The sequence below is a fragment of the Tachyglossus aculeatus genome, chromosome 23, assembly GCF_015852505.1.
Source record: "Tachyglossus aculeatus isolate mTacAcu1 chromosome 23, mTacAcu1.pri, whole genome shotgun sequence".
Classification (NCBI taxonomy): Eukaryota; Metazoa; Chordata; class Mammalia; order Monotremata; family Tachyglossidae; genus Tachyglossus; species Tachyglossus aculeatus.
The window spans coordinates 9,910,038-10,187,175 of record NC_052088.1 but is presented as its reverse complement, the minus strand read 5'-3'; the positions used below and the strand labels follow the sequence as shown (position 1 = coordinate 10,187,175).

General features: G+C 46.6%; 2 protein-coding genes, 1 long non-coding RNA gene and 1 other non-coding gene across 4 annotated transcripts; 3 read left to right on the top strand and 1 right to left on the bottom strand.

Annotated features, from left to right (window-relative positions):
* Window positions 1-51,064: 51,064 nt before the first annotated feature.
* Window positions 51,065-118,174, top strand: TENT2 (terminal nucleotidyltransferase 2). Its single transcript, XM_038765778.1, has 15 exons — window positions 51,065-51,143; window positions 58,298-58,499; window positions 60,093-60,218; window positions 66,125-66,377; window positions 78,837-78,951; window positions 79,059-79,150; window positions 84,550-84,616; window positions 86,349-86,418; window positions 91,702-91,778; window positions 92,145-92,273; window positions 95,116-95,159; window positions 101,950-102,086; window positions 109,848-109,939; window positions 113,276-113,355; window positions 116,780-118,174. The coding sequence occupies exons 2-15, from the start codon at window positions 58,345-58,347 to the stop codon at window positions 116,852-116,854; spliced, it is 1,512 nt and encodes a 503-aa protein (XP_038621706.1). The 5' UTR covers window positions 51,065-51,143; window positions 58,298-58,344; the 3' UTR covers window positions 116,855-118,174.
* A 4,666-nt stretch (window positions 118,175-122,840) lies between these two features.
* On the top strand, window positions 122,841-201,946 carry CMYA5 (cardiomyopathy associated 5). The gene is made up of 14 exons (XM_038765555.1): window positions 122,841-122,945; window positions 123,292-123,524; window positions 155,707-166,609; window positions 169,588-169,683; window positions 170,129-170,362; window positions 174,576-174,598; window positions 177,202-177,320; window positions 185,740-185,889; window positions 187,768-187,914; window positions 189,575-189,722; window positions 194,636-194,769; window positions 195,479-195,578; window positions 199,001-199,177; window positions 201,099-201,946. The coding sequence occupies exons 1-14, from the start codon at window positions 122,841-122,843 to the stop codon at window positions 201,343-201,345; spliced, it is 12,816 nt and encodes a 4,271-aa protein (XP_038621483.1). The 3' UTR covers window positions 201,346-201,946.
* Window positions 201,947-203,548: 1,602 nt separating this feature from the next.
* On the top strand, window positions 203,549-266,539 carry LOC119944807. Its single transcript, XR_005455960.1, has 3 exons — window positions 203,549-203,755; window positions 218,549-218,611; window positions 266,439-266,539. It is a non-coding gene; the product is annotated as an uncharacterized LOC119944807 (long non-coding RNA).
* LOC119944839 lies at window positions 235,178-235,283 on the bottom strand. The gene has a single exon (XR_005455987.1). It is a non-coding gene; the product is annotated as a U6 spliceosomal RNA (small nuclear RNA).
* Window positions 266,540-277,138: the final 10,599 nt, after the last annotated feature.

Below are 277,138 nucleotides of genomic sequence, written 5' to 3'. Positions count from 1 at the left end.
GCTGGGGAGGATACTAGGTGATCAGGTTGTCCCCCGTGGGGCTCACAGTCTTCATCCCCATTTGACAGATGAGGTGACTGAGGCCCAGAGAATAATAATGATGGCACTTGTAAAGCACCTATTATGTGCCAAGCACTGTTCTCAGCGCTGGGGAGGATACTAGGTCAGCAGGTTGTCCCCCGTGGGGCTCATAGTCTTCATCCCCATTTGACAGATGAGGTGACTGAGGCCCAGAGAATAATAATGATGGCACTTGTAAAGCGCCTATTATGTGCCAAGCACTGTTCTCAGCGCTGGGGAGTATACTAGGTCAGCAGGTTGTCCCACGTGGGGCTCATAGTCTTCATCCCCATTTGACAGATGAGGTGACTGAGGCCCAGAGAATAATAATGATGGCACTTGTTAAGCTCTTATTATGTGCAAAGCACTGTTCTAAGCGCTGGGGAGGATGCAAGGTGATCAGGTTGTCCCCCATGGGGATCACAGTCTTCATCCCCATTTGACAGATGAGGTGACTGAGGCCCAGAGAACAATAATGATGGCACTTGTTAAGCGCTGGGGAGGATACTAGGTGATCAGGTTGTCCCACGTGGAGCTCACAGTCTTCATTCCCCTTTGACAGATGAGGTGACTGAGGCCCAGAGAACAATAATGATGGCACTTGTTAAGCGCTTATTATGTGCAAAGCACTGTTCTAAGCACTGGGGAGGATACAATGTGATCAGATTGTCCCACGGGGGGGGCTCCCAGTCTTAATCCCCATTTGACAGATGAGGAAACTGAGGCCCAGAGAAGTGAAGTGACTTGCCCAAAGTCACACAGCTGACAAGCGGCGGAGCCAGGAATTGAACCCATGACCTCCGACTCCCAAGCCCAGGCTCTTTCCACTGAGCATGTGCCAAGCCCTGTTCTAAACGCTGGGGAGGGGGGGTGCAAGGTTATCAGGTGGTCCCACCTGAGGCTCACAGTCTCCATCCCCATTTTAATCGTAACAATAATGATGATATTTCTTAAACGCTTACAACGTGCCAAACATTGTTCTAAGCGCTGGGGAGGTTACAAAGTGATCAGGTTGTCCCACGGGAGGCTCACAGTCTCCATCCCCATTTTACAGATGAGGGAACTGAGGCACAGAGAAGTCAAACGACTTTCCCAAAGTCGCACAGCTGACAATTGGCCGAGCTGGGATTTGAACCCATGACCTCTGACTCCAAAGCCCGGGCTCTTTCCCGTGAGCCGCACTGCTTAATAGTGATGGTGTCTGTTAAGCACTTACTATGTACCAAGCACTGTTCTAAGCGCTGGGGCGGGGTGGGGGGGGGGGGAATGCAAGGTGATCCCTACCCAACAGCGGGCTCACAGTCTAGAAGGGGGAGACAGACAACAAAACAAAACATATTAACAAAATAAAAGAAATAGAATGAATGTGTACAATAGAGTAATAAATATGTACAAACATATATACATATACATGTATCCCCCCCCCCCACGCCCAGCGCTGAGAACAGTACTTGGCACATAGTGCTTAACAAATACCATAATTATTATTATTATTATTACAAATTGGCAACATATAGAGACGGTCCCTACCTGACAGCGGCTCACGGTCTAGAAGGGGGAGACAGAAAACAAAACAAAACATATTAACAAAATAAAAGAAATAGAATGAATATGTACAAGTAAAATAAATATATAGAGTAATAAATATGTACAAACATATATACATATACATGTATCCCCCCCCCCCCAGCGCTGAGAACAGTTCTTGACACATAGTAAGCTCTTAACAAATACCATAATAATAATTATTATTATTACAAATTGGCAACATATAGAGATGGTCCCTACCCAACAACGGGCTCACAGTCTAGAAGGAGGAGACAGACAACAAAACAAAACATATTAACAAAATAAAAGAAATAGAATGAATATGTACAAGTAAAATAGAGTAATAAATATGTACAAATATATATACATATACATGTATTCCCCCCGCCCCCCCCCGCAGCGCTGAGAACAGTTCTTGGCACATTGTAAGCACTTAACAAATACCATAATAATAATTATTATTATTACAAATTGGCAACATATAGAGATGGTCCCTACCCAACAACGGGCTCACAGTCTAGGAAGGGGAGACAGACAAAAAAAACAAAACATATAAACCAAATAAAAGAAATAGAATGAATATGTACAAGTAAAATAAATAAATAGAGTAATAAATATGTACAAACATATATACATGTACATATGTACATGTATTCCCGCCCCCCCCCCCCCCCAAAGCTGAGAACAGTACTTGGCACATAGTAAGCGCTTAACAAATGCCATAATTATTATTATTATTATTATTACAAATTGGCAACATATAGAGATGGTCCCTACCCAACAACGGGCTCACAGTCTAGAAGGTGGAGACGGACAACAAGACAAAACATATAAACCAAATAAAAGAAATAGAATGAATATGTACAAGTAAAATAAATAAATAGAGTAATAAATATGTACAAACATATATGCATATACATGTATTTCCCCCCACCAGTGCTGAGAACAGTTCTTGGCACATAGTAAGTGCTTAACAAATACCATAATTATTATTATTATTATTCTTACAAATTGGCAACATATAGAGATGGTCCCTACCCAACAACGGGCTCACAGTCTAGAAGGGGGAGACAGACAACAAAACAAAACATATTAACAAAATAAAAGAAATAGAATGAAAAGTAAAGTAAAATACAAGTAAAATAAATAGAGTAATAAATATGTACAAACATATATACATATACATGTATTCCCCCCCCCCCCGCCCACAAAGCTGAGAACAGTACTTGGTGCATAGTAAGCGCTTAACAAATACCATAATAATTATTATTATTATTACAAATTGGCAACATATAGAGATGGTCCCTACCCAAGAACGGGCTCATTCATTCATTCATTCATTCAATCGTATTTATTGAGCGCTTACTGTGTGCAGAGCACTGTACTAAGCGTTTGGGAAGTACAAGTTGGCAACATATCGAGACGGTCCCTACCCAACAGTGGGCTCACAGTCTAGAAGGGGGAGACAGAAAACAAACAAAACATATTAACAAAATAAAATGAATGGAATGAGTATGTACAAGTAAAATGAATGGAGTAATAAATATGTACAAACATTACAAACATATATACATGTATCCCCCCCCCCCCCACGCCCCAGTGCTGAGAACAGTTCTTGGCACATAGTAAGTGCTTAACAAATACCATAATAATAATTATTATTATTACAAATTGGTAACATATAGAGACAGTCCCTACCCAACAATGGGCTCACAGTCTAGAAGGGGGAGACAGCCAACAGAACAAAACATATTAACAAAATAAAAGAAATAGAATGAATATGTACAAGTAAAATAAATAAATAGAGTAATAAATATGTACAAACATATATACATATACATGTATCCCCCCCACAAAGCTGAGAACAGTACTTGGCACATAGTAAGCGCTTAACAAATACCATAATAATAATTATTATTATTACAAATTGGCAACATATAGAGATGGTCCAGCGTGGCTCAGTGGAGAAGAGCACAGGCTTTGGAGTCAGAGGTCATTGGCTCCACCAATTGTCAGCTGTGTGACTTTGGGCAAGTCACTTCACTTCTCTGTGCCTCATTTACCTCATCTGTAAAATGGGGATTGAGACTGTGAGCCCCCCGTGGGACAACCTGATCACCTTGTAAACTCCCCAGCGCTTAGAACAGTGCTTTGCACATAGTAAGCGCTTAATAAATGTCATTATTATTATTATTATTATTACCCAACAACGGGCTCACAGTCTAGAAGGGGGAGACAGACAACAAAACAAAACAAGTCAACAGGTGTCAATGCCATCAGAATAGATAAATAGAATTATAGCTATATACACATCATTAATAAAACAGAGTGATACAGATGAGGTAACAGAGCACAGAGAAGGGGGGAGAAGGGGGAGGAGGAGGGGGAGGAGGAGGAGGAGGGGGAGGAGGAGGAGGAGGAGGAGGAGGAGGAGGAGGAGGAGGAGGAGGATGAGGAGGAGGAGAAGGAGGAGGAGGAGGAGGAGGAGGAGGAGGATTTCCTTGCAGAGGAAAGAAGGAGCCAAATATTAAGTGAATCATTCCTAGCAACAGCGTTCAAGTGGCAAGCAGGTGATTTCCTCTGTCCCCCTCCCACTGCTGCTGGGGCACATCCTTAGGCCTCTGCGCCCCTGCAGCAGTTTGCGGGAGGGATGGAGGAAGGGAGGGCCAGGACTCATTCATTAATTCATTCAATCATTCATTCAGTCGTATTTATTGAACGCTTACTGTGTGCAGAGCACTGGACTAAGCGCTTGGGAAGTACACGTTGGCAACATATAGAGACGGTCCCTACCCAACAGCGGGCTCACAGTCTAGAAGGGGGAGACAGACAACAAAACCAAACATATTAACAAAATAAAATAAATAGAATAGATATGTACAAATAAAATAAATAAATAGAGTAATAAATCCGTACAAACATATATATATATCTATACAGGTGCTGTGGGGAGGGGAAGGAGGTAAGGAGGGGGGGATGGGGAGGAGGAGGAGGAGAGGGACTCAGGTGTCTCAGTACCGTCTCGCTCTCCAGGAGCCCTTGCCACTCTACTTTGCAGTTACTCCGTCAAGCGCTTAGTCCAGTGCTCTGCACACAGTAAGCGCTCAATAAATACGATTGAATGAATGAATGAATCAATGGTATTCAGTCAATCCATTCAAGCGTATTTATTGAGCACTTACTGTGGGCACTGTACTAAGCACAATTCAGCAACAAATGGAGACGCTCCCTGCCCACAACAGGCTCACAGTCTAGTATCCGTTGATGATGATGATGGCATTTACTAAGCACTTACTATGTGCAAAGCACTGTTCTAAGCGCTGGGGAGGTTCCAAGGTGATCAGGCTGTCCCACGGGGGGCTCACAGTCTTCATCCCCATTTTCCAGATGAGGTAACTGAGGCCCAGAGAAGTGAAGTGACTTGCCCGAAGTCACCCAGCTGACAAGTGGCGGAGCTGGGATTTGAACCCATGACCTCTGACTCCAAAGCCCGGGCTCTTTCCACTGAGCCACGCTGTTTCTCCATTGAGCACTTACTGTGGGCAGAACACTTCATTCAGTAGCATTTAGTGAGCGCCCACTGGGTGCAAAGCTCTGTTCTAAGCACTTGGAGGGTATAATGTAACAATAAACAGACACATTCCCTTCCCACAGTGAGCTTGCAGTCTAGCGGGGGAGGCCAGCATTACTGTACTAAGCAAGTGCGGTACAAGTGCTCGGCTTAGTACCCACTTAGTGCCCACTTACAAGTGGGCAAGTGCTTAGTACAGTGCTCTGCCCACAGTAAACGCTCAATAATAATAATAATAATGGCATCTGTTAAGCACTTACTATGTGCCAAGCACTGTTCTAAGTGCTGGGGGAATACAAGGTAATCAGGTTGTCCCACGTGGTGCTCACAGTCTTAAACCCCATTTTACAGATGAGGTAACTGAGGCCCAGGGAAGTGAAGCGACTTGCCCAAAGTCACACAGCCGACAAGTGGCGGAGCGGGGATTAGAACCCACGCCCAGGCTCTTTCCACTGAGCCATGCTGCTTCTCAATAAATACGATTGAATGATTAGTATGAATAAATTTGGGTTATGCACAAGTGCTCTATGTAGACTTGTGCTTCCCAAGCACTTAGTACAGTGCTCTGCACACAGTAAGCGCTCAATAAATGCGATTGAATGAATGAACAAGTGATTTGAGGCCAAGGGATGGGTGAGTAAAGGATGCAAATCCTAGTGCCACGGAGAGGCAGAAGGGAGTGGGAGAAGAGGGAAAATAAGAGCTTAGTTGGGGAGGGCATCTTGGAGGAGATGTGATTTTCAAAAGGTATTTGAAGGTTAATAATGATAATAATTATGGTATTCGTTAAGCTCTTACTATGTGGCAGGTGCTGTACTAAGCGCCGGGGTGGATACAAGAGGCTTGCGGCTTCTCCGTTCTCTCCTCGAGCCTTCCTCCAAGCCAGTGGAGTTCCAGTGTCTTAGGGAGATCCAAATTCTCATTACAAAGGAGTCACTCGGGACCTCCAGGGGCAGAGAACTCAAAGGGTTAGCATTCCCAAGCGCTTAGTACAGTGCTCTGCACACAGTAAGTGCTCAATAAATACGATCGATTGATTTTTGCGAAACTTGGTGTTTGCAATGGCCAAGTTGGGTGGGAGAAAAGCTATTCATTCAGTCGTATTTATTGAGCGCTTACTGTGTGCAGAGCACTGTACTGAGCGCTGGGGAAGTACAAGTTGGCAACATATACTAGATGTTATGACACAGATCGTAAGTTTTACCAATCATCTTGGTATATCTGGTACCATGATAATCGGGTTTGGGAGATATATTGAATGTCACCCACAGGTGGCTTTTTTATTCTTTCTTTGTAGACTGTTAGGAGTCAAATCTCACATCCTTTCATTATTCTCACAATACTTTTTGTTAAAGGAGGTTGTTAAAGGAACTGACTGTAGATTGGTTGTTCTTTCGCTAAAGAGAAAAGTTGCCCTGGATTCAAGGGGTTAGATTCTCCATATGAACTGTGAGTCTGTTTCTTGACTGTGAGCCCGTAATTGGGTAGGGACCGTCTCTATATGTTGCCGACTTGTACTTTTCAAGCGCTTAGTACAGTGCTCTGCACACAGTAAGCGCTCAATAAAATTTCTAGACTGCGAGCCCGCTGTTGGGTAGGGGCCGTCTCTATATGTTGCCGACTTGTACTTCCCAAGCGCTTAGTACAGTGCTCTGCACACAGTAAGCGCTCAATAAAATTTCTAGACTGTGAGCCCGCCGTTGGGTAAGGACCGTCTCTATATGCTGCCGACTTGTACTTCCCAAGAGCTTAGTACAGTGCTCTGCACACAGTAAGCACTCAATAAATATGACTGACTGAATGAATGAATAAATATGATTGAATAAATAATCAAGCAGAGCTGATATTGTTCAGGTCAGTCCAACTTATTTTACCAAAAACACCTAGAAAGAGCAATCAATCAATAGTATTTACTGAGTGCTTTCTGTGTGCAGGGCACTGTACTAAGAGTTTGGGAGAGTACAGCTTAACAATATAGCAGACGCATTCCCTGAATCAATCAATCAATCAATCGTATTTATTGAGCGCTTACCATGTGCAGAACACTGTACTAAGCGCTTGGGAAGTACAAGTTGGCAACATATAGAGACAGTCCCTACCCAACAGTGGGCTCACAGTCTAGAAGGGGGAGACAGACAACAAAACCAAACATATTAACAAACTAAAAGATCATTAGCAAATAATGATTGCCAGGATATGCATCAATCAATCAATCAATCAATCAATCGTATTTATTGAGCGCTTACTGTGTGCAGAGCACTGTACTAAGCGCTTGGGAAGTACAAGTTGGCAACATATAGAGACAGTCCCTACCCAACAGTGGGCAGGCACTAATTCAATCTGTATAACCCAATCAATTTGTAGAATTTTTATTCTGAGAATACCAACGAGGTTTTCAAATTACTTAAGTCGCAAGGGTTGACTGAAATCACCAAATCTTCTTATTTTAGGGACCTGAATAGATCAATACATTCCCATTCCTAGCGACCTCACCGGAACCTAGTGAAGAATGTATCTTATGGAAGCACTCTCTCTCAAAGAGCCGATCAATCCGATCAATTGTTTCTACGAACGTCCTATACTTTGTAGTTTGGAGTCTGCCAGTGAAGTGCATAATTGTGTCCGTTATAACGTTGTGTTGTACTCTCCCAAGCGCTTAGTACAGTCTCTGTATACAGTAACCGGTCAATAAATACAATGATTGATTGATGTTACAGACTCAGGAAGAGATGGATGACTCCATAATCATTTGGGTCCATGGAAATAGAGCAAATATAATAAAACCACAGAGACGATCAAGTCTCTGCGGAGAATCAATCGTGTTTGCAGAGTGCTCTATTAAGTCCTTCGGGGAGTACATTAGAGCTAGATGTAATCTCTGCCTTCTTAAAGGTTGCAATCTAGAGGGGAAGATGATGTACCCAAAATAAATTAACGAGAGGAGGAAGAAGAGGATACGTGCAGTTCTCTAGCTGTGACTTCTGTTGCCCCGGCCAGGTTTCTGGGTTAGATGGGCTGTTAAAAAGCTTGAAACTTGGAGTTTCAATACTCAATTCTATAGTGTCACATATAGCCCTACACCTCTCTAACGTTCAGGACATTAAACTAAACGGAAGTGAACAAACAACCACAACTTAACCAAAAACCTCATCAAGCTGCGCTTTTCCAGCTATCTGGGGTTTTATTGTGAAATATAAATAGGAAGCCAAATTGGTTTTGGTTGTAGTTTCCTGCTTGCACTTGGGTTATTACAGCAATACTCTAGGACTGATAATCCTGTAAAAATCTTCAGTTTCCTCTCTACAGCTCTCTAAATCACCGTTTATTTATAAACTACCCTATTCTTCTGAAATTAATTTCTCAGCAAACTATCTTCAATTTAAAAGCACTTTTCTTTTTGATGTTAATTTTCCATTTTATCTAAAGCTCTCACTTTCTTTTCTCTTTCTTCTATTTCAGTTTGACAGCTTGTTTCCTCTATCTCCACCCCTATGTTGCTAAAATGACACAAAAGTCCCCGAATGTCCACTTAGTAAAACAATGACCCTAAATAGGAGTTCCCCTTCTCCTTAGTTTCTGAATTCCCTAAATTTATTTTTGATTCACTTGAGGACTCCTGTTTTTTTTTTCCTAGATAAAGCTAAACTCTAGTCATAATTACCCAAGCTCATCTAATTACATCACTACAACCTTTCTTCCTAGTGCTGAAAATTCCTCCCATAAAGAGTCTTTTTTTTTTCTTCTAGTTTATGGTTGGGCTGGACTATTTCTAGGAGCCCATATGACTTTTCACAGAAGGAAGAAAAAAAAAACTGTATCCCATTATGTAATGCAGAATAAATGCTCTTTGAAAAAAATTTAAATAATGGGATGCTCTGCTTCTGAAAGAGTTCCAGTTGAATTTGCCAGAGAACCAACATGTACTGCGCACCTTTCCGCTTAAAAAGGTAGGTCGTTTTTTCCCCCTAACCAAGGTTGTGTAACTCGAACCCCAACAATCAATCAGTCAAGTGCATAGGCGACTCTGCACACAGTGAAAGCTCAATTAATGTCACTCAGAGTACATATTTACTATTTTATTTATTTTGTTAATGATGTGCATTTAGCTTTAATTCTATTTGTTCTGACGACTTGACACGTGTCCACGTGTTTTGTTTTGTCCTCTGTCTCCCCCTTCTAGACTGTGAGCCCGTTGTTGGGTAGGGATCGTCTCTAGATGTTGCCAACTTGGACTTCCCAAGCGCTTAGCACAGTGCTCTGCACACAGTAAGCGCTCAATAAGTACGATTGAATGAATGGAATGCAGTTAGGAGCGTAAGACAGCGGCAAAACGGGGGCACTTTGGAGGTTGTCGAGGAGGGGCGTGATGGATTCCAAACGGAGGCTCAATATCGGGACCACTCTGGGTAGTATTGTCTACATGAGGGGTAGGCGAGAAGACTCTGCACACAGTAAGTGCTCAATAAATACGGTTGATTGATCGATCGATTGAAGCAACGTTTCTGAGATGACAGACTTCCTAGAAAGTCACGCCTCTTCCTTAACCAACACCGGCAAAACTGAGTTAGAACAGAGTTCCTGATCTCCACTTCCACTTTGAAAGTGTGTTTGGAAGGAGGTTCGTGGAGCCCCTCTGATTTTAGAATCTGTGGGCGGAAGCATCTGTTTTTGTTTCAGAGTTTACTTCCATGCCCTTAAAAGGAAGCCAGTCTTCAATGGGATTTTTATGGGTCGTTCATGAGTTACGCCTGCGCTTATGAAACAGATGTTGACTTTCCAAGCGCTTAGAACAGTGCTCTGCACACTGTAAGTGCTCAATAAATAATAATGATGACATTTATAATAATAATAATGGCATTTATTAAGCGCTTGCTATGTGCAAAGCACTGTTCTAAGCGCCGGGGAGGTTACGGGGTGATCAGGCTGTCCCCCCGGGGGGGCTCACAGCCTTAATCCCCGTTTTACAGATGAGGGAACTAAGGCACAGAGAAGTTAAGTGACTCGCCCAAAGTCACACAGCTGACATTTGGAGGAGCAGGGGTTTGAACCCATGACCTCTTTCCACTGAGCCACGCTGCTTCTCAGCTTCTTGGAGAAAATGATGGAATGACTGGGTTGAGGTGATGTTGTAAGGCAACCTGCCACCGTGTCGTCCTTTTTGATGTTTGCTGAAAGCGACAAAGAGTAATTTTGGTATTTATTATGCCCTTTCTCTGGGCCAAGCACTATCCTAAACACCGAGGTAGATACAAGATCATCAGGTCCCACGTGGTGCTTACTCTCAAAGTAAGAAGGAGAACAGGTAGTGAATCCCCATTTTGCGGATGAGGGAACTGAGGCACGGGGAAGTGAAGTGACTTGCTCAAGGTCACAAAGCAGGAGAGTGGGTGGCAGAGGTGGGATTAGAACCCAGGTCTTCTGACACTCAGGCCCAGGCTCCTTCCACTAGGCCATGCTACTTCGTGGGACTGGGAGGGGGGAATAATAGTAATAATAATGATGATGTTGATGACATTTATTAAGCACTTACTATGTGCAAAGCACTGTTCTAAGCACTGGGGAGGTTACAAGGTGATCAGGTTGCCCCACCAGGGGCTCACAGTCTTAATCTCCATTTTACAGATGAGGTAATTGAGGCCCAGAGAAGTGAAGTGACTCGCCCAAAGTCACACAGCTGACAATTGGCAGAGATGGGATTTGAACCCATGACCTCTGACTCCAAAGCCTGGGCTCTTTCCACTGAGCCACGCTGCTTCTCGCGACTAAATGACTAAAGGGAGCAAGTCGAAGCGACGCAGAAGGGAGTTGAAGAAAAGGAAAAAAGGGCTTAGTCAGGGAAGGCTTCTTGGGGGAGATGGGCCTTCAGTAAGGCTTTGGAGCGGGGGGAGAGTCATTGCCTGTTGGAAATAAGGAGGGAGGACCTTCCAGGCCAGAGGCAGGATGTGGGCAAGGGATCAGAAGTGAGATAGATGAGAGCAGGAGCGCAGATAGAGCACCCCTGGAAGCCAGTCCCTCCCTCCCTCCCTCCCTCTCTCTTCCTTCCTCCCTCTGTGCCAAAACAATAACCTGCCTCCTTGTTGACCTCCCTCCCTCCTGTCTCTCCCCACTCCAGTCTATACTTCACTCTGCTGCCGAGCTTGTTTTGCTACAAAAACATTCAAGCCACTCCTCAAGAACCTCCAGGGGTTGCCCATCCATCTCTGCGTTCATTCATTCAATCGTATTTATTGAGCGCTTACTGTGTGCAGAGCACTGGACTAAGCGCTTGGGAAGTACAAGTTGGCAACGCATAGTGCTTGGCACATAGTAAGCGATTAATAAATGCCATTATTATTATTATTATATGGAGCTCACACTCTTCATTCCCATTTTGCAGATGAGGTAACTGAGGTCCAGAGAAGTTAAGTGACTTACCCAAGATTCATTCATTCATTCATTCATTCAATCATATTTATTGAGCGCTATATATGTTTGTATGTATTTATTACTCTGTTTATTTTACTTGTACATATCTATTCTATTTATTTTATTTTGTTAATACGTTTGGTTTTGTTCTCTGTCTCCCCCATCTAGACTGTGAGCCCACTGTAGGATAGGGATCGTCTCTATATGTTGTCAACTTGTACTTCCCAAGCGCTTAGTCCAGTGCTCTGCACACAGTAAGTGCTCAATAAATACGATTGACTGATTGATTGTGTGCAGAGCACTGTGCTAAGCGCTTGGGAAGTACAAGTTGGAAACATATAGAGACGGTCCCTACCCAACAGTGGGCTCACACTCTGGAAGATCCAAGATCCCACTGCAGACGAGTGGCAGAGCCGGAATTAGAACTCAGGTCCTCTAACACCCAGGCCCGGGCTCTTTCCACTAGACCACGCGGCTTTCCAATGGGGAGGATTTCTCAGCAGGCCCTGATCAAAAGGGACAAGGGTTAGGGGTGGCAATTTCTCAGGAAAAAATCACTTTAACTTTTAAATTAATACTACAAGGTGCCTATAGAGATTTTTTTTTTCAGTTGCCATTTGCAGCCTAAAAACTATGTGAGCACACGCAACAAAGTAACAAATGCGGCAGGATTTCCAACGATGCCGAAAGCCCGGAAGTGAACTCATCCTAGGGGTGTCTTGGTTGAGGATAAGACGGGTGGGATAGAGGCAGAGGTGGATGTGGAGCTCAGTATAAAACCCAAGATAAAGTCGAAAGCTATCAAACGTGTCATCGCAGAATTACTCTACTCAATGCCTGACATCAGTTTCTTTGCTGAAAGGAAGGCAAGGCACCGTGACTGTAAATGTTCAACTTTGTCATGTGACTGTTTTATAATGTTTAAGTTCTATTTTTATAACTGCTTAATAATGATGATGTAGTTATAATGATATATATTTTAAGAATGGAAAAGCTAAGGAGCACAAAATCCTGTGGGCATTGCTGTGTCCTTAGGAGCCCTAATCAGTCAATCAATCGTATTTATTGAGCTCTTACTGTGTGCAGAGCACTGTACTACGCGCTTGGGAAGTACAAGTTGGCAACACATAAAAACAGTCCCTACCCAACAGTGGGCTCACAGTCTAGAAGGGGGAGACAGAGAACAAAACCAAACATACTAACAAAATAAAATAAATAGAATAGATACGTACAAGTAAGATAAATAAATAAATCGGGTTTAAAGTTAATTAATCGATGGTATTTTTGAGTGCTTACTGGGTACAGAGCACTGTACTAAGCGCTTGGAAGAGTCCCATATAATAGCTTTGGGAGATATGATGATGATGGCATTTGTTAAGTGCTTACTATGTGCCAAGCACTGTTCTAAGCACTGGGGGGATGCAAGGTCATCAGGTTGTTCCACAGGGGGCTCACAGTCTTAATCCCCATTTTCCAGATGAGGGAACTGAGGCACAGAGAAGTGAAGTGACTTGCCCAAAGTCACACAGCTGACAAGCGGCGGAGCCGGGATCAGAACCCATGACCTCCGACTCCCAAGCCCGGGCTCTTTCCTCTGAGCCACGCTGAGATATGTTCCCTGCACACAGGGAGCTTACAGTCTAGAGGGAGGAGCTTTTAGCTTACTTTACTCAAGGCCCTGGATGAATAATTATAGCATTTGTTAAGCGTTTTCTATGTGCCAAGCACTGTACTAAGCTCTTGGGTAGATACAAGATAATCAAATCCCATATAGGATGCAGTCTAAGTTGAAGGGAGAACAGGTATTGAATCCCCACTTCTAGACTGTGAGCCCATCATAGGGTAGGGATTGTCTCTATCTGTTGCCGAATTGTACTTTCCAACCGCTTAGTACAGTGCTCTGCACATAGTAAGTGCTCAATAAATACAATTGATGATGCAGATCAGGGAACTGAGACATGGAGAATTGAAGTGACTTGTCTAAGGTCGCACAGTAGACAAGTGTGACCGAGAAGCAGCGTGGCTCAGTGGAAAGAGCCCGGGCTTCGGAGTCATTCATTCATTCAATCAATCAATCAATCAATCAATCGTGTTTATTGAGTGCTTACTGTGTGCAGAGCACTGTACTAAGCGCTTGGGAAGTACAAGTTGGCAACATATAGAGACATTCAATTGTATTTGTTGAACACTTACTGTGTGCAGAGCACTGTACTAAGCGCTTGGGAAGTACAAGTCAGCAACATATGGAGACGGTTCCTACCCAACAACAGGCTCACAGTCTAGAAGGGGGAAGACAGAGGTCATGGGTTCAAACCCCGGCTATTCCAATTGCCAGCTTTGTGACATCGGGCAAGTCACTTCACTTCTCTGGGCCTCAGTTCCCTCATCTGTGAAATGGGGATTAAGACTGTGAGCCCCCCGAGGGACAACCTGATCACCTTGTAACCTCTCCAGCTCTTAGAACAGTGCCTTGCACATAGTAAGTGCTTAATAAATGCCATCATTACTATTAAAGTGGCAGAGCCGGCATTAGAGCCCGACTCCTCTGACCCGCCCCCGCCCCCAGGTCCGTGCTCTTTCAATCAATCAATCAATCAATCGTATTTATTAAGCACTTACCGTGTGCAGAGCACTGTACTAAGCCCTTGGGAAGTACAAGTTGGCAACATATAGAGACAGTCCCTACCCAACAGTGGGTTCACAGGCCAAGCTGCTTCTTGGTTTGATTGAGATTATTCTCAGCAAGTCTGCAGATGACACTAAATTGGAGAAGTGGCTAACCCTTCAGGCAACAGGAATGAAATTCAAAATGACTTTGATCAACTAGGAAAACAGGTTGGAATACACCAAGGGCCAGGAAGAAATTGAGATAAAGGTGAAAACTATACAATACGCATACTGGATGGAACAAGATAAACCAAGCAGAAGTTCTGGAAAGGAAAGATCTGGGGAAACCAAGTAGACCACCACCTATATAGGAGCAAAGTGGGTGATGTTTTTCAAAAGAAATCGTGGCTCTGAGCTGTATTATCATGAGTCTCCTGGGCAAGATCCAAAGTTTGAGATGTAGAGTGACAGGAGAGCATTTAGCAGAGAGGGATACACATGTTTTAAAAATCTGAAAATAGATAATGTGAGGGAGAGTTTAAAGGCATTGGAGTGGAGGGATCGTGTCTGGGGATGTTACCGCACCCTTCCACATGATTCGATCAGTGCTGTGCTTTGCTAGGCACTCAGTAAATGTCACCAATTGAGTGTTCCGCCTGGAGAAGAGAAGGGAATGCATAAATCAATCAATCAATCAATCAATTGTATTTATTGAGTGCTTACTGTGTGCAAAGCACTGTACTAAGCTCTTGGGAAGTACAAGTTGGCAACACATAGAGACAGTCCCTACCCAACAGTGGGCTCACAGTCTAAAAGCTAAATACCTTCGAGAGTCCAAAAGGGTTTTGTGAAGAGGGGGCTGACCAACTGTTGGCTATAATAATAATGGCATTTATTAAGCGCTTACTATGTGCAAAGCACTGTTCAGGTTACAAGGTGATCAGGTTGTCCCACGGGGGGCTCACAGTCTTCATCCCTATTTTACAGATGAGGGAACTGCGGCCCAGAGAAGTGAAGTGACTTGCCCAAAGTCACACAGCTGACAAATGGCAGAGCCGGGATTTGAACCCATGACCTCTGACTCCAAAGCCCTGGCTCGTTCCATTGAGCCATGCTGCTTCTCCATAGTCAGGGAGCTAAATGAAAGGAAATGAGGTAGCAAAAATAGTATTTACTGAAAGAGCACCTGGGTTCAGTGCCCTGAGCAGAGCGCTTGGGAAAGTGCAAGTGTCACATTTCCTGCCCAGAAGGAGTTTATGCTTTGATTGGGAAGAAATAATAATGATAATAATAATAACAACAACAATAATAATAATAATAATAATAATAATGGCATTTGTTAAGCACTTACTATGTGCAAAGCACTGTTCTAAGCACCGGGGGGGGGGGGGGGGGGGGGGGGGGGAACAAGTTGGAATCCAGCAAAAGCCAGTAAGAAATTGAGATAAAGGTGAGAACTATACAATATGCATTCTGGATGGAACTAGACAAACCAAGAAGAAGTTCTGGAAAGAAAAGATCTGGGGAAACCAAGTAGACCCAGCTATATAGGAACAAGGTCGGGGGATACAAGGTGATCAGATTTTCCCACGTGGGGCTGACAGTCTTCATCCCCATTTGACAGATGAGGTAACTGAGGCTCAGAGAAGTGAAGTGACTTGCCCAAGGTCACACAGCAGACATGTGGTGGAGTCGGAATTTGAACCCATGACCTCTGATTCCAAAGCCCGGGCTCTTTCCCCTGAGCCACGCACACCTAGGAGTCAGAGGACCTGGGTTCTAATCCCAGATCATCCCCCCCATCCCAGCCCCACAGCACTTATGTACATATCTGTAATTTGATTTATTTATTCATTCATTCTTTCAATCATATTTATTTATATTAATGTCTGTCTCCCCCTCTAGACTGTAAGCTCATTGTAGGCAGGGAATGTATCCTTACTCTGCCACTTGTCAGCTGTGTGACTTTGGGTAAGTCACTTCACTTCTCTGTGCCTCAGTTACCTGAGAGAAGCAGCATGGCTCAGGGGAAAGAGCCCGGGCTTTGGAGTCAGAGGTCATGGGTTCAAATCCCGACTCCACCACATGTCTGCTGTGTGACCTTGGGCAAATCACTTCACTTCTCTGAGCCTCAGTTACCTCATCTGTCAAATGGGGATGAAGACTGTGAGCCCCACATGGGACAACTTGATCACCTTGTATCCCCTCCAGCGCTTAGAACAGTGCTCTGCACATAGTAAGCACTTAACAAATGCCATCATCATTATTATTATTATTATTACCTCATCTGTAAAATGGGGATTAAGACAGTGAGCCCCACATGGAACAGGGACTGTGTCCAACCCAATTTGCTTATATTGACCCCAGTGCTTAGTATAGTACCTGGCACGTAGTAAGTGCTTAACAAATACTATAAAAATTATTATTATTTTTTTTCTTGACTCTCCTTGCCCTTGTTTCCCATAAGAGAAGCAGCATGGTTTAGTGGAAAGAGCCCGGGCTTGGGAGTCAGAGGTTGTGGGTTCTAATCCTGCTCTGCCATTTATCAGCTGTGTGACTTTGGGCAAATCACTTCACTTCTCTGTGCCTCAGTTACCTCATGTATAAACTGGGGATTAAGACTGTGAGCCCCACGACGGACAACCTGATTACCTTGTATCTACCCCAGTGCTTGGCACATAGTAAGCGCTTAAAAAAATAGTATTTATTTGTTATTTCCCCCCTTCTAGACCGTGAGCTCATTTTTGGGTAGAGATTGTCTCTATTTGTTGCTGAATTGTACGTTCCAAGCGCTTAGTACAGTGCTCTGCACACAGTAAGTGTTCAGTAAACGTGATTGAATGAATGAATGAATGTATTCCCCGGACTCCTGAAGCTCACCCACATAAGTGAGAGCTTTCCTGAAAGCATTTCCCTTTCCCATTCCAGCTCTTGAAGGATGTTCATCGGGAGGCAGTAAAAGAGATTTGAAGAATTACCTTTCCTCTATTTTGAATGGTTTTCATTCAATCGTATTTACTGAGCACTTACTGTGTGCAGAGCACTGGACTAAGCGCTTGGGAAGTACAAGTTGGCAACATATAGAGACGGTCCCTACCCAACAGCGGGCTCATAGTCTAGAAGTGCTTACTATGTGCCAGTCACTGTACTGAGTGCTGGGGCAGATACAAGCCAACCAGGCTGAACTCAGTCCCTGTGCTCCGTGAGGCTCTCAGTCTTAATCCTCATTTTACAGGTGTGATAATCGGGGCTCAGAGAATCAATCAATCAATCAATCAATCATATTTATTGAGTGCTTACTGTGTGCAGAGCACTGTACTAAGCGCTTGGGAAGTACAAGTTGGCAACATATAGAGACAGTCCCTACCCAACAGTGGGCTCACAGTCTAAAAGGGGGAGACAGAGAACAAAACCAAACATACTAACAAAATAAAATAAATAGAATAGATATGTACAAGTAAAATAAATAAGAGAAGTGGCTTGCCCAAGGTCACACAGCAGACCAGTGGCAGAGGCAGGATTAGAACCCAGGTCCTTTTAACTCCCAGGCCCAGACTCCAGCCACTAGGCCATGCTGCTTCTCAAGGGACTGTTAAGGGAATGTCATCCCCCCCATCTTACCTCCTTCCCTTCCCCACAGCACCTGTATATATGTATATATGTTTGTACATATTTTTTACTCTATTTATTTATTTATTTATTTATTTTATTTGTACATATCTATTCTATTTATTTTATTTTGTTAGTATGTTTGGTTTTGTTCTCTGTCTCCCCCTTTTAGACTGTGAGCCCACTGTTGGGTAGGGACTGTCTCTATGTGTTGCCAATTTGTACTTCCCAAGCGCTTAGTACAGTGCTCTGCACATAGTAAGCGCTCAATAAATACGATTGATTGATTGATTGATTGATTGATTGACTACTGCACCAGCCTTCTCGCTGATCTCCCGTCCTCGTGTCTCTCTCCACTTCAATCCATTCTTCATGCTGCTGCCCGGATTGTCTTTGTCCAGAAACGCTCTGGGCATGTTACTCCCCTCCTCAAAAATCTCCAGTGGCTACCAATCAATCTGCGCATCAGGCAGACACTCCTCACCCTGGGCTTCCAGGCTGTCCATCCCCTCGCCCCCTCCTACCTCACCTCCCTTCTCTCCTTCTCCAGCCCAGCCCGCACCCTCCGCTCTTCTGCCGCTAATCTCCTCACCGTACCTCGTTCTCACCTGTCCCGCCATCGACCCCCGGCCCACGTCCTCCCCCGGGCCTGGAATGCCCTCCCTCTGCCCACCCGCCAAGCTAGCTCTCTTCCTCCCTTCAAGGCCCTACTGAGAGCTCACCTTCTCCAGGAGGCCTTTCCAGACTGAGCCCCTTCCTTCCTCTCCCCCTCGTCCCCCTCTCCATCCCCCCAATCTTACCTCCTTCCCTTCCCCACAGCACCTGTATATATGTATATGTGTTTGTACATATTTATTACTCTATTTATTTATTTATTTATTTTACTTGTACATATCTATTCTATTTATTTTATTTTGTTAGTATGTTTGGTTTTGTTCTCTGTCTCCCCCTTTTAGACTGTGAGCCCCCTGTTGGGTAGGGACTGTCTCTATGTGTTGCCATTTTGTACTTCCCAAGCGCTTAGTACATTGCTCTGCACACAGTAAGCACTCAATAAATACGATTGATGATGATGAAGTGACTTGCCCAAAGTCACACAGCTGACAATTGGCGGAGCCTGGATTAGAACCCATGACCTCTGACTCCAGAGCCCAGGCTCTTTCCACTGAGCCACGCTGCTTCCCAATAATAATAATAATAATAATTATGGTATTTGTTAAGCACTTACTACGTGACAGGCACTATATTAAGCGCTGGGGTGGATACAAGCAAATCGGGCCGGACACAGTCCCTGTCCCAACTGGGGCTCAAAGTCTCAATCTCCATTTTACAGATGAGGTGACTGAGGCCCAGAGAAGTGAAGTGACAAGGTCACACAGCAGACAAGGGGCGGAGCCGAGATTAGAACCCATGACCTTCTGACTCCCAAGCTCCTGTTCTACCCATTACGCCATGCTGCTTCTCTGTTATTCATCCCCCCTCCAAGCCCCATAACACTTATGTACATCTGGATGTCCGCCCGCCACCTAAAGCTCAACATGTCGAAGACTGAGCTCCTTGTCTTCCCTCCCAAACCTTGTCCTCTCCCTGACTTTCCCATCTCTGTTGACGGCACTTACCATCCTTCCCGTCTCACAAGCCCGCAACCTTGGTGTCATCCTCGACTCTGCTCTCTCATTCACCCCTCACATCCAAGCCGTCACCAAAACCTGCCGGTCTCAGCTCCGCAACATTGCCAAGATCCGCCCTTTCCTCTCCATCCCAACCGCTACCCTGCTCATTCAAGCTCTCATCCTATCCCGTCTGGACTACTGCACTAGCCTTCTCTCTGATCTCCCATCCTCGTGTCTCTCTCCACTTCAATCCATACTTCATGCTGCTGCCCGGATTATCTTTGTCCAGAAACGCTCTGGACATATTACTCCCCTCCTCAAAAACCTCCAATGGCTACCAATCAATCTGCGCATCAGGCAGAAACTCCTCACCCTGGGCTACAAGGCTGTCCATGCCCTCGCCCCCTCCTACCTCACCTCCTTTCTCTCCTTCTCCAGCCCAGCCCGCAACCTCCGCTCCTCCACCACTAATCTCCTCACTGTACCTCGTTCTCGCCTGTCCCGCCATCGACCCCCGGCCCACGTCCTCCCCCGGGCCTGGAATGGCCTCCCTCTGCCCATCCGCCAAGCTAGCTCTCTTCCTCCCTTCAAGGCCCTACTGAGAGCTCACCTCCCCCAGGAGGCCTTCCCAGACTGAGCCCCTTCTTTCCTCTCCCCCTCGTCCCCTTCTCCATCCCCCCGTCTTACCTCCTTCCCTTCCCCACAGCACCTGTATATATGTATATATGGTTGTACATATTTATTACTCTATTTATTTATTTATTTATTTATTTTACTTGTACATTTCTATCCTACTTATTTTATTTTGTTAGTATGTTTGGTTCTGTTCTCTGTCTCCCCCTTTTAGACTGTGAGCCCACTGTTGGGTAGGGACTGTCTCTATGTGATGCCAATTTGTACTTCCCAAGCGCTTAGTACAGTGCTCTGCACATAGTAAGCGCTCAATAAATACGATTGATTGATTGATTGATATCTGTAATTTATTTATATTAATGTCTGTCCCCCGCTCTAGATTGTAAGCTTGTTGTGGGTAGGGGATGTGTCTGCTTATTGTGATACTGCTGTCTCCCAAGAGCTTAGTACAGTGCTCTGCACACAGTAAGTGCTCAATAAATACGATTCATTGATTGATTGATAAATACAACTGAAGTTCTCGCAGAACTGAGTGGCCATTGCCTTTCTCATCTGCCTTCACCTGGACAGCCCCTCATGGGAATTCCAGGAGTGTTGCAAACAGTGATTCATTCATTCATTCATTCAATCATATTTATTGAGGGCTTACTGTGTGCAGAGCACTGGACTAAGCGCTTGGAAAATCCACGTTGGCAACATATAGAGACGGTCCCTACCCAACAGCGGGCTCACAGTCTAGAAGGGGGAGACAGACAACAAAACAGAACATATTAACAAAATAAAATAAATAGAATAAATATGTACGAGTAAAATAAATGAATAAATAGAGCAATAAATACTTACAAACATATGTGTATATATATATATATATATACATATATATATATATATATATATATATGTGCTGTGGGGAGGGGGAAGGAGGTAAGGCGGGGGGATGGAGAGGGAGAGGAAGGAGGGTGCTCAGTCTGGGATGATGTCCCAGTGATGTCCTAAGGTTCAAGCATAAGTTCATTAATTCATTCAATCGTATTTATTGAGCACCTACTGTGTGCAGAACACTGTACTAAGCGCTTGGGAAGTACAAGTTGGCAACATCTAGAGACGGTCCCTACCCAACAGCGGGCTCACAGTCTAGAAGGGGGAGACAGACAACACAACAGAACATATTAACAAAATAAAATAAATAGAATAAATATGTACAAGCAAACTAAATGAATAAATAGAGTAATAAATACATACAAACATATGTACATATATACAGGTGCTGTGGGGAGGGGAAGGAGGTAAGGCTGCGGGGGGATGGGGAGGGAGAGGAAGGAGGGGGCTCAGTCTGGGCAGTGATGTCCTAAGATTCAAGCATAAAGGAATTATTGTTCATTCATTCATAAAATCGTATTTATTGAGCACCTGCTGTGTGCATAGCACTGTACTAAGCGCTTGGGAAGTACAAGTTGGCAACATATAGAGACGGTCCCTACCCAACAGTGGGCTCACAGTCTAGAAGGGGGAGACAGACAACAAAACAGAACATATTAACAAAATAAAATGAATAGAATAAATATGTACAAGCAAACTAAATGAATAAATAGAGTAATAAATACGTACAAACATATGTACATATATACAGGTGCTGTGGGGAGGGGAAGGAGGTAAGGCAGGGGGGATGGGGAGGGAGAGGAAGGAGGGGGCTCAGTCTGGGATGATGTCCCAGTGAAGTCCTAAGATTCAAGCATAAAGGAATTATAGTTCATTCATTCATTCAATAGTATTTATTGAGCACCCACTGTGTGCAGAGCACTGTACTAAGCGCTTGGAAAGTACAGTTCGGCAACAGCGACAATCCCTACCCGACAATGGGCTCACAGTCTAGAAGGGGGGAGACAGACAGCAAACCAAGTAGAGGCATCAATACCATCAAAATAATTAGAACTGTAGATAGGCACACATTCTTTCATTCATTGAATCGTATTTATTGAGCGCTTACTGTGTGCAGAGCACTGTACTAAGCGCTTGGGAAGTACAAGTCGGCAACGTATAGGGACAGTCCCTACCCAATGACGGGCTCACAGTCTAGAAGGGGGAGACAGACAGCAAAACAAAACGTGGAGACAGGTGTCAAAATTCATTCAGTCATTCATTCAATCGTATTTATTGAGCGCTTACTGTGTGCAGAGCACTGTACTAAGCGCTTGGGAAGTACACTTGTCAGCTGTGTGACTTTGGGCAAGTCACTTAACTTCTCTGTGCCCCAGTTCCCTCATCTGGAAAATGGGGAGTAAGACTGTGAGCCCCCCATGGGACAACCTGATCACCTTGTAACTTCCCCAGCGCTTAGAACAGTGCTTTGCACATAGTAAGCACTTAATAAATGCCATCATTATTATTATTATTACAAGCTGGCAACAGCTAAAATCATCAGAACAAATAGAATTAAAGCTATAATTATAATACAATTGCCAGTTATAGCTTTATAGCTACAGAGCTGTATTCTCTCTCCTCCTCCATCTGTTTGTAAATCATCTGAGTCTGCTTTGCCTGTTTGTGCACATCATTAATGAAATAAATAAGTAGAATAATGAATGTATGCATATATACACAAGGAGAGGAAAAAGGGGGCTCAGTCTGGGAAGGCCTCCTGGAGGAGGTGAGCTTTCAGTAGGGCTTTGAAGGGGGGAAGGGAGCGAGTTTGGAGGAGAATAATGATAATAATGATGGTATTTGTTAAGCGCTTACTATGTGCCAAGCACTGTTCTAAGCGCTGGAGGATGTGAGGAGGGAGGGGATTCCGGGCCAGAGGTGGGCCGGGGGTCGATGGCGGGACAGGCGAGAACGAGGTACGGTGAGGAGAGTAGCGGCAGAGGAGCAGAGGGTGCAGGCTGGGCTGGAGAAGGAGAGAAGGGAGGTGAGGTAGGAGGGGGTGAGGGGATGGACAGCCTTGAAGCCAGTAGTGAGGAGTTCATCCATCACCCAGTACATAGTGGTATAAATAAATATATTCCTTTAATCAATCAATCAATCAATCAATCAATCGTATTTATTGAGCGCTTACTGTGTGCAGAGCACTGTACTAAGCGCTTGGGAAGTACAAGCTGGCAACATATAGAGACGGTCCCTACCCAACAGTGGGCTCAGAGTCTAGAAGGGGGAGACAGAGAACAAGAGCAAACATACCAACAAAATAAATAGAATAGATAGGTACAAGTAAAATAAATAAATAAATAAATAGAGTAATAAATATGTACAAACATATATACATATATACAGGTGCTGTGGGGGAGGAAAGGAGGTAAGATGCGGGGGGATGGAGAGGGGGACGAGGGGGAGAGGAAGGAAGGGGCTCAGTCTGGGAAGGCCTCCTGGAGGAGGTGAGCTCTCAGTAGGGCCTTGAATCATTTCAAACGCATTTTAACGCACTCTTCATACACTCCAGAAACCTACTAAGGGTTAGCACGAAATTAGCCGGAACATGTGGTTCGCTTGGATTCTGGATGAATGCGTAATTCATTTTTATATGAGGAGTGCTATCGTTTGCGTAGCTTCTCCCCCCCTCACTGGAATTCACTGCTAGCGCTGTAATCCTTACGTTCATTCAGTCAGTCTATTTATTTTATTTTGTTAGTATGTTTGGTTTTGTTCTCTGTCTCCCCCTTTTAGACTGTGAGCCCACTGTTGGGTAGGGACTGCCTCTATATGTTGCCAACTTGTACTTCCCAAGCGCGTAGTACAGTGCTCTGCACACAGTAAGCGCTCAATAAATACAATTGATTGATTGATTGATTGTTTGATTCAGTCGTATTTATTGAGTGATTACTGTGTGAAGTGCACTGGACTAAGCGCTTGGTAAGTACAATCAATCAATCAATCATATTTATTGAGCACTTACTGTGTGCAGTGCACTGGACTAAGCGCTTGGAAAGTACAATCAATCAATCAATCAATCAATCGTATTTATTGAGCACTTACTGTGTGTAGTGCACTGGACTAAGCGCTTGGAAAGTACAAGTTGGCAACGTATAGAGACGGTCCCTGCCCAACAGCAGGCTCATTCACTGCTAGCACTGTAATCCTTAATCTGTTTCGTACATTCATTCATTCAGTCGTATTTATTGAACACTTACTGTGTGCAGAGCACTGGACTAAACGCTTGGGAAGTACAAGTTGGCAACGTATAGAGACAGTCCCTACCCAACAGTGGGCTTACAGTCTAGAAGGGGGAGACAGAGAACAAAACAAAACGCATTAACAAAATAAAATAAATAGAATAAATATGTACATGTATATATGTTTGTACGTATTTATTACTCTATTAATTTATTTTACTTGTACATATCTATTCTATCAATAGAATAAATACGTACATGTAGATATGTATATATGTACGTATTACTCCATTTATTTTACTTGTACATATCTATTCTATCAATAGAATAAATGTGTACATGTGTATATGTATATATGTTTGTACGTATTTATTACTCTATTTATTTTACTTGTACATATCTGTTCTATTTATTTTATTTTGTTAATATGTTTTGTTTTGTTCTCTGTCTCCCCCTTCTAGACTGTGAGCCCACTGTTGGGTAGGGACCGTCTCTATATGTTGCCAACTTGTACTTCCCAAGCGCCTAGTACAGTGCTCTGCACCCAGTAAGCGCTCAATAAATACGATTGATTGATTGGTTGATTGATTATGTTCCCACTATGGACTGTTAGGGCATTCACTGCAGGGAAATTTAAAGCTTTAAATAGCTCTCAATTTTCATAAGACTTGATGCACATAATTATTCTCCTGTACATACGCTTCTCATAAAATATATTTTCAAGTGGGAGGGGAAGAGTGACGTTGCGTGTTTGCTTCTGATTTCCGAATATCCGAGGCGCGACGAGCGGAGTATCTTTCCCCGTGAACTGCGGCTGCTGAAATGAGACCTATTTTGCCCATTGCTCGTTTTTCTAATGAGATGAATGTATGATGACAAATTCAATCACTGTAGCTGTGGCAAAAATCAAACTGGGAACACACGTTATTATAATCGCATCTAATTTAAAGCAAGTAGCAATGCACACATAAGCCAAGCTACCCTCATATCTTATAGCACATCTAACTTGGGTCATAAAGCCAAGCGCTTGTACTTCCCAAGCGCTTAGTACAGTGCTCTGCACATAGTAAGCGTTCAATAAATACGATTGATGATGATGATAAAGCCTGCTGAGCAACGCTGACCAGCTGTGGGGAGTGGCATCAATAGCATCAATATAAATGCATAGAATTATAGATATATATGTCAAAATAAGTAAACAGGCATTAAATAAATAGAATTATAGATAGGTACACAAGTGCTTTGGGGCGGGGAGACGAGGTAGAGCAAAGAAAGTGAGTCGGGGCGACGGGGGCAGGGAGCTGAGGAAAAGGGGGGCTTAGTCTGGGAAGGCCTCCTGGAGGAGGTGAGCCTTCAGTAGGGCTCTGAAGGGGGAAATATGATTGTTTGGGGTTTGGCTCTGCTCTTCCTGCTTCTGCTCCAACCAGATCTCTAGTTCCTCCTCCAGGGCTCAGGCTGTGGCTCTGGGAACCAATTAGAGAAGAATAATAATAATGATGATGGCATTTATTAAGCGCTTACTATGTGCAAAGCACTGTTCTAAGCGCTGGAGAGGTTTACAAGGCGATCAGGTTGTCCCACGGGGGGCTCACAGTCAATCCCCATTTTACAGATGAGGTAACTGAGGCCCAGAGAAGTGAAGTGATTTGCCCAAAGTCACACAGCTGACCAGTGGCGGAGCCGGGATTTGAACCCATGACCTCTGACTCCGAAGCCCGGGCTCTTTTCGTTGAGCCACGCTGCTTCTCACGCGGCAGACAAGTGGCTGAGGCAAGATTAGAACCCAGGGCCTTCTGACTCCCGAGCCCGGGCTCTAGCCATTAGGCAAGACTGCTTCTCATTTCATTTCTTCCCTAATTGATGAGCGCAGTGAAGACGTCTCAAGTAATTTTTTCTGATAATCGCCTCAGCAAAAGTATCGTCAGCAGCCCCATGTTGTTGCTTCTCTGACAGGACAAGGGAGAGTAGAGTACCTGCCCCTTCCCACCTGTCAAGATTCATTCTGGACACGGAGAAGCAGCGTGGCTCAGTGGAAAGAGCCCAGGCATTGGAGTCAAAGGTCATGGGTTCAAATCCCGGCTCCGCCGCTTGTCAGCTGTGTGACTTTGGGCAAGTCCCTTCTAGACTGTGAGCCCGTTGTTGGGTAGGGACCATCTCTATATGTTGCCAACTTGGACTTCCCAAGCGCTCAGTACAGTGCTCTGCCCAAAGTAAGCGCTCAGTAAATACAATTGAATGAATGAATGAAAGTCACTTAACTTCCCTGGACCTCAGTGACCTCATCTGTAAAACGGGGATGAAGACTGTGGGCCCCATGTGGGACAGGGACTGTGTCCAACCTGACTAGCTTGTATGCGCTTAAAAATACCTGCATTAATGTTGTGTTATACACAATCAATCAGTCGTATTTATGGAAGACTTATTGTGTGCAGAGCACTGTACTAAGTGTTTGGGAGAGTACAACATGACAGAGTTGGTACACACATTCCCTGCCCATAACAAACTTACAGTTTAGAGGGGGAGACAGACACAATCAATCAGTCGTATTTATGGAACACTTATTGTGTGCAGAGCACTGTACTAAGTGTTTGGGAGAGTATAACATAACAGAGTTGGTACACACATTCCCTGCCCATAACAAACTTACAGTTTAGAGGGGGAGACAGACACAATCAATCAGTTGTATTTATGGAACATTTATTGTGTGCAGAGCACTGTACTAAGTGTTTGGGAGAGTACAACATAACAGAGTTGGTACACACGTTCCCTGCCCATAACAAACTTACAGTTTAGAGGGGGAGACAGACGTTAATATAAATGAACAAATTACAGCTATTCATTCAATCGTATTTATTGAGCGCTTACTGTGTGCAGAGCACAGATACGTACTTAAGTGCCATGGGGCTTCAGGAGGGGTGCGCTTAGAACAGTGCCCAGCGCTTAGAACAGTGCTTTGCAATCAATCAATCAATCAATCATATTTATTGAGCGCTTACTGTGTGCAGAGCACTGTACTAAGCACTTGGGAAGTACAAGTTGGCACATAGTAAACGCTTAATAAATGCCATTATTATTATATCTATTCTATTTTATTTTGTTAGTATCTTTGGTTTTGTTCTCTGTCTCCTCCTTTTAGACTGTGAGCCCACTGTTGGGTAGGGACTGTCTCTACATGTTGCCAACTTGTACTTCCCAAGCGCTTAGTCCAGTGCTCTGCACACAGTAAGCGCTCAATAAATACAATTGATTGATTGATTGATTGATATTATTAAAGGGAGCAAATCCAAGTGTCAGGGGGATACAGAAGGGAGTAGGAGAAGGGGAAATGAGGTCTTAGTTGGGGAAGGCCTCTTGAGGAGAGGTGATTTTAACAGGGTTTTGAAGGTGGGGAGACGGATTATCTGTCAGACAGGGAAAGTATCTGTTACATTGCTCTCTCCCAAAAGCTTAGTACTGTACTCTGCACTCAATAAATACGACTGATGGATTGATGGATTGATTAATGAAGAAGGAGGGCATTCCATGGAACGTGGGCGAGGGTTTGCCAGTGAAATAGACGAGATGGTGGTACAGCGAGTAGGTTGGCATTAAGGAGCAAAGTGAGAGGGCTGGGTTGCAGTAGAAAATTAAGGAGGTAAGGTGTGGGGAGCAATGTGATTGAAGGCTTTAAAGCCCATGATAAGGAGTCTCTGTTTGATACAGAGGTGGTTAGGCAACCCCTGGAGGTCCTTGAGGAGTGGGGAAAGATGGACTGAACGTCTTTTAGAAAAATGATCTGGGCAGCAGAGTGAAGTATTGACCGGAGTGAGGAGAGAGACAATTGGCAAGGAACTCAGTAAGGTGGCTGATAAGGTAATAAGATAGAGAAGCAGCGTGGCTCAGTGGAAAGAGCCCGGGCTTGGGAGTCAGTGGTCATGGGTTTGAATCCCAGCTCCGCCACTTGTCTGCTGTGTGACTTTGAGCAAGTCACTTCACTTCTGTGGGCCTCAGTTCCCTCATCTGGAAAATGGGGGTGAAGACCGTGAGCCCCCCCGTGGGACAACCTGATCACCTTGTACCCTCCCCAGCACTTAGAACAGTGCTTTGCACATAGTAAGTGCTTAATAAATATTATTATTATTATTAATCAAGGCAGGATAAGATAAGGTGATCAATAGAGCAGTAGTTTGGATGGCAAGGAAAGGGTGGATTTTAGCAATACTGTGAAGATTGAACAGACAGGATTTGGTGACAGATTGAATATGTGGGTTGAACGAGGGAGATGAATTGACGATAATGCCAAGGTTAGGGACTTGTGAGACAGAGAGGATGAGGGGGTGTCTACCGTGATGGGAAAGTCATGGGAAGGGCAAGGTTTGGGTGGGAATATGAGGAGTTCTGCTTTGTACATGTTTAGTTTGAGGTGTCAGAGAGACATCCAAGAACAGACGTCCTGAAGGTAGGAGGAAAAATGTATATTTCCAAGCACTCTGTACAGTACTTTGCCAACAGTGAGGGCACGGTAAATACCCCTGAATGGTGGAATCCCATTGGGACAGAGGAGGGCAGGAGTTCTCAGAATTAAGGGATTAAAACACAGAGTGAAAAATATGTGGATCAGTGTAGGAAAGAAGAGTGGAGAGAATGAAAAGCAGGAAAGAGATAAAGAGGAAAATAAAGTTAAAAATAAAAATCAGTCAATCATTCATTCATTTATTAATTCAACCGTGTTTATTGAGCGCTTACTGTGTGCAGAGCACTGTACTAAGCGCTTGGAAAGTACAATTCGGCAACAGAGACAATCCTTACCTAACAACGGGCTCACAGTCTAGAAGGGGGGAGAGGACAACAAAACAAAACGAGTAGACGGGCATCAATAGCATCAAAATAGATAAATAGAATTATAGATCTATGCATCATTAATAAAATAAATAGAATAATATATATGTACAAATATACACAAGTGCTGTGGGACAGGGAAGGGGGTAGAGCAGAGGGAGGGATTTGGGGCGATGGGGAGGGGAGGAGGAGCAGAGGAAAAGGGGGGCTCAGTCTGGGAAGACCTCCTGGAGGAGGTGAGCTCTCAGTAGGGCTTTGAAGGGGGGAAGTGTACTAGTTTGGAAGATGTGAGGAGGGAGGGCAGAGCTTACTATGTACAGAGCGCTGTACTAAGCGCTTGGAAGAGTACAATATAACAGAATTATTCGTTCATTCATTCAATCGTATTTATTGAGCGCTTACAGTGTGCAGACATTATCAGACATGTCCCCTGACTATAAATTGACAAGAGGTCAGGGGGGAAACAGAATTGAAAGGGATGGTGAGCCAGTGAAAACGGGCACAGAGAGAGGGGAAAGGACAGAGTAAAAGTGAGAAGACAAGAGTAAAGAAGCAGCGAGGAAAAGAGGGGAGCAAGGAGAGCATGCTTGGAACAGGGCTTGGGAGGGCAAGAAAACCGGACACGAGTAAAGCTGAAGGGGAAGAAAGGAGGAAACAAGAATAGAGGAAGTGGTGAGGTGGGATCATTCATTCATTCAATTGTATTTATTAAGCACTTACTGTGTGCAGATCACTGTACTAAACGCTTGGGAAGTCCAAGTCGGCAACATCTAGAGACGGTCCCTACCCAACAGTGGGCTCACAGTCTAGAAGGGGGAGACAGACAACAAAACAAAACATGTGGACAGGTGGTGATTAAATAAATGAGGGCCCTTCTGAGTGGAAAATGAATGAGGAGAGGGGACGTGATTGAAGCTTTCTAAGTCATAAAGACTGTCGAGAGGGAGGCCCAGAATTCTCCAGCAAATCCCACGGTGTCAGGATCGGGGGCTTGTGGTAGGGGGTCACTGAAGCGTATGGAATTCATTCCTCTTCCATTTTGTACCAGACAAAACATGTGAGTTTGATGGGGAGGTGGTTTTCTCGGGGTGCCCTAGGGCAAAAAAGGAATTAATATCATCCTTCTCTTCAAAGCATTCATCAATCAAGTATAGATCCCTTGTAACGTAGGTAGCTAATGGCATTTGGATGATACTGTGATACCATAGCTTGGGTTTGAATTTAAGGGTTTGCCTGAAACTTTCTGAACCATTGGAAATCCCATTTTAGAGATACAAGGAAAACTGTTATTCGTCCAGCTGAAGGGGAAGAAAGGAAGAAAGGAAGAAAGGAAGGGGAATAAAAAATTTATTCGGAATTAAGGCTTATTTACGAACATCTATACAAATTTCAAAGAACAGAATATAGGTATCCTGTTTAATAATAAATAAATAAACAATAATGGCATTTATTAAGTGCTTACTAAGCACTGTTCTAAGTGCTGGGGAGGTTACAAGGTGATCAGATTGTCCCATGGGGGGCTCACAGTCTCAATCCCCGTTTTCCAGATGAGGTAACTGAGGCCCAGAGGAGTGAAGTGACTTGCCCAAAGTCACACAGCTGACAACTGGAGGAGCCGGGGTTTGAACCCATGACCTCTGGCTCCAAAGCCCGGGCTCTTTCCACTGAGGCACGCTACTTCTCTAGCCCATTCTGTGGCTAGGTAGCCTAAATACGTCCAAGTCTAAAATGCGGACTGTGAATGTAACTATGAATGTAGAGCAAGGTGACTGAGCGCTTTAAAGCCAGTGGTATGTATTTCCTAAAGACCTCAACAGCCTACGAAATGGCCTAATTTCTCTGGGGTAAAGCCCCAAGTTTGTTTTTCACTCATTCACTGGTAATAATAATAATGATGGTATTTCTTCTAGACTGTGAGCCCACTGTTGGGTGGGGACTGTCTCTATATGTTGCCAGCTTGTACTTCCCAAGCGCTTAGTACAGGGCTCTGCACACAGTAAGTGTTCAATAAATACGATTGATTGATTTCTTAAGCACTTACTATATGCAAAGCACGGTTTTAAGCGCTGGAAAGGTTGCAAGGTGATCAGGTTGTCCCACGGGGGGCTCACAGTTTTTAATCCCCATTTTACAGATGAGGGAACTGGGGCCCAGAGAAGTTAAGTGACTTGCCCAAAGTCACCCAGCTGACAATTGGAGGAGTCGGGGTTTGAACCCGTGACCTCTGACTCCGAAGCCCGGGCTCTCTCCACTGAGCCACGCTGCTTCTCTATTTACTGAGCATCTACTGAGCGACAGACCCCATTCTAAGTACTTGGGGCAAAGCAGCAGGAGCGAGATATACGTTCCTGTTGGCTTCGCGAACAATTTGCCGTGAACCACACATTCGCCCTCAGTGAAGACAAGAGATTTCGCCCTCAGAGCAGGCCAGACTCCTGCCGACCTCGCTCTTCATTTATGGTTCCTGGGAATCAGGCCATACCCACCTACCACTCTTTCTGTTCTCTGGTCCTCAGCACCCAAATTTTTAATGGCTGGAGGAACAGAAGAGGCACTTTTGATTATTTGTAGCTTCTGGAGTAGGCTCCAATACTGGCTTTAACGTTGAGATTCGAATTCATAAAGCTCTTAATGTACATATCCATAAACCCCATATTTCAAGTTATTTATTTGTAGTAATGTTTGCCTCCCCCTATAGACTGTAAGCTCCCAGTGGGCAGGAAATGTGCCAACTCTTTGACATTGTAATAATAATAATGATGGCATTTATTAAGCGCTTACTATGTGCAAAGCACTGTTCTAAGCGCTGGGGAGGTTACAAGGTGATCAGGTTATCCCACGGGGGGCTCACAGTCTTAATCCCCATTTTACAGATGAGGGAACTGAGGCACAGAGAAGTTAAGTGACTTGCCCAAAGTCACACAGCTGACAAGTGGCAGAGCCAGAATTTGAACCCATGACCTCTGACTCCAAAGCCCGGGCTCTTTCCACTGAGCCACGCTGGTTCTCTACCAAGTGCTTAGTAGAATGGCTCTGCATACAGTAAGCACTCAATAAATACCACCGATTCATTGATTGGTTGATTGGTAAAGGATTTGAGAAGTTTCTCAAAATAAAAACATTTTTTTGAGGCGAATCAAACCAATAATTCCCTCACCTCTGCTCTCCCTGCAACACATACACACACCCCACCCCACACCACACCACACCACACCACCGCCCCCCAATCACAAGTCCCCATCCATGCCTTCTCTTTATTTAGAAAATGCAGGAATTCAGGAACCACAAAGTGGTGATTCTGCTGTTTCAGCTGTGATTTTGCAATCAAGCAGGGGCCATTTTTTGAACCTTCCTTAATCAGAAGATGATGAAAAAAACGTTCAAAAGGTCACTGGCTTAACATCCTCAAGATGTAAATTCCCATGCTAAGTACAATACGGAGCCTAATGTAAGTGCAGGTTTCTACCTCCCCCGATGCATTACATTTCTTTCTTTACTTACCGGATGGATCGAATCTTCAAATTTTAGCTCCCTGAGCATCTACATTCCCACGAAAAGATTTGTACTTCACTTTAAGTGAACCAAGTAGTCCCATTTCAAACCACCAGAAAACGTTTTTCTTCAGCTTCTCACCTTCATGATGGGTCTTTCATGGATTTATTCGTTATTACCATCAGCGTGGCTCAGTGGGATGAGCCCGGGCTTGGGAGTCAGAGGTCGTGAGTTCAAATCCCAGCTCCTCCACTTGTGGGCAAGTCACTTAACTTCTCTGGGCCTCAGTTCCCTCATCTATCAAATGGGGATGAAGACTGGGAGCCCCACCTGGGACAACCTGATTACCTTGTATCTATCCCAGCGCTGAGAACAGTGCTTGGAACATAGTGAGCACTTACCAAATACCAAAATTATTATTATTATTATTATTATAATTACTCCCTGGGTACCTATTAGCGCTTACTAGGTTCAAATGTCATGATGATGATGGCATTTATTAAGCGCTTACTATGTGCCAAGCACTGTTGTAAGCACTGGGGTAGATACAAGGTGATCAGGTTGTCCCATGGGGGGCTCACAGTCTTCACCCCCATTTTACAGATGAGGACAAGGGACAGTGTCTAAGTTGATTATTTCTTATCTATCCCAGCGCTTCACCTAGGGATTAGCACTGAGTAAATTCTTGATAAATACCAATTCTCCTGCTACAACCCAACCTACACACTTCACTCGTCTACTGCTAACCTTCTCAGTATTCCTCCGTCGGGTCTATCTCACTGCCAACCGCTCGTCCACGTCCGGCCTCTGGCCTGGAACGCCCTCCCTCCTCAAATCTGACAGACAATTACTCTCCTCACCTTCAAAGCCTTATTGAAGGCACATTTCCTCCACGAGGCCTTCCCTGATTAACCTCTCTTTCCTCTTCTCCCACTCCCTTCTGCGACGCCCCGACTTGCTCCCTTTATTCATCCCCCGCTTCCAGCCCCACAACACTTAGGTACAAATCCGTAATTTACGTATTTATATTAATGTCTGTCTCCCCCTCTAGACTATAAGGTCCTTGTGGGCAGGGAATGTGTCTGTTTATTGCCATATTGTACTCTCCCAAGCAATAGTACAGTGCATTGCCAACAAATACAATTGGATTAATGAATGAATGAATAATAATAATAGTGATGGCATTTGTTAAGCGCTTACTATGTGCAGGGCACTGTTCTAAGCGCTGGGGAGGATACAAGGTGATCAGGTTGTCCCACGTGGGGCTCATAGTCTTAATCCCCATTTTATTCATTCATTCATTCAATCATATTTATTGAGCGCTTACTGTGTGCAGAGCACTGTACTAAGCGCTTGGGAAGTACAAGTTGGCAACATTTAGAGACTGCCCCTACCCAACAGCAGGCAATGCTCCAGTGATCAGTAAATGCTTAACAAATACCACTGATGGATTCCTTTGTCCTTAGAACATTACAATGCACCTTGTAGGGGCTCAATAAATACCAATACTACAAATACTATTGCTACTACTAGACTGTAAACTCCCCAAGAGCAGAGATTATGTCTACTTGATTGAATTCTCCCAACTGCTACGTACAGTGCCCTGCACGCAGTAAAGTGTGGCTTAGTGGAAAGAGCCTTAGTTAGTGGAAACCCAGAAGGATCAGGGTTTTAATCCCGGCTCTTCTACTTGTCTGCTGTGTGACCCTGGGCAAGTCACTTAACTTCTCTGTGCCTCAGTTACCCCATCTGTAAAATAGGGATTCAGACTGTGAGCCCCACGTGGGACAACCTGATAACCTTGTATCTAAGCCAGCGCTTAGAACAGTGCTTGGCGTATAGTAAGTGCTTAACAAGTACCGTCATTATTATTAAATTTTACAGATGAGGGAGCTGAGGCCCAGAGAAGGTAAGTGACTTGCCCAGCGTCACACAGCTGACAAGTGGCGGAGCCGGGATTCGAACCCATGACCTCTGATCCAAAGCCACTGAGCCACGCTGCTTCTGTTGAATCTAGAGAGAGGCCTCCTTAGGGTAATGTTGGAGTTTCCATTTGGGAACATCAGATGAGCTTCGTTTCTAAGACTCCAGAGGAATCGATAGTGGCGAGAGGGTCATTCACCCTCTCTCATCCCTGTCAATCACATCCCTGCCGGGGCCCGACAGAAGGTAGATCAATCGATCAATCCGTCAATCAATCATATTTATTGAGCGCTTATTGTGTGCAGAGCACATTACAGATGGGAAGGAGGGTGGCCCGTCGCTCAGTCCACCCAAAAGGCATTCACACGTGGGATCCATCTGTGGCTGAAAATGACTTTATCTGCAGTTGCCTTAGTAGCCGCAGCGTGGCTCAGTGGAAAGAGCCCGGGCTTTGGAGTCAGAGGTCATGGGTTCAAATCCCGGCTCTGCCAATTGTCAGCTGTGTGACTTTGATCATCATCAATTGTATTTATTGAGCGCTTACTGTGTGCAGAGCACTGTACTAAGATCAAGTCACTTAACTTCTCTGGGCCTCAGTTACCTCATCTGTAAAATGGGGATTAAGACTGTGAGCCCCCCATGGGACAACCTGATCATCTTGTAACCTCCCCAGAGCTTAGAACAGTGCTTTGCACATAGTAAGCGCTTAATAAATGCCATCATTATTATTATTATTAGTCGCTGAGGGCTTGAGCCCACTGTTGGGTAGGGACTGTCTCTATATGCTGCAAACTTGTACTTCCCAAGCGCTTAGTACAGTGCTCTGCACACGGTAAGCGCTCAGTAAATACGATTGATGATTGATGATGATGTTTCAGGATCCCTCCTGGACCTGTCACAGAATGACCGAGGTTTATCTTCGGTCGGATGCCTTCAGCGCTGATGTCGTCACCATTACGGAGAGAAATAGAACTGGAATCATCCAGGTCTCTTTCCACTGAGAGACGTCCTCTAATAAACCAGGGTCAGATGTTCTAGAACGTTTTGAATACTTTGTGATTCCTGACATTTCTTCTGAAACAGATTTTTCCAATTATTTTTTGCAAATTAAAAGCCTTACCCTAATGCCTGAGTCGAAGAGAGATTGCTGGCAGCTTGGACAATCTGCAGACATGATTGGTATTTCAGTATTTTTTTTTTCTTCCTCACAATCTTACTTGTGGGTGTTTCTGCCTGTTTCGGGATCTACTTTGCATTTTGTTAGGGAAGATTAGGACTTGCCATCTGGTTACCATCACCCTGATAAATTCTCATCTTGTCGGAAATTTCTTACAGTAAAAATCTCACAGGAAAGCCTGCGTTAGAAAGCTAAAAATGGGGGATCGATAAATCGAGCGCTGGTTTTTACCGAGAACCCGCTGATTGCAGAGCACTGAACTAAGCATTTGGAAGACAGAACAGTAGTAAGACATGTATCCTCTGCCATGGAGGAGGTTACTATTTAATAAGGGAGACATCACCATGGCCTAGTGGAAAGAGAGAAGGCCTGGGAATCGGAGGACCTGGATTCTAATCCCAGTTCTGCCACTTGTCTGCTGTGTGGCTTTGGGCAAATCACTTCACTTCTTTGGGCCTCAGTTTCCTCATCTGTGAAATAGGGACTGAATCCTACTCCTTCCTACTAAGACTGAGAACCCCCATATGGGCGAAGGGACTGTTTCTAACCTCATTACCTTGTACGTACCCCTGTGCTTAGAACAGTGCTTGGCATAGTAAACGCTTAACAAGTACAATCATTATTATTATTATTGCTATTTACAGCTAGCGAAAGCCAGAGGGGAAACAAATAATAGAGTAGAAAGCAGTACGGTCACATAGGGGAAAAATAGCTAGATAAAAAACTGAATGTGTAGCTCACCTCCTCCAGGAGGCCTTCCCAGACTGAGCCCCTTCCTTCCTCTCCCCCTCGTCCCCCTCTCCTTCCCCCCATCTTACCTCCTTCCCTTCCCCACAGCACCTGTATATATGTATATATGTTTGTACGTATTTATTACTCTATTTATTTATTTATTTTACTTGTACATATCTATTCTATTTATTTTATATTGTTAGTATGTTTGGTTTTGTTCTTTCTCCCCCTTTTAGGCAGTGAGCCCACTGTTGGGTAGGGACTGTCTCTATATGTTGCCAACTTGTACTTCCCAAGAGCTTAGTACAGTGCTCTGCACACAGTAAGCGCTCAATAAATACGATTGATTGATTGATTGATTGATAAGTACCCCCTCTCAGGGTGGCACCTGGAGAGTTTCCAGTCCTCTACCAATCTCGGCTATGGCTACGGGGGGAAGAGTCAAGCAGAGGCCTACCCATTCCCTCCCCAGCTTGGGCAGTGGCTAGCGAGTGGAAGGCAATCTACTACAAATCAAAACCCAGCCATGCTGGGAAGCAGCAACACGGGAGAGAGTCGAGGGTGGAGACTCGAGTTTACTGCACAGTGGTAAACCACTTCCAGATTTTTACCGAGAAAACTCTCTGGATGCGCCACCGGAACGATTGCAGATGGAGAGATGTGTTCACGGTGTCGCTATGGATCGGAAATGACTCGATGGCTTAAGACAAGACAGCTAAGTACATAAATTCATTCATTCACTCAATCATATTTATATGGGCAACTCCTGGAGGTTTTAAGGAGTGGGGCGATGCGAACTGGACCCCTCTTTTTTTTTCTTAGAAAAACGATCCAGGCAGCAGAGCGAAATATGGACCGGAGAGGGGAGGATGGGAAGATGCAGGCAGCCCGGGGCGGGGGTCAGAGAAGGGGCTGACACAACAAGCGCTTAGTACAGTGCTCTGCACACAGTAAGTGCTCAATAAATACGATTGATTGATTGATAGTCAAGGCGGGACAGGATAAGTGCTTGGCTCAGTGTGGTAACAGTTTGGATGGAGAGGAATGGACGGGGTTCTGGAGCCGTGTCAACAGGGATGGAACCGAAGGAACCGCTGACAGATTGAATATGTGGGTTGAATGAAAGGGATTGTGGCTCAGTGGAAAGAGCCCGGGCTTAGGAGTTGTTGTATTGTACTCTCCCAAGTGCTTAGTACAGTGCTCTGCACACAATAAGCACTCAATAAATATGACTGAGTGATTGATTGCTTGATTGATTCTAGGGAGATCCCACCTCATAGTTCCCTACCTTATCGCTCTGATTTACTGATACAATTATCCTTCCCACCTTGCTTCCTCAATTCCCTTCTAGACTGTGAGCCCACTGTTGGGTGGGGACTGTCTCTATGTGTTGCCAACTTGGACTTCCCAAGCGCTTAGTACAGTGCTCTGCACACAGTAAGTGCTCAATAAATACGATTGAATGAATGAATGAGTGCTTACTGCATGCACAGCTCTGTACTAAATGGTTGGAAAAGTGCAATGAACAGATACGTTCCCTGCCCACAGGGCGCTTACAGTCTAGAGGGAACTTGGGAAGCACGTGAGAGTGGGAATCCAGGCTTCTCTACTGCTCTGTAGCCTGAAGGAGTTATAGGGAGTTTCCCAACAATCCCTCCTCTCCATCCCCTGATCCTTCTTTGTTTCCCCTTCTGATCAAATTGTGTGCCAATGAATTCAATGCTCCCCACTGATTCATTCATTCAATCGTATTTATTGAGCACTTACTGTGTGCAGAGCACTGTACTAAGCGCTTGGGAAGTACAAGTTGGTAACATATAGAGACGGTCCCTACCCAACAGCGGGTTCACAGGCTAGAAGGGGAAGACAGACAACAAAACAAATTAACAACACTGATCTGAGCGAGGTAAAGGCAGTGCACTCAGATCAGACACGGTCCCTTTCCCACCAGGGGCCCACTGTCCGTGGGGGAGGGAGTAGAGGATTTGAATCCCCATTTTACAGATGAGGAAACCGAGGCACGGCAAGGTTAAGTGGCCTGCCCAATGAAACATGTGAGTAAATAAAAGTGTTCACGTGTACATGACCATTAAGGATCGAAATAAAATCCAAAAATCCCCGGGGTAAGTACTGGGATGACTCAACTGGGGCACTGTGGATTAATTGGGGAAGGCTTCCTGGAAGAGGTGAGAGCTTTAGGAAGGCTTTGAAGCTCATATACTATATAAGGCAAGTTTTCCTCAACATGGGATTTGTAAGGCACAGAGCTCCCAATTTCTAGGTGAACTGTATGTGTTTTTACAGGTGAGGGAACTGAGGCCCAGAGAAGTGAAGCGACTTGCCCAGAGTCACACAGTGGGCAAATGGTGGAGCCAGGATTAGAACCCTGTAAATCCCCATCTGTAAAATGGGGATTAAGATTGTGAGCCCCTTCGTGGGACAACCTGATTACCTTGTATGTACCCCATATGTTGCCAACTTGTACTTTCCAAGCGCTTAGTACAGTGCTCTGCACACAGTAAGCGCTCAATAAATACGATTGAATGAATGAATGTGTATGTGTTCACATGTGTAGAAAACCAATATGAAAAATGTGTACTCCTGTTTACTGGAATAATTCTGGCTTGAATATTAAATTACTAGTAACAGTATCATGGAATATTAATAATAATAATAATAATAATAATGACATTTGTTAAGCACTTACTATGTGCCAAGCACTGTTCTAAGCACTGGGGTAGATACAAGGTAATCAGGTTGTCCCCGTGGGGTTCACAGTCTTAATCCCCATTTTACAGATGAGGGAACTGAGGCCCAGAGAAGTTCAAATCCCGGCTCTGCCAGTAGCCAGCTGTGTGACTTTGGGCAAGTCACTTCACTTCTCTGGGCCTCATTTACCTCATCTGTAAAATGGGGATGAAGACTGTGAGCCCCCCGTGGGACAACCTGATCACCTTGTAACCTCCCCAGCGCTTAGAACAGTGCTTTGCACATAGTAAGTGCTTAATAAATGCTATTAAAAAAAAAAAATTAAGTGACTTGCCCAGAGTCACACAGCTGACAAGTGGCTGAGCCAGGATTAGAACCCATGACCTCTGACTCCCAAGCCCGTGCTCTTTCCGCTGAGCCACGTTGCTTCTCATATTATCGGCAATAATACTGGAGAGCCTTGATTTATTCAATTTGGCCCTGTCCCGCCCTAGATAAAGCTTGTATACAAAACTATAGTTTGGAATTCTTCGGCACAACCGCCCCGAAGCCCGTGAAGTCTTCATTTTCATTTAAATCCCTTTTTCTTTCTGAAAATTCTTAGGTTTCACGGAAAGTTTCATTTTTCTTTTCCAATTGGCATCTTATCAAAAGGCTGAAATAGTCCCCCTGACCTCTCGGCCTGCAGATACTCACTCTCCCTTCATTATCAGCAGATCTGGACTTGGACAAAGTAAGTGATGAGTGGGTAAAGTGGCAGGAAGAGAAATATGCATTTTTCTATTTACCCATCAATCAGTCATTTTTTTCTTGAGCGCAAACAGGGTGAAGATTACCGCACTAAGCACTTAGGAAAGTGCACCAAAAGCCAAAGACACAGTTCATTCGTTCAATCGTATTTATTGAGCGCTTACTGTGTGCAGAGCACTGTACTAAGCGCTTAGGAAGTACAAGTTGGCAACATATAGAGATGGTCCCTTCCCAACAGCGGGCTCACAGTCTAGAAGGGGGAGACAGACAACAAAACAAAACATATAAACCAAATAAAATAAATAGAATAGACATGTACAAATAAAATAAATAGAGTAATAAATCCGTACAAACATATGTACATATATACAGGTGGTGTGGGGAGGGGAAGGAGGTAAGGCGAGGGGGAGAGGAAGGAGGGGGCTCAGTCTGGGAAGGCCTCCTGGAGGAGTTTCTACCCTCAGGTGGTTTATAATCTAATGGAAGAGACAGGCAGGTATAATAATAATAATGATGATGATATCTGTTAAGCACTTACTATGTGCCAAGCACTGTTCTAAGCACTGGGGGAGATACAAGGTGATCAGGTTGTCCCCCGTGGGGCTCACAGTCTTCATCCCCATTCTACAGATGAGGGAACTGAGGCCCAGAGAAGTGAAGTGATTTACCCAAGGTCACACAGCTGACAAGCGGTGAATCCGGGATTAGAACCCATGACCTTTGACTCCCAAGCCCGGGCTCTTTCCACTGAGCCACGCTGCTTCCAGGTATAGATTCTCGACATACAGTGGGAGCAGAAGGAAGATCAAGGATACAGCGTGGCTCAGTGGAAAGAGCCCGGGCTTTGGAGTCAGAGGTCATGGATTTGAATCCCAGCTCTGCCAATTGTCAGATGTGTGACTTTGGGCAAGTCACTTCACTTCTCTGGTCCTCAGTTCCCTCATCTGGAAAATGGGGATGAAGACTGTGAGTCCCCAGTGGGACAACTTGATCACCTTGTAACCTCCCCGGTGCTTAGAACAGTGCTTTGCACGTAGTAAGTGCTTACTAAATGCCATTAAAAAAACAACAACTAAGTGATGTGTGAGCTGTTAGCAGCGTGGCTCAGCGGAAAGAGCCTGGGCTTTGGAGGCAGAGGTCATGAGTTCAAATCCCAGCTCCGCCAATTGTCAGCTGTGTGACTTCGGGCAAGTCACTTCACTTCTCTGGGCCCCAGTTACCTCATCTGTAAAATGGGGATGAAGACTGTGAGCCCCACGTGGGACAAACTGATCACCTTGTAACCTCCCCAGCGCTTAGAATAGTGCTTTGCACATAGTAAGCGCTTAACAAATACCATCATTATTATTATTATTATTATTATGAAACAGCTGAATGGGTAATGTACAGTTGAAGCAGCATAGCCTAGTGGAAAGAGCACGGGCCTGGGAGCCAGAGGCCCTGAGTTCTAATCCTGGCACCACCCCTTGTCTGCTGTGTGACCTTGGGCAAGTCACTTCACTTCTCTGGGTCCCAGTTCCCTCATCTGGAAAATGGGGATGGAGACGGTGAGCCCCACGTGGGACGTGAGCTGTGTCCAACCTGATTAGCTTCTATCTACCCCAGTGCTTAGTACAGTGCCTGGTACATAGTAAGTGCTTTAAAATACCATTTAAAAAAATCTTGGCTGTACATAAATGCACAGCTTTGAAGATGGGAAGGGCACCCTCCGCTCTTCTGCTGCCGCTAACCTCCTCACTGGGCCTCGTTCTCGCCTGTCCCACCGTCGACCCCCGGCCCACGTCCTCCCCCTGGCCTGGACTGTCCTCCCTCCCCACATCTTCATCCCCACATCTTCCTCCCTTCAAAGCCCTACTGAGAGCTCACCTCCTCCAGGAGGCCTTCCCACACTGAGCCCCCTTTTTCCTCTCCCCCTCCCCATCCCCCGGGCCCTACCTCCTTCCCCTCCCCACAGCACCTGTATATATGTTTGTACAGATTTATTACTCTATTTATTTTACTTGTACATATTTACTATTCTCTTTATTTTGTTAATGATCATCATCATCATCAATCGTATTTATTGAGCCCTTACTGTGTGCGGAGCACTGTACTAAGCGCTTGGGAAGTACAAGTTGGCAACATATAGAGACGGTCCCTACCCAACAGTGGGCTCACAGTCTAAAAGGGGGAGACAGAGAACAAAACCAAACATACTAACAAAATAAAATAAATAGAATAGATATGTACAAGTAAAATAAAATAAATAAATAGAGTAATAAATATGTACAAGCATATATACATATATACAGGTGCTGTGGGGAAGGGAAGGAGGCAAGGGGTGCATTTAGCTTTAATTCTATTTATTCTGACGACTTGACACCTGTCCACATGTTTTTTTTTGTTGTCTTTCTCCCCCTTCTAGACCGTGAGGCCGTTGTTGGGTAGGGACCGTCTCTAGATGTTGCCAACTTGTTCTTCCCAAGCGCTTAATACAGTGCTCTGCACACAGTAAGCGCTCAATAAATACGATTGAATGAATGCATGAATGAGGAGGAGGGAGCTCCAGGCGGGGAGAATGGTATCATCGAGGGGTCAGAGTTGGTGTGAAAAGACTATGGACCTGGAACTCAGGAGACCTGGGTTCTAATCCTGTATCCTCCACTTGCCAAATGCGTGACCTTGGGCCAGTCACTTCACTTCTCTGTGCCTCAGTTTCCTTAATTGCCAAAGTGGAGATTAAATAACTGTTCTCCCTCCCCCTTAGACTGGGAGCCCAATATTTGACAGGAACTGTGCCTGACCTGGTCAGCTTGTCATCCCCCGTGTTTAGGACAATGTTTAGCACATAGTAAGTTCTTAAGGACGATTATTATCATTATTATGGAAAGCCATCTGGAAACATTACTCTTTCCCCACAATTTCTACTGTTGCAAAAAGCTCTATTAAATCTCCAGGAAAGAGTAATAAGACCAAAACCGAAACCTAAACCGAAAAGAGCCCTAAATATAGCTTATGCTGATATCTTTTACAGCTAAGCTTGTGAGTGCAACAGGGGACACAGATGCTAATTCTCAGATGTTTCCAATTCCTGGGCAAACTTTTCCAACTCATTTGGCAGGAAGCTGCTCTTGAAATGAAATATACCGATGCCTGCGCTGTGCAGCTGTATATGGTGAGGAATTCATTCAGCGCTTAGAACAGTGCTTTGCACATAGTAAGCATTTAATAAATGCCATTATTATTATTATTATTCATTCATTCAATTGTATTTATTGAGAGCCGTGTGCCAAACACTGTACTAGGCGATTGGAAAGTACAATACAGCCACCAAGAGAAACAATCCCTGCCCACAACGGGTTTACAGCCTAGAGGCAGGGGAATGGAGACTGATTAAGACCACAACTTGTGGTCAGGGATCGCATCTACCAGCTCTGTTAATTAATAATGGCATTTGTTAAGCACTTACTATGTGCAAAGCACTGTTCTAAGCGCTGGAGGGGATACAAGGTGATCAGGTTGTCCCACGGGGGGCTCACAGTCAATCCCCATTTTACAGATGAGGTAACTGAGGCCCAGAGAACTGAAGTGACTTGCCCAAAGTCACACAGCTGGAAATTGGCAGAGCTGGGATTTGAGCCCATGACCTCTGACTCCAAAGCCCGGGCTCTTTCCACCGAGCCACGCTGCTTCTCTGTTGCGTTGTACTCTCTCGAGTGCTTAGTACAGTGCTCTGCACACAGTAAGCGCTTAATAAATACGACTGATTGATTGAGTGCTTAGTAAACACTCAATAAATATGATTGATCGATTGACAATTACTCTCCCCCACCTTCAAAGCCTTTTCGAAGGCCCATCTCCTCCAAGATGCCTTCCCTGACTAAGCCCCCCTTTCATCATCATCATCATCAATCGTATTTATTGAGCACTTACTGTGTGCAGAGCACTGTACTAAGCACTTGGGAAGTACAAGTTGGCAACATATAGAGACAGTCCCTACCCAACAGTGGGCTCACAGTCTAAAAGGGGGAGACAGAGAACAAAACCAAACATACTAACAAAATAAAATAGAATAGATATGTACAAGTAAAATAAATAAATAAATAAATAGAGTAATAAATATGTACAGACATATATACATGTATACAGGTGCTGTGGGGAAGGGAAGGAGGTAAGATTGGGGGGATGGAGAGGGGGACGAGGGGGAGAGGAAGGAAGGGGCTCAGTCTGGGAAGGCCTCCTGGAGGAGGTGAGCTCTCAGTAGGGCCTTGAAGGGAGGAAGAGAGTGCTCTCTCGAGTAAGTACTCTCTCGAGTGCTTAGTACAGTGCTCAATAAATACGATTGATTGATTGAGTGCTTAGTAAACACTCAATAAATATGACTGATCGATTGACAATTACTCTCCCCCACCTTCAAAGCCTTTTCGAAGGCCCGTCTCCTCCAAGAGGCCTTCCCTGACTAAGCCCCCCTTTCCTCTTTCCCCACTCCCTTCTGCGCCACCCTGACTTGCTCCCTTTATTCATCACCCTCCCACCCCCTCAGCACTTATGTCCATGTCTGTCATTGATTTATTTCTGTTCGTGTCTGTCCCCCCTCTAGACTTTAAGCTCACTGTGGGCAAGGAATGTGTCTGTTATGTTGTTATATTGCCCCCCCCAGCCAAGTGCTTAGTACAGTGCTCTGCACATGAGAAGCATTCAATAAATAATAATAATAATAATAATGATGGCATTTATAAAGCGCTTACTATGTGCAAAGCACTGTTCTAAGCGCTGGGGAGGTTACAAGGTGATCAGGTTGTCCCACAGGGGGCTCACAGTCTTAATCCCCATTTTGCAGATGAGATAACTGAGGCCCAGAGAAGTGAAGTGACTTGCCCAAAGTCACACAGCTGAAAATTGGCGGAGCCGGGATTTGAACCTCTGACCTCTGACTCCAAAGCCCGGGCTCTTTCCACTGAGCCACGCTGCTACCACTGCCTGGCTGAATGGATGAGCCTATAGGCAATGGGGTGCTTAGTACAGTGCTCTGCACACAGTAAGCGCTCAATAAATATTATTGAATGAATGAATGAATGGGGCATCTGAAGTGGATGATCAGCTTTTGATAATAATAATGATGGCGTTTATTAAGCACTTACTATGTGCAAAGCACTGTTCTAAGCGCTGGGGAGATTACAGAGTGATGAGGTTGTCCCAAGGGGGGCTCACAGTCTTAATCCCCATTTTCCAGATGAGGTAACTGAGGCCCAGAGAAGTGAAGTGACTTGCCCGAAGTCACACAGCTGACAATTGGCGGAGTCGGGATTCGAACCTTGAGTGTGAGTGTGTGTAATTATTATTATTATTATTAATAATAATAATGACATTTATTAAGCACTTACTATGTGCAAAGCACTGTTCTAAGCACTGGGGAGGTTACAAGGTGATCAGGTTGTCCCACACGGGGCTCACAGTCTTAATCCCCATTTTCCAGATGAGGTAACTGAGGCCCAGAGAAGTGAAGTGACTTGCCCAAAGTCACACAGCTGACAATTGGCGGAGTTGGGAGTTGAACCTTGAGTGTGAGTGTGTAATTATAATAATGATGATTATTATATTATATCGTATATTAATATATTATCATTAATAATAATATATAATAATAATAATGACATTCATTAAGCACCTACTATGTGCAAAGCACTGCTCTAAGCTCTGGGGAGGTTATAAGGTGATCAGGTTGTCCCACGGAGGGCTCACAGTCTTAATCCCCATTTTCCAGATGAGGGAACTGAGGCCCAGAGAAGTGAAGTGACTTGCCCAAAGTCACACCGCTGACCACTTTCTAGACTGTGAGCCCGCTGTTGGGTAGGGACCGTCTCTATATTAGAGAAGCAGCGTGGCTCAGTGGAAAGAGCCCGGGCTTTGGAGTCGGAGGTCACGGGTTCAAATCCCGGCTTCGCCCGTTGTCACTGTGATGCAGTCAATGAAGAATTCTGCTGATGATCAATAGAAAAGAATGTCAAGCTCCCCCTCAACTCCCCAACCTTCAGATGCTGGGATTGTATCTCCAGGATCTGCCGGACACCTGACAATTTCCTCTCCCTCCTGACCATTCCAATTCCGCTCATCTCCCCGGTGACTATCATTCCCAATTCTCTCCTGACCATGCCAATTCCGCTCATCTCCCCGGTGACTATCATTCCCAATTCTCTCATTCCCGCCCTGGAAATAGGTGGCTTATGACTTCTCTTTTAATTTCCGGCGACTGGGGCTCTTTGGGGATCAGATTTTTCTTTTTCTGCCTGCCCCAAACCATTCTTGTTCTGGCCCCAGGATCGTCACAAGAGGTGGGAAACTGACATATCTTTTTTTAAACGGATTTGTTAGGCATAGTATAGTTCAAAGTTTAATTTTCAGCTATATAATAATAATAATGGCATTTATTAAGCGCTTACTACGTGCAGAGCACTGTTCTAAGCGCTGGGGAGGTTACAAGGTGATCAGGTTGACCCGCAGGAGGCTCACAGTCTTCATCCCCATTTTACAGATGAGGGAACTGCCAGTATGGATAAGGACTTTATGTCTGATATTTTAATTTATTTTCAGTGCCCAGTCTCCCCGCCTCTTTGAGGCCTGTCTCAGAGACCAGAGGGCCAGAAGTGGGCACTTGTATTCCCAGGTAATAATAATTATGATATTTGTTAAGCGCTTACTATGTGCCAAGCACTTTTCTAAGTGCTGGGGTAGATACAGGGTAATCAGGCTGTCCCACATGGGGCTGACAGTGCTTTGCACATAGTAAGCGCTTAACAAATGCCATTATTATTATTATTATTATTATTATTATTATTATTATTATTATTCCCAAGTTTTTGGTTCCGTGGCTTGCTGTGGGCAGAGACCGTCACCGCTTATGGTTGTAGTGGGAAGGAATGAATGAATGCGTGGCTCAGTGGAAAGAGCCCGGGTTTGGGAGTCAGAGGTCATGGGTTCTAATCCCAGCTCCGCCGCCTGCCAGCTGTGTGACTTTGGGCAAGTCACTTCACTCCTCTGGGCCTCAGTTCCCACATCTGTAAAATGGGGATTATGTCTGTGAGCCCCACGTGGGACAACCTGATCACCTTGTTTCCCCCACAGCGCTTAGAACAGAAGTACACAGTAAGCCCTTAACAAATGCCATCATTATTATGAATGAATGAATGAATGAATGAAGCGTGATTTAGCGGAAAGAGCCTGAGCTTGGGAGTCAGAGGTCGTGGGTTCTAATCCCAGCTCTACCTCTTGTCCGCTGTGTGACTTTGGGCAAGTCGCTTAACTTCTCTGTGCCTCAGTTACCTCATTTGTAAAATGGGGGGTTAAGACTGTGAGCCCCACGTGGGACAACCTGATTACCTTGTATACCCCCCAGTGCTTAGTACAATGCTTGGCACATTATAAGCGCTTAACAAATACCATCATTATTAGAACAGTGCTTGGCACATAATAAGCGCTTAACAAATACCATCATTATTAGAACAGTGCTTGGCACATAGTAAGCGCTTACACAAATATCATCATTATTAGAACAGTGCTTGGCACATAGTAAGCGCTTAACAAATACCATCATTATTAGAATAGTGCTTGGCACATAGTAAGAGCTTAACAAATGCCATCATTATTAGAACAGTGCTTGGCACATAGTAAGCACTTAACAAATACCATCATTATTAGAACAGTGCTTGGCACATAGTAAGAGCTTAACAAATACCATCGTTATTAGAACAGTGCTTGGCACATAGTAAGTGCTTAACAAATACCATCGTTATTAGAACAGTGCTTGGCACATAGTAAGTGCTTAATAAATATCATCATTATTAGAACAGTGCTTGGCACATAGTAAGCGCTTAACAAATACCATCATTATTAGAATAGTGCTTAGCACATAGTAAGAGCTTAACAAATGCCATCATTATTAGAACAGTGTTGGACACATAGTAAGTGCTTAACAAATACCATCATTATTAGAACAGTGCTTGGCACATAGTAAGAGCTTAACAAATGCCATCATTATTACAACAGTGCTTGGCACATAGTAAGTGCTTAACAAATACCATCGTTATTAGAACAGTGCTTGGCACATAGTAAGTGCTTAATAAATATCATCATTATTAGAACAGTGCTTGGCACATAGTAAGCGCTTAACAAATACCATCATTATTAGAATAGTGCTTAGCACATAGTAAGAGCTTAACAAATGCCATCATTATTAGAACTGTGTTTGACACATAGTAAGTGCTTAACAAATACCATCATTATTAGAACAGTGCTTGGCACATAGTAAGAGCTTAACAAATGCCATCGTTATTAGAACAGTGCTTGGCACATAATAAGTGTTTAACAAATACCATCGTTATTAGAACAGTGCTTGGAACATACAAGTGCTTAAATACCATAATAATAATAATGATGGCATTTGTTAAGTACTTACTATGTGCAAGGCACTGTTCTAAGCGCTGGGGAGGTTACATGGTGATCAGGTTGTCCCTCGTTGGGCTCACAGTCTTAATCCCCATTTTACTGATGAGATAACTGAGGCTCAAAGAAGTGAAGTGACTTGCCCAAAGTCACCCAGCTGACAGCGGGGCCGGGATTTGAACTCATAGCCTCTGACTCCCATTCTTTCCATTGAGCCACGCTGCTTCTCCATGGTCATTATTAGAACAGTGCTAGGCGCATGGGAGGGAGGGAGGGAATGAGGGAATGAATGAGGGGATGAATGAATAATAATAATAATTAATAATAATAATAATAATGGCATTTTTTAAGTGCTTACTGTGTGCAAAGCACTATTCTAAGTGCTGGATGAATGAATGAATGAGGGAATGAATGAGGGAATTAATGAATAATAATAATAATGGCATATATTAAGCGCTTCCTATGTGCAAAGCACTGTTTTAAGCACTGGCTGAATGAATGAGGGAATGAATGAATAATAATAATAATGGAGTTTATTAAGAGCTTACTTTGTGCAAAGCACTGTTCTAAGTGCTGGGTGAATGAATGAATGAGGGAATTCATTCATTCATTCATCCAATCATATTTATTGAGCGCTTACTGTGTGAAGAGCACTGTATTAAGCCCACATAGTAAACAGTGGGCTCACAGTCTAGAATGAATGAATGAATGAGAGAATGAATGAATGAGAGAGTGAATGAATGAATGAGGGAATGAATGGATGGATGGATTGATGAATGAATGAATGAATTCAATCGTATTTATTGAGTGCTTACTGTGTGCAGAGCACTGTACTAAGCCCACATAGTAAACAGTGGGCTCACAGTCTAGAATGAATGAGGGAATGAATGAATGAGGGAATGAATGAATGAATGAATGAATGAGAGATGAATGAATGAATGAGAGATGAATGAATGGGGTGAATGAATGAATGAGGGAATGGATGGATGAATGAATGAGGGAATGAATGAATGAATGAATTCAATTGTATTTATTGAGCGCTTACTGTGTGCAGAGCACTGTACTAAGCCCACACAGTAAACAGTGGGCTCACAGTCTAGAATGAATGAGGGAATGAATGAATGATAGCTGAATGAATGAGGGAGTGAATGAATGAATGAGGGGATGGATGGATGAATGAATGAATGAGAGAATGAATGAATGAGGGAGTCAATGAGGGAATGAATGAATGAGTGAATGAATGGATGAGTGAATGAGTGAATGAATGGATGGATGAATGAATGAGTGAATGGATGGATGGATGGATGAAAGAATGAGAAAATGAATGAGTGAATGAGGGAGTGAGTGAATGAATGAATGAATGAATGAATGAATGGATGGATGAATGGATGGGTGAATCCTTCCCTTCCCCACAGCATCTGTATATATGTATATATGGTTGTACATATTTATTACTCTATTTATTTATTTATTTATTTATCTTACTTGTACATTTCTATTCCATTTATTTTATTTTGTTGGTATGTTTGGTTCTGCTCTCTGTCTCCCCCTTTTAGACTGTGAGCCCACTGTTGGGTAGGGACTGTCTCTATGTGTTGCCAATTTGTACTTCCCAAGGGCTTAGTACAGTGCTCTGCACATAGTAAGCGCTCGATAAATACGCTCGATTGATTGATTGATCGATTGAGGGAATGGATGGATGAATGAATGAGGGAATGAATGAATGAATGAATTCAACTGTATTTATTGAGCGCTTACTGTGTGCAGAGCACTGTCCTAAGCCCACATAGTAAACAGTGGGCTCACAGTCTAGAATGAATGAGGGAATGAATGAATGATGAATGAATGAACGAATGAATTCAATTGTATTTATTGAGCGCTTACTGTGTGCAGAGCACTGTCCTAAGCCCACATAGTAAACAGTGGGCTCACAGTCTAGAATGAATGAGGGAATGAATGAATGATAGCTGAATGAATGAGGGAGTGAATGAATGAATGAGGGGATGGATGGATGAATGAATGAATGAGGGAGTCAATGAGGGAAGGAATGAATGAGTGAATGAATGGATGGATGGATGAATGAATGAGTGAATGGATGGATGAATGAATGAGTGAATGGATGGATGGATGGATGAAAGAATGAGAAAATGAATGAGTGAATGAGGGAGTGAATGAATGAATGAATGAATGAATGAATGAATGGATGGATGGATGAATGAATGAGAGAATGAATGAATGAGGGAGTCAATGAGGGAATGAATGAATGAGTGAATGAATGGATGAGTGAATGAGTGAATGAATGGATGGATGGATGAATGAATGAGTGAATGGATGGATGGATGGATGGATGAAAGAATGAGAAAATGAATGAGTGAATGAGGGAGTGAGTGAATGAATGAATGAATGGATGGATGAATGAATGAGAGAATGAATGAATGAGGGAGTCAATGAGGGAATGAATGAATGAGTGAATGAATGGATGAGTGAATGAGTGAATGAATGGATGGATGGATGAATGAATGAGTGAATGGATGGATGGATGAAAGAATGAGAAAATGAATGAGTGAATGAGGGAGTGAGTGAATGAATGAATGAATGAATGAATGAATGAATGAATGAATGGATGGATGGATGGATGGATGGATGGATGAATGAATGAGGCAAGCGGTCGGCAGCGGCGGCTCCGGCCCGGCTGGGCGCAGGCGCAGAACCCGTTCGGAGTTCCGGCTGTGCGTTTCGTTTTGTCCCGACCCTCGCTCCGTCGGTCGGTCCCGAGCCGTGCGGGGGGGGGGAGGGGGCGGAGGCAGCGGGTTTGACCTGGGCCGGGTTTTCCCTTCCGGGTCAGGGGGCGCTTCCGGGGCCGACGCCTCACCCGGCCCGACCCGTCCGACGGGCTGACGGACGGACAGGCTGACTGACAGGGCCTCGGCCTCCTCCTCCCCCCCCCTCCCGCCCGGCGGCTCTGCAGGACGGCGGTGAGCGATGGCTTCTCTTTCTCTTCTTCTTCTTCTTCTTCTGCCCCTTCTAAAAAAAAAGAAAAAAAAATGGCATTTATTAAGCGCTTAACTAGGTGCAAAGCGCTGTTCTGAGCGCTGTAGGCCGGGAGCCCGTTGGGGGGGCGGGGCCGGCCCCCTCCGCTGCCCATTTGGACTTCCCAACCGCTCAGCGCAGTCTTCTAGGCTGTGAGCTGCCCACGGTTGGGCGGGGACCAGTCTCTATGTGTTGCCAACTTGGACTTCCCAAGCGCTTAGCACAGTGCTCTGCACACAGTAAGCGCTCAATAAATACGATTGATTGATTGGCTCACTGCTCTGCACTTCTAGACTGTGAGCCCGCTGTTGGGTGGGGACCGTCTCTACATGTTGCCAACTTGTCCTCTCCCAAGCGCCTAGTACAGTGCTCTGCACACAGTAAGCGCTCAATAAATACGATTGATTGATTGATTGGCACACTGCTCTGCACTTCTAGACTGTGAGCCCGCTGTTGGGTGGGGACCGTCTCTACATGTTGCCAACTTGTCCTCTCCCAAGCGCCTAGTACAGTGCTCTGCACACAGTAAGCGCTCAATAAATACGATTGATTGATTGATTGGCACACTGCTCTGCGCTTCTAGACTGTGAGCCCGCTGTTGGGTGGGGACCGTCTCTAGATGTTGCCAACTCGTCCTCTCCCAAGCGCTTAGTACAGTGCTCTGCACGCAGTAAGCGCTCAATAAATACGACTGATTGATTGGCACACTGCTCTGCACTTCTAGACTGTGAGCCCGCTGTTGGGTGGGGACCGTCTCTAGATGTTGCCAACTTGGACTTCCCAAGCGCTTAATACAGTGCTCTGCAGGCAGTAAGCGCTCAATAAATACGATTGGTTGATTGGCACACTGCTCTGCACTTCTAGACTGTGAGCTCGCTGTTGGGTAGGGACCGGCTCTACATGTTGCCAACTTGTCCTTCCCAAGCGCTTAGTCCAGTGCTCTGCACCCAGTAAGCTCTCAATAAATACGATCGATTGAATGACCTCATTACTCTATTTTACTTGTATATGTTTATTCTATTTTTTTTTATTTTGGTAGTATGTTTTCTTTTGTTCTCTGTCTCCCCCTTCTAGACTGTGAGCCCACTGTTGGGTAGGGACCGTCTCTACATGTTGCCGACTTGTCCTTCCCAAGCGCTTAGTCCAGTGCTCTGCACCCAGTAAGCGCTCAATAAATGCGATTGAATGAATGAATAGGTTACCAACCTGCACTTCCCAAGCGCTTAGTCCAGTGCTCTGCACACAGTAAGCGCTCAATAAATACGATCGATTGAATGACCTCATTACTCTATTTTACTTGTATATGTTTATTCTATTTTTTTTTATTTTGGTAGTATGTTTGGTTTTGTTCTCTGTCTCCCCCTTCTAGACTGTGAGCCCACTGTTGGGTAGGGACCATCTCTACATGTTGCCAACTTGTCCTTCCCAAGCGCTTAGCACAGTGCTCTGCACACAGTAAGCGCTCAATAAATACGATTGAACGAATGAATCGATGAATGTGTTACTAACTTGTCCTTCCCAAGCGCTTAGTCCAGTGCCCTGCACACAGTAAGCGCTCAATAAATGCGATCGATTGAATGAACTTATCACTCTATTTTACTTGTATATGTTTATTCTATTTGCTTTATTTTGTTAGTATGTTTGGTTTTGTTGTCTGTCTCCCCCTTCTAGACTGTGAGCCCGCTGTTGGGGAGGGACCGCCTCTATATGTTGCCAACTTGTCCTTCCCAAGCGCTTAGTGCAGTGCTCTGCACACAGTAAGCGCTCAATAAATACGATTGAATTTATTGTTTTCATTACTCTATTTTACTTGTACATATTTATTCTATTCATTTTATTTTGTTAATATGTTTTGTTTTGTTGTCTGTCTCCCCCTTCTAGATTGTGAGCCCGCTGTTGGGTAGGGACCAGCTCTAGATGTTGCCAACTTGTACCTTTCAAGCGCTTAGTACAGTGCTCTGCACACAATAAGCGCTCAATAAATACGATTGAATGAATGAGTCGATGAATATGTTGCCAACCTGTACTTCCCAAACGTTTAGTCCAGTGCTCTGCACACAGTAAGTGCTCAATAAATACAATTGATTGAATGAATGAACTTATTACTCTATTTTACTTGTATATGTTTATTCCATTTGTTTTATTTTGTTAATATGGTTTTTTTTGTTCTCTGTCTCCCCCTTCTAGACTGTGAGCCCACTGTTGGGTAGGGACTGTCTCTAGATGTCGCCAACTTGTACTTCCCAAGCGCTTAGTACAGTGCTCTGCACACATTAAGCACTCAATAAATATGATGGAATGAATGAATTTATTACTCTATTTATTTTACTTGTATATATTTATTCTATTCATTTTATTTTGTTAATATGTTTTGTTTTGTTGTCCGTCTCCCCCTTCTAGACTGTGAGCCCGCTGTTGGGTAGGGACTGGCTCTAGCACTTAGTACAGTGCTCTGCACACAGTAGGCGCTCAGTAAATACAATTGAATTTATTGTATTTATTATTCTATATTTTTACTTGTACATATTCTAGTCATTTTATTTTGTTAATATGTTTGGTTTTGTTCTCTGTCTCCCCCTTCTAGACTGTGAGCCCACTGTTGGGTAGGGACTGTCTCTATGTGTTGCCAATTTGTACTTCCCAGGAGCTTAGAACAGTGCTCTGCACACAGTAAGCACTCAATAAATACGATTGAATTTATTGTATTTATTACTCTATTTTACTTGTGCATATTTATTCTATTCATTTTATTTTGTTAATATGTTTTGTTTTGTCGTCTGTCTCCCCCTTCTAGCCTGTGAGCCCGCTGTTGGGTAGGGACCGTCTCTATATGTTGTCAACTTCTACTTCCCAAGCATGTAGAACAGTGCTGTGCACACAGTAAGTGCTCAATAAATACGATGGAATGAAAGAATACTGTGTGCTGAGCACTGTTCTAAGCGCTGGGGGAGATCCAAGGTAATCGCTTGTAAGGCAAGTGCTAAGTACAGTGCTCTGCGCACAGTAAGCGCTCAGTAAATATGATTGAGTAAATGAAGGTAATTGGGTTGTCCCATGTGGGGCTCACAGTCTTGATCCCCATGTCACAGAGTCATTCATTCAATCGTATTTATTGAGCACTTACTATGTGCAGAACACTGTACTAAGCGCTTGGGAAGTAAAAGTTGGCAACATATAGAGTTGGTCCCTACCCAACAGCTCACAGTCTAGAAGGGGGAGACAAACAACAAAACATATTAACAAAATAAAATATATAGAATAAATATGTACAAGTAAAATAAATAGAGCAATAAATACGTACAAACATATATACATCTATACAGGTGCTGTGGGGAGGGGAAGGAGGTAAGGTGGGGGGGATGGGGAGAGGGAGGAGGGAGATTAACTGAGGCACAGGGAAATAAAAATAATAATGGCATTTATTAAGCGCTTACTATGTGCAAAGCACTGTTCTAAGCGCTGGGGAGGTTACAAGGTGATCATCATCATCATCATCATCAATCGTATTTATTGAGCGCTTACTATGTGCAGAGCACTGTACTAAGCGCTTGGGAAGTACAAATTGGCAACATATAGAGGCAGTCCCTACCCAACAGTGGGCTCACAGTCTAAAAGGGGGAGACAGAGAACAAAACCAAACATACTAACAAAATAAAATAAATAGAATAGATATGTACAAGTAAAATAAATAAATAAATAAATAGAGTAATAAATATGTACAAACATATATACAGGTGCTGTGGGGAAGGGAAGGAGGTAAGATGGGGGGGGATGGAGAGGGGGACTTGTCCCATGTGGGGCTCACAGTCTTAATGCCCATTTTCCAGATGAGGGAACTGAGGCCCAGAGAAGTGAAGTGACTCGCCCAAAGTCACCCAGCTGACAGTTGGCGGAGCCGGGATTCGAACCCACGACCCCTGACTCCAAAGCCCGGGCTCTTTCCATTGAGCCACGACTTGCCCAAAGTCACACAGCTGACAAGTGACAGAGTCAGAACTTCTGACTCTTAAACTCAGGCTCTTTCCACTGAGCCACGCCACTTCGCTGGGTTCTCCTTTACCCAATCAATCAATCAATCAAATTTAATGGGCGCTTCCTGCCTGCAGAGCACTGGACTATTACTACTGATAATAATTGTGGTCATCGTTAAGCGCGTACTATGTGCCGGGCAGTGTGCTGAGCGCAGGGGTGGATGCAAGTAAACTGGGTTGGACCCAGCCCCTGTCCCCCGAGGGGCTCCCAGTCTCAATCTCCATTTTACACAGGAGAGAACTGAGGCCCAGAGAAGTGAAGTGACTTGTCCAAGGTCACACAGCAGACAAGTGGCGGAGCTGGGATTAGAACCCATGACCTTCTGACTGCCAGCATGCTGCTTGGGAGAGTACAGTACAACAGAGGTGGTAGATAGGTTCCCTGCCCACAGCCAGTTTACAGTCTAAAGGGGGGAGCAGAGGACTTTCCCCTCACCTTTCCTTCAAGTCATTCAATCGTATTTATTGAGCACTTACTGTGTGCAGAGCACTGTACTGAGCGCCTGGAAAGTACAGTTCGGCAACAGACAGTCCCTACCCAACTACGGGCTCACAGTTAATGCTAATAGTTAAACGTCGTGGGCAGGAGCGTATCTTCTAACTCTGTTTTATTGGGATAATAATTCTGGTATTTGTTAAGCTCTTACTGTGTGCTATCAATCAATCAGTCGTATTTATTGAGCGCTTACTGGGCATCGTACTAAGCACTGGGGTGGATACGATTGAATCAATACAAGCAATTGTACTTCCCAAGTGCTTAGTACAGCGCTCTGCACACAGTAAGCGCTCAATAAATACGATTGAATGAATTGGACAGAGTTTACAGTCCAAACTGTACACCTGTATATATGTATATATGTTTGTACATATTTATTACTCTATTTATTTATTTATTTTACTTGTACATATCTATTCTGTTTATTTTATTTTGTTAGTATGTTTTGTTTTGTTGTCTGTCTCCCCCTTTTAGACTGTGAGCCCACTGTTGGGTAGGGACTGTCTCTATATGTTGCCAATTTGTACTTCCCAAGCGCTTAGTACAGATATGTACAAGTAAAATAAATAGAGTAATAAATATGTACAAACATATATACAGGTGAAGCAACTAGGGGGGTCTTGTGTTCTTTTTTGGGGTGGGCTTGCGTTGGTCCCAAGAATCCTAGGCTTTGTCCTCCCTGATTCAGGCCCAAAGTCCAGTCAGTGGGGAGAAAAGGGTTGAGACGAAATCACATTGGGCCTTGTGAACTCGTTGTGGGCAGGGAATTTGTCTGTCGTCTGTCCCAAGCGCTTTGTACAGTGCTTTGCACACCGTGAATGCTCCGTAAATACGATTGATTGACAATCCTCCCTTCGACAGGGTTGTCCAACAGCAAGAAGAAAGCCTGGGGCTTGGAGTGGCTTTCGTTCACTAATGTGAATCTAGAAGAAAGAATCAGTCCGTGGAATTTTTTGATTACCTTGTGCAGAGCACTGTACTGCGTTTGGGAGAATACCTTCCAGTAGAGTTGGTAGAAATGCTCCCTACCCACAAGGAGCGTACAGTCTGCAGGAGCCCGTTGTTGGGTAGGGATCGTCTCTAGATGTTGCCGACTTGGACTTCCCAAGCGCTTAGTACAGTGCTCTGCACATAGTAAGCGCTCAATAAATACGATTGATTGATTGATTGAAGTGTATCGTGGTGGGAAACCTTGGTGATTGGACCTAAATTGTGTCACTGAACTAAATTTCAGAAAAAAGGTGAACTGCTTCACTCCTTAAGATTTTTCTTGTGAGTAATTTACTTCTCCGATTTTAGCGTTTATGAATTGATGACTGGTTTTCTCAAGGGGCTGGTTAGCATTTCTACTTCATTAGGTAACTAAGCTTGCAGGCAGCACCTTCTGCAATCCGGGAAATGTTGGAAATTTCTACACCAGAAAGCTGTTTTCAGAACCCATGGTACATCTGGATCACGTGGGAAGTTTTGGGGTGACTTTTTAGACTTTCTCGTTTTCCAGTAACCAACGTAGTAGACCATTGGTCGACTAATATAACGGTATAGACGGTAGTAGACCGTTGGTCTACTGATATAAAGTGATCCTTTGGTTTGCCCGTAGACGGCGAGGCCGCATCGAGTCAAAAGCGCTTAGCCCAGTGCTCTGCCTGTAGTAAGCGCTCGATAAATACCGTGGATTGATCTGGTGATGTCGCATAGAGAATCTCACGGACAGGGACCCGGGCAAAATTCAGTCGTGTTCTTTTCTGGCCCTTCACGATTTGGGGTGAGCGGTGTTCAGACGCCAGTGTGGAAAGGGGAAAAATGTCCCATCCCCAAGCGGTGCACCTGCTGGAATTGTTTCTGCAGCATTGGGGATGGTTTTTTTTTAAATAATGGCATTTGTTAAGCGCTTACTATGTGCAAAACACTGTTCTAAACCCATCTAGCACAGCCTATGCTGTCTCCCAGGGCCCTGAGACACATCTGGTAGGGAGAGTGAGCGCAGTCTAGGCTCGCAGAACAGAATCTAGTAAATAAATAATCATGGTACTTGTTAAGCTCTTACTCTATGCCACGCACTGTTCTGAGCACTGGGGTAGATACAAGTTTTGGACATTCTCTGGAGACCTCCGTGGCGGCAAATACCTTATGCCCTCAAAGTATCATCTTTAAATAGGATACTCGGAACGGTTTGGTAGGGAGACTCTATTGCACTTGTTTGCGAAAAGATTTTGCTTTCCTCCAACTTAGTAACTAATATATAAAGTGACCCGCCAATGTATAGTAGACGCTTTTTGCGTCAAATAGCAACTTCATCTTCCAGTTTAAACTTTGGGTCTCAAGTCCCAGGGACAGTCATCCTTGTTTTAAATCTTTTTGAGGGTTAACCAGTGAAAACTAGTCCTCTAGACTGTGAGCTGGTTGTGGACAGGGATTGGCACTGTTTATTGTTGTATTGTTCTTTCCCAAGCGCTTAGGAGAGTGCTCTGCACACAGTAAGCGCTCGATAAATGCGATTGAATGAATGAATGAATGAATAAAAAGCGGATGAATCTCCTCTGAGTAGTTTAATGGTGGTTCTCTTTTTCAGGTCGCTGTAGGTGAAAGGCTACATGTTCACTTTTAGTGAAACGGAGCATGTTCCCAAACTCCTCCAACTTGGGTCGTCCACCCTTCCCTTTGAAGAACCAGCAGCACGATAACTTCTTCAGCAAGCTTCCTTTGCACCTGTCCCCAACTCTTCCCTCTCACCAGCAGATTCTGGGGGCTCAGTCCAATTTTCAGAATGCCGAGTAAGTGGAGCGGAATTTCAGAATCAACTCCTAAAGTCTGGGTTCTGTTGGATTCTGACACCCTTCTCTTTTTGGCATATGGGCTAGATAAAGGAGAGGAAAATGATTTTTCTCTCTTCCTTTCTCCTCGTCAAAACGAAGCAGGCTCCTCTCTGTTGTTTTCATTGGGTTCTCCCAGATCTGGAAGGAATTGATTAGGCAAAGCTGTACCTCGCCGTATTTCTGGTTTGCCTGCTTTGATCCAGCCCCTTTCAAACCTCTGAAAACATGAAGAACCGAGCTTGGTTTAAAAAAGGGAATGACAACAATGTAATATAACAGTAGTATCATCCTTGTGCTTCTCGCTTCTCCAAACAGTTCCTTCCCTCTCAACTCTCCCACTTCCAGGACTGCAGGGCTCAGGCTCTTCCCCATATTTGGAGTTCTCCACTTCACCAAACCACTTCTCTCCTTTCCTCTAAAATCCTACTGAGAGTCTGCCGCTATCATTCCGGTCCCGCCATTTGGTTAACCCCCTCAGCAACGTGATAACCTCATCTCTACCCCAGCGCTTACAACAGTGCTCGGCACATAGTAAGCGCTTAACAAATACCATCATCCTCACCACTAACTTATTTATCAGCGTATTCACTTGTTCCTCTGAATTTTAGCATTTTCCTCACTCTTTACTAGGATTTCTTAAACACCGTCTGCATTCTCCCTCCTTATATTGTAAGCTCTCTGATGGCAGGGTCACATCTTTTACCGCTCCTTTTTTGTTCCCCTAGTGATCAGTTCATCAGTGGTAGGTATTGAGCGCTTACAGTGTGCAGAGCACTGTGTCAGGCACTTGAGAAAGGGCAGTACGCTAGAGTCGGTAGAGACGACGCTTGCCCACCGGGAGTTTACAGTCAAGTTGGGGAGGCAGACATTAAATTACAGAAAGGGGAAACGGCAGATGTAACGATATGTACTTTAAGTGCTATGGAACTGAAGGTGGGATGAGTGTCAAGAGTTTAAGGGGTAGAGGTCACAGTGCGTAAGCGATGCAGAAGGAAGGGTGGGGAGAGCGCGTGGGGGTTTAGTCGGGGAGGGTCTTGTGGAAGAGATGTGGTTTTTGGAGGGCTTTGAAGGTGGGGGGAGCCGGGGACTGTCGGGTGGGAAGCAGGAGGGAGGTAGGTGGTGGGCAAGGGGTCGGCGGCGAAATAGACGAGATCACGGTACGGAGAGTCGGTTGGCATTGGAGGAGCCACGTGTACAGTTGGGTCGCGGCAGAAGATCCGTGACGTGAGGTTGGAAGGAGAGAGCTGCCCTTATTATACTCGTCCTCAGCACGTAGTCGTGGCACACTTACATTCCGTCATTGATATTTGCCCTACTACCTATTTTATCCTTGTTCTTCCTCCTACCCCCACTATTTGTAAAAAATGTTTTAGTTGCCTGGCTCCCCCTGCTAGACCGTAAGCGTCTCGAGGGCAGGGAACCCGTGTTTTGCTTCCGTGGCGTTTTCCCAAGCCAATGCCAACGACTAATGGACTGTACAGAGCTCTGCACGGCGAAGGTGCTCGGTCGATTCCGTGGAGACCGATACTGATCGCTTCTCTTTTCTTCTAGCCTGTCCAGAGCTCCCTTGAGTGGGAACCTCTCACCAGTCCCGCCTGGGCCATCCCAGCCTCTGTTAGCCTTTGGAAATGGCAGTCCAATACGTTCATCAGTTTCACCAACATTCCGCGGAAGGAAGTAAGTACAGGCTGCCCATCTCTCCGGGAGAGAACCGGGATCGCGTAGAATTTGGCTCCGGATTCGGGGGCTAGCGGTTGGCCCCTGGGATGTGGCAAAGTTGCCACATCTGTAAGGCTTTGAGCCCCACGTGGGGCATGGACTGTTTCATTGTATTTACTCCAGTGCTTAGTACGGTGCCTGGCACATAGCATTTAACAAATACCACTATATATATATGTGTTGCTGTGTGTTTATATGTATACACGCTACATATATATATATATTTGTATGTGTGTGTATATGTGTAAGTACAAATATAGGCTCAGTGTCGTCCTTAGCAACTGTGTGCTTCTGTCAAAACTTTGCCTCCTGGCATGCTTGGGAAATAGGAGGTCTTGGTTAATCCAAACTGCTGATCAGCTAAAAATCAGACCTGCTCAGTAGGGGGTCTGGGCGGAGGCAATCTCTACTGGAAGGGGAAGCTCCTGGAACGCCTGCCAGGAAAGGGAACCGCTCTAACAGAACAGCTAACGTTTCAAATTTCTGAAAACTCGAAGATAAAAAAAAAAACAAACAACTTCCCCTTTCCATGCTTCTGAGTATTCAGCATTACGCAAAAGTAATTTTGATTCCCCCGTGCTCTTTCTCTGTTACTAAATTTAATAAAGGCCGAAATGGTTCACGATGGGAACTTTGTCAGGGACCACAGCTCTAGAGCAACATTTATGGACACTTCAATCAGTCGTATTTATTGAGCGCTTACTGTGTGCAGAGCACTGTACTAAGCGCTTGGGAAGTCCAAGTTGGCAACATATAGAGACGGTCCCTACCCAACAGTGGGCTCACAGTCTAGAAGGGGGAGACAGAGAACAAAGCGAAACATATTAACAAAATAAAATAAATAGAATAGATATGTACAAGTAAAATAAATAAATAGAATAATAAATACGTACAAACATATATACATATATATACAGGTGCTGTGGGGAAGGGAAGGAGGTAAGGTTGGGGGTATGGAGAGGAAGGAGGAGGCTCAGTCTAAGTCTGGACTTCACAAAAAGTCCAAGGTCTGCAGACTAGGCCAAGAGTGTTTTTGAGGTCTAAGTGCCACAGTGGGAAGGTTTCAGAAGAGACGATCTTCTACCAAGCTCCTGGCTGACTCCGAAGGAAGTCCCGATGAGAGTTCCCAGCTTTGCAAGAATTTGTTACTGAGAATGAGGTTCACTCACGTGACTTTTTATCCAAAAAATATTCATGAAAATGAAGCTTTCTCGGTTATGCAATTGAAGCTCATAGGTCTCTTGAGAGCAGAGGTGTGTTTAAAGCAGCACATGGATCGTTTCATTTTTGTTGTTTTTAAAAAAGAAATGCTCGCAGAACTTGAAACTTGTTTGAGCCTTTGGCTGCTTTATAGCAGAAAGCTTTATGCTTGTGATTTTCACGGGGACCTTGGATAAAGGGATTCCCTGGGAACCTCTGTCAGTTTGAGCAGTTCCGCGAGAATTGCAGCTCTTTCGGTCTTCCAGTTACAGCATTTATTTATGGCAGCAGGCCAGCAGTGTGACCTTGGGCAAGTCACTTAGCCGCTCTTACCCCAGCTTAATTTAACCCAGCTTGGCAGAAACCCAGGTCTCCTGATTTGCGGACCCGGGCTGCTCCCTCTAGGCTATGCTGCCTCTGTCTCCGGGGAGAATTTCTGAAGGAGATACTTGGAAAAAAAAGTCCATGTGCCCCTCTGAAGAGTGAGCGTTGGTGAGGAGGATGGAGAGAGTGTGGAGCTGGGGGAAGACCTGGGAAAGACAAGGAGGTGATCTCTGGTGGTTTTACTTGAGCTTTTCCATTTCAGTAGGAAATCGTTCCATGCCAACTGCATGGACTCGAGAAGGGTTTAGTTGGGTTCACGAATGACCATCCCTGATGGAAAAAATTAGGGCTGTTCGAGTGTCCATCCCTAGCCTTGAGAAGGAATATCAAGAGGACCACCAATAATCCCACTGTAATTAAGCATCCTTAGGCAGCTGGGCTAGGTGAACCATTGCCCTTTCCCAGTGTGGCACAGGGATTTAATGACCAGTAATGATTGTGGTGTTCATTAAGCGTCTATGTGTCAGGCACTGTACTAAGCACTAGGGTGTACAAGCAAATCGGACCAGGAAGTGGAGAGGTGGGAGAGAGGTTGTCTCTTCCTCCTGCAGTCTGGCCCGGAATTACTCCATAGTCGTTTGGTGCCGGGAGACCCATCGAGAAGGGGCCAGTGACCGTGGTCTTCTCAGAGTCACCGGTGGGGATGGAGGGCCAAAGGTCATCTTCCAAGGCCAAATTAAGGGGGAATGTGTTCTCCGCCATGGACCCCTGTGAGATCCTAGGCTGAGCTCACGGATCTTGAGGGTTTGGGGGTGGGATTTGGTAGTGAGAAACCAAATCCGACCGACCTGGGCCAGTTCGTTTGACCCCGGTCTTGTCCTGGGGAGAGGGTCACAGCGTACGCCACGTGGCTAGTGAGTCCAGTGAGATTGGCCTCACATCTGTGATCAGGCTACGGAGAGGAACAGGGCTCTCTCATGTAGGTAAGTTTTCTGTTTGCACAGTCCTGGGGACAGTCAGTACTAGATGACCAATAATTCCCCCTGTATACTCTTCCGTAGGGCTTAGTGCAGCGCTCTGCACACAATATGCACTTACGACCACTGTTACTACTGTGGCGATGCTTCTTCGCCCCCTACCAGAGTCCCTCCCCCAAAGTTAGTTTCAGGCGATTTCAGGTTCAGCCTGAAATTCATTAACGGCTCCAGACCAACCTTGAATTTTTTGGCATTGAACAAAAGTAGTCGCCACTTCCCCTCTTCCATTTTCCTCACTTGCTAGTCCTCCGGTTAACGTACATTATTTCCCCTTTTGCGAGGGTGGCGGAGAAATCCCAGCTCCGCCAATTGTCAGCTGTGTGACTTTGGGCAAGTCACTTAACTACTCTGGGCCTCAGGTTACCTCGTCTGTAAAATGGGGATTAAGACTGTGAGCCCCCCGTGGGATAACCTGATCACCTTGTAACCTCCCCAGCGCTTAACAGTGCTTTGCACATAGCGCTTAATAAATGCCATCAAAAAAAAATGAGGTCTTGCAAAGGGTGTATCTTTTAATTCATTCAATCATATTTATTGAGCGCTTACTGTGTGCAGAGCACTGTATTAAGCGCTTCCTCCTATCCTGGTCTCGGGGGTTCACTGGAATGTTTCTTTGTGTTTTCAGCTCTATGACAGAGCCCTGCTGAAGTGGATCCCGAAATAACTTTATCCCAGAAATCCCAATTTGAACTCAAGCCTTCCCTTTGTCTCCCTCACTGGATGCCTCAGCCACTTAGAGCGCATCTTCCCAGAGCCTTGTTCATTTAGCAGTGCTACGGCCGTGGGATTTTTAGTTTTCCAGTGAGCCGGCGGGCAAGGTAGCAACTGTCAGGATGGAAATGAACGATTGTAGCCGATGTTGAGAGAGACCCTGACGAACCGGAGTTGATAGCGTTCTTCCAGGTCTGCAATTCCCATTTCCCGGTTTCTCAGCGTGCCGCTCGGAAACCAGTTGAACATAGTCGTGTTTCAAGTTTATGTGCCTCGTTCTAGATTCTCCCACCTCCAGCCCTTTGCTCATATTCTTCCTCCTGCCTGGAACTGATGTCCTCTTAAAGGCTTGACCACAGCTGTCCTTACGCATAAAACCCTCCTCCAGAAGACCGTCCCCGATTAAAGTCCGATTTCCCCGGTCAACCGCATTCATAGCACTTCTCCCTTCACCCACCCTTTGTCCTTGTGCATAGTTTTGATTTACATTGTTTCACTCAGCTATTTATCCGCGTATCCTTCCATACTTCTGTTATCAACAGCCGTTACATTATTTCTCTGTCCTCTGCCTTCTATTTGTGAATAGCTTATGTCTACCCGTAACCATCGTGGGGGCCGGGACCGTGCCTCTTAAGCAAGCACTTAGTTACAGTCCTCGACGCACAGTAGATTCTGAATAAAATAGTATTGATTGATGAGATAATTATGTCTTTTTGAAAGAAAGATGGTATTCATTTTGTTCTTAAAGTCAAAATACTTTTCCAGATGATAAGAGTAAATTATAAAGGAATTGGCTCGCTTAAAAAGAAACCAGCTTCTGGTGTAAGATTTCCAAGCTTTTTTCCTTAATAAAAATCCACGATGACCCCGTAGCTGGGGAAAGTTTGCATTCTGTATTGAGAGTTAATTTTAATTTTAATAATTTGTAGTTATTTAGATTACCGTGAGAACTTAATCCCCGGTTAGTCGGTCTGTCGTATTTCTCAGTCAGTCGTATTTATTGAGCGCTTACTGTGTGCAGAACATTGTACTAAGCGCTTGGGAGAATACCTAGTTTACCCAGTGTTTTTGAGAATTCAAAAACAGAGAGTCCCGGGAGTTACTGGGGAAGTGAATATATAAAAGACACATTCCCTGCCCGCAATGAGCTTACAGCATAGAAGGGTTGTATTCTAAATGGAAAAAAGGTATCAGCCCGGGTTTCTAGTTTGGAAACAGTTTTGCCCAAGGACTACACTGTTTTAGTTGCCTTATAGTTTATCGCAAATTGATTCCTCAACTAATTCACGCACACGAGGCTGCTCGGTAATAAAGAAAGTTGGCTCAGGGATCTCCGTCGTGTTATAAATACGACCGCTTTTGGTAGGCTAGGCCAGTTTGGATTCACTGAGTCTTCGGGATGACCAAGTCTTTTCCCGTCTTCATCCTATTTACCGTCTTCTGGGCCTAGACCACTGCTGCTTCTGAAGCTCTAGATAACTTGGGGGTCACCCACAGTCAGCACCCCAACGCCAAGGTAGCCAGAGGTTGTGTAGCCTTGTCCCCGAGACCCCCCACCTCCTGATGATGCACAGGAAACCGAAACGGTGCATCTCTCAACCGAGCTTCCACTTTGTGCGGGTCAACCAGCGCATAGGGAAAGCCTTTTAAGAAGATGCCACACTCCAGATCTAGTCCTACATTTCCATGGGCCTCGTCAGTGGCAACAGGCATTTCTCGAACGGTGGAATTTTTGAAAGGGTCGGGATTAGTAAAGCCGGCTGCCTTGTGCAAAAAGACGGAAGGGGTAAAAAGATTCGGATCTACGAAAATCCTTTTTTTCCCCCACGGTAAGAGCAACAGATTGTGCTAGCGAAGACGAAAGTACGAATAAACGTGTTCACGTTCCAAAGCCGCCCCGCTACGTGAACGTTAGTATTTCTAAAAGAGGCTTTGGGGATGAGTCTTAAATTCGCCAAGTACGTTACGGTTCCTCGTTAAAACTGAGACGTTAAGTTTGTACGTCGAATTGCTGTTGACTGAATGAACGGTGAACCGAGGTTCTCTTCTGCCCAGATTACACTTTTTACTGTGTGTACAATGTAACCTCCCCAGGCATTCTACACTTTGAATGGCTTGTGAGGTAAGTCTTTTCTCTCCAAGCCCCTCAGTTTCTCACGGGGGGTACGTGCACCCGTTCTAAATTTGCCTCCGAAAGTCCGCTCCGGTTAGGCCCGCCTCTGGAACCGGGGGCGGGGAAAAAGGGCAGTCACTGCCACTTTTCTGGAAAGAGACCCCCCTAAGCACCCGGTTAGATTTCAGTTAGAAGATGACCCGTAGCCGCCACCTCCCCCCGCCCCCGTTTTCCCGACTTCTCCTTCGCTTGCCATGGTACTGCATGCTTGCTCCGAGCCGTCGGGTCACGCAACCGTGGCCCCGAATCCAAACGCCAGCCCGTAAAACCGCCCACGGGCTCCCTGTCAGGTTCCCCCCCCCCCGCCCCCTTCGTGGGCCCGCTGAAGGAGTCACCCGCCGATCACCGCGGCTGGAATTCCCGATCGGGTGCCAGCCTCTCGTTCCTCTCTAATCGGGAGTTTTTCTGTCCGTTCGCAGGCGACTGAGCAGCGAACAAAACGTCCCGTACGGCGTGAAGCGGCAGCGGTTCCATTCCCCTCACCTTGAGTCAACCGTAGTTCACCCGACAGTGCCTTTAAGAGACGAACGCAGATATTCCGTCCCGGGAGCCATCACGCCCTCGTTGTTTCCTACACACTATATACCAGATTTAGTCAGATGTGTTCCGCCCTTGCAGGAGACTTCATTTTTAGAACCGAGAGAAATCACACTTCCTGTGGCCAAAGATAAGGTAAATGAATGAAAATTTCTGCTTTCCCCTCGGGCAGTCAGATAAAACACAAATGGGCAGGAACTTGGGGAGGTCAGAAACGCCGCGTATTGTGCCGAGACAGATGATGCAGTGTGTGCTTTGTGTGTGTGTGTGGTTATTTTTGTTTTGTTTGCAATTTTTTTAAAAAAAATGGATCAAGTTATCTAGCCAGCTAGATGATTTGGGCTAGCTGTTCCTCTCTGAAGTCTGTTCTAGCTTCCTAGGGTTAGTTAGGGAGGTTAAGTAATTCAGGAGGCCTTCCCAGACTGAGCCCCCTTTTTCCTCTCCTCCTCCCCACCTCTGCCCTACCTCCTTCCCCTCCCCACAGCACCTGTATATATTTCTACAGATTTATTACTCTATTTTACTTGTACATATTTACTATTCTATTTATTGTGTTAATGATGTGCATATAGCTATAATTCTATTCATTCTGACGATTTTGACACCTGTCTTCATGTTTTGTTGTCTGTCTCCCCCTTCCAGACTGTGAGCCCGTTGTTGGGTAGGGACCGTCTCCATATGTTGCCAACTTGTACTTCCCAAGCACTTAATCCAGTGCTCCGCACGCAGTAAGCGCTCAGTAAATACGACTGAATGGCTTTGGGTCAGAGAGAACTCTCTGAGCTAATTGGCTGCTCACCCTTGTTCCCCAAATGGAAGTTTTAAAATAATTGCCACATTGCCAGTGATGTAATTTGCTTTGGTGCAGTCTTGTTTACCCAGTGTTTTTGAGAATTCAAAAATAGAGAGTCCCGGGAGTTACTGGGGAAGTGATTCATACAGAGTGATGTTACTAGAATGTGGATAGGCGCGAGGTTTTGTCAAGTAGGAATTCTAGATAAGTGAAATTCAGCTATTTAAATCGGTCGGCTTGGGAAACAACTCTGGATCCTGTGGGAATGGTACGGTGTTGTTTCTCGAGGGCACAGATTTAGAAATTGGGTACCTTCTCTTCCCTGTGTGAAACCAGAGGCACTCAGGGAAAGAACAGTGTTGCACATTTCTTCTTCTTTTTCTCTGCTGCTCTGGATTTACCAAGGGTTTTTTGTTTTGTTTTCTAAATGGTACCTTTTAGGCCCTTACTGTGTGTCAAGCATGGTTTTGAGCTCGGGGGTAGATACGTGTGTCAGGTTGGACCCTGCCCCTGTCCCACAAGGTGCCCACAATCTGCATTGGAGGGGGGAAGTTTAAATCCCCATTTTACAGGTGAGGAAACTGAGGCAGAGAAGTGAAGTGACTTGCCCAAGGGCACTCAGTCAGCAATTGAGAGAACCGGGGTTCCCAGAAGTGAACTCTACCCATTAGGCTGCGCTGCTTAAGCCCTGAAACTCCGTCACCTCTTGAGACTCTGTCTCTTTTCTCCCCTATTAATAATAATAGTGGTAATTTTTAGATGCTCACCATGTGCTAAGCACTGTACTAAGCATTGGGATAAGATATAATCAAGTTGGACAGAGTCCCCATCCCAAATGGGGTTCCCAGTTTAAGCAAGCGGGAAAACAGGTATTCCCGTCTCCTGCCTGGGTCCACTAGCAGTTGAGAAGAAAAAGATGGCATCAGCCGTGAAAAATAAGTAGGCTACAGTCAGGAAAGATAAATTTGGCATTTTCCAAAGGACCAGATTCCTTCCCATCTGCTCCCTTTCGGATCAGAAAAAGAGAAAGGTCAGGGCACACACAGTTGGGGTGATTTTAGGAATAACTGGTTTGGGGGAGTCCAGAAATGTCAAAGGCTGAGGGAGGGGGGATTATGCGACCAGTGAATGCTTTCTAGAACGCAGCTGATTAATGATAGCAGTTCACTGTGTTAATGGAACTGGCCGCGTATGGCTTCTTTAAACACCGGCCGCTTTGAAAAAAAAATATTTCTTTTCGAGGGGCCTTAACGTGCTGTGGCTCAGTTGTCTATCTGGAGGTTGGGAGAGCGGGAAAATTTGGTGGGGTGAGGGCAGGTTAAGTATCCAATGTTCCTTGTTATCCTACGGAGTCGTCTCTCCCTTCAGCTAGGTCTGGGTACCTTTGAGAAGCAGCGGGGCCTAGTGGAAAGAGCACGGGCCTGAGAATCAGAGGTCGTGGGTTCTAATCCCGGCTCTGCCACGTGTTTGCTGGGTGACCTTGGGCAAGTCTCTTCACTTCTCCGCGCCTCAGTTCCCTCATCTGTATAACGGGGATTAAGACTGGGAAGCCCCATGTGGGACGGGGATTGTGGCCAACCTGATTACCTTGTATCTACCCCAGTGCTTAGAGTGCATCGCACGTAATAGGTGCCTAACAAATACACTTATTATCATTACTATTATTATTATTTAAAACTCGATCGTGTGGGGAATGTAATCTCCCATCAATCTCCCACTGCAACCCAAGCTACACCTTTTTCTTCTCCAGTGCTAACCTGCTCACCGTACCTGGATCTCAACTACAGACCCCCACTCTCCCCATTGTCAAAGATTTATTCAAATCACACCCATCCTAGAGGCCTTCTGTGACTAAACCCACATTTCCCCAACTGTTCACCGACCCTCTTGCGTCGCCTATGCCCGTGGGATCTGTACCCCTTAGGTACTTTAATTCTCTCTCCACCTACTTTAATTCTCTCTCCACCCCCAGCCCCACGGCACTTAGGTGTATAGCTTTTATTTCTTTACACTTCTCCCTCCTCCCCTGTTGATTGTAAGCTCCTCGAGGGATCCTTGAGGAGAAGCAGCGTGGCCTATCGAGCACGGGACTGAGAGCCAGAGGGATCTGGGTTCTAATCCTGTCTCCACCACTTGTCCGCTGGGTGATTTTGGGCAAGTTATTTCACTTCTCTGGGCCTCAGTTACCTCATCTGTTTAATGGAGATTAAGATTGTGAGCCCGACTTCCACCCGGGCAGAAGAGCTTGTCTTCCACTGCCCTGGTGCTAGCGGCCCCCCAACCTCCTCAATCCCTCTTCTGGTCCCCCCATCCCTCCATCCCCCCCCTTTTCCTCCATCCCTTCATCCCTCCATCCCTCTAATTTTCCTCCCCTTCATCTTTCCATTCCCTCTGTCCCTCTGCCCCCCACCTCCTGATCCTTCCACCCATTTATTTATTTTGATGCCATTGATGCTTGTCTACTTATTTTGTTGTCCATCTCCCCCCTTCTAGACTGTGAGCCCCTTTTTGGGTAGGAATTGTCTCTATCTGTTGCTGAATTGTACTTTCCAAGCTCTCAGTTCAGTGCCCTGCACACAATAAGCGCTCAATAAATACGATTGGTTGAATGAATGAATGACGGGGACTGTGTCCAACCCAATTTGCTTGTATCCACCCCAGCGCTTAGTACAGAAGTTAAGTGGGAGCCAGAAGGTCAGGGGTTCTAATCTCAGCTTTGCCACGTGTCTCCCTTGTGACCCTGGGCGAGTCACTTCTCTTCTCTGTGCCTCAGTTCCCTGATCTGTAAAATGGGGATTGAGACTGTGAGCCCCACGAGGGACAGGGTCTGTGTCCAACCTGATTTGCTTGTATCCACCCCAGCGCTTAGTACAGTGCCTCGACACAGTAAGCACTTAACAAATACCACAGTTATTGTTATTTTCCTGGCTATTAACTCTTTTGCATTCTCCCAAGTCCTTAGTTCAGTGCTCTGCACAGAGGAATTGCTTAGTAAATACTATTCATTGAGTGAGATAATAATAATAATAATGATGGTATTTGTTAAGCACTTACTATGTGCAAAGCACTATTCTAAGCTCTGGGGGAGATACAAGGTGATCAGGTTGTCCCACGTGGGGCTCACAGTCTTAATCACCATTTTCCAGAGGAGGGAACTGAGGCCCAGAGAAGTGAAGTGACTTACCCATAGTCACACAGCTGACAATTGGCCGAGCCGGGACTTGAACCCCTGACCTCTGACTCCAAAGCCCAGGCTCTTTCCACTGAGCCACGCTGCTCCTGTAAAGATGATTATACCTGGAGAAATCTTGTATTGTGTGGCGGTGAATCCGTGTCAAATATAAACCAAACCACTTTGGCATTTGGGAGTTCAATCAATCAATCAATTGTATTTATTGAGCGCTTACTGTGTGCAGAGCAGTGTACGAAGCGCTTGGGAAGTACAAGTTGGCAACGTATAGAGACGGTCCCTACCCAACAGTGGGCTCACAGTCTAGAAGAGGGAGACAGAGAACAAAACAAAACATCTTAGCAAAATAAAATAAATAGAATAGATATGTACAAGTAAAATAAATAAATAGAGTAATAAATACGTACAAACATATATACAGTTCATCACACGGTCAGTGTTCTTCGGGCACCTGTTTTCACTGTGCATTTTGGAGCCCACTGTTGGGTAGGGACTGTCTCTATATGTTGCCAACTTGTACTTCCCAAGCACTTAGTACAGTGCTCTGCACACAGTAAGCACTCAATAAATACGATTGATGATGATGACAGTATGCTATGGGGGAATTAGGGAAACCTCTTCCCTTTAAGTGCTTGTGGATAGCAGGGGTTCATCCGTGAGAAGCAGCATGTTGTATTGGATAGAGCACGACCCTGGGAGCCAGAAGGTCAGGGGTTCTAATCCCAGCTTCGCCAGTTGTCTCCCGTGTGACCTTGGGCAAGTCACTTTTCTTCTCTGTGCCTCAGTTCCCTGATAATAATAATAATAATGGTATTTGTTAAGCGCTTATTATGAGCAAAACACTGTTCTAAGCGCTGTGAAGGTTGCAAGGTGATCAGGTTGTCCCCCGGGGGGCTCACAGTTTTAAGCCCCATTTTCCAGATGAGGGAACTGAGGCACAGAGAAGTTGTTGACTTGCCCCAAGTCACACAGCTGACAGTTGGCGGAGCTGGGATTTGAACCCATGACCCCTGACTCCAAAGCCCGGGCTCTTTCCACGGAGCCACGCGGCTTCTCCTGATCTGTAAAATGGGGATTGAGACTGTGAGCCCCATGAGGGACAGGGTCTGTGTCCAACCTGATTTGCTCGTATCCACCCCAGCGCTTAATATAGTGCCTGGCATATAGTAAGCATTTAACCAATGTCATCATTATTATTATTATTATTATCCTCCTTCTCCCCAGCCTCACCCTGTGTTGTAAGAGAACTGATTGTAGTCTCACAGAGAGTGAGGCTGGGGAGAAGGAGGATAATAATAATAATAATAATAGGCCACCACAAAAGCTGGCTAGGGAGGACTTTCACTCGATGTGGGCTTTAGCTGTTTATGAATAATCAGCAAAGGTGTTTTAATCTCATATCTATCTAAAGCCTCTTCTCCTTCAGTCAGTGGTATTTACAGAGCACTCTCTGCGCAGTACGACAGGATTAGCAGACCCGTTCCCTGCCCACAATGAGCTTACATCATCATCAATCGTATTTATTGAGCGCTTACTGTGTGCAGAGCACTGTACTAAGCGCTTACACTTCACAGTCCTTTGAGATGACTTTTATTTTAACCCCGATTACTTTCATTCACCAAAAAGTCAGTATTTGTGTATACTCTGGTGTAAAGTTCACCACCAAAGCGCTAGTACTCTAGAAACCTCGCCGTTACCCTGATTTAATACTAATAATTGTGGTATTTGTTAAGCGCTGCCTGTCCTAAGCACTGGCGTGGATACAAGCAAATCAGGGGGGACACAGTCCCTGTCCCACATGGGGCTCACAGTCTTAATCCCCATTTGACAGATGAGGTAACTGAGGGCCAGAGAAGTGAAATGACTTGCCCAGGGTCACCCAGCAGCTACGTGGCAGAGCCAGGATTAGAACCCCGGTCCTCCTGATTCCCAGGGCCGTGCTGTAGCCACTGGGCCAGACATTTGGGCTCCGGGCATATCCCAGGGGAAGGAACAGTAGGTAGCCTTGTAGCACCCAACTTGTCGTCTCTCACGGGGATCCGCCTGGCAGGAGGCGAATTAAGCCGGGCAACCGGGCCCGACTTTCTTCCAACTCCCTCCGTTTTTTGGGCAGGTTTGAGAATTGGGCACCTCCAGAGAAGCAGCGTGGCTCAGTGGAAAGAGCCCGGGCTTTGGAGTCAGAGGTCATGGGTTCCAATCCCGGCCCCGCCACTTGTCAGCTGGGTGACTTCGGGCAAGTCACTTTGCTTCTCTGGGCCTCAGTTCCCTCATCTGTAAAATGGGGATCAATCAATCAATCAATCAGTCATATTTATTGAGCGCTTACTGTGTGCAGAGCACTGGACTAAGCGCTTGGGAAGTACAAGTTGGCAACATATAGAGACAGTCCCTACCCAACAGTGGGCTCACAGTCTAAAAGGGGGAGACAGAGAACAAAACCAAACATACTAACAAAATAAAATAAATAGAATAGATATGTACAGGCAAAATAAATAAATAAATAGAGTAATAAATATGTACAAACATATATCCATATATACAGGTGCTGTGGGGAAGGGAAGGAGGTAAGATGGGGGGATGGAGAGGGGGATGAGGGGGAGAGGAAGGAAGGGGCTCAGTCTGGGAAGGGATGAAGACTGAGCCCCCAGTGGGACAACTTGATCAGCTCGTATCCCCCAGCGCTTAGAACAGTGCTTTGCACATAGTAAGCGCTTAACAAATACTATTATTATTATTATTATTATTATTATTATTATTATTATTATTAAGCAGCGTGTATAGAGCCCAGGCCTAGGAGTTAGAAAGACCTGGGTTTAATCCCAGCTCCGCCACGTATCTTCTGTGTCAAGCTCGGGCAAATCACCTGACTTCTCTGGGCCTCAGTGACCTCATCTGTCAAATGGGGATTAAGAGTGTGAGCCCCATGTGGGACAGGGGCGGTGTCCAACCTGATTAACTTGTATCTTTCCCAGTGCTTAGAACGGTGCTTGGCACGTAGTAAGCGCTTAACAAGTACCATTAGTAGCATTCAGTCAAAAAGAAAAATCAGTTTTGTAGACCTCTGCTGAAGTCAGAGGGACCAGCAGAAGCTGACGACATTGTGAGCGTAGTGCAAGGATTGTAGGGGGATGTGGACTAGAAGGAGTGGAGCGTCCAAAAGCTAGCAAGTCACTGTGTGGGGTCCTTTCAGCCCTGGTTGGAAATGCTCACGTCTCATCAGAAGCAGCGTGGCTCAGTGGAAAGAGCCCGGGCTTTGGAGTCAGAGGCCCTGGGTTCAAATTCCAGTTCCACCAGTTGTCAGCTGTGTGACTTTGGGCAAGTCACTTTACTTCTCTGGGCCTCAGTTGCCTCATCTGTAAAATGAGGGTGAAGACTGTGAGCCCCCTGTGGGACAACCTGATCACCTTGTAACCTCCCCAGCGCTTGGAACAGTGCTTTGCACATAGTAAGCGCTTAATAAATGCCGTTATTATTATTACTACGTCTGCTCTGTGACCTTAGGCAATTCATTTCACTTCTCTGTGCCTCAGTTACGTCATCGGGAAAATGGGAATTAAGACTGTGAGCCCCATGTAGGCCAGGGACTGTATCCAACCTGATGAGCCTGTTTCTACCTCAGCGCTTAGAACAGTGCTTGACACATAGTAAGCGCTTAACGAATACTATGTGAGCCCACTGTTGGGTAGGGACTGTCTCTATATGTTGTCAACTTGTACTTCCCAAGTGCTTAGTACAGTGCTCTGCACACAGTAAGCGCTCAATAAATACGATTGATTGATTGAATACCATCACAATCATCATTATTATCAGGAGGCCTGGGGTAAGCGAGTTAGCCCCAGCTCAAACAGCAATGGGGCTGTTTACCCACACCCGGGGAGTGGGCAATAATAATAATAATAATAACGGTGATATTTGTTAAGCGCTTACTATGTGCCAAGCGCTGGCACTGTTCTAAGTGCTTGTTGAGGTCATGTTCAGAGTACCGTGTGTAGCTGTTATATCCTTGAAGGATTTTTCTCCTGCCCGGATGGCAAAACATGCTGTCTCTCTCCCTCTGGTCGTCATTACAGTAACACGTGGAAAACCAGAATTAAACGTATGTTCTCCAACCAGGTATCAAAAAGGTTATATCCCGTTAAAGATGTCCTAGTCAATTTTCCACACGGAGTATTGCATGTGTGGATTTTTCTTTTGGATTAGAAGTCAATCTCTGCTCTTCTGGGTGCAAAAATGAGCCTTGGGGCTCCCGAGGTCATGTTGAGAAGAGATAGTCTGTCCCATCTATGACATATCCATTCTGAAAATTGGCTTACCATCTAATTCAACCTTACTGGGCATGTGGTGAATCGCGTAGGGAGCAATTGAAGGTAAGGGCCTGTAGTGTATTTTATTTTGTTTTGTTGTAAGTGCTGTTTATGCTTCTAGTATTTTGAGAAGCAAAGGATAGAACCGTATCCTATGGCAAGGAATGAAATTTTTTCGATCTCTTCTTGCTTGGTAGCCTGGCACATCTGGAATAAACCAAAAATGAATTCAGTTTTGCGCATTACGAGCTCCAAAATTGCCACTCTGGAAAATTTTCACCAGATGCTCCCCACACTTTCCAGTGTAACAGTGATGAAGTATCTTAGTTCAGTAAGCTAGCTGGAAAATGTGTCCATTTTATTCAAATTCCTCCTGGCTTCAGGCCTCTTATTTGAAGACCAGTTTGGCCTTGCTGGGTAGGGAATTACCAATTAAACTTGCATTCAGAAGGCAACGTACAGGAAAGGTAAGCTTGTACATAAAACTGACACCATTTTTCATACTGCTTCTGGTGTTGGCATCCCCATTTCAGAGATCCTTTGCTTTTTCCCCTCTCTCCGGAACCAGCTTCGCGATTGACAGATGGGAAATGCAAACTGGTTACAGCGTGCAGACGTTGGACATTTCAGCCTTGCATTTGTCAAGATATTCCCCAGTTTCCCAAAAGAACGGGGAAGAGTAGAAACCAGGAATCATATACTGACTTTTCTTAGGGTTATTCTACATGATGGCTTTAGGGGGTCAATTTAAGGTTGGGTACATTTGGACAAAAGATGATCAGTTTTTTATCTTGCAGATTTAGAGGGGTATCTTTAACTGTAGTTTATATTATTTTTGCATTTCACTGTCTTTAACTGCAAGTAAAATCAGCATGATCCGTTAGCTTATTTTAAAATGGACAATGTACATTTCACTCCATCTCCCCCCCTTCCCCCTCCTCATCCCCCCCGCCTTACCTCCTTCCCCTCCCCACAGCACCTGTATATATGTTTGTATGTATTTATTACTCTATTTATTTTATTTGTAAATATTCTATTTATTTTCTTTTGTTATTATGTTTTGTTTTGTGGTCTGTCTCCCCCTTCTAAACTGTGAGCCCGCTGTTGGGTAGGGCCCGTCTCTATAAGTTGTCAACTTGTACTTCCCAAGCACTTAGTCCAGTGCTCTGCACACAGTAAGTGCTCAATAAATATGATTGAATGAATAATGCTCAGCTAAAAGAAATATAACAAAAATGTCTTTAAGAGCAGTGCTGTTAGCGATAAAAATTGTATTTTAGCAGTCTCTTTTGGAATAGACAGTAGCACTGATACTGCTGTGAGTTGCTGCTATTTCTGATACTGAGTTGGTAAAATCTAAAAGACCTACACATTTTTTTACATTAGTTATCTCTGAATAATTTTTTTCCGCTATTAATGTAATTAGAAAGAAAATCAACTGTTTCTGAGACATCCCCGGGAATATTTTGGTATATTAGAGTATTGATACTTTTTTTATGGTATTTGTTAAGCACCTACCGTTTGCCAGGCGTGTTCTAGGTGCTGGGGTCGATACAAGCTAATGAGGTTGGCCACAGTTCGTGTCTCATGTGAGGCCCACGGTCTTAATTCCCATTTTACAGATGAGGGAGCTGGTACAGAGAAGTGAAGTGACTTGACCAAGGTCACGCAGCAGATAATTGGGCACATTCTCCCGATAAATCCGTGGCCGGGTCTCCGAATGAAAAGCTGAAGGGATCATTGCACTACCATGAGCTGTGATTTGTGGTGAACAGGGCCCAACAAGCACAACTTTGATTCTTTGTGGTCATGAGACTAATTAGGGCCCACACCCAAGTGAGAGGAAAGCCACAAATTATGGTCCGGAGGGGTCCACAATAATAATAATGACGATGATAAGAATACCGGTGGTATTTGTTAAGCACTTACTATGCGCCAAGCACCGGGATCGGTGCAGATAAATCGGATTGGGCGTGGGGCTCACAGTGTCAATCCCCGTTTTACAGAGGAGGTAACTGAGGCCCAGAGAAGTGAAGTGACTTGACCAAGGTCACGCAGCAGATAATTGGGCACATTCTCCCAATAAATCCGTGGCCGGGTCTCCGAATGAACAGCTAAAGGGATCATTGCACTACCATGAACTGTGATTTGTGGTGAACAGGGCCCAACAAGCACAACTTTGATTCTTTGTGGTCATGAGACTAATTAGGGCCCACACCCAAGTGAGAGGAAAGCCACAAATTATGGTCCGGAGGGGTCCACAGTAATAATAATGACGATGATAAGAATACCAGTGGTATTTGTTAAGCACTTACTATGCGCCAAGCACCGGGATCGGTGCAGATAAATTGAATTGGGCGTGGGACTCACAGGGTCAATCCCCGTTTTACAGAGGAGGTAACTGAGGCCCAGAGAAGTGAAGTGACTTGACCAAGGTCACACAGCAGACGTGAGGGAGCCGGGATTAGAACCCAGGTCCTTCTGACACAGAGGTCGGTGCTCTATCCATCTCTGCAGTCTGTTCAGTCTTGCCAGTGGTGATGGAACTTCACTTGCTTACTACTCCTTGGCCATTCCCAGAAATCGTCCCTAGTTTCCTGGCCAAAGCAGTGAGGCCTACTGAGCAAAGATGTGAGAAAGGATCGACTCGGGCCTGGAATGCCCCCAGTCCCTCTGCCCATCCGCCAAGCTAGCTCTCTTCCACCCTTCAAGGCCCTGCTGAGAGCTCACCTCCTCCAGGAGGCCTTCCCAGACTGAGCCCCTTCCTTCCTCTCCCCCTCATCCCCCTCTCCATCCCCCCATCTTACCTCCTTCCCTTCCCCACAGCACCTGTATATATGTATATATGGTTGTACATATTTATTACTCTATTTATTTTACTTGTACATATCTATCCTATTTATTTTATTTTGTTAGTATGTTTGGTTTTGTTCTCTGTCTCCCCCTTTTAGACTGTGAGCCCACCGTTGGGTAGGGACTGTCTCTATATGTTGCCAATCTGTACTTCCCAAGCGCTTAGTACAGTGCCTGCACATAGTAAGCGCTCAATAAATACGATTGATGATGATGATGACTCAGCTCAGCATATGCCGGTGCACTTCACCCACCTCAAAAATGACCACTCTCCAAATGCTTTCTGCCCGTCTTTGGGTTTAGCTCTGTCTTACCGTACTTACTTTTATGTCCGCCCCACTTCTTTGTATCATTTTTGCCACTCAAAAACCGCGGAGGGGTTATTTCGTGGAAAACAAAGTCCAGCCCATAAGGGAGCGGAAGAGAAAAGAGGAGAGGGATGGTGACAAAGGAAAAATTGGAGTTCTCGAGACCAGTCAGTCAATCACTGGGACTTACTTTATCTCAACAACTGTGCTTCGGGCATGGGAGAGTCTAATAGATTTAGTGCCTCAGTCACCTCATCTGTAAAATGGGGATTAAGACTGTGAGCCCCCGTGGGACAACCTGATCACCTTGTAACCTCCCCAGTGCTTAGAACATCATCATCAATCGTATTTATTGAGCGCTTACTGTGTGCAGAGCACTGTACTAAGCGCTTGGGAAGTACAAGTTGGCAACATGTAGAGACGGTCCCTACCCAACAGTGGGCTCACAGTCTAAAAGAGGGAGACAGAGAACAAAACCAAACATACTAACAAAATGAAATAAATAGAATAGATATGTACAAGTAAAATAAATAGAGTAATAAATATGTACAAACATATATACAGGTGCTGTGGGGAAGGGAAGGAGGTAAGATGGGGGGGATGGAGAGGGGGACGAGGGGGAGAGGAAGGAAGGGGCTCAGTCTGGGAAGGCCTCCTGGAGGAGGTGAGCTCTCAGTAGGGCCTTGAAGGGAGGAAGAACAGTGCTTTGCACATAGTAAGCGCTTAATAAATGCCATCATCATCATCATCATTATTATTATTACGGTGCCTGACACATAGTAAGTGCTTAACAAATACCGTAACTGTTATTATTTGGAATTTATCACCCATCTGATTAGTTGATTTGTGCAGACGTGGAGGAGCTGAAGTGGCCAGCTCTCCTGGGGTCGGATCGTAGAGAGTGAATGAGACAGCAGCCTGAGAGAGACTGCTGAGTGGATGCGGCCCTGCACAACAAAAATGATGAGATCATAAGTGAGGCATCTCCATTTGAAAACATGCGAATTGCTTTTAATTTAAAAAAATTTGAAATTTAAAAAATTTTAAAAATATATATATTTTTTTAATTCTAAAAAATTTGTAAAATTTTTTTTAAAAAAAATTCTGAAAATCCAAAATGTATTTTTTGTGTTGGGGGGGATTAAGTTGAGTCAGCAGGTATTGGATTTATTCCAAGAATGTCAGCAGCAAACGTGCGACCTGAAGAAGAAAGAACTCTGCCGAACAGAACTACAGCGAGAAATTCAGCGAATTTATCCACGTATGTTTTCTCTCTTTTGCGAGTTCAGAAACATTTGACGAAGCGTTTCCGTTTTCGACACCCCAGTGGTAAATCGGCGTCTTTTTTGCCCTGTCTTCTGTCTTTAGAGAGCAGACTCTTTTTGGTCGGCTCCTCGCTAAACGGATTTGGTACCCGCAGCAGTGATGGCGACCTGTGCCTCGTTGTTACCGAGGAACCAGTAAGTTGCTAATCAACCGTTGACTCACCCCCTGCCCAGTCGAGTGAATCAGAAATTGCCTAAATAGAGAATGTGCCTCGGTCGCCAAGATGGGATGCTTGCGCTGCATTGTCATGTGGGGGTATGATGGGGGTGTTTGAAACAGTGACAAGAAGGGAAAGTCCTGACTGTTTCGCTTTCTGGTGAACTATATTGCTTTGCCCTAATTAGCCCTTGTTTTTCCTTAACGTTCTCAACAGAAGAGGGGCTATTACGTGGGGAAATAAGTGGAGGAAAGGAGGGAAGAAGCAACTCCGACTGCACTCTCCCAAGTGCTGCGTGCAATTGGCACTCAGTGAATTGGGAAGAATTATGACGTTCGGAGAAGCAGCGGGGCTCAGTGGAGGGCTTTGGAGTCAGAGGTCATGGGTTCCAGTCCCGGCTCCGCCAACTGTCAGCTGTGTGGCTCTGGGCAAGGCGCTTAACTTCTCTGGGCCTCAGTTCCCTCATCTGTAAAATGAGGACTAAGACTGTGAGCCCCCCCCCCCCATGGGACAATCCGATCAGCTTGTAACCTCCCCAGCGCTTAGAACAGTGCTTTGCACATAGTAAGCGCTTAACAAATACCGTCATTATTATTATTATTATATCCTTATCTCCTCCCATTCCAGTGGCGTGGCTCAGTGGAAAGAGCCCGGGCTTTGGAGTCAGAGGTCACGGGTTCAAATCCCGGCTCCGCCACTTGTCAGCTGTGTGACTTTGGGCAAGTCACTTCACATCCCTATTCCGTGTCGTGGCTCAGTGGAAAGAGCCCGGGCTTTGGAGTCAGAGGTCATGGATTCAACTCCCGGCTCCGCCAACTGACAGCTGTGTGACTTTGGGCAAGTCACTTCACTTCTCTGGGCCTCAGTTCCCTCATCTGTAAAATGGGGACTAAGACTGTGAGCCCCCCATGGGACAACCCGATCACCTTGTAACCTCCCCAGCGCTTAGAACAGTGCTTTGCACAAAGTAAGCGCTTAACAAATACCATTATTATTATTATTATTATTATTATATTCCCTATCTCCTCCTATCCCAGTGGCATGGCTCAGGGGAAAGAGCCCGGGCTTCGGAGTCAGAGCTCATGGGTTCGAATCCCAGCTCCGCCACATGTCTGCTCTGTGACCTTGGGCAACTCACTTAACTTCTCTGAGCCTCAGTTACCTCATCTGTAAAATGGGGATTGACTGTGAGCCCCACGTGGGACAACCTGATCACGTTATATCCCCCCAGCGCTTAGAACAGTGCTCTGCACATAGTAAGCGCTTAACAAATGTCATCATTATTATTCTCTGGGCCTCAGTTCCCTCATCTGGAAAATGGGGGTGAAGACTGTGAGCCCCCCGTGGGACGACCTGATCACCTTGTAACCTCCCAAGTGCTTAGAACAGTGCTTTGCACATAGTAAGCGCTTAATAAATGCCATTATTATTATTATTATTACCCCTTTTTTAAAAAAAGAAAATTTCAAGGTATTGAAATTTCTGTCCGTAGCACTCTGACCCTATTTCTCTTTTTACCTTGTCATGTGGGTGAACATTTCGAAAGAGATACCTCATTCATTCATTCAGTCAATCGTATTTATTGAGCGCTTACTGTGTGCAGAGCACCGTACTAAGCGCTTGGGAAGTCCAAGTCGGCAACACATAGAGACGGTCCCTACCCAGCAGCGGGCTCACCGTCTAGAAGGGGAAGACAGACAACACAACAAAACATGTAGACAGGTGTCAAAATCGTCAGAACAAATCGAATTAAAGCTTGTCAGGGCAAGCCTGCTTCCTGGGCATTCCAACCCTACTCCTCTTCTTACCCTGGCATACGCCGCTGTCACTGCCTACAGAAATCATCTTTTATTCCCCTCTATCAATCAATCAATCAATCGTATTTATTGAGCGCTTACTGTGTGCAGAGCACCGTACTAAGCGCTTGGGAAGTCCAAGTTGGCAACATCTAGAGACAGTCCCTACCCAACAGTGGGCTCACAGTCTAAAAGGGGGAGACAGAGAACTAAACCAAACATACTAACAAAATCAAATAAATAGAATAGATATGTACAAGTAAAATAAATAAATAGAGTAATAAATATGTACAAACATATATACAGGTGCTCTGGGGAAGGGAAGGAGGTAAGATGGGGGGATGGAGAGGGGGACGAGGGGGAGAGGAAGGAACTCTTATCAAGTTGTGGGCAGGGGAGGGGAAGGCGTGATGCGAGTCAGTGTGGTTGTACACTTTCAGAGTTGGGATATTAATAATCCCGTCGCTCCTTTTGAGCTTGGTTCCTGAAACAACCGCCAACAACTCCAGCCCTTCCCTGGTTGTAAGAGAAAGAAGGGCCGGGGAGACGAGAAGCAGTCTATCCGGGACAGTCGGAGCCGATTCCTCCCCTGTACTGCCCTGAGCCTTCCCTCCAGTATGGAGGTTGGAGATACTCTATTTATTTATTTATTTTATTTGTACATATTTATTTTATTTTGTTGATATGTTTTGTTGTCTGTCGCCCCCTTCTAGACTGTGAGCCCGCTGTTGGGTAGGCACTGTCTCTTTATGTTGCCAACTTGTACTTCCCAAGCACTTAGTACAGTGCTCTGACCACAGTAAGTGCTCAATAAATACGATTGAATAATAATAATAATGATGGTGGTATTTAAGCGCTTACTATGTGCAAAGCACTGTTCTAAGCGCTGGGGGGATGCAAGGTGATCAGGTTGTCCCGCGTGGGGCTCACAGTCATCATCCCCATTTTACAGATGAGGGAACTGAGGCTCCGAGAAGCGAAGTGACTTGCCCAAGGTCACACAGCAGACGTGTGGCGGAGCCGGGATTCGAACCCACGACCTCTGACTCCAAAGCCCGGGCTCTTTCCACTGAGCCACGCTGCTTCCCTAGAAGTCCTAGAGTGTGTTTTTGTTTCTGTGCCCATTCACTTTGGATTTTCTGGACTAGCGTGTCGATTTTCATTTCCTTCCTTTGAAAATTTGTGTGTTCATCAGTAGACTGTGAGCCCACTGTTGGGTAGGGACCGTCTCTATATGTTTCCAACTTGTACTTCCCAAGCGCTTAGTACAGTGCTCTGCACACAGTAAGCGCTCAATAAATACGATTGATTGATTGATTGGTATGATTTGAGCGCATACTTTGTGCAGGGTACTATACTAAGCGCTTTTGAGAGTACAAAACGCTCAGCGCTTAGAACAAGTGCTTTGTACATAGTAAGCGCTTAATAAATGCCATTATTATTATTATTATTACAATATAAATAATACATGTGTTATAGAATGGCGATGCCAATCTGCTTTTTGCTAAAAGGGCACAAATTAATTTGAGAGGTAATGCATGTTTTCACTGACTGTTTCCAGTATTCCACCGACAACGTCTCCCAGGTATTCCAAATGGAAAAGCCATCCGCTCCGATAGATATATTAAGTAATCCTTCTGCGGTCTTCAGAAGAGCATAGAAAACTAATAGAATCCTTGTGAAATTTTAATCCAGTGGAAATTCCAGAACGGGGAATTAGGACATGTCATTTCACTTGGGCATACTCTAGAGTAGCAGTAGAGTACTTTAAAGTAGGAGTAGAATTAAATGTTTACTGTGTGCAGAGCACTGGGAAAAAATGCATAGGTGAAAATTAAGCACATTCCCCGGCCTTCCAGCGATTAGTACAGTGCTTTGCACACAGTAAGCGCTCAGTAAATATGATTGATTGATTGATTGATTCCAGGGGCTCACATTCTCAAAATAAGTTGGGGAATGGTTCGGTGACAAACATAGTAGTGACAGTGCGATAACAGAAATACAAAACAACATAAAAGTCCAGAATACAAGAAGTCCGGTGGTGATGGGGATAGTGGAGGCTTCTGCGACGTCAGGAGTCCGGTAACTTCCAAAGTTTCCCGTCATTCTAAAATTGGCAGAAACTGTGCCTGGCTGATTATTAAATCTCCACACCCTGGGAGCCCGGAGCAAATCGAGCTGGGGCTCTGGGAATAGCGATGGGAAGATGCCATTGGTCTCTTTTCCAGTCTGGTGGGAGGAGGGGTGCAATGTAGCCATTTAATAATATAATAATAATAATGATGATATAACAATTGTGGTATTTGTTAAGTGCTTACTGCGTGCCAGGCACTGTACTAAGCGCTGGGGTGGGTACAAGCAAATCAGGTGGGACCTGTCCCTCGTGGGGCTCGCAGTCTCAATCCCCATTTTACAAATGAGGCCCAGTGAAGTGAGGTAGAAGCAGCGTGGCTCAGTGGAAAGAGCCCGGGCTTTGAAGTCCGAGGTCGTGGGTTCGAATCCCGGCCCCGCCACATGTCTGCTGTGTGACCTTGGGCAAGTCACTTAACTTCTCTGGGCCTCAGTTTCCTCATCTGTAAAATGGGGATTCAGACTGTGAGCCCCCCCCCCCCCCAAGGGGCAACCTGATCACCTTGTAACCTTCCCATCATCATCATCATCATCAGTCGTATTTATTGAGCGCTTACTATGTGCAGAGCACTGTACTAAGCGCTTGGGAAGGACAAATTGGCAACATATAGAGGCAGTCCCTACCCAACAGTGGGCTCACAGTCTAAAAGACTTCCCAGCACTTAGAACAGTGCTTTGCACATAGTAAGTGCTTATTAAATGCCATTAAAAAAAAAATGAGGTAACTGAGGCCCAGAGGAGTGACTCGCCCAAGGTCACGCAGCAGACAGGCGGGATTAGAACCCAGGTCCTTCTATCTTCCAGGCCCGGGTTCTAGCCATTACACAAACCCCCCCACCTACTGACATGGAAAAGGCTTGTCGGAGGTAAGGGTCCCGTGCAGGGGTTTCTTCTCTCTGAAATTTGGTTTTTTCCTTGTGGCACTATGTTCATCCTCTCTGGTATCCAGTATAATGTGACATCAAATTTTAATCAGGCTGATTTTTTTTAAAGGCAGTTGTGATAGAGGGACATCTCTGCACACAGTAAGCGCCCAATAAATACGACTGACTGAATGAATCCTCGTAGTCCCAAGTATGGTACAGAATTATACAGCGCTTAGAACAGTGCTTTGCACATAGTAAGCGCTTAATAAATGCCGTTATAGAATGCACAAACCCATTTGAGGAAATGATGCCGACCACCTCTCGATTTGTTTTCACTGTTTTCATAATCTTATTCTGAAGAGAAAGGGACCGCAGGGGTATTTCTCTTTAGAATGAGCTTTCAGAAAGGAGATTGGGGAATTTTAGGATTTCATTATGTAAATCTCATGGGTTGTAAATGTATGTACATTTTTCATCGTTTAAAAAGTGCACTGTTCTTGAAGGAAGCTTTCAAAGTTAATATTACTCTGAGCATGGAATTGAGGGGAGGAAGCCTAAAGTTGTTTTTTTCATGCTTATTTCAGGTAAATCAGAAGACAGAAGCAAGATATATTCTCAGCTTAGTCCAAAACCACTTCTCTACTAGACTTTGTAAGTCTCAGCCTTCTTTACTTTACCTATCCAATTTTAGTTTACAAATCAATCAGTCGTATTTATTGAGCGCTTACTGTGTGCAGAGCACTGTACTAAGCGCTTGGGAAGTCCAAGTTGGCAACATATAGAGACAGTCCCTACCCAACAGTGGGCTCACAGTCTAAGAGATTGAGTCAATTTGATTATCAGAGCGACAATATGTAGTAGTTGGCTGTTCAGTTATTTGGAAATCCCGCAAGCTTTTGCCTTCTACTGAAATTAGGAAGGTAATTAATTAAATGAATACTACAAAGGCGTGTAAGGTGTCTGCTGCTATCGTGGAATCTTGCCAAACACTACTGTAATTCACCAAGACATTTCCGTTCAGGGGCAGCATGGGAGAACGAGGAAGACATAGGCGTCGGGCAGATGAGCTCTTTGTTTTATTTTCTGGATTTTGACCAGATACCCCCGGATTCATTGACTGCATTAGTTTTATCAGTGCGGCAAGATGCCCTTCGTGGCATTCGGTCTTGCTCACTGGACCACACGGGATCCTGATAAGCTGGAAGCCCCCCAGCCACAGGGCAACACTGCAAAGGGGAAGACCCCCACAGACTTGCTGGTGACTGGGGGAATCGTCCAAGACAGCTAAAGGGGCTACTCTAGGTCACGGAGATCATGCTGCCAACTTGTACTTCCCAAGCGCTTAGTACAGTGCTCTGCACACAGCAAGCGCTCAACGAATACGATTGAATGAAATGCAGTGGAGTCTGGGCTTCGGGTCCGGGGATGTAATAATAACAGTACTTGTTAAGCGTTTATTATGTGTCGAACATTGTTTTAGGCACTGGGGTAATGAGGTTGTCCCGCGTGGGGCTCACAGTCGTAATCCCCGTTTTACAGGTGAGGGAACTGAGGCCCAGAGAAGTTGTGACTTGCCCTAGATCACACAGCAGACATGTGGTGGAGCTGGGATTCAAATTCAGGTCCTTCTGACTCCCAAGCCTGTGCTCTGTCACTGCTTCTCTTTAATCAGGACTGTTTCTGGGGCCACCGGGCAGGTCTAAAGGGCCCAAGCTTCAGAAACCCGGCCCGGGAGGCATCGGTACCCTGAGCTGAGTGTCCCCAAACCGCCCCAGCTCCGGGGCGACTACAAACCAAGATCCGTGTCCGGCTGGGCATCACCCCCGAGGCTGCCCTGAATCCCTGGTCGCGCAAAAATACCCCCGAAGCCCCAGAACTCGGGTTCACCCTAATGTCGGCTAGCACGTTGCAGGCATTTTTGGCCACAGCATTTTCGGTTTGCTAGGACTGGAGAGTTGTAGCCTTGTCCCTTCCGTATTTTAAATAAAGAATTGTTTTTGGACACCGTATGTGATTCCACAGTTAACTTTGCTGGGGAGGGGGCGAGGACCACAGGGCATCACGGGATCATCCATTTTGGACTCGGCCCTTCTTGGTTTGAGGGGTTTTCCAGATTGCCTGCAGCAGCCCCGATGTTACTAATATAAATAATAATAATTGTGGTATTTGTTAAGCGCTTACTACGGGCCAGGCATTGCACTAATTGCCGGGGTGAATACAAGCAAAAAGATCAAAAAGAGTTAATGTGGAAAAATGATAATAATAATAATAATGGCATTTATTAAGCGCTTACTATGTGCAAAGCACTGTTCTGAGCGCTGAAATGGGCTGAAATGGAAATGGGCTCATTGTGTATTTCATAGTATTCCTTTTACTTTTTCAGCAAGCTACATTGAGAGACCTCAGCTAATTCGAGCAAAAGTGCCAATAGTGAAGTTCAGGGATAAAGTCAGGCAAGTAATCAGTGAAACTCCTCCTGTCATTTGAAGTTTCTGGATCACTTGGAGAATTGTATCTTGTACACACAGTTGCCCTGGTAATCCCTTTTTTGCCTCAACATCCTGGAGAACACCTCCTTCTATTCTGGACTTTAGAACTCACTTGTCCTTCGTCACCCTTCAGGTTTGAGAAGCACCGGAGCAGTAGTTGTGCGGGCCTCCTGAATTTCATCCATTCCCTGTTGGGCTTCACAGACGAAGCCTTAATTCACTTGATTTTCCATTTGTGGTAGAGGAGGTGATTTTTCCAAGAAGTTGAAAACACTTAATCACCTCGCCCCCTGCTATCTCACCTCCCTAATTTCTTACTACCACCCAGCCCAATCGCTTTGCTCTTTTAATGCTAACCTGCCCTCTGTACCTCGATCTCATCTGTCTGCCCTCCATCCTCTGGCCCTTGTCCTGCCTCTGGCCTGGAGTATCCTCCCTCTTCATATCTGACAGACAATCACTGTCCCCATCTTCAAAGCCTTATTAAAAGCATATCTCTTCCAAGAGGCCTTCCCCAGCTAAGCTCCCATTTCCTCGTTTCCCACTCCCTCTATGTCACCCTTGCCCTCAGCCCCACAGCAGTTATGCACAAATCCGTGATTTATTTATTTATATTAATGTCTATCTCCCCCACCAGACTGTAAGCTCACTGCAGGCAGGGAACCTGTCTGCCGACTCTGTTGTATTGTACTCTCCCAGGCACTTAGTACAGTGCCGTGCACACCGTAAGCGTTCAATAAATACAGTTGATTTTGGAGATTCAGAGGTAAAAATGAAGAACCCGAAAAATATCCAAAAGCATCGCATTTATAGTCTCAGGTGTGTGATCATTTAGACCCTTCCAAGGATCAGGGTATGAGCTCTTCACCTCCATAGAGAACAAATAGGAAATGAATGAAAATGGCCCTAGAAGAAGCAGGCAGACCTGGAGTTTGGTTTAGTTGCTGAGGGGAGGGACTGCCTCGTGTCTCACCTCGTCCAGGTTTGTGGTTCATTCATTCATTCAATCGTATTTATTGAGCGCTTACTGTGTGCAGAGCACTGTACTAAGCGCTTGGGAAGTACAAGTTGGCAACATGTAGAGATGGTCCCTACCCAACAGCGGGCTCACAGTCTAGAAGGGGGAGACAGAGAACAAAACAAAACATATTAACAAAATAAATAGAATAAATATGTACGAATAAAATAGAGTAATAACTACGTACGAACATATATACATATATACAGGTATATACATATAACCAGGATTTGCTTGTATCCACCCCAGCTCTTAGTACAGTGCCTGGCACAGAGTAAGAGCTTAGCAAATACTACGTGGTCTGATTGTTCCGAAATCTGGACTGTAGAAATCCGTGGTAGTCCCTCACTTGCTTCCTGTTTCTCTCCACGCACGCAGTGACCCCTATTAAGCGACCCCTATTAAGTACAAGTTGCCAACTTGTACTTCCCAAGCGCTTAGTCCAGTGCTCCGCACACAGTAAGCGCTCAATAAATACGATTGAATGAATGAAGCGATGGCCAAAACCGTTGGGCCAGTTGTTACGGCACAAAGTTGGACATTGCACTTCCTTTTTCAGAGAGTTAATTCATTCAGTCGTATTTATCGAGTGCTTACTGTGTGCAGAGCACTGTACTAAGCGCTTGGGAATTACAGGTTGGCAGTATCTAGAGACGGTCCCTACCCAACAACGGGCTCACAGTCTAGAAGGGGGAGACGGACAACAAAACGAAACATGTGGACAGGTGTCAGGTCGTCAGAATAAATAAAAATAAAGCTAGGTGCACATTATTAACAAAATAAATAGAATAGTAAATATGTACAAGTAAAATAGAGTAATAGATCTGTACAAACATATATACAGGTGCTGTGGGGAATGGAAGGAGGTAGGGCAGGGGGGGATGGGGAAGAGGAGAGAAAAAAGGGGGGCACCTGAATATAGCATAAATGAGCACTAATGTTTACTTCTGAATTAGCTTTTCTTAACTAAATGAACAGTGGGACCAAGTAGTGAACGTAGACACCACTTTCGCCGTTTATGCACGCATATTTCAGTAAAATAAAAGCTCGCGGAAATGATTTTCAGATTAAAAGAAGTTCGCAGGCTGGTGTCGTTATTTCAGACCACTCGGTCCCTCAGGCACCTGCTGTCCTGAGCCTTAAAACGGGGAGTCATTTTAATCGGGGTAACTGGTGAGGAACAGATTTAGGGAAGTCTAGCCGTCTTTATTTTTTAAACAAGAAGTTGTGCCTTTGGTGCGTCACTTACATAGACTAGTAGAAGAGGAGTAGGTGACGATTTTAGAATTAGCTTAATGCTACCGATTCTGCCCCAGTTCAGTTTCTCTGTACTATAGTACGCTTCTGGGGGGGATTTTAGGTAATTCTGGTGCTCTGGAGCAATGATTTGCCTAATGGGATCCTAGAAAAGTCATGGGTTCTAATCCCGGCTCCTCTACTTGTCTGCTGTGTGACCTTGGGCAAGTCCCTTCACTTGTGGGACAGGGACTGTGTCCAACCTGATTCACTTGTATCTTCCCCAGTGCTTAGAACAGTGCTTGCCACATAGTAAGCGCTTAACAAGTACTATTATTATTATTCTCTGGGCCTGTTACCTCATCTGTAAAATGAGGATTGAGACTGTGAGCCCCATGGGGGACACAGACTGTGTCCAACCCAATATGCTTGTATCCACCCCGGCGCTTAGTTTAGGGCCTCGCACATAGTAAGCACTTTAAAAATACCATAATTATAATTATTAAGGGTATCAGGACAACCCAATTGGCTTGTATCCACCCCGGCGCTTAGTTTAGGGACTCTCACATAGGAAGCACTTAAAAAATACCATAATTATTATAATTATTAAGAGCATCAGGAAATAATTGTGATTCGCCAGATGCATTCAGCTCCAACACAGCCCAACACTGGATAGTCTCCCATCCGTGACCCATTTGTGAGAATCCAGTCATCTCCATAGAGACTTTTTGACCGGTTTCCCCACTTCCCTTCCCCTCTCTCTGACTCTCTCTTCCGCTCAACAAATTTGGTCTTTGGTTCAACATAGTTCAAATGTCCAGTTTTCACATGTGTGAAAGTTCAAGAGGCCCAGTTTGGAATTCATGGTCTATCAGGAAGATTCGGTTATCTTAGGTGACTCTGAAAGAAACACAGTCACATTCAAATAAGTTATTTTTCTTGGTGAAAGTATCTGTGGTCCCCAAATGATAGATTTTCAGGGAAAATTAAGAACTAATAATGATAATTGTGGTATTTAAGTACTTACTACTGTGCGCTGGGGTAGGTGCAAGATAATCAGGCCCCACTTGTGACTCGCAATCTAAGTAGGAGGGAGAACAGGTATTGAATACCTGTTTTGCAGAAGAGTGAACTGAGACACAGAGAAGTTAAGTGATTTGCCCAAAGTCACACAGCAGGTACCCGGTGGAAACAGGAATAGAACACAGGTCCTCTTACTCCCAAGCTTGTGCTCTTTCTACTAAGCCACGCGACACCAAAATGTTGGATTCCCAACAGAGTTGGTGGACACGTCCCCTGCCCACAATGAGCTTACAGTCTAGAGGGGGAGAGAGACATCAGTATTAATAAATTAGGGTCGTGTACATAAGTGAGCCCGCTGCTGGGTAGGGACCGTCTCTATATGTTGCCAACTTGTACTTCATCATCATCATCAATCGTATTTATTGAGCGCTTACTGTGTGCAGAGCACTGTACTAAGCGCTTGGGAAGTACAAATTGGCAACATACAGAGACCGTCCCTACCCAACAGTGGGCTCACAGTCTAAAAGACTTCCCAAGCGCTTAGTACAGTGTTCTGCACACAGTAAGCGCTCAATGAATGAATAAGTACTGTGGGGCTGAGGGAGGGGTGAATAAAAGATGCAAGAGTGATGCAGAAGGGAGTGGGAGAAGAATAAAATCCCTGCCCACAAGGGGTTTACAAAGTAGGGGGATAGACCGGCATTAAAATTAATTACAGGTGGCTACGGACAGTAAATGCTATAGGGGTAGGATGATAAGTCTAGATCTTAGATGATCTAGATGATGATCTAGATGATCTTAGATGATCTAGATCTAGATGATGTCTAGATCTTCTAGACTGTGAGCCCACTGTTGGGTAGGGACCGTCGCTATATGTTGCCAACTTGTACTTCCCAAGCGCTTAGTACAGTGCTCTGCACACAGTGCTCAATAAATACGATTGATTGATTGATAACAAAGTGCTTGAGGGATACGGACGTGAGTGCATAGGTGATACTGAAGGGAGGGTGTTTTAGGGGAAATATGAGGGCTTAGTCAGGGACGCCTTCTTGGAAGACATATAATTTTAGCACAGTGTTGCACATGGGGAGAGAGGTTGTCTGTTGGCCGCCACTGCAGATTTTACAATAAATCTTCAAAGGCTTCCAGCTGCAAAAAAAACAAAGCTCTTGGGGGTGGGGGGGAATTAATTATGGATATTTTGAGAGAGATGGTCCCATTTGCAGAGGCCCACTAGCACCGGTACTCTTATCTGAGAAGAATTGCAGGATGGATTCAATCGTCCCGTTGCCACACCGTGGTTGTTTGCATAATCCAAAATGTCCCTTTCTGTAGTGGAAGCATTGCTACAGAAGGAAGAATTTTCATTGATCAATCAATCAATCATATTTATTGAGCGCCTACTGTGTGCAGAGCACTGTACTAAGCGCTTGGGAAGTACAAGTTGGCAACATATAAAGACAGTCCCTACCCAGCAGTGGGCTCACAGTCTAAAAGGGGGAGACAGAACAAAACCAAACATACTAACAAAATAAAATAAATATTGATAATCTTATTTTGCATGCCTTCGTGATGTTCTGTCTCGTCGTTTAGACTTTAATGTTAAGAGCAAAGGCTCATTCTTTGCTGCTCAAATAATCATGTGAAAAAGCACGGTGCTGGTATTAGCCATCCTGGTGGAGATGATGTTTTAAAAATATCTTTTGTTCAGTAAAGATGCGTGCGGTCTGTTAAATTTTCATCACCCTCTCTCACGCTTAACCACAACATAGGAGTGAAACTGGTGGTAGTAAACACGAGGAACTAAAAATGTACAATTCTGTTGCCTTCAATCTGCACACTGCCCAATTTTATTTTTCCAGCTCATAGGTTCCTGCTACCTCAAGTGGCTAACTCTTACTTTAGTCTGTTAAATTTCATCCCGGAATTGATTGATTAAACTTGTAATTGTGGTTGTTTGTATTTTTCAGCTGTGTGGAATTTGACTTGAATGTAAACAATGTTGTAGGAATAAGAAATACATTCCTTCTCAGAACCTATGCATACCGTAAGTTGTTTTAGATACTTGCCGACCTTTTAATCTTCTGTTAAATGTGTTGAAGTGAGTCCCGATGTTGGTATGATTGTTTTAATATATGATCCATTGCGTTACCGCAAAGAGTGCAGCAGTTTCTATCCCCTCAAATTGTTGCTCTAAATATTGTCAAATAAATATTTAAAATGTTCTGTTGAGATTTGGGGATGGCTGAACCAAGGGAAGTTGAACACTAGAAAGCTAAATGCCACTGTAGAAAGATCCAGGTTGAGCCCAAATCACAATTCGCAAGGAGGCGGATTTGTTAATGGGTGTGTGTGGGGGGAAATTCTGTAAATAGTTTGTAGTTACTCTTGTACTTACTAATTTCACTTGCAGTTGAGAATCGAGTGCGTCCCCTAGTACTGGTGGTTAAGAAGTGGGCGAGTCACCATGACATCAATGATGCCAGTCGGGGTACTTTAAACAGCTACAGTCTTGTACTGATGGTTTTGCACTATTTACAAAGTAAGTACTGTGTGTGTGTGTTCGTGTGTCCGTGTCCCCATCCATTTGTTCGTTCTTTTCTTTTCCCCTCACTGATGAAATGGAAGTGAGGTTAATCTTCATTATAATGCTCCCCTTACTGATCTTTTCCTGCTATGGAGTCATTTTAAAAGCTTTGCCAGGGAATTAGTTCTCTCCCATAATGTCACCCTGAATATGCTTGTGTAAAAATTTGAATCCCCTGTAAAACCTTAGAAAGGAGCTTCACTTGGTTTTACCCTCCTTTTAGCAACACTAACTTCTCCTAGAAGAAAGCTCAACTGTTATGTCCTTTATGGATCCCTTATCTTGAGTACTCAAGGTTTATAAAATATGCTCAACTATCATTCGTATTAGTCGGTTTTTGTATTCCCCCCTTTCCTTATAAACTATAAGTGAGTCCGGATTGGAAATGTAATCGCAAAGGCTTTAGACCCTTAATATACTCTGGTTCAGGGATGAAGAGGTCAGTTGGTTGCGATGGGCCGAGAGACCAAGGCCCTAAGCCTGGGAGTTTTTGATTGACTAGGGACCGTCTCTATATGGTGCCAACTTGTACTTCCCAAGCGCTTAGTACAGTGCTCTGCACACAGTAAGCGCTCAATAAATACGATTGAATGAATGAATGAATTGACTAATCCTTCCTTGCTCCGAGAAAGGATAAGACCCGGGTGGCACTGCTGGTAGAGAAATGTCACCCAGTCGGTGCAAATGTAGCCCTGCCCTCTAAGTTATCATTCTTCTTTACTTGTAAGGATTAAGCCTGCCTGGAAAAAGTAACTTTCCTCCTCATTTGAGTGATTTATGCCTAGGGGATAGAAGACAGGACCACAAGTAACTGAATACACTATCTTATTTGGCAAAGATATATATGTGTGTGTGTTTGTATATGTATATGCTTGTATATATGTATATCCACACATGCGTATGTGCATGTATGTGTGTATATATACACTTACGCATGTGTATACATGCATGCATGCACATATACGTATAAGTGCATGTGTATATATGTATATATGCATATACAAATATGCACGCATGTAAGTATGCATATACAAATATCCATGCATGTCTGTGTGCATGCACATGTATGCATGTGTATATGGGTGTATATATATACAAAAAAGAGAGGTAATTATGGGGTAAAAGTCCATAACAGCTACTGAAGCTGTCCATACTTCTCTTCTTCCCTCCATGGTTAAGTTGCACCTTTCCGCTAGAATGAAAGCACGGCTTCTACTCCGCTTTCATCCCTTTGCTCTCGACTGTGTGCATATCATCCCTGTGCTCATTCTCAATGGAAATTTCAGTGTTTAAATGGGTTGTTTTCTTTCAAGGTCCTTCAGTTTTCTCCTCTTCCCTAATTCAACCACTTGTTTTGTACTGTTCTGTTCCGTCAGAAATAGCAAGCATCCAGAACTGAAGGGACTGAGGCTTGAGTAGACTTCTTTTTAGGACCCAAAGTCCTTTATTTTGGACCCAGAGTCCTTTTTTTGAGGACCCAGGGTCCTCAAGAGCGCTTGGATGCCTCTGAAAAGCAGGTTTACCCTTTCCCGCTCTTTTTCTTCTCCTCTCAGTAAAACCTTTAGATCCTAATAGCTTTCTAAATTCCTGCACTGGTAAGTAAGCAAAATTTCCCCCTGATATCACACAGGACACCATGGGACTTGTATTTTGGTGTTTATTCGCTCTCTTCATGTTGAAATAGGAAAACACTTCCATGTGTCCAACATCCTCTGTATCCCCAGACTGCGAATAAAGAGAAGCCTTAATAGAGGCTTTATGATGCTGATAAGGCCTTATTAGATGTAATTTGTCTTTCGGAAGCTATAGACTCTGAGGGAATATTGAAGAACTGACTTCTCCCCTTTTTTACCAGTGTAGCTTGAAACCATGGAATATGCCACATCTACTGAAAAGTTCCATTCATAGCTATTTGGCTTTGAGTTGTTTTATGTATATTGTATTGCTAATAATGAGATAACTCACCATTCTCAGTGTGATCAGGGAATGTCTCATTTCTATCATTACATCGTACTCTCCCAAATGCTTAATACAGAACTCTACGCGCAGTAAGCGCTTAATAAATACGATTGATTCTGAAAAATAAAAGGATTTCCTTCTGCTGCTATATGCAGTGTATAGTCTCTGGGAAATCATGAATTTGCAATCCTGTATTGGAGTAAAAAGTACTGTATTTCATAGGGATTTTTCTTAGAATGTATTAGATCGGCCCATCGTATACGACATATTGACGATGCCAAGTTAGTTTCAAAGGTTTCGATGACATTGGAGCAGAGTTACTGTCAGATACTTGGAGAAAAATTCATGATGGCAAAAGTTCCATTAATATTTAGGAAGGTAATTTTGCATGTGGAGGGAAATCTATTTAGCAGCCTATTTGGAGGAGAGATCGTTTTTACATCCCTCACCCTCAGCCCTTTCTTTTAATCTTCTGGCTGATTGTGTTTTTAATTTTTTCTCCCAGTGCTCCAGTGTTCCTGGAGTTAGTACATTTTAGGATTTTTGTTTGACCCATTTTACCCAAGTCGTAATTTTAAAGAAAGAATAGCGCTGGTGTACATAGAATTGTTTACTCTGTAAGTAAGAAATCGCATTTCATTATTAAATAATGCTTTCATTAGATGCTTTTGAATTTAATGGAAATGATAAACACCCCAGGTTGTCTGGCAGCTGTTGAATTTCAGGGGAAACGTTTACCGTGGGCCTTCTCCGTCTCACACCTATGGTGGAACTGTCAAAATGATTGCTTTTTTGGAATTTTGTGAATCACAGAAGCTTTACACTTTTTTTTTTCTAGCCCTACCTGAGCCCATCCTTCCATCCCTCCAAAAAAAATATCCAGTAAGTGTTTCTTATGAATTACGAATTTCATCAAATGTATATTAGAACTGATTTATCTTCAATTTTACTGTGGATCTGGAAGTAGCGGATTGAGTCAGTTGGCCTGCCATCAGAATGTATTTGAACATGATTCTGCAGATTGTCAGTGCTGTAGTTGCTTGTCGGTGGGTAACTTGCCAGTTGAGGCTGTGGTGGCTTTGTCTGATGATAAACGAGGTTGTCAATGGGAGTTGAAGATGTACACTGTAATAATAATAATAATAATAATAATAATAATAATAATAATAATAACGGTATTTGTTAAGCGCTTGCTATGTGCCAGGCACTATTCTAAGTCTGGGGTAGGTACAAGGTAATCAGGTTGTCCCACGTGGGGCTCACAGTCTTACTCCCCATTTTACAGATGAGGGAACTGAGGCACAGAGAAGTTAAGCGATGTGCCCAAGGTCACACAGCAGACAAGTGGCGGAGCCGGGATTAGAACCTGCACCCTCTGATTCCCAAGCCCGTGCTGTTTCCACTAAGCCACGCTGCTTCTGTAGACTGTAAGCTCGTTTTGGACAGGGAACATGTTTGACAATTCTGCTGTATTGTACTCACCCAAGTGCTTAGTACAGCGCTCTGCACATAGTAAGTGCTCAATAGGTGCCACTGACTAACAGAATTTCCTGTTTACTGGGTTAAATTCCCCTTGGTATGTCCCAGAGTTTCCCCCTTCCAGTTTCTAAATAGAGTTCTTCTATCGTTGTGTCAGTAGGGATTCGACATCTCTTTTCCTTTTCCTAATCCTGATTCCCTGTCCAGGGGTGGTAGGGAGCGGAAACATGAAAAACGGATAGCTCTGTGGCTACTTCACTCCCTCATTTGATCTCACCGGTTTGTAGAACAGGTTTGGTGGTGGTGGTTGTTTCAGACGGTATTTGTAAAGCACTTACTAGCGCTTAGTACAGTGCTCTGCACACAGTAAGCGCTCAATAAATACGATTGAATGAATGAATGAATGTGTTAGGCACTATACTAAGTGCTGGGGTAGATAAAAGCTAATCAAGTTGGACTCTGTCCTGTCCTACAAGGGGCTCACAGTCTTAATCCCCATTTTAGAGATGAGGTAATGGAGATGCAGAGAAGTTAAGTGACTGGCCCACAGTCACACAGCAGACAAGTGGCACATGCAGGATTAGAACCCAGGTCCTTTTGAGTCCCAGGCCCACACTCAGTCCACTAGACCATGCAGACATTTATCTGTTGTCCTGGAGAGAAGATCTTGAGGGCCTTATTGACAGCTCTTGAGGAACTCTTTTTTTCCTTACTTCTCTGTGATTTTTGTTCCAAGCTATCCCTTTGGTGTCCTTTTTTGACAATCCACTCTTTGTCCGTTGGATTCCGATCTCATCTTTGGTACTGGTTTTATTTGGGAACAATCTTGTGACCGCTTACTGCTAATGGTCAGTGTGAGTTGAATCAAGGACACGATAGCCCTCCATCCGAAGGTCACATTCTATTTCTGAATAGAGTTGGTAGCATATAATTGGATGAACGATACAGAAACGGTACCGTTCCCAGTTGTGATTTATAATATCCCAGAGAAAGTTACAGAATTTATACTCTAGTGGGCTATCGCTATGCTGACCAAACTTTTACCCTCAGCGGTATTTATTGAATGCTTACTATGTACAGAGCACTGTGCTAAGTGCTTGGGAGAGTATGGTACAACAGAGTTCCTTGCCCACAACAAGCTTATAGCCTAGAGGGGTGAACAGACATTACTATAAATAATTTATAGTATATCACATATAGGTTTGAACTAAAGTGCTGTGGGACAAATTTCAAAGATTAAGGGGATTAGGAAGCATTACCATGAGATTTTAAACTCACGCTCAGGGAGCATGTCTCTCCAAACTGTTGTTCTGTGCTCTCCCAAGTACTTTAGTACGGTGCTGGGCAGGCAGTAAGCGCTTGGGAAATACGATCAATTGATTGATGAGAACAAATGGCAAGGAGGGCGAAGATCTTTGTTTACCGCTGGTGGGAAACACCGTCCATATACAATTTTTATTACGGAAGAAGTTCTGTATTTGAAAAACCCTAAGGTAGTTTTCAAATCAGCCACTAAAATCAACGAGGAAATCTTTTTAGAAGGGAAATGAAATATGGTGCTAGAAAGAAAAATTTGAATTTGGCTGGGGTGGAGGAATCAGGAGGGAAACACCAATCTCAAACTTCATAAAATGACAGTCAGTAGGACTTTGGGCATCACTAGCAGACAATTCATTCATTCATTCAATCGTACTTATTGAGCGCTTACTGTGTGCAGAGCACTGTACTAAGTGCTTGGGAAGTCCAAGTTGGCAACATATAGAGACGGTCCCTACCCAACCGTGGGCTCACAGTCTAGAAGGGGGAGAAAGACAACAAGACAAAACATATTAACAAAATAAAATAAATAGAATAAATATGTACAAATAAAATAAATAAATAAATAGAGTAATAGACAATACCAGGATTCACCTAAGGAGAGCAACTCTTGATCAAAATACCACTCGAGGGAAATCAGACCATAATTGTGGTACTTGTTAGTGCTTACGTGTCTAGGGCGCTGTACTGAAGGGGCCGGTTGAATCAGGCTGAGCACAATCCCTGTTCCCCCACGGGGCTCACTGTCTCAATCCCCATTGTACAGATGAGGTAACTGAGGACCAGAGAAGTGAAGTGACTTGCTAGGGTCTCACAGCAGACAAAAGTGGCAGAGGCAGGTTTAGGATCCAGGTCCTCCTGACCCCCAGGCTGATGCTCTATCCACTAGGCTACGGTGCAGTGAACCATCACCACTTGGCAAACCTTGGGATCCAGATAAAGGGGATTGCTCATCTGAAAATTAAACCCGTAGATGAAGCCAGCCAAGGAGCACATGCACCAGGTGATAAAAAAAAAAAGCTAAAGCGATCCAAAGTCAAGCAGACTGCATTGAAACTAGGAATTCTGTGAATCCTTGAATCAGTCGGTGGTGTTCATTGAGCAACTGGGAGGTGCAAAGCATTGTTCTAAGCACTTGGGAGAGAAAAACAGCATACCCCGTCTGTTCTTAGGTAATTTACAATCCATTGAAACTATATAGAGCCGTATGAAGCCATATGCGTGTAAATTGCTCCAGGCAAGAAAATGATAACATTTTTCTGATCACCTTCAATAGCAGGGATGAGGTTCCGCAAAGGGTAGTTAATCCACCTACACAGAAGCGGTGAAGTCATCGGCATAGCCTAGAAATAGCCTCTGGTTCCGAGAAACGGTCTGAAAATCCTGGCTGAACACTTTAATAGCGATTAAGACTTCAGAGAGTTTCTTGTTGGTCATTTTGTCAGTGAGTCACCCAGTTTCTTGAAAAGTGAATATTGGAACCAGCCTGAAGTAAATAAGTGCTGAAGACCTTAAACTAAAGGGAGCAGACTCTTTTGGGTTAAAGTAGGTGGTATCCTCAGATGGTGACTCTTTTTATTTCCTTGCAACATGACTAAAAGTGCCCTGCAGTACTTTGCATTTGTTTGGGATTTCGAACTTTACAGTTTATGAATCACCGAAAGAACAGTGAGTGACAAGGCAGCAAAGCATTCTGCTGCTGGAGAAAACAGCCATAATACAAAAATTTATACAAAGGTAGCTTCTTCAAACTCTCTACCACTTAGCCCATTAATTCCCAGTGGTTCAAAATAGTTCTTTAATGTGATTTTCCCATAATCAGGTTCTTCAGGAACACAACTACTGCGTTCTATTAGAAATGACTCTCTGAGTTAATCATTGGAAGGAAAAACATTTTGTCTTGCAAATGTAAAATTGTGGATCCTGAGGTAGTTGCACAGTGGCTTTCCTCTCTCCTTGGTAAGGATACAGTTGAGATCGAAACTTGTTTCCACTTTTAGTCTCTGAGTGAAAACACGTTCATAGACTGGAGAGGACAGTGTCAGCGAAGCCAAGGTTGGATAGGGATTCCAGGAGAAGGGGGGGGGTCCACAGTGTCAAAGGCAGCTGAGAGGTGGAGGAGGATTAGGATGGAGTAGAGGCCGTTGGATTTAGCGAGAAGGAGATCATTGGTGACCTTTGAGAGGGCGGTTTCTGTGGAGCGAAGGGGACGGAATCCAGATTGGAGGGGGTCATCATCATCATTATCATCAATCGTATTTATTGAGCGCTTACTATGTGCAGAGCACTGTACTAAGCGCTTGGGAAGTACAAATTGGCAACATATAGAGACAGTCCCTACCCAACAGTGGGCTCACAGTCTAAAAGGGGGAGACAGAGAGAGGGTCAAGGAGAGAATCGGAAGAGGGGAATTTGAGACAGCGGGTGTTGACAACTCACTTAAGGAGTTCGAAGAGAAATTGTAGGAGGGAAATGGGGTGATAACTGGAGGGAGCCGAGGGGTCAAAGGGAGGGTTTTTTTAGGATTGGGGAGACATGGGCATATTCGAAAGCAGTGGGGAAGAAGCCATTGGAGAGCAGACAGTTGAAGTTGGCTCTTAAGGAGAGAAGAAGGGAGAGGGCGAGAGTTTTGATAAAGTGCCAAGAAATGGGGTCAGTTGTGCAGGTGGAGGGGGTGGCTTTTGAGAGGATGCAGGAGATCTCTTATAGAGATACTGCTGGGAAGGATGAGAGAGTTGAAGAGGGGGCGGGAGAAGGGAGGGGCTGAGGAGGGGCAGGGACAATTTTAGAGAGCTCACCCCTGATAGTGTCAATTTTCTTAATGAAGTAGGCGGCCAGGCCATTGGGGGCAAGGGGAGGCATTGCGGGGAGACGGGACCCCTGTCTGGGGGCCATTTATCTTCAAACTTGTTGATGAGAAGAGTTCTAATTGCTCCCCTTATTTCTTTGAGAACCAACACCCATAGCCGTTATTCAAAGACTGCATAATTATGTTATATTGACACGGTCATGGCCCAACAAGTAATTCATGCAATTCACCTGACAAAATTGCACTGGGCAGATCCCAGACCTCCAGAACAGTCGTTTCCCGAAAGCTGCACTTTAAGTCAGATGTTCTAAGTTGGAACCAGTTTTCTCATAGGAACAGTGTTATAAAGGAAAGATTGGTTCCTGAACTGAGATCAGGCCCCGTGTTTTTGCCAAAATCACCCAGAACTGTGTATTCCTTTAAAATCTAGCTACATGAATGCATTTGCAGAGAATGAGAGGGTTTTTCAGTGATGGGGTCACCAGCATTTAGTTCACTGAAGTCAAATGGATGTGTTGACCCCGCCCTGGTCAGACAGTCGATCAGTCATCAAAAAAGATACGGGCCCAGGGAGTCAAAAGGACCTGGGTTCTAGTTCCAGCTCTGCTCCTTGTCTGCTGTGTGACCTTGGGGAAGTCACTTCACTTCGCTGTGCCTCGGTTGCCTCATCTGTAAAATGGGGATTAAGACTGTGAGCCCCGTGTGGTTGGACAAGGACTTTGTCCCATCTACTCCAGTTCTTATGCCTGTCACACGGTAAGTGTTTAACTACCAAAAAGAGAGAGAGAGAGGAAACTGAGGCCAGAGCGGGTAAGTGATATTTCCATGGTCACACTGTAGGTCAGTGAGCGAGCTGAGCCTCTCACCCAGGTTTCCCGATTCCCGGTCCTGTGGTCTTTCCTAAAATGAATACCTGTAGGTCCTCCGGCTAGGATAAGAATTCTCAGATCTGGAAGTTCCCAACAGGGTGGGATTTGTGAGAAGAATGGAAGGAGACGTCGGGAAGATCAAGATTAGTCTCCCGCACATCATTCTGGCTTGGTTGTGCTTGGAAACTGGGGAAATCACCCTGGAATTAAATGAAGATCTCCCATGTAGGGCCCGATCTATCCACCAACAAATGTCAGCTGCCCTTTTCCTAAGTGCCTGCCACTTTCTTCCACAGCCCATAGCCTCACTTGCTTTGCCGTTGCCTCGAGTTCTCTCACTAGATGGCCACTTGCTTTCCCTGCTCTCTTTCCCCTCTGTGGCTACTGAAAATGGGGAAATCTGGAGAAGCGGGGTGTCCTCACTGAAATCACTCAAAGGACTTTCTGAGGAAGTAGGGGTTGCAAAGTACTGCAGGACTCTTTGCAGTATCTTCTGCTCCACAAGCAGCAGTATGACATAGTGAATAGAGAACGGGCTTGGGATTCAGAAGATCACGGGTTCTAACCCCAGCTCTGCCACTTATCTGCAGTGTGACCTCGGGCAAGTCACCTAACTTACGTGCTCCGGTTACCTCGTCTGTAGAATGGGGCTTGAGGCTGTGAGCCCCATGTGGGACATGGATTATGTCCCACTTGATAGTAGCTCGTAGCAACTCCAGCGCTTAGTACAGTGCCTGGCACATAGAAAGTGCTTAACAAATGCCATAGTTATTATTATTGTAAGAGCTGTTCCTGAGAGCACCATAGTAAGGATGAGGAGAAAAAAAGAAGTCTGCTAATGATGGAGATGCCTTTAGTGTCTTCAGCAGCTTGGGCAGATTTGGGATATAAATGAGGAGAGCTTTCCCTACTCTAAAGCCCATATGGCCAACTTCTGAAGCCAAAATTGTAGAATAAATGAGTAGCTTTCAACTGTTCTTGGGATTCTCCCAACCTGCTATGGAAAATAGTGACCTAGAAATCACCCCCACCCTCCCTCTATGGCTGAGGTTAGGAGGAAGGGAGGGGAACGTTTTTCCAAAATATACCTGTTAGTACAGTGTTGCTTCTGTCACCTTCCAGGAAGCTTTTGATTCGGTTCCCCAGAATCCTTTTATAATATATAACGCTGCCCATTTTATCCTTTTTATTTTGGCAGAATTCCTTCAGCCCGTCTATGCAGCTGCACCATGTACACCAAGCTTCGTGCACCATCCCTCCTTACCTCTCAAAGAACGGAGCAACCCTCGGTGACCTCTTACTGGGCTTCCTGAAATACTACGCCACCGAGTTTGAGTAAGTGACTCTTTCAGTGGCAGCGTCCTCACTCTCTTCCCCTTGCAAGATGTAATTCTGTTTTCCGTATCATTCCTTTTGAGGACAGAGTTGGCCTGAGCTGCAGAGTTCATCACTGCCCAGAAGAGGCTGTAGGGGAACAAAATTTGGTATTGAAACTACAGCTTTTTCCCCTTTATAATGAGCTTCATTTTAGCAGTTCTTTGGAGTTAGCGGTATTGAATACTTACAGAGAACAGCTGCGGAGTTTTCCTTGACCCTAAACCCTCCCCACGACTCCCTTGAGCTATCGCCCCATCTCCCTCTTACCATTCCTCTCCAAACTCCTTGAGCTGGATTTTGAAAATGGCTGCTTCCAATTCCTCTTCTCCAACTCTCTGCTTGACACCCTCCAATCTGGCTTCCTCCCCCTTCACTCCAGAAACTGTCCTCTCAGAGGTCACCAGTAGCCTCTGTCTCGCCATCCTAAATCCTCCTCAACCTCTCAGCTGCCCTTGACACTGTGGTACACCCCCTTCTCCTTTGTGGGCTCCTCTTCTGCCTCCCTCCCCCTGACTTTGGGTGTTCCTCAAGGATCAGTTGTGGATCCCCTTCTATTTTCCATCTACACCCACTCCCTTGGAGAACTCATTTGCTCCCATGGCCTCAACTCCCGCCTCTATGTGGATGATACCCATCTCTACATCTCCAGCCCCGATCTCTCTCCCTCTCTGCAGTCTCACAGTTCCTCCAGCCTTCAAGGCATCTCTACTTGGATGTCCTCCTATCACCTGAAACTTAACAAGTCCAACTCCTAATCTTCCCACCCAAACCCTGTCATCCCCCTCACTTTCCCACCACTGTAGACGGAATCCTTCCTGTCTCACAAGCCTGTGACCTTGGCGTTTTCCTTGACTCTTCTCTGTCATTCAACCCATACATTCAATCCATCTCTAAATCCTTCACAACACTGCTAAAATCTGCCCTTTCCACTCCATCCAAACTGCTACCACATTAGTACAGTCACTCATTCTGTCCCGCCTGGATTACCGCATCAGTGTCCGTGCTGACCTCCCAGCCTCCTGTCTCTCCCCACTCCAGTCCATACTTCACTCTGCTGCCCAGATCGTTTTTCTACAAAAAAGTTCAGGACATGTTTTCCCCCTCCTCCAAAAACTCCAGTGGTTGCCCATCCACCTCTGCATCAAACAAAGACTCCTCACCACTGGCTTCGGAGCAGTTCCTCACCTTGCTACTCTCTTACTACAACCCAGCCCTCACACTTCTCACTATATCTTGATCTCCTGTATCTCATTCGTTGATTCATTAATCTTATTTTTTGAACAGATACTGTGCACAGTCCTTGCCCACGTCCTGCCTCTGTCCTGGAAAACCCCCTCCCTCCTCAAATCCTAGAGATAATGACTCTCCCCCTCTTCAAAACTTAATCCAAGGCCCATCTTTTCCAAGAGGCCTTCCCATCCTAAGCTCCCCCTTCTTCTTCTCCCACTCCGTTCTGCTTCATCCTGACTTGCTTCCTTTGTTCTTTCCTCCTCCCACCCCCACAGCACTTACATATCTGCAATTTGTTTATTTGTTTTGATGTCTCTCTCCCTGCCTCTAGACAGTTAGCCCATTTTGGGCAAGGAGTGTGTCTGTTTATTGTATTGTACTCTCCTAAGTGCTTTACTAAGATTTTCTAAGCTTTACTAAGTACAGTGCTCTGCACACAGTAAACAGTAAAGCAGTAATTATGATTGAATGAATGAAATATTATCTAATCTTGGCTTCACTGACACTGTCTTCTCCTCCTCCGATGGTCCCTCTTGCTGCTCCTTCAGTCTCATTCACTCTTGCTGCTTCTTCTCTGTCTCCCACCTTCTAACTGTGGGAGACCCTTAAGTCTCAGTTCTGGGTCTCCTGCTATTCCTCGTTACACCCACTCCCTTGGAGAGATAGTATAATGCTCTGCACACTGTAAGGACTCAGTAAATAGCAATGATTGATTATGGGGCAAGAACTGTGTCCTACCTCACTAACTTACATCCACCCCAGCACTTAGGACAGTGTTTGACATGTGATAGGCACTTAAGAAATACCAGAAGTATTGGAAATGTGTAAATAATAATAATAATGATGGCATTTGTTAAAGCACTTACTACGTGCAAAGCACTTTTCTAAGCGCTGGAGTGCTGCCTTTCCTATTTCATAAAGATTTATGTCCCTTAAGTATCGAAGAAAGTGCGCTTACGTGATCTTTATGTACAGAAACCCCAAGTCCTACTTGTGCAAGCGACCAGACAGCAGTTTTTGAAAATTGCTTAATCAACTGTATGCATTAGACCAGAGGTAAGATTTCAGAGCAAGATAAGTTACATCTGCCACCCCTGGTATCTCTTTGAGAATTACTCTCCCAGGACCAGGATCTAATTTTACTCCGCTGGCCTTGAGTGACAGCAGCAGGTTTTTCCCTCGGTAGATTCTTGTAGTAGGGGAAGCGCTTGATTTGATAAATGCCTTACTTCTAGGCAGTGCATCTGGATAAAGGAATTAGATGCTGAATTAACACTGGACCCAAAATACCATCTCGTGTTACAATCCAAGATTGTGTTGTTGAGAGTGAAAAGTATGTAGGCCTCATATTTATGGGTTTTGAATTTTTGGCTTGAGCTATAGAAGCCTGTTCAAAGTTTTGAGCAGTAGTAAGTAAAGGGTAAGCACAAAGTTAGTGCTTAAAATTATCATTATTTGTTTTTCTAAGGAATATCTGTGTGCCAGTGTATCAAGTATGGGGCTCAGTAAGCATTCTAGGGGACCCCTCTCTCCATCCCTTTTTTCTCAAGGGATTTCACACGGTCATCTTCTTCTGGAGGAATGGCAGAGAGCCAAGCCCCGGTGATCGAACTGTCTACCAAAAAATGATAGCCAACCCGTGGCCTCCGTCTAACCCATTGTGGAATATGAATTCCGGTGATAAGACGGGAAATTGGGATTGAGATGAATTGACATTCAGTGGGGGAAGCGGAATTTCTGTGATTCAGGGAAAGGATTTAAATATCTGAAATCCTACTTCAGTGCTCCAGCTGTCTTAGAGAAAGCACAATTGTGAGGGGTTTTTTTTTTTGGCTCGTTTTTTTCTGCACTAACTGCATTTTCACCTGCTAAACATTCGGTTTGTTTTATTGATTGACACCAGGAGGCAAGTAGCAACCGGAATCAGTAGTCCTCTACTTTCAAAAGCCTTATTAAAATCACATCTCCTCCAAGAGGGCTTCCTCAATTAAGCTTTCTCTTCTCCAACTCCCTTCTGTGTCACCTACACACTTGGATCTATTCCCTTTAAGCACTCGATATGCACCTCAGCCCCATAGCACATGTGTACATATCTGTAATTTATTTGTTTATATTACTGTCTGTCTCCCCTTCTAGACCGCAAGCCCCTTGTCTTCCACCTCTGTTGACTTGTAGTCTCCCGAGCACTTAGTACAGTGCTCTGCACACAGTAAGGGTGCAGATTGATTGATTGATTGATCGATTCATCATTTGCACTTGAATTGTTGATTTTGTTTGGAGGACGGTAGTGTCGGTTGTGAATGACCGCTAAGGTTTGGTTTTATTCGCCTCTCCGGCCCGATAACCCTTCTGATGAACTGTAAGGTGCGCTCCTGGGCCCCGTAGTTAGAGCGCTAAATGGTTGTCTCGTAAAATATTCCGCTTCCCGCTCCAACCTGTGTCTTTGGAGCTGCCGTACTCGCTGCCTCTTTACAGTAAGTAAAATCCAGTTTCTCACGGTAATGTCTCCTTTAACGTTTGCTTTTTCCCTCAATTGACAAATGCCTCTCGGCTTTGAATTTTCTGGCATTCTACTGTCTTTGAAGCAAGTTAAAAGGTAGCTTCATTGATGGAAAGGAGCCCAGTTGGTTACTCCATCAAAACAGCAGTTTATCCTCCTCATCCCCATCCTAATGGAGAGAGGGTGGGCCTGGGCGTCAGAAAACCTGTATCCTGTTCCCGCTTCCATCGCTTGCCGGCCGCCTGCCCTTGGACAAGTTATTTAACTTCTCCGTGCCTCAGCTCCATCCGCAAAATGGGAATTCGATCCCTGTTTTCCCTCCGACTTAGTCTGTGAGCCACACGTGGGACCTCATGATCTCGTATCTACCCCAGCGCTTAGAGAAGCAGTGTGGCTCAGTGGAAAGAGCCCGGGCTTTGGAGACAGAGGTCATGGGTTCAAATCCCAGCTCTGCCAATTGTCAGCTGTGTGACTTTGGGCAAGTCACTTCTCTGTGCCTCAGTTACCTCATCTGGAAAATGGGGATTAAGACTAAGAGCCCCCCGTGGGACAACCTGATCACCTTGTAACCTCCCCAGCGCTTAGAACAGTTATTTGCACATAGTAAGCGCTTAATAAATGCCAACATTATTATTATTACAGTGTTTGACACAGAGTATGCACTTGACAAATACCACAGCTGTTATGTCTGTTTTTTGATAGTGTCTGTTGAGTGCTTACCATGTGCAGAGAGCAGTGTCCTCACCACTTGGGAGCCCATAATGGAGAAGGAGTTTACAGTCCCGTAGCGGGAGAGAAAGTAGACACAAATTCCCAAATACAGAATGGGTAGAATAAGAGAAAGGCATCAAATGATTAAAAAGCACGTCAGCCATGTAAAAAATAGATGTAAGTATTCATGAATGCCTAGATGAGTGATGGGGATCGCACAATCTTCTTCTGGAGGATTAATCATGGGCATGCCTCTTGTAGACAGCGACTTTGTAGGAAGAATGGCCTTTGGTGCTACAGAGCAAGGAGGGAGTTCTGAAAGGCATCAATCGTTATATGTTGCCAACTTGTACTTCCCAAGCGCTTAGTACAGTGGTCTGCACACAGTAAGCGCTCAATAAATACGATTGATTGATTGATTGATTGACCCCCCATAGGAGAGCCTGATCACCTTGTAACCTCTCCAGCGCTTAGAACAGTGCTTTGCACATAGTAAGCGCTTAATAAATGCCATTATTATTATTATTATTACTATTAATAATAATCAGTGATATCTGTTGCGCTCTTACCATGTGCATAGCACTGTACTAAGAGCTGGAGCAAGCACAATTTAACAGAGATGGTAAATGTGATCCCTGCCCACAAAGAGCTCACAGTCAAGAGGGGAAAAACAAACATTAAAATAGATTAGGGATAGGAGAGGTATTAGAGTATAAGATTATTTACCTGAGTATCTTTAATTCTGTTTGTTCTGACGACTTGACACCTGTCCACATGTTTTGTGTTGTTGTTTGTCTCCCCCTTCTAGACTGTGAGCCCATTGTTGGGTAGGGACCGTCTCTATATGTTGCCGACTTGGACTTCCCAGGCGTTAAGCACACAGTAAGCGCTCAATAAATACGATTGAATGAATGAACAAGTATCGTGGGGCCGGGGTATGTGCCGGAGTATACCCAGACAAGGTCATTGGCATCGCAGAGGGGAGAGCTTTGTTTGGGAAGGTCTCTTGGAGGAGATAGGGTTTTAGGAAGGTTTTGAATCAATCAATCAGTAGTATTTATTGAGCGCTTACTGGGTGCAGAGCACCGCGCTAAGCACTTGGGAGAGTACAATGTATACATATATACATTGTACTCTGTATATATGTATATATGTTTGTACATATTTATTACTCTATTTATTTTACTTGTACATATCTATTCTATTTATTTTATTTTGTTAGTATGTTTGGTTTTGTTCTCTGTCTCCCCCTTTTAGATTGTGAGCCCACTGTTGGGTAGGGACCATCTCTATATGTTGCCAGCTTGTACTTCCCAAGCGCTTAGTACAGTGCTAAGCGCTCAATAAATACGATTGATTGATTGATACAATGTAATAGATGCATTCCCTGCCCACGACGAGCGTGCAGTCCAGCTGGGGAGACATTTGTGAGGACTTTAACCGGGGTCGTGATGGTAGTGGGATAGAGGAAGGAGCAGAACGGAAATACGTGGGAGAATGGGCAGGCTATAGAGCCAGTCTGACTGGGAAGAAGAAGGCGTAGAGGAATAGAAGAAGAAACCACGGCGGCACTCCTGGGGAGCAGAGAAGCGGCGTTGTCTAGCAGACAGAGCCCGGACCTGGGACTAAGAAGGGCCTGGGTTCTAATCCCGGCACGCCACGGGTCTGCTGTGTGATCTTGGGCAAGTCACGTCACTTCTCTGTGCCTCAGTTCCCTCCTCTGTAAAATAGGGATGGAGACTGTGAGCCCCCCGTGGGACAGCGACCGTGTCCAATCCGATTTGCTTGGGTCCACCCCAGCGCTTAGTACTGTGCCGTGCACATAGTAGCAAATGCCACAAGTGTGGTGCCTTGCGCAAAGTACAACAAACCACCACAGTGGTTCTGGTGGTGATGCTAGAAACAGATGGAAGATGACGCATTCATCTCTGAGCACATTGAGTTAAACAGTTGGCACTGACCAAAACCCAGGAGAAAATTGCCAAGCAAGGGTAATGCAAGTCGAGAAACAGCGTGGCTCGGTGGAAAGAGCCCGGGCTTTGGAGTCAGAGGTCACGGGTTCAAATCCCGGCTCCGCCAATTGTCAGCTGTGTGACTTTGGGCAAGTCACTTAACTTCTCTGCACCTCAGTTCCCTCATCTGTAAAATGGGGGTTAAGACTGTGAGCCCCCCATGGGACAACCTGATCACCTTGTAACCTCTGAAGCACTTAGAACAGTGCTTTGAACATAGTAAGCGCTTCATCAATGCCATTATTATTATAATGCAAGTGAGAGGGGAGGGATGTCGATTTGAGAGTCATTCCGCAGTGGCGATGGTAGAACGTATGTGAGTATATCTATGCTCCTACCTACGTGCCGCCCCTCTTTCCTTCCTTTGCAGACTGGTACCAGATTTTTTTGATCGGCTTAGTTCACTGGCCAAAAAGCATATGAAGGTATAAACCCCTTCAGATCGAAGTTCTGTTGGTAAGAACTGAGATTTGTGAGGTTTTTAATATGTATATAAAGACTATATGCACATTTAATCGAGAGTGTAAGCTCCTTGAGAGCGGGGGTTGCATCTACCAATTGTTATATTGGTACTCTCCCGAGCGCACACGGTAAGCGTTCAGTAAATACCATTGATGAATCATTTTGGCATAAAGTCCAACCTGTTTCCAGGGATGACTTAGGGAGCTCTCTCCCCCTACCCCCACCCCAGGTTTTTGGAAGATGCATTCATTCATTCAATCGTATTTATTGAGCGCTTACTGTGTGCAGAGCACTGTACTAAGCGCTTGGGAAGTACAGATCAGCAACATTATAGAGACGGTCCCTACCCAACAACGGGCTCACAGTCTAGAAGGGGGAGACAAACAACAAAACAATACAAGTAAACAAGTAAACGGGTAGATACCATCAGAATAAACAGAATTCTAACTATATACACATCATTAATCAAGGCCAGGCTCCTGTGGCTTGAATCAGGTGATGACGTCAGCAGAATATTTGTGGGAATGGCCATTTAGATGATGAATTACATTTAGATGATGAATGAGAACTGTGTTCTATCCATAGTGCTTGTCCTCCCGGCTTCCCTTTTCCTCCAGATGCTGCCATTGAACTCTCCCCTCCCCAACACACCTTCCTCCCTAACCCCCAGTTCCAGGCTGGCTTGAAAAGTCAGCCTTCCCCCAGGATGCTTTGGCCTGAACAATATTTGGCCCCTTTAACAGAAATATTGTTGGTGTTTTGTTCTTTTTTCTTGTCCTCCTCCCCCACCCCTCCCCCTTCCAGCTGGAACAGCCAGATGATTTCAGTTCGTGAAGCCAAAGCCATTCCAAGACCTAATGGGATTGAATGGAGGAACAAGTTCATCTGTGTAGAAGGTAGCTTGACAAGCCGGGTGCCTCAGTGAGGCCGAATCGACGCTGTGCTTTGATTTGTATCAGCCTTTGCATTTGCCATTTCAGGTCTTCCCTCCTCCCGCCAAGAAGCTATCTGTTTACTGTAGGTTTAGGGTATATTTTTTCCAAGAGCTCATTATGCAGCTCCTAAAACTGATTCACCCCATGATAAATCGTTCTAATTATCCACTGGAGAAGTTGAGCCTGAACCTCAACACTCTGCCTGAAAAGTGGTTAGGATCTTCTTTTACCTCGGGTTTCTCCAATCACCGGCCCTGTGCAGTTCCTGAAGGGTAGAAGAGAAACCGTTGTCTTTGGTAGGCCAAGAGCAGTAAGGATTGTCGGACTAAAGAAAGCAGCGAGCGTTAGCTAGAAAGAAGTTTGACAGGTGGAATTAATCGCTTCTTGTCCATCTACTTGTAGAGGGTCCCCATTTTTTAGGCTGAAGAAATTACAGGGTGGGCGAGTGGAAAGGGCACGGGTCTGGGAATTGGGAGACCCAGTTTCTAATCCCATGGTGACTCTGGGCAAGTCACTTAATCTCTCGGGCTCTCAGGTTCCTCACCTTCAAAATGGGAAAAATAACACCTGTCCCTCCCCACTTCACAGGGATATTATAAGGGCCGCGTGAGATAAATAATGCCAAGCGTGCCAAAGGAATTAAGAATGTTCAGTGCAGTGTGTAGATTTTAAGGTGAAGATTAGCTTGGCTTAGTACGTATTTAAGAGAGCCCTCAGGTTATTAGGGAGCTAAAGTGAAAGAAGTTAGAAAGCTTGTTTCTGACTTCGTAGCTGGATTTCAAGGTGGGCACCCATCACCCTATTCCTCAGACTGCAGGAGACTGATTACTGGGCTGGCTGGTTCTCTGGCCTCACCCACATTGACATCATGCTCTTATGCTTTACGTGTTCAAGAGCCAAGTTTCTGTGTCCTTTGCTGTTTGAGACTAATTTGTAGAAAGGGTATGTGCTGTTTCTGATGAATGCTTCACTCTTTCCACTAAAACAACAGTTACAGCCTTGACATTGTTCTCGCAATTCTGACAATTTAGGTTGACGCATTAATAACGTAATATGGTGTTTGCGTCCTCGTCAGTCAGTGGTGTTTTTTGAGCGCTTACCGTGTGCTGAGCACTGTACTAAGTAAGCGCTTGGGAGAGTAAAATGCAGCCGGCTTGTGTTGCTCCGATGAGCTTTCTTCCTCTCTCTTCTTCTATGTATATGAATGTCTGCCTGCCCACTAGACTGTAAGCTGTAGGGAAGAAGTGTGGCTCAGTGGAAAGAGCACAGGCTTTGGAGTGAGAGGTCAGGGGTTCAAATCCCGGCTCCGCCAGTCGTCAGCTGTGTGACTTCGGGCAAGTCACTTAACTTCTCCATGCCTCCGTTACCTCATTTGTAAAATGGGGATTAAGCTTGTGAGCCCCCCGTGGGACAACCTGATCACCTTGTGACCTCCCCAGCGCTTACAACAGTGCTTTGCACATAGTAAGTGCTTAATAAATGCCATCATTATTATTATTATTAAGCTTGTTGAGGACAGGGAGTGCTTAGTCCCGTGCTCTACACACAGTATGCGCTGAATAAATACGAGTCCCTGCTCCGATACCAAGGGTAGATGGAGTACGGAGGAGGAGAGGACAGTGGGGTCTGATTAGGTCCTTGAGGGCAGGCAGAGAGGACTGTCAGTGGTCAGGGGAGGGGCCTACTCCAGGCTGGGTCACATCCAAATCCCTGGAAGATTTGGGGAGTCGGGAATTGCAGTCCTCCTTACTCCAGGGACTCTAGTAAATCTCTGCAATCCATTGTACCGTAGGGGAAGCAGCACGTTAGAGTGGGAGTCAGAAGGTCATGCCTTTCAATCCCGGTTCCTCCACTTGTCTGCCGTGTGATCTTGGCCAAGTCACTTCACTTCTCTGGGCCTCAGTTCCCTCATCTGTAAAACGGGTAGTAAGACTGTGAGCTCCACGCGGGGCAGGGATTGTGCCCAACCCGATTTCCTTGTATCCACCCCAGAGCTTAGGACAGTGCCCGGAACATAGTAAGCACTTAACAGATACCACAGTTATTATCATTTCACTGGTAATTGAGAGCCGAGAGTTCACCACGTCCTCCTGGAATGCTGGGTCATGGCACTTAGAACAGTGCTTGGCACATAGTAAGCGCTTAACAAATACCATCATGCTGCTTATAAAATCACACAGTAAGCCTTAAGGGAAACCCAATCCTATAGTATTCAACTGTTCCGGTGCCACCAATTATTATTATTGCTATTATTATAATAATCATTATATTTGTTAAGCACTTATTGCGTATCGAGCACGGCTGTAAGCTCTGAGGTAGACTGAGGTAATCATCATCATCATCAATCATATTTATTGAGCGCTTACTGTGTGCAGAGCACTGTACTAAGTGCTTGGGAAGTACAAGTTGGCAACATATAGAGACAGTCCCTACCCAACAGTGGGCTCACAGTCTGAAAGGGGGAGACAGAGAACAAAACCAAACATACTAACAAAATAAAATAAATAGAATAGATATGTACAAGTAAAATAAATAAATAGAGTAACAAATATGTACAAACATATATACATATATACAGGTGCTGTGGGGAAGGGAAGGAGGTAAGATGGGGAGGACACAGTCCCTGCCCCATATGGGGCTCACAGTCTAAGTAGCAACTTACGTGCACCTAGGCAGTTTCTTCGAAAGGGCTCATGGTGTTGAAAGAGCATTCCCTGATAATAATAATAATTGCGATATTTGTTCAGCCCTTGCCATGTGCCACATTTTACTAAGCACTGGGGTTGGAACAAGATAATCAGGTCCCGTATGGGGCTCACACTCGAAGTAGGAGGGAGAAGGGGTATTGAATCCCCATTTTGCAGACCAGGGAACTGAGGCCCAGAGAAGTGGAGTGAAGTGACATGCCCAAGGTCACCCAGCAGGTAAGTGGTGGAGCTGGGGTTTGAACCCAGATGGTCCGACTCCCAAGCCTGTGCTGTTTCCACTAGGCCATACTGCTTCTCCCTAAAACAAAGCACCTGAAGGTGTGTCTAATGGCAGACTGTAGTATATATATGTGCTGCTGAAGCCAGATGGAAGGGGAAATTTCAAATTCTTCCCGAGCAGGGAAATGGAGGTTGAGGAAGAACATCTGCCTCGTTAACTTTCCTAGGAGGCCACGATGGTAATTCTCATCTGTTTCCCACATTTTAGCCAAAGACCCTTAATTGAAATGATGTAGAATGAAAATGCGTGCCGCAGAGCAAAAGCCAGTTCTAACAATCTCTCTTTTAATCTGTTCATCCATCGCGACAGAACCTTTTGATGGAACAAATACAGCCAGAGCTGTGCATGAAAAGCAGAAGTTTGACACGATTAAAGATGAATTTCTTAAGGTAAAAAGGCGCGTCGGGCTAATGAGGCATTTTTATCCCAAAAGATTTTTAGACTGAAAAATACAAGCTAAGGTCCGCGGATTTGTACAATACAGAAAAAAGTTCATAAAGTGACAAACTAATTAGATCACCTGCCTCATTGGCTTCTACTCTGGTTCATGTGAATGTAGTATTTAGTACAGAACCTATCGTAACATAGCGAAGGAATGCTCTTATGGGGAAAACTTGATTGTTTTAGTTAGATTTCTCTAGTTTTTCCTCCAAAGAGCTGTTGAGGTTGGATGAATATGTGTGGCTGTTAATCTACTCTGGTTCATATGAATTTAGTATTTAGTACAGAACCTATCGTAGCAGAGCAAAGGAATGCTGTTATGGGGAAAACTTGATTGTTTTAGTTAGATTTCTCTAGTTTTTCCTCCAAAGAGCTGTTGAGGTTGGATGAATATGTGTGGCTGTTAATCTACTCCGGTTCATATGAATGTAGTATTTAGTACAGAACCTATCGTAGCATAGCGAAAGAATGCTCTTATGGGGAAAACTTGATTGTTTTTAGTTAGATTTCTCTAGTTTTTCCTCCAAAGAGCTGTTGAGGTTGGATGAATATGTGTGGCTGTTAATCTACTCTGGTTCATATGAATTTAGTATTTAGTACAGAACCTATCGTAGCAGAGCAAGGGAATGCTCTTATGGGGAAAACTTGATTGTTTTAGTTAGATTTCTCTAGTTTTTCCTCCAAAGAGCTGTTGAGGTTGGATGAATATGTGTGGCTGTTAATTTACTCTGGTTCATGTGAATGTAGTATTTAGTACAGAACCTATCGTAGCAGAGCAAAGGAATGCTGTTATGGGGAAAGCTTGATTATTGTTAGTTAGATTTCTCTAGTTTTTCCTCCAAAGAGCTGTTGAGGTTGGATGAGTATGTGTGGCTGTTAATCTACTCCGGTTCATATGAATGTAGTATTTAGTACAGAACCTATCGTAGCATAGCGAAGGAATGCTCTTATGGGGAAAACTTGATTGTTTTTAGTTAGATTTCTCTAGTTTTTCCTCCAAAGAGCTGTTGAGGTTGGATGAATATGTGTGGCTGTTAATCTACTCTGGTTCATATGAATTTAGTATTTAGTACAGAACCTATCGTAGCAGAGCAAAGGAATGCTCTTATGGGGAAAACTTGATTGTTTTAGTTAGATTTCTCTAGTTTTTCCTCCAAAGAGCTGTTGAGGTTGGATGAATATGTGTGGCTGTTAATTTACTCTGGTTCATGTGAATGTAGTATTTAGTACAGAACCTATCGTAGCAGAGCAAAGGAATGCTCTTATGGGGAAAACTTGATTATTGTTAGATTTCTCTAGTTTTTCCTCCAAAGAGCTGTTGAGGTTGGATGAATATGTGTGGCTGTTAATCTACTCTGGTTCATATGAATGTAGTATTTAGTACAGAACCTGTCGTAGCAGAGCAAAGGAATGCTGTTATGGGGAAAACTTGATTATTTTAGGTAGATTTCTCTAGTTTTTCCTCCAAAGAGCTGTTGAGGTTGAATGGATATGTGTGGCTGTTAATCTGCTCCGGTTCATATGAATGTAGTATTTAGTACAGAACCTATCGTAGCAGAGCAAAGGAATGCTGTTATGGGGAAAACTTGATTATTGTTAGATTCCTCTAGTTTTTCCTCCAAAGAGCTGTAGAGGTTGGATGAATATGTGCAGCTGTTAATCTACTCTGGTTCATATGAATGTAGTATTTAGTACAGAACCTGTCGTAGCAGAGCAAAGGAATGCTCTTATGGGGAAAACTTGATTGTTTTTAGTTAGATTTCTCTAGTTTTTCCTCATTTATTCATTCATTCAATCATATTTATTGAGCGCTTACTGTGTGCAGAGCACTCCAAAGAGCTGTTGAGGTTGGATGGATATGTGTGCCTGTTAAAAGCCACAAACCTCTAAGGCAGCCCAAGCCCACCAAATGGGGTAATAATAATAATGATGGTATTTGTTGAGCGCTTACTATGTGTCAAGCACTGTTCTATACACTGGGGTAGGAATGGGTCCCCGTCCCCCGTGGGGCTCACACTCGTTACTGAGCTCACCTCCGGCCGTATCACCCGTCTCGGGAGGAGAGCTGCACTGCCAATTAGCTTGCATTTTATCAAACAAGCCCGGCTCCTGGAAAGTAGATAAGGGAGAGCAGCAGAACCACCGAACCTTCATCGGGCCAGGCCTGAATAAGGGCACATTCATTCATTCATTCAATCGTATTTATTGAGCGCTCACTGTGTGCAGAGCACTGTACTGAGCACTTGGGAAGTGCAGGTTTGCAACATATAGAGACGGTCCCTACCCAACAGCGGGCTCACAGTCTAGAAGGGGGAGACAGACAACAAAACAAAACATATTAACAAAATCAAATAAATAAAATATGTAAGATGGGGATTAAGACTGTGAGCCCCACCTGGAACAACCTGATAACCTTGTATCTCCCCCAGCGCTTAGAACAGTATTTGCTACATAGTAAGTGCTTAACAGATCTATTATTTTTTGTTGTTGTACTTTCCCAGGCACTTATCACAGTGTTCTGCACACAGTAAGCTCTTATTTTGATTAACTGGCACAGAGGGCATGGGTCCTGTCCACAGGTGGTGTGTTTTGGGGGACTCCCAAGACCCTATTTGGGAGTCGCTTCCGCTCAGATTCCGCCCAGCCCTTCAGTTGCGTACCTCCGTGGCCTGTCTCCCAGAGACGATCCCCGTCTTGCAGAATGGCAGAGCAAAGCCTGCCCCTGAAGCACTTGCTAGGACAGGACGTCCGTGGTTTTGCTTTTCTCTCGATCTCTTTGAAATTATAACTGCCCGTTTTTGAATAAAAGGCATTTCAGTGGCTCTTTGAAGGTTGTACCGGGGCTTTATATGCTAAAATAATATTAGCTATATCAATTAATATTATATTAATACAATTAATATTACATAATTATTTTTATTTATTTATTTATTGAGAATTAATTATTTAATTAATATGATATAATATTAATTAAGGGAAGCAGTGTGGCTCAGCGGAAAGAGCCCGGGCTTTGGAGTCAGAGGTCGTGGGTTCAAATCCCGGCTCCGCCACTTGTCAGCTGTGTGACTTTGGGCAAGTCACTTAACTTCTCTGAGCCTCAGTTCCCTCCTCTGTAAAATAGGGACGAAAACTGTGAGCCCCACGTGGGACAACCTGATCACCTTGTATCTACCCCAGCGCTTAGAACAGTGCTTTGCACATAGTAAGCGCTTAACAAATACCAACATTATTATTATTATTAAAATAATATGCTATATATATTATATATAATTATTATTATATATGCTATATGCTGTGTTTCATTGAATGCTGATGAACTGGGAATACAGAATGGAGTTACCTTTTAAAAATCTGCTCTCTCTCCTCCTCCAGTCATGGCACAGATTGCAGAACATGAGAGACTTGAACAGCATCTTACCCTTAAGAGCGACTGTACAGAAAAGATAACTGGCTTCTCCTTCCTTCTGACAAATAAAGGACAATAGTTACCACCATCACCCGGCATTTTATTTCCCCCGGTTAGTTTCTTTTTAATGAAATGCCTTCTTCAGGTTTTGTTAAAAGTGAAATCTTGTATGACCGATCACATTTTATCATTGTAACATTTGCTAATAATACTATCCCGTGTTCAGAAATGCGTTTTTTTGGACAAATGTTTGTACCACTGACTTGTTGAAGGAAGGATAATCAGGCATGAGATCAAATATATTTAAGAAGATTCACCAGAGTGAATGCAAGGTTATCTGGATGATGGAAAATGACAATTGTACTGTCAGATGTTTATTTAACACTGAAGAAATGGAGCTCTGATCCTGCATTCCCACCAGTGGCATACGACGCATGTTTCATCTTCCAGGGCAGCGCTAATAAAGAGAATTGGAGAAGGGAGGAAGACCCAGAAAATTGAGGCCAACGGAAATCGATCGTAGTTTCTTCCGGACTATGTTTTCCGGGTGACTTTCTCCCACCTCCGTTTGGTTCATGTTTCTGCCCCGGGGGTTTCAGAAGCTTCATGCTTCAGCTCTACTACTGAAGTTGTGTTTTGTTTATTTGATTTTCACGCAGTGAAACGAAGGCAGGTTTTACCCTCCCACGCGTGCAAACAGGTGTATAAAATGGGTCGATTCTTCAGCGGAATCTGCTTGGCGTAGACCTGGCCCCCGAAAAACATCACCTGTGCTGTGCTTAATCCAAAAGGGCACTTTTCCTTTACTTGGCTCACTCCGGCATTTTTCTCCCCCGTAGCCAAGTCGAGATTATATCCTAAACTATCAACCGGCTTCTGAATTCCAAAATACAGGAATCATCATCATTTAGATTGGTTACTTTTTCTTTTTTAGATAGCAAGATACCACACACTTTTAAATAGCCCAGTGTAAATCCCGAGTATGTAAGGCTTAATGATCAGATCATGTAACATTTTAAAAAAAAAATTTTCTTTCCAGATGAAGAAAGTAGTAGTGGCTGCTCAAATAGCTGCTAAAATAAACCAAGTTGGTTTCATTTCTCTGTAAATATTGTAAATTGGTCCGCTACTGTAAATCGAAATATTAAAAAAAAAAAAACTTGAAAAATTTTAACTTTTCCAAAAAAAGGACTGTGTGAACCTTCTTTTAGACCTGCTGTAGCGCAGTTTGTGCCTCTAACGTATTTATCGCAGACCAATTCATGTTCAGATCACTGCATTTCGTTGATTTCAGAAAGGTGCATATTTTCATTTTTCTCCTAAATTTATTTTGTATGGTGTCGAGAGGAATAAAGTTTGTGTATGGAAAATATCCTTTTTCAGGACCTTTCGATTGCTTCACGTGCCAGCTCGCCCTGATGATGCTTTTCATACCTGGAGGGAGGGAGGCAGAATATACTGGGTCTCATCTGTCTCTAATTTATCCGTACCCTCGCTGAATTGAACGACTTCTTGGAAAAACAGTAAAGCTTCTCTAACCAAACACCGCTTCTCTGTCAAAGTTGGGGGCTTTCTTCTTTTTTGTGCCTCTTTTCTGTCAAAGTTGGGGGCTGCTTTTCTGTGCTTAATTTTTGATATTTTTTTGGCATTTATTATCCGACCAGCTGTCTTCCTTTTCCCTCATCTCCAGCACTATTGCCTCTCTGGCATCAGCAGACTCCTATCATATAATAATAATAATAATGGCATTTATTAAGCGCTTAGTATGTGCAAAGCACTGTTCTAAGCACTGGGGAGGTTACATATATACACCTGTATATATGTATACCTGTATATATGTATATATGTTTGTACATATTACTCTGTCTTCAGTCAATCAATCAATCAACCGTATTAATTGAGTGCTTACTGTGTGCAGAGCACTGTACTAAGCGCTTGGGAAGTACAGGTCGGCAACACATAGAGATAGTTCCTACCCAACAGCGGGCTCACAGTCTAGAAGACGTACATATCTATTCTATTTTATTTTGTTAGTATGTTTGGTTTTGTTCTCTGTCTCCCCCTTCTAGACTGTAAGCCCGCTGTTGGGTAGGGACTGTCTCTATGTGTTGCCGACTTGTACTTCCCAAGCGCTTAGTACAGTGCTCTGCACACAGTAAGCGCTCAATAAATACGATTGATTGATTACAAGGTGATCAGGTTGTCCCACGTCCGGGCTCACAGTCGTAATCCTCATTTTACAGATGAGGGAACTGAGGCCCGGAGAAGTGAATGACTTGCCCAAAGTCACACAGCCGGCAATTGGCAGAGCCGGGATTTGAACCCGTGACCTCTGATTTCTGACTACATTTGACTTCTGCTGTTTTTGTTAGAATTCATGCTTTCTGGTCGTTTTGTCACCGCATTTTTCCTTATCGTCTCCCTCTTGTTTTTCAGCATCCTCGGCCCCTCCTTGGCCGCCGGCTCACTTTCTCTTTGCTTCGGCCTTTTTTGCAAGCATCTTCACTCTATGCCCACTTACCCCTTAACTTTGATTTTCCATCTCTCGCTCTGGTGTCCCCGGCTTTCTGTGTCTGAGCGTGGGATGGTCTCTTGGGTGTAGTCTTGTCTTTCTCCGTGTATTTGGGTGTCAGACCATGTGTTGGTATGTCTGGATGTGTCTTTTTTTTGTTTTAATGGCATTTATTAAGCGCTTACTATGTGCAAAGCACTGTTCTAAGCGCTGGGGAGGTTACAGAGTGATCCTGTTGTCCCACGGGGGGTTGACTGACCATCGGTTAGGAGAAGCAGCGTGGCTCAACGGAGAAGAGCACGGGCATTGGAGTCAGAGGTCATGGGTTCAAATCCCGGCTCTGCCGATTCTCAGCTGTGTGACTTCGGGCAAGTCACTTAACTTCTCTGTGCCTCAGTTACCTCATATGTAAAATGGGGATGAAGACTGTGAGCCCCCCGTGGGACAACCTGATCACCTTGTAACCTCCCCAGCGCTTAGAACAGTGCTTTGCACATAGTAAGCGCTTAATGCCATCATTATTATTATTATTATTATTATTATCGGTCGGCCAACTGAACCAACTACACAGGCACATCTGCTCTTTGTAACATTAGCCGTTGATTGCCTCTGAGAGCGAGGCCCGAAGGAGTTCCAGGAACCCAGCCAACCGACGAAAACCGCTTTTAAATATAGTTTAACCAGGCCAATTCCATCGGCTCTGCAGGCTTTTAAAAGTCGCTCTCCCCTCTCTTTGCACAGGATGCTCTACAGGAATGCAATCCGTGATTCCACTTTAATTCCCTGAATTAGGAAACGGTTTAGAAATGGAAGACGTGCTTGTTCCCATGGAGGGGACAAGCTAAATTTGGCCCCTTCTACCTCTTGTGGGTGAGGGACGGGGTTAGCCTCTCATCTTACCTGCCCCTTCCGCTGTAAATAATATTTTCTTCTCTTTTGGAGAAGCAGCACATTCTACGATGTGGATGAGTTAAACAGTTGGCACTGACCAAGACCCAGGAGAAAATTACCAAGCAAGGGTAATTCATTCATTTATTCAATCGTATTGAGCGCAGAGCACTGTACTAAGCGCTTGGGAAGTACAAGTTGGAAACATATAGAGACGGTCCCTACCCAACAGCGGCTTCACAGTCTAATAATAATAATAATGATGGCATTTATTAAGCGCTTACTATGTGCAAAGCACTGTTCTAAGCGCTGGGGAGGTTACAAGGTGAGCAGATTGTCTCACGGGGGGCTCACAGTCTTCATCCCCATTTTGCAGATGAGGTCACTGAGGCCCAGAGAAGTGAATTGACTTGCCCAAAGTCACCCAGCTGGCAATTGGCAGAGCTGGGACTTGAACCCATGACCTCTTGACTCCAAAGCCCAGGCTCTTTCCACTGAGCCACGCTGCTTGGCACAGAGTAAGCGCTTAACAAATACCAAGATTATTTTTTATGTTTAGAGAGATCTCTATAGATAGATAGAGATCTGTATGTACTAGAGAAGCAGCATGGCTCAGTGGCTTTGGAGTCAGAGCTGCTTGGCACAGAGTAAGCGCTTAACAAGTACCAAGATTATTTTTTATTTTTAGAGAGCTCTCTATATAGTAGAGAAGCAGCGTGGCACAGTGGAAAGAGCATGGGTTCGAATCCCGACTCCGCCAACTGTCAGCTGTGGGACTTTGGGCCAGTCACTTTGCTTCTCTGGGCCTCAGTTCCCTCATCTGGAAAATGGGGATGAAGACTGTGAGCCCCCAGTGGGACAACCTGAACACCTTGTATCCTCCCCAGCGCTTAGAACAATCAATCAATCAATCAATCAATCAATCGTATTTATTGAGCGCTTACTATGTGCAGAGCACTGTACTAAGCGCTTGGGAAGTACAAATTGGCATCACATAGAGACAGTCCCTACCCAACAGTGGGCTCACAGTCTAAAAGGGGGAGACAGAGAACAGAACCAAACATACCAACAAAATAAAATAAGTAGGATAGAAGTGTACAAGTAAAATAAATAAATGAATAAATATTTAATAAATAAATAAAAAGAACAGAGCTGGGGGGCGGGGCTCTGGCGACACGTGATGTATTTATTACTCTATTTTATTTGTACATATTTATTCTATTTATTTTATTTTAATATGTTTGGTTTTGTTCTCTGTCTCCCCCTTCTAGACTGTGAGCCCACTGTTGGGTAGGGACCGTCTCTAGATGTTGCCAACTTGGCAGCGTGGCTCAGTGGAAAGAGCCCGGGCTTTGGAGTCAGAGGTCATGGGTTCAAACTTCTCTGGGCCTCAGTGACCTCATCTGTAAAATGGGGATTAAGAACTGTGAGCCCCACGTGGGACAACCTGATCACCTTGTAACCTTCCTAGCGCTTAGAACAGTGCTTTGCACATAGTAAGCGCTTAATAAATGCCATCATCATCATCAACTTGGACTTCCCAAGCGCCTAGTACGGTGCTCTGCACACAGTAAGCGCTCAATAAATACCATTGAATGAATGAATGAAAAGTGACGACGGGGCGGGGCCTCCGAGTCACGTGGTCCCAAAGGGGCGGGACTCTAGTGACACGTGACTACTGGACGGGACTTTGGTGTCACGTGGTGCCAAGAGGGCGGGGCCCCACGGCCAGGCAGCTCCCGGGGGCGGGGCTTCTATGTCACGTGGGTCCCCTGATGGGCGGGGCCTCGGTGACAGACAGTTCCCCGTGAGGGTGAGGCTCCGACGGCACGTGGGTTCCCTGTGGGCGGGGCTTCGGGGGTCACGTGTCTCCAAAGGGGCGGGGCCTCGGTGACAGACAGCCCCCCCCAGGGGCGGGGCGCTGGTGACACGAGGGTCCCCCCAGTGGGCGGGGCTCCGACGACACGTGATCCCCTGGGGGTGGTGCTTCGTTGTCACGTGGTTCCAAAGGGGGGCGGGGAGTCGGTGACAGACGGGTCCCCGGGGGCGGGGTCTCTGGTGACGCGTGACTCCGGGGCGGGGCTCCGGTGTCACGTGGGTCGCCTGATGGGCGGGGCTTCGGTGACAGGCGGTTCCCCTGGGGGCGGGGCTCTGGTGGCACGTGACTTGGGGGGGCTCCGACGGCACGTGGTTCCCGTGAGGGCGGGGCTTTCGGTGCCACGTGGTTGCAAAGGGGGCGGGGCGTCGATGACAGACGGGCCCCCTGGGGACTCCGATGTCACGTGGGTTCCCTGTGGGCGGGGCTCCGACGGCACGTGGTCCACTGGGGGCGGGGCTCCGATGGCACATGGTCCCCCCTGGGGGCGGGGCTCTGGTGACACGTGACTTGGGGGGCTCCGACGGCACGTGGGATTCCTGTGGGCGGGGGTCCGTCGGCACGTGGTCCCCCTAGTGGGCGGGGCTTCGATGACAGACGGTTCCCCCTGGGGGCGGGGCTCTGGTGACACGTGACTGGGGAGGCTCCGACGGCACGTGGGCTCCCTGTGGGCGGGGCCACAACGACACGTGGTTTCCCCTGAGGGCGGGGCTTTTCGGTGTCACGTGGTTGCAAAGGGGGCGGGGCGTCGATGACAGACGGCCCCCGGGGGCGAGACTCCGATGTCACGTGGGTCCCCCTCTGGGTGGGGCTCCGACGGCACGTGGGGACCCTGGGGGCGGGGCTCCGGTGTTACGTGTGTGAAAGGGGGCGGGGCTTCGGTGACAGGCGGGTCCCCCGGGGGGCGGGGCTCCTCTGACACGTGACCCCCGGGACGGGGCTGCGGTGTCACGTGGGTCCCCGGGGGCGGGGCTCCGGTGACAGGCGGTCCCGGGGGGCGGGGCTCCGGTGACACGTGACCATGAGAACGGGGCTCCGGTGACAGGCGGTCCCGGGGGCGGGGCTCCGGTGACACGTGGGTCCCCCGGGGGCGGGGCTCCGGTGTCACGTGGGTCCCCGGGGGCGGGGCTCCGGTGACACCCCCCCCCCGCCCCCGTGGGTTGGGGGCTGCGGGGTCCCGTGGGTCCCGTGTGTCCCGGGAGGGTCCGGGGTGTCCGGGGGTCCGTCGTCCGTCCCGGCGGGAGAAGGCGGCTGGGCGGGGGCCGCGGCCACAGACGGCCGGGATGGACCCACCCTCCCAGGACCTCGGGGACCCCGGGGACCCCGGGGACCCCGGGGACCCCGACCACCGGGAGCAGGACGACGAAGAGGATGACGACGACGACGACGAGGAGGAAGAAACAGCGGCAGAAACCGAGGACGAGTCCGACGGAAGGTACCGCCCGCCCGCCCGTCCTCCTCCCGGGCTTCCCCTTCCCCGTTCTTTCTCTTCCCCTTCTCCCTTTCCTCCCCTTCCCCTTCTTCCTTTCCTCCTTCATTCTTACATTCATTCCATCGTATTTATGGAGCGCTTACTGTGTGCAGGGCACTGGACTAAGCGCTTGGGAAGGACAAGTTGGCAACATACAGAGACGGTCCCTACCCAACGGCGGGCTCACAGTCTAGAAGGGGGAGACAGGGAACAAAACAAAACCTATTAACAAAATAAAATAAATAGACTCTCCCCCTTCTCCCTTTCCTCCTCTTCCCCTTCTCCCTTTCCTCCTCTTCCCCTTCTCCCTTTCCTCCTCTTCCCCTTCTCCCTTTCCTCCTCTTCCCCTTCTCCCTTTCCTCCTCTTCCCCTTCTCCCTTTCCTCCTCTTCCCCTTCTCCCTTTCCTCCTCTTCCCCTTCCAACTCTTCCCCTTTTCCCTTTCCTCCCCTTCCTCTTCTCCCTTCCTTCTCTTCCCCTTCCCCTTCTCCCTTTCCTCCCCTTCCCCCTTCTTCCCCTTCCCCTTTTCCTCCTCTTCCCCTTCCCCCTTCCCTCCTCTTCCCCTTCCCCCTTCCCTCCTCTTCCCCTTCTCCCTTTCCTCCTCTTCCCCGTCTCCCTTTCCTTCCCTCCTCTTACCCTTCTCCCTTTCCTCCTCTTACCCTTCTCCCTTTCCTCCTCTTACCCTTCTCCCTTTCCTCCTCTTACCCTTCTCCCTTTCCTCCTCTTACCCTTCTCCCTTTCCTCCTCTTCTCCCTTTCCTCCCCTTCCTCTTCTCCCTTCCTTCTCTTCCCCTTCCCCTTCTCCCTTTCCTCCCCTTCTCCCTTTCCTCCCCTTCTCCCTTCCTCCCCTTCCCCCTTTCCTCCTCTTCCCCTTCCCCCTTTCCACCTCTGCCCCTCCATTCATTCATTCGATCGTATTCATTGAGCGCTTACTGTGTGCAGAGCACTGTACTAAGCGCTTGGGAAGTACAAGTTGGCAACATATAGAGAGAGCCCGGGCTTGGGAGTCAGAGTTCGTGGGTTCAAACCCCGGCTCTGCCACTTGCCAGCTGTGTGACTTTGGGTAAGTCACTTTACTGCCCCGGGCCTCAGTTCCCTCATCTGTAAAATGGACGTGGAGACTGTGAGCCCCACGTGGGACAGCTTGATCACCTCGTATCCCCCCAGCGCTTAGAACAGTGCTTGCCACATAGTAAGCACTTCACAAATACCATCATTATTATTCTCCCTCCCACTCTTTTCTCTCACCTGTCCCTCCCTCCCTCCCTCCCTTTCCTCCCTTCCCTTCTCCCTCCTTTTCCTTCCTCCCCTTCTCCTTCCCTTTCCTTCCATCTCCTTCTCCTCCCTCGTTCTCTTCCCTCTTTTCTTTTCCCTCTTCTTTCCTTCCCTTCTCCTCCATCCCTTTCCTTCCCTCCCCTTTCCTTCGCTCCCTTTCCCTCCCCTCCCTTTCCTTCCCTCCCCTTCTCTTCCCTCCCTTTCCTTCCCTCCACTTCTGTTCCCTCCCTCTCCTTCCCTCCCCTTCTCTTCCCTCCCTTTCCCTTCCCTCCCTTTCCTTTCCTTGCCTCCCCTTCTCTTCCCTCCCTTTCCTTTCCTGCCCTCCCCTTCCCTCCCTTTCCCTTCCCTCCCTTTCCATCCTTCATCCTTCCCCTTCTCTTCCCTCCCTTTCCTTCCCTTCCCTCCCCTTCTCTTCCCTCCCTTTCCTTCCCCTTTTCTTCCCTCCCTTCTTTTCCCTCCCTTCTCTTCCCTCCCTTTCCTTCCCTTCCCTCCCCTTCTCTTCCCTTCCCTTCCCTCCCCTTCTCTTCCCTCCCTTTCCTTCCCCTTTTCTTCCCTCCCTTCTTTTCCCTCCCTTCCCTTCCCTTCCCTTTTCTTCCCTCCCTTCTCTTCCCTTCCTTTCCTTTCCCTCCCTCCCCTTTCCTTCCCCCCTTCTCCTCCCTCCCTTTCCTTCCCTCCCCTTCTCCTCCCTGCCTTTGCTTCCCTCCCCCTCTCCTCCCTCTCTTTCCCTCCCAGTTGCCCCCTGTCCCCTCCCAGCTGGCCTCCAGGATGCCACTCTTTGGGCTTCACCAGAGCCTTGCTCAGTTGCAAAGAAGGGGGTTGGAGGAGAGCAGGGGAAGGGGGTTGGAGAAGGCCCTCTGATGGGGTTTGCAGGTGCTTTACCCTTCTCCCGGCCCCCTGCCCCTCACCCACCCCCAGCCATGGTTGGCCCTGGCAATCAATCCATCAATCAATCGTATTTATTGAGCGCTAACTGTGTACAGAGCACTGTACTAAGCGCTTGGGAAGTACAAGTCTGGCAGCCACCTCAAGACCCAAGAAGCCTGTCCCTTGGAGTGACAGGTTTGCTGCGGTCACAACACCATTCCCACATTCCTCCCACCCTTGCCCTTCGCTGACCGACTCCTTGTGACCCGCTTATCTTGTTTACACCAGGGATTCTCTTGGGGGTCTTGAATTTCAGCAGCCGAGGGCCAGAGCCACTCGAAGCCAACGTGCTCCAGCTCTTGGCTCGACCTCGAACCCCAGCCCTCCTCCAGGCCCTGGTGCTGCCGAGGGCCGCGGGGTCTGACCAACTCCCCGTTTAGTCCTTGAAGTCTTTCCGGACCCGCTCCTAAAAGTCCAGCCGGCAGCATGCCGTGGGAACTCCCAGGAGACGGGACAGGAAATTTGGTTCTAGGTGACTGTGGTTTTCTTATACCGAGGGATCTTTCAGGGCGTTATATGAAAAGAGGTGCTTTTCTTGGCGCGTAAGTCGTTCCTTATGAATTTTGTGAATACCGTGGACTGCCCAAAAAACAAACAAATGGATCTTGGAGCAAATTAAGCCAAAGTGGGCTTCGGAAGTCCAGATGGCTCGACTTAGGTTAGCCTATTATAGACAGAGGACTAATTATCTGGAGAAGGCAGTCATGCTAGGAAAAGTCCAGGGAAAACGTGGAAGAGGCAGCTCAGCAGCTAGATCAATCAATCAATCAATCAATCGTATTTATTGAGCGCTTACTGTGTGCAGAGCACTGTCGTAAGCGCTTGGGAAGTACAAGTTGGTAACATATAGAGACAGTCCCTACCCAACAGTGGGCTCACGGTCTAGAAGACCAAAGCAACCATAATGGAAGAACTATTAGAGAGGTTGTGGATTATGGCAGAAGTTAGGATGTTCTGGAGAAGGTCTATCCATGGAGTCGTTATGAATCGGAAACGATTCGATGGCACTTAATAATAATAATAATGTCGTTCCTGCCTCATCTCTTCCTCCCCAACCCCCTCAGTTCCAGCTCCTTTTTCAAATCAATTTATGTTTTGAGTGCTTACTGTGAGCGGAGTACTATAGTAAGCGCTTGGAAGAGTACAATAGAAAGGCGTGGGTATAGGTGATCACAGTTCTAGACTCTGAGCCCGTTGTTGGGTAAGGACCGTCTCTGTATGTTGCCGACTTGTACTTCCCAAGCGCGTAGTCCAGTGCTCTGCACACAGTAAGCGCTCAATAAATACGATTGAATGAATGATCCCTGCCTACAGGGAGCTTACAGACTGGAGGAGACGGACAATATAATAAATTTCAGATGGACATGGCCATGGTTCCCTCATCTGCAAAATGGGGGCTAAGACTGTGAGCCCCATGCGGAACAGGGACTGTATCCAATCCGACTAACTTGTGTCTACCCCAGCGCTTAGGACAGTGCTCGGCACATAGTAAGCGCATAACAATTACCATAATAATAATAATAACTTATTATCATTAAGTGCTAGAGGGCTGGGCGAGGGAGGCCTGCATTTCAAAGCGCTGAAGGGGAACAGCCTCAATTCCATAAGTGATGCAAAAGGGAGGACTTCATCATCATCAATCGTATTTATTGAGCGCTTACTGTGTGCAGAGCACTGGACTAAGCGCTTGGGAAGTACAAATTGGCAACATATAGAGACAGTCCCTGCCCAACAGTGGGCTCACAGTCTAAAGGACTTGAACACTAACTTCTCTGGGCCTCAGTCACCTCATCTGGGGATGAAGACTGTGAGCCCCACGTGGGACAACCTGATCACCTTGTATCTACCCCAGCGCTTAGAACAGTGCTAGGCCCATAGTAAGCGCTTAACCAATACCATCATCATCATCACCATCGTATTAAGCGCGTGATCGCGAGAGAGGTTTGCCCAAGTGACGCTCACACTCTGCGGCCCAGCCTGTCTGGGTTTCCGCCGGGGCACGGAATGCAGCGAGCGAGGAGCTGGGCGGGCCCGGAAGCACACTGCCAAGCGCTTAGCACAGTGCTCTGCACACAGTAAGCGCTCAATAAATACGACTGAATGAATGACGTGCACACACAGGTTTATGGGGTGCAGAAGCAGCGGGGCCTAGAGGAGGACCTGGGTTCTAATCCCACCTCTGCCACTTTTCTGCCGTGGTGGGCAAGTCACTTGATTTTTCCTGGCCTTAGTTCCCTCACTGATAAAATGAGGATTAAGATGATGAATCCCACGTGGGTCATAGACTGAGTCCAACCTGATTATCTTGTATCTGCCCCAGCGAACAGTACAGTGGCTGGCCCATGGTAAGTGCTTAGCTCTTACAGACAGGGAACAGGTCTGCTATTTCTGCTGTATTGTACTCTACCAAGCACTTAATACAGTGCTCTACACATAATGGGCGCTCAATAAATACCACTGATTGCTCGATTGATTAATAAATACCATTAAAAAAATGTTCGGAACTTAGTGTCTCATCTCTCTCATAGTCTCTCAGTCTCTCGCTCTCAATCTCACAGTTTCTCTCAACCTCTGTGTCTCTCATCCTCTCACAGTCTCTCTGTCTCTCACCGTGTCCCTCTCAGTCTCTCCTTTATCTTCTCGCAGTCTCTCTGTCGGGCTCTCATCTCTCTCATCATCAATCGTATTTATTGAGCGCTTACTGTGTGCAGAGCACTGTACTAAGCACTGTACTCTCGCAGTCTCTCTCATCCTCTCTCTCGTAGTCTCTCATCACCATCTCTCTCCCATAGTCTCTCAGAACCCATTGTTGGTCAGGGGCCATCTCTGTATGTTGCCGACTCGTACTTCCCAAGCGCTTAGTACAGTGCTCTGCTCCCAATAAGCGCTCAATAAACACGATTGAATGAATGAATGAACTTATTTGAACCACAACCCAGTGCTGACATTCTGGCATAGCACCGTAAATTTTCTTGGTAGCTACTGTAGTCTTTGTTACCCAATACCCCCTTCCCCAGTTCAAACAGAAGCAACGTGGCTTGGTGGACCTGGGTTCAAATCCCGGCTCTGCCACATGTCCGCCGTGTGACCTCAGGCAAGTCACTTCACTTCTCTGGGCCTCAGTTACCTCATCTGGAAAATGGGGATTAAGACTATGAACCCCACGTGGGACCGGAACTGCGTCCAACCTGAATAACTTGTATCTACCCCAGCGCTTCGAACAGTGCATGGCACATAGTAAGTACTTAGCAAGTACAATAATAATAATAATAATAAATTTTTCGGGTTCCTGCTGGATCTGTCCACCTTACCAAGCATCCTCATGAAGCTCTTTAAAGAGGGGAGACAGACGCTAAAATAATTTGCCCGTTGTTGAGTAGGGACCATCGCTATATGTTGCCAACTTGTACTTCCCAAGCGCTTAGTACAGTGCTCTGCACACAGTAAGCGCTCAGTGAATACGATTGAATGAATGACTGAATTTATAGGTAGCAGAAAAATGGGGAAGGAGATTTGTGCCCCCTCTAGACTGCAAGTTCACTGTGGGCAGGGAATGTGTCTGTTATAGTGTTAAAGTGTACTCTCCCAAGCACTTAGTACAGTGCTCTGCACACAGTAAGCCCTCAGTAAATATGACTGATTGATTAGTTCATTGATTAAGCTTTACACCTGCTCCGCATCTCTCATTTCCACCTCTCCTCCTCAACAACCCTGGTTTCTGGCAAATAATTTTAAGTTCCTTTTCACATTCTTTGTGCTCTGTACCCTTGATCCATATTCCCTGCTTCTCCTTACTTTCTCCATCCTTGCCTTTCGACCGGCGGAAAAACTCTGCCGTGCCTTTCCAATGCAAACACCACGGGAAGGATACTGGCTCCTGGTTTCATCTGCTGATCATTATGATATAGAAAATTCTGAGGTAGTTATCCTGGAGTTTCCAGTTTTCTAGTAGACATCTATTTTTTAAAAGGACTGTGAGCTCCAGGTGGCAAATCAAATACGGGAATCAGTCAATCGGTGGTATGTATTGAGCACTTACTCTCAATACAAAACATTTGGGAGAGCACAACACAAAAGAATTAGCAGGCACGTTCCCTGCCCATAATGAGCTGACAGTCTAGAGGGAATGCAGTAAGAGTCTTAGCAATAGTTGTAGTAGTAGTAATAATAATAATAGGCATTTGTTAAGCGCTTACTACGTGCAAAGCACTGTTCTAAGCCCTGGGGAGGATACAGGGTGATCAGGTTGTCCCACGTGGGGCTCACAGTCTTAATCCCCATTTTACAGATGAGGTCACTGAGGCCCAGAGAAGTTAAGTGACTTGCCCAAGATCACACAAGCAGACACGTGGCGGAGTCGGGATTCGAACCCATGACCTCTGACTCCAAAGCCCGGGCTCTTTCCACTGAGCCACGCTGCTTCTCTAGTAGTAGAAGAAATAGCACCATTAGGGTGCAATGTATTGTACTAAGGGTTCGGGACTGTGTGACTTTGGGCAAGTCACTTCTCTGTACCTCAGTTACCCCATCTGTAAAATGGGGATGAAGACTGTGAGCCCCCCATGGGACAACCTGATCACCTGGTAACCTCCCCAGCGCTTAGGACAGTGCTTTGCACATAATAAGTGCTTAATAAATGCCATCATCATTATTGTTATTATTCCAAATCAAAGAAGTGTCACTCCCCCGCCCGCATGGAGCTTAGATTCTAATTTCGAAGACAGGCGTACAAGTACTTACTGTAGCTTCTTAAACTTCACGCTCCATAACAACCCCCAAAGGGGACTTGCGGGTGAACAATTTGTAAACCTCCAGTGAAAATGCCTCCAGCTCCATTAGTTTGGTCCCCTGCCTGGCCAGGCCTGACTCAGCTCAAGGTCATCAGGACTCCCGACAAGAAGAGTGTGGGTCTGGGAGGGGACAGGTCTGCTGGATCACTCGGGGCAAGGCGCTTAAACTTGCTGCGCCTCAGTTTCCTCATCCCTGAAATGCCTCCCTCTCCCTCCCGGGGCCATTATGAGGATTAAGTGGCATAAGTGCGTCTACTTTTAGACTGTGAGCCCACTGTTGGGTAGGGACTGTCTCTATATGTTGCCAATTTCTACTTCCCAAGCGCTTAGTACAGTGCTCTGCACATAGTAAGCGCTCAATAGATACGATTGATGATGATGAAAGTGCTGTGGGGACAAGTATGGCAGCTGCAATGTGTATCCTCTATCGCATCGTTGTTACGATTTTCCTTTTTTCTCCCATCCTCTTACGTCTGTGCAAACTCTCTCTCTGATGCCGGAGGATTTTATTCATTTCGTAACGTTCACTTTCTCTTGGCCTTTGCAGTTTTCATCTGCAGAAACCAGTTTTGATAATACGCACCTGCCCCTGCCACCTCACCTCTTCAATTTTCCATTGCTTCACACTTGCCTTCTTCCCTTTTCCCAATTCCCACATGGACATTCTCACCAAACTGACTACTTCGTCTGCTTCGCTCTCTCCTTCTACCTCGGCGATGCAGGGAGGTTGGTGGGAAACAGAGAGACTAGGCCAGATCTGTTTTGCCCTCCCTCCATTCTCCTAGCTGCATGTGGTATTTCTATGTATTTATATACTTATATATATATAATATTTATATATAACATGTATATTATATGTAATATATAAATATGTATTTTTTTCTGTTTATTCTGATGACTTGACACCTGTCCGTATGTTTTGTTTTGTTGTCTGTCTCCCCCTTCTAGACTGTGAGCCTGTGTTGGGCAGGGGCCATCTCTATATGTTCCCAACTTGTACTTCCCAAGCGGTTAGTACAGTGCTCTGCACACAGTAAGGCTCAATAAATACGATTGAATGAATGAATGAATGAATAAATGAATGATGCTGTTATCTTTTTCTCTCGGATTGCAACCTCTCTGCGGGGGTTGTGTAGGAACACAGAGAGCAGAACTCTGGAGTCCAGAGCAGCTGTTGGGTGGTGACAGAATGGCGCCTGACCTTAACCTCCTCCTCAGGCTTATTTCTGCTGCCCAATACATAGTCCTTCCCACCCCCTCAGCCGTCTTCCCCTTCTCACTGCAACCCCGAGTATCATATCACTGCCATCACCTTTTTTTGTTGTTGCTCTTGTCCCTCCCTTCCCATTTTCACTCATCTCCTTTTAATAATAATAATAATGGCATTCATTAAGCGCTTACTATGTGCAGAGCACTGTTCTAAGCTCCGGGGAGGTTACAAGGTGATCAGGTTGTCCCACGGGGGGCTCACAGTCTTCATCCCCATTTTACAGATGAGGTAACTGAGGCACAGAGAAGTGAAGTGACTTGCCCAAAGTCACACAGCTGACAATTGGCAGAGCCGGGATTTGACCCCATGACAGTGCTCTGCACATAGTAAGCGCTCAATAAATACAATTGATGATGATGTTGATGATGACCTCTGACTCCAAAGCCCGTACCCTTTCCACAGAGCCACGCCGCTTTTCTTCACTCAAGCGCTTAGTACAGTGCTCTGCACACAGTAAACACGCAATAAATACGATTGATTGATTGATTGATTGATTCACTCACCTTTCACCCGTCAAGCTCTGTATGGCTTCTCCTTCAACCCTCGGTTCTGAAGCATTCTAGCACTCCTCTTTCTCTTGCCAGAAAGAGATCTAGTTCATTCCTTCAATCGTATTTATTGAGCGCTTACTGTGTGCAGAGCACTGTACTAAGCGCTTGAGCACTGTACTAAGCGCTAGTTGTCCTGTTGCCCTGGATCTATATGGGAATCCCTCCTGTGTCACCCTGATTTGCTCCCTTTATTCATTCATTCAGTCGTATTTATTGAGCGCTTACTGTGTGCAGAGCACTGCATTATTCATCCCCTCTCCCAGCCCCACAGCACTTATGTACACACGTCTGTAATTTATTTATTTCTATTAATGTCTGTCTCCCCCTCTAATAATAATAATAATAATGACGGTATTTGTTAAGCGCTTACTATGTGCCAAGCACTGTTCTAAGCACTGGGATAGATACAAGGTAATCAGGTTGTCCCAAGTGGGGCTTACAGCCTTTATCCCCATTTTACAGATGAGGTCACTGAGGCACAGAGCAGTGAAGCGCTTAGTACAGTGCTCTGCACATAGTAAGCGCTCAATAAATACGATTGATTGAAGTGACCTGCCCAGAGTCACACAACTGACGAGTGGCGGAGCCAGAATCAGAACCCACAACCTCCGACTCCCAAGCCCGGGCTCTTTCCACTTAGCCACGCTGCTTCCCTAGACTATAAGCTCATTGTGGGCAGGGAGTGTGTCTGCTTATTGTTATAGCGTACTCTCCCAAGCGCTCAGTACAGTGCTCTGCACACAATAAGCGCTCAATAAAGGCAAATGAATGAATGAATGAATGATTTCCACTGAGACAGTGCCAGGTTTCAGAGGCATCCTCCAGGCTGGGCTTTGCCAGTAGTTGGGATCCCCTCCCCATTTAATGATGGTATTTGTTAAGCGCTTACTATGTGCAAAGCACTGTTCTAAGCCCATTTCCGACCCCTTGTTCATTCTGTTTCCCCAGCCGGGAATTCCCTCCCCACAATCGCCGGTCACAACCCTCCCCAAACCCCACTTCCATCATCATCATCATCAATCATATTTATTGAGCGCTTACTGTGTGCAGAGCACTGTACTAAGCGCTTGGGAAGTACAAGTTGGTAACATATAAAGTCCCTACCCAGCAGTGGGCTCACAGTCTCATCATGAAACTTTCCCTGATTAATTTCCAATACCCTAAGTCACGTCAACCCACCTTGCCATTTATAAATTTATACCCAGACATATATTCACACTCCTCCTGTTTCAACCTCGGTCATCTAGCCACTTTTTCTTTGTTCTTCCTCCAGCCCCCATTATGGGTTCGAATCCCAGCCCCGCCACTTGTCAGCTGTGTGACCTTGGGCAAGTCACTTCTCTTTATTTTATTTTGTTAATATGTTTGGTTTTGTTCTCTGTCTCCCCCTTCTAGACTGTGAGCCCACTGTTGGGTAGGGACCATCTCTATATGTTGCCAACTTGGACTTCCCAAGCGCTTGGAACAGTACTCTGCACACAGTAGGCACTCAATAAATACGATTGATTGATTCTCTGTGCCACTGTTACCTCATCTCTAAAATGGGGATTAAACTGCAAGCCCCACGTGGGACAACCTTGATCACCTTGTATCCCTCCCAGCGCTTAGAACAGTGCTTGGCACATGGTAAGTGCTTAACAAATACCATTATTATTATTATCATTTGTCTTTCTCTCCGATTTGATCGTGAGCTCCTCGAGGGTAGGCAGCGTGGGTCTTGCTTTGGTAATAATAATAATAATTGTGGTATTTGTTAAGTGATAGTAATGGTACTTGTTAAGCACTTACAATGTGCCGAGCACAAAGCAGACATAAATTAATTAGGTTGGACAGAGTCCCTGTCCCACGTGGGGCTCCTAATTAAGTTGGACACAGTCCCTGTCCCACATGGGGCTCACACTCCTCCCCATTTACAGATGAGGGAACTGAGGCCCAGAGAAGTGAAGTGACTTGCACAAGGTCACACAGCAGACTTGGGGGTGGAGCTGGGATTAGAACCCAGGTCCTCGGACTCCGAGGCCCACGCTCTTTCCACTAGGCCACACTGCTTCTCAGCGCTTACTACGTGTCAAGTACTGAACTAAGCGCTGGGGCGATCAGGTCCCTCGTGGGGCTCACGTCTAAGCAGGAGGGAGAACGGGTAATGAATCCCCATTTTGCGGATGAGGGAACTGAGGCACAGAGAGGTGAAGCGATTTGCCCAAGGTCACACGGTAGACAAGTGGCAGAGTGGAGATTTAGAACCCAGGCCCTCTGTCTCCCGGGCCTGTGCTCTTTCAACTAAGACACACTTCTTCTCAAGAGCTATATATGTATATATGTTTGTACATATTTATTACTCTATTTATTTATTTTACTTGTACGTATCTATTCTATTTATTTTATTTTGTTAGTATGTTTGGTTTTGTTCTCTGTCTCCCCCTTTTAGACTGTGAGCCCACTGTTGGGTTGGGACTGTCTCTATATGTTGCCAATTTGTACTTCCCAAGCGCTTAGTACAGTGCTCTGCACATAGTAAGCGCTCAATAAATGCGATTGAATGAATGATTGAATGAATGAATGTCTTCCATCAAGATAATAATAATGATGGCATTTATCACCCCGATGATGAAGAGCTTAAGACAGCGTTTAGCACCCATTAGGTGGTTGGGAAATATCCCTCGCAGATAGACTGATTGAGGAATGAAATAATAATAATAATAATAATAATGATGGCATTTATTAAGCACTTACTATGTGCAGAGCACTGTTCTAAGCGGTGGGGAGGTTACAAAGTGATCAGGTTGTCCCACAGGGGGCTCACAGTCTTAATCCCCATTTTACAGGTGAGGTAACTGAGGCCCAGAGAAGTGAAGTGACTTGCCCAAAGTCACACAGAGGACAATCGGGACTTGAACCCGTGACCTCTGACTCCAAAGCCCGTGCTCTTCCCACTGAGCCACGCTGCTTCTCTAAAGGAATCCTGAGACCGCAGGAGCCCGTGGAGATAAAGGAAAGGTGCCCGTGAGCCACACGAGAAGCAGCGTGGCTCAATGGAAAGAGCCCGGGCTTTGGAGTCAGAGGTCAGGGGTTCAAATCCCGGCGCCGCCAACTGTCAGCCGTGTGGCTTTGGGCAAGTCACTTCACTTCTCTGGGCCTCAGTTCCCTCATCTGTAAAATGGGGATGAAGACTGTGAGCCCCCTGTGGGACAACCTGATCACCTTGTAACCTCCCCAGCGTTTCGAACAGTGCTTTGCACATAGTCAGCGCTTAATGAATGCCATTATTATTATTATTATTATTATTATCTCCTCGGGACCGCCTGTGTTGCTCCTGTCTATTTATGGAGAAAGCGTCGCAGGGCGAAGGAGCTTTGATAAGGAAGCGGCTTTTTGGCCGGCACTGCTGTGAGGTCAGCGCTCAGGGGAAGCTGGACTTCGAGACCATCCGTGGGGGCTAAATGTAGCCCAGGGAAAAGGGACGCTCACACTGAAGCCAAGCTTCATCTCAGAGGCCCGAAAACAGCTTTCGCTTCACCACAAAGCAATGTGTAGGGGAGGAAACAACCCAGCTTAAGCTTTGCCCTTCAGGCCACCCTGCAACCCCTTTTAGTGGTGTGTGTGTATGCCCATTGGATATCAATAATAATAATTGTGGTATCTGTTAAGCGCTTACTATGTGCCAGGCACTGTACTAAGCGCTGGGGTGGATACAACCTAACCAGGTTGGATACAGTCCCCGTTCCACATCAATCAATCAATCAATCGTATTTATTGAGCGCTTACTGTGTGCAGAGCACTGTACTAAGCGCTTGGGAAGTACAAGTTGGCAACAGAGAGAGACAGTCCCTACCCAACAGTGGGCTCACAGTCTAGAAGGGGGAGACAGGGAACAAAACCAAACATACTAACAAAATAAAATAAATAGAATAGATATTTACAAGCAAAATAAATAAATAGAGTAATAAATATGTACAAACATATATCCATATATACAGGTGCTGTGAGGAAGGGAAGGAGGTAAGACGGGGGGGATGGAGAGGGGGATGAGGGGGAGAGAACATTTTCCTTAACATGGGCTTTGTCACAGTGCAACCTCGGATTTTAGAACCGGCGCTCAGGCAAACCACCATCCCTGGCCCACCACATCCCAAAGCCCACATGGGGCTCACAGCCTTTAATGCCCATTTTACAGTCGAGGGAACTGAAGTACAGAGAAACGAAGTGACTTGTCCTAGGTCACCCAGAAGACAAGTGTACACACGTCTGTGATTTATTTATTTCTATTTCTTCCCCTTTTAGACTGTGAGCCCACTGTTGGGTAGGGACTGTCTCTATATGTTGCCAATTTGGACTTCCCAAGCGCTTAGTACAGTGCTCTGCACATAGTAAGCGCTCAATAAATACGATTGATGATGATGATATTAATGTCCGTCTTCCCCTCTACTAATAATAATAATGACGGTATTGGTTAAGCGCTTACTATGTGCCAAGCACTGTTCTAAGCACTGGGGGAGATACAAGGTAATCAGGTTGTCCCACGTGGGACATCTTCATCCCCATTTTACAGATGAGGTCACTGAGGCCCAGAGCAGGGAAGTGACCTGCCCAGAGTCACACAACTGACAAGTGGCGGAGTCAGAATTAGAACCCACGGCCTCCGACTCCCAAGCCCGGGCTCTTTCAATCAATCAATCGTATTTATTGAGCGCTTACTGTGTGCAGAGCACTGGACTAAGCGCTTGGGAAGTACAAGTTGGCAACATATAGAGACAGTCCCGACCCAAATCCACTAACTTTCCACTAATCCACGCTGCTTCTCTAGACTATAAGCTCATTGTGGGCAGGGAATGTGCCTGCTTATTGTTATAGCATGCTGTCCCAAGCGCTCAGTACAGTGCTGTGCACACAATAAGCACTCAATAAAGGCAAGTGACAGAGCCGGGATTAGAACCCAGGTCCTTCTGACGCTCAGGCCCGGGCTCTAACCACTAAGCTGTATTGCTTCTCTACCCACCCTGAGAAACTGGCCTCCTACTTCCTGGTGGTTCCGAGTCTGAGTCCCGCACCCAGGCCGGAGAAATCATCATCATCATCATCAATCGTATTTATTGAGAGCTTACTATGTGCAGAGCACTGTACTAAGCGCTTGGGAAGTACAAATTGGCTTGGGAAGTACAAATTGAAATCCCCCCGGATGGTACTTTGGGTGGAGATGGGAAGGCTCGAGGGCGGATATTGTTAGCTGCCGGGAGAAGCAGCATTGGGAAGCTGGCTCTCTGGATTCCCGATAGAGCACGGGCCTAGGAATCAGATATATTAGGTCTTTCTTTTAGACTGTGAGCCCACTGTTGGGTAGGGACCGTCTCTATATGTTGCCAATTTGTACTTCCCAAGCGCTTAGTCCAGTGCTCTGCACACAGTAAGCGCTCAGTAAATACGATTGATTGATTGATTGATTTCCGAGTGAGCAGAGTAATCACCACTTACCTGGTTGATACCACACTGTGAGCCCACTGTTGGGTAGGGACCGGCTCTAGATGTTGCCAACTTGTACTTCCCAAGCGCTTAGTACAGTGCTCTGCCCACAGTAAGCGCTCAATAAATAGATTGAATGAATGAACCCGGACAGCTGTACAGCAGGGAGAAAAGGGGCTGTGGGGAGGAGGGCAGTTTGAGTGTCCCAGAATAGAGTCGAAACACGGCTCACTTAGTTCCCATGGGACAAGGCTTCGGATGAATTTCTTCCTGCCCAAAGCTACAGAGGAGCAGCGTGGCTCATCATCATCATCATCAATCGTATTTATTGAGCGCTTACTGTGTGCAGAGCACTGTACTAAGCGCTTGGGAAGTACAAGTTGGCAACATATAGAGACAGTCCCTACCCAACAGTGGGCTCACAGTCTAAAAGCCTCAATGGAGGCTCAATGGCTCAATGGAAAGAGCGTGGGCTTGGGAGTCAGGGTCATGGGTTCAAATCCTGACTCCGCCAACTGTCAGCCGTGTGACTTTGGGCAAGACACTTCACTTCTCTGGGCCTCAGTTACCTCATCTGGAAAATGGGGAAGACTGTGAGCCCCACGTGGGACACCCTGATCACCTTGTGTCCTCCCCAGTGCTCAGAACAGTGCTTTGCACGTAGTAAGTGCCTAATAAATGCCATCGCCATCATCCAGAGAGACTCCCCAGGGCATTCTTTTCATCCCGCTTGTCAGCGGTGTGAATTTGGGCAAGTCACTTCACTTCTCTGGGCCTCAGTTACCTCATCTGTAAAATGGAGATGAAGACTGTGAGTCCCCCGTGGGACAACCTGATCACCTTGTAACCTCCCCAGCGCTTAGAACAGTGCTTTGCACATAGTAAGCGCTTAATAAATGCCATTATTTTTATTATTATTATTATCCCCTTCCTCAACCCTTCACCCTTCCTTGTTCTCCCCTTCCTGTCTTCCTTTCCCCTTCCCCCTCTGTCTCGCTCTCCCTCGTCTCCTCTATTTAGCCTTATCTGTTTACTGCTCAAGCAGCTTTTTCCTTTTTCCCTCAGGTTGCAGGGGTATTATGATTTTATTTTCTGGTATTCGTTAAGCGTTTACTGTGTGCCGAGCACAGCGCTAAGCCCTGGGATAGATACAAGCTAATTTGCTGGGACACAGTTCATGTCCCATGTGGGACTCACTGTCTTAATAGCCATTTTACAGATGAGCTAACTGAGGCCCGGAGAAATGAAGCGACCTGCCCAAGGTCACACAGCAGAGAAGTGACAAAGCCGGGATTAGAACCCAGACCCTCATACTCCCAGGCCTGTGCCTAGGCCGGGCTGCTTCTCACTGTGTCTTAGAGTTCCAGCCAATATTCCCACTTGTTCGTAGCCAGTTGGGAATCTGAGAAATTCCCAAAGCTCCATCCCCCCCCGGCTTGACCCTTTGGGGACCGAAGACTCCTGGCCCAGAAGAGACCTGAACCCCCAAAAAACATTCCCCTCCCTTTTGTTTTATCTTTTATTGCTCCTGCTCTGAGCTGAGTTGAATAGTCATTCATTCAGTCGTATTTATTGAGCGCTTACTGTGTGCAAAGCACTGGACTAAGCGCTTGGGAAGTACAGGTTGGCAACCTATAGAGACGGCACCTACCCAGCAGTGGGCTCACAGTCTAGAAGGGGGAGACAGACAACAAAATAAAACAGATTAACAAAATAAAATAAATAGAATAAATATGTATAAATAAAATAAATAAATAGAGTAATAAATACGTGCAAACATATACATATATACAGGTGCTGTGGGGAGGAGAAGGAGGTAAGGCGGGGGGATGGGGAGGGGGAGGAGGGGGAGAGGAAGGAGGGGGCTCAGTCTGGGAAGGCCTGCTGGAGGAGGTGAGCTCTCAGTAGGGCTTTGAAGGGAGGAAGAGAGGAATGTGCCAAAGCAGAGTACTTTATGCCTGGATTTCTTCCTAATTCATTCATTCAATCGTATTTATTCATTCATTCACTCATTCAATCGTATTTATTGAGCGCTTACTGTGTGCAGAGCACTGTCCTAAGCTCTTGGGAAGTACAAGTTGGCAACATAGAGAGACGGTCCCTACCCAACAGCGGGCTCACAGTCTAGAAGGGGGAGACAGACAACAGAACAAAACATATTAACAAAATAAAACAAATAGAATAGTAAGTGCTTAACAAATACCAAAAGAAAACAGACTTTCTCTCCTCCTCCTTCAGGAGAAACGTGGTTCTATGGCATGAGACGGTGAAGGTCAGAAATCCATGGTGTAATTTCAAAGCAAACACAGACTGTAGGCTCGGATCATTTTCCTAGCAGGGATTGGTCAAGGTCTCACATCTGGAGCATCAGAACTTGTGAGAACGAAACTTTCTGCTTGTGTCTGCTTCTTTCCACCAGTAGCCTTGGGAAACCAATGAAGCACATCATCATCATCATCAATCGTATTTATTGAGCGCTTACTATGTGCAGAGCACTGGACTAAGCGCTTGGGAAGTCCAAATTGGCAACGTATAGAGACAGTCCCTACCCAACAGTGGGCTCACAGTCTAAAAGGGTGACGGTCTAAAAGCACAGATCAAGGGTGGAGCCAGGCAGAGGACCCAGGAGTCCCAGACCCAGTCCGTTGCAATAGTCCGGGCCCCCGAGATGCTCCTTTTGTCCGGAGGCCCTTGTTTAAGTCACCCAACAAGGACCTTACGGGGAGGAGGAGCAATGTTGCCTAGTGGATAGCGCATGGACCAGGGACTGAGAAGGCCTGGGTTCAAATTCCGGCTTGGCAGCTTGTAGGCTGTGTGACTTTGAACAAGTTTCCCCATCTGTAAAATGGGGATTAAATACCCGTTCTCCCTCCTACTTACTCCACGAGCGCCATGTGAGATGGGTCAGATACTGCCTGACCCGATTAACTTGTATCCACCCCAGCACTTGAAACAGTGGTAGACACACAGTAAACATTAATAATAGTAACAATAATAAAATGCTATGATTATATTTTAAATTGTATTATTTATTGCTATTATTATTATTTCAAAGGAGGTCTGCTCCCTCCCCTGGAGGTCAGGCCAGTTCACCCTGCTAAGAGTACGGGTTTCATAGAGGTCATTCATTCTAATCCCGGCTCCGTCACTTATCAGCTGGGTGACTTTGGGCAAGTCACTTAACTTCTCTGTGCCACAGTTACCACACCTGTAAAATGGGGATGAAGACTGTGAGCCCCACGAGGGGCAACCTGATTACCGTGTACCTTCCCCAGCACTTAGAACAGTGCTTGGAACATAGTAAGCACTTAACAAATACCATCATTATTCTTCTTCTTTTAATTTTATCATTTATTGTTATTATTATTATTTCAGAGGAGGTCTGCTCCCTCCCAGGGAGGTCAGGCCAGTTCACCCCAGGATCTGGCCACCTCCCCAACTCCCCACCCCCAAACCAGCCCCATTTCTCTTTCTCGTTATTAAAGGTGGGCATGGAGGAGGGTTGGGAGTTGAGAAGAGTTGAGAGATGGGAGTGGAGCAAAGAGGCCGCAGCAGGAGGAGGAAAGAGCAGCCAAGGGGAAGGGGTGATGGCAGACAGACAAAGAGGGAAGGAAACAGCAAGCTGGGGGAAGAGGTGACAACAAGCAGGGGGAAGAGGTGACAGCAAGCGAGGGATGGGGAGATAGCAAGTGGGGGATGAGGAGACAGCAAGCAGGGGGAAGAGGAGATAGCAGTCACGGGGAAGAGGTGACAGTCAAGGGGAAGAGGTGACAGCAAGCAGGGGAAAGAGGTGACAACAAGCAGGGGAAAGAGGTGACAGCAAGCAGGGGAAAGAGGTAACAACAAGCGGGAGAAGAGGTGACAGCAAGCGGGGGATGAGGAGACAGCAAGCAGGGGGAAGAGGAGATAGTCGGGGAAAAGGAGATAGCAAATCAGGGGGAAGAGGAGATAGTCGGGGCGGGAGAGGTGACAGCAAGCAGGGGAAAGAGGTGACAGCAAGCGGGGGATGAGGAGACAGCAAGCAGGGGGAAGAGGAGATAGCAGTCAGGGGGAAGAGGTGACAGGAAGCAGGGGAAGAGGTGACAGGAAGCAGGGGAAGAGGAGATAGTCAGGGGGAAGAGGTGACAGGAAGCAGGGGAAGAGGAGATAGCAGTCGGGGAACAGGAGATAGCAAAGCAGGGGGAAGAGGAGATAGCAGTCAGGGGGAAGAGGTGACAGCAAGCGGGGGAAAGAGGAGATAGTCGGGGAAAAGGAGATAGCAGAGCAGGGGGAAGAGATGACAGCAAGTGGGGGAAGAGGAGACAGCAGCCTGGGGGAAAAGAAGAAGCGGTCAAGGGGAAGAGGAGGCAGCAGGGAGAGGATTTTCTCACACTTTAGCTGCTGTCAGCTCTGGCTCTTTCCTGTCTACCCCTTCCCACAAATATACACACACGCGGATGCACCATCATCCCCTCCCCCAAAATGCGCGCACACACACACACACACACACACACACACACACACACACACAGAGTTTATTGAGCGCTTACTGTGTGCCGAGCACCGTACTAAGCGCTTGGGACGTCCAAGTCGGCAACATCTAGAGACGGTCCCTACCCAACAACGGGTTCACAGTCTAGAAGGGGGAGACGGACCACAAAACCAAACATGGACACAGGTGTCAAAGTCGTCAGAACAAATAGAAATAAAGCTAGATGCATATCATTAACAAAATAAATAGAATAGTAAATATGTACAAGTAAAATAGAGTAATAAGTCTGTACAAATATTTATACAAGTGCTGTGGGGAGGGGAAGGAGGGAGTGGGAGAGGAAAAAGGGGGCTCAGTCTGGGAAGACCTCTTGGAGGAGGTGAGCTCTCAGTAGGGCTCTGAAGGGAGGAAGAGAGCTAACTTGGCGGATGCAGAGAAGCAGCATGGCCTAGTGGAAAGAGCACAAACCTGGGAGCCAGAGGGCCTGGATATTAATCCCAACTCCACCACTTATCTGCTGTGTGACCTTGGGCAAGTCACTTCACTTCTCTGGGCCTCAGTTCCCTCACCTGCAAAATGGAGATTCAATTCCTGTTCTCCCTCCTACTTCGACCAAACGAGACCTGACGATCTTGTATCTACCCCAGTGCTTAGTACAGTGCTTGGGCACATAAGAAGTCTTTAACGAATACCTATTATTATTCCTACTAATAATAACAACAACTATAAAAAATAGTAATGTTTAGGTGCTACCCACTTCAAGGTGATACAAGGGCAGGGCCAGCTTTCGATCCGATCGACCTCAGAGAGATTTGCATGCCCACCCCTGGAGCACATAAAGGGAAGGACTGTCTTCCCTAATTATTAACAATTATTCTTTGGAAATAGAAGTGGCCCGATGAGATTGATGGAATCCGTTCCATCCAGAACATCTCCGCAGAGGTTTGGTTTTGGCTTGCCTTTTTTAAGTCCCCGTTTCGATAATTATCATCGTGTGACTGTGGGTTGTTCTGTACTTGCGATCTAGCTGTTTGGCAGCAGAGTTCATCTGAGGTCCCTGAAGAACATAAGGCCATGAGCTCTTAGGAATTTACACCATCTCAGCACTTATGGGCATATGTATAGTCAACGGTACGTGGAATGAATTTATTCAGGGGAATGAATATATTCAGCTCTCTCATCCTGCCTTATTTGTAGCACTTTGGGTACAGATTCCTCCTTCTGTTCCCGATTTTATAAGCAATTTACGTCTAATAATAACTGTCGTGTTTATTAAGCGCTTACTATGTGCCAGGCACTGTGCTAAGAGCTGGGGTATATACAAGCTAGTCAGGTCAGACCCAATCCCTGTCCCACATGGGGCTTACAGTTTTAATCCCCATTTTACAGATGAGGTCACTGAGGCAGAGAGAATTTAAGTGACTTGCCCAAAGTCACACAGTAGACAAGTGGCGGAGGCAGGATTAGAATTCAGGTCCTTCTGATCCCCAGGCCCCAGGCTCTATCTGTTAGGTCACGCTAACTCCTCCAGGCAGCCTGCCCCGACCCATAACCTCTACTCTACTGTACTCTCCCAAGCGCTTAGTACAGTGCTCTGCACACAGTAAGCACTCAATAAATGTGGGTAGACTGAGAGGGATGTGACCATCCAGCGGCATGGAGGAACTTGATGCTATCTGTCCTCTTGGACATCCAGCATTCGGGATTTTTCTTCTCATTCTTTTGGCTTGTGATCTGACATTTTATCTTGCTCCGAAGGACATTTTCTGGTGAACCGAATTCCTGCCAAGGCTAGCATTTTTCAGCAAGCCCTGAAGCTTTTTCACTGTTCCCAGAATTAACCCACCCGGGAGTTGGGAGGAAGCAAAAATCACTCACCTGGCATTTTGTTTGGAGGATCTAAGAATAGTTGGGTCATTGATTTTGCCGGCGTTTAGGCTGCAGAATGAAATCAGGGACAGTTTGGGGCTCTGCTCTCTAGTTTGTGGAGTTTTATCCTGACTTTGTAGAACGACTCTCTGGTGCCTTCAATCAATCAGTCAATCGTATCTATTGAGGGCTTACTGGGTGCAGAGCACTGTACTAAGCGCTTGGGAAGTACAAGTTGGCAACATTATAGAGACAGTCCCTACCCAACAGTGGGCTCACAGTCTAAAAGGGGGAGACAGACAACAAAACCAAACATACTAACAAAATAAAATAAATAGAATAGATATGTACAAGTAAAATAAATAAATAAATAGAGTAATAAATATGTACAAACATATATACATATATATAGGTGCCTTCCATGGCCTTCAGGGGAAGAAGTGCTGTGTGAGCATTCCATGAATCCCTTTACCCAATCAATCAATCAGTGGTATTGATTGAGTGCTTACTGTGTGCAGAGCACTGCACTAGGCTCTTGGGGGGAGCACAATTAGAGAAGCAGCGTGGCTCAGTGGAAGGAGCCCGGGCTTGGGAGTCAGAGGTCATGGGTTCAAATCCCGGCTCCCACCCATGTCTGCTGTGTGACCATGGGCAAGTCACTTCTCTGTGTCTCAATTACCACATCCCTAAAATGGAGTTTATAACTGTGAGCACCGTGTCAGAAATGGACTGTATCCAAACCGATTATTTTGCATCTACCCTGTCATTCAGTACAGTGCCGGGCAGGGAAATTCCATAAACAAAAAGGTAGTGCTCAACCTAGGGAAGCTATCTTTTAAGGACCGTGAGCCAGAAATCAGAGAGAGGTTCTTTGTGGGATCTCTCCAGAGACACCCTGAAGAAAGATAGTGGGTAAAGCACGGGCCTGGGAATTAGAAAGATCTGGGTTCTAATCCCCACTCCACCACTTGTCCTCTCTGTGATCTTGGGCAAGTCACTTCACTTCTGAGACTGAGCCCCAGACTGAGCCCCCTTTTTCCTTTTCTCCTCCCCATCCCCCCCGCCCTACCTCCTTCCCCTTCCCACAGCACCTGTATATATGTTTGTACAGATTTATCACTCTGTTTATTTTACTCGTACATATTTACTATTCTATTTATTTTGTTAATGATGTGCATTTAGCTTTAATTCTGTTTGTTCTGACGACTTGACACCTGCCTACATGTTTTGTTTTGTTGTCTGTCTCCCCCTTCTAGACTGTGAGCCCGTTGTTGGGTAGGGACCACCTCTATATGTTGCCGACTTGTACTTCCCAAGCTCTTAGTACAGTGCTCCGCACACAGTAAGTGCTCAATAAATACGATTGAATGAATGAATGAACTTAACTTCTCTGAGCCTCAGTTACCTCAACTGTAAAATGGGGATTAAGACTGTGAGCCCCACACAGTGGGATAACATGATCACCTTGTAACCTCCCCAGCGCCTAGAACAGTGCTTCGCACATAGTAACTGCTTAACAAATGCCATTATTATTATTATTATTATTATTATTATTATTGTTATTATAGAGTTGGTAGACGTGATCCCTGCTCTCAAAGAGCTTCTGATCTAATGGATCATATGTTTGTTATGAGAAGCAGCGTGGCTTAGTGGAGAGAGCCCGGGGTTGGGAGTCAGAGGACGTGGATTCTTATCCCGCCTCTGCCACATGTCTGCTGTGTGACCTTGGGAAAGTTACTTCACTTCTCTGTGCCTCAGTTACCTCATCTGTAAAATGGGAATTAAAAGTGTGAGCCCCGCGTGGGACAACCTGATTACCCTGTGTCTACCCCAGCGCTTAGAACAGTGCTTGGCACATAGTAAGCGCTTAACAAATACCATAATTATTATTATTATTATTGCTATAGTGATTCTTCCATGAGCGGAAAAAAATTGGAAGTCAATTAATGGTATTTACTGAGGGCTTACCGGGTGAAGAGTTCATAGAACAGAGTACGATAGAACGGAATTGGTATTCACGGGCCCTGCCCACAACAATCCTACAGCCTAAAGGATGAACTTGCAGTCTTCCAGATTTTGGGGGGGGTGCTCCCTAGCCAGGGGTGCCCTTGCTCCTCACTTGGGAGTGCCAGTTTCCCGTTTGAAATTGGAGGATACTGGCGGAAATCCGACTCCCTCTGCCTTCTGCTCCTGAAAAGGGAAGGGGCCTGTGTCACTTGCACATTCCCTTCTGACAGGAGGAGACAATGAGATAAGGGGTAATTCCAGTCTATAAAGGGCTGGCTAAAGCTCCCAGATCTACTGCCCTCGCTTCCCCTCATCCCCACATCATTTCCTTCCCCACCCTCATCCCCATAGCAATCCCTGCTTGACTCCCTTCTCCTTCCTTCCTTCCTTCATTCAGTCGTATTTATTGAGCGCTTACTGTGCGCAGAGCACTGTACTAACCGCTTGGGAAGTACAAATCGCCAACATGTAGAGACAGCCCCTACCCAACAACGGGCTCACAGTCTAGAAGGGGGAGACAGACGACGCAACAAAACAATTAATTCCCGCAAATAAATTAATTCACGCAAACAGAGCTCAGTGAATACTTTTTACAATCCGATGCTCCTAATTTAAATTTAGGAGAAATTTTTGATTGGGGAAACATCGTAAATGAGTTTTATCCAATAACTTATTCCTACTGAAAAGAAAAATCATCAGACTCACCTCTCTTGGGCCGATTTAGATTTCATCTTTGCTGTTCCCTTCTGGTTTTCTGATTCGGATTCACTCTCACTCGAAGAGTCTTTGCTACTATCCTCTCTGCTACTGTCTTTCTTTCCACTTCCTTCACTTTCAGTGCCGGATTCACTCTCTCTGCCATTGCTACTGTCCCCTCAGGGGCTGATCTGGACAATCTCTCCCTCAGCTATCGTGGCTCCAGGCTCCTTGATTCTTGCCTCCTTCTCCTCCCTGCCTCTCCTTCTTGTAGTTTTGTTTCGTTTTATTTTTATGATATTTGTTCAGCGCTTACTCTGGGCCAGGCACTGTTCTAAGCACTGAGGCAGATACAAACTAATTCATTCATTCAATCAGTCGTATTTATTGAGCTCTTACCGTGTGCAGAGCACTGTACTAAGCACTTGGGAAATACAAGTCGGCAACATATAGAGACGATCCCTACCCAACAACGGGCTCAGACACAGTCCAGGTCCCAGATGGGGATCACAGTCTTAATCCCCATTTTACAGTCGAGAGACCTGAGGCCCAGAGAAGTGAAGTGATTTGCCCAAGATCACACAGCAGACAAGCAGAGAAGCAGCGTGACTCAGTGGAAAGAGCATGGGCTTTGGAGTCAGAAGTCATGGGTTCAAATCCCGACTCCACCAACTGTCAGCTGTGTGACTTTGGGCAAGTCACTTAACTTCTCTGTGCCTCAGTTACCTCATCTGTAAAATGGGGATTAAGACTGTGAGCCTCCAGTGGGACACCCTGATTACCTTGTAACCTCCCCAGCACTTAGAACAGTGCTTTGCATATAGTAAGCGCTTAATAAATGCCATTAAAAAATAAAGTGGCAGAACTGGGATTAGAACCCGGGTCCTAATGTCCCCCAGGCCCGTGCTCTATCCACTAGGCGATGCCGCTCATTCCCTGCCCATAAGGAGCGTACAGTCTAGAAGTTTAGTATGTAAGTCTAGAGTTTACAGTCAAATCCTCAAGCACTTACCACGTTCCAAGCAACCTTACGAAGCACTGGACTAGGCCCTGGGTAATCCGGTCGGACATGGTCTCTGTTCCGTACAGGGATCACAGTGTAAGGAGGAGGCTGAAAAGCCACACTGTCTTTCTCTAAGTGCTCACTAATCTTAACCTTAATTACTGAGTCGACCTATTTGCCAGATATAAAAGTGACATTTAAGGGTCCACAATTCCCAGGCTCGCTTCCGAAACCTTTTTTGCATTTGCGTGTTTCTTTGGCCATCCACTAAGCCTCTGGTACAGTGGCCATTTGTAACAATATGTATCCCACTCTTGTGAGGAGTGCTGCAGTTTTCCCCTCTGAGTTCTTCCCAAACTGTCAGGTGAATACAATCCGATCCTGGAGATTTGTTTACATCAAGATGATCAATTGGTCCTAAATAATAATAATAATAATAATTGGCATTTGTTAAGCGCTTACTATGTGCAAAGCACTGTTCTAAGCGCTGGGGAGGATACAGGGTGAGCAGGTTGTCCCACATGGGGCTCACAGTCTTAATCCCCATTTTACAGATGAGGTAACTGAGGCCCAGAGAAGTTAAGTGACTTGCCCAAGATCACACAGCTGACATGTGGCGGAGTCGGGATTCGAACCCATGACCTCTGACTCCAAAGCCCATGCTCTTTCCACTGAGCCACGGGTATCCTGTCTACATGTTTTGTTTTGTTGTCTGTCCCCCTCTTCTAGACTGTGAGCCCGTTTTTGGGTAGGGACTGTCTTTATATGTTGTCCAATTTGTACTTCCCAAGCGCTTAGTACAGTGCTGCGCACACAGTAAGCGCTCAGTAAATACAACTGAATGAATGAATGAATGGTCATCCCACCTCCCCTGACCTTTTTGCTATAAAATACAGTAGGAAGCGGGGGTTTCTCTAAAATCTTCCTCAGGCAAGACTCACCTAAAGACTACACTGAGCAGCTATCTGCTTTTTATCCCGAGTACCCCATTTACCCCGAAATGATGGCCTACTGAGTCTCCAGCTGGCTTGTGTCTTTTGTTGTGCTTAAATAATCTTTTTTTTTCTTTTTTAATGGTATTTTTTAGGCCCTTACTATATGCCAAGCATTGAACAAAGTATTGGGGAAGGTAAAATGTAACAGATTGGTTTACAGTCCCTGTTCCACAAATGACCCAAAGTCTTAAACCACGTTTTGCAGATGAGTGTTGTTATTTATTATTAGATACTGGAATTCCTCGCAAAGAGAAGCAGCATGGCATAGTGGATAGAGCATGGGCCTGGGATTCAGAAGGTCATGGGTTCTAATCCTGGCTCCACCACTTGTCTGCTGTGTGACCTTGGGCAAGTCACTTCACTTCTCTGTGCCTCAGTTCCCTCGTCTGTAAAATGGGGATTAAGATTGTGAGCCCCATGTGGGACAGGGACTGTGTCCAACCCGATTTGCTTTGTATCCCACCCCAGCGCTTAGTACAGGGCCTGGCACATAGTAAGCACTTATCAAATACCGTAATTATTATTATTAAGACTGTCAGCTCATCTTGGTCAGGGAATGTGTCTACCAACTCTGTTATATCATACTCTCCCAAGCGCTTATTACAGTGCCTGGCACATAGCACTTAAAAAACACCATTAAAAGAAAAACAAAACAAACATGGAGAATGCATCTCTTCCACATAAATATTTAGGAACTCTTCAATAATAGTGTTATATTCAGTTAGGTCTGTTCCTTTAATAATAATAATAATAATAATAATAGCTTTTATTAAGCACTTACTATGTGCAAAGCACTGTTCTAAGCGCTGGGGAGGTTACAAAGTGATCAGGTTGTCCCACGGGGGGCTCACAGACTTAATCCCCATTTTACAGATGAGGTAACTGAGGCCCAGAGAAGTGAAGTGACTTGCCCAAAGTCACACAGCTGACAATTGGTGGAGCCGGGATTTGAACCCATGACCTCTGACTCCAAAGCCTGGGCTCTTTCCCCTGAGCCACGCTGCTTCTCTTTTGGTCTCATCTGGAAAATCCAGACTATGCTACTCTCATTTCTACTGGTTTGCAGTCATTTAAGGAACCTTTTGTACAAAACTAACTTATTTTTCTTTTAGACACTGAAGGAAGGCACTATTTTTATCCGTTTACTCACACTTTCCAGTTTTCTTTTCTTTTTTTTCCGGGTCCTCTTTGCCTGCTTTTCTGTTTTGTCTTCATGTATTTGGGCCAACAGCAAACCTTGCTTCAGAAGATGTAGCTATCTGCCAGCAATAGATCCCACTGTTGGGACAGCGTCCCGGTCACTTTGTTCAGAGGGAATAGGCAAAGGAATGAAAAAGACCCAGAGGAAGAAATCATGGAAGGGATTCCTAGCTGATCTCTTTTGGGTGTTTTTTTTTTCAACCTACTGGGTTGCTTTGAGCGGAAAGGTGACGTGACCGACTGTGACCTGGTATCTGTGGGTTCTTGTGTCAAACTGAGAACTCCTATTTCCACGCAAATAGGCTGCTCAGATATCCGGGGAGCTAGCTACCTGCTGATCTTGCTTAGTCCTTTTCATATGTTAAGCGCTTAGTGCAGTGCTCTGCACACAGTAAGCGCTCAATAAATACGATTGAATGTGTCACACCTGCACGTGTCTGGCATATGGATGGGCATATGAATTCCCGCGCATTCGTGATGTTGTTTTTTCAGTGGGGACAGGAAACTAGTCGAAACTTTTCAACTGTGACCTTTCAAAATGTAATCAACCCTCCTTCACCGTAGCCAGGCTGGCAGTGTGCTGCCCGGGTAAACTCTACATGACTCATGTTACCTCCGCTATTAATAAGCAGAATATGTGTGTCCCTGCTTGCTTATTCGTGGAAATGAATACGCAAGGAAAGTAGATCTAGGGTGGTGTTTTTCAGTCAGCAGAGGGTTGTTTTTTTTATTTTTTTATAATTATTTTATTTTATTTTTAATGGTGTAGGGGAAGCAGCGTGGCTCAGTGGAAAGAGCCCGGGCTTTGGAGTCAAAGTTCAGGGGTTCAAATCCCGGCTCCGCCAGTTGTCAGCTGTGTGACTCGAGCTGTGGGACTCGAACCCATGACTCCAAAGCCCATGCTCTTTCCACTGAGCCACGTTATTTCACTGCAGGTACTCTTTGGGGTTTTACGTCTTATCTCTAGACTGCCATTTCATTCATTCATTCATTCAGACTGTCATTCAAGCATCATTTATTCTTTATTTGTTTATTTAGTTATTGTTAGTACTGTGTTATTCCTATGTCACAAGCAGCTGGAGTTACACAGTTCCTTTCTGAACTTTTGAATAAGACATCAATCAATCAGTGGCATTTACCGAGTGCTTACTTTGCTCCGGGCACTGTACTAAGCACTTCTTACTCAGCTTAGTAAGTGCTAAGAAGTGCTTAGTACAGTGCTCTGCAAACAGTAAGCACTCAATAAATGCGATTGAATGAATGAATGGGAGAGTACAGTACAGCAGCGTTGGTAGACACATTCCCTGCCTACAATGAGCTTACAGTTTAGAGGATCATATATCGTTTCCCCTCGGGACTGCTTGGCTGATTTCTTTCCTATCCCCTCAATGAAGCACATGGATTACCTGGGCAGGAGACGGATTTGATTGGCTACCTCAAGGAGAGCTAATGGATCTCACAACTTCTTGTGATGGGAAAGTTTCTCAGAAGCAGGGTCTGACATCAGCTTCCAGATTTCTTGTTGTGTCCTCCAGCAGAGGGTCAGAAAGGTGGCCTAGAGGAAAGAACATGAAACCGGGAGTCAGAAGACCAAGATTCTTTTTGCAGCTGTGTCCTGGCTGCTCTGTGACCTTGGAAGGGTCTCTCAATCGCCCTTTGCCTCGATTTCCTCATCGTTAAAATGGGGGTAAGACACCTGGTGCTTCCCCCTCATCGACTGTGAGCCCCATGTGGGACCAGTCAGTTCATCAGTCGGTCGTATTTATTGAGGGTATACTGTGTGCAGAGCACTGCATGAAGCGCTTGGGAGAGTACAGTATAACAGAGTTGGTAGACATGTTTCCTGCCCACAGCGACCTTGCAGTCTAGAGAGGGAGACCGACATTAAAATAAACAAATAAATTACAGATAGGTACGTAAGTGCTCTGCTGGGGCGGGAAGTACATCTGCTCTGATCATCTTCTATCTACCCCAGTGCTCAGTAAAGTGCTTAGCGTGTACTAAGTGCTTAACAAATACCATAGTTATAATTATACAGCGAGAGCTGTGAGATGCCCTGATAGTTGCCATCAGGGGTGAGTGAGAAGCAGCGTGGCCTGGTGGATATAGCACGGGCTTAGGAATTATAAGAACCTGGGTTCTAATTCTGGCTCCGCCACTTGCCTGCTGGGTGACCTTGGGCAAGTCACTTCACTTCCGAGGGCCTCAGTTACCTTGTCTATCCTCGTCAGGTAGATGGATCAAATATGGTAGATACCAGCGTCAACGTGATGGAGAACTCAACATAATTATCTTATACCTACCCCAGCACTTAGTAGAATACATGGCACATGGTAACGCTTAACAAATGCCATTTAAAATTAAAAAGGAGTGGCAGAGACAATGGAGACAATGCCTTCGGTTTGTTCCATTTGTAAAGTGGGGAAGATGTTGGAGGCTGAAATCCTATGACTCCTTTTCCCCCCATCAATATGGTAAACATAGATAAGCAGTAGTAATGGGTAGTATTGAGCAACTACTGAATTCAGTGCACTGTACTAAATGCTCAGGATTTACGTATATATGTTTGTACATATTTATTACTCTATTTATTTTACTTGTACATATCTATTCTATTTATTTTATTTTGTTAGTATGTTTGGTTTTGTTCTCTGTCTCCCCCTTCTAGACTGTGAGCCCGCTGTTGGGTAGGGACTGTCTCTATATGTTGCCAACTTGTACTTCCCAAGCACTTAGTACAGTGCTCTGCACACAGTAAGCGTTCAATAAATACAATTGATGATGATGATGATGATGATGATGATGAGCATAAGATGCCAACATCAACAGGGAGTTTATGATCTAATAGGAAATTTACACTCCAATAGTGATTTAAGCCCCTTGAGGACACACTCAGTGTATGCTCAAAAAATAACATTGGTGGATTGATTGAAAGGCCTATACAGGTAACTAGGCTATCCTCCCCACCCTGCCGTCTCCTTCCCCTCCATGACGTACATGGGCTGAAAATTTAGTTGGGAAATTTGTGTTTCTGTAGAACAGATTTTGCTCCAAAAAGTCTGTGATTCCGTTATGTTGTCCCATACTTCATTCAAAACCACAATGGAGTTCACTTTTCTTCTGACCCACTGGGAGCTTGTTTCACTTCCGCCTGTACCATTTGCTTGTTTTTTGGGGGGGTTTAATGGTATTTGTTAAGTGCTTACTATGTGTCATGTACTGTTCTAAGCGCTGGGTTAGATATAATCAGGTCAGAGACATGGGGCTCACAGTCTAAGGACTGAATCCCCAGGTACAATTGAGAAACTGAGGCCTTGAGAAGAGAAGTGACTTTCTCAAGGTCACATAGCAAGCAAATGACAGAGCCAGAATTAGAACCCAGGTCATCTGAGTTCTAGGCCCACGTTTATCCCACTAGGACCATGCTGCTTCACCGTCGGTGAGGGTGAGACTGCAGTGATATTTGGCCAGTTTTTCCAGGTCATTTCTTTTTAAGAACCGCTTTCCCCAATGATAAACTACGGCTCAAACTTACAGAGAGGCATAATGAGGCACCATCAGTTCCCAAAGGAGGGGAAAAAAAGGTCACCAGTTCCTTTTTTTAAAATGGCGGGAGGGCATTCATTTTAAAACAAGTATACTCATTTTGACAACAGGGATGTTGGGATGGCCACCCACTCCCCTCGTGATAGTCTGAAGGAAATATATTTCTTAAGGTAAACGCAGACAGCGGTGTCAGAATTGGACTGCTTGAACTGAAGGCAGAGTACACATAATTTTGTAGAACAAACAATTTCCCTGTTATGGAAAATTTGGTTGCGCCACTGTCTGGAAAACGCTCACCCTCTCATTTCCTGGGAGATGTTAAAGCGTCTTTCCTCTAGAAATAGTTACCTTTCTAAAAGTGCCCAATTATGAAGAGAGTCCCATTGCCCAGCCTCATTTATCATATATTTAGAAGTTGCTCATTTTCAGACTGAAATTATTAACAACCTAAAGACATTAAGTTGCTTTAGGGGGTCCCAGTGGTTTGGGTTGAGGCTTTTTATAGAAATCACTACCAGGCAAAATGGGATGGGAGTTGTATGCCGATCAGTAGACTATAGAATTGATAAATATTCTCAAAAAAGTGGGTCGTAAGCTTTTCAGACTTTCTTGTAATCATCATTTTCTGAGAGACTGTCTTAACTTTTGAGAATGCTCTTGACCTTCATTTTATTTTAGCCTCATAGAGATCTTTGAATTGTGACAATCTAATTTTCTGGAATTCACGCATTTAATCTGACATCTGTAATTTTAGACTCAGATTTACTGGGGGCAGGAGAGTGGAAGGAGCAGTGGTGTTTAAAAGCGCCTAGTACAGTGCTCTGCACACAGTAAGCACTCAATAAATACGATTGAATGAATGAATTGAGAGGCTCACTGTATATGATACACTCTCCTAAGGCACTTGGGAAGTAGAAAACAAAGAAGTGACATGTTTCCTTCCCTCAAGGAGCTTATACTCCAACTAACAGTCATTTGCTTCCCCATACGTTGCAAACTTGTACTTCCCAAGCGCTTAGTACAGTGCTCTGCACACAGTAAGCGCTCAATAAATATGATTGATAATGATGATACAACTCATCTCTTCCTTGTCAGAGTGTGTAGACCTTCTTGAATCGAATATGGTAGATGCCAACATCAACGCGATGGAGAACTCAAATCCATTCAGATTTCTCCTTTATATTGTGGGCCCCTTATTGGACAGGGACTGAGGCTAACCTGATTATCATCATCATCATCGATGGTACTTATTGAGCACTTACTATGTGCAGAGCACTGTATTAAGCGCTTGGGAAAGTACCATACAACAGAGTTGGTAGACACATTTCCTGCCCACATGAGCTTACAGAGAGAGAGAGACAGTTATCTTTTATCTTCCTTAGTGCCTAGTACAGTGCTTGGCATATAGTAAGTGCTTTTTTATGGTATTTGTTAAACACTTACTACGTGCCAGTCACTGTCCTATGTGCCGGGGTGGATACGAGCTAATCAAATTGGATGCAGCCCATGTTCCCCACTTGGGGCTCACAGTCTTAATCCCCATTTTACAGGTGAGGGAACCGAGGCACGAAGAAGTGAAGTGACTTGCCCAAGGTCACACAGCAGACGAGTAGCGGAGCTGGGATTAGAACCCAAGTTCCTTCTGATCCCCAGACCTGGGCTCGATCCACCTGGCCACACTGCCCCTCAAGCCCCTAACAAATACCACCGTTATCATTATTATCCTTTACCGGCTGTGTTTGCCCTAAAACCTCAAAGAGCATCTGACTTTGCAGGAATGGTAGTCGGTTTGTTAGGACCTACAATTCAATTGTAAGATAAATTGAAAAACTTCATGTTGATTTCGGCATTTTTTTTCCATAACGGGCTACCAAAACGTTTCTTCTTTTGCATTTTGGTTTTTTGTTTTTGTTTTTTTACAAAAATCCGTGGACTGTTCCACCTAGTCAGAAGTGGCACCTATGTTCACAGGGACATGGAATAGGAATGCAAGGATTGTCTGTCATCATTATCCAAATTCAATTTTACCGTTGTTGTTAGCCTGCTGTACTAGAATGTGATTGCATATATCTACATATCATTTTTTTTTTGCTAGGTTGACAGACCATCTCCAAGATGAAGAGGCAAAATCCAGAGAGCAGTGTATTATATCCGATCCATCCTTTTCCATGGTAACCGTTCAACGTGAAGATAGCGGAATAACCTGGGAGACCAACTCAAGTAGATGTTCCACCCCTTGGGCTTCGGAAGGGAGCTCAACTCCTGATCTATACAGTCCAGAAAGTTCAACTGTAAGTTCTCCACCTGGGGATGTTTCATTTATCATGGATGAAGGGAGGAAGATGCGGAAAAGGTCGCGTAAATCATCCAAACGCAGCTCACCATCCCTGCGTCGGAAACGGAACAAGAAAAGCCCTTCTCCTGAGGCGCAGTCAAAAGGACTGGAGGAGTCCAAAGATCACTCTTCCTTTTCCAATGGAGAAAAGCCACCCATCGGCACCTCCGATAGAACGAGGAAAAAGAAAACAACTTCCAACACTACCCCGATCACCGGCGCGATATACAAAGAGTATAAACCATTAGATTTAAAGCCAGTATATATAGGCACCGTACAGTATAAAATTAAGATGTTCAATTCAGTTAAGGAAGAAATAATCCCGCTACAGTTTTATGGAACTTTACCAAAGGGTTATGTAATTAAAGAAATCAGTTATAGAAAGGGAAAAGATGCATCTGTTACTCTAGAACCAGCTTGTGACTCTACTGTACCATTAAAGACAGATAGGTCATTCACACATAATATTGAAAAGAATAAAGAAAGATGGAATTCTGCACCCTGGAGAGAAATAGTCTCTAAGGAGTCACGATCAGGGTCATCGATGCTTAATGGGGAAATAAAGCAAAGAGAAACTCCATCTCCTAATACTGCTTATTCCACAAACAAAGGAGCAGCCGATAAAACACAGCCCCGTACTCCGGGAACTCCAGAATTTATCTCGCCACATTCAGTGGATGAGGTAGAGAAGAAAGAGAGGGAATCAGATGCTCTAGTTGCTGCACCCTCTCCACATAAATATTCAGCATCAGCAGAAGCAGCGGGAGAAGAATCTGAGCGAGATTCACAGATAACTGCCACAACAGAGTCCATTTCCATTTCACCACTTGTAGCTCCTGGTGAAGGGAAGGAAGGTACTGAATCAGATTCACCCCCTGACTCCAAACCTTCTGTCTCACTTGAGGCAGAGAAGGAAGGCACTGAGTCAGAACCACCAGCAGTTAAAGCGGAAGTCTCTGCTGCAAAGGAAGACAAAGCGGAGATATATTCTCTAGAAAAGGCCAAAACCGAGGCCCACCTGGGGATACCACCATATCCCATTCAGAAAGAAGAGGAAGAAAGGATCGATCTAGATTTTTCAGGAGTGCTGTCTGAGCATTCAGGTAAAGGAGAAGAAACGAAGGAAGACGCTGAACCTTTTTCACCGCTAACAGCAACATCTGGGCCCAATCAGTCGTATCTGTCAGAGGAGGAAGTAATAGAAATTGAGTCTCCAGAAAATCTGTCTGGGACTGAAAATTCAGTTCCTCCATATGAGGTTCATGAAATGGAGAAGAAAGAAATTGAGCCTGGTGACCCATTAATAACAACATCTCCCTCCAAACGTGCAGTTGTATCAGAAGGGCCAGAGGGAGAGAAAGCATATTCATCAGATTCAGCTTTTACGTCTGAAAATGAACTAGATAAGGAAGCTGTTGAGCCTGGTTGCTCACCGAATGCATCATCTACAACTGAACATGACATTCTATCAGAGGAAGACAATGAGAAAAGGGAAGCTTTTTCACCAGACTCAGCTTCTGTATCGGAAGATTCGATTCCGCCCCATGCAACCGAAAAAGACGATATTGCACCCGATTCATCACACAGTACGATAACCACATCCGGACACGTCGTTCAATCAGAACAAGAGGATGATGAGATGGAATCTTTTTCACCAGACTCAGCTTCTGTATCGGAATATTCATTTCCACCATATGCAGCAGGAAAGAAAGATATTGTGTCTGATTCTTCACTCAGCACAATAACATCGACGGAACAAGTCGTCCTGACAGAAGAAGATGGTGAGAAGATGGAAACTTTATTAGCAGACCCAGCTTTGGGATCGGGATATTCAGTTCCACCAAATGTACCCGAAAAGAAAGATGTCACGCCTGATTCTTCAAACAGTACAATAACCACATCCGAACAGGTCGTTCTGACAGAAGATGCTGATGTAGAACTTTTTTCACCAGACTCAGCTGCTGCATCAGAATATTCAATTCCACCCTTTGAAACAGAAAAGAAAGATAATGTGCCCGATTCTTCACTCAGCACAATAACTACAACGGAGCGTATATTCCTTTCGGAAGAAGAAGATGATGAGGAGGAGATGGAACCTTTTTCACCAGACTCAGCTTTTGCATCAGAATATTCAGTTCCACCCTATACAGAAGAAAAGAAAGATGTTATGCCCGATTCTTCGCTCAGCACGATAACTACAGCAGAGCACATCATCCTTTCTGAAGAAAATGATGAGGAGCAGATGGAACCTTTTTCTCCAGACTCAGCTTCTGTATCAGAATACTCAATTCCACCCTATGCAACAGAAAAGAAAGCTATTGAGCCCGACTCTTCCCTCAGCACAGTAACTACAGTGGAGCACATCGTCCTGTCAGAAGAAGATGATGAAGAGGAGATGGAACCTTTTTCACCAGACTCAGCTTCTGTGTCAGAATATTCAGTTCCACCCTATGCAACAGAAAAGAGAGATGTTATGCCCGATTCTTCACTCAGCACAATAACTACAGCGGAGCACATCATCCTATCAGAAGAAGATGAGGAGGAGGAGATGGAACCTTTTTCTCCAGACTCAGCTTCTGTATCAGAATATTCAATTCCACTCTTTGCAACAGAAAAGAAAGATATCGTGCCCGATTCTTCCCTCGGCACAATAACTACAACAGAGCACATCATCCTATCAGAAGAAGATGTGGAGGAGGAGATGGAACCTTTTTCTCCAGACTCAGCTTCTGTTTCAGAATATTCAATCCCAACATATGCAACTCGTGAGCTATCAAAAAAAGAAATTGATTTTGATTCCTCCCTAAATGCAGCATCTGCAGCTGAACATGTAGTTTTTTCAGAGGAAGAAAAAGAAAATCGGGCCCCTTTTTCACCTGATTCCGCATTTATGTCAGAATATTCAATTTCACCATTTGCCGCCAACGAACCGGAGAAGAAAGAATTTGAGTATGATTCCTCTCTCCGGTCGACCCCGGCCTCTGACCGCACAATTATATCCGAAGAAGAGAATGAGGAGATGGAACTTCTTTCTCCAGACTCAGCATCGGTCGCTGAAGATTCAGCCTCACCATTCCAGGCCCACGAACCGGACACGAATTACCTCGAGCCTGGCTCGCTGCTCACGGCCATGTCTGTGTCTGAGTGTTCCCTGTTTTCAGAAGCAGAGGAGGAAGAGATGGAGTCAGACACCCAACATCCATCAAAAACCGTTTCTGAACATCTCATTTTGTCCCAGAGGCAAATAATTAAGCCTCCCTCTCCGATGCTTGAGACTAAACATTTGGCACCACAAGAGTTGACGGATGGAGCGGAGAAAGAAATTAACCTGAGATCGTTAGAGAGGGCCACATCCGCTTCTGAGAGTGTGGTTTCTCCTAAGGGGCAGGGAGAGGGCCACCCAGATTTCCCAATGCCTGCGGACTCTGTGTCAGTATTTGAAAAAGTACTGGAGCCAGCCCCATCTGGAGATTTTCTTTCTTCGCAAGTAGAAAAGGATGAAATTGGACTGGCCCCCCAAGAAATTTCACTGTCTATCCCGGTGTCTTCACCTTCATCCCAGAAGCAAGACGAGGAACGAGGTTCTCCAAAAGCTCCTGTGTCTGTGACTGAGCCCTTAATTACCCCATTTCCAGATGATGAGCCAGAGGAGGCCATGAGGCCTGAGTCATCACCAGGTGTGGCGTCTGTGTCGGAATGTTTACCAGCTGCCAAGGACCAAAAGGAGGAGGATCACCATACCCCACTACAGGCCACTTCCAGGTCTGGAGTTTTACCAGAAGTAGAAAACAAAGAAAAGCCCGTTGCAAAGCCGAGGAGCTCCCGGCAGGCTCAGGATTTAACTTCCTCAGAGGCAGAGAAGGAAGTTCCAGGCCTGCCTGAAGGAAGAAAGGAAGAACTCCAGGGGAGTTCATCACCCGAGTCGACGGCATCTGGATCCGAACCATCAGTCGTGCCCCCACAAAGAAAGAAAACCACTGAACATCTGATTGCAACATCTGGATCTGAACCCTCTGTCCCACCAGAAGAAAGAGAGGAAAACATCAAACTCTGTTCCCCTGGCGATTTGACATCTGGAACTGAGCGCTCAGTCCTGCCAGAAGAAAGAAAGGAAGATATTCAACTTGGTTCCCCCGGGGAATCAACACCCACACCTGAACATTCAGCTGAGCCCCCACATAGAGAGAAAAATATTGAAGTTGGCTCTCCAGAGGCTACAACGTCTAAGTCCGAGAACTCATTCTTGCCTGAAGATAGGAAGAAAAGCAGTGAGACTTCTCCAACCCTAATGACGTGTGTAGCTGAACATACCATTTTAAACAAAGAAGGGAAGAAAGACATTTCATCAGGTTTGCCACTCTCCACAACGGCTGGATATGAATCCTCTATTCTACCTAAAGTACAAAAGAGAGAAACCGAACCTCGCTCACAACCACCCAAAGCAGATTTGCCCGAGTCTTCTGTTTTATCAGAAGTTGGAAGGGCAGAAAATGAGACTGTGATCCCACCAACTAAAACCCCTTCAGCCGACCCTTCTGTTGAACCTCCCAAGACAATACCTGAACATCTTTCTCCCTCAATTATGCCCAAAACCTGGATTCCACTGTCATCCGCTGATGAAACAGAGGAAGGGAAAGTTGAGTCTCACTTATCAGAAGAAAAGAGAAAAATGGAAGCTATTCCAAGTGAATCAGAAAACTTGATGTTCGAAGAGGTAATCGCCACATCACCAATTGATACCGGCGACAGGAATAGACACGAGTTGACATCTCATTCCCCAGACGAAGAATTTTTGCCAGAATATCTGTCAGAAAAGTCAGGTGCTCTTTTGTCGAGTTTTGCTTTGGAAACTGGGACAAAAACTTTGCAGCGTCACCCGCCAGAATCACCACGTCTTGTGTCAGAGGAATCAAGTGCCTTCATTAATGAAAACGTGTCTGGAGATTTCAAACAAGCAACATTACCTTCACCTGGGACAGGGAACTTGATGCTGGAAACTCAGACGATGGAGTTGGTTTCCACAAGTGAAGAAGGAACATCGATGGCTGAGAATCTTAGTGCTGAAAAATTGCTCAGAGAAACTCCATCTCACATATCTGAGGTGGTGGTGCATTCAGAGCCTGGTAAATTAGTAACCTCTTCAGGCAAGGAAGACCATCTAGGACCTCAGTCGTATCTGTTTTCCTTAAAAGCATTAGAGGAAGAGCCCGGTATTAGGATTTCCAAAGATTTGGCAGGCAGTGAAGAAGCAGTAGAAGAAACTCACTTTTTGCCTCAGGTGGAAGATCTGGCAGCCCAAGGGTCGAAGTTCATTTTATCCAGGCACCATGAAGAGCTGGATGTATCTGTCACTGCACAAAGCCTGACAGAGAAATTAAAAACAGTTGCTCCTGTCCTCCAGGAGGAGCATAAGGAACAAGAGACACTTTCCTCAGACAAAGTCCATTTGCTATCTGATGCATTAATAACCAGTCCACCTGAGGTACAAATTCTAGGAATTCTATCTGAATCATCTGGAAGAGCAAGCTTCCCTGAGGAAGAGATCCAGTCTGCTGAATGTGCAGACATTAGTGGCGCCCAGAGAAAGGAATCCCCTCTTCCCCAGGAGTCCCAAAGTTTCACCAAAGGAACGTCAATAGGAGACTTGCCCAGACCTTTTGAAGAAAGCAAACAGCTGGATTCTTCATACACCAAGCAGAGAATATTAGAGGAAGTGAAGCCTGCTTCCCCAGGTGATGATCGGACATACGGAGATGGGAGGCGAGACACTCCAGTCCCCTCGGCCAGAGACATGGAAGTATCGTTACCAGAGGCAACACCAGATATAGGTAGATCTGCTGACGATAGAGAGGAATTGGGAAAAGCAGCCTGTCCTTTGGAGGGATTCCAGGTGTCAGGGGAGTCCAAAACTGCTGTTCCGATGGAAAACACAACATTGGATAAACAAATCCATTCTTTGGTAGAGTCTGACAGCTTGATATTAGAAAAGTCCAACGCTGAATTTTCCAGGCCCTGTAAAGGCGATAACCAGAAAGAACTATTTTCTGAAGGAATCAGTGGGGTCTCAGAGCCTGCCTTGTTGAAACATGAAACTTCGAGACCAGAAAGTATCACTTCTTCATTTAAAGAACCCAACTTCCTGGAAGAAGAAGCAAAAACCACATTAGGTAGCTCTGTCGACAGTGAGGATCTGGAAAGTTCACCATTTTCTACAGTTCTGGGAGAACCCAGTTCACCGTTTTCTACAGTTCTGGGAGAACCCAGTTCACCATTTTCTACAGTTCTGGGAGAACCCAAAATGGTCATTTCAAAAACTGTGAAGGATACTGTTGAAGCACAAGAGCCTGAAACAAGTCCTGTTCCTAAGGCAAAGACGCTGGAAGAATCCACATGCTCCTTAAGTCAGATTAATGAAAGAGCTCAGAAAGCAGTGCCACCTGACTCCTCTGAAGGAGGAAGCAGAGTAACTGAACAACAGAAACCGGCCACGCCAGACAAGAAAGTGAATAAAGGGGCATCATCATTTACCTCATGGATGGCCAGTTTGTTTTTTGGAGGGAGCACTTCCAAAAGCAACCGTGATGAAACCGAAGGCTTAGAAACTCCCCCTGGCCCTTCTGTGGAAACAGATTCTTTGGTGGAAGAGTCGAAAGCCTCTCCCATCGAACCCGCCGATCTTAACGAAGCACAGAAGCCAGCGTTACCTTCCGAGTCAGAGCTCGGAGTTTCACCCAAAGAGGAGCCGAAGGCCAGTTGGTTTAAACCCAGGGAAGAGAAAAGGCAGGAAAGGAGACCACCTGAAAGGGCAAGTGGGGATTTAGAACAGCCCAAGCCAGCAGCTCCAGACCTCACAGACGAAGGTAGGACAAAGGAATCAGAGAAGCCAAAAACCCACCCTGTTGCAGAGTTTAAGGTTCTGACGGTGGAAGAATTCCAAAATGCTGTAATTAAAGATGGTGGGGAAGGAGCCCAGGGAGAAACACCAGGGCACCCAGCAAAGACAGGAGAAATCCCGTCAGAACAACCAAAGCCTGATTCTGAGGAGCTCATCGAGGTTCCCTGGGGGCAGGACCCTCAACTTTATGTGGGTGAGAGAGCTGATCGGTGGCCTGAAGAACCAGCAAATACAAACATCGATTCCACTCAGGATCGAGGAGACGCCACAGCGCAGCTGTACGCATTTCCCAAAGAGGTTGAGAAGGCTGTCCCGGTTGCTAGGGATGCCAAGGAAGAACAAAAGCCAGAAATCCATCGTCCCTTTGAGGCAAACATTCCGGTCGGAGAGGCTAAGAGTGCCCCAGCTAATCGAGCTGAGGAACGTGACCAAGGAGAAATATGTGATAAAGGAGATGAGGAACAGGAACCACCAATGCCTGCTTCCTCGAACTTCACAGGTGATAGTGTGACCTGGGAATTCCAGACCCCAGCAGTATATCCCTTAGCTGAGTCTAGGATTTTAGCAGTAGGAGAAGCCCAACCCAGTTTACTTAAACGTGACATAGAAAGAAAGGAGGAAAAATCACCATTTTTGCCACCTGCTGTGGGAGTAGGAGGGCTCTCAGAGCAACCAAAGGCTTATGCGTCCCTTGACGTCTCTAAAGCAGAATCAAAATTAAGACCCGAAAGCCACCTTAATGAAAAAGATGATTTGGGAAGTCAGCCTTATTCTTTTGCAGAAATAAATATCCTGGAAGGAAAATCAGAGAAAGTGGCTCCATTTGTTCCTGGAGTTGTAAGCAAGAGGAACGTGGGCTTCTCCAGTGACTCAAGACCTTGGAAATATGTAGGATCAAAAGAATTGGAAATATGTTATTGCAGTGAAAAAGAAGAGAAACAAAGTCCACTGGACCTCGCTGGGAGAACAGGAATGGCATCAGAGCCTTCAACAGCTCCTGCCCCAAGCCTCACTAAGGAGTCCAACAAGGAGCAAATTCCACCCTTTTCCACCTGGACATCTAGTTTACCGGCAGAAAAGTCAGCGGTCCCCGAAGAAAAAATTATTAGTCAAAAAGAGAATCTAGCGTCGCAGCATAAGTCTCCCGGGGAAACTAATCTGGTTTCAGAAACCGGGGTGTCAGGGGTTCCCAAGAAGGAGATTGAGAGACCAGAACGTCACCTGCTCTCCAACTCAGGAGTTGGCAGGTTTGAGCTGCAAAAAGTCACGGCCCTTGTACACAGGCCTGAAGAGGAAGAAAGATTGTTTTATTCTTCCAAAAGAGCACATATAGAGGCAGAGCTAACAGAAGCTGATGCTTCACAAAATCTGAGGCAGACCCCTCAGCCTGATTTGGCTATAGTGACCGGTTGGGCGTCAGAAGAATCTGTAATGACTCTAGACCGTCCCTCTGAAAGAACAGAACACTTAGCAAAGCAGCAGTATCCTTCAGCCAAAGCAACATTGTCACTTGTAGAGTCCCAGACGGTGGTTTCGAAGGCCTCTCCAGAGATGCAAGCAGCAGAGAAGGAAGAAATTGCTCCAACCTCTCCCCCTCCGCCACCGCTGCCTCCAAGGAGGACTGTTCATACTACGCAAATGTCCAAAGACATTCGATCAAGTTCCCCCACACTCTCTCCTTTGGCTTCGAAGCAGATTTCCAGTGCAGTAACCAGGAGTGATGCCCTCCCACCAAAACCATTCCCCCTAGCAACTGGGCAGCCTGAGCAAGTGACTGAGGACAAACTAACCGCCAACCTGAGTGAGGCTGGCCCCACTGAGGTAACGCCCGAGGAGCCTGAAATTGTTTATACAAAGGAAGAAAAATTTGCCGATCCGTCGGTGTCTTCTCAGTCAGCTGGATTTGTGTCGGGGCCCGAAGATCAGAAAAATCAGTTTAATATAATTTCCGACAGTTGTGAGATACTGAGTATTCACGCTGCCGCCTTTATTTCTTCAGTTGACCAAGAGGAGAGTAAAAGAATTCAGGAAGAAGTCGAGTATTTAGAAGAAAGCTCCTCTCTCAAAACTAGACTTCTTCACGATGGCCGTGGGGAGACAGGCGGTCAGCAAGGTTTTCAGAGAGAATCACCCGCAGGACACCCTGATGATGGTGCCATTGAGGTGACCGAACAGAGGCAAACAGAAACACCCAAAAGTGACAGGGACATTTCTGCAAATTCCCAAAATGACGATTTGGGTTTTGGTCATCCTGATACGACCAGTGACGTGGATTATTTTGAAAAATACACCTTAATCGATTACAACATCAACCCTGAGCCAGAAGAGCAGAAACCCATTCAGATGTGGGCCATTCAGGAGCAAACCCCACAGAAGGTTTCGAAAGGGATGGACTTACTCCCGGAAAGCCCGGAGGAAAGTGAATTTCATGTAGTGGAATTGGATACAGCCTTTCATGAAACTGAAAAAGAGCATGACCGATTATTGCCCACAGACTCTGCTCAATTCTCGGTGACCCCAGAGTCGGCTGACCAGGATATCAGTAAGGAAGCGAACAGAGAAGATGTGGGCTTGAAGGCACTCAGAGAACCCTTATCGGACACCAAAGAAGAAATCTTGTCCCAAACTGTACTGTTCCCTTCGGCAGCTAAAGCTGAGGATCCAGAATGTCGTGCGGAACAGCCTGTGTCTGAGTTCTTCGAAAAGGTCCTCTCCGAAGAGGCGGCGGGAGGCAGAAGGAAAGAAGTCCAGGTGATTTCAGACAGGGCGAGCATGAATTCTGAGGCTCCATCCCCAGGGAGGGACTCCGACGCAGACGAAGGAACCGGACTCTATTTCGAGAAGTACACTCTCAAAGACGACTTTCTACATGGCACTCCTGGGCCTCAGAAAGATGAAAATTGGGAAGATAAACCAGGAAGAGGAGAGGACTCCTATCTGCTGCTTCCTGAAGGAGAGGAAGTTTGGGGGGGGCTTGGAACTATTTTGGGGGAGGAGAAAATGGGAAAGGAAGAGAAAGCTATTTACAGTGATGGAGGAGGAACGGGTGGCAGTGTGGAGGACAGCAGTGACCTAGGGCTGCAGAAGGAAGCCCCCGTTATGGAGGAAATTAAAATGGTGACTCAGAAAATCACCTATGCCATCCCATTCGAAGACACGCATAACGTTTTGGAGAGAGTAGATGAATCCGCAAGCCAGAGCAATGAAGAAACTGCTGTGGCAGGGGCAGACCAACAATTCCCACTGCAGACGCCATGTCAGGAGGAAGGATTTGTTTCGGATGAAGCTTCTTTGCAAGATAACCAGCAAGAACAGGCTAAAATAGCCTCAACTCCTAAAATGCAGGAATACCCGTCTGGGGATAGATCCCTTCCCCAGGAAGATAGAGACTTTGCTGAATCAATGGATTTTGAATTGGTTAGCCAAGAAGATGTCTTATCAGATGAATTGTTCTCTGAGAGCATACCGGAAGATGTGTTATCTGAAGGGAAGGAGTCTTTTGAACACGTGAGCGAGAGCTATGAATTTGTGAAGGAGCCAAAACCAAGTACGCCTGGGGAGTGGCAAGATTCGGGTTTGGAGATCGGTCAAAGAAAGTCACCGGTGGAGTTAACGGAAACCGAGACCATGCAGAAAGAATCAAATAAGTCCCAAATTGATGCTTTCTGTTACACATGCAAGTGTCCGATTCCAGCCATAGACAAAGTCCTCGGCATCCACAAAGACCATGAAGTTTCCACACTGGACACAGCTATAAGTGTGGTAAAGGTAAATAGTTTACTAAACCTTTAAGGACTTGAGGCCTTTGTAATAGAAGAGCCTTGTTGCCCTCTTGTACATGTTCCTTTTTAAAAAAAACAGCATTTGTGAAGTACTTACTATGTGTCAAACATGGTTCTAAGCACCGTGGTAGATAATCAGGTTGAACACGGTCCCTGTGGCACGTGGGGCTACAGTCTAGGGCTGAGTAGGAGGGAGAACAGGAATGTGTCTTATGTATTCTACTGTTTGAACCCCTCTTCTTCCGATTTGCAGTAATAATTATTTGGAAGCAATGTGGTGTAATGGATAGAGCACAGGCTTGGGAGTTAAAAGGTCCCTGGTTCAAACCCCACCATTTTCTGTTTGACCTTGTGCAAGTTACTTTCCTTCTTTGTGCCTCAGTGACCTCATCTGTAGAATGGGGATTGAGACTACGTCCAGCCCGATTTGCTTGGATCCACCCCAGCGCTTAGTATAGTGCCTGGCACACAGTAAGCACTTAACAAACGCCATTATTATTATTATTATTATATTTGTTAAGCGCTTACTCTGTGTGGAGCACTGTTCTAAGCGCCAGGGGGGATATAAGTTAATCAGGATGGACAAAGTCCCTGCCACACTTGGGGTTCAGAGTCTATGTAGAAGGGAGAACAGGTGTTGAAACCCCATTTTGCAAATGAGGGAACTGAGGCACAGAAAAGGTAAGTGATTTGCCCAAGGACACATGACAAGCAAGTGGCAAAGTGGGGATTAGAATGCAGGTCCTCTGACTCACAGCCCGTATTTTATTCACTAGGCCATGCTGCTGATGACTATCTCCTCAGCTAGGTTCTAAGATCCTTTTGGGCGGATCATGTCGTCTTCTGTTTTACAGTCTCAAGCACTTCGCACAGCACTCTCCACACAGTAGGTGCACAATAAATACCATTGATTGAAAACATCTTAACAGAAACGAGGTATCCTTCTGACACCTTTTTGGAATTCTTTAGGTGGGGCATTTTGAGCAGAAAAGAGAGAAGTGTTTTATAGTACTTCAATCAATCAATCAATCAATCGTATTTATTGAGCGCTTACTGTGTGCAGAGCACTGTACTAAGCGCTTGGGAAATACAAGTTGGCAACATATAGAGACGGTCCCTATCGTCCCTACCATATGTTTGTACAGATTTATTACTCTAGTTATTTTACTTGTACATATTTACTATTCTATTTGTTTTGTTAATGATGTGCATTTAGCTTTAATTCTATTTATTCTGATGACTTGACACCTGTCCACATGTTTTGCTTTGTTGTCTGCCTCCCCCTTCTAGACTGTGAGCCCGTTTTTGGGTAGGGACCGTCTCTATATGTTGCCAACTTGTTCTTCCCAAGCGCTTAGTACAGTGCTCTGCACACAGTAAGCACTCAATAAATACGATTGAATGAATGAATTAACAGACTGGCAGCCATGCAAGGCTGCAGCAGGCGTAGCTGGAGTTTGCCCTGTAGAGCACTGAGGAATTTGCAGGAGGATAGATCAGGGGCCATATCTTTCCCTAGCCCTTCTGCTACTGGAGGGTCAGCATCCTGTAATAATAGTAATAATAGTTGTGGTATTTGTGAAGCGCTTACTACGTGCCAGGCTCTGTACTAAGTGCTGGGATGGATTCAAGCAAATCGGTTTGGACACAATCCCTGTCCCACGTGAGGCTCACATTCTCAATCCCCGTTTTACAGGTGAGGTAACTGAGGCACAGAAAAGTGAAGTGACCTGCCCAAGTTCCCAGACAAATGGCAGAGCTGGGATTAGAACCCGTGACCTCTGAATCCCAGGCCCGGGCTCTGTAGACCGTAAGCTCTTTATGGGCAGGGATTGCATCTACCAACTCCATTTTATGGTACTTTCCCAGGAGCTGAGTACAGTGCTCTGCACACAGAAATCACCCAATAAATACCACCGATTGATTGATCAATCACAGGACTTATGCATATATCCACAATTCAGTTCTTTATATTCATCATCATCATCATCAATCGTATTTATTGAGCGCTTACTGTGTGCAGAGCACTGTACTAAGCGCTTGGGAAGTACAAATTGGCAACATATAGAGACCGTCCCTACCCAACAGTGGGCTCACAGTCTAAAAGGGGGAGACAGAGAACAAAACCAAACATACTAACAAAATAAAATAAATAGAATAGATATGTACAAGTAAAATAAGTAAATAAATAAATAGAGTAATAAATATGTACAAACATATATACATATATACAGGTGCTATGGGGAAGGGAAGGAGGTAAGATGGGGGGGATGGAGAGGGGGACGAGGGGGAGACTGCAGTCTCCCCCGTAGACTGCAAGCTCACTGTGGGCAGGGAACGTGTCCACCAACTCTGTTATATTGTACTCTCCCAGATGCTTAGTACAGTCCTCTGCACACTACAAGCACTCAGTAAATACCAATAATTGATGGACTGATCAACATCAGCAGCAGCGTTGATTGAGTGTTTCCAGTGTGTGAAGCACATTCTTGGGGTTTGAGAACATTCAATAGAAGGGAAAGATGCACCATTAATGTGTACGTGTCTTTGCCTGTCATTTAGTTAGACTGTAAGCTCCTCAAGGGCAGGGAACACGACCTTTGCTTCTTTTCTGGGTATTCCGTGACTCTGCACATAGCCGGTTCCCGGTTTTTGCCTTGGAAGCCGATTGAGATGTTGAATTCTTCTAGCTCGGCAAGTCCATTTCACTGCATTATAAATCCAGCGATAGTCACCGAATCACAACCCCATCTGGTAAATCTGGAAAAATTGATGATATTAATTAAAGCACTATTTCAGAGTAAATAAGTGCATTAAATAACTACTAGCAAGGCAGCGAGGCAGTTTCCTTGTAGGATAAATTTCTAAGTCAAGTAAGTGGTCGCAAGATTTTTCAACACCATTTTCTCAAGCATCAGAATCAAATTTAATCTCTTTATTTTGCTCTTTTTTTCTTTCCCGCAGGTTCAGTTAGGGGAATTTCTCGAGACTCTACAAGAAAAGTCACTGAAGATTGAAGCTTTTGTTACAGAGATTGAATCCTTTTTTAATACTATTGAGGTAAGCTATTCTCTTCAGCCTTTCTTTGCTTCCTTCCCTGTACATATCATTTATTGCTTTATTGCTGAATTGTACTCTCCAAGCACCTAGTACAGTGCTGTGCACACAGTGAGCACTCAATAAATTCAATTGAATGAATGAATGATTGAACAAGTCACTGCTGAAGAAATTGTGGCCCCTCCTTTGTGTTTTTGCTATTGTTGGCGTCTCTGAGAGCTGAGCTCTGGTCTTTATGGAGATAAAATTCCTAGAGCAATCGAGAAGACTTCATTCCACACAGAAGATCAGGACAGGGACTTTTGAGATTCCTGGCACCAGTACAGATCGGTTTGAAGATGGAGGGAGGGTCTAAGGAGGAGGTTTTAAACTACCTTCACGAAGGCCTGGCGAAAGCCAGACTCCGGAACTAGTGGCTTTATCGAGCCCTTTTCTCTGCCCTTTTCAGGAAAACTGTAGTAAGAACGAGAAACTTCTCGAAGAGCAGAATGAAGAAATGATGAAGAAAGTGCTGGCCCAGTATGACGAGAAGGCCCAAGGCTTTGAGGAGGTGAAGAGAAGGAAAATGAGCTATCTCCATGACCAGATGGTGAGCTTCCTCCAAAGCATGGAGTCGGCCAAGGAGACCCTGGAAACAATTGTGAAAGAAGCAGAGGAACTGGACGAATCCGTTTTCCTCGCGGTAAGCATTTTAGCGGCAACAAACACCTTCTTGCTCCCTCCAGAATTAGCATCTTGGCTTGTAAAAGTGGGTCTATCCTTGAGTGTTGCTCTTCCCAATTAGTCAGTCAAACCTTGTGCCTTTTGCATACAGAGCACTGTACTGGAACCCCTTTGGGGCGCAGAACACTGTACAGGACCCTACTTTGTGTAGAGCACTGTTCTGGATGGTTATTGGGTCAAGAGCACTGCACTAATGGCTTGGAAGAGTTCAACTGAACCAAAAGATTTAATTCCTGTCCTCAGTGAGCTTATCATCCCCACAGCCATCTCTTTTGAAGAGAATGTGCTCCGGATAAATTGTTTTAACTCGTGTTGGAGGAAGGCACCGGAAAGCAAAGGAGACGTCTCCCCCTCCCAAACAATGTCTTCCTTCTGGTCAACAGGACAGGAGCAAGTAGTAAGATCTCCCCAGTGCTGACTTTAAAGAACCACCTTCAAGGAATGGAAGAGTGGAAGAGAGGGGAGAAAGTCATTGTTTGGTTTGTCTTCTCTCCCTCTGGGCAATGGCATTGGCAGGAACTCTACAACCCTGTTGTGGTTTGGGCCATGCCATCTCCCAAGACAGTTCATCCAAACAGCTCCTGGCTACCCTGGCATTTTCCATGAGCCCAGACAAGCTGCCCTGGGAGGGATCTTCCCTCATCTATTTGGAGTTTACCGAACAGCTCTGAGCTCAGAGCACTGGACTAAACACTGGGAAGAGGGACAGAGTTATTGGAGGGCACACAGGACCTTCCCTCGTCTGTTTGGAGTTTACTGAACAACTCTGAGCTCAGAGCACTGGGAAGAGGGACAGAGTTATTGGAGGGCACAAAATGTTTCCTCCTCAACAACAACACTCCTTTAGACCAGGCTCTGGCTTCCCTTCTGGAACCCTTCTCATTTTGCAGGAGGGTAAACTGAGGTGAAGGTTAAGCAGTTTCGTACGGGCTCTCATGGATGATCGATAGCAGAGCTGGGATGAGGACTGAGGTTCTAACCCAAACGAGAAAGGCTATACTTCTTCCTTAAGTCAGGGCTTTTTAAGTGGGCCCCCCGGGGGACAGAGCCTGTAGCTAATTCCCACTTATTTGTTCTCCCCCAGTGTATAGAACAGTGCTTTGTATATTTTAAGTGCTTAATAAATAATATTACTACTACTAAAAGGATTTCTACCCTAGCTTGCTAGTGTCAAACTGTCACTGAATCCTTTCGATTCTACCTTCACAACTTAATAGAAAGAGCCCAGGTCTTGGAGTCAGGAGACTCCCTGCTCTGCTACTTGCCTGCTGTGTGATCTTGGGCAAGTCACTTCACTTCTCCGTGTCTCAGTTCCCTCCTCTGTAAAATGGGGATTAAGACTGTGAGCCCCGTGTGGGACAGGGACTGTATCCGACCCGATCATCTTGTATTCATTCATTCATTCAGTCGTATTTATTGAGCGCTTACTGTGTACTAAGCACTTGGGAAGTACAAGTTGGCAACATATAGAGACAGTCCCTACCCAACAATGGGCTCACAGTCTAGAAGGGGTAGACCGACAACAAAAGAAAACATATTAACAAAATAAAATAAATAGAATAGTAAATATGTACAAGTAAAATAGAGTAATAAATCTGTACAAACATATATACAGGTGCTGTGGGGAGGGGAAGGAGGTAGGGTGGGGGGGGATGGGGAGGGGGAGAGGAAGGAGGGGGCTCAGTCTGGGAAGGCCTCCTGGAGGAGGGGTGCTCTCAGTAGCGATTAAGACTGTGAGCCCCCCGTGGGACAACCTGATCACCTTGTAACCTCTCCAGCACTTAGAACAGTGCTTTGCACAGAGTAAGCACTTAATAAATGCCATTATTATTATTATTTTATTTTTTTGTGCCTCAGTTATCTCACCTGTAAAATGGGAATTCATTCATTCATTCAATCATATTTATTGAGCGCCTACTGTGTGCGGAGCACTGTACTAAGCACTTGGGAAGTACAAGTTGGCAACATATAGAGACGGTCCCTACCCAACAGTGGGCTCACAGTCTAGAATAACACTGTGAACCCTATGTGGGACAGGGACTGTGTCCAACCCAATTTGTTTGTACCCAATCAGGACTTAGTATAGTGCCTGGCACATAGTAAGCGCTAACAAATACCATTATTAATATTATTCATTCATTCAATCATATTTATTGAGCGCTTACTGCGTGCAGAGCACTGTACTAAGCGCTTGGGAAGTACAAGTTGGCAACATATAGAGACGGTCCCTACCCAACAGCGGGCTCACAGTCTAGAAGGGGGAGACAGACAACAAAACAAAACATATTAACAAAATAAAATAAATAGAATAAATATGTATAAGTAAAATAAATAAATAGAGTAATAAATATGTACAAACATATATACATATATGCAGGTGCTGTGGGGAGGGGAAGGAGGTAAGACGGGGGGATGGGGAGGGGGAAGAGGGGAAGAGGAAGGGGGCTAAGTCTGGGAAGGCCTCCTGGAGGAGGTGAGCTCTCAGTAGGGCTTTGAAGGGAGGAAGAGAGCTAGCTACCCCAGCGCTCAGTACAGAACCTGGCACACAGTAAACGCTTAACAAATAACATTAAAAAATTGTAAACAACCACCCTTTTCTCTCCAGCCAAACTGCTACTGCTTTGATCCAGCACTTATTGTTTCCTGCCCTGATTACTGTATCAGCCTCCATGCTGACTTCCCTGCCTCCTGTCTCTCCTCACTCCAGTCCATAATTCATTCTGCTGCCCAGATCAGTTTCCTAAAAAAGTGTTCAGGCCATGCCTCCCTACTCCTCAAAACTTCCAACCAGCTTTCCCCATTCTAACCTCACTGATCTCCTATTGCAACCCAGCCCACACACTTCATTCCTCTTACCCCAGTCTACCCACCTCAGTCTTGCCTGCCAACCACTGACCATTTTCCACATCTTCCCTCAAGCCTGGAATTCCCTCCCCAGATGTGACACTCTCCCCGCCTCCAAAATCAACTGAAGATCACATCTCCAAGAGGCCTTCCCTGACTAAGCCTTCATTTTCCCTACTCCCTCTTCCTTCTCCCACTTGGATCTGTACTCCTTAAGCACTTGATATCCACCCCACCCTCAGCCAAACAGCACTTATGTACATATTCTTATACCCTGCTATTTCCCCTATCTGTATTTTAATATGTCTCCCCCTCTAAACTGTACGTTCCTTGCGGGGAGGGATCATGTCTACCAACTCAATTGTACTGTAGTCTTCCAAATGCTTAGTACTCAAACAGTCAATTGTATTTATTGAGTACTTACTGTGTGCAGAGCACTGTACTAAGCACTTGGGAGAGTACAATATAACATAATAATAACAATGATGGCATTTGTTAAGCACTGTTCTGAGCACTGGGGAGGATACAAGGTGATCAGGTTGGCCCACGTGGGGCTCACAGTCATAATCCCCATTTTACAGATGAGGTAACTGAGGCTCAGAGAAGTGAAGTGACTTGACCAAGGTCACACAGCAGACATGTGGCGGAGCCAGGATTCGAATCCATGACCTCTGACTCCAAAGCCCGTGCTCTTTCCACTGAGCCACGCTGCTTCTAACAATGTAACAGGTACATTCCCTGCCCACAACAAGCTTACAGTCTAGAGGGGGAGACTGACATTAATATAAATAAATAAAATTACATGCTCTGCACGCAGTGAGTGTTCAGTAAACACCTTTGATTGATTGAGGGGTGACTCTCCCCTTTGAGAACTGTATAGTGTGGCACTCGTTGAGTACACTCCAGCAGGAAGGGGGCAAGTGTGACACTGGACACAAATTCCCAATCAATAGTCTTTCTTGAGCACCAGCTGTGTGAGAAGCACTGTGCTGTATACACAAAAGGCACTCTAATTACTACTGAATGAATGAAAGTACAAAAAACCCCAACAAGACATGCAATTCCTTGCCTTCATGGTGCTTACAGTCCAATGGGATTTTCAAACTATGGGGCAGCTCCATCCGAACTCAAGCCCTCTTTTCTGTTCTGAATCTTGCTTGGTGACAAATTTTCTGGGAGAAAGGCATATCCGCCCTTGGACAAATACTTCTGTGAACTTAGTGGAGAATTTTAATTGCTTTCAAATAATACCTCAAATATTTTGTCTCATCTTGACTACTCTTGTACTTTTTGGAAGTGTTAATGAGTTCTTTCTTTTTTCCTTTTAGTCATTTAAGGAAATCAATGAAAGGTATATGAAATGTGGTGTTATCACACAGAGTGGCTTTTGAAATGGCATGGTTGGATGATTTATTTTAGTACTGTAAAGCTTCGTAGAAAGCATGCCGCCAATAGAAGTGCTGATTATTTAGCAAGTCATTTGGCTTTCTTCTTAAATGGTTATGCTCCTTTAAGCTAGATGACAGCTCTTAAAAAGAATGGCATGAATTTGGTGACTTATGTGTTAATAATAATAATAATAATAATAATGCATATATTTTGGGTTGTCTGCTCACATTAGATGCTTTGCTTATTTGCAAATCTGTTCAAGACTGAAGTTCCCCCTCACTGAAGAAAAGTATTTTGAAGGCTCCATTCATATTTGCCTCTGTAATTTTCACATCCTATGAAATCTTATTAAAATTTTTCCGGGGGATCGTTTTAGGAGTGAGAGGGGCTTTCATCATCTTATTTCCCTAGCCAAACTTTTCCAGGTCTGTGGTCTCTCCGAGTGGGATCCTGTACTGCTGAAGGTTAAAACAGTAGAAATCCCTGGGGAAATTACTGTTTTTCAGTGTGTCATGCTAATGGTTCCCAATGTCTAGATGACATGGTAGTGTGCTCTGGAGTGGCCGTGAAAGGAAAGGTAGATTTAGGAGGTACACCTGGGCCAAAAAAAAGAAAAAGGTCCATGCATTTTGTAGGAAAATGTAATTTAAGGGTCCTATTAAGAACATACACACAAACACCTGATGAGCCTTGATTGTAGAAGAAATTCTTTCATCAATCAATCAGTGGTATTTACTGAGGGCTCACAGTGTGCAGAGCACTATACTTGGGAGAGTCAGTGCAACAGAGATGGTAGAGATGATCCCTGCCCACAAGGAATGGAAGATCTGCCATGTCCTTAAAGCCTCTCCCTCCGAGCTAAAAATACCATTCCCTTCTTTAACAAACTCAGTTGCTATGTGCTGATGAGCTTGAGTTGATTTTCCCTTGGTGCCTTTTTTCTCAGGACCAGCTGCATTACATTATAACTCTGAAGGCACTTCACCTCTCATCTATTATTTGATTCTTCTCTACTTTCAAAAATTCCTCAACTAAGGGTGGCTGTCAAGTTACTAAGACTAAACATTTGCATAGCATGAAAAAAATGCATTTGGATAGAAGCTGCCACTCTATTGAGGGGCATGCATCTAATTTCTAATTTTGTTCCTCTAACGCTTAAGAATGAAAAAAAAAAGATGATTGTCACAGTCATTGCCAGTTCTGCGCATACATAAAGATGTGCACTTAACTGTTTTGGGCTAAGGTGGAAGATGGGGGAATATTCTGGTCATGTTTTAATAGAGAAGGAGTTATCTTCTTGGTTGATTTGTGTTGCTATTATCTCAATACCAAAGTGCAAATGCAACAGAATGGCCTGGAGTCAGACCCTCTCTTTCTCTCCCTCTCTCTCCTTCCCATTCCCAAATTCTGACTGCATTTCCCACATCCCCCAACCCAGCTCTTGTCACCTTCCAAAAAGGTCCTAGATCCGCAATCCGAGGGGAAATGTCCCACTCCATGTAAACCTTGGCAGTGATCGGGTTTAATTCCTACCCTTGTTCTCAATCAAACTGTTTTATTTATTTTTTTATGGTATTTAAGTGCTTACTGTATGCCAGGCACTGTACTAAGCTCTGGGGTAGATGCACGATAATCAGGTTTGTCCATGACCCATGCAGTCTTAATCCTCATTGTACAGTTGAGGTTAATGAAGCACAGAGAAGTTGAATGACTTGCCCGAGGTCACACAGCAGACAAGTAGCAGAGTAGGGATTAGGACCCAGGTCCTCTGACCCCCAGGACCGTGCTCTTTCCACTAGGCCACACTGCTTCGTTTATGGAGCGCTTACTGTGTGCCCTGTACTAAGTGCTTGAGTTCCACCGGCCCCAGGAAGGAGAGAGCTTGGAAATTCCGGGGGCTCCCAAAAAGCAGAGTCAGGCACAAAAATTCCTACAGGAATTTCAGGCCCTGGCCCCTGGAACAAACTGGCTCTGAAATAAAGAGCTGTGACGGTGGGTGAGCAGAAATGGGAGAAAGTTGGGTGTCCCATAGGCAAAATATGATCCAAATCAATCAGTCAGTCAATCAATGGTATGTATTGAGTGCTTACCGTGTGCAGAGCACTGTACTAAGCTCTTGGGAGAGTACAGTACAACATACTTAGCCAACACATTCCCTGCCCACAATGAGCTTACAGTCTAGGGGACAAGTTTGCAGTCTAAAGCTCCCTTCATCCAAAGCCAAGGAAAGGCCCATATATCGTGAGCAAATTGCGCTATTTTCCAAACACCAATTATGAGGCCACGTATTAATGGCAGTAATCTTTCTATCTGAAATTGTTATACCTATTTTCAAGGCCAAATATAGTCATCCCATACAGTGATTTGAAGAGCAGACCATCTGGCATGCAGGACTCTGTTACTCTGAGTCTCTCCTGGACGCCTCCCCAATTAGGAAAGACTCACGCCCTTCCTGGACTTGTCATCGAGTCCCAAACTGTTTTGAGAAATGCCGTTTACCCATTCCTCTCCCGAGCCTTTTGGCTCGGAGTTCACTGACCCCTCTGGAAACGTTTGACCCTACAGGCTCCTTTCCGCAATGGAGAGCACCGCGTCTTTGGAAAAGATGCCGACTGCCTTTTCACTCTTCGACCATTACTCGGACAGCTCAGCCAGAAGTAACCAGACGTTAAAACACATGGCCGGTAAGAACTTTTCTGTGTTACCAAGGCAGGAGTGGACAGTTTGAGGTTAGCTGGAGGAATAGCTAAAAATAATACTCAATATGCTTAGGAAAAAGAATGCATAATTGCACGATTAAATAATTATGATCTAAATCAAAGTGTAATATGGTTCACAAAATGAAACGTGTTTCCCCTTCCAGTGTTATCATCCTGCAAGCATATTAAGGAGATAGGAGACAAGAGTCCAAGTTTTTAGTTCTTAAAATATCAGAGAAGCAGCGTAGCTTAGTTGATAGAGCAACGGCCTTGGGGTTCAGAAGGACCTGGGTTCTAATTCCCGCTCTGCCATTTGTTTGCTTTGTGACTTTGGGGAAGTCACTTAATTTCTTTTTGCCTCACCTGTAAAATGGGGATTAAGACTGTGAGCCCTTTGTGGGACAGGGACTGTGTCCAACCCAATTACCTTGTATCTACCCCAGGGCTTGGCACATAGTAAGCGCTTAATAGGTGCGACTATTATTATGATTATTATTACCCTTCCTGACATTTTTCAGGGATTCTATCTTTTATGCCAGCAGCCAAGGAGGTGAGAAAAATAAATCCAATATTTTTGTGCATGTCTACCCATTCCACTAGATGGCCAGATTTCTCTCCTTCAGCTTAAAACTCCTTTTGGATCTTTTTTTTTCCCACACAGATAGAGCCTATTAATTTAGAGAACAATCAGATCAGCATAGTGCTTTGCAGCCAGCCAACCAACTATCCACCCACTCAGCCTTCAAAATATTTTATACCTGCTATTTGGACAAAGAAGACAATGAAACTTATTTAGATTTTTGAAAGCGTCATTGATTCATGGAAGTTGCCTAGTTCCATTTACAGCATGCCAAAGAACCACCCAACATCCCTGGTTTTAAAATATGCATTGTACATAACTCTTCGGTATTTGTTAAGCGCTTAATGTGTGCCAAGTGCTGTACTAAATCCTGATGTAGATACAAGCTCTTCAGGTTGGGCAGAGTCTAAATAGAGGGACTAGGATTTAATCCCCATTTTATAGATGAAATTGAAGCACAGAGAAGTGAAGTGACTTCCCCAAGGTCACACAGCGGACGAGTGGTGGAGCCAGAATCAGAACCCAGGTCCCCTGATCCCAAGCCTGTGCTTTTTCTACTAGGCCACGCTGCTTCAATACAGAAGTTTAAATAAAAATGTACGTGGCAGAAGTTTAAATAAAAATCCCCACTGATCATAAAGGGATAAAAATCCCTTTCCTTAGGGCTCCTGCCGAGTTGGAAACACGAGGCATATTCTGTTCCCCGATTTCAATTGCTCAATCCATCTGTGGTGTTTATTGGGTACCTACTGTGTGCAGAGCACTGTACTAAACACTTGGGAGAGCAGAGTAGAGTTTTTGTTCTCTGTAGCCCTCTGATTGCCCGAGAAGAAAGTCATTATTTGGTGAGAAGCAGCGTGGCTCAGTGGAAACAGCGCGGGCTTTGGAGTCAGAGGTCATGGGTTCAAATCCCGGCTCCGCCAATTGTCCGCTGTGTGACTTTGGGCAAGTCACTTCACTTCTCTGGGCCTCAGTTCCCTCATCTGTAAAATGGGGATTAAGACTGTGAGCCCCATGTGGGACAACCTGATCACCTTGTAACCTCCCCAGCGCTTAGAACAGTGCTTTGCACATAATAAGTGCTTAATAAATGCCATTATTATTATTATTTTAAGACATAAAGGAAATAGCCTTTTTTAATGATCTGGGTGCTATGGGGGAGCAGGGGGGAAGCATCCCAAGGAATGAGTTTTTAAAACAAAATTAATTTCTCTCCTCGATGCTTCGTTGAATGATTCAGATCCTCTATTTCCTCCAGATTATGCAGTATTATCAATCTTTCCATTCTTCCAGTTTGTAAACTTACACGAAAAGAGCAAAAAATAGAAGGAGTGATACAGTGTTAGCCCCTGAAAAAGAGATCTTCCCATGGAGAGGCAGATGTAATCTCCCTCTGCTGCTACCTTATTGTACAATTGATTAAAATGAGTGAGGAGCTGCAGTCCTTGTTGGCCGTACCCCTGGGGCCCCTCAGAACTGCTTAGCAAACACTTGAAAGCAGCCAAAACTTTCTCCTTGACTTTCAGGGAGTTCACAGGATCTGCAAATCCCATTGTGCATCTTGTGGGGTTTTTCATAGTTTTCTCTGGGATCTGACCTCCTCTTTCGGCTCAGTGGAAAGATCCTGTGTTTTGGAGTCAAAGGTCATGGGTTCAAATCCCAGCTCCGCCAATTGTCAGCTGTGTGGCTTTGGACAAGTCACTTAACTTCTCTGTGCCTCAGTTACCTCATCTGTAAAATGGGGATTAAGACTGTGAGCCCCCCGTGGGACAACCTGATCACCTTGTAACCTCCCCAGCGCTTAGAACAGTGCTTTGCAAATAGCGCTTAATAAATGCTATCGTTATTGTACTTCCCAAGCGCTTAGTACAGTGCTCTGCACACAGTAAGCTCTCAATAAATATGATTGATTAATTACTATTTTTATTTCTGTCCAATAAAAATCACCCGAAATTCTGAACAGATCCAGAAATTGAATGTGAGTTTCTATCAGTGAATGACCACTGCCTTTAGACTGTAAATTCCTTGAGGGCAGGGACAATGCCATTTACTTCTGGGGATGTCTCCGAGTGGGACGGAATCCGCGGGCCCCCCTACTCTCAATCGTCCTGTAAGCTTTTGATCTCACCCCTGAAGGATGTAATCATAATAACTGTGGTATTTGTTAAGCACTTAATATGTGTGAGGTGCCGTATTAAGCACTGGGGTATATGCAAGCAAATCAGGTTGGACACGGTCCTTGTCCCACGTGGGGCTCGCAGTCTCAATCTCCATTTTACAGAGGAGGTAACTGAGGCCCAGTGAGGTGATTTGCCCAAAGTCACACAGCGGACAAGTGGCAGAGCCGGGATTAGAAACCATAACCTTCCGACTCCGAGGCCCGTGCTCTAGCCCAAACGTCCTGTTGCTTCCCAAGAGGACTGGCAGGCATCAAGTCCCAGCAGTTGCCAGGGAAAGCTCTGAATGAGTATACACACAGGGCTCTGTGCCATTCCTGCTCCCCGGATGACCAGTCAGCCAATCAGTCAATCAATCAATTATGTTTATTGAGCGCTTACTGTGTGCAGAGCACTGTACTAAGCTTGGGAGAGTGCACTACAACAATATTACAGAGTTGGTAGACAATACAACAGTATAACAGAGTTCCCTGCCCACAACAAGCTTACAGTCTAGAGGGGGAGACCGTGGCTCAGTGGAAAGAGCACGCGCTTTAGAGTCAGAGGTCATGGGTTCAAATCCCAGCTGTGTGACTTTGGGCAAGTCACTTAACTTCTCTGGGCCTCAGTTACCTCATCTGTAAAATGGGGATTAAGACTGTGAGCCCCCCGTGGGACAACCTGATCACCTTGTAACCTCCCCAGCAGTTAGAACAGTGCTTTGCACATAGTAAGCGCTTAATAAATGCCATTATTATTATTATTATTATGGGTTCAAATCCCGGCTTCACCACTTGTCAGCTGGGTGACTTTGGGGAAGTCACTTAACTTCTCTGGGCCTCAGTTACCTCATCTGTAAAATGGGGATTAAGACTGTGAGCCCCCCGTGGGACAACCTGATCACCTTGTAACCTCCCCAGCGCTTAGAACAGTGCTTTGCACATAGTAAGCGCTTAATAAATGCCATTTAAAAAAGTATAAATTCATTCACTCATTCAGTGGCATTTATTGAGTGATTCCTGTGTACAAAGCACTTGGGAGAGTGCAATATAACAATAAACAATAAATGCACTAATGTTAATAAATAATAAAATTAATATAAATTAATCACGGATACGTACAGATGTACACATGGCGTTAGAGACAGTGAGATTTTCTTCACACTTGTGGATTTAAGAGGCCAATTCACAACCTACAGTTCCTTCCCTCCCTCCCTGGATCGTACTCTCTGAGGCGATGCATTGGTTGCTTTACGGTGCTTGGCACTGTTTTTGATTCAGCCCCTGCTATTAAGATCTTCCTAAAGCTTCTGCCCTAGAAGAGTCCCTCTTCGGGCTGGTCCATCTGCAAATCTCTGATTTGTTGTTCCGCCGATTCATCTTTTGTTAGGCTTCACTGAGTCTTTGCGAGACTGCAGGGGAGGGGAGAAATCAGGGCTGGAGATGTAGATTTGGGACCGTGCATAGAGATGATAGTTGAAGCCACTGTGTGAATGAGTTCTCCACGGGAGTGGGTGTAAATGGAGAAAAGAAGGGGACCCAAAACTGAGCTCTGAGGGACCCCCACAATTAGGAGGGGAGAGGCAGACGGAGAGCCCGCAAAGGAGTTCGAGAAGGAACGGTCAGAGAGATAGGAGGAGAACCAGGAGAGGATAGTTTTAGTGAAGCCAGGATTAGATAATGTTTCCAGGAGAAGGGGGTGCTCCACAGAGTGGAAGGCAGCTGAGAGGTTGAGGAAGATTAGGTCGGCGTTGAGGCCATCAGATTTGGCAGGGAGAAGGTCATTGGTGACCTTAGAGAAAGCAGTTTCTGTGGAGTGATGGGAGCAGAAACCAGACCAGACCGGAGGGGGTCAAGGAGAGAACCGGAAGCCTCTGAGGTAGACAACTCACTCGAAGTGTTTGGAGAGAAATGGTAGGAATGGTAGGGCAATAACTGGAGGGAGCTGTGGGGGTCAAGGGAGGGCTTTTTTAGGGTAAGGTAACCTGATTACCCTGTATCTACCCCCAGTGCTTAGAACAGTGCTTGGCACATAGTAAGCGCTTAACAAATACCATAATTATTATTGTGGGCAAGGATTATTTCTGCTATATTGCACTCTCCCAAGCACTTAATACCATTCTCTGCAACAGTAAGTGCTCAATAAATACCACTGATTGATCTAGGAACTGGGTCCAGTTCTCAGTTCCTCCTGAAACAGCTGTCCACCCTGTTAGGCTTGGAGACTCAGGACCAAATGCCCTGGTCATGTCTAGCAGAGCAGTTTTTCTTCATCCCTCCATTGATCTTGCTTTTATTCCCCAATGGCAGTGGGGAAGAAGCCATTGGAGAGTGAACAGTTGAAGATGGTGGTCAGGGAGGGAAGAAGGGAAGGACCAACTGTTTTGGTAAGGTGTGAGGGGAGCGAGGGTCAGAGCCACAGTGGAGGGGGGTGGATGTTGAGAGGAGGAGGGAGATCGCCTCTTCAGATACTGCTGGGAGAGAGGGGAGGGTCGAAGAAGGTGCAGGAGGAGGGAGGGAATGGAGAGGAGTCAGGGAGAGATCAATTCGATTGTGAGATCTGTGCGGAACGGGGACTGCAACTGTGTTCATAACCTTGTATCTACCCCTTCTGGGGCTCAAAATCTAAAAGACAGGGAGAGCTAATATCTTATCTCCATTTTACACGTGAGGAAACTGAGGCCCAGAGAGGTTCAGGTATTTGCCAGTGACAGCCAAAATTTGAACCTGGGGCCCCTGACTCCTGATTTCCATTAGGCTGTACTGTCCCCAACCTCAGTTGTAATTCCAAGATCCAAAAGGACTCTTGATAAGATCTTGCCTGTGAAAGACAATGATAATTGCCTTTGCACTCTTTCTTCTTGAAGATCATGGTGGAGATGACATCTTTCCCTTACTCTGGCTTCCCTAAAACTCTCCTCTCCTGCTTCTCCTCCTAGCTTTCTGACCACTCCTTCTCGGTGTCCTTCGGAGGCTGCCCCTCTGTCTCCCATCCTCCAACAGTGGGAGTCCCTCAGGGCTCAATTCTGGGTCCCCTTCGATTCTCCATCTACACCCATTCCCTTGGAGAACTCTTTCATTCCCACGGCTTCAACTATAATCTCTGTGCGGATTCCCCAAATCCACATCTCCACTAGGCTGACATCTGAGACATCCTCTTTCTGATGAGGATTGTGGCAGTCACTTTTCATGGCTGTACCCGGAGGGAGGGAGGTGGCATTATGTTAGCCCCCATTTTCCAGAAGAGGAAACTGAGGCCCAGAGCTGTTAAGGAGTTGCCCGAGGTCACACAGCTGGCCAGTGGCAGAGCTGGGGTTAGATCCCAGGCCTTTCTTGACTCCTAAACCCAAGCTCTTTCCATTTAGCCACACTGCCTCACTGGTTGGAATTAAGACCACAGCCTCTTAGGTGTCCAGTTTGGGAAAATCAAGCAAAAGAGAAAAGCAGAGAAGCAGTGTGGCCTAGTGGATAGAGCGTGGACCTGAGAGCCAAAGGACCTGGGTTCTAATCCTAGCTCTGCCGTCTGTCTGCTGTGTGACCTTGGTCAAGTCATTTCCCTTCTCTATGCCTCAGTTATCTCATCTGTAAAATGAGGATTAAGACTGTGAACCCCATGTGAGACATGAACCGTGTCCAACCTGATTATCTTATATGTACCCCAGTGCTTGGTACAGAACCTGGCACGTAGTAAGTGCTTAACAAATTCCATTTTTTTTTTAAAAAAGCCGCTACTTGACTGAGAAAAGGCACGTGAAAGAATGGTTCTGTTCACCCTTCTGGGGTCTGTGGGAAGCAACGTGGCTCAGTGGAAAGAGCCCGGGCTTGGGAGCCAGAGATCATGGGTTCTAATCCCATCTCTGGCACTTGTGGGCTATGTGACTTTGAACAAGTCACTTAACTTCTCTGGGCCTCAATTACCTCATCTGTAAAATGGGGATTAAGACTGTGAGCCCCACGTGGGACAACCTGATCACCTTGTATCCCCCCCCCCCCAGCGCTTAGAACAGTGCTTCACACATAGTAAGCGCTTAACAAATGCCATCATTATTATTTCCAACTGGGTCCTGATCTCCTCACATGTGGGGAGAGAAAAACTTCAGGAAGAAGGCAACTGTAGCCTGCATTCTGGACTTGAAGGATAGCTAGGAAGGAAGGAAGCTTTATATTATAGGTTAAGAAGCTTAATTTCTGCTGAGCTGTTCTGGTCGTCATCCTGGTAGTGAAGGAGATTTAGGACAGCAGATCAGAGGGCCCTGCTTTTTTTTTAATGGTATCTGTTAAGCGTGTCAAGCACTGTTCTGAGCACTGGCATAGATACAATTTAATCAGTTCTGTCACAGGCCCTGACCCCCATGGGGCTCACAATCTAAGTAGGAGGGAGAAGAGGTATTGAATCCCCATTTTGCAGTTGAGGAAACTGAGGCCCAGAGAAGCGAAGTGACTTGTCCAAGGCCATAGAGCAGGCAAGTGGGAAGCCGGGTTTAGAACATGGGTCCTCCTACTTCCAGGCCACACTGCTTCACTGCTTCTAGTTCCTAGCCCCATGCAAATCCATTTTCCCAAATCCATCCGTCTGGGTTGTCATCTTCCCTTCCCTGCCAAATTTGTATTCATTTGTTTCAACGACTCATCCTTGATTCATCTTTCTTAAATCCCCACCCCCTCATTTTTAAAGAAAAATCAGCCACCGTACCAGAGGCAGCTTTGCCTTGTGGAAAAAGCACAGGCTTTTCCCCAGGAGTCAGAGGAGCTGGGTTCTAATCCCAGTTCTGCCGCTCGCCTGCTGTGTGACCTTGGGCAAATCACGTCACAGCTCTGTGACTCAGTTTCCTTTTCTGTAAAATGGGGATTCAATCCTACTCCCTCCTATTTAGACTGTGAGCCCCGTAAGGGACAGGGATTGTGTCCAGCTTATCCTTAGAGCTTAGTGCAGTGTTTGGACCACAGAAAGCACTTAATCATCATCAATCGTATTTATTGAGCGCTTACTATGTGCAGAGCACTGTACTAAGCGCTTGGGAAGTACAAATTGGCAACATATAGAGACAGTCCCTACCCAACAGTGGGCTCACAGTCTAAAAAATAATAGATACTTAATAAATACTTAATAGATAATAGTACTTAATAGATACTTAATAAAATAAAATTAAAACTTAATAAATACTATTAACAATAGTAACAATGAAAATCATGATAATAATAATAATAGCAGTGTGTCAAGCACTGTACTAAGTGATGGGGTAGATCCAAGATAGTCTTGTATGTTGTACACAAGATATTCTTGTATTCTCGCAGACTTAATCCCCATTTTATAGATGAGGTAACTGTGGCACAGGGAAGTTGTAACTTGCCCAAGGTCACCCAAGAGACAGTAGCGGAGCTGGGTTTAGAACTTGTGCCTTGCAACTCCCAGGGCTCACAGTCTGAGGAGAGAAAACAGGCATTGAATCCCTATTTTGCATATGAGGGAACTGAGGCAGAGAGAAGCGAAGTGACTTGCCCAAGGACACCCGGCAGGTAAGTGGTGGAGCTGGGATTACAACCCAAGTCCTCTGACTCGCGGGCCAATATTATCAACATCATTATTATTATTCTTATTATTACTCAATTGAAAGAAGCCTGATCTCCAACCACAGGAGGACAAGCAACTAATTTCATTTTCATTCCAGTTCCCCAGGCCCCGAGGTTGGAGCCCCAAGAGCCTAACTCGGCCACCGGCACGACGATAGCAGTCTACTGGAGTGTGAGTAAAGGAGACATCATTGACTCTTTCCAAGTATACTGCGTGGAGGAACCTCAGGATGACCGAGAGCCAAATGGTACGGACACGATGACCCCAGTGTTGATCACGTGGAGGGGGAGGAGGAGGACGATGATGGTATTCATCGGGGGCTGGTGTGTATGGCAAGCACACTGCTGAGGGCAGAGTTAGGTGCAGGAGAATGAAATCAGGCTAAATCCCTGTCCCACAATGGCCCAAGATCAAAGAGGGACGGAGAGCTGATCTCATCTTCCTTTTTTTAGAGGGGGACAGTGAGGTAAAAGAAGGTTAAGTGACTTGTCCACGGTCACCCAGCTGGAAAGTGGAAGAGCTGGGATTAGAACCTCAGGCTCCCGACTCCCAATCACAAATCCTTTCCATCAGGCCACGCTGCCTCCATGATTGGTTTCTATTCTATTTATTTTATTAATGATGTGCATTTAGCTTTAATTCTGTTTGTTCTGATGACTTGACACCCGTCCACATGTTTTGTTTTGTTGTCCGTCTCCCCCTTCTAGACTGTGAGCCCGTTGTTGAGTAGGGACCGTCTCTATATGTTGCCAACTTGTACTTCCCAAGTGCTTAGTACAGTGCTCTGCACACAGTAATAGCTCAATAAATACGATTGAATGAATGAATGAGTAGAAATAGATCTATATATATCTATATGTTATCTCCAGAAGCAGCATGGCTTAGTGGAAAGAGCACGGGCTTGGGAGTCAGAGGTCATGGGTTCTAATTCCGGCTCCGCCATTTGTCAGCTGTGTGACTTTGGGCAAATCACCTAACTTCTCTGTGCCTCAGTTACCCCATCTGAAAAATGGGGATTAAGACTGTGAGCCCCACATGGAACAATCTGATAACCTTGTATAACCTTGATAACGCTTACTATGTGCAAATTCTAAGCGCCGGGGAGGTTACAAGGTGATCAGGTGGTCCCCCGGGGGGCTCACAGTTTTCATCCCCATTTTACAGATGAGGTCACTGAGGCCCAGAGAAGTGAAGTGACTTGCCCAAAGTCACACAGCTGACAGTTGGCGGAGCCGGAATTTGAACCCATGACCTCTGACTCCAAAGCCCGGGCTCTTGCCACTGAGCCACGCTGCTTGGGTGGATGTTTTAGAATGGCACACGGTGGCTGTTACTGCTCTCACTTGATTAGGGGTAGGGGAGCTCCAGGGAAGTGGGGAAATGTTTACCAGCACCGACGAATAAGTGAGGTATTTAGTAAACCAATTTACAGAGTTTTAGTGTAATGCTGCTTAAGCATACAAGGTTGGCAGGAGTCGAGGGGGGCCTTCTCTTGGAGGACTTTAAAATGAATGCAATCCATCAGTTGGTGTGTGAAGCATTGTACAAAACGTTTGGGAGAGCATAACAAGGCACACCTTCCCTGCCCTCAACAAGCTTTCAATCTAAACGAGGGAGACGAACAAAAATGGTTTTTGTGAGAAGAAAAGATGTAAGACTTTTCCAAACTAATGGGCCAAACAGAACCCGTCACTCCAACTGTTTGTTGGAAGTTAAGAGAGATGGTTTGGTTTAGTTTGGTTTGGAAGCTGAAGGATAGGCGGGACCCACCCAGCATTTCGATCAGTCAATCGGTGGTATTTATTGAGTACTTACTGTGTGCAGAGCACTGTACTAAGCTACTGGAGGAGTACAATAGAGTGAGGAGACAGAATCCCTCCCCTCAAGGAGCTTACAGTCTAGCTTAAAGTCCGCCAAGGCTGGAGTTTGCCGGGAACATTCTCCGCTCCATATTTAACCTTTGGCACACACAGTCAGCGCTTAATAAGCCCCTTAACGAACCAGTCAAGTCCTAACTACGGTGCCGTTGATGAGAAAGGTCGGAGTCTGTTCAGTTGGGGCTGCAGCAGTCACTGGATCACAGGCCGACCGTGTCTGAGGATTCCCATTTCTGTGTTTGAACCAGCTTTGGTGGAGGAATACAGGGTCACGGTGAAGGAAAGTTACTGCGTCTTCGAGGACCTGGAACCAGATCGGTGCTACCAAGTGTGGGTCATGGCTGTGAACTTCACAGGCTGCAGTTTACCTAGTGAGAGGGCCCTTTTCAAAACAGGTAACAGCATGTGTGGATCCCCCAGCCCCACCCTACCCACTTTGATCAATCCCTCAACTCACCCAGGGGGAGCGGAGTTACGGGAGACTGCCCGGCTGGCCACAGAGCGGCACACAATAATAATTGTGGTATTTGTGAAGTGCTTACTATGTGCCAGGCACTGTACTAAGTGCTGGGATCGGTACAAGATAACCAGGTTGGACAGAGGGCCTGTCCCACATGGGGCTCTCAGTCGTAATCCCCATTTTACAGATGAGAAAACTGACACTCTTAATCTCAATCCCCATTTTACAGATGATGATGATGGTGATGATGATGATGGCATTTATTAAGTGCTTACCATGTGCCAAGCACTTTTCTAAGCACTGGGGAGGTTACAAGATGATCAGGTTGCCCCATGGGGGGGCTCACAGTCTCAATCCCCATTTTACAATTGAGGTAATTGAGGCCCAGAGAAGTGACTTGCCCAAAGTCACACAGCTGACAAGTGGCGGAGCTGGGATTTGAACCCATGACCTCTGACTCCAAAGTCCGGGCTCTTTCCACTGAGCCACGCTGCTTCTGTTGTATCTCACAGTTAACTGACAGACGAGGAAACTCACCTCACAGTCTTAATCCCCATTTTACAGGTGAGGTAACTGAGGCACGGACCAGTGAAATGACTTGCCCAAGGCCACACAGCAGACTAGTGGTGAAGCTGGGATTAGAACCCAGGTCCTTCTATTCACTGGGCCACACTGTTACTTGGGGTCTTCTTTCTTGGAAAGAAAAAAAGGGTGTCCTGAGTTGGGTCCCCTACAAAGTGATTTTCCCAAATAATAATAATAATAATAATAATGGCATTTATTAAGCGCTTAGTATGTGCAAAGCACTGTTCTAAGCACTGGGGAGGTTACAGGGTGATCAGGTTGTCCCACGGGGGGCTCACAGTCTTCATCCCCATATCAGTCATTCCCATTTGAGAAAATAAGATGAAATTAATTGTAAAATCGTCTTGCTGTCTAGGGATTATAATCAGCAGTCCACTGTGCATTTTAGAGTTTTGTTTGGAGCAGTAGTGTGGCCCAGTAGATAAAGCCCTGGCCTAGGAGTTAAAAGGACCTGGAGTCTCATACCAACTCTTCCACTCATAATAATAATAATAGTAATAATAATGATGGCATTTATTAAGCACTTACTATGTGCAAAGCACTGTTCTAAGCACTGGGGAGATTACAAGGTGATCAGGTTGTCCCAAGGGGGGCTCACAGTCTTCATCCCCATTTTGCAGATGAGGGAACTGAGGCCCGGAGAAGTGAAGTGACTTGTCCAAAGTCACATAGCTGACAATTGGTGGAGGTGGGATTTGAACCCCGGACCTTGGACTCCAAAGCCCGAGCTCTTTCCACTGAGCCACTTACCTGTTGGGTGACCCTGGGCAAGTCACTTCACTTCTCTGTGCCTCAGTTCTCTCATCTCTAAAAAAGGCCGTGCGCCCCGATGTGGGACTTGAACCGAATTTCCCTGTACTCACCCGGCGGTTAGGACGGTGCCTGGCGCATCAAAAGCGCTTACCAAATACCATAAAAAAGAAAACGTACAAGGTGACTTTCCCAGCAACCCCCTGCAGCCCGAGGTAGCGCGGCTCCAGTCCCAACTGACGCACCCGTGTATCCCACAGCTCCGTCCACCCCCGCGATCAAGGCCGAGGACTGCACCGTCTGCTGGAACACGGCCACCATAAGATGGAGCAAAGCCAATGCCGCGCCCACCGACACCTACACCGTCGAATACTGCAGGCAGAACTCCCCCGAAGGGGAAGGACTCCGGTCAGTTGTCCCCGGTGGGCCGTGGGGTCCCTCAGAGCGCTGCGGGGGGCCGATACGGGGAGGGGCGGGTGCCAGGCATGCGCTGCCCCTCGCCCGTTCCCCAAAACCCACCTCCGCCGGGTGGCACCGGGCTTGGCAAGGGGGCTCTCAGAATCGGGGGGAAAAAAAAAAGAGGAAAAAAAGAACGGCCTTTAATTCCGCCGGGCTAATTAAGCGGCCGACTTGATTTGCGACTAGGAAGGCCTTCAAAAACTATCACTCTCCAGCGACGCATTCAGAGTCGGGGAAAAAAACAAGGGCTTTAATGCAGTTAAGAGCCCCCGCCGGAAAGGAAATATAATGAATATTAAAAGATTGAAAATCCCTTGGGGAGTATTTAGCTTGAGGCACGGGAAAGGCTCCGTGTATTTCCGCGTGCTTTTTATTAGACACATCGGCAGGATTAGGAGCAGGCAAGCATTTCCAATATTAATGTCGGTGTTTTTATCACTCTGTAGGGCTAGGTTCATACATCTGCGATAGTCAGGAGCCAATTACCCATATGCATGTGGAGTTTCACGATGTAAGCCAAAAACCTTAGACCTGTTTTTCCAGGAAAATTGTAATATCTTCTCCCGCTCAGTCCCCGGGAGTTTGCTTCTAGGCAGTGAGTGCCTGGAAGCACACCTCCTCCAGGAGGCCTTCCCAGACTGAGCCCCTTCCTTCCTCTCCCCCTCGTCCCCCTCTCCATCCCCCCTTCTTACCTCCTTCCCTTCCCCACAGCACCTGTATATATGTATATATGTTTGTACATATTTATTACTCTATTTATTTATTTTACTTGTACAGATCTATTCTATTTATTTTATTTTGTTAGTATGTTTGGTTTTGTTCTCTGTCTTCCCCTTTTAGACTGTGAGCCCACTGTTGGGTAGGGACTGTCTCTATATGTTGCCAATTTGTACTTCCCAAGCGCTTAGTACAGTGCTCTGCACATAGTAAGCGCTCAATAAATACGATTGATGATGATGATGATGAGTGTTGAGCTACCTCTGAGAGTGGGGGTAGTTGAAGAAGACTGTATCCCAGGGCCCCCAGGCCCAAGTCCGAAAAGGAAAGAAACAGAACAGACGTGTTCCCCTACATGCTAAGGGACAGAACATCCCGTCAAGGAGGGTGATGGCGAACCTCAGCCCTGAGACTCGAACCCGAGGTCCAGGGAATCGATTTGCAAAGCGCCTCTTGTCCGGTCTTGTCTCTGCTGGGGCTCGGAGTAGGTGGGCAAGGAGGGAGAGTAGGTGGGCAAAGAGGGCAGCACGTTGCAGATTTGGTCACGTGGGCGCCATGTATGGCTGAAACACCCAAAGCACGTGGTTGCTTTGGTGTTCTTTCCCCCAGGAAGCAAGGCGCGGTGTGGGGCGGTGTGTGTGGGTGTCCTCTGCTAGTCAGTCAATGAAATATCCTTAGATTTAGCTGTTCCTTGCCTGACTGCTCCCCTAGTTCCTAACAATAGTAACTGCGGTATTGGTGAAGCATCATCATCATCATCATCAATCGTATTTATTGAGCGCTTACTATGTGCAGAGCACTGTACTAAGCGCTTGGGAAGTACAAATTGGCAACATCTAGAGACAGTCCCTACCCAACAGTGGGCTCACAGTCTAAGAGGGGGAGACACAGAACAAAGCCAAACATACTAACAAAATAAAATAAATAGGATAGATATGTACAAGTAAAATAAATAAATAAATAAATAAATAGAGTAATAAATATGTACAACCATATATACATATATACAGGTGCTGTGGGGAAGGGAAGGAGGTAAGATGGGGGGATGGAGAGGGGGACGAGGGGGAGAGGGAGAAAGGGGCTCAGTCTGGGAAGGCCTCCTGGAGGAGGTGAGCTCTCAGCAGGGCCTTGAAAGCACTTACTATGTGCAAAGCACTGTACTAAGCGCTGGGGGTGGATACAAGCAAATCGGGACAGGATACAAGACTGTCCCACATGAGGTTCCCAGCTTAAGGAGGAGGGAGAACAGATTTTGAATCCCCGTTTTATAGCTGAGGTAACTGAGGCACAGAGAAGAGAAGTGACTTCCCCAACGACACACAGCAGACAAGTTGGAATTAGAACCCAGGTCCTTTTGATTCCCAGGCCTGGGCTGTGCCCATTAGGCCATGCTGCTTCTCTGGGTTCACTGATGGAATGCTTAGCCTAGTCTGAAGCAGCCTGTGGCCAGGAGTTCTGATTGGGGGCTGAAGTGGGGAAGAGATGGAGTAGAGAGAGAGGGGTACAGTTCTATTTCTCCGCTCCAATCCAGCTCTAAATCGGGGTGGGAGGGAGTGGGGGCATCTCATCAAGATTCAGACAATTCTGACCAGACTGTGAGCCCGTTGTTGGGTAGGGACCATCTCTATATGTTGCCGATTTGTACTTCCCAAACGCTTAGTCCAGTGCTCTGCACACCGTAAGCGCTCAATATATACGATTGCATTAATGAATGAACTGACTCTAAGCTCCTGGTGGCCAGGGAACGTGTCTATTATATTGGTCTATCGTACTCTCCCAAGCGCTTAGTTCAGTGCTCCGCACACAGTAAGCGCTCAATAAATACGATTGACTGCAATACGATCGATTGGTTCTGCTCTCTCCCACATCTTCCCACCTCTCCGAGGGGCTTCTCCGGGGTGAGGCTAAATAAAGGCAGCTCGTCGGCTCCGATTGTGCACGTTGTCATAACTACAGTGCCAGGGCAGCTCCAGAGAGCAGAGCGGAAGAATGGGACTAGGGACTAGGCGGGTTTGAAGTCCCTCGCCAGACCACAGACGGGTCACGTTTAAGCCCACCAGCCCCCCGACCTCTCCCTTAAATGGCTCTTCTACTTTCCTCCAGGGAGGCAGGAACCCCGGCTTTGAAAACTCCTCCTGTTTCGCTTGTGTGTTTTATTTTCTTCTCTCTGTGCCAGGAGCGCACTTTAGAAACGACAGCTCGTTCTATTTGTTGGCCCATCACAGCCAGTCAGGCCAATTGGCATAGTTCTCATCCAAGTAACCTCCATCAGCCTTGAGTTTTCTCACGTGCAGAGCGATCCGTTAGGTCGTTAACGGGCCCGATTCTACAGACCCGTTTAGCTTGACCTCGGTCCCAGAGGGGCTCTCTGTTGGACACCCCACAGAGAATACAAGGAATAATTTGAAATATCCCAGCAGAAACCAGCCGAGCGTATTCTACAGATGCTGTAGTGCTCTCTGCTGGGACGCTATGAAAATTCAACTCAGAGAATGAGGACAGAAAACCCTTTAAAAAAATGGTATTTATTAAGGACTTTCTAGGTGACAAAGCACGGTGCTGAGTGAAGGGATATAGATAATGGACAGTCAGATTGGGCACAGTCCTTGTCCCCCAAGGAACTTGCATCTTAGAGGTCAGGGCGGCGGGTATCCTATCACAGATAAGAAAACTGAGGCACAGCTTAGGTGACTTGCCCAAGTTCACATGGCAGGCCAGGGATATTGCTGGGCTGTGTGCCCGTTGTGGGCGGGGATTGTCTCTATTTTTTTTTTAATGGCATTTATTAAGTGCTTGCTATGTGCAAAGCACTGTTCTAAGCGCTGGAGAGATTACAAGGTGATCAGGTGGTCCCACGGGGGGCTCACAGTCTTAATCCCCATTTTACAGATGAGGTCACTGAGGCCCAGAGAAGTGAAGTGACTTGCCCAAAGTCACACATCTGACAATTGGCAGAGCTGGGATTTGAACCCATGAACCCATGACCTCTGACTCCAAAGCCCGAGCTCTTCCCACTGAGCCACGCTGCTTCTCTATTTGTTGCTGAATTGTACTTCCTAAGTGCTTAGCGCAGTACTCTGTACACAGTAGGTGCTCAGTAAATAATAATAATGGTATTTATTAAGCGCTTACTATGTGCCAAGCACTGTTCTAAGCACTGGGGGAGATACAAGGTAATCAGGTTGTCCCATATGGGGCTCACAGTCTTAATCCCCATTTTCCAGATGAGGTAACTGAGGCCCAGAGAAGTGAAGTGACTTGCCCAAAGTCACACAGCTGACAAGTTACGGAGCTGGGGTTAGAACCCATGACCTCTGACTCCCAAGCCCGGGCTCTTTCCACTGAGCCACACTGCTTCTCTGCTTCAATAAACGTGATTAAATGAATGATAGAGGCCTTCCCCGCCTAGGCCTTCATTTCCTCTTCTCCCACTCCCTTCTTTGTCACCCCTGCACTTGGATTTGCTCCCTTTATTCCCCCCTCCTCAACCCCTCAGCCCTTATGTACCTAATCTGTAATTTATTTATTTCTGTTAATGTCTGTCTCCCCCTCTAGACTGTAAGCTCATGTAGGCAGGGAATGTGTCTGTTATATTGTTATATCCTACTCTCCCAAGCACTTAGTACAGTGCTCTGAGCACATTAAGTGCTCAATACCATTGACTTGAAAAGTGTTTCAGATCAGTGGAGACCAATAATACCTAACCCGGCAAGAGCCCCATGCGGGACAGGAATTATGTCCAGATCTGCTTATATTGTCTCCGTCCCAGTGCTCAGTGCAATGCTTTGCACATAATAAGCACTTAATAAATACCACCGCTGTTATCATTAGGAGGAGAAATGGAGAAGGGCCATGTGGCACTTACTCATTCACATATCCACCTTCCCATTCCCCTCTTTCTCCTGCCTGGAAGTTATTATATGTGTGTCAGTCTCTCCTTTTAAGTTTGAGCCCCTTGAGAAGAGAGATCGTATCTTCTAATTCCCAAGTGCTTAGTACACTGCTCCTAGCTCAGTAGGCACTCAATAAATACCATTGATTTATCGATGAGGTATCGTCCCCTGCAAAAATGAGTACCGATCGAGTGTCCAGTTTCCTCGGCGTTTTCCCTTTTAAAACTTGTGTCTTTTTGCTTTGGGTTTAAGGTCCTTTTCCAGAATTAAAGGAATGCAGCTGAAAGTTAACCTCCAGCCCAATGATAATTACTTCTTCTATGCAAAAGCTGTAAATGCTTTTGGGACGAGCGAACAGAGCGAAGCCGCCCTCATCTCCACCAGAGGTAAAGCAACCTTTTCCGACTCCCCAGCTTTCCAACTCAAATCCGTTCTCAAACTGACACCTGCAGTATTATCCTTTCCTAATAATTCCTGGAATACATAAATTACTTCCCTATCAACTTCCCCCAGAGGCAGATAGCCTCTTCCCATTTCAGAGCCACGGAAAATGAGGCCCAGAGAGGTTAAGTGCCCAAGGTCACACAAAGGATTGGGACAACAACTCAGAGCCAGGCTCATGACCGTTATTCAGGACCCCTACAGAGCTGCTAAAGTTCTTGTTCCTTTGAGCATTGGCCTGAGGCAAAGAACCACTTCGAATGTGACCGTTTTTTTCTCCTTACAGAATAAGGATTAACTCACAAACAGGGTTTTTTTTTTTTGCATAAGTGAGTTTTCCCTACACTGACCACCCCCAAGTTGGCTACTTCTGAAAGCTTTCCTCCATCCCTTCCTTGGATGGTACCGTGAAGCGGCTCATTTCACTGGCCCCAGAAGAGTCTGGGATATCTAGCCTCATGCCAGTTCCCACCCGAAGGACTTTCTTCCCAGCCTCACTCCGCTTGGGAACCCAGTTCCAGGAATCCCATTGCGGGGAGCCCGGAGACGTTCACTTCCTTCGCCTTTCGCTCGGAGTGGAACGGCCCACGTTGTTTCCGACCGCCTTCAGATCCCCCTCTCACGCCTGTCTGTCCTCTTCCCCCCGCGCCACAGGAACCCGCTTCCTCTTGCTGCGAGAGACCGCTCACCCTGCCCTTCAGATCTCCCCGGACGGGACGGTGATTTGCTTCGCAGAGCGGAGACGCCTCACGGAGTAAGTGGGCCTGGGACCGCGCATTAGAGAAGCAGCGTGGCTCAGTGGAGAAGAGCCCGGGCTTTGGAGTCAGAGGTCATGGGTTCAAACCTCGGCTCCGACAATTGTCAGCTGTGTGACTTTGGGCAAGTCACTTCACTTCCATGGGCCTCAGTTACCTCATCTGGAAAATGGGGATTGAGACTGTGGCCCCACGTGGGACAACCTGATCACCTTGTAACCTCCCCAGCGCTTAGAACAGTGCTTTGCACATAGTAAGCGCTTAATAAATGCCATCATTATTTATTTTATTTATTGAGCTCAACACAGGCCTACTCAGGCGCGATTCTTGCGTCTGGGAAGGGATCCGGGGGCAGGTGTCCTGCAGAACCCCGTAACAAGGAGTTCGGCAATGTAGCCTAGTGGAGAGAGCCTGGGCCTGGGAGTTAGAAAGACTTGGGTTCTAATCTCGGCTCCACCACGTGTCTGCTGTGTGACCTTGGACAAGTCACTTCACTTCTCTATGCCTCAATTCCCTCATCTGTAAAATGGGAATTAAGATGGTGAGCCCCAGGGACTGAGTCCAACCTGTTTACCGTGTAGCTACCTCAGCTCTTAGAAGAGTACAAGGCACATAGTAAGTGCCTAATGGCCTGCTGTTGGGTAGGGACCATCTCTATATGTTGCCAACTTGTACTTCCCAAGCGCTTAGTACAGTGCTCTGCATACAGTAAGCGTTCAATAAATACGATTGAATGAATGAATGAAATATTGCAATTATTATTATTATTACCCAAAAAAAAAGCATAAGGAACTCACACACAGTGCTCACCATGTCCGACCTCACCAGAGAAGCAGTGCGGCTCAGTGGAAAGAGCACGGGCTTTGGAGTCAGAGGTCATGGGTTCGAATCCCGACTCTGCCACATGTCTGCTGTGTGACCTTGGGCAAGTCACTTCACTTCTCCGAGCCTCAGCTACCTCATCTGTAAAATGGGGATTAAGACTGTGAGCCCCACGTGGGACAACTTGATCACCTTATATCTCCCCAATGCTTAGAACAGTGCTCTGCTCATAGTAAGTGCTTAATAAATGCCATTATTATTATTTATTATTATTATTACCGGGTGCACACAACTTTCTTCTGCCCCCCCAACAGCCACACCCGTGTTCTTGGACAAACGCTCCCTGATTCCCAGACAGCGTTTTAGCCCCAACACGTCCTAAGCAGCAGCTGAGAGCCCTGCGGAGTACCCTTCCTCTCCTGTCAGGCCCACCCACTTTGCAACTTTATTTATTTATGCTATTTTCTACCGAGATGGCCGACAGGAGCCTATCATTACAGCGTGACCCAGTGGGTAGAGCGTGGGCCCAGGTATCAAAAGGATCTGGGTTCTGATCCCAGCTCTGCCACTCGTCTGTTGTGTGACCTTGGGCAAGTCACGTAATAATAATAATAATGGTGGCATTTATTAAGCGCTTACTATGTGCAAAGCACTGTTCTAAGCACTGATAGTAATAATAACAGTAATTTGTTAAGTGCTTACTATATGCAACTGTAAGCGCTGAGGTGATACAAGCAAATCAGGTAGGACACAGTCCCTGTCCCACATGGGACTCACAGTCTCAATCCCCATTTTACAGATGAGATAACTGAGGCCCAGAGAAGTGAAGTAATAATAATAACGATAGCATTTATTAAGCGCTTACTATGTGCAAAGCACTGTTCTAAGCACTGGGGGGTTACAAGGTGATCAGGTTGTCCCACGGTGGGCTCACAGTCTTCATCCCCATTTTACAGATGAGGGAACTGAAGCCCAGAGAAGTTAAGTGACTTGCCCAAAGTCACACAGCTGACAGTTGGCGGAGCCGGGATTTGAACCCACGACCTCTGACTCCAAAGCCCGGGCTCTTTCCACTGAGCCACGCTGCTTCTCTAAATAATAATAATCTTGGTATTTGTTAAGCGCTTACTATGTGCAAAGCACTGTTCTAAGCGCTGGGGTAGAAACAAGGTAATCAGGTTGTCCCACGAAGGGCTCACAGTCTTCATCCCCATTTTACAGATGAGGGAACTGAGGCCCAGAGAAGTGAAATGACTTGCCCAAAGTCACACAGCTGACAAGTGGCAGAGCCGGGATGCCCAAGGTCACACAGCAGACACGTGGCGGAGCCGGGATTAGAACCCATGACCTTTGGGCTCTCCCAGGCCCATATTTTTTCTCTGTGCCTCATTTATCCTGTCTTTAAAATGTGGACTAAGACTGTGAGCTCCTTGTGGGCCATGGACTGTGTCCAGCCTGATTAACTTGTACCTACTCCAGGGTTTAATACAGGGCCCGGCACCTAGTAAGCGCTTAGCAAATACCATAAATAAATAAAATAAAGTTGCATAGTGGATGGGCCTGACAGGTGAGGAAGGGTAAAGATACAACTGAAATAGATTAGAATTGAGGAACAGTGAATGGGGGATAAATAAGTAAATGAATGGTTAGTATATGTAAATTGCTACGATATAGAGGGAGATATATTGATCTATAGATGATAACTAAAGTGGACTTGGAATGATTCATTCATTCATTCAGTCGTATTTATTGAGCGCTTACTGTGTGCAGAGCACTGAGCACTTGGAAAGTACAAGTCGGCGACATCTAGATTTATTACTCTATTTTACTTGTACATATTTACTATTCTATTTATTTTATTTTGTTAATATGTTTTGTTTTGTTGTCTGTCTCCCCCTGCTAGACTGTGAGCCCGCTGTTGGGGAGGGACCGTCTCTATATAATAATAATAATAATGATGGCATTTATTAAGCGCTAACTATGTGCAAAGCACTGTTCTAAGTGCTGGGGAGGTTAAAAGGCGATCACGTTGTCCCACGGGGGGTTCACAATCTTAATCCCCATTTTACAGATGAGGTAACTAAGGCCCAGAGAAGTGAAGTGACTTACCCAAATTCACACAGCTGACAATTGGCGGAGCTGGGATTTGAACCCATGACCTCTGACTCCAAAGCCCGGGCTCTTTCCACTGAGCCACGCTGCTTCTCCAGCTATATATGTTGCCAACTAGTACTTCCCAAAGCGCTTAGTCCAGTGCTCAGCACACAATAAGCGCTCAGTAAATACGACTGAATGAATGAGTGAATCTAGAGACGGTCCCTACCCAACAAGGGGCTCACAGTCTAGAAGGGGGAGACAGACAACAAAACAAAACAAATGATGGGGTTCAGTTGGGAAAACTTCCTGGAGGAGGTGGGATTTCAGCAGTGTTCTGAAGCCTGGAAGAGCTGAAGAGGAGATTTTTAGGGAATTATTGTGGGTGATTACTGTGTGTGTGTGTAGTGAGGGTGGTGGGGGGGGCCGCGTGGTGTGTTTCTCCAGTATCAGCTCAGGCAGTGGTTTGCCGTGGGTTGCTCAGGTCTGTCCCCTTTCCCTGCAGGATTCCCTCCGTCCTGGGGGAGCGGTTACCTGCCGGCGGCCAGCACTACTGGGAAACCACGGTGGCGGACTGCCCGGCTTACCGAATCGGGATTTGCTCCGCTTCCTCGGAGGCAGCGGGCAGCGCCCTGGGCCCAAGCAACGCTGCGTGGTACATGCACTGCTCCGAGCCACAGAGGTAATCCCGCTCCTTTGGCCACCCAAGACTGAGCGCCCTGTGACCTCGGGGGGTATTCGATCCCAATTATACAGGCACCGAGAATCAATCAATCCATCCATCAATCGTATTTATTGAGCGCTTACTGTGTGCAGAGCACTGTACTAAGCACTTGGGAAGTCCAAGTTGGCAACATATAGAGATGGTCCCTACTCAACAGTGGGCTCGCAGTCTAGAAGGGGGAGACAGAGAACAAAATTGCACCTGTATATATGTTTGTACATATTTATTACTCTATTTATTTTACTTGTACATATCTATTCTATTTATTTTATTTTGTTAATATGTTTGGTTTTGTTCTCTGTCTCCCCCTTCTAGACTGTGAGCCCACTGTTGGGTAGGGACTGTCTCTATGTGTTGCCAACTTGTACTTCCCAAGCGCTTAGTACAGTGCTCTGCACACAGTAAGCGCTCAATAAATACGATTGATTGATTGATATTAACGAAATAAAAGAAATAGAATAGATATGGACAATATGAGAAGTAAAGTGACTTGCCCGCGGTCACCCTGCGGGTAAGCGGCAGAGCTGGGATTAGAACCCAGGCCCTCCGCCTCCCAGCCCTGTCTCTTTCCACTAGGTCACACTGCTTCATTCCTTCATTCAATCGTATTTATCGAATAATAATAATAATAATAATAATAATAATGGTATTTGTTAAGCGCTTACTATGTGCAAAGCACTGTTCTAAGCGCTGGGGGGATACAAGGAATGCTTACTGTGTGCAAAGCACTGTACTAAACTCTTAGGGAGAGAGGACGGTCTAACATAAACCGACCCATTCCCTGCCCACAGTGAGCTTTCCTGAAGTGAATAATCAATCACTCAATTAATCATTGGTACTGTTTGATATGCTGAGCTGGAACACTCTCTAGAGTGGAATCTTGAAGTTACACTGCTGTGGGATTTTAGTACCAGGAATGGTATTTATTGAGCCCCTCGCAGGGAGCAAACTAAACTCCTGGGACAACACGGCAGAAACTGTGCCCCACCTGATTAAATCGCATCGATCCCAGGGCTTAGTACAGTACTTGTCACAGAGTAGATACTTAACAAATACAACAACAATAATAATAATGACGGCAACAGTTGTAATAAGGAGGCATCAATCAATCAATCGTATTTATTGAGCGCTTACTGTGTGCAGAGCACTGTACAAAGCGCTTGGGAAGTACAAGTTGGCAACATATAGCGACAGTCCCTACCCAGCAGTGGGCTCACAGTCTAAAAGGGGGAGACAGAGAACAAAACCAAAAATACTAACAAAATAAAATAAATGGAATAGATTTGTACAAGTAAAATACATAAATAGAGTAATAAATATGTACAAACATGTACAAACATATATACAGGCATCATGACTCAGTGGATAGAGACCAGGCCTGGGAATCAGAAGAACCTAGGTTCTAATCCCAGCTCTGCCACTTATAGTCTGTGTGACCTTGGGCAAGTCACTTCACTTCTCTGTGCCTCAGTTGCCTCTTCCATAAAATGGGGATGAAGGTTGCATAGGACAGGGACTGTGTCCCATTACAGTGTATCTACCCCAGCGCTTAGTACAGTGTCTAACACATAGTAAGCACTTAAGAAATATCACAGTCATTATTGTTATTAGTAATAATATTCACGGGACCCGGTCCCTGCTCACAAGGAGCTTACACTCTAACGGTGAAGACTGACGTAAACTGCATCCCAACTCATCATCATCATCACCACCATCAGTGGTATTTGTGGAGCGGTGAATTTGTACAGAGAGTCCGATACAACAGAGTTGTCGGACACGTTTCCCGCCCCCAGCGAACTTGCAGCCTAGAGGGGAAGAAGGGGGGGACTTATGTATTTCCAGTTTTGATTTCTCTCACGACCTCGCCGTTTCGCTCCAGATACCAGTTCTTCTCCAACGGGGTCGTAAGTAACGTGCACGTGTCGGAGAGGCCGGCCCGTGTGGGGGTCCTGCTGGATTACGGCGGCCAGAGGCTGTTGTTCCGGAACGCCCAGAGCGGCCAGCTGCTCTTCGTCATCCGGCACAGGTTCGGTGAAGCCGCCCACCCGGCCTTCGCCCTGGAGAGGCCCGGGGCACTCACCCTGCACACCGGCGTAGAACCACCCGACTTAGCCAAACACAAGTAACCGGGATCTCAAGAAGCACAGAGATCCGGGAAACAAACGGTTCAAAAGCAAGGGGGACTTGACCCTCCCTTCCCGAAACCGGGCACGGATAAATGGTTCTCCCCCACGGCCACGTCGACGATGACTGTCAATACCATGATGGCAACGTAAAGACTTACTGACGCCTCAGATTTAGAACGCGCCCCGGGACGGGAGAGCATTGAGCGTGTTTTCGAGGATTCGCGTTACGACCGTGGATCCAGAGGGGAAAAGCTGCATCCCTGCGCCTGACCCTCCTCCTTGATGGTCGATGAAATAGTCGAAGAGAGGTTGGGGGAAGGAATCTTGCCTGGGGATTCGCTGACCGCTGATGGAAGAAAACAGACTTTTTCCACGGGAAAAGACCCAGCACGGCCCCAAAAGATGACCAACTGTCACCCTTGGAAAGTACTGCTCCCTGAAAATAGTTCACCTGTGTAAAGGTCACGCCTAGCCACTGTAAAATAACGGATGCTGTCGCACACGGGTTCCTTTTCGCTAAATCACAACGTAGGAAGAAGCCATGCTAAACCTTAGAAAATCCATTTTGACAAATAAATGGGTAGAGAACGTAAAATGGAGATCCACGCTCTGTGCAGTTTACTGTCGAAAATAGTCACACCAGTAGCATCAATGGCCGGGGGTAGGGAAAAGGCACCCGGCCGACGACACGGAAAGGCTCATGTGCTTGCCTATTCACGTGTACGCATGGGCAAGTGTGACAGCAAAGTCGTAGTTCGTTCCCAGAGAGGGTCTTAAAGTTCTCTCAAAATATTTCTAAAAAGCAGGGTTAGCATGGGCGATCAATCATTGCTATTTATTGAGTGATTACTATGTGCAGAACGCTGCTGTCGGTGCTTGTGGGGGAACACGATAGAGTTGGCAGACACACTCTGCCCTCAAGGAGCTTACGATCTAGATAACTTACTGTGCTGTCCTCCCAGGGCCAGCCCTGATTGAGATCAGAAACAGAAGGGGCAGTGGGGCTGACCCTCAGTGGTCCAATCAATCAGTGGTATGTATTGAGCTCTTACTGTGTAGAGCACTGTACTAAGCGCTTAGGAGAGTACAATATCCCATATTGCCCACACTGGCGGCCCCACCCCCAGCACCCAGCTGGCCACTCCAAATCGCAGCAATTTATTATAAAATATATTAATGCCTATTCATCTTATGAATTCTTTACTGTATAACAAGCATTGTGCAAAGCAGTGGGGAAAGTACAAGAGAATCAGGAAGCAGCCTGGCTTAGTGGGTAGACCTTGGGCATGGGAGTCAAAAGGACCTGGGTTCTTCTCCCGGCTCTGCCACGTGTCTGCTCTGTGACCTTGGACAAGTCACTTCACTTCTCTGGGCCTCAGTTACCTCACCTGTAAAATGGGGATTAAGGTTATGAGCCCTATGGGGGTGATTAATTTGTATCTACCCCAGCGCTTAGAATGGGGCTTGGCATATAGTAAGCACTTAACAAGGTCTGTTATTGTTATTAATAATATTATTATTGTTCTAATGATAAAATAATTACTATCATACTGATCACATCAGCCATAGGCTCTGTCTTACCTGGGGCTCACAGTCAAAAAGGGAGGGAGACCAGGTAGCATCTCCCCATTTGACAGATGGGGAAATGGAGGCCCAAAAAAGTCAAGTGACTTGCCCAAAGTCATACAACATGCCAGAGCTGGGACTGGGTTAGTCAGTCTCCTGACTCCCAGTCCCATAATAATAATAATTATGATATTTGTTAAGCACTTACTTTGTGCCAAGCACTGTTCCAAGCAGTGGGGTAGATACAAGTTCAGCAGGTTGTCCCACATGGGGCTCACAGTCTTAATCCGCATTTTACAGATGAGGTAACTGAGGCCCAGAGAAGCTGAGTTGCCCAAAGTCACACAGCTGACAAGTGGCGGAGGCAGGATTAGAACCCACGACCTCTGACTCCCGAGCCCGGGCTCTTTTCACTAAGCCACGCTGCTCTCTTCCCTAGGCCCCACTACCTACATCTCACCTGTGGGTAGTCGTTGTGGTATTTATTGAGACCCCACTAAGCATTTGGGAAAGTATAGCAGCCTATTTTATTTTGGCTCCAAGAATCATCATCATCATCAATTGTATTTATTGAGCGCTTATTATGTGCAGGCACTGTACTAAGCACTTGGGAAGTACAAATTGGCAACATAGAGAGACAGTCCCTACACAACAGTGGGCTCACAGTCTAAAAGAATAATTTCCAAGAATAATTTCTAACCTCCAAAGGACGTTCTGCATTTTATCTTCTAGAACTGGAAGCCCAACATGAATCTAGCTGCGCTTTGGGGGCACCCAGAAAGTCTGCCATTTCGCCCCGCCGATAAGTAGTAGCCGCTGGCAGTGATTGTGCTGAGAGGATAAGGTGAAACAAGTTCTAAGTTGGGCTAGAATTACCAAACATTGTCTGTGGTTTGGGTGGGTGGGTAGAAGGGAGGATGGTTGGATGGAAGGAAGGAAGGAATATAACTTACCACTATTAGGAAAGCACTGATTTAGGGGGCCATCAAGAGATTGAAATACCTACTATTCGATAGATGAATCCCGAGTGAACACTGTAGACAACCCACCAGCCTCCTCTCTCTCTCCCATCCTAATGCTAATAATAATTTTGGTATTTGTTAAACGCTTACTATGTGCCGAGCGCTGTTCTGAGCTCTAGGGGAGAGACAAGGTAATCAGGTTGTCCCACATGGGGCTCGCAGTCTGAATCCCCATTTTCCAGAGGAGGTAACTGAGGCACAGAGATGCTAAGTGACTTGCCCAAAGACACACAGCTGATAAGTGGCAGAGCCGGGATTAGAACCCATGACCTCTGACTCCCAAGCCCGCTCTCTTTCCACTGAGCCACGCTGCTTCTCTGAAAAAATGCCGAGTCCTTCGAGCCGGAGTCGAACCAGTGACCCAAGGATGTCTACTACAGTCCTCCGCTCTACCAGCCGAGCTACGGAAGTCTGTCCTATAGCCTTCAGCCTCTGAGCTGGCTCCTGTGTTTCTCCAGCAGCCTTTCTCTCTCTCTTTTGGTCACTCTCTCACACATACTCTCTCTGTCATGTTCTTCATCTCTCATCTGTTATTGCCTTTGGGGAGTCGGTCCCAACCAGCAGCCTTTGAAGCCCCTCTTTCCGTCACCGCGGTGTCCGGCGGGTCCCTTCCAGCTGTGGTAGACGTCAGCCCACCCTCCGGGCCCAGCCCCCGCATACTGTCCGATCTGGCTGGGTCTGCCCAGCCCGGCCTGGGGGAGGGGAGGATTGCATGATTATAATAATAATAATAATAATAATAATGGTATTAAGCGCTTACTATGGGCAAAGCACTGTTCTAAGCGCTGATTATCTGCGTCGTCAGCTCAAAACCCAGTTGCCAAAGTAGTCCAGGCTGTGCCAACCTGGCTTGGCTGTGTGGAAGGCAGCAACCCGTCCATGCTGCTCCCAGGCAAGTGGGCAGGCCCAGGGTGGAACACCACAGGGGACGGCTCTGAGAAGACAGTAAGACTCATCCCCTCCCACAGCTTCAACTCCTGAGAGGCAGTGTGGCCTACTGGTTAGAGCACGGGCCTGGGAGCCAGAGGGCTTTAGTTCCAGCTCAGCCATTTGTCCGCTGTGTGACCCTGGTCAAGTCATTCCGCTTCTCTGAGCCTCAGTTCCCTCATCTGTAAAATGAGGATTAAGACTGCGAGCCCCATATGGGACAACCTGATCACGTTGTATCTCCCCCAGTGCTTAGAACAGTGCTTGGCACATAGTAAGCGCTTAACAAATACCATTAAAAAACTACTGCTATATCTACATGGGTGACTCTCAAATCTACACCTCCAGCCCCAATCTGTCTCCTCCTCTGCAGTTTCACATTTATTCTTGGTTTCAGGACATCTCTGACACAAGGAGATTACAGTATAGAGGAGGAGGCAGACATTAAAAGAAATTAGCGATACGGACATAAGCGCCGTGGGACTGAGGGTGGGGTGAATATCAAGTGCTTAAAGGGTACAGTTTCAAGCGTACAGACTACGCAGAAGGGCTTTTGGAGGAGATATGACACCTCACACTGAACATATCCAAAACTGAACTCATCTTCCCACCCAAACCCTGACCTCCCCATGTCTTTACCGTCACTCTAGAGACTACCTACCTCCCTGTCTCACAAGCCCATAATCTTGGCGTTATCTTCAACTCATCTCTCTCATTCAATCCGCACATTCAGTCTGCCACCAGATCCCGTCAGCTCATTACGGGCAGGGAACATACCTGCTCATTTTGCTCAATCATACTCTCCCAAGTGCTTGGTACAGTGCTCTACACATAGTAGACACTCAAAAAAAAATTATCGATCGATTGATTCTACCTTTACAACATGGCTTTCCTCTCCATCCAACCGCTACTAGGCTGACCCAGGAATTTATCATTTCCCACCTAGATTACTGCATCAGCCCACTCGCTGACCTTCCTGTCTTTCTTCACTCCGGTCCATACTTCACTTCGCCGCTCCCTGGATCATTTTTCTACAAAACCATGCAGTCCATGTTTCCCCACTCCTCAAGAACATCTCGTGGTTGCCCATCCACTTCTGCATCAAACAGAAATTCCTTACCGTCAGCTTTGAGGCACCCAATTACTTTGCCTCCTCCTTCCTCACCTGTCTGATTTCTTACTACTACCCGGCTTGCACGCTTCCCTCCTCTAATGCCAGCCTCCTCACTGTATCTCGATCCCGTCTATCTCACCGCCGACCCCTCGCCCGCATCCTGCTTCTGGCTTGGAACTCCCTCCCCCTTCCTATCTGACAGGTCACCTTCAAAACCTTATTAAAATCATATCTGCTCCCAAAGCCCTGATGCATAGTCTGTACAATTGACTCCGTCCCCTTTAAGCACTTTAATTAGCCCCACCCTCAACCCCACAGCACTTATGTCCATACTACGAATTTATTTTAATGGCTGTCTCCTCTATACTGTAATCTCCTCGTGGGCAGGGAACATATCTACCAACTCTGTTGTATTGACCTCTCCCAAGTGTTTAGTACAGTGCTCTTAACACAGTAATTGCTCTGTAAGTACCGTGGATTGATTGCTAGAGTAGATAGGGAGGAAGCGGGGGGCCTAAGGGGAAGATCAAGGGACTGGACAATAGGATCCCCTGATTCTAGTCTAGTGTGACCTTGGACAAGTCACTAACTCCTCCGGATCTCCGGTCCTCCTCCTCCTCGAAGTTCACAGTATAGTTGAAACAGTAAACATAAAGTAATTATAGATAATCCATCATACAGTCAGTCAGTGATATTTTTGAGCCCTTTCTGTGTGCTGAGAGCACTGTACTGAGCGCTTAGGAGAGTACAGTTTAACAGAGTTGGTAGTCACGTACCCTGTCCGCAACAAGCTTACAGCCTAGATAGGAGAACGGAAAGATAGTCCTGAGGGAACTCCCTTTCAATAACAATAATAATAATAATGATGGTATTTGTTAAGCGCTTACTATGTGCCAAGCGCCGTTCTAAGTGCTGGGGTAGATATAAGGTAATCAGATTGTCCCAGTCTTAATCCCCATTTTACAGATGAGGTAACTGAGGCACAGAGAAGTTAAGTGACTTGCCCAAAGTCGCACAGCAGACAAGTGGCGGAGTCGGAATTAGAACCAGACAAATCACCCATCCACCTCTCTCCAATTAACAGGTGGAAGCCCGTGGGCTCAGTTCAAGGACTCCAAGTAATAATATACTCATTAATAATTATGGCATTTGTTAAGTGCTTACTATGTGCCAAGTACTGTCCTAAGCGCTGGGTAGATACAAGATAATCAGGTTGGACACAATCCCTGTCCTGTATAAGGCTCCCAGTCCAAGTAGGAGGGAGTAGGATTTAATCCCCATTTTATAGATGAAGAAACTGAAGCGTAGTTAAGTGACTTGCCCAAGGTCACACAGCAGAAAGAGGTGGAGCTGGGATGAGAACCCAGGTGCTGTGACTATCAGGATTGTGCTCCTTTCACAAGGCTGTGCTGCTTCCCAGGTGTCAGCAGTGACAATTTTCCTTAAAAAAGGAAGCGTTTATCTCATCCAAGAAGACAGAAGTGCCATACTCCATCAATACAGACAATCCCCAAACCCCTTTCCCCCAACACCGTTTCCCTTCACCTCATCCCACTGTTTAAAAAAAGTCTCATTCTCCTCCACTGTTCTTTTCATTCTTTTAATAATAATAATAATAATAATGGCATTTATTGAGCGCTTACTATGTGCCAAGCACTGTTCTAAGCGCTGGGGAGGTTACAAGGTGATCAGGTTGTCCCACTGTGGGCTCACAGTTTTAATCCACATTTTACAGATGAGGTCACTGAGGCACCGAGAAGTGACTTGCCCAAAGTCGCACAACTGACAATTGGCAGAGTCGGGATTTGAACCCATGACCTCTGACTCCAAAGCCACTGAGCCACGCTGCTTCTTTTATTTCCTTTCAAGACCCATGATGGAGCTTTATATTCTCTGTCCCTGAATTCCTTTTATCAGCTGTGGGGAGGATGGATTTACAGGGTACAAGGGAAGAGGTGAGACTCCATTCAGGGTCACTACCTGATAGCAGCTCTAACAGAAAAGAATTAGCTGGAAGAATCAATGGTATTTATTGAGTGCTTACTATATGCCAAGCACTGCACTAAGCGCTTGGGAGAGTACGATATAGCAATAAACAGGCACATTCCCTTCCCACAACGAGTTTACAGTCTAGAGGAAGAAGGATCAGTCACTGGGTGAAGGTAGGGGAGTTGGATTATCTATAAGTTGCGGATATCCAAACGTCCCATGGATGATGGAGGAATGGCTGCGTGGTTTGTGCACAGAACCAGAGGTAAGAGTTGTCAGTAATACTTCCAGTTTTTCCGGTCCAACATGACAGAAACGCCCTGGTCTCATGTCATCATGAGGAGCCGTGGGTAGAACCTGAGGCTGGGAGTCAGAGGACCGGGATTGTAATCCCAGCTCCGCCACTTGACTGCCGTGTGACCTTGGGAAAGTCCCTTCACTTCTCAGTATCTCGGTTTCTTCATCTGTACAATGGGGATTCCATAACCCATCCTCCCCACTGCTTAGACCGAGAGCCCCATGTGGGACAGGGACTGTGTCTGACCTGGTTAACGTGAATTTACCCAGTGCTCAGAACGGTGCTTGACACATAGTAAGCGCCCGACAAATATAATAATAATAACAGTGAGAATGATGACGGTAATTGAAAGGATGTTTAGAGAAAATCTAGTTGAAACACATTTTATGCCGATTCTTTTCTTTTTGCCTTTGGTTGTTGACTGCCACCCTGGCAACCTCTGCCTCTCAGCGCCTCAGCCCTTCCCTGGGTGAAATTCCAGGCTGTCGCAAAGAGGTGGGAGATAGCCAAGAAACAATTTATCCACCTCCCCCAGACAGAGTCTTCCAGAAAGTTTGCTTCGCTTGCCACAAAGTTTTCCCAGGAAACAGTGGTTAAAAGGGAATGAAATCATGGAGCCTTGATCCTCAGAATCATTATATAAAATGATGGTTATTATACTTGATTTCCTCTTAAAAAAACACTTTTTCAAAGGTTTTTTTTTACTCACCCACTTATGCCCAGCCAGTCGATCAAGACTGTTCCCTTACGATGGAATGAATTTCTCCATTCTTCTTGCTTTTGGCTTTTTTCCAGGGCTGTACCTGAAGTGAATTCCTTGATTTAAATTTCTCCTGAATTACTCTCATCTCAGCCCTCCCGCCCCCCGACCCTCAGCGGGGCTGCAGGAGCCCACCCACAGAACTGGCTACGGGAGGTGGGTGGGTGAGGGAACTGCTTTTTTCTTAGGTTGCAGAATCCTGTGCTTGAAAAGGAACCAACGTGGGTTTCTGCCCCCAGGGAGCCAGAGCTCTGCTTCCTCCGAGAGGCCGTGAGGCCTGGTGGAAAGAGTGCGGGCCTGAGAGAAGATCTGGATTCTAATCCCAGTTAATAATAATCATGATACTACTAACAGTGGTATTTTTAAAGTGCTTACTCTGTGCCAGGCACTATACTAAGTACTGGGTTAGATTCAAGGTAATCAGGTTGGACACAGTCCCTGTCCCCCGTGGGGTTCACAACCTTAATCCCCATTTTACAGATGATGGTGATGGCATTTATTAAGCGCTCACTATGTACAAAGCGCTGTTCTCAGAGCTGAGGTAGCTGAGGCACAGAGAAGTGAAGTGACTTGCCCAAGGTCACCCAGCAGTCAAGCGACAGAACCGGTCCTGGAACCCAGGTTCATTCATTCCTTCATTCATTCATTCATTCAATCGTATTTATTGAGCGCTTACTGAGTGCAGAGCACTGTACTAAGCGCTTGGGAAGTACAAGTTGGCAACATATAGAAACAGTCCCTACTTAACAGTGGGCTCACAGTCTATAAGGGGAATCAGGTTCTTCTGATTCCCAGGACCGTGCTGTAACCACTAGGCCATGCTGCTTCATTGTTTCTTAATAATAATAATAATAATAATAATAATGATGGCATTTATTAAGCACTTACTATGTGCAAAGCACTGTTCCAAGCGCTTCTTGATCTGCCACTTTGGGCTTGGGCGAGTCACTTAACGTAATGCAAGTTGTAGCTGTTTGAATTACAGCAATGAACCACATTGCCTTTGACAAAGAACTGACAGAGGCCTGGAGAGAAGATATTTCTTCGAAACTGGCAAAATATTTAACACAACCAGGTGGAGACCCCTTGGCTGCCAGGCTCACAAAATGAGTGGGCTAAAACGCCTCACTTCTTCTACTGTTCATGCGATAGGTGGGACTACTGTGCATTCTGGCAACTGTATCCAAAAGGCTCCATGACTCAGTTTACTAGTTGAAGTGACCTAGATTAGCCCTGACTAGCTGTATGGGAGATGCATGTATCCAACCCAGTTTGCTTAAATCCCCGCCCACCTCCCCCCGCTGCAGCTCCCAATACCTGGCACATAGTAAGCGCTTAACCGGGACCATAGAGAAGCCGCGTGGCTCAGTGGAAAGAGCCCGGGCTTTGGAGTCAGAGGTCAGGGGTTCAAATCCCAGCTCCGCCACTTGTCAGCTGTGTGACTTTGGGCAGGCCACTTGACTTCTCTGGGCCTCAGTTCCCTCATCTGTAAAATGGGGACGAAGACTGTGAGCCCCATGTGGGACAACCTGATCGCCTTGTATCCTCCCCAGCGCTTAGAACAGTGCTTTGCACATAGTAAGTGCCTAGCAAATGCCATCATTATTATTAACTGTTCTTCCCCGCAGTTCCCTGATCTGCAAAATGGGGAGTCAATACCTGTGCTCCCTCCTACTTAGACTGTGAGTCCCATATGGGGCCTGATTATCTTGTATCAACCCCAGATCTTAATACAGTCCTTGGCACATAGTAAGCACTTAACAAATGCCACAATATTATTATTATCATCATCATCATTAATGCTGTTGTCACAGCATCTCCCTGTCCTCATGTCTTCCCAAAGCGCTTCCCCATCCTTAATCTCTTTATGTCCTCATATCAGCAGCGGTTAGAACAGTGCTTTGTACATAGTAAGCGGTTAATAAATGCCATTATTATTATTATCCCTCTAGGGTAAGGAGGGGCAGGTGTTCTTATCCCCATTTAACAGAAGAAGAGACTGAGGACCAGAGAGGCGAATTCACTTGTCCCAGGTCACACAACAGGCTGGTGGCTGAGCTGAGATTAGAACCTGGGTCTCCTGAGTTCCAGTCCCGAGGGCCACCCATTTAGCCACACTGCCTCCTTGCAGTGAGAGGCTCCTACAGTGAGAAGCAGCGTGGCTCAGTGGAAAGAGCCTGGGCTTGGGAGTCGGAGGTCATGGGTTCTAATCCCGGCTCTGCCAATTGTCAGCTGTGTGACTTTGGGCAAGTCACTTCACTTCTCTGGGCCTCAGTTACCTCATCTGTAAAATGGGGATTAAAACTCTGAGCCCCCCGTGGGAGAACCTGATCACCCTGTAACCTCCCCAGCGCTTAGAACAGTGCTTTGCACATAGTAAGAGCTTAATAAATGCCATTATTATTATTATTATTATTATTATTATTATTATCAAACACCATCACTAAAAAAAAATAAAGAAGGTTTTCTAGTCAAAACGTGTAGCGAAGACTCTGTTGCGGTGGAACAGAGTTTAGGCCACCTTCTGTAGAAGACGCCTTAAGACATCTAATCCAAATGCTTTTAGAAAAACAGGTGGGAAAACCTCATCTGGGAATGCCGCTAGTGGTTTGCCATGACCTTTCCATGCTCCCGATGGCTCTTCCCTTTCCTTGAAGGTTTCTTTGTGCTGCAATGACAGATAGAACTTTTAGGGAAGCTGTCGTCAGAAGCAGCGTGGCTCAGTGGAAAGAGCGCAGGCTTGGGAATCAGAGGTCATGGGTTCGAATCCCGGCTCCGCCACTTGTCAGCTGGGTGACCTTGGGCAAGTCACTTAACTCCTCTGAGCCTCAGTTACCTCACCTGTAAAATGGGGATCAAGACGTCGGTGAGGAATGGATCTCCCTCTCCCACTTGGAGAGGTCTCAAGGCCCACTGAGAGAGGCTGGAGTGAGCATTAGTAATCAGGGTATTGACTAAGTGCTTACTGAGGGTAAAGTCATTAGGCTAAACCTTATGGTAGTTGTAGTAAGTAATAACGCCTTTTGTTTTTACTACCTTCAGAACTGTCTCTGGTCTGAGCTCCGTATTTATTTATTTATTTAATTTGTACGTATTTATTCTATTTATTTTATTTTGTTAATATGTTTTGTTTTGTTCTCTGTCTCCCCCTTCTAGACTGTGAGCCCACTGTTGGGTAGGGACCGTCTCTATATGTTGCCAACTTGTACTTCCCAAGCGCTTAGTACAGTGCTCTGCACACAGTAAGCGCTCAATAAATACGATTGAATGAATGAATGAATGAATGAATGAAAGGGAAGGAAGGCCTTGAGGAGCAAATCTGTAAATTGGGGCTGAATAAGAATAATTAGGGCATCTGTTAAGCTCTTACTATGTATCAAGCACTTTACGAAACACTAGGAGAGATACAAGATAATCAGGTCGGACACAATCCCCGTACCACACTGGGCTCACAATCTAAAGGGGAAGGGGAACAGACGAGGTAACTGAGGCACAAAGAAGTTATGTGGCTTGCCCGAGATCACACAGTAGACAAGTGGCAGAGCTGGGAGTAGAACCCAGGCCCTTCTGACTCTTAGGCTTGTGCTCTTTCCACTGGGCCACACTGCTTCTCCTCTTCCCCACCTCCTCCACCTCTCCTGTAGTGGCCTCATTCCTTGGTTCACCTGCACTTCTGGGCTGTGGGCAGAGGCCTGGGTGATGAGGAATTAGCCCCTTCCTTAATGCCTGTGACATTTATCTGAAGTTGGGCAAGTCAGTGGGTGCTAATAACTGTGTCATTTGTTAAGCGCTTACTATGTGCCTTATACTCTCCAATCTTCCCATTTCCAATTTGTTTTCATGTTTGTGTCCTCCCCTTAGACTGTAAGGGCTTTGTGGGCTTGATGAGGAAGTAGCTCCTTCCTTAATGCATGTGACGTTTATCTGAAGTTGGGCAAATCAGTGGGTGTTAATAACTGTGGCATTTGTTAAGCGCTTACTACGTGCCTTATACTCTCCAATCTTCCCATTTCCAATTTATTTTCATGTTTGTGTCCTCCCCTTAGACTGTAAGGGCTTTGTGGGCATGATGAGGCTTCCTTAATGCATGTGACGTTTATCTGAAGTTGGGCAAGTCAGTGGGTGTTAATAACTGTGTCATTTGTTAAGCGCTTACTATGTGCCAAGCACTGTACTCAGCTCTGGGGTAGATAAAAGATAATCAGATGACAGGCTCCCAGTCTAAGTAGGAGAGAGAACAAGTATTGAATCCCCAGTTTGCAGATGAGGGAAAAGAGACACAGAGGAGTTAAGTGACTTGCCCAAGGTCACGCAGCAGACAAGTGGCAGAGCTGGGTTAGATAACCCAGGTCCTCTAACTCCCAGGGCCATGCTCTTTCCACTGGGCCACACCGCTTCCCTGTTCTTTCCTGGAGTTCCCTGTTCTGGAGTTTAAAATAGCAGCAAGTTCATCTCTTAGCAACGGAGTTAAAAGCAGGTGCTCCGCTCCTTCCAAAATCAAGAAATGTTAAGTGGACTACAGTCTTGGCACCATGGGTTTCTCAATCTAATGTGGGTGCCGAATTTTGAGTCCACAAAAGGAGGCGAATAGTCAGTTGGCCCAATGCAGAGAACTTAAATGTACTCAGTGCATTTACCCCACCTAAGTGTGTGGGGAGGAGGCAGTTACGTAGGGAGGGAGGTAGGAAGGCCCTGATATTTTTGGATGCGTTTTGTGAATAACAAGCCACTTTCAATGAAGCCTCATTATCCTCACTCTGCCCCCAGATTGCTGTGTGACATCAAGCATGTCACTTAACTCCTCTGGGCCTTAGTTTCTTCGCCTGAAATGTGGGCTCTGCCAACAGCCTTGTACTTAAGACCAGGAATTTACCAGCCCACACATAAATTCCGTCCTCTTGTTCCCCTGTAATGGGTCTCCGACCCTCTTCCCGCCTCTCCCTGCCCCACAGGGATGTGATGAGGATCCAAGCGGGATCGGTGCAGTGAGAGCAGTTTGGAAAAGAAAACAAGCACCCTAAAGTCCACTGTCACTGTGATGTGGAAATGTCCGCATCTCCCCATTTTAGATAGCATCTGGTCTGCTGTCAGGGGTCAGCCAGGAAAATTCTGCATCTGGAAAGAAGAGGTCACTCTTAATCAATCCATCAGTCGACCAATAGTGTCTACTGAGCGCTTACTATATGCAGAGCACTGCATTAAGCCCTTGGGAAAGTACAATGCAGCAGATTTAGATACGTTCCCTGTCCGTAACGAGTTTATGGCCTAGAGTTTCATTGCTTTCATTGCCAGTGGCCCTTCTCTTTAGAAGGTGCAGCCAGCTGCAATTTAATGTGGGAAAGTATATTTTTGGAGGTTGGAAATGGCTCTGCTAGAGAGCAATTTGGGGGATTGAGTCACAGACCCCATAACTTGAGGGGACGAGGCCACTGGGCTTGCCCGAAATAGGCAGAGCCCCTCTTGAGACCCTGCCAAAGAGGAAGGTGCAAGTTCTGCCCCTCCCACCCCACCGCCCTGTTTCGTTGCCCTCTCTTTCCAGCTCTAATTCTTACTTTCCGACAAAGAGCCCCCATTTTCCAGGGGCCACTTCCCTAAGTACCAGGAAGCTCGAAAAGGGTGACAGGATCAGCTTCCCCTCGGTATTGGTGACTGGAGTCCAATTCTGAGGAAGAAGAGGAGGAAGGAGGAAATCTGTCTTTGCCGGGGTGTCTATAGGTTACGTTTCCCCTGCTTTGGGAAGGCTTTTTTCCCCCTCAAAGCAGCCCCAACGGGCTCAGCGGCTAAGGGAGAGATGTTGAAAATTCCATTATACCATTGCAGGAGCCCGTGAGAAGCAGCACAACCTAGTCGATAGAGCACGGGTCGGGAGTCAGAAGGTCCTGGGTTCCAATCCCGACTCTGCCACGTGTCTGCTGTGTGACCTTCACTTCTCTCTGCCTCAGTTACCTCATCTATAAAATGGGGATTAATTCTGTGAGCCCCATGTGGGACATGAACTCTGTCTAAACTGAAAAGAAAGACAGGAAGAGAAAGGAAAAGGAAGAGAAGGAAGGAAGGAAAGAACCCTGAGAAATGCCTCCTGAACTGCTGTAGGGCAGCAGGTTGATAAAAACATGTAAGCCCTGGGCTTTATAATAATAATAATAGTAATGATGGTATTTGTTAAGTGCTTACTATGTGACAGGCACTGTTCTAAGCACTGGGGGAGATACAAGGTAATCAGGTTGTCCCAGGTGGGGCTCACAGTCTTCACCCCCATTTTACAGATGAGGGAGCTGAAGCACAGAGAAGTTAAGTGACTTGCCCAAAGTCACACAGCTGATAAGTGGCGAAGCTGGGATTAGAACCCCTGACCAAGCGCTTAGTACAGTGCTCTGCACACAGTCAGTGCTCAATAAATACGATTGAATGAATGAAGGTGTGCAGAGCACTGTACTAAGTGCTTGGGAGAGTACAATAGAACAGTATAACAGAAACAGTCCATGCCCCCAATGAGCTTATTGATGATGATGCAGCGCTGACTCATTCATCCAAACATATTTATTGAGCGCTGACTGTGTGCAGAGCACTGTACTAAGCGCTTGGGAAGTACAATTCAGCAACAAATAGGGACAATCCCCGCCCACAACGGGCTCACAGTCTAGAAGGGGGGAGACATATCAAAACAAGTGAACAGGCATCAGTAGCATCATTATAAATAAATGGAATTGTAGCTATATACACATCAACAAAAATAAATAGAATTATAATTATAAATATGTACATATATATACATGCTGTGGGGCGGGGAGGGGGGTAGAACAAAGGGAGCAAGTTGGGGCGATGGGGAGGGCCAGAGACGGGGAGGAAAGGAAAAGGGGGGCTTAGGTTGACTCTTGCGTGAACTGATGTCAGCACGAAAGAATACCTCATTCCTCTGGAAAGGGTCCCCAGGAGAAAGAAGGCGCTCAATAAATGCCATTGATTGATTGATGTAAACTTCATTCCCAACTATTTCCATCAATCATCAGTCATATTTACTGAAAGTCTACCATGGGCTTGGGAGAACACAATAGAGTTAAATGGGCTTAACAATCTAGTTCCCCCTGTAATAAGTACCTCTTAGCCTTCTAGCCCAAAGTTGTGCTAAAGTTCCTACAGAGAAATCCCTACAATAGTCAATTGTATTTATTGAGTGCTTATGTGTGCAGAACACTGTACTAAGAGCTTAGGAGAGTACAATAGAACAATAAAGCTGCCTAAGAGCCAGGGCTTGGGAGTCAGAGGTCATGGGTTCAAATCCCGGCTCCGCCACTTGTCAGCCGTGTGACTTTGGGCAAGTCACTTAACTTCTCTGTGCTTCAGTTATCTCCTCTGTAAAATGAGGATTAAGACTGTGAGCCCCACGTGGGACAACCTGATGACCTTGTATCTACCCCAGCACTTTGAATTGTGCTTTTAGACTGTGACCCCACTGTTGGGTAGGGACTGTCTCTATATGTTGCCAATTTGTACTTCCCAAGCGCTTAGTACAGTGCTCTGCACATAGTAAGTGCTCAATAAATACGATTGATGATGATGATGATGATGCTTGGCACGCAGTAAGCACTTAACAAATACCAACTGAGCCACGCTGCTTCTAGTTAGTAGCAGTAGTAGTATATTTTTCCCCTTTCCCCACCACTTTACTTCTGGAAATCAAATCAAGAGAAAAGTCTGAATTTGGTCTTAGGAAAAAAAACGTATCGGCCTCGGGAATATTGAGAATTTTTGGGGTAGCTTTGCCCATGGATTTGGAGATCTTGAAGAGTTCCAGGAAAAGCGCAATTCAGCCACCTCAGAGACTTTGTTAAAGGGGAGGGATTTCTTCAGGATATGAAGTTAGACAGTGGCTGCTCCAGACCCCGTGGTTTGGGCCCCCAAAATTGAAGGGTATGGGCTGGGTCACCAGGTGCTTTGGTACAGCAGCGTGACTCAGTGGAAAGAGCCCGGGCTTCGGAGTCAGAGTTCTTGGGTTCAAATCCCGGCTCCGCCAATTGCCAGCTGTGTGACTTTGGGCAAGTCACTTCACTTCTCTGGGCCTTGGTTACCTCATCTGTAAAATGGGGATTAAGGCTGTGAGCCCCCCGTGGGAGAACCTGATCACCCTGTAACCTCCCCAGCGCTTAGAACAGTGCTTTGCACATAGTAAGAGCTTAATAAATGCCATCATCATTATTATTATTACAGTTTAACATGAAATTGCTCCAGGGGCTGCTAGGTTACACACAGGTGTTTGCTATAAAGGGGATTTAGCAAAGGGGGCTGTATCTCCGAGGGGTTAGCAGAGATCGGGTGGGGAGGGGAATACTCTGCCTAGACCTCACTTTCCGAGGCTACTGGCTATTGGCCCAAGCTACCCTGACTCCCAGCCCCACAGCACTTGGGTACATCTCCCAGCACTTAACAGTGCTTTGCACATAGTTAGCGCTTAATAAATACCATCATCATCATTATTATTATTACATCTGTCATTTATTTCTATTTATGTCTGTCCCCCCCTCTAGACTGTAAGCTCATTGTGGGTGGGGAATGTGCCTGTTTATTGTTCCACTGTACTCTCCCGAGTGCTTAGTACAGTGCTCTGCACACAGTAAGCGTTCAATAAATACGACTGAGTAAATGAATGAAGGAACCAGTCAGCCTGAGGAGATCCCACCCCAGAGCCCATTGCCTTCTCGTAAGATGTTCTACTTAGGAGAGCATCAAGAATTAGCCGCCTTCCAAGGATCGTTTGCACAGTGCTTTGCACATAGTAAGCGCTTAATAAATTCATTCATTCAGTTCATTCAATCGTATTTATTGAGTGCTTACTGTGTGCTTACAGAGAAGGGGGAGACAGAGAACAAAACAAAGCATATTAACAAAATAAAATGAATAGATATGTACAAGTAAAATAAATAGAGTAATAAATACGTACGAACATATATACATATATACAGGTGCTGTGGGGAAGGGAAGGAGGTAAGGTGGGGGGATGATAAATGCCATCATTATTATTATCCTGGTGGAAGACATTCATTCATTCATTCATTCATTCAATCGTATTTATTGAGCACTTATTGTGTGCAGAGCACTATGCTAAATGATTAAGAAGTACAAGTTGGCAACATACAGAGACGATCCCTATCCAACAGCAGGCTCACAGTCTAGAAGGGGGAGACAGACAACAAAACAAAACATGTGGACAGGTGTAAAGTCGTCAGAACAAATAGAATTAAAGCTAGATGCCCATCATTAACAAAATAGAATAGTAAATATGTACAAGTAAAATAAATCAAGTAATAAATCTGCACAAACATATATACAGGTGCTGTGGGGACGGGAAGGAGGTAGGGCGGGGGGATGGGGAGGAGGAGAAGAAAAAGGGGGCTCAGTGTGGGAAGGCCTCCTGGAGGAGGTGAGCTCTCAGTAGGACTTTGAAGGCAGGAAGAGAGCTAAGCCTCACCCCACGCCACCTCCAACCCCCACAAACCCCCAGCAGGCAAAACTGTTTTCTCTCCCTGCAGGAAGGTACAGCTCCCTTGGGGCCTGGCGTGAAGTGATGGAGGCTGGCTGAGCCACGGTGACAGGTGAGTGGAGCGATTTCACATTCACCACGACATTTGGGGGAAGCGGTCCCCGGCGTCTTACAGAACTTTCCTGCCCACGTAGTTACCCGAAGGATCTGCTTAGCAACCAGAAGGAACGGCAAAAGGGATGGGGAAAAGAAATCTCGGGGCGATCCCTGGCTCCCGGCTGGGACTCCCCTCCGACTCCTGAGACATGGCAATAATAGTAATAATAATAATAATAATAATGGCATTTATTAAGTGCTTACTATGTGCAAAGCACGTTCTAAACGCTGGGGAGGTTACAAGGCGACCAGGTTGTCCCACAGGTGCTCACAGTCTTAATCCCCATTTTCCAGATGAGGGAACTGAGGCCCAGAGAAGTGAAGTGACTTTCCCAAAGTCACACAGCTGACAAGTGGCGGGGCCGGGATTTGAACCCACGACCTCTGACTCCAAAGCCCGGGCTCTTTTAGGATGGGGGAGAGACGGCCTCTCCTGCGGGGACCGGGGCAGGTCTCTCTGGGCTTCTCATTCTTCTCCCCGCCCGCCTCGCCACCCAGGATTCTCAGGCCCAGGCCAAGCTCTGAGGGCCCCAGTCCACGGGGTTTTCATCCTCCTTCAAACATTGGCCAAGAGAGGCATTGTAGCCTAGTGGAAAGAGCATGGGCCTTGGAGCCAGGAGACTCAGGTTTGAGCCCCGGCTCTGCTGCTGGCCTCCTGGGAGTCTCTGGGCAAGTCACTCGTTCCCTCTGTGCCTTAGTTTCCTCATCTGTAAAATGGGGATAGGCTACCTCCCCTTCCTCCCTCTTTTAGCTTGTCTCTGTCTCCCCCGTCTAGACTGTAAGCCCACTGTTGGGTAGGGACTGTCTCTATATGTTGCCAACTTGGACTTCCCAAGGGCATAGTACAGTGCTCTGCACACAGTAAGCGCTCAATAAATACGATTGATTGATTGATTGATTGATTGATTGATTTTAGCTGCGAATCCCCCCTGAGATAAGGACCGGGCTTAATCTGGTCCAGGCTTAACACAGCGCTTGGCACACTGCCCTTGGCCCCCAGTGATAATAATAATAATAATGGTATTTGTTAAGCGCTTACTATGTGCAAAGCACTGTTCTAAGCGCTGGGGAGGTTACAAGGTGATCAGGATGTCCCATGGGGGGGCTCACAGTTTTAATCCCCATTTTACAGATGAGGTCACTAAGGCACAGAGAAGTTAAATGACTTCCCGAAGTCACACAGCTGACAGATCCCGATTTGCGGAGTTGGAGCGGCCAGGCTTCCTGGCTACCTGCTTGCCCTGGGCTTCCCAGTTGGGAATCGTGCCTTTGGTGGTGGATGAAGGATAGAAAGCCCTCTGCAAACAGACCATTGTAAGCAGGGGGGCCCAGCTTCTCCGGGGAACAGAATGTTCCTTGGTCCTTTCATTGGCCTAGAGGAGACCCTCTAGACCAAATCCTATGGTTTTATATAGGATGGTCCAAATCCTATATGTTGGCGCGCATATCACCCGCACACTGGACGAAATGACTGAGAGAGGAGGGAAACAGGCCTTAGTCCCACCACCCTTAACGGGAAGGTTGATGAGGATTTGGCCACAGTCTCCTGCGTGAGTCTGCTTCTAAGAGGAGAGACTTTCCACCCAGCAGGAAAAGCGTGTTATAGGTAGCTGAGAGAGAGAGAGAGAGAAAGAGTTCAGAAGGGCATGGGTTCATATCAGGGTGAGGACATGGAGGCGTATGCACATTTTCTAGTCAAGGAGCCCAGGGAATTTATTGGGATCAATGGATTCTAGTGTTATTTACTGAAGGCTTACTGAGTTCATAACACAGTGGTAGCATTTGAGATTGGGCTTCATTTTCAAAGACTCTGCTGATGGTAGAGTGTGTGTGTGTGTGTGTTTGAGTGTGCATAATAATAGTAATGATGGCATTTATTAAGCACTTACTATGAGCAAAGCACTGTTCTAAGCGCTGGCGCATGTGTGTGTTGGAAGAGAGCAAACCATTGGAACTTGGGTCCTGGCTCCGTTGTGCACTACAAAGGCCGACCCTGTTGTCCCGTCATATTTGGTCTTGCCTCTCCAGCCTTAGGAAACGTCTGCCCCAAAAGCCACCCCTTTGAATCAATCAATCAGTGGTATTTATTGCGTGTACTGTGTTTCAGAACTGTACTAAGCACTCGGGAGAGAACGATACCAAAGAGCTGGAGGACCCATTCCCTTGCTCCCTGTTGCAGATTTCTGCCGGGAGTCAGCACTGGCTGAGGAGTGTATCCCAGAGACAAAACTCCCGCTTCTTCCCTGGAGGAGCTTTCCGTCTGAGGCCTGTGGAAGGAGCCAGGGTGGGAGGGCCTGGCGGGCGGAGGGGGAAGGCCAGGGAGGGAGGAAATCAGGAGGGTGGAAGTTGGCGAGATGCGCACAAAGAACGATAGCTGCTTCAAGAGAGAGGGTCCGGTTCGTTGGGAAGGGCAGCTTGACTACGCTTGTCCAAGGAAGTGGGTTTTGGGAGGACCAAGGTCTGACACGGACCAGATGTGGCTCAGGCCCGCCTTCGGGTATTACCATGAGAGGGTGGTTTTACACCTCCCTTTGCGGCAGCAGCTTCCTGAAGGAAGACTCCATTTTATTTCAGGGAAAAGGCTGCCCAGTCTCTGACACACAAGGAGGGCTGGCTTCCCACCTCTGGTCAACTGGGACCAAAAAGGAGGCCTCTGGAGGGTCTCTGAGTCGCCAAGAGTCTCCCCTCAGCTGCCGGTGTTTGGGGCTCCTTCGGGGGTCCCGTAGGGTAGCTCAGCCAATCCATTTTTTTTTAATGGTATTTGTTAAGTGCTTACTATGTGCCAGGCACTCTTCTAAGCCCTGTGGTCGATACTAGTTAATCCGGTTGGACACAGTCCCTGTCCCACATGGGGCTCACAATCCTCATCCTCATTTTTCAGATGAGGTAACTGAGGCACAGAGAAGTGACTTGCCTATGGTCACACAGGAGACAACTGGCAGAGCAGGACTAGAACCCAGGTCCTTCCGACTCCTAGGACCGTGCTGTATCCACTAGGCCACACTGCTTCTCTGTTCCTTGTGGTGGAGGGAGTTGGTGAGCTCTACCCTACCCACAGCCCCTGGCGACATCATCAGCACCATTCATTCAATTGTATTTATTGAGCGCTTACTGTGTGCAGAGTACTGTACTGAGCGCTTGGGAAGTACAAGCTGGCAACATATAGAGATGGTCTCTACCCAACAACGGGTTCACAGGTTAGAAGGGGGAGACAGACAACAAAACAAAACATGTGGACAGGCATCAAGTCGTCAGAACAAACAGAATTAAAGCTAAATAATAATAATAATAATGGCATTTATTAAGCATTTACTATGTGCAAAGCACTGTTCTAAGCACTGGGGAGGTTACAAGGTGATCAGGTTGTCCCACATGGGGCTCACAGTCTTAATCCCCATTTTACAGATGAGGTAACTGAGGCCCAGAGAAGTGAAGTGACTTGCCCAAAGTCCCACAGCTGACAATTGGTGGAGCCGGGATTTGAACCCGTGACCTCCAAAGCCCGGGCTCTTTCCAATTAGCCATGTTGCTTCTGTATGCACATCCTTAACAAAATAAATAGAATAGTAAATATGTACAAGTCCCAGTCCCACCCTCTCCTCCTCTTCCAGGAAGCCCGCCCCTCACCCCTGTACTGGCCTGGCATCATGAAGATCGGACCCATGGGGAAGGGATAAGAACTCTAGCCAGGGCCCCGTGGACACCTAAGGTGGTCATTTGTCCAGTTTGAGTCTGGATGATCTGGCCTTTGGCTGGTCTCTCCCTCCATCCAGTGTGGATGAGGGTAATGTAAGGGCATCCAGGGCTTGGATTTTCAGCCCCCCCTCGGCACTAGCATCCAAATCCTGCGGCTCAGACTCGTGCCTCCTTTCGAGGGAACCTAGAGGGGCTCTGAATCAAGGGTGGGGGTCAGAGATCCTCCCCTCCCCTCTCCCACTGGGGGAAAACTCCATGTTTTGTGGAATTCCACCTGAGCTTCCATACGATGTCACTACATGACGCTGTATACATGGCGTGCTACCCAGAGTGTGACATGCTTTGTTTGGCTACTTCCTGGGCAGTGAAGGGCTTCTGTCTTTTAGATTGTGAGCCCACTGTTGGGTAGGGACTGGCTCTATATGTTGCCAACTTGTACTTCCCAAGCGCTTAGTTCAGTGCTCTGCACACAGTAAGCGCTCAATAAATACGATTGATTGATTGATTGATTCTGTGATGGGTGAGGGCCGCCAGAAGTCTCCATGTCTGTCTCTCCCGATTGCCTTCACCTGAAGCCAGAGAATGCCAAGGAGCTGGAAGGGGAAGAGCGGAAATGAAAATTTGGAAGATTGAAATGCTCTTTCCTCTCAGAATAAAGGTCACCAGCAGAACAGATGGATTCTTTTTTTTCTCCTAACGAGAATCTGGGATCAAAGAGGGAAAGAAAAGGCAATAATGAATCTCAAAGCTTCTGCTCCCACTGCTGTTTCTCTGACTGCCTCTCTCCCCCTCCACGGGATCCCTGCTACTTCTTTCCAAAGTCGTAAATGTCCCTATTTTGCCAGTTGAGCTACGGTGAAAAACAAAACAAAAGACTTTTCCATCCAGATTTTGAACCTAATGATCCGTTCTCCCTGGACTGGAGCCTCCGATCTTCCTGCCGGCCTGCCAGTGCCTGATGTGAAAAAGCAGAATGGGAATTTGCTGTTCTCTGGTCGTTGGATCCCCCACTCCAGGTGGCTCCGAACCGGTGGACGATAACACCTCCCTGGATTCCTCTTCCCCCACTTTGACTCACTTCATGTCCCTGAGTGATGCGTCACCATTTTTTCAGTCAATCAGCCAGTGAGTCAGTCAGTCAGTCGTACATTTTGAGCTCTTACTGTGTACAGAGCACTATATTAAGGCTTGGGAGAGTACAATATAACAGACACATTCCCTGCTCACAGCGAGCTTACGGTCTAGATGGGGAGACAGACATTAATATAAATAAATAAATTATAGATATGGACATAAGTGCTGTGGGGCTGCAGGGGTGAATGAAGGGAGCAAGTCAGGGTGACACAGAAAGGTGGGGGAGAAGAGGAAAGGAGGGCTTCATCAGGGAAGGCCTGTTGATGGAGAGGAATCCTCTTGGAGGAGAGAAAGCCTCTTGGAGGGAGAAAGTCTATTGGAGGAGAAAAGGACTCTTGGAGGAAAGAAGGCCCTTTGGAGGAGCGAATGACCGCTTGGAAGAGAGAAGGAAATGGAGAGGAAATAGCTCTTGGAGGAGAGAAGGCCTCTTGGAGAAGAAAAGGCGGCGTCTTGGAGGAGAGGAAGACCTCTTGGAGAAGAGGAAGGCATCTTGGAAGAGAGAAGGGCTCTTGGAGGAGAGGAAGGCCTCTTTTCAGACCTAGTCAGGGCTCAGCTGTATGGCCAGTGACAGAGAAAACTCATGGGAAGTGCCCGCTTCAGGACACACTGTCAGAAGGGACTATCATGGGTGATAGTAGATGTTCCAAGCTTGAAAGCCCCACCACCACTAGAAGAGATGCCCGTGTTCCCAGGAAACTAAGAGAGAAATACGATGGCTCTGGAGCAAGTTCAGCGGTCAGGGTTTCCGCCTACCTCCCCGCCCCTGGAAAAACATTAAAAATTTGGGGGTTTCAACAGACTTCTGCATGACTGCAATGTGGGCAGGAAATGTGACTATCATACTGTACTCTCCTAAGTGCTTAGTACAGTACTCTGCCCACTGTAAGTGTTCAGTAAATGCCATTGACTGACCCATTGACTGTCCGACTGACTGACATCATTATGGCATAAAGTGTTGTCATACTGGGCAGGAAGGGGTGGTGGATGTTTTCCTGCTTTGAGCTGGCAGCTAAAGCCAGCCCTCCTTTAATCAATCACTGTGGTATTTATTGAGCGCTTACTATGTGCAGAGCACTGTACTAAATGCTTGGGAGAGAAAAATACAACCAGGTTAGCCTAAGACAAACTTTCAGCGAGTGTGAGTCTCCTCCATTTTGAGAGACTCAGGTTTGCGCAGTGACCTAGGGAAAAGTAGCGGTGGTAAGTAGTAGTAGCAGTAGCAGCAATGATACGTACCTACTGAATGTGACACTCTGTAGTAAGCACTTGGGACAGTCCAGCTGATTCACAGGGTACATTCGTTGCCCTCCTTGAGCTTACACTCTAGCTGGGGAGACAGACCCAAAAGTACCCACAAGCACAGGAGCCAGAACAAAGCTGATTGTCCAAGCTCATTGGGGTGAAGCAAGCTCTGAACCTGCAGAATTGCAAAACCACAGATGCTAGGGCTGTTTTTAGCCCTCAAAAGTAAGGCTCGCCTTAAAATAGCAGTCTAAGAATTACATTCTAACACTGGCAGCTGCAATCACTCCCCGCCGTCCCCTCGCTTCACGCACAGGGCTAAAAACGGGGGCAGAGGGCAGAAGAGTGTCCTCTCGGCCTTATTCCAGGTGCTTATGACTTTCCTCCTCTTCCTCTTCTCGCTTCCCCCTGCCTTTCCTGCTCACCTGCCCTCCCTGGCATTCCCTTTCTCCTCTATTTGCAAACTATTTGGGGCCGCCCCTCCTTCCTGTAAAATTGTAGGCTCCTTACAGGCGGGGATCATGTTTCCTCTATCACACTCTCCCAAGTGCTTAGGTCAGCGTTCCCCTCACATAGGTGCTCCACAAGTGCCGTTGATTGATTGAGTTCTGCCTGTCTGTCTGAACCCTGGACTCGCTGTTCTGTCTGTATTCCCGGCTCCGCCAGTTGTCAGCTGTGTGACTTTGGGCAAGTCACTTAACTTCTCTGGGCCTCAGTTACCTCATCTGTAAATTGGGGATGAAGACTGCGAGCTTCCTGTGGGACAATCTGATCACCTTGTAACCTCCCCAGCACTTAGAACAGTGCTTTGCACATAGTAAGTGCTTAATAAATGCCATTATTATTATTTAAATTTCTCCCAAGCCACTCAGCTCTGGCATAGGCTGTTGCTTCCATGAGGTCCATCCAACAAACCACCTCTTCCCACTGGATTCCTGGGGCTACTGGAGGAATCTCAACCTCTATTCCTTTAAGAGAAGGGTTTAATAATAGTAATAATGATGATGGCATTTGTTAAGCTCTTACTATGTGCCGAGCACGGTTCTAAGTGCTGGGGGGGATACAGTGTAATCAGGTTGTCCCACGTGGGGCTCACAGTCTTAATCCCCATTTTGCAGATGAGGGAACTGAGGCCCAGAGAAATGAAGTGACTTGCTCAAAGTCACACAGCGGATAAGTGGCGGAGCTGGGACTAGAGAAGCAGTGTGGCTCAGTGGAAAGAGCCTGGGCTTGGGAGCCAGAGGTCATGGGTTCTAATCCCGGCCCCACCACTTGTCAGCTAGGTGACTTTGGGCAAGTCACTTCACTTCTCTGGGCCCCAGTTCCCTCATCTGGAAAATGGGGATTAAGACTGTGAGCCCCACGTGGGACAACCTGATCGCCTTATATCCCCCCCAGTGCTTAGAACAGTGCTTCGCACATAGTAAGTGCTTAACAAATGCCATTATTATTATCTAATACTCTTCACCTGCCCTCAGGTGATCCAGGATGGCCCATTCAACACCCCTGATTCACCCCTCTTCGTATCTGACTCTCCCACCAGTGACCCACTATGGACGATCCTACACCCCCGACTCTCCCCTCCCCAACTCTGATTCTCCCTCCAGTGACCCATCCAAAGACCTTCTGTCTAAGAACGTCTCCAAACTCTTCTTGAACCTATGCTATTTAATAATAACGATGGCATTTGTTAAGCGCTTACTATGTGCCAAGCACTTTTCTAAGCGCTAGGGTAGACACAAGGTTGTCCCAGGTGGAGCTCACAGTCTTAACCTCCATTTCACAGGGGAGGTAACTGAGGCACAGAGACTTGCCCAAAGTCACACAGCTGACAAACGGCGGAGCTGGGATTAGACCCCACGACTTCTGACTTCCCGAGCCCGGGTTCTTGCCACTGAGCCACACTGCTTCTCTACCAGTCTGCTCATCTTCCTGAGGGAGCAGAGAACGTAAAAAGGGCCAGAGTGAGAGAGGCAAGCAGGAGAGAATCGAATCACACTCCTAGCTTTGGCTCACACACAGGGCCGGATGCTATCCTTTAGACAGCCCTGCTTTCCCGGGTGCAGGCTCCCCCATTTCAGAAAGTGCATGGTTGCAAGTCTGTCTGCTCCTGGAAGGGGCTGCCAGAGGAGGAAAAAATACGTCAAACGGCTCTGGCCCACGGCTGGTCACTGAATGTGAGTCTACTGCTCAGAGGGAACCCAATGGTCAAGAGATCAAGTGTGTTTTTAGGCTGCTAAGTGTCCCTCTAGATGCAGCCATTACCTTGAAAATGCCTGCTAGACACGGCCTCGGAGCTTACATTGCTACATTATAGTCTCCCAAGCACTTAGTACAGTGCTTTGCACACAGTAAGCGCTCACTAAATACGATCAAATGAATGAATGAATGAGTATAATCAGAAACCACTTTCAAGAGCAGCATTCGGGTACAAGGCGCCATGTCTGTTTCTGGGAAACCGAAGCCACCCGCTAACCCAAACTCCCCGTCCCCTCCTCCCGACTAAATCTTTCATCCCGGCCCCCTGACAGCTGTAACTTTTAGTATCTCCAACGGAGCCCCCCTTCCCAAAACCCAGACGCACAAATCCTCCCTCCTGTGCGCCCCTCCTCTGTGCGGGGCGGGCGTGGGTGTCTGTCTTTTTTTAGCCGGCCTGCCTAGAGACTTCGGTGATGGTGACTGTTGACCGAAATAGCTTCCGCTAAAACGGACCGCAGAGAAGGGGGCGAGGTGAACCCTGTCCCCTGGAAAGATTATGAGTTTCCTTCAGAGGCCCTGCTCTCTGAGTCACTCCCAATCAAGTCCCACACTGCTCTTGCTGAGTCAAACCCTGACAACTGGGAATGCCAAGAGGAGAGAGGAGGCTCATGGGGGGACACGCTGCTGCAGCGAAGACGCAAATAGAGAAAGCAAGAAAATGAAGAGGAAAAGGAAAACTCAAAAACCAATGGTGCAGAGTGGGGAGGGGGTGTGCGTGTGTACGTATACGTACTTGTATACCTTGCCCGGTGTCTATTTTTAAAAAAAACTTGTGGGGTAATCAGAAGAGTCTGCAGAACAGTAATAAGAGTAAAAGAAAAGTGAAGAGGATGAGGATAGTTTAGGCTGGGTAAGAAATGGGTGACGCTAACTTCAAGGATGCAAGGAGAGGTTAGCAGAAAGTCCGGATCAGTTCCGACTTCCACAGAGGATTAACAAAGGGGAAATCCTCCCCATCTCTCATCCGGCATTACCCTTGATCCAGCTCTCTCGACCCCAAATCCTGTCGGTCCTTCCTTCGCAACACCCCCAGAATCCAGCCCTTCCTCTCCATCCCTTCGCATCTTAGAGAAGCAGCGTGGCTCAGTGGAAAGAGCCCGGGCTTTGGAGTCAGAGGTCATGGGTTCACCTCCCGGCTCTGCCACTTGTCAGCTGGGTGACTTTGGGCAAGTCACTTCACTTCTCAGTGCCTCAGTGACCTCCTCTGTAAAATGGGGATGAAGACTGTGAGCCCCCTGTGGGACAACCTGATCACCTTGTAACCTCCCCAGCGCTTAGAACGGTGCTTTGCACATAGTAAGCGCTTAATAAATGTCATCATTATTATTATTATTACTATCCCAACAGCTCCTCTGCTGGCCCAAGCATTTGTCTTAGCCCAAGTTGACAACCAAAGACCTCCCTGCCTCAAGGCTCTTCCCTCTCCCATCTGCACTTCACGCCGCTTCCTGGATTCTTTTTCTAAATCATCATTTTCCACACGACTCCACAACCTCTAGTGGTGGCCCATTCTTCTCCACGGAATCCAAAAACTCCATCGTCTCTCTCTCCCTGCTGCCTATCTTTGCTCCTCTCTCGCTACAACCCAGCTTGCCCTATTCCCTCCTCTCAACAGGACTGTTTCCAACCTATTAATTTGTATCTGTAAGTGCACTGTTGGGTAGGGACCGTCTCCATATGTTGCCGACTTGTACTTCCCAAGTGCTTAGTACAGTGCTCTGCACACAGTAAGCGCTCAATAAATACGATTGAATGAATGAATGAATGTACCCCAGCAGTTAGCTCAGTGCTTTGCACATAGTATGCATTTAACAAATGCTACCATTATTGTTATAGTATTATATTTCAATAATATAATAATAAGATAACAAAGTCTACTACGCCTTGTTCTCATCTCACTCAACGCTGACCTCTTGCTCACAGCCTTCTCTCTGCCCAGAACTGTCCATTCACATCTGGCAGACCGCCGCTAAGAACACGGGCTTGGGAGCCCGAGGTCATGGGTTCTAATCCCGGCTCTGCCACTTAATCAGCTGTGTGACTTTGGGCCAGCCACTTAACTCCTCTGTGCCTCGGTTACCTCATCTGTGAAGTGGGGGTGAAGACTGTGAGCCCCACGTGGGACAATCCGATTACCTTGTATCTACCCCAGCATTTAGAACAGTGCTTGGCACACAGTAAGCACTTAACAAACGCCATCATTATTACTATTGTTCTAATCCCGGCTCTGCCACTTATCAGTTGTGTGACTTTGGGCCAGCCACTTAACTTCTCTGTGCCTCTGTTACCTCATCTGTGAAGTGGGGATGAAGACTGTGAGCCCCACCTGGGACAACCCGATTACCTTGTATCTACCCCAGTGCTTAGAACAGTGCTTGGCACATAGTAAGCGCTTAACAAATATCATTATTACTATTATTTTCTTCAAAGCCCTTCCAAAATCACATCTCCAGAAGGCCTTTTCTGGTTAATATCTTATCTCCCCACCCTATTTTTTCCTCTACTGCCACATCAACACTTCCATGTCACCTAAGCACTTAGGTACCTGCCACCCACTCAAAATAGTGCACTGATGTACATGTCTTTAAACTCTGCAGTTTTTCCCTAGCTAGAATTTGGGTGTCCATTTCTCCCACTAGACTGCAAACTCCTTGAGGGCAGGGATCATCTCCATTCATTTTCATTCAATCGTATTTATTGAGCGCTTACTGGGTAGGGACTGTCTCTATATGTTGCCAAATTGTACTTCCCAAGCGCTTAGTACAGTGCTCTGCACACAGTAAGCGCTCAATAAATACGATTGATTGATTGATTGATTGGGATTAGAACCCACGGCCTCTGACTCCCAAGCCCGGGCACTTTCCACTGAGCCACGCTGCTTCTCCCGAAGCAGACTCTTAGCACTTCAGTTTCCTCATCCGTAAAATGGGGATAAAATACCTGCCCTTTCTCCCGCTCAGACTGTGAGTCACATACGGGTCAGGGGCCGTGTCTGATCCGCTTATCTCGCGTCCACCCCAAAGCGTAGCAACGATGCTCAGTGCCAAGCAAGGGCTTAATAAACGCCTCAACTCACCGAGAGAAAACTGAAACGGGCCAGCCCAGCGGGCGGTCACGTATTCTCCCCAACCGGTGTCCGTGAGAAACGGACATGGCCAACGGGGTTTCTAAGAAAATGTCGTGGGAGACTGACTCGGGAACTGGTACGCTACCCTTCCCAGCTGATGGGATTCCCAGACGTGGCCGTGGAACCCCTCCAAACTCCGGCCGACAATAACAGATGGCCGGAACTCCTCCGCCAGCCGGGAAAGTCTTCCTGTCCTGCATCCTCTGGGCCGGCCCGAGCTCTCCCCGAGGGAACAAAAATGAGCTGTACAGAGCCGCTCCATGGCCGGCTCATGGGAAAGGGGGATTTAAAGCCTTGAGTTCCAGGGTGACTGAGGGCCGGCAGCTTATAGGATTGCGGGGGGCTAGGGTGGGGTCTTGACTTCTCCCAAGTGTCTAGTACAGTGCTGTGCCCGCAGTAATAATAATAATAATTGTGGCATTTTCATTCTGTGAGCCCAATGTTGGGTAGGGACTGTCTCTATATGTTGCCAATTTGTACTTCCCAAGTGCTTAGTAAAGTGCTCTGCACATAGTAAGCACTCAGTAAATATGATTGATTGATTGATTCATTCATTCATTCATTCAATCATATTTATTGAGCGCTTACAGTGTACAGAGCACTGTACTAAGCGCTTGGGAAGTACAATTTGGATTTGTTAAGCACAGCGTGGCTCAGTGGAAAGAGCCTGGGCTTTGGAGTCGGAGGTCGTGGGTTCAAATGCTGGCTCCGCCACTTGTCAGCTGTGTGACTTTGGGCAAGTCACTTCACTTCTCTGGGCCTCAGTTACCTCCTCTGGAAAATGGGGGTTAAGTCTTTGAGCCCCCCGTGGGACAACCTGATCACCTTGTAACCTCCCCAGCGCTTAGAACAGTGCTTTGCACATAGTAAGTGCTTAATAAATGCCATTATTATTATTATTATTATTATTATTATTGTTCTCCAGGCCTCAGTGACCTCATCTGGAAAATGGGGATTAAGTCTGTGAGCCCCACATGGGACAACTTGATTACCTTGTTTCTACCCCAGTGCTTAGAACAGTGCTTTGCACATAGTAAGTGCTTAATACATGCCATCATCATTATTATTATTATTTGTCCCAGGCACTGTCTAAGAGCTGGGTTGGACACCAGAAAATCAGGTTGGACCCATTTCCTGTCCCACGGTCTTAAACCCTGTTTTACAAATGAGATAATTAAGGCCCAGAGAAGTGAAGTGACTTGCCCAAGGTCACACAGCCGACAAGTAGTGGAGCCGGGACTAGAACTCAGGTCCTTCTGACTGCCGGTCTTGTGCTCTTTCCACTAGGCCATGCTGCTTCTCCGGTAAGCACTCAATAAATACCATTGATTGATTGATTCTAGACTGTGAGCCCACTGTTGGGTAGGGACCGTCTCTGTATGTTGCCAACTTGTACTTCCCAAGCGTTTAGTACAGTGCTCTGCACACAATAAGTGCTCAATAAATATGATTGATTGATTGATTTCTCCAGGCAAATGTCACTTTTTCAGGTGCATTTGGCGGCGAGGGGAGTCCCTCGGATGCCCCCAGGTCTGCTCTGAATCAGTGAAAGCCTTAGGGATTGAGTGGATGATTGATGGGACTGTAGGGCAAGAATTCTTCTTGCGGATGGAAAAGAAGGGGTAGCTCTCCGCCCTCCGGAACAGAAAACGTGAAAAGCAGTGTGGCCTAGTGGCTAGATCACAGGCCTGGGAATCAGAAAGACTTGGGCTCTAATCCTGGCTTCATCGCTTCTCTGCTGTTTGACCTTGGCCAAGTCACTTCACCTCCCCGAGCCTCAGTTCCCTCCTCTGTGAAATGCGCATTAATAATAATAATAATAATAATAATGGCATTTATTAAGCGCTTACTATGTGCAAAGCACTGCTCTAAGCGCTGGCACTGTTCTAAGGCTGTGAGCCCCATGTGGGGCAGGAACTGTGCCCAACCTTATCAATTTGTATCCACCTCGGCACTTAGTACAGTGCCTGGCACGAATTAAGTTCTTAACGAATGCCATTAAAAAAAAAAAGTGGGCAAAGACCACCAGTCGATGAGGGGATGCCCTGTGGGGACGGGCAACGGGGCTGCGGGCGGAACTCAGGGGGTGCCCTGAGAGAGCTCACCTCCTCCAGGAGGCCTTCCCAGACGGAGCCCCTTCCTTCCTCGCCCCCTCGTCCCCCTCTCCATCCCCCCCATCTTACCTCCTTCCCTTCCCCACAGCACCTGTATATATGTATATATGTTTGTACATATTTATTACTCTATTTATTTATTTATTTTACTCGTACATATCTATTCTATTTATTTTATTTTGTTAATATGTTTTGTTTTGTTCTCTGTCTCCCTCTTCTAGACTGTGAGCCCACTGTTGGGTAGGGACCGTCTCTATATGTTGCCAACTTGGACTTCCCAAGCGCTTAGTACAGTGCTCTGCACACAGTAAGCGCTCAATAAATATGATTGATTGATTGATTGATTGATTGATTGGGAGTCAGAGGTCGTGGGTCCACTTGTCTGCTGTGTGGCTTTGGGCAAGTCGCTTCACTTCTCTGGGCCTCAGTTCCCTCACCTGTCAAATGGGGATGAAGACTGTGAGCCCCACGTGGGACAACCCCATCATCTTGTATCTACCCCAGCGCTTAGAACAGTGCTTGGCACATAGTAAGCGCTTAACAAATGCCAATATTATTATTATTACTAATCAATCAGTCGTATTTATTGAGCGCTTACTGTGTGCAGAGCACTGTACTAAGCGCCTGGGAAGTACAAGGTGGCAACATATAACATACTAAGCGCTTGGAAGGTAAAATTCGGCAACAGATAGAGACGATCCCTACCCAACAATGGGCATACAGACTAGAAGGGGGAGACAGACAACAAAACAAATAGACAGACATCGATACCATCAAAATAGATAAATAGAATTATAGATGTATATGGTATTACAGATATATTCACATACTCATGATACAGGTCACGAGATCTAATCCTGGCTCTGCCACCTGTCTATTGTGTGACCTTGGGCAAGTCACTTACCTTCTCCGTTCCTCAGTTACCTCACCTGTAAAATGTGGATTGAGGCTGTGAGCCCCATGTGGGACAGGGACTGTGTCCAACTTGATTTGCTTGTAGCCACCCCAGCACTCAGCACAGTGTCCAGTACATAGTAAGTGCTTAACAAATCCCATCATAATCAGCAGCAGCAGCAGCAGCGTGGCTCAGTGGAAAGAGCACAGGCATTAGAGTCAGAGGTCATGGGTTCAAATCCCGGCTCCGCCACTTGTCGGCTGTGTGACTGTGGGCAAGTCACTTCACTTCTCTGGGCCTCAGTTCCCTCCTCTGGAAAATGGGGATGAAGACTGTGAGCCCCCCGTAGGACAACCTCATCACCTTGTAACCTCCCCAGTGCTTAGAACAGTGCTTTGCACATAGTAAGCGCTTAATAAATGCTATCATTATTATTATTATCACCGTAAGGGAGGCCTATTGTCTCGACCTAGACTAGACTGTGAGCCCACTGTTGGGTAGGGACCATCTCTATATGTTGCCAACTTGGACTTCCCAAGCGCTTACTACAGTGCTCTGCCCACAGTAAGCGCTCAATAAATACGATTGATTGATTAGAGCCTCACACAGTCTCTGAAGGGCCAGCTTCAGGCCCTCTGCGGCAGTGTCACTAATCCTGAGAATCAGCCTGGCCCAGTGGTTAGAGCTCAGGCCTGAGAGCCAGAAAGACCTGGGTTCTAATCCCGACTCCGCCACTGTAAGTGACGATCACTCAGTGGTTTTATGGAGCATTTCCTGGACGCAGAGCACCATACTACTCGTGGCGTAGTGGAAACAGCACGGTCTTGTGCGTCAGAGGTCTTGGGTTCTAATCCCGGCTCTGCCACGTGTCAGACTGAGCCCCCTTTTTCCTCTCCTCCTTCCCATCCTCCCATCTGCCCTACCTCCTTCCCCTCCCCACAGCACTTGTATATATTTGTACAGATTTATTACTCTATTTTACTTGTCCATATTTACGTTTTTGTACAAATTCTACTGTGTTTGTACAGATTTATTACTCTATTTTACTTGTCCATATTTACTATTCTATTTATTTTGTTAATGATGTGCATATAGCTATAATTCCGTTTATTCTGACGGTTCTGACACCTGTCTACATGCTTTGTTTTGTCGTCCATCTCCCCCCTTCTAGACCGTGAGCCCGTTGTTGGGTAGGGACCGGCTCTCTATGTTGCCAACTTGCCAAGCGCTTAGTCCAGTGCTCTGCACACAGTTAGCGCTCAGTAAATACGATTGAATGAACGAATGCTGTGTGACTTTGGGCAAGCCACTTAACTCCTCTGGGCCTCAGCTCCCTCGTCTGTAAAATGGGGATGAAGACTGTGAGCCCTACGTGGGACAACCTGATCACCTTGTATCCACCCCAGCGCTTAGGACAGTGCTTAGCACATAGTAAGCGCTTAACAGATGCCATAATAATAAGAATTGTCTGCTGCGTGACCTTGGGTGAGTCACTTCACTTCTCTATGCCTCCCCTGTAAAATGGAGATTAAGACTGTGAGCTCCAGGTGGAACAGAGACCGTGTCCAACCTGATTATCACGTAGCCATCTCAGTGCTTAGTACAGTGCCTGGAACATATTAAGGGCTTACAAATACTATTAAAAAAAATAAATCCCGGTGGGAAAATTGTCCTGCAAACCCACTGGCGTCGGGAAGCCGAGGGGTGGATCTGTGTGCTGCGCTGCCCCCTGGTGGGGTGATCGGAACCGGCGAGGCATTAGGGGGGAAACTGAGGCAGAGCTCATTCTGCATGGAGAATAATAATAATAATGGCATTTGTTCATTCATTCATTCATTCAATCGCATTTATTGAGCGCCTACTGTGTGCACTAAGTGCTCGGGATAGAGACGGTCCCTCCTCAACAATGGGCTCACAGTCTAGAAGGGGGAGACAGGCAACTAAAGCAAAACACGGGGACAGGTGTCAAGTCATCAGAATAAATAGAAATAAAGCTAGATGCACATCATTAACGCAATAAATAGAACAGTAAATATGTGCAAGTAAAATAAATGGAAAAATATGGATCGCTTCACGAATTTGCGTGTCATCCTTGCATGGGGCCATGCTATTCTACTTTGTATCGTTCCAATTTTAGTATATGTGCTGCCAAAGTGAGCACAGCACTTACTATAACAATAATAATAATAATGATGGTATTTGTTAAGCGCATACTATCTGCAAAGCACTGTTCTAAGCACTGGGGAGGATACAAGGTGATCAGGTTGTCCCACGGGGGGCTCACAGTCTTCATCCCCATTTTCCAGATGAGGGAACTGAGGCACAGAGGAGTTAAATGACTTGCCCAAAGTCACGCAGCTGACAAGCAGCAGAGCCGGAATTTGAACCCACGACTTCTGACTCCCAAGCCCGGGCTCTTTCCACTGAGCCACGGGCTCGGCTTTCCTGGCAACCCTCAGGAGGGGCTTGCAGCTGGTTGCCAACTTGTACTTCCCAAGCGCTAAGTACAGTGCTCTGCACACAGTAGGCGCTCAATAAGTACGATTGATTGATTGGCCTCAGACCTCGGGCTAATTATATTTGACATTAGGGGCTGGTGTAAGCTTGTTGTGGGCAGGGAGTGTATCCGTTTATTAGAGAGCACTCTCTCAACCGCTTAGTACAGTCCTCTACACACAGTAAGCACTCAATAAATAAGACTGACAGACTGACTGATTAAAGGTTCCATAGAGCTGAGGACTGTTGGAAAGAGCACGGGCTTGGGAGTCAGAAGTCGTGGGTTCTAATCCCGGCTCTATAATAATAATAATAATGATAGCATTTATTAAGTGCTTACTATGTGCAAAGCACTGTTCTAAGCGCTGGGGTAGATAAAAGATAATCAGGTTGCCCATATGATGGGGCTCACAGTCTTCATCCCATTTTACAGAAGAGGGAACTGAGGCCCAGAGAAGTGAAGTGACTTGCCCAAGGTCACACAGCAGACAAGTGGCGGAGCCAGGATTAGAACCCATGATCTCGGATTCCCAAGCCCGGGCTCTTTCCACCGAGCCACGCTGCTTCTCTCCCTGCCCTCACTGAGCTTACAATCTAGAAGGGGATTGTTCTAAGGGGCTGTTCTAAACCCAGCGCTTAGAACAGTGCCAGCACTTAGAACAGTGCTTTGCACATAGTAAGTGCTTAACAAATACCATCATTATTATTATTATTATTGATTGCTCATTCCCTGGAAAATCCCCCCCTCTTCCCGGCCCTTTCAGGCATCCAGGGCCACTGACCAAGATGAACTTGTACTTCCCAAGCTCTTAGTCCAGTGCTCTGCACACAGTAAGTGCTCAACAAATATGATTGAATGAATGAAAATCATCTTTCAAATAAACACTGGCTCTTCAGACAGATGAGGGCAGTATGGACTTGGGGAGAGCGCCTGCAACTGGAAATCCCAGTTTTCTTCTGGCACTGGGACAAGTCACTTAGCTTCTCCGGGACTCAGTTCCCTCATCCGTCGAACGATTCCGAGGGAGGTTAAGTAAGTTGCTCACAGTCACACGGCAGGCCCCAGAGTCAGAGAGGTTGGACTAGGGCCTGGCTTTCCTGACTCGTTCCATTCATCCATTTATTCCTTCAATCGTATTTATTGAGCACTTACTGCGTGCAGAACACTGGACTAAGCGCTTGGGAAGTCCAAGTCGGCAACAGATAGAGACGGTCCCTACCCGACAACGGGCTCCCAGTCTAGAAGGGGGAGACGGACAACAAAACAAAACGTGTAGACGGATGTCAAAATCGTCAGAACGAATAGAATTAAAGCTAGATTCATTCATTCACTCATTCAATCGTATTTATTGAGCGCTTACTGCGTGCAGAGCACTGGACTAAGCGCTTGGGAAGTCCAAGTCGGCAACAGATAGAGACGGTCCCTACCCAACAACGGGCTCCCAGTCTAGAAGGGGGAGAAGGACAATAAACCAAAACATGTAGGCGGATGTCAAAATCGTCAGAAGGAATAGAATTAAAGCTAGATGCACATCATTAACAAAATACATAGAATAGGCAATATGTACAAGTAAAATAAATAGAGTGATAAATCTGTACAAATATATACAAGTGCTGTGGGGAGGGGAAGAGGGTAGGGCGGAGGGGATGGGGAGGAGGTGAGGAAAAGGGGGGCTCAGTGTGGGAAGGCCCCTTGGAGGAGGTGAGCTCTCAGTAGGGCTTTGAAGGGAGGCAGATGTGGGGATGAAGATGTGGGGAGGGAGGGCATTCCAATCAATCAATCAATCAATCGTATTTATTGAGTGCTTACTGTATGCAGAGCACTGTACTAAGCACTTGGGAAGTACAAGTTGGCAATATATAGAGATGGTCCCTACCCAACAGTGGGCTCACAGTCTAGAAGGGGGTGACAGAGAACAAAACCAAACATATTAACAAAATAAAATAAATAGCATAGATATGTACAAGTAAAATAAATAAATAAATAGAGTAATAAATACGTACAAACATATCTACATATATACAGGTGCTGTGGGGAAGGGAAGGAGGTAAGGTGGGAGGGATGGAGAGGGGGAGGAGGGGGAGAGGAAGGAGGGGGCTCAGTGTGGGAAGGCCTCCTGGAGGAGGTGAGCTCTTAGTAGGGCCTTGAAGGGAGGAAGAGAGCTAGCTTGGCGGATGTTGGGGGAGGGGGAGGGGCATTCCAGGCCAGGGAGTGTATGGTGGATGTGTAGCTGGTCAAAAGCGAGTAAAATTGAGGAGCTGGATGTTCCCCAATACTGCAGGTGCGAGATCCAATTTTTCTTCATAAAACCGAGTAACTAAGCAGAAGCCATCATGAGGCCAAAATAAAAGGGTTCTGCTGAAGCGGTAGCAAACCGAGACTAGATGGCTCCATCTTCACGCCTCCTAAAGATGATTTCTTCCTTTGTCATCGGCAGGCGTTGACTTCAAACGTTTGTCTGTGGGGTGTGATGAAACCAATCCAATAATCTGTTTTTAATGCCCAACTCCTCTAAACTCCTTGTGGGCAGGGGTCACATCTACCAACTCTGTTGTAGTGTACCCTCCCGAGCGTTTTATACGGGGCTCTCCGCAAAGCGAGCGAGCGCTCAGTACATACCAGAGATCAATCGATAACCATCGACAGATAAGCAGTATGGCATAGGGATAGGGCATGGGCCTGGGAGTCAGACGGTTGGCTGCCGTTTGTCTGCTGCATGAGGACAGGGCACGGGCCTGGGAGTCAGGAGGTTTGCTGCCATTTGTCTGCTGCATAGGGATAGGGCAGGGGCCTGGGAGTCAGGAGGTTTGCTGCCATTTGTCTGCTGCATGGGGATAGGGCACGGGCCTGGGAGTCAGAAGGTTTGCTGCCATTTGTCTGCCGCATGGGGATAGGGCACGGGCCTGGGACTCAGGAGGTTTGCTGCCATTTGTCGGCTGCATGGGGATAGGGCACGGGCCTGGGAGTCAGGAGGTTTGCTGCCATTTTTCTGCTGCATGGGGATAGGGCACGGGCCTGGGACTCAGGAGGTTTGCTGCCATCTGTGTGCTGCATGGGGATAGGGCACTGGCCTGGGAGTCAGAAGGTTTGCTACCATTTGTCTGCTGCATGGGGATAGGGCAGGGGCCTGGGAGTCACAAGGTTTGCTGCCATTTGTCTGCTGCATAGGGATAGGGCACGGGCCTGGGAGTCAGGAGGTTTGCTGCCATTTGTCTGCTGCATAGGGATAGAACACGGGCCTGGGAGTCACAATGTTGCTGCCATTTGTCTGCTGCATAGGGATAGAGCACGGGCCTGGGAGTCAGGAGGTTTGCTGCCATTTATCTGCTGTGTGGTGATAGGGCACGGGCCTGGGAATCACAATGTTTACTGCCATTTGTCTGCTGCATGGGGATAGGGCACGGGCCTGGGAGTGAGAAGGTTTGCTGCCCTTTGTCTGCTGCATAGGGATAGGGCACGGGCCTGGGAGTCAGGAGGTTTGCTGCCATTTGTCTGCTGCATAGGGATAGAACACAGGCCTGGAAGTCACAATGTTGCTGCCATTTGTCTGCTGCAAAGGGATAGAACACAGGCCTGGGAGTCACAATGTTGCTGCCATTTGTCTGCTGCATAGGGGTAGGGCACGGGCCTGGGAGTCACAAGGTTTGCTGCCATTTGTCTGCTGCATAGGGATAGGGCATGGGCCTGGGAGTCAGGAGGTTTGCTGCTATTTGTCTGCTGCATGGGGATAGGGCACGGGCCTGGGAGTCAGAAGGTTTGCTGCCATTTGTCTGCTGCTTCATGGGCATAGGGCTCGGGCCTGGGAATCAGAAGCTTTGCTGCCATTTGTCTGCTGCATGGTGATAGAGGAAGGGCCTGGGAGTCAGGAGGTTTGCTGCCATTTGTCTGCTGCATAGGGATAGAGAAAGGACCTGGGAGTCAGGAGGTTTGCTGCCATTTGTCTGCTGCATAGTGATAGAGCAAGGGCCTGGGAGTCACAAGGGTTGCTGCCATTTGTCTGCTGCATAGGGATAGGGCACGGGCCTGGGAGTCACAAGGTTTGCTTCCATTTGTCTGTTGCATGGGTTTAGGGCACGGGCCTGTTAGAAGGGTTGCTGCCATTTGTCTGCTGCATGGGGATAGGGCACGGGCCAGGAAGTCATCATCATCATCATCATCATCAATCGTATTTATTGAGCGCTTACTATGTGCAGAGCACTGTACTAAGCGCTTGGGAAGTACAAATTGGCAACATATAGAGACAGTCCCTACCCAACAGTGGGCTCACAGTCTGAAAGGGGGAGACAGAGAACAAAACCAAACATACTAACAAAATAAAATAAATAGAATAGATATGTACAAATAAATTAAATAAATAAATAAATAAATAGAGTAAAAAAATATGTACAAACATATATACATATATACAGGTGCTGTGGGGAAGGGAGGGAGGTAATATGGGGGGATGGAGAGGGGGACGAGGGGGAGAGGAAGGAAGGGGCTCAGTCTGGGAAGGCCTCCTGGAGGAGGTGAGCTCTCAGCAGGGCCTTGAAGGGAGGAAGAGAGCTAGCTTGGCGGATGGGCAGAGGGAGGGCATTCCAGGCCCGGGGGATGACGTGAGCCGGGGGTCGACGGCGGAACAGGCGAGAGCGAGGTACGGTGAGGAGATCAGCGGTGGAGGAGCGGAGGGTGCGGGCTGGGCTGTAGAAGGAGAGAAGGGAGGTGAGGTAGGAGGGGGCGAGGTGATGGACAGCCTTGAAGCCCAGGGTGAGGAGTTTCTGCCTGATGCGCAGATTGATTGGTAGCCACTGGAGATTTTTGAGGAGGGGAGTGATATGCCCAGAGCGTTTCTGGACAAAGTTAATCTGGGCAGCAGCATGAAGTATGGATTGAAGTGGAGAGAGACACGAGGATGGGAGATCAGAGAGAAGGCTGATGCAGTAGTCCAGACGTGATAGGATGAGAGCTTGAATGAGCAGGGTAGCGGTTGGGATGGAGAGGAAAGGGTGGATCTTGGCAATGTTGTGGAGCTGAGACCGGCAGGTTTTGGTCAGAAGGTTTGCTGCCATTTGTCTGCTGCATGGGGTTAGGGCACGGGCCTAGGAGTCTACAAGGTTTGCTGCCATTTGTCTGCTGCCTGGGGATAGGGCACGGGCCTGGGAGTCAGGAGGATTGCTGCCATTTGTCTGCTTCATGGGGATAGGGCACGGGCCTGGGAGTCAGGAGGTTTGCTTCCATTTGTCTGCTGCGTGGGGACAGGGCATGGGCCTGGGAGTCAGGAGGTTTGCTGCCATATATCTGCTGCATGGGGATAGGGCACGGGCCTGGGAGTCAGGAGGTTTGCTGCCATTTATCTGCTGCATGGGGTTAGAGCATGGGCCAGGGAGTCACAAGGTTTGCTGCCATTTGTCTGTTGCATGGGGATAGGGCATGGTCCTGGGAGTCAGGAGGTTTGCTGCCATTTGTCTGCTGCATAGGGATAGAGCGCGGGTCTGGGAGTCAGGAGGTTTGCTGCATTTGTCTGCTGCATAGGGTTAGGGCACGGTCCTGGGAGTCAGAAGGTTTGCTGCCATTTGTCTGCTGCATGGGGATAGGGCACGGGCCTGGGAGTCAGAAGGGTTGCTGCCATTTGTCTGCTGCATGGGGATAGGGCACGGGCCTGGGAGTCAGGAGGTTTGCTGCCATTTGTCTGCTGCATGTGGATAGGGCACGGGCCTGGGATTCACAAGGTTTGCTGCCATTTGCTGCATGGGGATTGGGCATGGGCCTGGGAGACACAAGGTTTGCTGCCATTTGCCTGCTGCATGGGGACAGGGCACGGGCCTGGGAGTCAGAAGGCTTGCTGCCATTTGTCTGCTGCATGGGGATAGGGCACGGGCCTGGGAGTCAGGAGGTTTACTGCCATTTGTCTGCTGCAAGTGGGAAGGGCACGGGCCTGGGAGTCAGGAGGTTTGCTGCCATTTGTCTGCTGCAAGTGGGAAGGGCACGGGCCTGGGAGTCAGGAGGTTTGCTGCCATTTGTCTACTGCATAGGGATAGAGCACGGGCCTGGGAGTCACAGTGTTGCTGCCATTTGTCTGCTGCATCATCATCATCATCAATCGTATTTATTGAGCACTTACTGTGTGCAGAGCACTGTACTAAGCGCTTGGGAAGTACAAGTTGACAGGATATAGAGACAGTCCCTACCCAACAGTGGGCTCACAGTCTAAAAGGGGGAGGCAGAGAACAAAACCAATCATACTAACAAAATAAAATAAATAGAATAGATATGTACAAGTTAAATAAATAAATATAGTAACAAATATGTACAAACATATATACATATATACAGGTGCAGTGGGGAAGGTAAGGAGGTAAGATGGGGGGGATGGAGTGGGGGATGAGGGGGAGAGGAAGGAAGGGGCTCAGTCTGGGAAGGCCTCCTGGAGGAGGTGAGCTCTCAGTAGGGCCTTGAAGGGAGGAAGAGAGCTAGCTTGGTGGATGGGCAGCGGGAGGGCATTCCAGGCCCGGGGGATGACGTGGGCCGTAGGTCGATGGCGGGACAGGCGAGAACGAGGTGCGGTGAGGAGATTAGCGGCAGAGGAGCAGAGGGTGCGGGGTGGGCTGTAGAAGGAGAGAAGGGAGGTGAGGTAGGAGGGGGTGAGGTGATGGAGAGGCTTGAAGCCCAAGGTGAGGAGTTTCTACCTAATGTGCAGATTGATTGGTAGCCACTGGAGATTTTTGGGGAGGGGAGTAACATGCCCAGAGCGTTTCTGGACAAAGACAATCCGGGCAGCAGCATGAAGTATGGATTCAAGTGGGGAGAGACACGAGGATGGGAGATCAGAGAGAAGGCTGATGCAGTAGTCCAGACGGGATAGGATGAGAGCTTGAACGAAAAGGGTAGCAGTGTGGATGGAGGGGAAAGGGCGGATCTTGGCAATGTTGTGGAGCTGAGACCGGCAGGTTTTGGTGATGGCTTGGATGTGAGGGGTGAACGAGTGCTGCATAGGGATTGGGCACGGGCCTGGGAGTCAGAAGGGTTGCTGCCATTTGTCTGCTGCATGGGGATAGGGCACAGGCCTGGGAGTCAGGATTTTTGCTGCGATTTGTCTGCTGCATGGGGATAGGGCACGAGCCTGGGATTCAGGAGATTTGCTGCCATTTGTCTGCTGCATGGGGATAGGGCACGGGCCTGGGAGTCAGAAGGTTTGCTGCCATTTGTCTGCTGCATGAGCTTGGGCAAGTCACTTAACTCCTCTGTGCCTCAGTTCCCTCATCTGCAAAATGGGGATGGAGACTGTGAGGCCCACGTGGGATAGGGAGAGGGTCCTACCCAATTTGCTGGTTTCCTTTTGTAATTCATTTTAGGGTCTCTCTCCCCCTGCTAGATTAGAGGCTCTTTGAGCTGAGCTCATCAGCGATATTTGTGGGGCACTTACTGTGTGCAGAGCACTGTACCAAGCACTTGGGAGAGTGTAATCCAACAGTTGGCAGACACGTTTCCTGCCCACGAGGATCTTAGAGTCAAGAGAGCATGTCTGATCGACTGTCTTGTACTCTCCCGGGCACTTAATACAGTCCTCTGTGTACGCAGGGGTTGGTATGTACATAAGTGGTGTGGGGCTGAGGGTGGTGGGAATAAAAGATACAAATCCAAGTGCCGGCGCGATGCAGAAGGGAGTGGGAGAAGAAGAAAAGAGGGCTTAGTTGGGGGAGGCTTCCAGGAGGAGGTGTGATTTTAATAAACGGTGGTGTTTACTGAACACTCACTGCGTAAGACGCTTTTCTAAGCTCTTGGGAGGGTACGATAGAACAGAGTTGGTAGGCACATTGGAAGTCAAGAAGCCACTAGCCAACCCAGGATCCTCTCTAACCCGGACATAGTATCAGAGTCTCTACCTTGCTTTCAAAAAGAGGGCTGTCTTGGAGAAGTCAATCGATCGATGGTATTTATTGAGCGCTTACTATAGACAGAGTACCGTTCCAAGCGCCTGGGAGAGTTGAAAACAGAATTAGCAGACACGTTCTCTGCCCATAACGAGCTTACAGTCTAGAGAGGAATCAATCAATCATTCGTATTTATTGAGTCAGAGGGTTTGCTGCCATTTGTCTGCTGCATGGGGTTAGGGCACGGGCCTGGGAGTCAGGAGTTTTGCTGTCATTTGTGTGCTGCATGGGGATAGGGCACGGGCCTGGGAGTCAGAAGGTTTGCTGCCATTTGTCTGCTGCATAGGGATAGAGCACGGGTCTGGGAGTCACAAGGTTTGCTGCCATTTGTCTGCTGCATGGGGATAGGGCACCAGGCTGGTAGTCACCATGTTGCTGCCATTTGTCTGCTGCAGTAGGGATAGGGCACGGGTCTGGGAGTCAGAAGGGTTGCTGCCATTTTTCTGCTGCATGGGGATAGGGCACGGGCCTGGGAGTCAAAAGGTTTGCTGCCATTTGTCTGCAGCATGGGGATAGGGCACGGGCCTGGGAGTCAGGAGATTTGCTGCCATTTGTCTGCTGCATGGGGATAGGGCACGGGCCTGGGAGTCAGGAGGTTTGCTGCCATTTGTGTGCTGCATGGGGATAGGGCACGGGCCTGGAAGTCAGAAGGTTTGCTGCCATTTGTCTGCTGCATAGGGATATAGCACGGGCCTGGGAGTCACAAGGTTTGCTGCCATTTGTCTGCTGCATGGGGATAGGGCACCAGCCTGGTAGTCACCATGTTGCTGCCATTTGTCTGCTGCAGTAGGGATAGGGCACTGGTCTGGGAGTCAGAAGGGTTGCTGCCATTTTTCTGCTGCATGGGGATAGGGCATGGGCCTGGGAGTCAGGAGGTTTGCTGCCATTTCTCCGCTGCATAGGGATAGGGCACGGGCCTGGGAGTCAGGAGGTTTGCTGCCATTTATCTGCTGCATTGGGATAGGGCACGGGCCTGGGAGTCAGGAGGTTTGCTGCCATTTGTCTGCTGCAAGTGGGTAGGGCACGGGCCTGGAAGTCAGAAGGTTTGCTGCCATTTTCTGCTGCATGGGGATAGCACACGGGCCTGGTAGTCAGAAGGTTTGCTGCCATTTGTCTCCTGCATAGGGATAGAGCACGGTCCTGGGAGTCACAATGTTGTTGCCATTTGTCTGTTGCATAGGGATAGGGCACGGGCCTGGGAGTCAGAAGGTTTGCTGCCATTTGTCTGCTGCATGGGGATAGGGCACAGGCCTGGAAGTCAGAAGGGTTGCTGCCATTTGTCTGCTGCATAGGGATAGGTCACGGGCCTGGGAATCAGGAGGTTTGCTGCTATTTGTCTGCTGCATGGGGATAGGGCACGGGCCTGGGAGTCAGAGGGTTTGCTGCCATTTGTCTGCCGCATCGGGATAGGGCACGGGCCTTGGAGTCAGAAGGTTTGCTGCCATTTGTCTGCTGCATGGGGTTAGGACACAGGCCTGGGAGTCAGAAGGTTTGCTGCCATTTGTCTGCTGCATAGGGATAGAGCACAGGCCTGGAAGTCACAAGGTTTGCTGCCATTTGTCTGCCGCATGGGGATAGGGCACGGGCCTGGGAGTCAGGAGTTTTGCTTCCATTTGTCTGCTGCATGGGGATAGGGCACGGGCCTGGGAGTCAGAGGGTTTGCTGCCATTTGTCTGCTGCATGGGGATAGGTCATGGGCCTGGGAGTCACAATCAATCAATCAATCAATCGTATTTAGTGAGCAGTTACTGTGTGCAGAGCACTGTACAAAGCGCTTGGGAAGTACAAGTTGGCAGCATATAGAGACAGTCCCTACCCAACAGTGAGCTCACAGTCTGGTGTGCTGCCATTTGTTTGCTGCATGGGGATATGGCATGGGCTTGGGAGTCAGGAGGTTTGCTGCCATTTGTCTGCTGCATGGGGATAGGGCACGGGCCTGGGAGTCAGGAGGTTTGCTGCCATTTGTCTGCTGCGTAGGGATAGAGCACGGGTCTGGGAGTCAGAAGGTTTGCTGCCATTTGTCTGCTGCATGGGGATAGGGCACGGGCCTGGGAGTTACAAGGCTTGCTGCCATTTGTCTACTGCATGGGGATAGGGCACGGGCCTGGGAGTCAGAAGGTTTGCTGCCATTTGTCTGCTGCATTGGGATAGAGCACGGGCCTGGGAGTCAGAAGGTTTGCTGCCATTTGTCTGCTGCATTGGGATAGAGCACGGGCCTGGGAGTCAGAAGGTTTGCTGCCATTTGTCTGCTGCATGGGGATAGGGCACAGGCCTGGGAGTTACAAGGCTTGCTGCCATTTGTCTACTGCATGGGGATAGGGCACGGGCCTGGGAGTCAGAAGGTTTGCTGCCATTTGTCTGCTGTGTGAGGATATGGGCACAGTCTTGGGAGTCAGAAGGCTTGCTGCCATTTGTCTGCTGCATAGGGATAGGGCACGGGCCTGGGAGTCAGGAGGTTTGCTGCCATTTGTCAGGTCCATAGGGATAGGGCACGGGCCTGGGAATCACGGGGTTTGCTGCCATTTGTCTGCCTCATGGGCATAGGGCACGGGCCTGGAAGTCAGAAGGTTTGGTGCCATTTGTCTGGTGCATGGGGATAGGGCACGGGCCTGGAAGTCAGAAGGTTTGCTGCCACTTGTCTGCTGCATGGGGACAGAGCACGGGCATGGGAGTCAGAAGGTTTCCTGCCATTTGTCTGCCGCATGGGGATAGGGCACGGGCCTGGGAGTCACAAGGTTTGCTGCCATTTGTCTGCTGCATGGGGTTAGGGCACGGGCCTGGGAGTCAGGAGGTTTTCTGCCATATGTCTGCCGCATGGGGATAGGGCACGGGCCTGGAAGTCAGAAGGTTTGCTGCCATTTGTCTGCTACGTGGGGATAGGGCACGGTCCTGGGAGTCACGAGGTTTGCTGCCATTTGTCTGCTGCATGTGGATAGGGCACGGGCCTGGGAGTCACAAGGTTTGCTGCCATTTGTCTACTGCATGGGGATAGGGCACGGGGCTGGGAGTCACAAGGTTTGCTGCCATTTGTCTGCTGCGTGACCTTGGGCCAGTCACTCAACTCCTCGTGCCTCAGTTCCCTCATCTGCAAAATGGGGATGGAGACTGTGAGCCCCACGTGGGACAGGGAGAGGGTCCAACCCAATTTGCTGGTTTCCCCCCCAGCTCTTAGAATGCGGTGGCAGAGGAGCAGAGGTCCATTAAGTCTACACCCTCAGGTGGCCCCATCATCATCATCATCATCATCATCATCATCATCATCAATCGTATTTATTGAGCGCTTACTGTGTGCAGAGCACTGTACTAAGTGCTTGGGAAGTACAAGTTGGCAACATATAGAGACAGTCCCTACCCAACAGTGGGCTCACAGTCTAACCAGCCCCAGGCTTGTCATCATCATCGTCATCATCAATCGTATTTATTGAGCACTTACTGTGTGCAGAGCACTGTACTAAGCGCTTGGGAGGTACAAGTTGGCATGTGCCTTGCGGGCACCTGCCTTGTGGTACGCCAAGACGCCGGGGCCATTCTACGCCTGGTCCCCACAGGGAAGAGAAGCTCCGCGGTTACGTTGGGGCGGCTGTGCCCCCTTGGAACAGACTTCCCGGGCCAAGATAATAATAATAATAATAAATACGATTGATGATGTTGATGATGATGATAATAATGGCATTTACTAAGCGCTTACTGTGTGCCAAGCACTGTTCTAAGTGCTGGGGAGGTGATCAGGTTGCCCCACGGGGGGCTCCCGGTCTTCATCCCCCTTTTACAGATGAGGGAACCGAGGCATAGAGAAGTGAAGGGACTTGCCCAAAGCCACACAGCTGACAAGCGGCAGAGCCGGGATTGGAACCCAGGGCCGCTGACTCCCAAGCCCGGGCTCTTTCCACTGAGCCACGCTGTTTCTCTGGTGAGAGAGAGAAGAGAGAGGGGGAGGGAGTGGTGGAATCTGTCCATTATACAGTGACTAGCACATAATAAGTGCTTAACAAATACCATCATTATTATTTATTACTCTATTTATTTTATTTGTACATATTTATTCTTTTCATTTTCTTTTGTTAATATGTTTTGTTGTCTGTCTCCCCCTTCTAGACAGTGAGCCCGCTGTTGGGTGGGGACCGTTTCTATATGTTGCCAACTTGTACTTCCCAAGCGCTTAGTACAGTGCTCTGCACACAGTAAGTGCTCAATCAATCAATCAATCAATCAATCAATCTTATTTAGTGAGTGCTTACTGTGTGCAGAACACTGTAGAGCCCACTCTTCTAGACTGTGAGCCCACTTTTTGGTAGGGACCATCTCTATATGTTGCCAAATTGTACTTCCCAAGCGCTTAGTACAGTGCTCTGCACACAGTAAGCGCTCAATCAATAAATCAATCAATCAGTCTTATTTAGTGAGTGCTTACTGTGTGCAGAACACTGTAGAGCCCACTCTTCTAGACTGTGAGCCCACTGTTGGGTAGGGACCATCTCTATATGCTGCCAACTTGTACTTCCCAAGCGCTTAGTACAGTGCTCTGCACACAGTAACTGCTCACTAAATACGATTGATTGATTGATTGATTGGGAAGTACAAGTTGGTAACATATAGAGACGGTCCCTACCCAACAGTGGGCTCACAGTCTAGAAATACAATTGAATGAATGAATGAATTACTATGTTCACTCCCAAGCGCTTAGTACAGTGCTCTGCTCACAGTAAGTGCTCAATCCACCCCGACTGGATGACTGCATCGGCCTCCTCTCTGATCTCCCATCCTCCTGTCTCTCCCCGCTTTAGTCTGTAGGGAAGCAGCATGGCTCAGTGGAAAGAGCCCGGGCTTTGGAGTCAGAGGTCATGGGTTCAAATCCCGGCTCCGCCAATTGTCAGCTGTGTGACTTTGGGCAAGTCACTTAGCTTCTCTGTGCCTCAGTTACCTCCTCTGTAAAATGGGGATTAAGACTGTGAGCCCCCCGTGGGACAACCTGATCACCTTGTAACCACCCCAGCGCTTAGAACAGTGCTTTGCACATAGTAAGCGATTAATAAATGCCATTATTATTATTATTATTATTATTATTATTATTATAAATATGATTGAGAGAGAGAGGGATAGAGAAAAGGAGAGGGGGAATAGTCAAACTATCAATCAGTCGTATTTACTGAAGATAGGATTGAAGATAATTTGCGTATACTTTCTAGGGGGAACTCTCTTCTTCTGACTGTCTCTCCCTGTCTATCTGTCTCTGCACCTTCATCTCTGTGAGTCTTTTTCCATCTCATTTTTTCCTCCTTTCTCTATTTCGGTCTCTCTCTGTGTTTCTTCTTCTGTCTGCTTGCCTCTGTCTTCTGTCTCTACCCATCTCTCCCTATGTATCTCTCTGTCCTTGCCTCTGTCTCTGCTTTTCTGTCTGTCTCTCTCACCTGTCCCGTCAATAATAATAACTGAGGTATTCTAATTTGCTAAGTGTTTATCAGGAGCCATACCCCGGGGGTAGGTACAAGATGATCAGGTTGGACGCAATCCCCGTCCCACATGGGGCTCTGAGTCGAAGTAGGAGGGAGAATCCCCATTTTGCAACTGAGGCCCAGGGAAGTTAGGTGACTTACCCAAGATCACACAGTGGCAGAGCTGGGATTGGAACCCAGGTCCTCCGGGTCCCAGGCCCTTGCTCGATTCCCCAGGCTCCGCTGCTTCTGGAGATCCTGAAGCGTGACCCTTGAAGCAGATGGTTTGCAGGATCATCATCAATCGTATTTATTGAGCGCTTACTGTGTGCAGAGCACTGTACTAAGCGCTTGGGAAGTACAAGTTGGCAACATATAGAGACAGTCCCTACCCAACAGTGGGCTCACAGTCTAAAAGATGAAACCAGAGAGCAAGGGTTTATATTTCGCTACTGTTTCCCGGCGGGAAATCGCCGCAGTGTTGGGCCAGCGTTGGGATAGAGGGAGCGGAGGGGAAGGTTGGTGAGGGGCAGCCGGGCCAGGGAGCACAGCCGCCTCTGTCGGTTATAATAATAATAATAATAATGATAACGGTAGTATTTGTTAAGCGCTTACTGCGTGTGAAGCACTGTTCTAAGTGCTGGGGGGTGGGGAGACAAGCTGATCACACTAATTCACGCAAATTCGTGAAGCATTCCCTATTTTTTTGATGACTTGACACCTGTCCACGTGTTTTGTCGTCCGCCTCCCCCTTCTAGACTGTGAGCCCGTTGTTGGGTAGGGACGGTCTCTAGATGTGGCCAAGCGCTTAGTCCAGTGCTCTGCACACAGTAAGTGCTCAATAAATATGATTGAATAAATGAATGCCAAATGGGGATGAAGACTGTGAGCCCCCCCCCCCCCCCCCCGTGGGACAGCCTGATCACCTTGTAACCTCCCCAGCACTTAGAACAGTGCTTGGCACATAGTAAGCGCTTAACAAATGCCATCATTATTTTTATTAAGTCACTTCACTGGGCCTCAGTTCCTTCATCTGTCTTCTAGACTGTGAGCCCGTTGTTGGGTAGGGACCGTCTCTAGATGTGGCCGACTTGTACTTCCCAAGCGCTTAGTCCAGTGCTCTGCACACAGTAAACACTCAATAAATACGATTGAATGTCAAATGGGGATGAAGACTGTGAGCCCCCCCGTGGGACAACCTGATCACCTTGTAACCTCCCCAGTGCTTAGAACAATGCTTGGCACATAGTAAGCGCCTAACAAATGCCATCATTATTTTTATTAAGTCACTTCACTGGGCCTCAGTTCCTTCATCTGTCTTCTAGACTGTGAGCCCGTTGTTGGGTAGGGACCGTTTCTAGATGTGGCCGACTTGTACTTCCCAAGCGCTTAGTGCAGTGCTCTGCACACAGTAAGCGCTCAATAAATACGATGAAAGGAATGAGGCCTTCCCAGACTGAGCCCCCCCTTCCTCTCCCCCTCCTCCCCCTCCCCATCCCCCCGCCTTACCTCCTTCCCCTCCCCGCAGCACCTGTATATATGTATAGATGTTTGTATGTATTTATTACTCTATTTATTTATTTATTTTACTTGTACATGTTTATTCTATTTATTTTATTTTGTTAATATGTTTTGTTTTGCTGTCTGTCTCCCCCTTCTAGACCGTGAGCCCACTGTTGGGTAGAGACCGTCGCTATATGTTGCCAACTTGTGCTTCCCAAGCGCTTAGCACAGTGCTCCGCACACAGTAAGCGCTCAATAAATGCGGTTGAATGAATGGAATGAATCACACACTTCACACCCCGAAGAGGAACGGACGATCCTCGGGCAGAGATGGATTTCCCTTCCTCCCTGGGAAACCGCTTGGAAACAGGATGGATGGGAAGTGGTTTAACAGCCGTGTCCGGCTGGCTTCCTTCCAGGCGAGGAGGAGCTGGGGCTCTGGGACCTGACCGCTCCCAGGGAAGCTCAGTGGTTGGCGCCCCCCAGCCCCTTTGGTCCGCCGGGACCGGGGGCCGGGGTGGGCCGGGAGGCCCCGTGGTTGGGGGGAGCCCGCAGTGGCCTCCGGACTCCATCTTCAGTGTGGCTTAGTGGAAAGAGCCCGGGCTCGTGAGTCACTTGTCAGCTGTGTGACTTTGAGCAAGTCACTTCACTTCTCTGTGCCTCAGTTACCTCATCTGTAAAAAGGGGGTAGAAAGGAGGGAAAATTCCTGCATTCATTCATTGTCGTATTTATTGAGTGCTTACTGTGGGCAGAGCACTGTACTAATCAATCAATCAATCAATCGTATTTATTGAGCACTTACTGTGGGCAGAGCACTGTACTAAGCACTTGGGAAGTACAAGTTGGCAACATAGAGAGACGGTCCCTACCCAACAGTGGGCTCACGGTCTAGAAGGGGGAGATAGATAACCAAACAAAACATGTAGACAGGTGTCAGAATGGTCAAAACAAATAGAATTATAGCTATATTCATTCATTCATTCAATCGTATTTATTGAACGCTTATTGTGTGCAGAGCACTGTACTAAGCGCTTGGGAAGTACAAGTCGGCAACATATAGAGATTGTCCCTACTCACCAACAGGCTCACAGTCTAGAAGGGGGAGACAGACAACCAAACGAAACATGTAGACAGGTGTCAGAATTGTCAAAATAAATAGAATTATAGCTATATTCATTCATTCATTCATTCAATCTTATTTATTGAGCGCTTACTGTGGGCAGAGCACTGGACTAAGCGCTTGGGAAGTGCAAGTCGGCAACATAGAGAGACGGTCCCTACCCACCAACAGGCTCACAGTCTAGAAGGGGGAGACAGACAACAAAACAAAACATGTAGACAGGTGTCAGAATGGTCAAAACAAATAGAATTATAGCTATATTCATTCATTCATTCATTCAATCGTATTTATTGAGTGCTTACTGTGGGCAGAGCACTGTACTAAGCGCTTGGGAAGTACAAGTTGGCAACATATAGAGACGGTCCCTACCCAACAGTGGGCTCACAGTCTAGAAGGGGGAGACAGACAACCAAACGAAACATGTAGACAGGTGTCAGAATTGTCAAAACAAATAGAATTATAGCTATATTCATTCATTCCTTCATTCAATCGTATTTATTGAGCGCTTACTGTGTGCAGAGCACTGTACTAAGTGCTTGGGAAGTACAAGTCAGCAACATATAGAGGTGGTCCCTACTCACCAATGGGCTCATAGTCTAGAAGGGGGAGACAGACAACCAAACAAAACATGTAGACAGGTGTCAAAATGGTCAAAACAAATAGAATTATAGCTATATTCATTCATTCAGTCAGTCGGTCGTATTTATTGAGCGCTTACTGTGTGCAGAGCACTGTACTAACCGCTTGGGAAGTACAAGTCGGCAACATATAGAGACGGTCCCTACTCACCAACGGGCTCACAGTCTAGAAGGGGGAGACAGACAACCAAACAAAACATGTAGACAGGTGTCAGAATGGTCAAAACAAATAGAATTATAGCTGTATTCATTCACTCATTCAGTCGTATTTATTGAGCGCTTACTGTGTGCAGAGCACTGTACTAAGCACTTGGGAAGTACAAGTTGGCAACATATAGAGACAGTCCCTACCCAACAATGGGCTCACAGTCTAGAAGGGGGGAGACAGACAACCAAACAAAACATGTAGACAGGTGTCAGAACTGTCAAAACCAATAGAATTATAGCTATACGCACATCATTAATAAAATAAATAGAATAGTAAATATGTACAAGTAAAATAGAGTAATAAATCTGTACAAATATATACAAGTGCCGTGGGGAGGGGAAGGAGGAAGGGCGGGGGGGATGGGGAGCCGGAGAGGAAAAACGGGGCTGAGTGTGGGAAGGCCTCCTGGAGGAGGTGAGCTCTCAGTAGGGTTTTGAAGGGAGGAAGAGAGCTAGCCTGGCGGATGTGCGGAGGGAGGGCATTCCAAGCCAGGGGAAGGACGTGGGCCGGGGGAGAGGGCCTTAATCCAGCCCAGCCCACTCCTTCTCTTCTTCATCCTTCTCTTCCTCCTACTCCTCCATCTCCTGTTCCATGTGAAGTCAGCTTTGGCTGCGGCTCTGGCCGGACTGCTTCCAAAGACATAAAACTGCCATCCCCGTCGCCAGGGCAGTGGGATGTTGGAGGCCAACAGCTCACTCCTCCGCATGGGCTCTGGGGGCCCTGTCCTCCTCTCCCCTCCCCTCCCAGCCCCCCATTCATTCAGTCGTATTTATTGAGCTCTTACTGTGTGTGGAGCACTGTACTAAGCGCTTGTCCTCTCAGCCAACTCACCCCCAATGGTCTTTCCATCCCTTCTCCTTCTGCCCCATCCCCTCCCGCCCCTCACCCTCTCAACACCCCCACCCCGGCACACAGGGTCCCGTCTCCTTTGCTTCTAGGGGAGGGGGTCTCTGGCAGTTTCCTGAGCATGCTTGACCACAAAAGATCCGACTCTCCTCCCTGGCCGCCTGCTCCGGGCTGCTAGCTTCCCTCACATGCCTTACAGTCACGCTTCACAACAGGCCAGAACAATAATAATAATAATAATGGCATTTATTAAGTGCCTACTACGTGCAAAGCACCGTTCTAAGCGCTGGGGAGGTTACAACGTGATCAGGTTGTCCCACATGGGGCTCACAGTCTTCATCCCCATTTTCCAGATGAGGTCACTGAGGCACAGAGAAGTGAAATGACTTGCCCAAAGTCACACAGCTGACAAGTGGCGGAGCCGGGATTTGAACCCATGACCTCTGACTCCAAAGCCCGGGCTCTTTCCACTGAGCCATGCTGCTTCTCAATCAGCACCGACAGTATGTACTGGGCTCCTACTGGGTGTGGAGCATTGTACCAGGGGTTTCCTGGGTACAGAGCACCGTATTGATGATGGTTGGTATTTGTTAAGCGCTCACTGTGTGTTAAGCACTGTTTTAAGCGCTGGGATAGATACAAGCTAATCAGGTTGGGCGCAGTCCCCGTCCCACGTGGGGCTCACAGTCTTCATCCCCATTGTACAGATGAAGGGCCATAGGCCCAGAGAAGTGAAGTGACTTGCCCAAGGTCGCCCAGCGGACAAATGGCAGAGTCAGGATTAGAACCCAGGTCCTTCCAACTCCCAGCCCGGGGATCTACCCTCTTAGGCCATGCTGGGTACTTCCTGGGTACAGGGCACTGTCCTGGGGACTTCTTAGATAATAATAATAATAATAATAATAATGGCATTTCTTAAGTGCTTACTATGTGCAAAGCACTGTTCTAAGCACTGGGAAGGTTACAAGGTGATCAGGTTGTCCCACGGGGGGCTCACGGTCTTAATCCCCATTTTCCAGATGAGGTCACTGAGGCCCAGAGAAGTGAATGACTTGCCCAAAGTCACCCAGCTGACAATTGGCAGAGCTGGGGTTTGAACCCATGATCTCTGACTCCAAAGCCTGTGCTCTTTCCACTGAGCTAGATGCAGCACCTTGTAATAATAATAATGATCTTATAATAACAATAATAATAATGGCATATGTTAAGCGCTTACTATGTGCGAAGCACTGTTCTAAGCGTTGGGGCGGATACAAGGTGATCAGGTTGTCCCACGCGGGGCTCACAGTCTTCATCCCCATTTTACAGTTGAGGTAACTGAGGCCCAGAGAAGTGAAGTGACTTGCCCAAGGTCGCCCAGCGGACAAATGGCAGAGTCAGGATTAGAGCCCAGGTCCTTCCAACTCCCAGGCCGGGGTTTTACCATCTTAGGCCATGCTGGGTACTTCCTGGGTACGGGGCACTGTCCTGGGGGCTTCGTAGATGCAGCACCTTGCAATAATAATAATAATAATAATAATAATAATAATAATAGTAATAATAATATCATTTGTTAAGCACTTATTATGTGCGAAGCACTGTTCTAAGTGCTGGGGTGTGAGACTGTGAGCCCACTGTTGGGTAGGAACCGTCTCTATATGTTGCCAACTTGTACTTCCCAAGCGCTTAGTACAGTACTCTGCACACAGTAAGCGCTCAATAAATATGATTGATTGATTGATTAGGGTGGATACAAGGTGATCAGGTTGTCCCACGCGGGGCTCACAGTCTTCATCCCCATTTTCCAGAGGAGGTAACTGAGGCTCAGAGAAGTGAAGTGACTTGCCCAAGGTCCCGCAGCAGACAAGCGGCGGAGCCGGGATTCGAACCCACGACCTCCGACTCCCAAGCCCGGGCTCTCTCCACTGAGCCATGCTGCTTCTCTACCCTGTCACCTTGGAGGATTTGCCGTCCTGAATGCCAAGGTTAAGAGTGAGAAAATAGATAGAAGTCCCTTCTAGACTGTGAGCCCACTGTTGGGTAGGGACCGTCTCTGTATGTTGCCAACTTGGACTTCCCAAGCGCTTAGTACAGTGCTCTGCACACAGTAAGCGCTCAATAAATACGATTGATTGAGTAGAGCGGAGTGAGAAGGGAGAGATGGCTACGGAAAAAGTAAAATGCAAACTTTGGGGGTGTCGAGGGGGCTGGCTCGAGGGGGAAGAGCGGAGCCTCTGTTCCGGCTGCTCCGGAGAGTCTCACCCACTTCCAGATCCCCTTCTGGATCGCTCATCCCAGTAGACGCTCCCTGTGGGCAGAGGACACGGCTCCGGCTCCGTCATACTTTCCCAAGGGCTTTGTAAATCCCTTTATCGATCCTTTTTTAAAAAAATGCTATTTGTTAAGCGCTTACTATGTACCAAGTCACCGTATTAAGTGCTTGGGTAGATACAGACCAAGTACCAGTCGCTGTACTAAGAACTGGGGTAGATACAGACTAATCAGGTTGGACCGCATGGGGCTCACAGTCTTCATGCCCGTTTTGCAGATGAGTTAACTGAGGTCCATTCATTCATTCAATCGTATTTATTGAGCGCTTACTGTGTGCAGAGCACTGTACTAAGCGCTTGGGAAGTACAAGTTGGCAACATATAGAGACGGTCGCTACCCAACAGTGGGCTCACAGTCTAGAAGGGGGAGACAGAGAACAAAACAGAGAAGTGACTTGCCCAAGGTCATACAGCAGATAAGGCAGCGTGACTCAGTGGAAAGAGCCCGGGCTTTGGAGTCCGAGGTCATGGGTTCAAATCCCGGCTCCGCCAATTGTCAGCTGTGTGACTTTGGGCAAGTCACTTCACTTCTCTGGGCCTCAGTTATCTGTAAAATGGGGATGAAGACCGTGAGCCCCACGTGGGACAACCTGATCACCTTGTATCCCCCCAGTGCTTAGAACAGTGCTTTGCACATAGTAAGCGCTTAACAAATACCATCATCATTATTATTATAAGGGCAGATCTGGGTTTAGAACCCAGGTCCGTCTGGCCCCAGGCCCGTGATTTTTTTCATTAAGCCATGCTGTATTTACTGAACGCTTACCGTGTGCAGAGCACTGTACTGAGTGCTTGGGAGAGTACAATATAACAATAAACAGATATATTCTCTGCCCTCAATGAGCTTACAGTCTAGAGGGGGAGACAGAGATTGATAGAAATAAATAAATGGTGGATATGGATATAAAAGTGGAGTGAGGCTGGGAGCGGGGATGAATGAAGGGGGCAAGTCAGGGTGACGCAGAAGGGCGAAGGGGAGACCTCTGACTGCAGGGAGAATCCCCCTGAAGCATCTCTGGCGGCCTGGTCTCTGGTGGAACAGGCCAGGGACCCCTTCATTCTCTGTCTTCTTCCATCGCCTCTGAGAGGCCACCAAGGACCCTTCGATCTCTTCGTTGGGATCACTGGAAGCCACTGAGAAGCCAACAGTCTCCCTTGACGTCCCGGAATCCCACGCTCAGGAAATAACACTTCCTAGAATGTCGGAGAGTGGGGCAGCCCTAGGCCAGGAAGGGGCAGCGACTTTGTCCCATTGCCACTAGCTTCCCTGGGTGGTTTTAGTGTGTTAAGGACGTTTTGTCTTAGTTTTTTTAAAAAAATGGTATTTATTAAGCGCTTACTATGTGCCAAGCACTGTTCTAAGCGCTGGGGAGGTTACACGGTGATCAGGTTGTCCCACGGGGGGCTCACAGTCTTAATTCATTCATTCATTCGGTCGTATTTATTGAGCGCTTACTGTGTGCAGAGAGCACTGTACTAAGTACAAGTCGGCAACATAATCCCCATTTTACAGATGAGGTAACAGAAGCGAAATGACTTGCCCAAAGTCACACAGCTGACAATTGGCGTAGCCGGGATTTGAACCCATGACCTCTGACTCCCAAGCCCGGGCTCTTTCCACTGAGCCACGCTGCTTCTCAGTTGGCTTCTTCTCAATTGGCTGTAAGACCAAATTAGAACCATCTTCTGAGCCTAGGTTATTCATCCAATTTCCTGTTTACTATCTTTCCTGCAATTTCCACTTTTAAAAAAACACAGCATCAGGGATTCCTCCTTGAAGTCCCCCCTGGGAAAGCTGGGAAGGTTCTGGGTCAGAACCTTGGGGATTTTCCAGGGAAATGGATTTTGTAAATCCTGGCTGCCCCTCCAAGCCCTGAGCTGACTTTCAAGGGGGCCCGTAGCTAGGGGAAAAGCAGGCCTCCATTGGACCCAGAGCAAAAGGGGGATGATGGCCTTTCACCAGGGCGGGCAGTGTTGCCTAGTGGAAAGAGCCCGGGGCAAGGAGGAGGGGGACCCCGGCTTCCAGTCTCAGCTCGGCCCCTGCCCTGCTGTGTGACCACGGACAAGTCGCCGCACCTCTCTGGGCCTCTGATACCTCTTCTTGAAAAGGAAGACAAGATCTCTTCTCTCCTTTCTTCTTAGTCTGTGAGCCCCACGTGGGATAGGGATTGTGTTCAATCTGCTTGTCTTGCACTTACCCCAGTGCATAGCGCAGTGCTTTGGCCCCAAGCAAGTGCTTCAGAAACACCAGAATAATTCTAAATTATTATAGTTACTATCCTTTCGGAGTGTCATAGGTCTTCCCATTAGAGATGTGCTGTGGCCATGGGGCAAGAGAACTCTGTTAGCGACTGCCTTCACAGGCACAGAGCAAATGGTTTCTGTTGAGACTCTTTCTTTTTCTTTTTTTCTTTTCTTTCTTTCTTTCTTTCTTTCTTTCTTTCTTTCTTTCTTTCTTTCTTTCCTTTTTCTTTCTTTCTTTCTTTCTTTCTTTTTCTTTCTTCCTTTCTCTCTTTCTCTCTCTCTTTCTCTCTTTCTCTCTCTCTTTCTCTCTTTCTTTCTTTCTTTCTTTCTCTCTTTCTTTCTTTCTTTCTTTCTTTCTTTCTTTCTTTCTTTCTTTCTTTCTTTCTTCCTTCCTTCCTTCCTTCCTTTCTCTCTCTTTCTCTTTCTTTTTCTATTTCCTTCCTTCTTTCCTTCCTTCTTTCCTCCCTTCTTTCCTCCCTCCCTCCCTCCCTCCCTTCCTCCCTTCCTTCCTTCCTTCCTTCCTTCCTTCCTTCCTTCCTTCCTTCCTTCCTTCCTTCCTTCCTTCCTTCCTTTCTCTCTCTTTCTCTCTCTCTCTCTCTCTCTCTATTTCTTTCCTTCCTTCCTTCCTTCCTTCCTTCCTTCCTTTCTCTCTCTTTCTCTTTCTTTCTCTCTCTCTCTCTTTCCCTCTATTTCTTTCTTTCCTTCTTTCCTCCCTTCTTTCCTCCCTCCCTCCCTCCCTTCCTCCTTCCTTCCTTCCTTCCTTCCTTCCTTCCTTCCTTTCTTCCTTTCTCTCTCTTTTTCTTTCTTTCTCTCTCTTTCTCTTTCTCTTTATTTCTTTCTTTCCTTCTTTCCTCCCTTCTTTCCTCCCTCCCTCCCTCCTTCCTTCCTTCCTTCCTTCCTTCCTTCCTTCCTTCCTTCCTTCCTTCCTTCCTTCCTTCCTTCCTTCCTTCCTTCCTTCCTCTCTCTCTCTCTCTCTTTCCTTCTTTCTTCCCTTCTTTCCTCCCTCCCTCCCTCCCTCGCTCCCTCCTTCCTTCCTTCTTTCCTTCCTTCCTCTCTCTCTCTCTCTCTCTCTCTCTCTCTCTCTCTCTTTCCTTCCTTCTTTCTTCCCTTCTTTCCTCCCTCCCTCGCTCCTTCCTTCCTTCCTTCCTTCCTTCCTTCCTTCTCTCCTCCCACCCTTTCCCTCTCACCCCCCACCATCCCTCCTGGCTCCTGAGCATGGGTTGGAATCTGTGGTGATGCTTCCTAGTGGCAGAGAACATTTTGTCTTCATCCTCTAAGGGGAAAGACTTTGAAAAGTGAAACGTTAACGACTACATCAAGAAAAGTATTAAACGTGGAGTGGCGGGATGGTCTTATCTGATATGAGGCACGGCAGACATCTGTTTACAAGGGGTTGGTCGGGGGGTGTCCCCATCTATCTTAGGAGAGTTTGGACACCCCTCCCCATCCCCAAACTGGAATTCAATTAAGAGCAAACCTTCAGAAGTCTGATTTGGAGAATCTGCAGTTCTTTTATGTGCCCCCTCCCTCCCACCTTGCCCTGAAAAGGGAAATGGTGTTTTCCTCATGGTCACAATTTTCGTTCACCGCCCGATTTACTCAATACCCAGTTTAGGTTAGAGCTTCTTGGTTCTGAAAAAGAGAAATACAAAAATCAAAAGCAGATTCCATACAGTTGTTTGCCTCGTGGACTGGGCATATTGGCGTATCTAATGGCAAGGGCCACAATTAATAATAGTAGCGCTTTCCCCCTGCCATCCTCTGAAACACTGCTGCTGCCAGCTGTGTGACCTTGGGCAAGTCACTTAACTTCTCTGGGCTAGGTGCTTGTGAAGCATCATAGCCTAGTGACAAGAGCGTGGGCCTGGAAGCCTTCTGACCTGGGTTCTAATCCTAACTGTCACTTGTCTGTTGTGTACCTTGGGCAATTCACTGGCCTAGTGGATAGAGCATGATCCAGGGAATCAGAAGGACCTGGGTTCTAATCCCACTCCACCACTTGAATGCTGTGTGACCTTGGGCAAGTCACTTCACTTCTCTGGGCCTCAGTGACCTCATCTGTACAAAATGGGAATTAAGATTTTGTCCCATGTGGGACAGGGATTGTGTCCAGTGCGATTTGGCCCTATCCGCCCCAGCACTTAGTACAGTGCCTGGCACATAATAAGCGCTTAACAAATACCATGACTATTAATTATTATTATTCTCCACATCCCGGTTCCCTCACCTGCAAAATGGGGATTTGATACCTGTTCTCCCTCCTACTTAGACTATGAGCTTCATATGGGTCCTGGTGATCTTGTATCTATCCCAGTGCTTAGTACAGTGATTGACACCTAGTAAGCACTTAATAAATACCACAATTTTATTAATATTAAGTACCATAATTATAGTAAAAAAAGAGCTGAGACTGGGTGTCCTGTATCATGCAGACCTTCTCAAGGAGTACTGATCCGCCTTAGAAAACACCCTTCTCAGTTCCACAAACACAACACCTTTCTCTTTCTAAGCCCTCCTAAAATGCCACCTCCTCCCGTTGGCCTTCCCTGATTACCCCCTCCTCCACCTTTCCGGTCATACCATCCCATTAGCCACCATAGTTCTCGAGAATTTACCTGTTCGTTCATCACCAGTGTCTTATTCCTGCCTGTTCTCTGACTTAATCACAGTGTGTTTATCAATTTATGTCCACTGCTTCCCCCATGAAGTCGTAAGATCTTTGGGAGCGGAGATCACCTCGTTTTTCTTCTTTTTTAGTGATTATAATAATAAGAATGATAATAATGGTACTTGTTAAGGGCTGAATATGTGCCAAGCACTAGGGAGAGATCCAACACATGCGGATTGGACACAGCCTCCATCCCACATGGGACTCACGCTCCAAAGAAGAGGGAGAACAGGATTTTAAACTGAGGGCTATAGAAGTGAAGCTCCTTGCCAAAGTTCACGCAAGAGGTAAGTGGCAGAGCCGGGATTAGAGCCCTGGTTCCTTGACTTCCAGTCTCATGCTCTACCCACTAGGAAAAACTGCTTCCCTTGTGCGTCCCCCCCAAGCCCCTTCCCTGCGGGCCAGGCAGACAGTGAGCTTTCAACACATGCCCTGGATACTGACCCCGACGCCAGACAACCAGTCGACATCGCCTGCCATCTCAGAACCAGGAGGCCACGAGGTTTAGCTAACGACGAGCCAATTCAGCTATTCTTTTCTCTTTCTATGTTTAGCCATAAACGGTGCAGTTACCCATAGAACTTAGTTAAATGGCTGCTGCCTTTAAGAATCAGGGAAACGGTGTGGCCTAGTGGGCCTGGGAGTTGGAAGGACCTGGGTTCTAATCCAGCTCTGCCACTTGTCTGCTGTGTAACCTTGAGCAACTCACTTCACTTACAGTGCTTAGAACAGTGCTTTGTACATAGTAAGCGCTTAATCAATCAATCAATCAATCAATCAATCATATTTATTGAGCACTTACTGTGTGCAGAGCACTGTACTAAGCGCTTGGGAAGTACAAGTTGGCAACATCTAGAGATGGTCCCTACCCAACAGCGGGCTCACAGTCTAGAAGGGGGAGACAGAGAACAAAACCAAACATATTAACAAAATAAAATAAATAGAATAGATATATACAAGTAAAATAAATAAATCAATAGAGTAATAAATATGCACAAACATTTATACATATATACAGGTGCTGTGGGGAAGGGAAGGAGGTAAGGCGGGGGGGGTGGGGGGGAGAGGAAGGAGGGGACTCAGTCTGGGAAGGCCTCCTGGAGGAGATGAGCTCTCAGTAGGGCCTTGAAGGGAGGAAGAGACCTAGCCATTATTATTATTATTATTATTATTATTATTATTATTATTATTATTATTATTATTATTCTCTATGCTTCGGTTACCTCATCTGTAAAATGGGGATTACGACTGTGAGCCCTCTGTGGGACAGGGACTGTTCCAACCCGATTATCTTTTATCTACCCCAGCGATTGGCACATAGTAAGCACTTAGCAAATGCCACAGTTATTATTATTATTATTACCAAACCAAATGCACGAGGACACTAGTCATAGCCAGGAAAATCCAATTTCCTCCAAGATTAAAGGCAGCCAGTGCCCCCTCAGAGGATGCATTCCAACTCGTCGCGTCCAGACCCCAGGCCCTGGGACGTTGTGTAGGGTGGGCTGGCGAGGTCCTCCAGAGAGGCAGACGGGGGGCAGAGCCAGGCCGGGGGCAGGTGAGGGCAGCCGGGGAGAGCATGGAGGAGACGGGCTGTGCCTTAAAGCCCGTCTGTTCAGTGTTTCTTGCAAGCCGAGGCTTGGGGCCCGGGGCTGTTGGTGCCAAAGATGACCAGGAAGAACTGCCCGTTCGCCAACCCCCCAAACGGTAAAGGTCAGCCGGGGCTTGGGCCCGGGGCCTCAGATTCCCCTCAGGAGGGTCTCTCGGGCCCCCCGCCCTGCTGGGAGCGGGAACCAGTTGGAAGGCAGGCCCGCCCTGGCCAGCTGGGTACTTGACAGACATCTGGTGGAGATCACAAACCTCCGCGCCACTCCACCAGTCCAGCTCGCATCTGGATTCCTTCTCAGAAAAACAACCTTCTTCCATGACCCCCGTCTGTCTGTCCCGTCCGTGGAACGCGGGTTCCGGCTTGTTGGGCTCCCCAGGGGGCTGAGGGGGCGGGCAGAGGTGGGGCCGGGATGCTTCGCCCCCACAAAGAGAGGGGCCACAGGGACCCCGACTTCCCTGTGGGAAGTCCCTCCTCCCCATCCCGGCCAAGGATCTTGAGCCCCCAGTGATCCCTTCTTTCTTCCCCTCTCCCAGCCCCACAGCACTTATGTCCATATCTGTCATTGATTTATTTATAGTAACATCTGTCTCCCCATATCTAATAATATTAATAATAATAATAATGGTACTTCTTAAGCGCTTACTACGTGCCAGCACTGTACTAAGCACTGGGGTGGATACAAGCAAGTCGGGTTGGACACAGTCCCTGTCCCATGTGGGGCTCACAGTCTCAATCCCCATTTCCCAGATGAGGTAACTGAGGCGCAGAGAAGTGAGGTGACTTGCCTAAGGTCACACAGCAGAATGATGTGTATAGATCTATAATTCTATTTATTTATATTGATGCTATTGATGCCTGTCTGTTTTGTTTCTTTAGCTGTCCGTCTCCCCACTTCTAGACTGTGAGCCCATTGTTGGGTAGGGATTATCTCTATTTGTTACCGAATTGGACTTTCCAAGCGCCTAGTCCAGTGCTTTGCACACAGTAAGCGCTCATAAATATGATCGTTTGAATGAATGACAAGCAGTAGTCATTCCTTCATTTTCATTCAATCGTATTTATTGAGCGTTTACTGTGTGCAGAGCCCTTGGGAAGTACAGGTTGGCAACATATAGAGACGGTCCCTACCCAACAGCGGGCTCACAGTCTAGAAGGGGGAAATCCTGGGCCTCGTTGGATAACCCAAAATTAGGAATCTGAAAAGAGCGGCAGATTTAAAAGCATTTGTTTCATACGTATTGGTTCCTCTGAAAGTGGGGCTGCAGTTTATTTCGGAACATTTCCTTCCAGGACCAAGCTTGCTCGTTTGTGCTGTGATTCCGGGGCTTTCAGCGTACTGGAGAGTTTCAGGGTCACGAAGGGAGGTCGCTAATCATGTTCCGTTTCCAAAAGCAAACTAATCAGATTGGGCATAGTCCGTGACCCACCTAGGGCTCACAGTCTTAATCCCCATTTTACAGATGAGGCCCAGAGAAGTGAAGTGATGTGCCCAAGCAGGCAAGTGGCGGAGCCGGGATGAGCCCCCAAGTCCTTCTTACTCCCGGGCCCGGGCTCTAACCACTAGACCATGCTGCTTCTCAATTGTAGTCTTGACACCGGCCCAGTTGAGGGGCAGGGAAGGTCATGCTGTTGTATCCGCTTCCCGTCCCTTCGGAGAGACTCCTCGGCCGCGCTCGGGAAAGGGAAATGTAAGGAGGATGAGGGCCTTTTGTTACGGCTGATTGTCTCCTCTCTGATGGAGTGGTCCCTCGTCCATCTCCAGTAGTCAATGGGGCGGTTGGGCGTGTTGTCCTTCTCTCCCCGGCCACCCCACACCCTGTGAGCGGCTGGGAGAAACCGGAGCGAGAACATGGAGCGAGGATGTGGAGCAGGATTCCCAGACATGAGGAGGGGAGGGGTTCAGCTCTGGCCATCAAAGCAGGGTGGGGAACCTTCAAATCACCAGCCCCGAGACTGGGAGATCCTTCCTTTCTGCGGCCCGGTGCTCCGGGGACAGACAGCTGAACAAAGAGAGCGGAGGGCCGGGAAAAGGGGAACGGGAGAGCGGGAGAAGGAGGAAGACAAGATGGGGAGACACAGGTGGGAGAGGGGGAGAGGAAAGAGGGAGAGAACCCCCACCCATTAAGCCCCCAGCAGGCAGCGGTGTGACACCAACAAGGGAAAACATCACACCAGTTACCTCGGAGACACTCCTGGTGTTTGTAAATATTGAAAAATCAGCAGAAGCTGTAAAGATAGCGACTCTCGGAGATGGTGACTTGTCGCAAAGCTTCTGCTTAGGTGAAAATCACCGTGTCTTTCTCCTGGCTCCCTCCTACCGAAAAAGGACGAGTTACCCCAAAATAAATCTCTTTCTGAACATCTGTCTCTTCTGAGTCTTGCACAGCTGGGCGTGTGTGTGTTGTGTGTTTGTGTGTGTGTGCTGTGTGTTTGTCAGGGAAGAGTGCCTGGGCTTGTGCTTCCCTTCTTTCTCTGCTTTCCCTGTTTATCTTTCTCTCTTCTTTTTTGACCTTTTTTTTATCTCTGAGCCTATCTCTGACTCTGTCTTTCTATCTCTGTCTCAAACTCTTTCTGCCTTTGTCTCTGCCTTTTCATCTTTTTTTTAAAAAAAAACCCACGATATTTGTTAAGTGCCAGGCATTGTATTCAGCCCTGGGGTAGATACAAGTTATCTCTGACTCTGTCTTTCTATCTCTGTCTCAGACTCTTTCTGCCTGTCTTTGTCTCTGCCTTTTCATCTTTTTATTTAAAAAAAACAACGATATTTGTTCAGTGCCAGGCACTGTACTCGGCACTGGGGTAGATATAAGTTAATCAGGTTGGACACAGTCCTTGTCACACATCGAGGCACAGTGAAGTGACTTGTCCAAGGCCACACAACAGACAAGTGGCATTAGAACCCAGGCCCATGTTCTAACCATTAGGGAAAGCTGCTCATCTCTCTCTACCTCATTCTGTCTCTCTCTGCCTCTGTCTTTCTCTTTTTCTTGCCTCTTCCTTCCCAGCTAGTTTAGATCTTTAGCCCAGCCTCCTCACAGCCCAACCTGAACCACACTTCGAGGGCCAAAAAATAAAAATATGGTTGTCCCCCCACCACCGACCCTTCACACCCAGGAGCCCTGCTACTTCTCTGTCTCCAGTATTTAGCCTCTTTGATGACATATCACTTCTTTTAGACTGTGAGCCCACTGTCTTCTAGACTGTGAGCCCCCTGTTGGGTAGGGACTGTCTCTATATGTTGCCAACTTGTCCTTCCCAAGCGCTTAGTACAGTGCTCTGCACACAGCAAGCGCTTAATAAATACGATTGATTGATTGACTGATTCTTAAATTGTTCCTCCCCCAGTAGTGCGATCCACTTGATCCACCAGCATGGCCTAGAGGAAAGAGCCCAGGCTTGGGAGTGAGGGGACCTGGGTTCTAGTCCCGCCCCATCCCTGCTGTGTGACCTTGGGCAAGTCACTTCACTTCTCTGGGCCTCAGTTACCTCATCTGTAAAAGGGGGAGTCAATGCCTGTTCATCTTCCTACTTAGACTGTGAGCCCCATGTGGGACAGGGACTGTGTCTGACCTGATCATCCTGTATCTTACCTGGTGCTTAGAACAGTGTTTGAGGTATAGTAAATGTTTAACAAACATTATTATTATTATTATTATTATTATTATTATTATTATTATTATTATTGTTATTATTATTACCCGAACCCACAGGGGAAATAGTCTAAGAAAACTTATCGGGCTTCAAAAACCCAGATTCGTCTACTCACCTGCCCTCCCCTGTACCTTTCTTGGGGCCAAAGCGCCTCAGGTATGAAGTTTGACATCCCGCCATGCTATTTGAGCCGGGTATCACTTTCTGATGTGGCCAACACAAGCTTGTTATCAATCACTCAATCAATCAATCGTATTTATTGAGCGCTTACTGTGTGCAGAGCACTGTACTAAGCGCTTGGGAAGTACAAGTTGGCAACATGTAGAGACAGTCCCTACCCAACAGTGGGCTCACAGTCTAGAAGGGGGAGACAGAGAACAAAACAAAACATATTAACAAAATAAAATAAATAGAATAGATATGTACAAGTAAAGTAAATAAATAGAGGAATAAATATGTACAAACATATATACATATATACAGGTGCTGTGGGGAAGGGAAGGAGGTAAGACGGGGGGGATGGAGAGGGGGACGAGGCCAGACACACCTTAGAAAGACATCTTAAAAGTCGTGCTGAGTGAAAATAGTTACGAAAAACTCATTCCTGAGAAAAGATTTCTCTTAGAGGGAAAAAAATGAACCCAAGAGACCTGACAGCCCGGGTTGTGTTTTCCCAACAGCTCATCGGCAAACTTTGGGAATTCCCACGACCCGAGGACAGCATTCCAAGACCCGTCCAGAGCTACCTCCAGTGTGGCCTGGTCCCTGGATCTGACCAAGGTCCAAGAACGAAGCGAGATTGGAGCCGCAAGTAGGAGCCAAGGTATGTAGTGAGCGCCGTCGGAGAGCCGAGTACTATACTAAGCGCTTGGAAGAATGAATACACCACCAGCAAAACACCCATTCCCAGCCCACGAGGAGCTTAATTTTCTAATGAGAAGCACCGTGGCCTAGTGGAAAGAACACGGGCCTGAGACTCAGACCTGGGTTCTAATCCTGCCTCTGCCACTTATCCGCTGGGTGACCTTGGGCAAGTCACTTCCGTGGGCCTCAGTTAGCTCATCTGTAAAATGGGGATTAAGACTGTGAGCCCTGTGTGGGTCACGGACTGTGTCCGATCTGATTCGTTTGTACTTGCCCCAGCGCTTAGTACAGTGCCTAGCATATAGTAAGTGCTTAAAAAATACCATAAAAAAATGGTGGAGTTGGAACTGGACCCCAGCTTGATGTTCCCCCAAGGTTAAGTCTCATTGCAGCCATTTTCTCCGGCAATCAGTCAATCAAAGGTCTTTTATTCTGTGTTTCCCAGGTACATAGTACAGTGCACTAAGTGGATGCTTGTCATATGCAGTGTGGCCTAGTGGAAAGAGCATGGCCTTGGGAGTCAGAGGGTGTGGGTTCTAATCCTGGCTCCGCCACATGCCTGCTGTGTGACCTTGGGCAAGGGACTTCTCTGTGCCTCAGTCACCTCACCTGTAAAACGAGGATGAAGACCGAGAGCCCCGTGTGCGTCAGGGACCGTGTCCGACCTGATTACCTTTAACCTACCCCAGTGCTTAGAACAGGGCTTGGCACATAGGAAGTGCTTAAATACCACTATACCACGGGAAGGCGGAGTATAATCAAGGAAGACCTGGAGGAGGCAGGTTTTCAGGAGGCTTTGAAGCCGAGGAAAGCCAGAGTCTGTCGGGTCTGAAGGGTACAGGTGCTGTCCGTTCGGTCTCCCCACTTCTGTCCTGGAGTTCGCCCCGCCCTTGCGAAACCACTTTTCCCCGGAAGGCCGCCGGTCGCGGAACTGGCCGCGTTTCCAGACTGCTGATTCATTCATTCATTCAATCGTATTTATTGAGCGCTTACTGTGTGCAGAGCACTGTACTAAGCGCTTGGAAGGACAAGTTGATGGGCGGACTCTCCTCCCCCTCCCCACGGCGGGTCGGTACAGCCTCCCGGAGGCCGCAGCCAAGGCCCGGGTCCCCCTGACGGTCCTCTTGGCACCTGACAGTCACTTCAGACGCTCCTTGGCGGGAGGACGGGTGGGTGGGCGGGCAGCAAGCTTCAGAATCGCTCAGGTAAGCGTTCCGCCAGCCCCCCCTGAGATGAGAGCAGTTTTTCCTTGTCTGATTCACGGCCGACCTGTGAACGCTCCTCCGGCGGCCGGGAGAGGAGGGGTGACCAGTCCAGCGGAGAGACACATGCCGTCTCTCTGTTTGGGGCCCCCGGGGGACTGGGATCCCACCCACGACCTACCCACCTGCTTCTCCTCCCTCCTCCCGTCGGGAAGTGACCACAGTGTCCTTCTCCCCAGCTAGACGGGAAACTCTTCGAGGGAAGGGATTGAGTCTGTCATAGCCTTAGCCGCGTGGCCTACAGCAAGCAGCCTCGACTTGTGGGAAAACCGTGGGCCCGGGAGCCGGAGGTCCTAATCCTAGCTCTGCCATTTCTAGACTGTGAGCCCGTTGTCGGGTAGGGACCGTCTCTATACGTTGCCAACTTGTATTTCCCAAATGCTTAGTACAGCGCTCTGCACACAGTAAGCGCTCAATACGATTGAATGAATGAATGAATATAGCTATAATTCCATTTGTTTTGACAATTCTGACACCTGTCTACATGTTTTGTTTTGTTGTCTGTCTCCCCCTTCTAGACTGTGAGCCCATTGTTGGGTAGGGACCGTCTCTATATGTTGCCAACTTGTACTCCCCAAGCGCTTAGTACAGCGCTCTGCACACAGTAAGCGCTCAATAAATATGATTGAATGAACGAATGAATGAATATAGCTATAATTCTATTTGTTTTGACAATTCTGACACCTGTCTACATGTTTTGTTTTGTTGTCTGTCTCCCCCTTCTAGACTGTGAGCCCACTGTTGGGTAGGGACCATCTCTAGATGTTGCCGACTTGTATTTCCCAAGTGCTTAGTACAGCGCTCTGCACACAGTAAGCGCTCAATAAATACGATTGAATGAATTTGCCTCGGCTGGCGAGGCACTTAGTGTGGCTTAGTAATAATAATAATAATGGCATTTATTAAGCGCTTACTATGTGCCAAGCACTGTTCTAAGCGCTGAGGAGGTTCCAATAATAATAATAGTAATGTTGGTATTTGTTCAGCGCTTACTATGTGTCAAGCACTGTTCTAAGCACTGGGGGGATACAAGGTAATCATGGCTGTCCCACGTGGGGCTCACAGTCTTAATCCCCATTTTCCAGATGAGGGAACTGAGGCCCAGAGAAGTGAAGTGACTTGCCCAAAGTCACACAGCTGATGAGTGGCAGGGCCGGGATTCGAACCCATGACCCCTGACTCCCAAGCCCGGGTTCTTTCCACTGAGCCACGCTGCGTCCCCAGCCACGTTGCAAGGCGATCAGGTTGTCCCACGGGGGGCTCACAGTCTTCATCTCCGTTTTAGAGATGAGGTCACTGAGGCCCAGAGAAGTCAAGTGACTTGCCCAAAGTCACACAGCTGACAAGTGGCAGAGCCGGGATTTGAACCCATGACCTCTGACTTCAAAGCCCGGGCTCTTTCATGGGCTTGGGAGTCAGAAGGACCTGGGTTCTAATCCCAGCTCCGACGCTTGCCTGCTGTGTGACCTTGGGCAAGTCACTTTACTTCTCTGGGCCCCATTTCCTTCATCTGGAAAATGGCAATTAAGACAGTGAGCCCCATGTGGGACAGGGACCGTGTCCAACCTGATTAGCTTGTTTCTACCCCATTCATCCATGCATTCAATCATATTTATTGAGCGCTTACTGTGTGCAGAGCACTGTACTACTACTACTAATAATAATGGCATTTATTAGGCGCTTACTATGTGCAAAGCACTGTTCTAAGCGCTGGGGAGGTTACAAGGTGATCAGGTTGTCCCACGGGGGGCTAACAGTCTCCTATCCATTTTACAGATGAGGTAACTGAGGCCCAGAGAAGTTAAGTGACTTGCCCAAAGTCACACAGCTAACAGTTGGCAGAGCCGGGATTTGAACCCATGACCTCTGACTCCAAAGCCCGTGCCCTTTCCACTGAGCCACGCTGCTTCTCATAAGTACCCCAGCGCTTAGTAGAGTGCCTGGCACAGAGTCAAATGCCATCAAACTAGGGAGTCAGAGGTCATAGGTTCGAATCCCGGCTCCGCCACTTAGCTGTGTGACATTGGGTGAGCCACTTCACCTCTCTGGGCCTCAGTTCCCTCACCTGCAAAATGGGGATTAAGACTGGGAGCCCCAAGCGGGACAACCTTGCATCCCCCCCCCCCCCCGCGCTTAGAACAGTGCTTTGCGCATAGTAAGCGCTTAACGAATACCACCCTTATTATCATTATCGTTATAAAAAGAAGAAAAAAAAGGTCACCAAACAGATGCAGGAGACGCCGCGGCCCCAGGAGTGGGCGGGAGGGAGATATTAGTAATACGGAAAACCGCTGATCACAATCCCAGCCCGCCACCAATGAAGCTGTTGAGAAGTGAGTGGAAAAAGCCCCCCTGACATCCACAAGACCAGCCCCCGGTTGTCTAATAGCAACCACATTTGGGGGGCGGCCCACGGGCACCGGCTCCGGTTCCTCCCGCCCACCGGCCACTTTGGATCGGCGCTGACCGAGCGGAGACGGAACCGGGAGGTGTCTGTTGGAGCGGCTGGAAAAGAGAAAATGAATACCGTGGGGCCTTGACGCCGGCCTTCCCTTTTTTCCATTTCCTCAGCTGGCGGCGGGCCTGTCCGCAGACAAAATAATTTCCTTAGGTCATCCCGGGCCCCGAGGGCAGTCTGTAGAACATTTACCTCCTTCCCTTCCCCACAGCACCTCTATATATAAAAATAATAATAATAATAGCATTTATTAAGCGCTTACTACGTGCAAAGCACTGTTCTAAGCGCCGTGGAGGTTACAAAGTGATCACGTTGACCCGCGGGGGGCTCACAGTCTTTATCCCCATTTTACAGTTGAGGGAACTGAGGCCCAGGGAAGTGAAGTGACATGCCCAAAGTCACACGGCTGACAAGTGGAGGGGCCGGGATTTGAACCCATGACCTCTGACTCCAAAGCCCGTGTTCTTTCACTTGTTTGTACGTATTCATTACTCTATTTAGTGATTTATTTTACTTGTACATATCTATTCTATTCATTTTATTTTGTTAATATGTTTGGTTTTGTTGTCTGTCTCCCCCTTCTAGACTGTGAGCCCGCTGTTGGGCAGGGACCGTCTCTAGATGTTGCCAACTTGGACTTCCCAAGCGCTTAGTACAGTGCTCTGCACACAGGAAGCGCTTAATAAGTATGATTGATTGATTGATTGATTGATTAGGGGTCACAGTGGTACTTGCTGAGTGCTCCCTGAGGGGGGGATGTACTTGCTGAAGCTCAATACTCCTCATTCATTCATTCATTCATTCAATCGTATTGATTGAGCGCTTACTGTGTGCAGAGCACTGTACTAAGCGCTTGGGAAGTCCAAGTTGGCAACATCTAGAGACGGTCCCTACCCAACAGTGGGCTTACAGTCTAGAAAAGGGCAAGCTCCATGAGGGAGGGCAGGGATTGGGCCTTGTCCTTCTCTTGTTCTTCCCTCAAGACCAGAAGCGCCTTGTGTGCAGGGAACGTGCCCACCATCTCCATCATACTGTATTCTGAGTGCTTAGTACAGTGCTCTGCACACGTTAAGAGCTAGGTACCAATAATTGATGGATTTCCCCAACTCATCGCACTTGTCCGCTGTGGGCCTTGAGCGAGTCGCTTCACTTCTCCGTGTCTCTGTTCCCTCATCTGTAAAATGGGGATGAAGACTGTGAGCCCCACGTGGGGCGGGGACTGTGTCCAACCTGATCAGGTCGTGGCTCTCCCCGCACTTAGTATGGTGCCTGGCCCATAGTAAGCGCTTAACTTAGAGAAGCAGCGTGGCTCAGTGGAAAGAGCACGGGCTTTGGAGTCAGAGGTCATGGGTTCGAATCCCAGCTCTGCCAATTGTCAGCTGGGAGACTTTGGGCAAGTCACTTCATCATCATCATCAATCGTATTTATTGAGCGCTTACTATGTGCAGAGCACTATACTAAGCGCTTGGGAAGTACAAATTGGCAACATATAGAGACAGTCCCTACCCAACAGTGGGCTCACAGTCTAAAAGGGGGAGACAGAGAACAAAACCAAACATACTAACAAAATAAAATAAATAGAATAGATATGTACAAATAAAATAAATAAATAAATAAATAGAGGAATAAATATGTACAAACATATCTACATATATACAGGTGCTGTGGGGAAGGGAAGGAGGTAAGATGGGGGGGATGGAGAGGGGGACGAGGGGGAGAGGAAGGAAGGGGCTCAGTGTGGGAAGGCCTCCTGGAGGAGGTGAGCTCTCAGCAGGGCCTTGAAGGGAGGAAGAGAGCTAGGTTGGCGGATGTGGGGAGGGAGGGCATTCCAGGCCTGGGGGGATGACGTGGGCCGGGGGTCGATGGCGGGATAGGCGAGAGTGAGGTACGGTGAGGAGATCAGCGGTGGAGGAGCAGAGGGTGCGGACTGGGCTGTAGAAGGAGAGAAGGGAGGTGAGGTAGGAGGGGGCGAGGGGATGGACAGCCTTGAAGCCCAGGGTGAGGAGTTTCTGCCTGATGTGCAGATTGATTGGTAGCCACTGGAGATTTTTGAGGAGGGGAGTGATATGCCCAGAGCGTTTGTGGACAAAGATAATCCGGGCAGCAGCATGAAGTATGGATTGAAGTGGAGAGAGACACGAGGATGGGAGATCAGAGAGAAGGCTGATGCAGTAGTCCAGACGGGATAGGATGAGAGCTTGAATGAGCAGGGTAGCGGTTGGGATGGAGAGGAAAGGGCGGATCTTGGCAATGTTGCGGAGCTGAGACCGGCAGGTTTTGGTGACGGCTTGGATGTGAGGGGTGAATGAGAGAGCGGAGTCGAGGATGACACCAAGGTTGCGGGCTTGTGAGATGGGAAGGATGGTAGTGCCGCCAACAGAGATGGGAAAGTCAGGGAGAGGGCAGGGTTTGGTAGGGAAGACAAGGAGTTCAGTCTTGGACATGTTAAGTTTTAGGTGACATGTAGACATCCAGATGGAGATGTCCTGAAGGCAGGAGGAGATGCGAGCCTGGAGAGAGGGGGAGAGAGCAGGGGCAGAGATGTAGATCTGGGTGTCATCAGCGTAGAGATGATAGTTGAAGCCGTGGGAGCGAACGAGGTCACCAAGGGAGTGCGTGTACATTGAGAACAGAAGGGGACCAACCACTGAACCTTGGGAAACCCCCACAGTAAGGGGATGTGGAGGGGGAGGAGGAGCCTGCAAAAGAGACTGAGAATGAACGACCGGAGAGATAAGAGGAGAACCAGGAGAGGATGGAGTCTGTGAAGCCAAGGTCGGATAGCGTGTTGAGGAGAAGGGAGTGGTCCACAGTGTCGAAGGCAGCTGAGAGGTCGAGGAGGATTAGGATGGAGTATGAGCCGTTGGATTTGGCAAGCAGGAGGTCATTGGTGACCTTTGAGAGGGCAGTTTCCGTGGAATGTAGGGGATGGAAGCCAGACTGGAGAGGGTCGAGGAGAAAGTTATTGTTGAGGAATTCTAGGCAGCGAGTGTAGACAACTCGTTCAAGGAGTTTGGAAAGGAATGGTAGGAGGGACTTCACTTCTCTGGGCCTCAGTTACCTTATCTGTAAAATGGGGATGAAGACTGTGAGCCCCCCGTGGGAAAACCTGATCACCTTGTATCCTCCCCGGCTCTTAGAACAGTGCTTTGCACACAGTAAGCACTTAATAAATGCCATTATTATTATTATTATTATTATTATTATTATTATTATTATTAACAGAGACCAGAAAAAAAAATCTCACCAGTGATTTGCCCACTCACCACCTCCAAACCTCACCACCTCCCACCTACAGTGAGAAGCAGCATGGCTCAGTGGAAAGAGTATGGGCTTTGGAGTCAGAGGTCATGGGTTCAAATCCCGGCTCTGCCAATTGTCAGCTGGGTGACTTTGGGCAAGTCACTTCACTTCTCTGGGCCTCAGTTCCCTCGTCTGTAAAATGGGGATTAAGGCTGTGAGCCCCTTGTGGGACAACCTGATCACCTTGTAACCTCCCCAGTGCTTAGAACGGTGCTTTGCACATAGTAAGCGCTTAACAAATGCCATCATTATTATTAAGCTCCGCAGGGAGCTTACACTCTGACCAGAGTTAGACATGAAAATATTTCCCCTCCTTTCCACTGTAGGCGCTTAGTACAGCACTTTTCAAGCAGTATGAGTGCAGGAACAGGCTGTGCACGCAGCATGAATCCAGTATGGTACTCCACACACATGGGTGCCTAATACAGCGATCCATACACAGTAGGCGCTCAGTACATACTATGGATCGATTGATGCGAGTCCACTCTCTGGCTTTTGAATGCAACCCTCCTGGTCCCCGGGGTAAATGCTCATCTGCGGGTCACTCCGGAGAGTAATAAAATAATAATAATGGCATTTATTAAGCGCTTACTATGTGCAAAGCACTGTTCTAAGCACCGGGGAGGTTACAAATATAAGGTGATCAGGTTGTCCCACGGGGGGCTCAGAGTCTTAATCCCCATTTTCCAGATGAGGTCACTGAGGCCCAGAGAAGTGAAGCGACTTGCCCAAAGTCACCCAGCTGACGAGTGGCGGAGCCGGGATTTGAACCCATGACCTCTGCCTCCAAAGCCCGGGCTCTTTCCACTGAGCCACGCTGCTTCTCAGTAGAGAACCGTGCCCGGCTACCGGTGTTCCTCTGGCCCTTCCTGGCACAGTTTTCCTGCCAGGCCCCGAGCCCCGCTTGGGCCGACGGGACCACGGCCACTTTGAAGTCAGAGGTCATGGGTTCAAATCCCGGCTCTACCAATTGTCAGCTGGGTGACTTTGGGCAAGTCACTTCACTTCTCTGGGCCTCAGTTCCCTCATCTGTAAAATGGGGATTAAGACTGTGAGCCCCCCGGGGGACAACTCTATTTATTTATTTATTTTATTTGTACATATCTATTCTATTTATTTTACTTTGTTAGTATGTTTGGTTTTGTTCTCTGTCTCCCCCTTTTAGACTGTGAGCCCACTGTTGGGTAGGGACCGTCTCTATATGTTGCCAATTTGTACTTCCCAAGCACTTAGTACAGTGCTCTGCACATAGTAAGCGCTCAATAAATACGATTGATGATGATGATGATGATGACAACCTGATCACCTTGTAACCTCCCCAGCGCTTAGAACGGTGCTTTGCACATAGTAAGCGCTTAATAAATGCCATCATATTTTATTTTGTTAGTATGTTTGGTTTTGTTCTCTGTCTCCCCCTTTTAGACTGTGAGCCCACTGTTGGGTAGGGACTGTCTCTAGATGTTGCCAATTTGTACTTCCCAAGCGCTTAGTACAGTGCTCTGCACATAGTAAGTGCTCAATAAATATGATTGATGATGATGATGATGACAACCTGATCACCTTGTAACCTCCCCAGTGCTTAGAACGGTGCTTTGCCCATAGTAAGCGCTTAATAAATGCCATCATTATTATTAAGCTCCGCAGGCCGCTTTGCAGGCCGCCTCGCTCTCTTGTGGAATGGCTACTTTCCTCCCCGCTTTATTTTGCCCCCCACGTGCTCCTGGCTTCATCGCTCCGCCGCGCCGAGTCGCCTCATTTCCTGGCCGGGTTTCTCCCCCCTCCGGCTTCTTCGCCTTGAAGGGTTCTCAGTCTCCCGCCAGGGCCTGGGCCGTCCACACCGCCTGCCCGGCGACATCTGAAAAGCTCATTAGCGGGAGGGCGGGCAGGAGGGCCCGGCTGCCTCCCACGGCCTCGGGAAGAGGTCCGGTGAAACAAGGCGACCCCGATTCCCGCCCCCGGTTGGTCACGCCGCCATCGGTCAATTGTCCGTCCGTCGTCGCGGCCGTAGAGCATGGGGCCTTCTCGAAGGATGGGATGGCTTCCTCACTGTACCTCCGACTCGCCTGTCTAGATCATTAACAATAAATACGTACAAGTAAAAAAAATAGAGTAATAAACCTGTACAAACATGTATACAAGCGCTGTGGGGAGGGGAAGGAGGTAGGGCGGGGGGCGGTGGGGTGGGTACGAGCAACTCGGGTCGGACACAGTCCCACGTGGGACTCCCGGTCTCAATCTCCATTTTACTTTTAGACTGTGAGCCCACTGTTGGGTAGGGACCGTCTCTGTATGTTGCCAACTTGGACTTCCCAAGCGCTTAGTACAGTGCTCTGCACACAGTAAGCGCTCAATAAGTACGATTGATTGATTGATTGATTTTACAGATGAGTTAACTGAGGCACATAGAATAACTATGGTATTTGTTAAGCGCTTACAAGGTGCCAAGCACCGTTGCAAGTGCTGGGGTGGATACAAGGTCAACAGGTTGTCCCATGTGGGGCTCACACTCTTAATCTCCATTTTACACGTTTGTACATATTTATTACTCTATTTATTTATCTTACACGTACATATCTATTCTATTTATTTTATTTTGTTAGTATGTCTGGTTTTGTTCTCTGTCTCCCCCTTCTAGACTGTGAGCCCACTGTTGGGTAGGGACTGTCTCTATGTGTTGCCGCCTTGTACTTCCCAAGCGCTTAGTACAGTGCTCTGCACACAGTAAGCGCTCAGTAAATACGATTGATTGATTTACAGATGAGGTAACTGAGGCCCAGAGAAGTGAAGTGCATCTAGCTTTAATTCTTTTTGTTCTGACGATTTTGACACCTGTCCCCATGTTTGGTTTTGTTGTCCGTCTCCCCCTTCTAGACTGTGAGCCCGTTGTTGGGGAGGGACCGTCTCTATAGGTTGCCAACTTGTACTTCCCAAGCGCTTAGTACAGTGCTTTGCACACAGTAAACGCTCAATAAATATGATTGAATGAATGAATGAACGGTGCTTTGCACATAGTAAGCGCTTAACAAATACCATCATTATTATCTCCCCGCCGACCTCTCACCCTTGGAGGCCTGGAACGCCCTCCTTCTTCATATCTACAGACATTCACTCTCCCCCAGTTTAAAGCTTTAATGAAGGCCCATCTCCTCCAAGAGGCCTTCCCTGACTAAACCCTCCTTTCCTCTTCTCCCACTCCCTTCTGCGTCACCCTGACTTGTTCCCTTTATTCATCCCCCCCCCATCTCCCAGTCCCACGGCACTTATGTCCGTATCTGTAATTTTATTTATTTCTATTAATGCCTGCCTCCCCCTCTAAACTGTAAGCTCGTTGTGAGCAGGGAATGCATCTGTCATATTGTTATATAATAATAATAATGATGATGGCATTTATTAAGCGCTTACTATGTGCAAAGCACTGTTGTAAGTGCTGGGGAGGCTACAGGGTGATCAGGTTGTCCCACGGGGGGCTCACAGTCTTAATCCCCATTTTCC

Coding starts and splice junctions, on each gene's coding strand:
- TENT2 (XM_038765778.1), top strand. CDS start 58,345: ATGTTCCCAAACTCCTCCAACTTGGGTCGTCCACCCTTCCCTTTGAAG. Junction 58,500..60,092: donor TCCAATTTTCAGAATGCCGA/GTAAGTGGAGCG, acceptor CTTTTCTTCTAG/CCTGTCCAGAGCTCCCTTGA. Junction 95,160..101,949: donor CCCTCCAAAAAAAATATCCA/GTAAGTGTTTCT, acceptor TTATTTTGGCAG/AATTCCTTCAGCCCGTCTAT.
- CMYA5 (XM_038765555.1), top strand. CDS start 122,841: ATGACAGACGGCCCCCGGGGGCGAGACTCCGATGTCACGTGGGTCCCC. Junction 169,684..170,128: donor CCTTTTTTAATACTATTGAG/GTAAGCTATTCT, acceptor TGCCCTTTTCAG/GAAAACTGTAGTAAGAACGA. Junction 174,599..177,201: donor TTTAAGGAAATCAATGAAAG/GTATATGAAATG, acceptor TTGACCCTACAG/GCTCCTTTCCGCAATGGAGA.